The sequence below is a fragment of the Ranitomeya variabilis genome, chromosome 4, assembly GCF_051348905.1.
Source record: "Ranitomeya variabilis isolate aRanVar5 chromosome 4, aRanVar5.hap1, whole genome shotgun sequence".
Taxonomy (NCBI): domain Eukaryota; kingdom Metazoa; phylum Chordata; class Amphibia; order Anura; family Dendrobatidae; genus Ranitomeya; species Ranitomeya variabilis.
The window spans coordinates 496251743-496454242 of NC_135235.1; the positions used below are offsets into that span (position 1 = coordinate 496251743).

General features: G+C 45.7%; 3 protein-coding genes across 7 annotated transcripts; 2 read left to right on the forward strand and 1 right to left on the reverse strand.

Moving 5' to 3' along the window:
- The first annotated feature begins 29448 nt into the window (after window positions 1–29448).
- Window positions 29449–33834, forward strand: LOC143765384 (coenzyme Q-binding protein COQ10 homolog B, mitochondrial-like). Its single transcript, XM_077251987.1, has 5 exons — window positions 29449–29757; window positions 31745–31894; window positions 32233–32425; window positions 32917–33018; window positions 33310–33834. Exons 1-5 carry the CDS (start codon window positions 29645–29647, stop codon window positions 33469–33471), a joined length of 720 nt encoding a protein of 239 aa, XP_077108102.1. The 5' UTR covers window positions 29449–29644; the 3' UTR covers window positions 33472–33834.
- Window positions 33835–48436: 14602 nt separating this feature from the next.
- MLX (MAX dimerization protein MLX) lies at window positions 48437–181103 on the forward strand. Of its 4 annotated transcripts, none has more exons than XM_077251990.1 (8): window positions 48437–48461; window positions 147069–147105; window positions 156075–156158; window positions 167928–168034; window positions 169762–169861; window positions 170803–170902; window positions 178356–178557; window positions 180320–181103. In XM_077251990.1, the coding sequence occupies exons 3-8, from the start codon at window positions 156083–156085 to the stop codon at window positions 180374–180376; spliced, it is 642 nt and encodes a 213-aa protein (XP_077108105.1). In that variant the 5' UTR covers window positions 48437–48461; window positions 147069–147105; window positions 156075–156082; the 3' UTR covers window positions 180377–181103. The 4 variants fall into 4 exon arrangements, with proteins under 4 accessions (XP_077108105.1, XP_077108104.1, XP_077108106.1 ...); XM_077251989.1 differs by lacking the exon at window positions 48437–48461 and adding an exon at window positions 140622–141003; XM_077251991.1 differs by lacking the exon at window positions 48437–48461 and adding an exon at window positions 140738–140930.
- A 22-nt stretch (window positions 181104–181125) lies between these two features.
- Window positions 181126–200412, reverse strand: PSMC3IP (PSMC3 interacting protein). 2 transcript variants are annotated; one of them, XM_077251993.1, is made up of 8 exons: window positions 200254–200412; window positions 194168–194268; window positions 193554–193643; window positions 191910–192021; window positions 191283–191428; window positions 189788–189841; window positions 185183–185242; window positions 181126–183304 (listed from the first exon to the last, which is right to left on the reverse strand). In XM_077251993.1, exons 1-8 carry the CDS (start codon window positions 200276–200278, stop codon window positions 183248–183250), a joined length of 645 nt encoding a protein of 214 aa, XP_077108108.1. In that variant the 5' UTR covers window positions 200279–200412; the 3' UTR covers window positions 181126–183247. The 2 variants fall into 2 exon arrangements, with proteins under 2 accessions (XP_077108108.1, XP_077108107.1); XM_077251992.1 differs by lacking the exon at window positions 200254–200412 and having other exon boundaries at window positions 183040–183304; window positions 193607–193643; window positions 194168–194262.
- Between the last annotated feature and the right edge of the window lie 2088 nt (window positions 200413–202500).

Consider the following 202500-nt stretch of genomic DNA (forward strand, 5'->3'; position numbering starts at 1 on the left):
TTTTTCTGATGTGAGAGCTTTTCTCTTACATAGTGTACAGCTTGTTTCCATGGAGCTTGGCCACCAGAGCCTGGCCTCAGAAGTTAAACTCCAGTAGGGGAGTCAACTACTAACATCTCAAACACCTCTCTCCAGCTCACTAATTTCTATACAGCAGTTTGCAGCTGACCTCCCTCTCTGTCAGCTCCTGTAAAGCTGCTGTTAGAAATCTTTCAAAATCACCAGCCCACACTATTGGTTGCTTCCATAGCAGTTCTCTTAATCACTGCTTTCACTTTCCCAAGTTGTGTGCTTGTTCAAATGTCTTATTGTCGCTATATGCTAATATATACAGGTCCTTCTCCAAAAATTAGCATATAGTGTTAAATTTCATTATTTACCATAATGTAATGATTACAATTAAACTTTCATATATTATAGATTCATTATCCACCAACTGAAATTTGTCAGGTCTTTTATTGTTTTAATACTGATGATTTTGGCATACAACTCCTGATAACCCAAAAAACCTGTCTCAATAAATTAGCATATTTCACCCGACCAATCAAATAAAAGTGTTTTTTAATACCAAACAAAAAAACCATCAAATAATAATGTTCAGTTATGCACTCAATACTTGGTCGGGAATCCTTTGGCAGAAATGACTGCTTCAATGCGGCGTGGCATGGAGGCAATCAGCCTGTGACACTGCTGAGATGTTATGGAGGCCCAGGATGCTTCAATAGCGGCCTTAAGCTCATCCAGAGTGTTGGGTCTTGCGTCTCTCAACTTTCTCTTCACAATATCCCACAGATTCTCTATGGGGTTCAGGTCAGGAGAGTTGGCAGGCCAATTGAGCACAGTAATACCATGGTCAGTAAACCATTTACCAGTGGTTTTGGCACTGTGAGCAGGTGCCAGGTCGTGCTGAAAAATGAAATCTTCATCTCCATAAAGCATTTCAGCCGAGGGAAGCATGAAGTGCTCCAAAATCTCCTGATAGCTAGCTGCATTGACCCTGCCCTTGATGAAACACAGTGGACCAACACCAGCAGCTGACATGGCACCCCACACCATCACTGACTGTGGGTACTTGACACTGGACTTCAGGCATTTTGGCATTTCCTTCTCCCCAGTCTTCCTCCAGACTCTGGCACCTTGATTTCCGAATGACATGCAAAATTTGCTTTCATCAGAAAAAAGTACAGCTTCTGCCGCTGTTTATGGTTCAAAAGTGGCTTTACCTGGGGAATGCGGCACCTGTAGCCCATTTCCTGCACACGCCTGTGCACGGTGGCTCTGGATGTTTCCACACCAGACTCAGTCCACTGCTTCCTCAGGTTCCCCAAGGTCTGGAATCGGTCCTTCTCCACAATCTTCCTCAGGGTCCGGTCACCTCTTCTCGTTGTACAGCGTTTTCTGCCACATTGTTTCCTTCCAACAGACTTACCATTGAGGTGCCTTGATACAGCACTCTGGGAACAGCCTATTTGTTGAGAAATTTCTTTCTGGGTCTTACCCTCTTGCTTGAGGGTGTCAATGATGGCCTTCTTGACATCTGTCAGGTCGCTAGTCTTACCCATGATGGGGGTTTTGAGTAATGAACCAGGCAGGGAGTTTTTAAAAGCCTCAGGTATCTTTTGCATGTGTTTAGAGTTAATTAGTTGATTCAGAAGATTAGGGTAATAGGTCGTTTAGAGAACCTTTTCTTGATATGCTAATTTATTGAGACAGGTTTTTTGGGTTATCAGGAGTTGTATGCCAAAATCATCAGTATTAAAACAATAAAAGACCTGACAAATTTCAGTTGGTGGATAATGAATCTATAATATATGAAAGTTTAATTGTAATCATTACATTATGGTAAATAATGAAATTTAACACTATATGCTAATTTTTTGAGAAGGACCTGTAATAATGTTTTTTAGAGCAAACCACTGACAGCTGAATGTGTTACTGCACAACTTTTGCTGAGCTTTATAGTTCTAATAATACTACAGCTCTGCTCATGAGAGATGTCACTCAAGGGGGAGAGCCCGGTTTCGCAGAATCAAACAGGACAATGCAGAGTTGTGAACTGAACGGCTCACTACAGAGTATATCACATACTGCCACAAGTTATTTACAGCCATCTGGCCTTCTGTTTCCTACCCTATTTCTTATAGGGAGAAAGTAGGAGACTAGGGACAGCCATCGCACGAGCGGGGGCGCCATTCTCGCTACTTCTATTAGGGTGCCAACCTCCGCATCTAGGTAGGTCATTTTATAGGGTATTTTTTGCAGCTTGGAGGGATATTTCACATATATCTTTACACCCTCCTAGTAAGTACTAGACATCACGTGTATTTATCACCTCTACTCTCAGCGATTGGTAGTATTTTATGTGCTGTTTACATTTATCTATAATTGATAGAGGGGATTTTTCCCCCCCCCCCCATCTTTTTGAGCTGACTTTTTCTGATAGGGTTTTTTCATCATTTTTTTGTATTTGGGTATTTTTGTTATCTAATAAAGTTATTTAGATTTATGGGGGTTCTTTTTTGTAAATTAGAGTTGTGAACTGCTCACGAAGATAACTTAAGAATGGAATCTGTCACCTCATTTTTCGCATATAAGCTGTAGCCACCGCCATTAGAGGCTTATCTACAGCATTCTGTAATGCTGTAGATAAACCCCTGATGTAATCTGAAAGATAAGAAAAACAAGTTAGATTATACTCACCCAGGGGCGGTCCCGCTGCGGTCCGGTCCGATGGGCGTCACAGGTCCAGGTCCGGCGCCTCCCATCTTCATGTGATGATGTCCTCTTCCTTGCTTCTGTCTTGGCTCTTGCGCAGGCATAATTCTCTGCCCTGTTGAGGACAGATCAAAGTACTGCAGTGCGCAGGCGCTGGGAAAGCTCAGAGAGGCCCGGCACCTGCGCACCGCAGTACTTTGCTCTGCCCTCAATGGGGCAAATGGGACCGCACCGGGCCGCCCCTGGGTTAGTATAATCTAAAGGTACCGTCACACTCAGCGACGCTGCAGCGATATAGACAACGAGCCGATCTCTGCAGCGTCGCTGTTTAGGTCGCTGGGGAGCTGTCACACAGACAGCTCTCTCCAGCGACCAACAATCAGGGGAACGACTTCGGCATCATTGAAACTGTCTTCAACTATGCCGAAGTCCCCCTGCAGCACCTGGGTAACCAGGGTAAACATCGGGTTACTAAGTGCAGGGCCGCGCTTAGTAACCCAATATTTACCCTGGTTACCATTGTAAAAGTAAAAAAAAAAAAAACAGTACATACTCACCTTCTGATGTCTGTCACGTCCCCCGGCGTCCACAGGGTTACACGCTGCTGCCGAGAGCTTCCTGCACTGAATGTGTCAGCGCCGGTAGTAACAGCGGTGACGTCACCGCTGTGCTCTGCTTTACTGTCGGCGCTGACAGTCAGTGCAGGAAGCTCTCGGCAGCAGCGCGTAACCCTGTGGACGCCGGGGGACGTGACAGACATCAGAAGGTGAGTATGTACTAGTTTTTTTTTTAACTTTTACAATGGTAACCAGGGTAAATATCGGGTTATTAAGCGCGGCCCTGCACTTAATAACCCGATATTTACCCTGGTTACAAGTGAACACATCGCTGGATCGGCATCACACACGCCGATCCAGCGATGACAGCGGGTGTTCAGCGACGAAATAAAGTTCTGGACTTCTAGCTCCGACCAGCGATATCACAGCGGGATCCAGATCGCTGCTGCGTGTCAAACACAACGAGATCGCTATCCAGGACGCTGCAACGTCACGGATCGTCGTCGTTCTTGCTGCAAAGTCGCTTAGTGTGAAGGTACCTTAACTTGTTTTTCTTATCTTTCAGGTTACATCGGGGTGGCTTATCTACTGCATTACAGAATGCTGTAAATAAGCCCCTAATGGCGGTGGCCGCAGCTTATATACGAAAAATGAGGTGATAGATTCCCTTTCAGGCTCCGTATAATATAGAGATTGGACGCAGAAGAAAGTAATATATGTATGGCATTGGCAACCTATCTCAAAAGAAAGTCCTATGTGTCTGCAATATGATTTCTGTTCTCATGGAATGTTTTACTTGGCAGGAAGCAGAGTGCTGCAATTCAGGGTGTTTGCTCAAATGAACCTACGTCATTCAAGCTCATTGCAACATTTTATTTCAGGGAGGATAGTTCCTGTAACTTCACTAACTGGTAGTAAATGTGGGCATGGCAAGGTGGTGGCTTCTGCTCTCATTATTATAGGCTGCTGCCGCCACAACCTTTTTTCATAACCACTCATGCACACTTGTGCAAGATCTGATGGGACAAAGTTCAACTCTTCTTTTGATATCGATCAGGCCATATGAGCTTAGTACATGAAAACTGTAAATGCTTATTCTTGCTGTATCACAGAGGAAATGTTACTTTTCTTCTTATGCTACAACATAAATCACTCTATATAACAATCTACTATATAATTGTCTAAGAGTCACTTCCGTCTTTCTGTCCTTCTGTCTTTCTGTCTGTCTGTCACGGATATTCATTGGTCGCGGCCTCTGTCTGTCATGGAAATCCAAGTCGCTGATTGGTCGTGGCAAAACGGCCACGACCAATCAGCGATGGGCACAGTCCGGCAGCAAAATGGCCGCTCCTTGCTCCCCGCAGTCAGTGCCCGCTCCATACTCCCCTCCAGTCAGCGCTCACACAGGGTTAATGGCAGCGGTAACGGACCGCGTTATGCCGCGGGTAACGCACTCCGTTACCGCTGCTATTAACCCTGTGTGACCAACTTTTTGCTATTGATGCTGCCTATGCGGCATCAATAGTTAAAAGATCTAATGTTAAAAATAATAAAAAAATAAAAAATCGTTATAAACTCACCGTCCGTCGACCTCTCAGATCCAGAACAGGCCTTTCCCGCTCCTCGCGAGGCCCCGGTGACCGCTCCATGCATTGCGGTCTCGCGAGATGATGACGTAGCGGTCTCACGAGACCGCTACGTCATCATCTCGCGAGACCGCAATGCGCTCTTGGGACCGGAGCGCGCGAGGAGCGTCGGTAACCACTTCGCCTGGATCCGGGGCCAACGGAAGGTGAGTATATAACTATTTTTTATTTTAATTCTTTTTTTTTTAACAGGGATATGATGCCCACATTGCTATATACTGCGTGGGCTGGGCAATATACTACGTGGGCTGTGCAATATACTACGTGGGCTGTGCAATATACTACGTGGGCTGTGCAATATACTACGTGGGCTGTGCAATATACTACGTGGGCTGTGCAATATACTACGTGGGCTGTGCAATATAATACGTGGGCTGTGCAATATACCACGTGGGCTGTGCAATGTACTACGTGGGCTGTGCAATGTACTGTGTGGCCTGTGCAATATACTACGTGGGCTGTGCAATATACTACGTGGGCTGTGCAATATACTACATGGGCTGTGCAATGTACTATGTGGGCTGTGCAATGTACTGCGTGGGCTGTGCAATATACTGCGTGGGCTGTGCTATATACTACATGGGCTGTGCAATATACTACGTGGCCTGTGTTATACACTACGTGGCCTGTGTTATACACTACGTGGCCTGTGTTATACACTACGTGGCCTGTGTTATACACTACGTGGCCTGTGTTATACACTACGTGGCCTGTGTTATACACTATGTGGCCTGTGTTATACACTACATTGGCTGTGCAATACACTACGTGGCCTGTGTTATACACTACGTGGCCTGTGTTATACACTATGTGGGCTGTATTATACACTACGTGGCCTGTGTTATACACCACGTGGCCTGTGTTATACACTACGTGGCCTGTGTTATACACTACGTGGGCTGTGTTATAACTATGTGGGCTGTGTTATACACTACATGGGCTGTGTTATACACTACGTGGGCTGTGTTATACACTACATAGGCTGTGTTATACACTACCTAGGCTGTGTTATACACTACGTGGGTTGTGTTATACACTACGTGGGCTGTGTTATACACTACGTGGGCTGTGTTATATACTGTGTGCATGGGCTGTTATATACTACGTGAGCTGTGTTATATGCTACGTGGGCTGTTATAAACTACGTGGATGTGTTATATGCTGTGTGGGCTGTTAGACACTCCGTGGGCTGTGCTATATACTACGTGGCTGTGCTATATACTCCGTGGGCTGTGTTATATACTATGTGGCTGTGCTATATACTCCGTGGGCTGTGCTATATACTACGTGGCTGTGCTATATACTGCGTGGCTGTGCTATATACTACATGGCTGTGCAATATACTACGTGGCTGTGCTATTTACTACGTGGGCTGTTATATACTACATGGCCGGCCGCAAACAATCAGCGACAGGCACAGTCCCGCCGCGAATTGGCGCTGGATTTGAACCACACTTCGCTAATTGGTCGCAGCCGGCCGAATCCTGTGTATTCAATGTATTATTCTAAAATCTTCCTGGCCGCGACCTATCAGCGATATTGGGGCAGGATTTAAACACTGCTTCACTTTTTACTATTGATGCTGCCTATGCAGCATCAATAATAAAAAGATATAACGTTAAAAATAATAATAATAAAAAAAAACATTATACTCTCACCTTCCGGCGTCCGCGCCAGCCTTTCTCGCTCCTCATGACGCTCCGGTCCCAAGAATGCATTGCGGCAATGACCCCAGATGACGTAGCGGTCTCACGAGACTGCTATATCATCACAGGTTATTGCCACAAGGCATTACTGGGAACGGAGCGTCGCTAAAGGCCTGGGCTGGATCCGGGGGCCGCCGGAAGGTGAGTACATAACTAATTTTTATTTTAATTCTTTTTTTCACAGGGATATGGTGCCCACATTGCTATATACTATGTGTGCTGTGTTATGTACTATGTGGGCTGTTATATACTACGTGGGCTGTGCTATATACTGCGTGGCCTGTGTTATATACTGCATGGGCTGTGTTATATACTACCTCGCTGTGCTATATACTACGTGGGCTGTGCTATATACTACGTGGGCTGTGCTATATACTGCATGGGCAGTGCTATATACTACGTGGGCTGTGATCTATACTACGTGGGTTGTGTTATATACTGCGTGGGCTGTGCTATATGCTACAGGGGCTGTGCTATATACTACGTGGCTGTGCTATATACTACGTGGCTGTGCTATATACTACGTGGCTGTGCTATTTACTACGTGGGATGTTATATACTACATGGTACATGGGCTGTGTTACGTGCTACGTGGGCTGTCAGACTCTTTCGCCCGGGGCCCTGAAAAACCTGGAGCTGGCCATGTCTTCACTAATTCGTCGCACCCGACCGTGAACAATCAGTGACAGGCGCAGTCCGGCCTCGAATTGGCACGGTATTTGAACCACGCTTCGCTGATTGGTCACGCCCGGCAGGCCGAATCCTGTGTATTCATTGCATTATTCTGAAATCTTCATAAATAAACTACATACATATTCTAGAATACCAGATGCGTTAGAATCGGGCCACCATCTAGTTGTTATATATTGCTTCTGCATTTCTGTACCTTATAACTGTGATCAGACTGCAGAAAGAGAAAGTCCCATAGTGGGACTAAGCAAAAAAGAAGTGAAAAAAAAGTTGTGAAAATATTTTTTTTAAATCACAAAATAATAATAAAAATATATATTGTACCCACCCCAGCTCCACCTCCACCCTTCGAACCTTCTACAGTCCCACCACCCACTCGGAAAAACTCCACTTCTGCACCTCACCAATCACACATTAAGAGTTCCCATCAAACACCATATCACATACATAGCCAGCAGCGTTTGTTTTGGCTAAAATATTTTTTAAGCCACCACCTCAACAAGGTAGACTCTTTTGGCCGGGCTCTACTCTACTCTAGCCTATTAAACATTTCTTAAAATATCCAATACTCTTTTTCCTATATTTCTATTTCTTTTCCTTTAAGGGACTTTGTGACACATTTTTTTTAAATGACCAATAATACCAAATACAAGGAACTAACACCGTCATATCATGGCCTGACCACATATTACCACCCAATATAGACCAAATAATACCACATACAAGGAACAAATACCATCACACCGTGACCAGACCACATATTTTCACCACATAGGGACTAAATAATACCACATACAGGGACAAATATTGCCACTACATGGCTGGACAACATATTACCACCACACAGTGAATGAATAATATCACATACAAGGAACAAATACCACTACACCATGACCAGACCACATATTACCACCACATAGTGACCGAATAATACCAGATACATGAGACAAATACCGTCACATGGTGACCAGACCACATATTACCACCACATAGTGACTGAATAATACCACATACAGGGATAAATACTGTCACAATATATACAGGAGCTCTGTATATACTACATAGTGTATAGTTTCAGTGTACAGGTAACACACTGACTCACCAGTGACATTACACACAGGAGCTCTGTATATAATGTATAGGTAATACAGTGATCACCAGTCCCATTATACACAGGAGCTCTGTGTATATTACATAGTGTATAGTGACAGTGTACAGGTGACACACTGACTCACCGATGACATTGTACACAGGAGCTCTGTATATAGTGTTAGTGTACAGGTAATAGAGTCAACACCAGTGCCGTTATACACAGGAGCTCTGTACATAGATGTATAGTGTCAGTGTGCAGGTAAAACACTGACTCACCAGTGCATTACACACAGAAGCTCTGTATATAGTGTCAGCGTACAGGAAATACAGGAATCACCAGTGACATTATACACACGAGCTCTGTATATAGTGTCAGTTTACAGGTAATACAGAGATCACCAGTGATATTATACACAAGAGCTGTGTACATAGATATACAGTGTATAGTGTCAGTGTACAGGTTATACAGTTATCACCAGTGACATTATACACAGGAGCGCTGTATATATTGCATAATGTGTAGTGTCAGTGTACAGGTAACACACTGACTCACCAGTGATGTTATACACAGGAGCTTTGTATATAGTGTCAGTGTATAGTGTAAGTGTACAGGTAATACACTTACTCACCAGTGATGTCTGTAGTTGAAGATATTCCTCTTTGCTTTTCTTCTTCATCCAGCACACACTGCCATCACTTTTTCCAGCCAGGACTCTCCTCTACAGAAAATAATGCATGTTATCTAGAGCACATTCCCCAATTTTTCCACATCTTCTACACTACGCCAGATGAATAAAAAAGTGACAGTGTCGCCCTGTATAGTTACAGGACCTCCCCCGCACACTGAAAACAGTATCCTCAAAAATAAAATACATAACAGCAGTAATAATATCCCTTAATTAACCCCTACAGTAATAATGTCCTACATCCTGGTACCTTCCTGTAATAACGTTCCCTATCTTGGCCCTATATGTCTCCATCCAGCACCATATATGTCCTTTAATCCTGCCTCCATACATGTCCTCTCATCATGCCCCCCTATATGTCTCCATCCTACCTCCATATATGTACTCCCATCCTGGCCCCATGTATGTCCTCTCATCCTGCCCCCATGTATGTCCTCTCATCCTGCCCCCATATATGTCCTCTCATCCTGGTCCCATATGTCCTCTCATCCGGCTCTCATATATATCCTCTCACCCTAGCCCCATATGTCTGTATCCTGCCCCACATATGTCCTCTCATCTTGCCCCCCTATATGTCTCTATCCTACCCCCATATATGTCCTCTCATCCTGGTCCACCCATATATCTAGATTCTGCCCCCATATATGTCCTCTTATCCTGCCCCTATATATGACATCTCATCCTGCCCCCTACATGTCTTCTCATATTGCGGATTTGAGTTTAAAAAAAAAAGTATCTCCGTACCTGGCCAGGGTTCAGTGGCATCCTCTTCCTCAACCATTTTAGGTGCAGACGTGCTGGCGCATTACAGTGACCCAGTGGCGTATCTGGGGGGGCAGCCAGGGCATGTGCCCCGGGCGCAGCCTGCAGGAGGGCACAGTCGGGCCACCTAATGCGGCAGTCCGCATTGTCTCACCCGGCGGCTGCATTCTGCCGCCCCCCGTACTGAGAGTCGGCAGTTCTCTGTGCTGACTATCAAGCTGATAGCTGGCACAGAGAAGCTGCAGCGCGCCGGCTCTGTCCTGCTTCCTGCCCGCTCTTACTCTCACAGGGACAGCATCGCCGCTGGATGACATCCTCATTCAGCAGCCGGCTGTGCCAGAGAGAGGAAGGCGATGGAGATGCTGCGGCAGAGCGGTGAGTGTGTGTTGTGTGTGTGCAGCGCTGCGGGGAAATGTGCAGAGAGGTAAATGGTGTTCTGTGTGTGTGTGTAGGGGGAGGAGAGGGCAATGATGGGGAGGAGGCAATGATGGGGTGATGGAGAGGGCAATGATGGGGATGTGGTGGAGTAGGAAATGATGGATGTGGTGGAAAGGACAATAATGGGGGTGGTGGGGAGGAGAAAATGATGGAGGTGGTGGAATGGGCAATGATGGTGGTGGGGGGAGAATGCAAAGATGGTGGTTGGGGATGAGGAAATGATGGAGGTGGTGGAAAGGGTAATAATGGGGGGTAGAGGGGGCGAGGAAATAATTGAGGTGATGGAATAGGCAAGGATGGTGGTGGTGGAAAGGACAATGATGGTAGAGGGGGGAGAAAATGATGGAGTTGGTGGAACGGGCAAGGATGGTGGAGCTGAAGACACCGAAGAGTAAGTGCATGGGGGGGACAATTTGAGTGGAGATGGGGGGGATTTATTATGTGTGAGGAAAATTTGAGTGGGGATAGGGGGATTTATTATGTGTGGGGAGAATTTGATTGGGGATAAAAGGATTTATTATGTGTGGGGTGAGAATTTGAGTGTGGATGGGGGATTTATTATGTGTGGGGAGAATTGGAGTGGGGATGGGGGTGTTTAATGTGTGTGCGGAGAATTGGAGTGGGGATGTGGGATTTAATGTGTGTGGGGAGATTTGGAGTGGAGATGGGGTTACTTATTGTGTGTGGGGAGATTTGTAGTGGGGATGGGGGGATTTAATGTGTGGGGGAGATTTGAGGACACAAAATGAAGACCAAAGGGGGAGATGGGGGCATATATGAGGAAACAGTACAGGAGAATGGGGAGCATGTATGAGGAAACAATATGGGGACTGGGGGGCATGTATGAGGAAACAGGATGGGGGAATGGGGGGCATGTATGAGGAAACAGGATGGGGGAATGGGGGGCATATAAGAGGAAACAGTATGGGGGATGGGTGCAGACAGTATGGGGAGCGAACAGGGGAATGTATGTGGACACAGTATGAGTAGCGATGTGAAAAATGTTTGTGGACAGAGTACAGGGAGTGAGGGTGATGGGATGTCTGCAGACACAGTATGGGGAGTCAGGTGAGCAGGCAGTATAGAAAGTGAGGGGGTAAATATATGAGGAGACAGTATGGTGAACAGGGGGGATGTGAGAGGAGACAGTTTGAGGAGGGAGGGGAATAGTGTGAGGAGACAGTATGGGGGAGAAAAGTGAGTGGGCACAGAATAGAAACTGAGTAGTGGGGGCATAGCATGGAGGGACAGTTTAAGGGCACAGCCAGGAGGGGACAGTATACCAAGGAGGGGGAGTATGATGAGAGTACAGTATAAATACTGGGCCCTATAGGGGGGACACAGTATGAGCGGACAGTGTGAAGAGAGGGCCGGTATGGAAAGGAGAGGTCAGTGTGAAGAGCATGTACCATAAGAGGGACAGTGTGGGGGTCATATTTTGTGCAGACAATATAGTGAGGGGCAATTTTTTATTCTGGAGCATTATAATGACACTTCTATCTTTAAGGGCATCACGTGGAGATTTTCTGCAAAAGAGCGGAGAAGATGGAAGTCTGCAGAGACGAGCTGTGGATGAGAAAACTCATCATGGGGTCTGGACAAGATGAAGAAAACAAGGAGAACGGCTCCAGAGACGACGACATCTATAAGGTACCTGGATGTAAATGTTATTTGTGATACTAATTCTCATCGTTTTATTTATGTTAGGAGCATTAAAGGGGATGTCCAGGTTTGCAATGAGTCTGTAGTCATTCTTTGTGACTGCAGACTTCTGAATTCTCACAGTGCTCACTGTACGCTGTCTGGATTCCCTTGTGCTGGCGATTTACATACTGTACATGCAGTCATGCGCTGACTAGACATGTGTGGCCTCGCTCAATGAAAATGAACTGAGCGAGGTCAGACACGTCTAGTTGGAATGCGGTCAGAGGTATACAAATCACATACTTGTGCTGACATGACCGTCCATCGGCAAGGGAGAATCCTAAAAGTGTGCAGTGCATTATTTGTGAGAATTCAGAAGCCTGCGATGCCAGGATTCAGCTCTGCAGGTTCAAGTAGTCATCACATGGACACTTCACTCATATGTGACTTTCATACTTATGGTCCTGTGACAACGAGCTTCTCTTCCTGCTTCTCTCAGTTATTCACTGAACATTGAGAGCATTAGGGAGAGGAGCTTGTGGGTACGTGACTAAAGGTACCTTCACACTGAGCAACTTTGCAGCGAGAACGACGATCCGTGACGTTGCAGCGTCCTGGATAGCGATCTCGTTGTGTTTGACACGCAGCAGCGATCTGGATCCCGCTGTGACATCGCTGGTCGGAGCTAGAAGTCCAGAACTTTATTTCGTCGTCAGATCACCCGCTGTCATCGCTGGATCGGCGTGTGTGACACCGATCCAGCGATGTGTTCACTTGTAACCAGGGTAAATATCGGGTTACTAAGTGCAGGGCCACGCTTAGTAACCCGATATTTACCCTGGTTACCATTGTAAAAGTAAAAAAAAAACAGTACATACTCACCTTCTGAAGTCTGTCACGTCCCCCAGCGTCCACGCGCTGCTGTCAGCGCCAGCCGTAAAGCAGAGCACAGCGGTGACGTCACCGCTGTTACTGCCGGCGCTGACACATTCAGTGCAGGAAGTTCTCGGCAGCAGCGCGTGGACACCGGGGGACGTGACAGACATCAGAAGGTGAGCATGTACTGGGTTTTTTTTTACTTTTACAATGGTAACCAGGGTAAATATCGGGTTACTAAGCGCGGCCCTGCGCTTAGTAACCCGATGTTTACCCTAGTTACCCGGGTGCTGCAGGGGGACTTCGGCATCGTTGAAGACAGTTTCAACGATGCCGAAGTCTTTCCCCTGATCGTTGGTCGCTGGAGAGAGCTGTCTGTGTGACAGCGCCCCAGCGACCACACAACGACTTATCAACGATCACGATCGCTGGTCGTGATCGTTGGTAAGTAGTTTAGTGTGACGGTACCTTAAGTATGCAACTCGCATATGTCCTTGGAGGGTTGGGCACCAAAATGAATTCTTTCCCCGGGTGCCAGAAAACCTATATACACCTCTGCAGTGACCTCATATGCCGACAACATGCGTGTTGACGTCAGATGCCGGCCTCTGATTGACTTCCGGCTCCTATTGCAGTGCAGAAAGCGGTCCTGCTCGGCAATACAGTGTGTTCCACATTATTATGCAAATTGGATTTAAGTGTCATAAAGATTTAATTGTTTTCTTTTTCAAATAAACTCGTGGATGGTATTGTGTCTCAGGGTATGTGCACACGTCAGGATTTCTTCAGGATTTTTTTGCGGATTTTCCCGATAAAAACGCTATAATTATGCATTAAAAACGCATACATTATGCATCCTATCATTTAGAATGCATTCCGCATTTTTTGTGCATATGTTGCGTTTTTTTCCGCAAAAAAAACGCATTCCGGAAAAAGAAGCAACATGTTCATTATTTTTGCGGATTATTTGTGGATTTCCCAATAAATTGGAGTGTCAGGAAAAAAACGCAAAAAAACTGCATAAAATCCGCACAAAAACGCGTAAAAAACGCGCAAAAAACGCATGCGGATTTCTGGCTGAAATGTCCGGATTTTGTCAGAAAAATTTCTGCAAGAAATCCTGACGTGTGCACATACCCTCAGGGCTCAATGGATCACTGAAATGAATCTTAAACACATGTGATAATTAGTTTTCCAGGTGATTCAAATTAAAGGAAAACTACTTAAAAATGATGTTCCACATTATTAAGCAGGCCACAGGTTTCAAGCAATATGGGAAATAAAAAGGATCTCTCTGCTGCTGAAAAGCGTTAAATAGTGCAATGCCTTGGACAAGGTATGAAAACATTAGATATTTCACGAAAACTTTAGAGTGATCAGTGAAGAGATTTGTGACTGAAACAGAGCACAGACAGAGTTCATGCAGATAAAGGCATAACGAGGAAGGTTTCTGCCAGACAAATTAATTGGATTAAGAGAGCAGCTGCCAAAATACCATTACAAAGCAGCAATTATTTGAAGCTGCTGGTGCCTCTGGAGTCCCTCAAACCTCAAGGTGTAGGATCCTTCAAAGGCTTGCTGTGGTGAATAAACCTACTATTCGGCCACCCTTAAACAGTGTTCACAAGCAGAAACAGTTGCAGTGGGCCCAGACATACATGAAGACTGATTTTCAAACAGTCTTGTTTACTGATGAGTGTCGAGCAACCCTGGATGGTCCAGATGGATGGAGTAGTGGATGATTGGTGGATGGCCACCATGTCCCAACAAGGCTGCGACGTCAGCAAGGAGGTAGAGGAGTCATGTTTTGGGCCGGAATCATTGGGAAACAGCTGGTAGGGCCCTTTAAGGTTCCTGAAGGTGTGAAAATGATCTCTGCAAAGTATATAGAGTTTGTGACTGACAACTTTCTTCCATGGTATAAAAAGCAGAAACGTGCCTTCAGGAGCAAAATCATCTTTATGCATGACAATGCACCATCTCATGCTGCAAAGAATACCTCTGAGTCATTGGCTGCTAAGGGCATAAAAGGAGATAAACTCATGGTGTGGCCACCATCTTCCCCTGACCTCAACCCTATTGAGAAAGCTTTGGAGTATCATCAAGCAATAGATCTATGAGGGTGGGAGGCAGTTCACATTAAAAGAGCAGCTCTGGGAGGCTAGTCTGATTTCATGCAAAGAAATACAAGCAGAAACTAACAAGTTCAATGGATGCAAGAATTGTGAAGGTGATATCAAAGAAGGGGTCCTATATTAACATGTAACTTGGCCTGTTAGGATGTTTTGGAGTTAAATAGCTTTTTTGTTCAGTGAATGTGACCTCCTAATGCTGCAAATTCCACAAATGAGCATTTTCAGTTCTTTAAAACATATCAAATGTTTAGAAATTCTACTGTGCCTAATAATTTGGAACAGTGCATTATGAGTTCTTATTCAATTTGGAGATTATACTGTTATCATTGGGAGGTTTCTTCAATAAAATTCGATGTATACGAGTCGCCCGCCAGGGCCGTGGGGTACTCTGTACCGGGTCCGGTACTTAAAGGGACATGTCACGGTGGCGGCAACCCGGTCCGTGGCCCTGGGCGCCCATATAAAAGTGACAGTCTTTAAAGGGATTTGTGAGATAATAAAAGTTTGTGACACCACCTGTGGTATTCGGTCAGGGATGACCAACGCTGCTTTAAGGGGTTAACTGGGGTGATGTTATGGCAACTGGGATGGTGTAGCTTCCCACAGGTGAAGCTGGGCCCCCAGGGCTCCCGGTGTAGTAGATGAAGATGGTGAGTGGCGCGATAAAGAATGGAGGACACAGGTTTGCAGTCTCTTTACCTGGTTTACTGATGGTAGCAGGCAGCCTCAGTCCAGGGCACCAGATCACAGGAACAGGCAGGATCTGGCCGGCTTGGACGCGAGTTCAGAGTCCCCTTTAACCAGGTGGAGTTAAAAGCCTTCCTTTAGCGTGGTGGTATTGTAGTCCCTTACTGCCTAAGGCTTCTGGCTAGGTCCTCTCAGTTCTCTCTGTCCCCCTTTAGGTAGGACACCCACCCATACGACAGGTAACTCGAGCCTTTTTACAGGATCTCTATCACGACTCGGGCTCTATCTGTTACTGTGTCCTCGGGTGTTAATGGTGGACAGGTACCTTGCAATCTGTTGTTCGCCAGTTTCTGCTGTGAGACATAAAGTATTGTACAACCTCGGTCTTCCGGTTACCGGTATCTGCGCTCTGTCAGGGAGGTAGCCCAATCGCTGCTATTCTCCCTTGTTATCACTCTCCTGTGCTTTGCTCTCCGTCATGTTCGCTACAAGCTGTTCTTCCTTCTGTATCTCACTATCTAGGAGCTGCAACACTTCAGGCTGCACGGCCCCTCACTCATCCCTATCCTCAGTCTGCACCAGTCTGCTGTCTGGCACCAACTGTCAACTCTTCCCAACTGCCTAGCAACGGACTCCTCCTCCCGACCAGAGAGAGCAACTCCCCCCTGAAGTCGGGTGTAGAGCTCCCCCTTCTGGCCTGGAGTCAGAATGGTGTTGTATGTGCTGATTAACCGGCAAAAGTAATCCTTCATCGCTTCCAAGTGTGACATCACTCTCCCCATGAGGAAAGCAATGCCACTGTGACAACCAGGACCCTGGGGTGTCAAATATACTCTAACGGGTGATGACTTTTATTAGACTGACTGTCATTTCCACCGGCCATTTAGGAAAATCCGAGAAAAATGTCATTTGCATAATAATTTGGAACATGGTGTAGATTGCAACTGAATGTGCGTGGACGCACGTTGAGTTATTAGAGAACTGACGAATCTGTGCCCCATATGCCAGTAATGACTGTTATGCCCTTATGGCACCCCTGATGGTAGTGGCAGCTTAAAGGGTCAAGCGTTGGTTAGTCTAGGTAGATGAGGTGAGTTCATAATTGATCCCTCCTACATGTAGCCTACCCTTTTGTTTTTCCAACCATGTTTATTTAGAGATGAGTGTGGAATGGTATAAAAACTCTCCGATAATTAGTTGCAAATCATTTATGTGTGAACTCTTGTAGTAACCAATTCTACTAATAATATTAGTAGCTGCTGCTATTTTAGAAATAATTCCTTATAGAGGATATTAATAAGAGGATGACCATCAATCTCTCATTCCCATGGGGAATGGATGTTGCTGATATAAGGATATATTTCTTGTAAAGGATTTGGGGTCCATATAGTGAGCAATATATGGGGCTCATTCTGTATGGAGCAATATATGGGACCCACTCTGTGTGGAGCAATATACAAGGCTCATTCTGTATGGAGCATTATATGGAGTCCATTCTGTATGGAGCATTATATGCGGCTCATTCTGTATGGAGCATTATATGGAGTCCATTCTGCATGGAGCATTATATGGAGCCCATTATGAATGGAGCATTATATGGGGCCCATTCTGAAGGGAGCATTATATGGGGCCCATTCAGAATTGAACATTATATTGGGCCCATTTTGTATGGAGCAATATATGGGGCCCATACTGTATGGAGCAATATATGGAGCCCATTCTGTATGGTGCATTATATGTTGCCCGATGTGTTGAGTATTATATGAGGGTCATTCTGTATGTAGTATTAATATGGGGCTCATTATGTATGGAACATTATATGGAGTCCATTATTTTGTGTGAAGTATTATATGGGGCCCATTATACTGTATAGAGCATGATATGAGGACCAGTATTCTGTCTGGAGCATTATATGGTGCCCATATTCTGTCTGGAGCAATATATGGGGTCCATTATTCTGTATGGAGCATTATATGGGGTCCATTATTCTGTATGGAGCTTTTATATGGAGTCCATTATTCTGCACGGAGCATTATATGGGTCCATTCTGTATGGAGCATTATATAGGGTCCATTATTCTGTATGGAGCATTATATAGGGTCCATTATTCTATATGGAGCATTATATGAGGCCCATTATTCTGTATGAAACAATGTGGGGCTCAATATACTGTATGGAGGACTATGTGGTGCCCATAATACTGTATGGAGCACTGTGTGGTACCCATAATACTGTGTGGACTATACTGTCTCAAATGAAAACTTTTGAATCCCCCCAGGGCACACACTGTGCACTGTGAGGATTCGCCAGTTTCTGACCTATTGTAGAATGTACAATAGATATCACTCATGTAATGTAAGAAGTAAGTGAAATATTTGGCATTGTACTATACCTAGATTTCTCTGCCGTATCTGTGCATTATGAATCATGGTATGTGTTAAAGGGGCCCACAGAGAATCTTTCTCCCAGGGCCCACAAAAATCTGGAGCCGGCCTTGCTAGGGACAGTGCAACTATCGGTCACTTAGATCCTTGACAGGGTATGGGTGAAGGCAATTATCGTTAATATTAACTTCCATCTTGTAACCAATTGTGTGGCATCAGTCCGGTGCCTTGTGTCAATATCCATTAGGCAATACTGCGCCTTTTGGTGGCATATTAGAGTTTTATAGACTTGCACACAGCGCGGTAGAATTAAATTTGTACATACACATAGTATATAACACAGCCCACATAGTATATAACACAGCCCACATAGCATATAGCACAGCTACCTCTTGAAGCTCATCAAGAGAATGCCAAGAGTGTGCAAAGCAGTCATCAAAGCAAAAGGTGGCTACTTTGAAGAACCTAGAATATAAGACATATTTTCAGTTGTTTCACACTTTTTTGTTAAGTACCGTATATAATTCCACATGTGTTAATTCATAGTTTTGATGCCTTCAGTGTGAATGTACAATTTTCATAGTCATAAAAATAAAGAAAAATCTTTAAATGAGAAGGTGTGTCCAAACTTTTGCTCTGTACTGTACTCGTTACTCGAGATTTCTCGAGCATGCTCGGGTGTCCTCCGAGTATTTGTTAGTGCTCGGAGATTTCGTTTTCATCGCCGCAGCTGAATGATTTACATGTGTTAGCCAGCATAAGTACATGGGGGGGTTACCTGGTTGCTAGGGAATCCCCACATGTAATCATGCTGGCTAACAGATGTAAATCATTCAGCTGAGGTGAGGAAAACTAAATCTCCGAGCACTAAAAAATACTCGGAGGTCACCCGAGCGTGCTCTGGAAATCTCGAGTAACGAGTATATTCGCTCATCACTAATAATTGCCAATAATTTCCATCTGTTGTCTATTCCATGTGCACAACAGCATGTGAAATTGATTGTCAAACAGTGTTGCTTCCTAAGTGGACATTTTGATTTCATAGTTTGATTTACTTGGAGTCATATTCTGTTGTTTAAGTGTTCCCTTTATTTTTTTGAGAAGTGTATATAGTATATATACACACACACACCAACGGAGAGGAGTGGGATGGAAATGGAATGTGATACTGATAATTGATGATGTTGTGGCTAGTAAAAGGGATGAGTGGACAAGGGGAGTTGTTAAGTGGTTTCTGGGAGGTATTTTGTTTGTATTGCACTGTGGTATTTGACACTGCTGGGGAGGTATTTAGTGCTGTACTATAGTATTTAATCAATGCTGCTGTGTCTGTGATGTCACACATATGTATCGTATTTGTATGTTATATCAAATTTTTCAGCTCCTAAGGGACCATTTTGAAAATTCTTGTATAAAATACAGTAATTGCAAATCGATACTATGTAAGGCTGCTTTCACACTAGGGCCCGACGTACCGACGCATACTGTGCAAAAAATGCCCGACGTGGGCAGCGGAAGCAGTCTTACGATGCTTCCGCTGCCCCATTGCAAGGTCCGGGGAGGAGGGGGCGGAGTTTCGGCCTCACATGCGCGGTCGAAAATGGCGGTCTCGACGCACAAAAAAAGTTACATGTAACTTTCTTTGTGGCGGCGGTGCGCCAAAACACGATGCAACCGTCGCACGACGGTTGCGCCGTGTGGCACTGCGTCGCTAATAAAAGTCTATGGAAAAAAAACGCATCCTGCAGACAACTTTGCAGGATGTGTTTTTTATCCACAACGACGCATTGCGACGTACAGTGCACAACGCGTGTGAAAGTAGCCTTAGACTTAACACACTCTCAATCTTAGTAAACTCGTAACACAAATATTGCTTACCTCCCAACTTTTACAAAACAAAGAGGTACAAACTAAGCGCCCTTGCAAATTTTGCCATTGCCCCTAGTAACCTCCCCCCAATTCATACATATTTACCATTTATTTCTAAGGCAGAGGGGACATGGAGGCAATAAGGGTCATTCAGCAGATGTCTGGTACTATCCCATGGTATCTGGAATGGTTAGGACCTATAGATTTATTTTTTATTAATTCATTCATAGTTGTAGCAGCCAATACTTCTATTTTTTTCCATTTTTGTTCTGGTTCTCACCTCTGCATACAAAATAAAAGAAATCACCTTATGATTCGAGGATGCATATTCACCAGGAATTTGAAGGCCTCATACTGGCAACATTTTTGAGCCAAGTTCCACCCCGCTCCACCTCCACCAATCAAACCTAATTTAAGAGTGAGAAGCATATAAAAGAATAGGAAATCAGGAAGGGGGCAAACACTTTCACACAAATGTAGTGTCATTGTACAGGTAATACAGTGATCTTCAGTGACATTATACACAGGAGCTCTGTATATAGTGTCAGTGTACAGGTAATACAGTTATCACCAGTTTCATTATACACAGGAGCTCTGTATGTAAAGTATAGTGTACATGTAATACAGGGATCACAGTGACATTATACACAGGAGCTCTGTATATAGTGTTAGTGTACAGGTAATACAGTTATCACCAGTGACATTTTACAAAGGAGCTCTGTATACAGTGTCAGTGTACAGATAATACATTGATCACCAGTGACATTATACACAGGAGCTCTGTATATAGTGTCAGTGTACAGGTAATACAGTGATCACCACTGACTTTATATCCAGGAGCTGTGTATATAGTGTCAGTGTACAGGTAATACAATTATCACCAATTCCATTATACACAGAAGCTCTGTATATAGTGTACAGATAAGTGATCACCAATGACATTATACATAGGAGCTCTTACACAAAGGAAATAGCGGGCACCACAGCTATAAATAAATGAGGGATCAACCATATGCATATAGAGCAGTACATTCAAAGAAAACCAAGAAAAAAGGATATGCATAAAACTGGGATCAACCATCCAAATAAACAACTTTATTAATACAGGGCATTTTTATTAAAACAAGACATACATTTAAAAACATTTAAAAAACCCCAAAAAAACAGCATATGGCCAGTAAGCCACCTGCTACCTCCCAGACAGATGGAAATAAATGCCAAAGAGCACCACACAAAATATAATAATAAATACAAAACAATGCACATATATACAATTTCAGATATCCAAGCTCATCCACTGCCAGCTATCCTCTATGAGCCTAAATTACAGCTTATGTGCAACCTTATCAGTGCTTACAAAATGTGCATAGCACTGCCCAAGAGCCTGGAACTAGGATAACCCCATTCTAAATAAAGGAATACCACACCAAGGCGGCCGTGCACTTACACAGAAGCATGTAGCCCAGAGCACAAAGATAAGGACAAGTCCAGTAAACCTGGGGCTCAAAAAAAGTGCCGGGTAGGGATGAGAAAATGCACTGCAAGGTGCTCGTGCTGGGAGGGACTGAAGCCCCACGCGTATCGACGCTACAAGAGCGTCTTCCTCAGGGGAAATTTCCCCTGAGGAAGACGCTCTTGTAGCGTCGATACGCGTGGGGCTTCAGTCTTTTTGAGCCCCAGGTTTCCTGGACTTGTCCTTATCTTTGTGCTCTGGGCTACATGCTTCTGTGTAAGTGCACGGCCGCCTTGGTGTGGTATTCCTTTATTTAGAATGGGGTTATCCTAGTTCCAGGCTCTTGGGCAGTGCTATGCACATTTTGTAAGCACTGATAAGGTTGCACATAAGCTGTAATTTAGGCTCATAGAGGATAGCTGGCAGTGGATGAGCTTGGATATCTGAAATTGTATATATGTGCATTGTTTTGTATTTATTATTATATTTTGTGTGGTGCTCTTTGGCATTTATTTCCATCTGTCTGGGAGGTAGCAGGTGGCTTACTGGCCATATGCTGTTTTTTTGGGGTTTTTTAAATGTTTTTAAATGTATGTCTTGTTTTAATAAAAATGCCCTGTATTAATAAAGTTGTTTATTTGGATGGTTGATCCCAGTTTTATGCATATCCTTTTTTCTTGGTTTTCTTTGAATATACATAGGAGCTCTGTGTATAGAGTCAGCGTAAAGGTAATACAGTTATCACCAGTTCCATTATATACAGGAGCTCTGTATATAGTGTACAGGTAATACAGGGATCACCAGTGACATTATACACAGGAGCCCTGTATATAGTATAAAGTGAATAGTGTATGTGTACAGTTAACACACTGACTTCATCCAGCGCAGACCACCATCATGTCTTTCAACCAGGACTCGTCTCTGCAGAAAATAACACAGTTATCTAGAGCACAACTTCAAGCGCACATTCCTCGCTTTTTCCCTAACTTCTACAATATATCAGATGAAGAAAAAAGTGATATAGTACCACCCTGTACAGTAACAGCCCCGCCAATTCATAATTTGCTCTCGCCCACCTTCAAGTTACCACCATTTGATGTTTCCCACCCCAGTCTTAATTCATAATCATTTTCTGTCCCCATCACCAGTTTTAATTCATAATCATTTGCTGCACCCCATTCCCCAGTCTCTATTCATAATCATTTTCTGTCCCCCAACACTCAGTTCCAATTCATAATCATTTGCTGAACCCCAGCCCTCAGTCTTAATTCATAATCATTTGCTGTCCCCCCCCCCAATTCATAATCATTTTCCATACGCCACTCCCAGTTTCTATGCATAATCATTTTCTGTCCCCCAACACCCAGTTTCAATTCATAATCATTTGCTGTTCCCCACCCCCCACTCTTAATTCATAATTATTTTCCGTACGCCACACCCAGACTCGATTCATAATCATTTGCTGTCGCCCACCCCAAAGTCTCAATTTATACAGTAATTGTTTGTTGTTCCACATCCCCCAGTTTTAATTGATAATCATTTGATGTACTCCATCCCCCAGTCTCAATGTATCATTATTTCCTGTACCCCATCCTCAGTCTCAATTCATCATTTGCTCTTCCCATCCCCCAGTCTCAATTCATCATTTGCTCTCCCCATCCCCCAGTCTCAATTCATCATTGACGAGAAAAAGGAGATGTGTTACAGCTTCTTTGAATCCAAAAATTTATTAGAAAATGCTTCTTAAAAATGCATGATAATGGCAAAGTTCACATGACAAGATATAGTAACACTATTTACTTTATTTTTTTTCCATGTTTTATCAAATTGCTTTTCATCAATCAGTCATCAGTGTTAGATAAGTGTGTCAGTTTTTACTATCAGAGTATTTTAACTTTTTCTCATATGCCCCCCAAAATTGTGGGTTTCTCAAGCTTCTCCTTTGGGTAGGATCACACGAGCATATAAAATACCGTTCATAGTTTCATCCCAAAAAGTGGGACGATTTTCTCAATTGTCATCTGTGAGCAGTTTGTATACAATACATGCTGCAGTCTGGAGAGACGTGCCGAATGTCCATCTCCGAGCGTGAGCCGCGGGCGTCTGTGGGCACATAGTGGACATGGGATTTCTAGAAATCCCATCCACTATGCTGTAACAGCTGGTTGCTGCAAGTTGGATGCAGCATCCAACCCGAAGCGTTCACTGATCGTCTGCACATACCCTTATAGTTTCCCATGCTACAGAATAGAAATGTACAGTATCTGTACAGTGACTTTCAATAAGGTTCAGTGAAATCAAAATGCCAGAAAGTGTAAAAAAAAGGCAGCTTTATTTAAAGAATCACGCACTAGAGACAAAAACTGCAGCATTAAAAACGCACACAAAACGTAAAAAAAAGCAAGTAACCTAATTTAAATAATAGGTGTGGAAATTCTGCTACATTAAAAACATGACAAAAACTCATCATGGGAACGTAGCCTTAGGCGACATTAACACGTTCAGTATTTGATCAGTATTTTACCTCAGTATTTGTAAGCGAAAACCAGGACAGGAACAATCAGAGGAAAAGTATAATAGAAACACATCACCACTTACAAATACTGATATGAAATATTGACCAAATACTGTACGTGTGAACATGGCCGCAGGGATTCTGGCTGCTGACAGAAGTTCTTATTACAGCTATAGACTGGGCAGTAGTTTTTTTCTTGTGCGAATATACCCATCCCACAGATGCAGCTATGGGGTCATATTACACCATTCACCCAGTGTAAAGGCCCCGTCACACATAGCGATTTACCAACGATCACGACCAGCGATGATACGACCTGGCCGTGATCGTTGGTAAGTCGCTGTGTGGTCGCTGGGGAGCTGTCACACAGACAGCTCTCTCCAGCGACCAACGATCAGGGGAACGACTTCGGCATCGTTGAAACTGTCTTCAACGATGCCGAAGTCCCCCTGCAGCACCCGGGTAACCAGGGTAAACATCGGGTTACTAAGCGCAGGGCTGCGCTTAGTAACCCGATGTTTACCCTGGTTACCAAAAAAAACAAACAGTACATACTCACCATCTGATGTCCGTCAGGTCCCTTGCCGTCTGCTTCCTGCTCTGACTGAGTGCCGCCGTACAGTGAGAGCAGAGCGCAGCGGTGACGTCACCGCTGTGCTGTACTTTCACTTTCACTTTGCGGTGCTCAGTCAGTGTGGGAAGCAGACGGCAAGGGACCTGACGGACATCAGATGGTGAGTATGTACTGTTTGGTTTTTTTTACATTTATGCTGGTAACCAGGGTAAACATCGGGTTACTAAGCGCGGCCCTGCGCTTAGTAACCCGATGTTTACCCTGGTTACCAGTGAAGACATCGCTGGATCGGTGTCACACACACCGATTCAGCGATGTCAGCGGGACCTCAACGACCAAAAAACGGCCCAGGCCATTCCGACACGACCAGCGATCTCACAGCAGGGGCCTGATCGCTGGTACGTGTCACACATAGCGAGATCGCTACTGAGGTCGCTGTTGCGTCACAAAACTTGTGACTCAGCAGCGATCTCGCTATGTGAGACGGGGCCTTTAGGCAGGGGGTATGTTGGAGCTCAGTAGCTCCATGCTTTTGTTTACAGGTGGGGGGCTTGTCTGGAAGTGTGAAAACCTGGTGGGTGCATATATGTCCAGGTCCAGGAAACTATTGTGTTGTTTTTTTAATGCCTGATCCTATTATCTCCTCTCACAGATTTCTGGCAGCTGCTCAGGCTATGTTCACACCTGTGTTCAGGTGTTTTGTTGGTCTGTCCATTTTAGAATTTGACAAACAGAATTCTTAAAATGGATCCATTGCATATAAGAGAAGCAGGGGGAACCCATTGATTAAAATTTGTGATGAGCGAGTATTCTCGTTACTCGAGATTTCCCAAGCACGCTCGGGTGTCCTCCGAGTATTTATGACTACTCGGAGATTCAGGGTATGTGCACACGCCGGGGATTTTGCTGCAGATCCGCAGCGCTTTTGGCGCTGCGGATCTGCAGCTGTTTTCCATGAGTTTACAGTACCATGTAAACCTATGGAAAACAAAATCCGCAGTGCACATGCTGCGGAAAAAAACGCACAGAAATGTATCGTTGTTTATTCCGCAGCATGTCAATCCTTTGTGTGGATTCCGCTGCAGTTTACACCTGCTCCATAACAGGAATCCGCAGGTGTAAAACCGCAGGTGGAATCCGCACAAAAACCGCGGTAAATCCGCGGTAATTCAGCAGGTAATCAGCAGTGCGGTTTACCTGCAGATTTACAAAAACAGGTGCGGAAAAATCCGCAGACATCCCACCTACGTGTGCACATACCCTTAGTTTTCATCACCCCAGCTGAATGATTTACATCTGTTAGCCAGCTTGATTACGTGAGGATTCCCTAGCAACCAGGCAACCCCCACATGTACTCAGCCTGGCTAGTAGCTGTAAATCATTTAGCTGAGTCAACAAAAACTAAATCTCCGAGCACTTAGTACTCGGAGACCTCCCGAGCGTGCTTGGGAAGTCTCGAGCAACGAGCATACTCGCTCATCACTAATTACAATTAGTGATGAGCCAGTGTACTCATTGCTCGGGTTTTCCCGAGCACGCTCGGGTGACCTCCGAGTATTTATAACTGCTCGGAGATTTAGTTTTCAGCTGAATGATTTACAGCTACGATCCTGCATAAGTACATGTGGGGGTTGCCTGGTTGCTAGGGAATCCCCACATGTAATCAAGCAGGCTAGTAGCTGTAAAAACCACCAAATACGCAACAAAAAAACGCAGTAAAAATGCACCTAAACCTGCGTTTTTGACGTAGCTTCTTTCCTGCCAAGAAGATCAGGTTTTGCTGCAGAAAATAAAAGCAGCAAAAACGCCCTGTGTCAACTTACCCTTACTGTTGAACATCACTCTCGACACTTTTTTTTGTGTAATCTGGGTGCAGTTAGTTATGTAGATAAGGATTTAACCTAGATTTATGAATTGTGACTTTTTGAAAGTTGCCATCTCATTCTGGTAGGAGTGAGTTGACAACTTTTTCAAAGAGCAAAATGTGAAAACTCATCTCTAGACAGAAGTGTTAGGGTATGTGTCCACGTGCCGTATTACATCCGGAATAGCTGTGGATTCAAAGCTGCGTGGAGCCGCAGCGTTTAATCCGCAGCGTCCAGATGTTACAGCATAGTGGAGGGGATTTTATGAAATCCCGTCTCCACTATGCGTGGTAACACGCACCCGGCGGCCCTGCGATTCCGGACATGCTGCGCGTCTTTTAAGATCGCAGCATGTCCGTTTACCTTGCGCCGCCGCAAGGTAAAACACAGGGCCCTATGTGTGGGGTGCGATGATTCCGGATGTGTGCAATGAACACATCCGGCATCATCGCGTCTACAGAAGGGGGCGGGGCTTTGGCGGAGCCAGTTTGCAACTCCGTCCAAAGCGCCGGCCATCCTGAACGTGGCTGCAGTCACACTACTGGTATTTCACATCAGTATTTGTTAGACAAAACCAGGAGTGGGTCAAAAATATAGACTTGGTGACGTGTTTCTATTATATCTTTCCCCTCCGTTCCACTCCTGGTTTTGGCTTACAAATACTGATGAAAAATACTGATCACATACTGATAGTGTAACTGTAACTTTATTATGAAGAAGCACCACTGTTATCATTCATTGTACAGTTTGATAAATTTGACGCAAATAACAACAAAGCAGCAACAAAGAAAAGTAACATCTAAAACTCCCTTCATAATGAATTCCCCCTACCCCAATCTGTTGGAACAAAAAGATTCTTAAGAGTATGCAGCCCTAGCTGGCATCCTTATTAGCACATGTATGAGCCTCACAATGCACAGGATTAGCATAAATTCCATGTTTGCAGCCATTTCCATACTAAGTGACCAGAAAACAAATGGTAAAGCCCCAGGCAACAACCTTCACCTTTATTGGCCAGGTGCCCCACCTGCATCATGGGGTGTTTTACAAAGATCTGATGGAGCCACTGAAAATAATCCCAACTGGCTGAATAATCCCAACTGGCTGAATAATCCCAACTGGCCTTTGTTATCCAAGTACCAAATGGGAACAATAGAGCAGATTCCAAATATTTTTGGTTTGCAGGAGTTATAAGACTGGAAGGCTTCCTTCAAAGAATGAATGATGTAAACGGCCCCTTTGGCCGCCATATAGAAATATAAGGGGCTAACATGGGAATAACCCTATAGGTCTCATTCAAACTTGTTTTTTATACTTCTACGTGAAAGAAAATGGGATGATTTTCATCAATGTTTGGTCAGTTTTAATGATCAGTTTTATCAGCAAACTTACAGGTTCTCTTGAAGAACAATACCCCGAATGAGGCCTTAATATGAAGGCTGCACATACAGCCGGTAAGCACTGACTGCTGGTTCTGCACTGCGCACACTGCCGGTAAGCACTGACTGCCGGTCCGGCACTGCGCACACAGCCGGTAAGCACTGACTGCCAGTTCGGCACTGCGCACACAGCCGGTAAGCACTGACTGCTGGTCCGGCACTGCGCACACAGCCGGTAAGCACTGACTGCTGGTCCGGCACTGCGCACACAGCCGGTAAGCACTGACTGCTGGTCCGGCACTGCGCACACAGCCGGTAAGCACTGACTGCTGGTAAGCACTGACTGCCGGTCCGGCACTGCGCACACAGCCGGTAAGCACTGACTGCCGGTCCGGCACTGCGCACACAGCCGGTAAGCACTGACTGCTGGTCCGGCACTGCGCACACAGCCGGTAAGCACTGACTGCCGGTCCGGCACTGCGCACACAGCCGGTAAGCACTGACTGCTGGTCCGGCACTGCGCACACAGCCGGTAAGCACTGACTGCCGGTCCGGCACTGCGCACACAGCCGGTAAGCACTGACTGCTGGTCCTGCACTGCGCGCACTGCCAGTAAGCACTGACTGCTGGTCCTGCACTGCGCACACTGCCGGTAAGCACTGACTGCCGGTCCGGCACTGCACACACAGCCGGTAAGCACTGACTGCCGGTCCGGCACTGCGCACACAGCCGGTAAGCACTGACTGCTGGTCCTGCACTGCGCACACTGCCGGTAAGCACTGACTGCCGGTCCGGCACTGCGCACACAGCCGGTAAGCACTGACTGCCGGTCCGGCACTGCGCACACAGCCGGTAAGCACTGACTGCTGGTCCGGCACTGCGCACACAGCCGGTAAGCACTGACTGCCGGTCCGGCACTGCGCACACAGCCGGTAAGCACTGACTGCTGGTCCTGCACTGCGCGCACTGCCAGTAAGCACTGACTGCTGGTCCGGCACTGCGCACACTGCCGGTAAGCACTGACTGCCGGTCCGGCACTGCGCACACAGCCGGTAAGCACTGACTGCTGGTCCTGCACTGCGCGCACTGCCAGTAAGCACTGACTGCTGGTCCTGCACTGCGCACACTGCCGGTAAGCACTGACTGCCGGTCCGGCACTGCACACACAGCCGGTAAGCACTGACTGCCGGTCCGGCACTGCGCACACAGCCGGTAAGCACTGACTGCTGGTCCTGCACTGCGCACACTGCCGGTAAGCACTGACTGCCGGTCCGGCACTGCGCACACAGCCGGTAAGCACTGACTGCCGGTCCGGCACTGCGCACACAGCCGGTAAGCACTGACTGCTGGTCCGGCACTGCGCACACAGCCGGTAAGCACTGACTGCCGGTCCGGCACTGCGCACACAGCCGGTAAGCACTGACTGCTGGTCCTGCACTGCGCGCACTGCCAGTAAGCACTGACTGCTGGTCCTGCACTGCGCACACTGCCGGTAAGCACTGACTGCCGGTCCGGCACTGCACACACAGCCGGTAAGCACTGACTGCCGGTCCGGCACTGCGCACACAGCCGGTAAGCACTGACTGCCGGTCTAGCACTGCGCACACAGCCGGTAAGCACTGACTACCGGTCCTGCACTGCGCGCACACAGCCGGTAAGGACTGACTGCCGGTAAGCACTGACTGCCGGTCCGGCACTGCGCACACAGCCGGTAAGCGCGGCGGCGTGCACTGACAGTTGCTGGCGCTGCTTGTCCTGCACCCACTGCGCATGCGGGTCAGGGAGAGACTCAGCACTCCTCAGGTCACTACAGAACACGGGGCGGAGTTCACACGGAAACCCCGCCCCTGTGCGTGACGACATCGCCCGCTTTTTGTCCGCAGAAGGAAACTGAGCTTCTCGGGAGGGACTGGTTCATTATCTCAGAAGCCGGTAACTAGTGAGGAGCTCCGCTACCGAGACACAGCCGCCATGACCGGACACTGCGGGAAGAGCGCCTCTGTACTGCTGCGAGCCCTGCTGGAGGCGGAGAGCCGGCCGTGCCATGCGGTGCTGAGGAGCGCCGGGAAGCGGCAAGGACTCAGGTGAGAGGACCAGTACTAACAGCTCCGGTGCTACGGCCGCCGCCACATTGTGCTAATACTATGGCTACTGTACGGCCCTTCTGACTACTATCAGCAGTGGGCTCCAGGCTTGTCTGCTAAAGAGGGACTGAGGCAAGACCGCACTTGGCAGCCGTGCTATGGATGTCCGTTCTGGGCAGGAAAGTGTTAATAGATCTTCCCAGGATCTGGTCCCGTGCTGCCGATGGGTCTGGATTACTTGTACCCTGGTGGCTGTGATGTGGCCGCACTGCCCACTATCGTGTAGCCATCATGGCGACCTCACCTGTGGGCTGTGGGCAGATAGTCACAGCCGTGCGATGTCCCTGTCTGGCCTATAGGTGGCGCTACGTGGCTCTATAGCTATTATATAAGCCCAGAGTGAGTGTGGCACCTGTGGTCAGCACAGATGGCCCCTTACATCGTTCTGTAACTCCTTGGTGGTCCTACAGGGAGGTCCTGAGCGTGCCACCTGTGAATCCCCTAATCTTGTCTGCTGTCTTAGGTCAGATGGGCCCCAGGGGCTCAGTACCAGCCATAATTGGCACATTCTAGTATTCTGTGGGAGGTGGGAGCCGCTCATTCACTCCCATTGGTTAGGCCACGTCGGACAGCTGGCCTTTCCTTTGTGAGATGCTGACGTCTGGGGAGGGAGGACCTCCTTGGACTATTCCTGGAACTCGCAGAACACTTCTAGACTAATGGCATTTTTTAAACCTCGTGATGAGGCCCCCGCAGGGGGAACTTTCTCCGAATTTCCCACAGATAGGAGAGAAACAACTTGAACTTTGATATGTTCGATTTTCTAGAGTCCGTACTCCGTGATCTTGGCATCTGCCAAGCGAGCACTCTTGAATACCTTTTCCTTTTTGTAGTGTGGCCCGGCAGAGGTTTAGACTTTAATTATTTGGCCATTGATCATCTATACTCAGACTTGGGTTTTAAAATTATTGAAAAGGGCAGAATACCATGACTGTCTGCTTCTGGGTAAAGAAAAAAAATACACCCGGGGTGAAGAGAACCTTTTGGATAGTTGTGTAATCTGAAAATGTTCTCAAGAGTTCGGTAATGTACATTATAGGACAAGAAGCATCCCACCTGCCCTATATAGCCCCCTGATGGCATACGTCCATGTTAAATCTTCCTAGATTGCAATCCGAACTCTACCCGCTTGCCCTGACCCACTATGGCAGACGGGCTCCGTACGTGGCCCGGGGGGCACTCTGAGCTGCCGTGCCTTTGCTCCATTGTATGCCACTGTTCATTTCTCACAGATAAAATAGGAGTCTACAGACGTCAGTATTATGGATCCAGTCCTAGACATGAGATCTCGTATTCTGACAGTTGTGATCCGTTTGGGTTTAGGTATTTGGTGCTTTCCGGAGAGCGAGTGTGAAGAAACTTCTAGAGCCGGCCTATTGTAGTTTGCAGTAACCCACGGTTTCCTGGAAGGGAAGTGTCATGACATGGTGACTCCGAGAACAATGCCGTGTGTACAGGAAAATGCCTTTTACACACAATTTCCACAGACTCTGTACTGCTGCCAGCATTACCAGTGGTCTGCATCCGGTAGCAAACCACAAGTCCCAGCATATGTTGTAGCTTCAGGGGATGCAGGCTTCTGGTTTAGAAAATAGCAATGTTATGTTAGTGGCAAAATAAGAGATACTATTTAAAAAATAAAAAATAAAGAATAAAGTATCAAAACTGAGGCTAAGGAGCCATTGTTTGCGCTCTTGAGAGGACTGCAGTGGAACATCAGGTGTAGAAACCAGTCTGGTGCATATGAATAGCGCTGCAGGCTGTTACTTTCCAGCAAGTCAGGAAATTCTATCCCCATGATGGGGGATCTGAGATATTTTTACCAAAGCACATTCTTCAGATTGACTTTTTGACCTGTACAAGGATTTTTTTCTTTGTTTTTTGACTTTTTTTTTTTTTTTTTTTTTTTTTTTTGCATCTATTTCAGACATCTGAGCTCCTGTGGAATACTCGCTTCACAATGTACACCACTACCTCCATCATCTCCAGTCCATGTGCCCACGAGATCCTTCCTGAACCTTGCTGCACCCATCCTGGGAAGCAAAAGGATGGAGTATACAGAGTCCAAAGTGTTGGGGTAAGTAGTAATCTGGTTGGAGGAGAGGCAGAAAGGTTGTTCAGGGGCTGCTTTGGTCTACAGACCTTGTTAGATCGCTGTGCGGCCCACCACTGGGAGCCCCCACAGAACGAGGAATTTACATGGACTGTCTTCTCGTTCTCCAGTATAGGGTGGATGGAGCAGCTGGTATTTGCCAGCTGGCCTAGTGGGCTATAACCTGCCGCTTCCTTCTTTTTATAATAAGGAAGTACATTTGTGTCTCTTGGACTTTCCTACAGAGGCAGCCATAACTATTTTCATTATGATTTTCATGTATAGCACAATCTAATATAATGGCGTTTGTTATTTCGTTTTAGGTATTCAATAAAGCAAATGTTTGACATTGTTGCAAATGTGGAAGACTACAAGATGTTTGTTCCTTGGTGCAACAGTTCAAAAGTCTTGTCCAGCCGCAACGGAGTGACCCGAGCGGAGCTAGAAGTTGGCTTCCCACCCATCGTGGAGCGTTACACCTCTGAAATATACATTAAACCAAACCATCAAATTCGGGTGAGCTCTTTTCTTCTTCTGTAAATGTTTCTTTTTATTATTCCGTCTGACTTTGCTAATGTTTAAATATAGAAATTGTGATCAGAGACGTCATTCTGTAGCCTATACCACCCTTGTGTCGGCATATGCTATATCATTGGCATACATACCTACACCCTAAATGGCAATGAGGTGAAAGGTTCTTTGTTCGCATGATGTAAGATTCCGGGAAAAAGTCATCTCTATGGACTTTGTACGGCCAAGCCTCCGCTGTCTGACATGTGGTCTGACCTTTGTTCTTCATAGTGCCGGTCTGTACAAGAAATCTTTACTTAGGTCTCTGAACAAAGGCAAAGGTGGAAATCCTCTTGCAAACTTAAACCAGTTTTTATTACCTTAGTGAGATACTGTTTAACAAAACTTTCACGTATTTGCTAGCATATGCCTTATGTAGGAAGACGGTCAACATTTTTGGTCTCTTTCTAATTCCTTTTTTTTTTTCGTTGGCACAGGCTGTCTGCAATGATGGGAAGTTGTTCAGTCATCTTGAGACAGTGTGGAGATTTGGGCCAGGACTACCTGGACGCCCAGACACCTGCAAGCTTGAATTCTTTGTAAGTAGTCGTATGACACCTATCATTGACACTGGGGTTAGGATAGGACCAGAGATTTGCAATGAGAAAAGAATTGCTAGTGCTGAGTCTCATACAGGGATACACTTAGAATAAAAAAGTCAAAGCTTTAGTCTGCAAACTCGTAGTTCAACTGTTTTGAAACAAAATCTCACTGTAGTCTTGCAATAGCTGGAGAGTCATGAATGGTAAAGCGGTAGTTAAAAATTGTTGGCTTGTAGGTCATTGTGTTAACTTTGGTTCTGATCCGGTTTCTCATTATTTGCCTTGCAGGTGTCATTTGAATTCAAGTCTCTTCTCCATTCTCATTTGGCCACTGTCTTTTTTGATGAGGTAGCCAAGCAGATGGTCGCAGCATTTGAAAACAAAGCAGCCGGAACGTATGGACGCCAGACCGTTTCATTACGGGCAGCTAAACTCCAATCTGCACATTAACGTATGAATGAACTTTTCGTTGATATCGTTTGGTCCTATGGATCGGAACACTATATACATTGTACGACTTGAAACCGGACCACATCAAGACTTTGCACAAACCTCTCTTTATTTATATCTATTTAAAAGGGACTCTCTTAAATAATTTATTTACAACCATAAACTTATTTAATACCGTGCGGTTTTAGATCTAACAAATTACATGATCAGTGTTGTACTGTCTAAATGCAGGAAACCTATATTATGTACAGTGCGTGATAAATGTGTTTTTACTGCCTTTTCCAAACCACATGAATATATGTATATAATGTTTTAGCAAACTTTTGATTTTATAATCTAAGAAATAAAAAAAATTGGAATTTTTTTTTTTTAATGGTTAAATCTGTGTATGACTGTTTTTATAGAAATGTGTAATGCAATTTGGTTTTGGTCTTGTTTGCCAGACGCTTTTTATTGCTCAATAAGCGGCTCATGAAAGTAGAAGGGAGATGGAAACCTTGCTGGCAGTCAGTATAAAATTACTGATGAAACCATCACAAATTGTAGTGGTTTAATAACCATTGTTCTTCAGTGTGGTACCCAAGATTCATGTCGGCAGTACATAATGTACCCCTCCAGCTGTGGAGAACAGAGACCCGTGTGTTATACAATCCCCCATTGTCAACAGTATGTTTAGCTAATGATGCCAGGAAGAATGGCGCCATAGTACAAATCTGGTGGGGTAGGGCTGAATGTCTAAAAATGAAATGAAATAGGCCCAATGTACCTCTATGGGTGTCTTGTAGACTACAGGAAGTATAATTTAATCATGTACAGGAGTAAGTGATTCGCATAAATGCAGATTTCTTGGCTCAGCATGTCTGAATTTTCAATGGTAGAGTGGAGTAAGCCACTTCTGGAGATGGGCATCCATTGAGCAGAAATGGATTAAAGGGAACCTGTCACCACGTTTTTGGAAGATGGGATAAAAATAGCGTTAAATAGGGGCAGAGGTGGGCGTTACATTAGTGTGTGTGTGTTATGCGTTTATTACCCACCTAAGTTGCCGAAATAACTTTGCAAAGTCTCCGTTTTCGCCTGTCAATCAGGCTGGTCAGGTCACATGGGCGTGGTGTCTTCACCCAGATTTGGCGTAGTTTTCCGTTGGTGGCGTAGTGGTGTGCGCATGCCCAAAGTCCGGAATCCTCTTCCAGGGGATTTAAAATAGCGCGGTGTTCGTTATTGCATTGGTGATCGGTGGGCGCGGCCATCTTCCTTTGGCCGCGCGTGCGCAGAAGCGGCGCTCTGCTGGCCGCGGCTTCAGGAAAATGGCCGCGGGATGCCGCGCGTGCGCAGATGGATATCGCGACGGCCATTTTCCTGAAGCCGCGGCCAGCAGAGCGCCGCTTCTGCGCACGCGCGGCCAAAGGAAGATGGCCGCGCCCACCGATCACCAATGCAATAACGAACACCGCGCTATTTTAAATCCCCTGGAAGAGGATTCCGGACTTTGGGCATGCGCACACCACTACGCCACCAACGGAAAACTACGCCAAATCTGGGGGAAGACAACGCCCATGCGACATGACCAGCCTGATTGACAGGCGAAAACGGAGACTTTGCAAAGTTATTTCGGCAACTTAGGTGGGTAATAAACGCATAACACACACACTAATGTAACGCCCACCTCTGCCCCTATTTAACGCTATTTTTATCCCATCTTCCAAAAACGTGGTGACAGGTTCCCTTTAAAGGTTAAAAATGAACATGCCCAATCCTCCTTCCATCCCATATCTGTCAGGGTAGAATCGTGAGGGAGAACTCAAGCTCTGCACACACAGGATCTGTAACTGGTCCCTCTGAACTGGTTCGGTTTGGCCAACTATATGGAAATCATCAGGTTACATGGGCACTTCCCAAGTCAAAGCCCTCGCCTTTCACCAGTAGCCAAAATTTAGCTCTAATTTAAAAGAGAAAATGAGGCAATTCCCTGTTTATAGTCAATACAGATTACTTCTGAATGAAGTCCTCAGAGCTGATGAAAGTGCCTGTTCAGCAAGACGCCCTGGTGTAAGCAATCCACGGTTCTGTTCATAGTAAGGCTATGTGCACACGATGCGGATTTGCTGCAGATCCGCAGCGGATTTTTCCGCACAAACGCTGCAGATTCGCACTGTGATTTATAGTGCAATGTTGTTCTATGGGAAAAAAAAAGCTGTGCAGAATTGCTGCGGATTTCAAAGAACTGCATGTCACTACTTTTGTGCGGATCTGCAGTGTTTCTGCACCCCTCCATGTTAAAATTCCGCAGTGGCAAAAACCGCAGAAAATCCGCATCAATTCCGCATAAAAACCGCGGCAAATCCGTTTGGCTGCGGAATCTGCCAGGAGATGCGGATTTTGTGCAGAAAATCCTGCACTTTTTTTTTCTTACGTTTGCACATAGCCTAAGGGTATGTGTCCACGTTCAGGATTGCTTCAGGCTTTGGTCAGGATTTTATGCAGGTAAAATCCTGACCAAAAATGCACCTGAGGTCACTGGCAGGTCACCTGCGGTGTTCCTGCGTGTTTTGCTCATTGTAGCAACATGCTGCGTTCTGAAAAAACGCACCGCATGTGCGTTTTTGCGGGAATTCCGCATGCGTTTTTTAATGCACAGTGGAGACGGGATTTCATTAAATCCCCTCCACTATGCTGTAACATCTGGACGCTGCGTTTTTGACGCTGTGGCTCAGTGCTGCATCAAAAACGCAGCATTTCCTGAACGTGGACACATAGCCTAAGGCAGGCCTTGGGTTCTGAATTATCGGCTTATTGGAGCCACATGTGCCCATTGCATCATTAGTGCTGCCATCTTTCAAGGGAAAATACAACATCTGATAAATACAAATGTATTTCTTACAGACTGCATGGATTAATGAGAATGAACCTGTGCCTTTAGTATGTGGTACTTTATAGGCCCCTTGGCTTTCTGATTCACACCATGTGAATCTGTAAACCTTGGGTCCACCTGACCTTGTGTATTTTCCTTTATGTACTGCAAGACCTATAAAGAGCGCTCCTAAATAAATGGCTTTTGGGGATTTCTTACCATAAAGCTTCATGTCTGCTTTCACATCTAAGCCATTTTCATTAACTCCAATAAAGTGCACTTTCAGAATAAGCTTTTTCTCTAGTCACCTTCCACGACGGCATATGGAGGTTGCCTCTTTGCCCTAATGGGGAACAGGAAATGGAGAGGTTAAAAGGCCCTCCCACCTCCCTCTCACCAGTGTCTTTCCTGTTCCCCATGGGACAGGAGAGGTTTACTTTCGTATGCAGTGGTGGCCGGTGACTGCTGCATCTGACAAGCGTCGGCTTGTGTGTAACCGGGCAGCATGGGGTCGTATCTTACCTCCCTGCCTATGCTGCTCCCGTCGCGCCGCGCTGCGGTGTCCTCGGGACCTGTGCCTAGCCTTCCCGCGCCCCCGTGAGGGCAAAGCAGGCTAGTGTTCCCAACCGGAGTCCTCCTGGAGCTCTCCGGTCTCCTTCCCCTCCAACATGCCGCTGGCAACCCGGAAGTGGTCGCGCGCGTCACTTCCGGTCCTTTTCTGCGCTCCCTGGAGGCACTTCCGCCGGCGGTGTCTCGTGCAGGACGGCGTCCTCCACGCTGGACCATGGAGGGGAGGAGGAGGTGTATCCACATCGCTGGGGGCAGGTGCATACCGCTGCGTATAAAACCTGCCAGAAAACGTCGCAGGTAAGACCGTTCCTGTCATGGAGAGCAGTACCTGCCCTGCGCTTGCAGAGCCCAGCGCTGCCCCTGCCACAGTAAGTGCCGCAGGGACAGGGGTCCTTAGATAGTAACTTTGGGGTATCCTTGGTCACTCTCTCTCTCCCCTCTCATTGCAGGGAGAAAGGTCTACCCCCAAAACTACTGTTAAAAAGATGTGTGCCATCTGTAATATTAAGCTGCCACCTTCATGGGAGAAAAAACTCTGCAGGACCTGTACTGACAAAGTTGTCAGGGCAGAGCAACCTTCTTTACTAGAGGAAATCCGATCCCTGATCAAGCAAGAGGTGCAATCCTCCCTAGCAGCCTTTACCCCTCCACCACCCTCTCCAGCCAAAAAAAGGAAGATCCAGGAAGAGGATTCTGAATCTGAGTCAGACCTCTCTTATGCCTCATCCTCAGGTCGTCAGGAGGAATCTGCATCCTCTATTACATCTGAGGCCAGAAAATATCTCTTTTCTTCAGACTGGATTGAGGACTTAGTAGCTGCGGTACGCAGTACTATGGGGCTGGAGGAGGAGCCAGAACCCCAGTCCATACAGGACCAGATGTTTGGTGGCATAACCAAGGGTAAACGGGTGGGGTTTCCAATCCACCAGAATATTTCTGATATGATTGACCAAGAGTGGGAATTACCTGAAAAACGCCTCAGTACTCCATCCGAGATGAAGCGTAGATTCCCCTTAGAAGGCGAATTGACCAAATGGGATGTCCCTAAAGTTGACTCTCAGGTGGCAAGAGTGGCTAAAAGAACGGCTCTTCCATTCGAAGACTCGTCACAATTAAAAGATCCGATGGACAGGAAGATAGAGAGTCTATTAAAGAAATCATGGGAGACCTCCTCGGTAGCCCTCAAAGCCAATATCGCATCAACATGCGTGGCTAGAGCTCTATTCCGCTGGATAGGTGAACTGGAATCTCACATATCCCAAGGCACTTCAAGAGCTGAATTATTAGACTCAATTCCTAGTCTCCTTAGAGCCACGGGTTTCCTAGCGGATTCTTCTATGGAAACTATCAGAATTGCTGCAAGGTCGTTAGTACAGACTAACTCGGCCAGAAGGGCGCTGTGGCTAAAAATGTGGTCTGGTGATATCACCTCTAAGGCCAAATTATGCGCCATACCATTTAAAGGGAACTACGTTTTCGGGCCTTCTCTTGACGACATCTTAGAGAAAGCTACCGATAAAAAGAAAGCCCTCCCAGAACAAAAAACTCCCAAAAAGAAGTTTTTTCGTCCCTTTCAGGCCCAAACCTCTCAGAGGGGAAAAGGCAAGTCCGGGAGGTGGAGTTACCCGAAGGGAGGAGGGAGAAACATCCTTATCCCTCAACAACAACAACAGCAATCTCAACAGGAAAAACGGTGACTCCGATCCAGTGGGGGGGAGACTTTCAAATTTTTACTCCCAGTGGCAAAACATCACGTCTTGCCCCTGGATCCTCAATGTCATCAAAAAGGGTCTCTTAATAGAATTCATTTCCTCCCCCCCACGGGGTCTAAAAGTCACCTCCCTACCTTCCCTGAAAGATCAATCCAATTTGGAGTCCGGTCTCAGGACCCTAAAGATGTCGGGTGCGATATCCCAAATACCAGAATGGGAGAGGGATCGGGGGCATTACTCTCGCCTATTCCTGGTTCCCAAACCATCGGGCGAGTCCCGTGTTATTATAAATCTAAAGAATCTCAATCGGCATATCAAGTACCGAAGATTCAAGATGGAATCAGTGAAGAATGCCATTCCCTTGATAGGTCCACACTCCTTCATGGCCACTCTCGATCTGAAAGATGCCTACTTTCACATCCCCATTCACCCAAGACATCGCCAATACCTCAAATTTGCTGTACAGAGAGGACGTCTGATAGAGCATTATCAATTCAACGTCCTCCCATTTGGAATCTCTTCTGCTCCAAGGGTATTTTCCAAAATAATGGGGGAAGTAATCTCCTTTTTTCTATTCGCCACGACAGCACCCACTGAGAGAGGGGATCCGCCCCTAGGAACAGGAAACCTACAGAGAGATAAAAGGGGCGGCCCCCCCTCGCTCCTCAGTTGGTTTCCTGTTCCTAAAGGGGAACCTACAGAGAAGACTCTCTGAAACTAATTGCAAGAGGAAAACTTGCCTGGATGCCGCCTGTGCGTCTCTGCTGAGCAACAGGGGCTCCAGAGTGAGTAAACAGAGTCGGGCGTTCCTGTTGGTTCCCCCCTCATCTGTTACAGTCGGTGGACAACGATCTCCCTGCTGGGACATCGTTGTAAGGGATGGCCGGTGATGCGGTGTGCCTGGGCTGATCGACTTACCTGAAGCAAGCAGGTTTCCGGACCCAGGTGGCGATACCCTCCGAAGTGTGTGGAGTGGTCATCAGCTGTTTCCCAGTCCCTCAGGTATGGCGGTGACGTGGGAGAGGTAGCGCTTTGAAAGCCGGCCGGCTGAGACGCCGGCGCATGCGCAGTAGAGCCGCATCCCGGAAGTGGATCCCTGCCCCCAGGAGGTCAGCAGTCTATTTCCGGGGGAACCGCCATATTGGTTTCCTCTGGCGGTTTCTCCATGCCCCCTGACGCTGCACCAAGGTATCAGGTAAAAAAAAAAAAAAAAAAAAGGGGGAGGAAGTGTGTGTGTGTGAAAAGCCTACACTATAAAAGGCACATGAGCAGGGACAGACGGCGCGCTGTCATGTCGTCCCAAGAGGAAGTCTCTGTGCGCCCTATGGAGGACCTACTGATTCCCAGTAGTGATGCCAGAACTAAAGATGGTGGACACTCTAAGAGGAGTGATTCCACTGTGAAATCAGGAGGGAGATCGTCCCGTTCCACACCCCAGGCCAGGCAAACCCAGCAACCGGTAGATACATGTGCTTCTGGGTGAATGTTATATAGCTTCAAGAGAGCTTATAAGTATTTCCTCTGCTTATGTTTTTAGGCAAAGAGGACGGGGAAAACAAAGCATAAACAGTGTGCTATATGTACTGAGCCCCTGCCTGACTCCTATCTTAAAAAGCTGTGTCAAGCCTGTATAAATAATACCTTGCAGCAGGAGGAGTCGGTTAAAATGAATGACATACGGCTTATAATTCGTGAGGAGCTGCAGTCATTAGGAGGGGGCCCCTCTGTTAATGTGGAAAAAAGGAGTAGGAGAAAGTCCTCACCTAAAGCTGACACGTCAGCAGAGAGTGGGGAGGTGGATTCGGATGTGTCTCAATCGTCTGAATCATCAGGGGAACAGAACTATGTCTGTTTTCCTACTGACGGTGTCAACAGTTTAATAAAGTCAGTAAGAAGTACGATGGGGTTGGCTGAGTCAAAAGAACCCCAAACGCCACAGGAACTTATGTTCGCTGGTCTTTCTCAGAGGAAGGGCCAGGTATTTCCTGTAAATCAGGCCATAAAAGACCTCGTTAAAAAAGAATGGGGTAAAGGGCAAAAGGGGTTTGTGCCAATACCCTGCAAGAGACGCTACCCCTTTGATGACGAGGATATGGATTCCTGGGCTAAAGTACCGAAAGTCGATGCGGCAGTAGCATCTACATCTCGCCGTTCCACCTTACCCGTAGAGGACGCAGGTTCCTTGTCCGATCCCATGGACAGAAAATCGGATGCACTCCTTAAAAAATCATGGGAGGCCTGTGTTACTGCCTTCAAGCCAGCAATCTCAGCCACATGTACCAGTAGGTCTATGCTGGTTTGGTTGGAGCAGCTGGACCAAAATATCAGAAACGGGGTTTCTAGAGAGAAGTTACGGGCGTCAATTCCCTTGATAAAAGGTGCTGCAGCATTTATATCCGATGCCTCCGTGGACTCTCTCCGCCTGGCGGCCAGAACAGCTAGCCTCTCCAATACTGCTCGCCGAGCTTTATGGCTAAAAAACTGGAAGGGTGATGCCCAGTCTAGATCCAAATTATGTGCCATACCCTGTCAGGGTGAGTACCTCTTTGGAAGTGTGTTGGATGAAATTCTCACTAAAGCGGGTGAGCGGAAGAAGGGCTTCCCTAATCCATTTGTTCCTTCTTACAGAAGGGCATTCAGGAAGCCATCATTTGGCAGAAAGGGAGGCTTTAAAGAATGGAGGAACAAAGAGTTCAGGCAAAAGGGCAATTTGTTTAATAAACGTCCCTTCAAACCAGCTGAGAAATTCCGGGAACCCTATTCCACCAGTGGGCGGTAGACTTCTAGGATTTATAAATCAATGGAATGAAATAACTGTTAATCCATGGGCCTTAAAATTAATATCCTCAGGCCTCACCCTAGACTTTATTCGAAAACCTCCGGATTCCTTCTTGCTCACCTCCCTAAAGTCCAGACTACAACAAGAAGCTCTGGAGATAGAAATTAAGTCCCTTCTTGCCAAACGGGTTTTGATAGACGTTCCGTCATCTCAAACAGGGATGGGGTTCTACTCCCCCTTGTTTCTGATTACTAAACCTGACGGATCCTATAGAACTATATTTAATCTGAGAAAACTGAACACGTTCATAAAACCCACAACATTTAAAATGGAATCTGTTCGGTCAGCCATTAAAAATCTGTTCCCAAACTGTTACATGGTAGTACTGGATCTTAAAGATGCGTATTACCATCTTCCTATACACCAGTCACACCAGCAGTTCCTTCGGGTAGCAGTAATTATAGACGGGCAAATTCGCCATTTACAATATAGAGCAATGCCCTTTGGCCTATCCATGGCCCCTAGGGTCTTTACTAAATTGCTATTGGAGGTAATGTCTTTTCTGCGATTAAAAGACACTCTGGTCATTCCATATCTGGATGACCTACTAATTGTGGGAAAAAACTCCTTACAGTGTAAACAAAGGTTGGAGGAGGTGGCGTTTTCCTTACAAACGCTAGGCTGGATTGTCAACTGGGAAAAATCCAGACTCCAACCTGTCACTTGTCAGAGATTCCTAGGACTCCTTCTGGATTCAGTGGACCAAATTTGTCGGTTACCTGATGATAAGAAGTCTTCTATTGTTGGCAAAGTAAGCCTGGCAATCAAAAGACGTAGCATGTCTCTTAGAAATGCCATGTCATTACTAGGTTCATTGTCATCTTGTATCCCTGCGGTTAAATGGGCGCAATTCCATACCAGGCAGCTCCAGAAATTTATATTGCAGGAGGACATTAAAAAAGGACATTTGGACCGAACAATTTATTTATCATCAGAGGTAGTACACTCCCTTACATGGTGGTTAGATTGGGGAAATCTATCAGAGGGGGTACCTTGGGTCATCACCCCTACTACCATAGTAACCACGGATGCTAGTCCGGAAGGCTGGGGAGCACATTTTAAAGATCAGGTGGTTCAGGGCCTTTGGTCCAGATCAGAACTGACTAATTCCTCTAATGTAAAAGAATTAAGAGCCATATATTACTCCCTACTCCGCTTTCTTCCCCAGCTACGAGGCTCTCACACAAGGGTCCTCTCGGACAACACCTCGGCAGTAGCCTATTTGAACCATCAAGGAGGTACACGGTCAGAGAATCTTATGAAAATCTCATCGGACATCATGACCTTAGCGGAAAGTCATCTGTTGTCCTTATCAGCGGTGCACATCAGAGGCATAGACAATGTTCGGGCAGATTTCCTCAGTCGCCATACCCTTCATCAAGGGGAATGGATGCTCAGCAGAAAGATTTTCAAATTAATAACAGACCGATGGGGAGTACCTCAAATAGACCTGTTCGCAACAAGGTCCAACCGTCAGGTCAAAACTTTTGCCTCCCTTTGCAGACTGGACAAACCCGACATATTCGATGCCCTTCAGGTGCCATGGACATTCGACCTGGCCTATGCATTCCCTCCATGGAACCTATTACCTATAGTAATCAGAAAAATAAGGGAGGAGGGAGCAAGAGTCCTGTTGGTGGCCCCATTCTGGCCCAAAAGGCCATGGTTCTCATGGCTCAGGGCGATGTCAACTACAGACCCTTGGATCCTGCCTCAGTCCAAGGACCTGTTGTCTCAGGGACCATTTTTCCATCCTCGGGTAAAAGGCATGAATCTGACTGTATGGAATTTGAGAGGCACTTACTAACTTTAAGGGGTTTTTCCAGTGGGCTTATAGATACTCTTATGAAGAGTAGGAAGCCGTCTACTACCCAAATCTATATCAGGGTTTGGAGAAAATTCCTTCAATTTCATACTACACAACTTTCCGCTGAGGTACCCATAATTTCAATATTGGAGTTCTTACAAAAAGGGCTTGAATTGGGACTGTCTGTAAATACCCTAAGAGTCCAGGTCTCAGCTCTGGGAGCACTCTTTAGTTATGATGTGGCAGGAGATAGATGGGTTTCGCGTTTTATATCAGCATGTGAACGATCAAAACCTATTCATATACCACAGGTGCCTCAGTGGGATCTATCTCTAGTCCTAGATGCCTTGACACAAAGCCCGTTTGAGCCTCTAGACGCGGCCTCAATAAAGAACATCTCGCTAAAAACGATACTGTTAGTAGCCCTGGTATCCGCTAGAAGAGTGAGTGATCTCCATGCCTTATCAATTGACCCTCCTTATCTATCCGTGACATCCGATAGAATAATTCTGAAAACGGACCCTTGTTATCTTCCTAAGGTAGCCACTAGCTTTCATAGATCCCAGGAGATCTTGTTACCTACCTTCTATAAAGACCACTCAACTCCAGAAGAAGCCAGGCTTCATACCCTAGATGTTAAGAGAACTATTCTAGCCTATTTAGAGAAGACTAGGGACTGGAGGAAGAGTAGGGCTCTCTTTGTATCTTTCCAGGGAAAAACCAAGGGTTCCAGAGTTACAAAGAACACGCTGTCACGCTGGATAAGAGATGCCATAGTCCTGGCGTATAAAGCTGGAGGAAGAGATCCTCCAATGCATGTGGGAGCACACTCCACAAGAGCCGTATCGACCTCCTGGGCAGAAAGGGCGAACGTGCCGATAGATCTTATATGTAAGGCTGCAACTTGGTCTTCACCAAACACCTTCTATAGACATTATAGATTAGATCTATCTGCTGCTTCTGACCTAACCTTTGGGGTTTCGGTTCTTGATTCAGTTAACCCACCCAGTATATAGTCTCTGAAAATCTCTCAGTGGGTGCTGTCGTGGCGAATAGAAAATATCGGATTACGTACCGGTAATGCTCTTTTATAGAGCCCACGACAGCACCCATTCAAATCCCTCCCTTTTTTCTTTATTTAGTTGCACGTGGTGCCTTAATAGGGAGATGTATATAATAGAGTAATATGATATGAACTGGTAAATATGTATATATGCCTGAACCTGTTAACTAAAAAACCTGGCGGCGGTTCCTCCTTATTCTCTGTAAAACAACTGAGGAGCGAGGGGGGGCCGCCCCTTTTATCTCTCTGTAGGTTTCCTGTTCCTAGGGGCGGATCCCCTCTCTCAGTGGGTGCTGTCGTGGGCTCTATAAAAGAGCATTACCGGTACGTAATCCGATATATCCGGAGGCAAGGCGTCTGTATAGTGCCGTATCTAGACGACCTTCTGTTAATAGCGCCTACCAAACAGGGCCTGGAATCTCATGTATCCAAGACTCTCGAAATCCTGACATCTCTTGGGTGGGTGCCGAATCTGGAAAAATCTCACCTACGACCCTCCAAATGCAGGAAATTCCTGGGAGTCCTCCTGGACTCTGCAAGACAAATGTCCTTCCTCCCATCAGAACACCGTCTAACCCTTCTATCAAAGGTCAAAACGTTCAGGGACACCAGATCCCCTACAATCAGAGAAGGCATGTCTCTTGTAGGCTCGATGACAGCCTGCATTCAATCGGTACCATGGGCCCAGGCCCATTCCAGAATTCTTCAGGCACATATCCTGCAGAATTGGGATGGCCATCCCAGTTCTTTGAACAAAAGACTGTACACGCCAGGCCGTGTCAAAGCCTCCCTGGCATGGTGGATGTCCCCAAAAAATTTACAAAAAGGGGTCAGCTGGACGCAAGTCCCACTGACCACAGTTACAACAGACGCCAGCCAGAGAGGCTGGGGGGCCATGATAAATCACACCCCTTTCCAAGGTCTCTGGGACCAGTCAACAAGCAAGAAATCTTCCAACTACAGAGAGCTAAAAGCTGTAGAAGAAGCCCTACTAGTAGGAGGTCATCTGATCAAGGGACATCACGTTCGGATATATTCGGACAATGTGACCACGGTGGCCCACATCAGACATCAGGGCAGTTCAAAAAACAATTGCCTGAAGAATATATCTGCCCGACTATGCTCCTGGGCAGAAAGACATCTCTTATCTCTGACAGCGGTTCACCTGAAAGGCTCGTCCAACATTCAGGCCGACTATCTAAGTCGCCAGGACATACATCCGGGGGAATGGTGCCTGAGCAACCGAAGTTTCGAGATGCTGGTGAACAAATGGGGTCTCCCAGAAATCGACCTCTTTGCATCCAGCCGAAATGCGAAAGTCGAAGCATTCTTCTCTCTGAACCCCAGGGACGGCTCCAAAGGCGTGGATGCACTGGTCCAGAAGTGGAATTTCCGGCTGGCTTATGCGTTTCCACCAATCCCAATACTGGCGAAAGTCTTACAGAAAGTGCGAGAAGAACAAACCCCTACCATATTGGTAGCTCCGCTGTGGCGCAAGAGGAGTTGGTACAACCTGATAGTGGACCTTCAGGTGGATGGGCCGTTCCACTTTCCGATGGAAGAAGACCTTCTTTCTCAAGGACCAATCCATCTCCTAGATGCCCACAAGTGGAATCTGGCGGCATGGCTACTGAAGCCCAAATATTAAGAGCCCGAGGACTATCAGATGCAGTGGTTTCCACACTTCAAAAATCTAGGAAACCGGTAACCATTGCTATATATAATAAAATCTGGAAGAAATTCTCATCCTTTTGTCTTCCTGAGGTGCCAGATCCCTTCAACCCGAACATTTCAAAAATTCTAGATTTTTTACAAAGGGGTTTAGAAATAGGCCTCAGACCTAGCACCTTAAAAGTCCAGGTGTCCGCCCTCAGCTCAATATTCAATCAAGATCTGGCAAATCATCGCTGGGTAAAGAGATTCATGATATCGGCTTCCAGAATGAATCCAAAGAAGCAAATAACAGTACCACTGTGGGATCTCAACCTGGTGTTACAGGGGCTCACGGGTCCCCCCTTTGAACCATTATCCTCCTGCTCCCGGAAAAATCTAATTTATAAAACAATTTTTCTAGTGGCTATTACATCAGCAAGGAGGGTGGGAGAATTGCAAGCCCTCTCAATAAGAGAGCCATACCTGTCCATCCGAGATGACTCTATAATACTACGCCTAGACCCTTCCTTCCTTCCAAAGGTCGTATCAGACTTCCATCGCTCCCAGGAAATTATTCTACCTTCTTTTTGCCAAAATCCTGCAAATCCAAAGGAAGAGAAATTCCATATGCTGGACGTCAGGCGCGTTGTATTATTTTACTTAGAACAAACCAGTTCTTACAGAATCGACCACAATCTATTTGTCCATCCGTCAGGACAAAACAAAGGAAAAAAAGTAGCCAAAAGTACTATTGCCAACTGGATAAAGAGAGCAATAGCAGAAGCATACCTGGCTCAAGACAAAACTCCTCCAGTGGGAATCAAGGCTCATTCCACTCAACCTCAGTCTCCTGGGCAGAAAGAGCAGGTGCATCAGCAGAGCAAATCTGCAGGGCAGCCACATGGTCTTAATTGCATACTTTCTCCAGACATTACAGACTGGATATAATGCCCAACAAAGATTTAGCCTTCGGCCGGAAAGTACTCCAGGCCGTTGTCCCTCCCTAGCGCCAAATCAGTTGGTATTCCTCCATATGCCGTCGTGGAAGGTGACTAGAGAAAATAGAATTATTCTTACCGTTAATTCGGTTTCTAGGAACCTTCCACGACGGCGCTAGTTCCCTCCCTATACTCCTGGATTAAATTCTGGGATTCAAGGTAAACCGGTGCTATGGTTTTCAGTTATAAGTCACTGGTGAGAGGGAGGTGGGAGGGCCTTTTAACCTCTCCATTTCCTGTTCCCCATTAGGGCAAAGAGGCAACCTCCATATGCCGTCGTGGAAGGTTCCTAGAAACCGAATTAACGTTAAGAATAATTCTATTTTTTATTTTTGCGAATGAATAAGACTTTTTATTCATTATATAATTAGTATTCTGCATTTTCAGAAGTTGGCTATCTTTTTCTTCCCTGTTCTATAGGCATTGCATACAGATTTGTAGACAGATTTGAGGGTTTGTTTTTTTTTTGTTTTTGAATGAATGATCAATGCAGACTGATCAGTGGAAAAAGCATTTTGTTTCTTTGATGAGATATATATCTTAAGCTTCTTATCTTCACTAGTACTATTGATTTATGGAAAAGTGCAGTTACTATTTAACTTCACACAGATACCACAATGGCACTTGTCTCAAAAATGCTCTTTAATCCTGGCTGCTTCTGCTCTGGTCAGTGCTAGTTCTGGCTCCATACATTGTGTGCAGCTGTAATACAAAGTCTCTAATCTTATTAGTGGTATCTCTATCTTAATCCGAGGGTAAATAACTCTTCTTTTCTACAAGCATTTCTTCTGAGGAAGGTTATCTATTCCTGTGCAGCTCTTTACCAGCGATCCACATGGCTTTGCGCTAATTAGTGTGCAGTAAAAAGACTTTTCCTGTTGGGTTATGTCACAGATATGTGCAGGGCAAACGTAGTATCAGCAGTTCTAAATATCACTCATTAATCCCAAATATTCACGCTTGCCAAGTTATTCCACAGCGATAATCCTATGTTCACATATTTTTGTGCAAGATGGCATCTTATACATGAATTAATCCAACTAACTGGTGCCAAATGTGCCCAGATGGTGCGTGCCATGGAGGACACGGGAGCCTCTCTGCCTTGGCCTATGTATATGGATACAGGAATGAGGATGTAAATGAACCTTTACAGAATCTTGCTATGATTGTTTTGGGGGAAGGGTGCTCTCAGGAAAGTGTGATCATTGTCTGGCTACATTCTTTCTCTACTTTTTGGAAAGTTTACGTTAACCATAGCAGAAAATAGCATCGCATTGATAGTAGTAAAGTTAGGAAAAAATGAGGATACGATGAGATTAATAATCACCAGCCAACTTTTAAGCTACAGTGTTCTGGCCAGAGAGACAAGTTTGTTCTGGCTGGATTGAGTACAGACTGCAGGCGTTAACACCCTTCTTGTACTTCTTCCAAGGAATGTTCTGATCTCAGACTGAGGCACATGAAGGATCTCAGCTCTCCAGACTTGGACATTAAAAGGTCAGCAATTAGAACAAGGGGTGTTTAAGGTTATGCAGACCTCATGGGGTCTAGCAGATGGTAATGTACCCAAATCTTCAAATAGAGATGTCCTGAATAGTTTCATAGGGGTGGGGTACAGGATTTAGTGGCCTCTACAGGAGGAACTGATCTACCCCATTGCTAAAGCTGCTACAGAGAGATTGGTAATTTAGCTAATCTTGCCGTAAGAGGAAAGTACTGGACAGACTAGGAGGATTTACCAGATTTGGTGTCTGTACTCTAGGACACAGCACAGGAGGTTATATAATCTTAATCCGGGAGATTCTCTTACTTAGTGATGAATGTGAGTCAGGGAAATCTGGAGCCAACAATTACGGGTGTGCGCAGCGTTGACATAACTCATTCACAATGAGAACTATTGATGGAGGTTCATTCCAACAAAGAGACGCGCTACAGGCAATGGCCATGTCACATCACTCACCGCTTCTGTGGTCATTTTGTGTAACGTGTCGCGCCAAGTGTCTGTTTCTATCAATTAACAATGATAAAGAAGGAAACATTGCATATGGCGAGTGCCGCACGTCTCTCCTTCTATTGGGATTATCACTAAGATTTTACCAATCAAGATGGAGTCCTATCGAAACTAAGGTCGTTCTGATGGGTGAAATCCTGGCATTGTGCCATGCAGTTGGATAGAAGTGGCAGCAGTGCCATATTTTGTTCCATTTGGTTTGTATTGGCCGAAGTTAGGAAGTTTGTTAATATCTGGCTAATCTGTAACTGTGATATATGTATGTCGTTTTTGGTCTACTTTGATATCGATTTCAATTATTGCTTTTACATAATTACTTGAAAAATGATTCCGCCATATCTTTCTTAGAGTAAAAGTCCACCTTTTAAAAACATTTTGTTTTAACAATGGTTTAAAGGTCTAGAGCATCAAATCCATTTCATATTGTTAATTGATAAAATTATCTTTGTCAACAGTCACTACAAGGGGGAGCATACTGGGCATTATAGTTTAAAAGGAGACCGTCACCCCCAACACTTGATCTAAACTGCTTATATAGTCCTTTATGGGTTTTAGCTCCCATAAAAATCATTTTTACACTGGCGTTCGTTACTTGCTTAGTTTTTCAGAAAATGCATTTTTATATGCAAACTAGCTGAAGAGCCCGGCGTTGCCTGGGCATAGTAAATATCTGTGGTTAGTTATAGCACCTCACTTCTCTTATTTTCCCATCACGCCTCTCATTTTCCCCCTCACATCTCTCATTTTCTTTCTTACACCTCTCATTTTCCCCCTCACTTCTCTTTTTTTCCCTCTCACTCCTCTCATTCCCCCCTAACTCTTGTCATTTTGACCTCACATCTGTCATTTTCCGATCACTCCACTATTTTCCCTCACTCCTCTCAATTTGCACTCACACCTTATCATTTTCACCTCACACCCCTCATTTTCACCTCACACCTCTCATTTGCCCCTCAGTATATACATATTTGTCATCTCTCTTATATATAGTATACACCTGTATGTCATCTCCTGTATATAGTATATACCTGTATGTCATCTCCCCTGTAAATAGTATATACCTGCTGTGTCATCTCCTGTATATTGTATATACCTATGTGTCATCTCCTCCTGTATATAGTACATACCTGTATGTCATCTCTTCTGTATATACTATATACCTGTATGTCATCTCCTTCTATATATAGTATATACCTGTATGTCATCTCCTGTATATAGTATATATCTGTATGTCATCTCCCCTGTATATAGTATATACCTGTATGTCATCTTCTGTATATAGTATGTACCTGTATGTCATCTCCTGTATATAGTATATACCTGTGTCATCTCCTCTGTATATAGTATATACCTGTGTGTCATCTCCCTTGTATATAGTATATACCTGTGTGTCATCTCCCCTGTATATAGGATATACCTGTGTGTCATCTCCCCTGTATATAGGATATACCTGTGTGTCATCTGCCCTGTATATAGTATATATGTGTGTGTCATCTCCCCTGTATATAGTATATACCTGTGAGTCATCTCCTCCTGTATATAGTATATACCTGTGTCAACTCCCCTGTATATAGTATATACCTGTGTGTCATCTCCCCTGTATATAGGATATACCTGTGTGTCATCTCCCCTGTATATAGGATATACCTGTGTGTCATCTGCCCTGTATATAGTATATATGTGTGTGTCATCTCCCCTGTATATAGTATATACCTGTGTGTCATCTCCTCCTGTATATAGTATATACCTGTGTCAACTCCCCTGTATATAGTATATACCTGTGTGTCATCTCCCCTGTATATAGTATATACCTGTGTGTCATCTCCCCTGTATATAATATGTACCTGTATGTCATCTCCCCTGTATATAGTATATACCTGTGTGTCATCTCCTCCTGTATATAGTATATACCTGTGTCAACTCCCCTGTATATAGTATATACCTGTGTGTCATCTCCCCTGTATATAGTATATACCTGTGTGTCATCTCCCCTGTATATAATATGTACCTGTATGTCATCTCCCCTGTATATAGTATATACCAGTGTGTCATCTCACCTTGTATATAGTATATATGTGTGTGTCATCTCCTCCTGTATATAGTATATACCTGTGTGTCATCTCCTGTATATAGTATATATCTGTGTGTCATCTCCTCCTGTATTAGACCTCGTTCACACGTTATTTGCTCAGTATTTTTACCTTAGTATTTGTAAGCTATATTGGCAGCCTGATAAATCCCCAGCCAACAGTAAGCCCACCCCCTGGCTGTATATATTAGCTCACACATACACATAATAGACAGGTCATGTGACTGACAGCTGCCGTATTTCCTATATGGTACAGTTGTTGCTCTTGTAGTTTGTCTGCTTATTAATCAGATTTTTATTTTTGAAGGATAATACCAGACTTGTGTGTGTTTTAGGGCGAGTTTCATGTGTCAAGTTGTGTGTGTTGAGTTGCGTGTGGCGACATGCATGTAGCGACTTTTGTGAGATGAGTTTTGTGTGGCGACATGCGTGTAGCAACTTTTTGTGTGTCGAGTTGCATGTGACAGGTTAGTGTAGCAAGTTGTGTGCAGCAAGTTTTGCGCGTGGCGAGTTTTATGTATGGTGCTTTTTGAGTATGTGCAAGTTTTGTGTGAGGCAACTTTTGCATGTGTTGCAACTTTTGTGCATGTGGCAATTTTTCCGCGTGTGCAAGTTTTGCATGTGGCGAGTTTTCAATGAGGTGAGTTTTGCACGTGTGGCGAGTTTTGTGTGTGCCTAGTTTTGCATGTGGCGAGTTTTGCGCGTGGCGAGTTTTGAGCGGTGACTTTTGTGTTTCGACTTTTATGTGGCGAGGTTGGTGTATGTGTGGTGAAATGTGTGCTGAGGGTGGTATATGTGTTCAAGCACGTGGTAGTGTGTGGCGCATTTTGTGTGTGTGTTCATATCCCCGTGTGTGGTGAGTATCCCATGTCAGGGCCCCACCTTAGCAACTGTACGGTATATACTCTTTGGCGCCATCGCTCTCACTCTTTAACCCCTTCACCCCCAAGGGTGGTTTGCACGTTAATGACCAGGCCAATTTTTACAATTCTGACCACTGTCCCTTTATGAGGTTATAACTCTGGAACGCTTCAACGGATCTTGGCGATTCTGACAATGTTTTCTCGAGACATATTGTACTTCATGATAGTGGTAAAATTTCTTCGATATAACTTGCGTTTATTTGTGAAAAAAATGAATATTTGGCGAAAATTTTGAAAATTTTGCAATTTTCCAACTTTGAATTTTTATGCCCTTAAATCACAGACATATGTCACGCAAAATACTTAATAAGTAACATTTCCCACATGTCTACTTTACATCAGCACAATTTTGGAACAAAAAATTTTTTTTGTTAGGGAGTTATAAGGGTTAAAAGTTGACCAGAAATTTCTCATTTTTACAACACCATTTTTTTTTAGGGACCACATCTCATTTGAAGTCATTTTGAGGGGTCTATATGATAGAAAATAACCAAGTGTGACACCATTCTAAAAACTGCACCCCTCAAGGTACTCAAAACCACTTTCAAAAAGTTTATTAACCCTTCAGGTGTTTCACAGGAATTTTTGGAATGTTTAAATAAAAATGAACATTTAACTTTTTTTCACACAAAATTTATTTCAGCTCCAATTTGTTTTATTTTACCAAGGGTAACAGGAGAAAATGGACCCCAAAAGTTGTTGTACAATTTGTCCTGAGTACGCTGATACCCCATATGTGTGGGTAAACCACTGTTTGGGCGCATGGCAGAGCTCGGAAGGAAAGGAGCGCCATTTGACTTTTCAATGCAAAATTGACTGGAATTGAGATGGGACGCCATGTTGCATTTGGAGAGCCCCTGATGTGCCTAAACATTGAAACTCCCCACAAGTGACACCGTTTTGGAAAGTAGACCCCCTAAGGAACTTATCTAGATGTGTGGTGAGCACTTTGACCCAACAATGCTTCACAGAAGTTTATAATGCAGAGCCGTAAAAATAAAAAATCATATTTTTTCACAAAAATGATCTTTTCGCCCCCAATTTTTTTCTATTTTCCCAAGGGTAAGAGAAGAAATTGGACCCCAAAAATTGTTGTGCAATTTGTCCTGAGTACGCTGATACCCCATATGTGGGTGTAAACCATTGTTTGGGCGCAGGGCAGAGCTCGGAAGGGAAGGAGCGCCATTTGACTTTTCAATGCAAAATTGACTGGAATTGAGATGGGACGCCATGTTGCGTTTGGAGAGCCCATGATGTGCCTAAACATTGAAACCCCCCACAAGTGACACCATTTTGGAAAGTAGACCCCTTAAGGATCTTATCTAGATGTGTGTTGAGCACTTTGACCCAACAAGTGCTTCACAGAAGTTTATAATGCAGAGCCGTAAAAATAAAAAATCATATTTTTTCACAAAAATGATCTTTTCGTCCCCATTTTTTTATTTCCCCAAGGGTAAGAGAAGAAATTAGACCACAAAAGTTGTTGTGCAATTTGTCCTGAGTACGACGATACCCCATATGTGGGGGTAAACCACTGTTTGGGCGCATAGCAGAGCTCGGAAGGGAAGGAGCGCTATTTTACTTTTCAATGCAAAATTGACTGGAATTAAGATGGGACGCCATGTTGCGTTTGGAGAGCCCCTGATGTGCCTAAACATTAAAAAACCCCACAAGTGACACCATTTTGGAAAGTAGACCCCCTAAGGAACTTATCTAGATGTTTTTTGCGAGCTTTGAACCCCCAAGTGTTTCACTACAGTTTATAACGCAGAGCCGTGAAAATAAAAAATCTTTTTTTTCCCACAAAACTTATTTTTTAGCCCCCAGTTTTGTATTTTCACAAGGGTAGCAGGATAAATTGGACCCCAAAAGTTGTTGTCCAATTTGTCCTGAGTACGCTGATACCCTATATGTGGGGGGAACCACTGTTTGGGCGCATGACAGAGCTCAGAAGGGAAGGAGCACCATTTGGAATGCAGACTTAAATGGATTGGTCTGCAGGCGTCACGTTGCATTTGCAGAGCCCCTGATGTACCCAAACAGTACAAACCCCCCACAAGTGACCCCATATTGGAAACTAGACCCCCCAAGGAACTTATCTAGATGTGTTGTGAGAACTTTGAACCCCCAAGTGTTTCACTACAGTTTACAACGCAGAGCCGTGAAAATAAAAAATCTCTTTTTTTTCCCACAAAACTTATTTTTTAGCCCCCAGTTTTGTATTTTCCCAAGGGTAACAGGAGAAATTGGACCCCAAAAGATGTTGTCCAATTTGTCCAGAGTACGCCGATACCCCATATGTTGGGGTAAACCCCTGTTTGGGCACACGGGAGAGCTCTGAAGGGAAGGAGCACTGTTTTACTTTTTCAACGCAGAATTGGCTGGAATTGAGATCGGATGCCATGTCCCGTTTGGAGAGCCCCTGATGTGCCTAAACAGTGGAAACCCTCCAATTATAACTGATACCCTAATCCAAACACACCCCTTACCCTAATCCCAACAGTAACTCTAACCACACCTCTAACCCAGCCACACCCAACCCTATTCCCAACCGTAAATGTAATCCAAACCCTAACCCTAACTTTAGCCCCAACCCTAACTGTAGCCTTAACCCTAGCCCCAACCCTAGCCCTAACCCTAACCCTAGCAATAACCCTAGCCCTAACCCTAGCCCTAACCCTATCCCCAACCCTATCCCCAACCCTAGCCCCAACCCTAGCCCCAACCCTAGCCCCAACCCTAGCCCTAACCCTAGCAATAACCCTAACCCTAGCACTAACCCTAACCCTAGCCCTAACCCTAATGGGAAAATGGAAATAAATACATTTTTTTTATTTTTTTATTTTTCCCTAACTAAGCGGGTGATGAAGGGGGATTTGATTTTCTTTTATAGCGGGTTATTTAGCGGATTTTTATGATTGGCAGCCGTCACACACTGAAAGACGCTTTTTATTGCAAAAAAATATTTTTTGCGTTACCACATTTTGAGAGCTATAATTTTTCCATATTTGAGTCCACAGAGTCATGTGAGGTCTTGTTTTTTGCGGGACGAGTTGACGTTTTTATTGGTAACATTTTCGGGTACGTGACATTTTTTGATCGCTTTTTATTCCGATTTTTGTGAGGCAGAATGATCAAAAACCAGCTATTCATGAATTTCTTTTGGGGGAGGCGTTTATACCGTTCCGCGTTTGGTAAAATTGATAAAGCAGTTTTATTCTTCGGGTCAGTACGATTACAGCGATATCTCATTTATATCATTTTTTTTATGTTTTGGCGCTTTTATACGATAAAAACTATTTTATAGAAAAAATAATTATTTTGGTATCGCTTTATTCTCAGGACTATAACTTTTTAATTTTTTCGCTGATGATGCTGTATGGTGGCTTGTTTTTTGCGGGACAAGATGACGTTTTCAGTGGTACCATGATTATTTATATCTGTCTTTTTGATCGCGTGTTATTCCACTTTTTGTTTGGCGGTATGAGAATAAAGCGTTGTTTTTTGCCTCCTTTTTTTTCTTTTTTCTTACGGTGTTTACTGAAGGAGTTAACTAGTGGGGCAGTTTTATAGGTTGGGTCGTTACGGACGCGGCGATACTAAACATGTGTACTTTTATTGTTTTGGCTTTTTTTATTTAGATAAAGAAATGTATTTATGGGAATAATATATATATATATTTTTTCTTTATTTAGGATTTTTTTTTTTTTTTTACACAAGTGGAAAATTTGTTTTTTAACTTTTTTACTTTGTCCCGGGGGGGACATCACAGATCGGTGATCTGACAGTGTGCACAGCAATATATATATCAATATAGTATAATAATGATTTTACCTTTATAGTATTATCGGGATATTATAACATCCACATGAAATCATTATGATATCATCATTAAGTTATTATGAAATCATTATAAAATCATCATGAGAACATTGTGATCATAGCATTATCATGACATCATTAATATATAATTATGACATCATCATGATAGCAACAAGATTTGATGACATCATTATGTCATCATGTAACATCATAATGACATCATCAATATATCATTCTGACATTTTTATGGTATTATCTATGACATCATCAACGCAGTGTTCTAACCATCATGATTATGTTATCATAATGACATCATTGTGACTTAATAATGACATTATGGCATCATCATACTGTACATTCATTATATCATCATGTCATCATTATGATCATATATTATTATTATTTATTGATATAGCACCATTGATTCCATGGTGCTGTACATGAGAAGGGGTTACATACAAGTTACAGATATCACAGTAAACAAACTAACAATTACAGACTGATACAGAAGGGTGAGGACCCTGCCCTTGCAGGCTTACATTCTACAGGATTATGAGGAAGGAGACAGTAGGTTGAGGGTTGCAGGAGCTCCGGTGTTGGTGAGGCGGTGGCTTCGGTAGTGGTGAGGAGGCAGCGGGGTCAGTGCAGGCTGTAGGCTTTCCTGAAGAGATGGGTTTTCAGGTTCCGTCTGAAGGATCTGAATGTGGTTGATAGTCGGACGTGTTGGGGCAGAGAATTCCAGAGGATGGGGGATATTCACAAAATCTGAAGTCTTGGAGGCGGTTGGGTGAGGAGTAGATAAGTGTGGAGGAGAGAAGGAGGTGTTGGGAGGACCGGAGATTATGTGAGAGAAGATATCGGGAGATTAGTTCAGAGATATATGGAGGACACAGGTTATGGATGGCTTTGTAGGTCAGTATTAGTAATTTGAACTGGGTACGCTGAGGGAATGGGAGCCAGTGAAGAGATTTGCAGAGGGGGGAAGCGGAGGAGTAGCGAGGAGAGAGATGAATTAGTTGGGCAGCAGAGTTAAGGATGGACTGGAGAGGTGCAAGGGTGTTAGCAGGGAGGCAGCAGAAAAGGATGCTGCAGTAGTCAAGGCGGGAGATGATGAGGGCATGCCACAAGCATTTTAGTAGATTGACGGTTGAGGAAAGGACGGATTCTGGAGATATTTTTGAGCTGTAGGCGACAGGAGGTGGACAGAGCTTGGATGTGCGGTTTGAAGGACAGGGCAGAGTTAAAGGTTACTCCGAGGCACCGGACTTCCGGTACGGGGGAAAGCATAAAGTCATTGATTGGGATAGATAGGTCAGGTAAGGAAGATCTATGAGATGGAGGAAAGATGATGAGTTCAGATTTGTCCACATTGAGTTTGAGGAAGCGAGAGGAGAAGAAGTAGGATATGGCTGATAGACACTCTGGGATTCTGGACAGCAGAGCAGTGACGTCTGGGCCAGAAAGGTAGATCTGAGTGTCATCAGCATAGAGGTGGTACTGGAAACCATGGGACTTTATGAGCTGTCCCAGGCCAAGTGTATAGAATATATAGCATTACAACTTCATCAGATGCCAGGTCATCTACGTAGGACAGTTAATGTCCCATAAGGTGGTATATGTGACGGGTCCATTACAAAAGTGTAATGCCATTTGCAGTTAGGCATGATTTTGACGAGGAGCATTCATACTAGTTCATTTACTATCTGAAGTGTATAAGAAAACTATTTCCCTCTGGGAATTGGAACTAATATATTACAAGTTGTTTCAGTTTCATACTTGGTGCTGACTCAGATTATTCTTGGTTATTCTTTTTGATCTTTGCCTTGGAAAGTCCTGATCGATTTTGTACAAATATTCTCCCCTTGGGTACCATGCTATACGTTTGCAGTCAGCTGTTAACAGACACACGACCTGAAGATTTTCTAAAAAAAATATATATATATACAGTACAGACCAAAAGTTTGGACACACCTTCTCATTTAAAGATTTTTCTGCATTTTTATGACTATGAAAATTGTACATTCACACTGAAGGCATCAAAACTTTGAATTAACACATGTGGAATTATATACTTAACAAAAAATGTGAAACAACTGAAATTATGTCTTATATTCTAGGTTCTTCAAAGTAGCCACCTTTTGCTTTGATGACTGCTTTGCACACTCTTGGCATTCTCTTGATGAGCTTTAAGAGGTAGTCATCGGGAATGGTCTTCCAACAATCTTGAAGGAGTTCCCAGAGATGCTTAGCACTTGTTGGCCCTTTTGCCTTCACTCTGCGGTCCAGCTCACCCCAAACCATCTCGATTGGGCTCAGGTCTGGTGACTGTGGAAGCCAGGTCATCTGGCGTAGCACCCCATCACTCTCCTTCTTGGTAAAATAGCCCTTACACAGCCTGGAGGTGTGTTTGGGGTCATTGTCCTGTTGAAAAATAAATGATGGTCCAACTAAACGCAAACCGGATGGAATAGCATGCCGTGCAAGATGCTGTGGTAGCCATGCTGGTTCAGTATGCCTTCAATTTTGAATAAATCCCCAACAGTGTCACCAGCAAAGCACCCCCACACCATCACACCTACTCCTCAATGCTTCACGGTGGGAACCAGGCATGTAGAGTCCATCTGTTCACCTTTTCTGCATCGCACAAAGACACGGTGGTTGGAACCAAAGATCTCAAATTTGGACTCATCAGACCAAAGCACAGATTTCCACTGGTCTAATGTCCATTCCATATGTTCTTTAACCCAAACAAGTCTCTTCTGCTTGTTGCCTGTGCTTAGCAGTGGTTTCCTAGCAGCTATTTTACCATGAAGGCCTGCTGCACAAAGTCTCCTCTTAACAGTTGTTGTAGAGATGTGTCTGCTGCTAGAACTCTGTGTGGCATTGACCTGGTCTCTAATCTGAGCTGCTGTTAACCTGAGATTTCTGAGGCTGGTGACTCGGAGAAACTTATCCTCAGAAGCAGAGGTGACTCTTGGTCTTCCTTTCCTGGGGCGGTCCAAATGTGAGCCAGTTTCTTTGCAGCGCTTGATGGTTTTTTCCACTGCACTTGGGGACAATTTCAGTTTGCCCAATTTTTCAGACTGACTGACCTTCATTTCTTAAAGTAATGATGGCCACTCGATTTTCTTTACTTAGCTGCTTTTTTCTTGCCATAATACTACAAATTCTAACAGTCTATTCAGTAGGACTATCAGCTGTGTATCCACCAGACTTCTGCACAACACAACTGATGGTACCAACCCCATTTATAAGGCAAGAAATCCTACTTATTAAACCTGACAGGGCACACCTGTGAAGTGAAAACCATTCCCGGTGACTACCTCTTGAAGCTCATCAAGAAAATGCCAAGAGTGTGCAAAGCAGTCATCAAAGCAAAAGGTGGCTACTTTGAAGAACCAAGAATATAAGACATCATTACAGTTGTTTCACACTTTTTTGTTAAGTATATGATTCCACATGTGTTAATTCATAGTTTTGACGCCATCAATGTGAATGTACAATTTTCATAGTCATGAAAATACAGAAAAATCTTTAAATGAGAAAGTGTGTCCAAACTTTTGGTCTGTACTGTATGTATATATATATATATATATATATATATATATATATATATATATATATATACATACATATATATATATATACATATATATGTGTATATATATATATATATATATATATATATATATATATATATATATATATATATATATATACACACACACACACACACACACACACCACATACACACTAGGGCCTCTAAAGTGAAGAATGTAATGACAACCCCTTATGCAGTAGATCACAAAAGTGAGTACACCCTTCACATTTTTTAACATATTTTATTATATCTTTTCATTATATCTTTTCATGGGACAACTCTCTGAAGATCTGAAAAAAATAATTGTTGTTCTACATAAAGATGGCAGCAAAAAAGGCAAACACAGTTCTAGGATGTATTAAGAGAAGCATAGAGTCTAGATCACGTGAAGTAATAATTTCCCTCTACTCCTCCTTGGTCAGGCCTCATCTGGAATAATGTGTCCAGTTCTGGTCACCACATTTAAAAATTGGAGTAAGTTCAGAGAAGAGCTACCAGGTTGGTGAAAAGACTGTAAAGTATGTCCTACAAGGAATGGTTAAAGGATCTGGGAATGTTTAGCTGAAACAAAAAATATCTGAAGAGATGTGTAGAGGGATCATCCTTATTCTCATTTGCACAAGTAAACACAAGAAGCAATGGGATGAAACTGAAAGGGAGAAGCAGGGCTGGACTGACCATCTGGCAATTCTGGCAAATGCCAGAAGGGCCTGTCTGGTCATGGGCCGCCTTGTCTGCTACGTTGTTAACAGAATTGGTGTCCTCAAAACACTCATACTGTTAAGAGTTGTGAAGGAGCACAAAGTCGCTGACTCCATCACTTACCCCAGCAGGCCATGGGTGTCATTTGAAATATTGGTCTTATAGCAAATCTTCCTTTCCTCCATCCAGGGTAATATTAGTAATATATCCCATCTGGTTCATGGGGACGGGGACAACATAGGCCTGTGTGATTTCAAATGCCAAGGCTGAATTTCATCCCCAGTCCGTACCTGGGGAGAAGATACAGATTAGAAAAAACTTTTTGACAGTGAGAGTGGTCAATGAGTGGACCAGGCTGCCACGAGAGGTGGTGAGTTCTCTTTCAATGCAAGTCTTCAAACAAAGACCACACATCTGTCTGAGATGGTTAAGTGAATCCTTTGCTGCACTAAGTAGGGGGTTGGAAACGGTGACCCTTGAGGTCCTTTCCAACTCTAACACTCAAAATAGACATAAAAGTACTGCCAGCATTGCTGCAGAGGTTGCAGGGGATCAGCCTGTCAGTGCTCAGACCATATGCCGCACTCAGCATCAAATTTGTCTGCATGGCTGTTGTCCCAGAAGGAAGCCTCTTCTACAGTAAAGATGGTGCACAAGAAAGGCTGCAAACACTTTGCTGAAGACAAGCAGACTAAGGACATGGTGTCCCGGAACCATGTCCTGTGGTCTGATGAGACCAGGATAAACTTATTTTGGTTCAGATGGTGTCAAGCATATGTGGCTGCAACCGGTAAGTAGTAGAAAGACAAGTGTTCCTTGCCTACAGTCAAGCATGGTTGTGGGAGTGTCATCCTTTGGGGCTGGATGAGTGCTGCCGACTGTGGGGAGCTACAGTTCATTGAGGGAACCATGAATGCCAACATGTGCTGTGACATACTGAATGACACAGCTCGGTAGCAGGATATCTCGGGGCTCCTTCCCTATCCAACAAGCTAGGGGGCGCCCTAGTCCATCCCTACATTACTTCTGATGGTGAATATGCCGATACAACATGCCTTGCTGTGCTCTTACATCTGTCCTGATCTGTCCCTTCCTCCACCAAGGGAACTGAGGAGTACTAGTGTATAAAAATACACCAACCAGATAAACAAGGAAAGACGGGGACAGGGATAAATGAATATACCAATCATACAAATATTCACTCACAAACAGCAACATGGAACACCGGGGAGTAAAGGAAAAAAAACAAAATGAGAGAATGAGGATGTGCACACAGACAAAACTCCAAGCAACAGTCTGAACAACACTCCAAAATGCCTCCTCAAACAACCTACTCTGGCAATCCCTGAATACCAGAGGCGAGGATATGGAGGAGTGGCTAACACTGAACAGCTGAGACCATCAAAGCAGGGAAGCTTTAGAAGCACTCAACTGAACAGATTATCCTTGCACTGCTAGAAACGAAACATTTTTTTTTTATTTCTATAGCGTCAATATATTCTGCAGCACTTTACATTTTAGAGGGGACTTATACAGACAATAAAGAATTTACAGGAAAACACATAAAATCAACAAATTCCAACAGGTGTGAGGGCCCTGCTCACAAACTTACAATCTATGAGGAAGTAGGGGAGTCACAAAATGAGAATAGTAAAAAATGTTTGTATTGTATGGTCCATCCATCAATAAAATACATAGGGTTATTCACAACACTGCATGAACTAGTCACCAGCCAGAATCAATACAAGTACAGACATACTTGGCTAATAAATGAGTGGATGGCGTGTGAAGAGAAGTTAAGAGGGTCCTGATTTGAAACAAAATTATGTGTGTGGGCAAAAAAGGGATAGTTAGATAAACGTGTTGAGGCGGTAGGCCAGTCTAAAAAAATTGTGGTTTTAGGGCACGATTGAAACTGTGGATAATGGGGATTAATCAAGTTGTCCTGAGTAGTGCATTCCAAAAAATTGGCGCAGAACGCGAGAAGTCATGGAGATGGGAGTGGGAGGTTCGGATTACTGAGGATGTTAGTCTTAGATTATTAGCAGAATTGATGGCTCGGGCAAGGTAGTAGACTGAGATGAGGGAGGAGATGTAGGGGGGTGCTGAACTGTGGATTGCTTTGTGGGTGAGAGTGATAAGCGGGTGGGCGACCAGTGCAACGACTGGCACAGGGTAGAGGCATCAGTATAACGGTTGGAAAGGAATATGATCCTGGCTGCTGCATTCAGGACGGATTGGAGAGGGGAGAGTTTAGTGAGAGGGAGATCGATCAGTAGAGAGTTGCAATAGTCCAGAGGAGAATGGATAAGAGCTATAGTAAGAGTTTTTGCCAAGTCAAAGGTAAGAAAACGTTGAATTCTAGAAACATTTTTGAGGTGTAGGTGAAATGAGAGTGTGATCGGATCTATGGGGTGAAGGAAAGATCTGAATCAAGAGTGACCCCAAGACAGCGGGCATGTTGCTGAGGAGTAATGATAGAACCACACACGGATAACCACTGCTTTGCTAAAGAAACTGAGGGTAAAGGTGCTGGACTAGCCAAGTAAGTCTAAGTCTCCAGACCTAAACCTTATTGAGTATCTGTGAGGCATCCTCAAATGGAAGGTGGAGGAGCGCAAAGTCTCTAATATGTGTCCCATCTTCAGTGTTGCCTCATGAAAAGATATAATAAAATATTTACAAAAATGTGATGGGTGTACTCACTTTTGCAATATACTCTACATCATACTTCTATCTACTCCTGTATAGCTCCTGTCTAAATCCACTACCAATGTAATGGTTGTGGGTCCAAAGTGTATCAGCTGACCTATGTGTGACAGCATGAGGGTGAGGAAAGTAGGATAATGTAATCCAGTAGGATAATGTAATTTGTGATTTGTATATTTTGATAAATGTTATTTGTTGCATCAATCATGTAAATTCAAAGGGTGTGGAACTTTTCACCCTAGTCATTATGTTCACAAATTAGATCACTGTTGTAGTGTATATCAGCTACAACCCTGGGGGTCTGAGAACAATATACTGTAACCTCAGGAAGAAGCCATACCCCATGACTCAGCTGGTTGAGACTAGTCAACTAGTTAGATTTCTGTGGTTACTCCAGTCTTATAGAATAAAACAGGTTATAGCAGTTTTTCCGTTAATTAGGTGGTCATCAGTTCCTAGAACCAATAATCAGCAGAACAATGCCATGCTAAACATGTAAACACAAAGTCCTGGGGAACAATAGATCAATGGTCTGCAATTATGCAGTTAAAAAAAATCACATAAAAATGTGCAACATGAACGTTATTTGTGTTTAGATAGATGTGGTTTCATCCAGGAAGAAGACATGAAGACCCTGATAGCCATACAAATCCAGCATAGTACGGAGATGCAGGGGCCACAGGTGTCTCACTACAGGCACTCTCATTTCTCATTGTGATAACAAATTGCTGATCGGATTCAATCAAATGTGAACTACAGGCACACACAAATACCGATGACATTGTAATGAGGCCAACGTGAACATCAAAACAAGGTGTATCCCATGCATCAGTATAACATGCAGATTTGGTACAGCACTCTACTAGGTTGTAAAAATCGCACGTACTCCAATAATCCAAGGCACCGGGTATCTTCCTCACACAAAAATATTTTAATTCACACCAGTGGGCACACAGGAAATTTTGCAACGTTTCGGCCATGCAGGGCCTTTGACAAGCCAAGAAAAATAAGCTACACTTGTTTTTCTTGGCTTGACAAAGGCCCTGTGGGGCCAAAATGTTGCTAACTTTCCCATGTGTACACTGGTGTGAATTAAAATCATTTTGTGGAAGGAATATACCCGGTGCCTTGGATTCTTGGAGTGTGAGGCGAACATGAACTGTGGACCAACCCAGCCATTAATAGTTTCGACGTAATACTAAACCAGGTAGAGGAATCGATGAGATTGCAAGTTCTTCACCCATCATGCGCCAAAAAGACGGATGGATTTTCCCACAAGGAAGCGGTATGTGTTGCCAGTGCCTGACGTATGAATGGACAGTTGATACTAAGTGGCTTTAACAAGACAGGAATCATAATCTGAGTATGTGGTCAATATAGAAGCCAAGTCAGTTACAGAGCTAGCAGAAAGAAACAACTTTACAGGTAGCAGTAAACTAAAGGACCCTACTGGAAAGATAATGGGGGTGGGGGAAGAGTCCTTAAAAAGTTTTCTGCAACTGAGCATTGTTTAAAATCAGTTGTATTTTGTGCACTTGTCCTTTAAGAGATTGGGAGCCAGTGCACAGGTGAGATGTTGCAGCGATACTCTGTCTATAATCTCTTATTATCTGTGATGAGCGAATACATTATATCCTACATTCTATCCTGCAAGTAGATGACAATATCATTATAAAGTGAGCTTACCCTTTTTTTTGGCTCGCTTCCATCCCAATACAACCACGCATCCTCGCCAACCTGCGTAATATGGAAAGACAAACAAACTAGTGACGACCAAGGTTACTTTACCTATCATCTAGTTTTCAGCAGGGATTTAGGTGAAAAGTTTCTTTACTTTGACATAGGGAAACAGTAACAGCATTACATTTTGGTCAGTGGCTTAAAGTGACGTTCAGGCCCTGATGCAAAATCTTTAACAGCACCGCTACCCCAGCTATATAACATTTATAATATTAAAGGGAACCTGTTACCAGGTTTGACAGAGATGAGATACAATCACCACCTTTCAGCCCTGATATACAGCATTCTTCATGCTGTATAAATGTCAACGATACGACCTGCAACAAAAGAAAAACACCTTTTATTATACTCACCTATTTGACGGTCCAGTCTGAGGGGAGTCACTGGTCTTAGTCTGTCGACTCCCTTTTTCTTTCGATGTCGTCCTCATTCTTTCTTTGTGAGGATGACGCGTCCCTACATCATCTACACAGTCTCCTCGGCATCGCGCTCTTGCGCAGGCGTACTTCTCTGCCAATAAGGGCAGTAAAATGCTGCTGTGCGCAGGCGCCAGGAAAAGTCAAAGAGCTCCGGCGAATGTGCATTGCAGTACTTTTCTCTGCCCTAGACGGGGCACAGAAGTACGCCTGCGCAGGAGCGCTATGGCGGTGACACTGTATAGATGATGCATGGAAGCGTCATCCACATGAAGCAAGATGGAGGACGGCATCGTAAGAAGAAGAGTCGCCAGACCAAGACCAGTGACACCCTTCAGACTGGACCGCCCCGCAGGTGAGTGTAATAAGAGGTCTTTTTCTTCTCTTTCAGGTCGGGTTGGGGGCAGATATACAGCATTATAGAGTTCTGTATATCAGCCCTGAAAGGTGGTGGCCGTATCTCATATCTGCCACACCTGATGACAGGTTTCCTTTAACCCCTTCCCGACTTGTGACACCTATGTGGCGTCATGGTAGGATCAAGTTCCTGCAGATCGGGTGAAAGGGTTAACTGTAATTTCAACCGACCTGCAGGGACAGGGGGAGTGGTACTTGAGCCCAGGGGGGTGGCTTCGCCCCCCCGTGGCTACGATCGCTCTGATTGGCTGTTGAAAGTGACGTTTCACTTTCAATCAGAGCAATCGTAATATTTCCCCAATGAAAATTGGTGAAATATTACAATTCAGCCATGGCCGATGCTGCAATATCATCGGCCATGGCTGGAAACCCTGATCTGCCCCCGCCACCGATCCACTGCCCTATCCTCGTCCAGTCCTCTGCTCCCCTCCGTCCTCCTGTCCGCTCCCCCGTGCTCCGATCCCACCCCCCATGCTCCAATCCCACCTCCCCATACTTACCGACCTCCGGTGTCCCTCCCGGTGAACGTCCGTCTTCTGCATTGGCGCCGCCATCTTCCAAAATGGCGGGCGCATGCGCAGTGCGCCCGCCGAATCTGCCGGCCTGCAGGTTCGTTCATTCATTTTGATCACTGTGATAGATCAAAAATAGTAAATACCCCCCCCCCTTTATCACCCCCATAGGTAGGGAACATAATAAAGTAAAGAAAATATATTTATTTTTATTTTTCCACTAGGGTTAGGATTAGAACTAGGGTTAGGGTTGCAATTAGGGTTAGGGTTGCAATTAGGGTTAGGGTTACGGTTAGAATTAGGGTTAGGGTATAAATTAGGCTATGTGCACATGGTGTGAATTTGGCTGCGGATCCGCAGCGAATTGGCCGCTACGGATTCATAGCAGTTTTTCATCACATTTACAGTACCATGTAAACCTATGGAAAACCAAATCCGCTTTGCCCATGGTGTGGAAAATACAGCGCGAAAACGCTGCGTTGTATTTTCCGCAGCATGTGAATTCTTTGTGCGGATTCCGCAGAGTTTTACACCTGTTCCTGTATAGGAATCCTCTGGTGAAATCCGCACAAAAAACACTGGAAATCCGCCGTAAATCCGCAGGTAAAACGCAGTGAGTTTTACCTGCGGATTTTTCAAAAACGGTGAGGAAAGATCCGCACACAAATCCGCAACGTGGGCACATAGCCTTAGGGTTGGAATTAGAGTTAGGGTTGGAATTAGGGTTAGGGTTGGAATTAGGGTTAAGATTAGGGTTAGGGGTGTGTTGGGGTTAGGGTTAGGATTGTGGTTAGGGTTATGGTTGGGATTAGAGTTAGGGGTGTGTTGGGGTTAGGGTTGTGGTTAGGGTTTGGATTAGGGTTAGGGGTGTGTTGTGTTTAGGGTTGTGGTTAGGGGTGTGTTGGGGTTAGGGTTGTGATTAGGGTCATGGTTAGAGTAGGGATTAGGGTAGGGGTGTGTTGGGGTTAGTGATGAAGTTAGAACTGAGGGGTTTCCACTGTTTAGGCACATCAGGGGGTCTCCAAACGCGACATTGCGCCACTATTGATTCCAGCCAATCTTGCGTTCAAAAAGTCAACTGATGCTCCCTCCCTTCCGAACCCCGATGTGTGCCCAAACAGTGGTTTACCCCCACATATGGGGTACCAACATACTCAGGACAAACTGGACAACAACTTTTGGGGTCCAATTTCTCCTGTCACCCTTGTGAAAATAAAACATTGTGGGCTAAAAAAATCATTTTTGAGGAAAGAAAAATGATTTTTTATTTTCACGGCTCTGCGTTATAAACTTCTGTGAAGCACTTGGGGGTTGAAAGTGTTCACCGCACATCTTGATAAGTTCCTTGGGAGGTCTAGTTTCCAAAATGGGGTCACTTTTGGGGGGTTTCTACTGTTTAGGCACATCAGGGGCTCTGCAAACACAGCGTGACGCCCGCAGACCATTCCATCAAAGTCTGCATTTCAAATCGTCACTACTTCCCTTCCAAGGCGCGACGTGGGCCCAAATAGTGGTTTACTCCCACATATGGGTATCAGCATACTCAGGACAAACTGGACAACAACTTTTGGGGTCGAATTTATCCTGTTACCCTTGTGAAAATAAAACATTGTGGGCTAAAAAATCATTTTTGAGGAAAGAAAAATGATTTTTTATTTTCACGGCTCTGCGTTATAAACTTCTGTGAAGCACTTGGGGGTTGAAAGTGTTCACCGCACATCTTGATAAGTTCCTTGGGAGGTCTAGTTTCCAAAATGGGGTCACTTTTGGGGGGTTTCTACTGTTTAGGCACATCAGGGGCTCTGCAAACACAGCGTGACGTCCGCAGACCATTCCATCAAAGTCTGCATTTCAAAACGTCACTACTTCCCTTCCAAGCCCCGACGTGTGCCCAAATAGTGGTTTACCCCCACATATGGGGTATCAGCGTACTCAGGACAAACTGGACAACAATGCTTGGGTCGAATTTCTCCTGTTACCCTTGTGAAAATAAAAAATTGTGGGCTAAAAAATCATTTTAGAGGAAAGAAAAATTATTTTTTATTTTCACGGCTCTGCGTTATAAACATCTGTGAAGCACTTGGGGGTTGAAAGTGTTCACCACACATCTAGATAAGTTCCTTGGGGGGGTCTCGTTTCCAAAATGGGGACACTTGTGGGGGAGCTCCAATGTTTAGGCACACACGGGCTCTCCAAACGCGACATGGTGGAGCTAATTTTCCATTCAAAAAGTCAAATGGCGCTCCTTCCCTTCCGAGCCCTGCCGTGCACCCAAACAGTGGTTTACCCCCACATATGAGGTATCGGTGTACTCAGGAGAAATTGCCCAACAAACTTTAGGATCCATTTTATCCTGTTGCCATGTGAAAATGAAAAAATTGAGGCTAAAAGAACATTTTTTGTGAAAAAAAGTACTTTTTACATAGTAACATAGCTATTAAGGTTGAAGGAAGACTTTAAGTCCATCTAGTTCAACCCGTAGCCTAACCTAACATGCCCTAACATGTTGATCCAGAGGAAGGCACAAAAACCCCATGTGGCAAAGAGCAAGCTTCACATTGGGGAAAAAAATTCCTTCCCGACTCCACATACGGCAATCAGACTAGTTCCCTGGATCAACACCCTATAAAGGAATCTAGTATATATAACCTGTAACATTATACTTTTCAAGAATGGCATCCAGTCCCCTCTTAAATTTAAGTAATTAATCACTCATTACAACATCATATGGCAGAGAGTTCCATAGTCTCACTGCTCTTACAGTAAAGAATCCGCGTCTGTCATTATGCTTAAACCTTCTTACCTCTAGACATAGAGGATGCCCCCTTGTCCCTGTCTCAGGTCTATGATTAAAAAGATCATCAGAAAGGTCTTTGTACTGTCCCCTCATATATTTATACATTAAAATAAGATCACCCCTTAGCCTTTGTTTTTCCCAAACTAAATAGCCCCAAGTGTAATAATCTATCTTGGTATTACAGACCCCCCAGTCCTCTAATGTCCTTGGTTGCTCTTCTCTGCACCCGCTCTAGTTGAGCTATGTCTTTCTTATACACCGCAGAACTGTAGACAGTATGCTAAGTTTTAATGCATCCCATTATTTTATTTGCCTTTGTAGCAGCTGCCTGACACTGGCCACTAAATGTGAGTTTGTTATCCACCCATACTCCCAGGTCTTTTTCATTGACGGTTTTGCCCAGAGTTTTAGAATTTTTCATTTTTACGGAAAAATATTTAGAATTGAGAGTCCTCAGTGGTTGATACCTTTTAATGGCTAACTGAAAAGATGGTAACAAATTGCAAGCTTTCGAGACTACATACGTCTCTTCATCAGGCAAAGACTAAAACAAATTCTGAAGAATCACATATTTATGCACATGTTGTGCATAAATATGTGATTCTTCAGAATTTGTTTTAGTCTTTGCCTGATGAAGAGACGTATGTAGTCTCGAAAGCTTGCAATTTGTTACCATCTTTTCAGTTAGCCATTAAAAGGTATCAACCACTGAGGACTCTCAATTCTAAATATTTTTCTATCTACTGGCTAACACGGTACCAAGATATATTTCTTTCCTGTATCATTTTTACGGATCAATTTGTGAAGCACCTGGGGGTTTAAAGTGCTCCCTATGCATCTAGATAAGTTCCTTGGGGGTCTAGTTTCTAAAATGGGGTCACTTGTGGGGGTGCTCCAATGTTTAGGCACACAGGGACTCTCCAAACGCGCCTTGGAGTCCGCTAACGATTGGAGCTAATTTTTCATTCAAGAAGTCAAATGGTGCTCCTTCCCTTCCGAGCCTTGCCATGTGCCCAAACAGTGGTTTACCCCCACATGTAAGGTATTGGTGTACTCAGGAGAAATTGCCCAACAAATTTTAGGATCCATTTTATCCTGTTGCCCATGTGAAAATGAAAAAATTGAGGCTAAAAAACTTTTTTGTGAAAAAAAAAGTACTTTTTCATTTTTACGGATCAATTTGTGAAGCACCTGGGGGTTTAAAGTGCTCACTATGCATCTAGATAAGTTCCATGGGGGGGTCTAGTTTCCAAAATGGGGTCACTTGTGGGGGAGCTCCAATCTTTAGGCACACAGGGGCTCTCCAAACGCGACATGGTGTCCGCTAAAAATTGGAACCAACTTTTCATTCAAAAAGTCAAATGGCGCTCCTTCCCTTCCGAGCCCTGCCATGCGCCCAAACAGTGGTCCCCCCCACATATGGGGTATCGGCATACTCAGGACAAATTGGACCATAACTTTTGGGGTCCAGTTTCTCCTTTTACCCTTGGTAAAATAAAACAATTGTTGTTAAAAGATCATTTTTTTGACTAAAAAGTTAAATGTTCATTTTTTCCTTCCATGTTGCTTCCGCTGCTGTGAAACACCTGAAGAGTTAATAAACTTATTGAATGTGGTTTTGGGCACCTTGAGGGGTGCAGTTTTTAGAATGGTGTCACTTTTGGGTATTTTCAGCCATATAGACCCCTCAAACTGACTTCAGATGTGAGGTGGTCCCTAAAAAAAATGGTTTTGTAAATTTTGCTGTTAAAATGAGAAATCGCTGGTCAAATTTTAACCCTTATAACTTCCTAGCAAAAAAAAACAAAATTGTTTCCAAAATTGTGCGGATGTAAAGTAGACATGTGGGTAATGTTATTTATTAACTATTTTGTGTCACATAACTCTCTAGTTTAACAGAATAAAAATTCAATATTTGAAAATTGTGAAATTTTCTAAATTTTTGCCAAATTTCCATTTTTTTACAAATAAACGCAAAAATTATCGACCTAAATTTACCACTAACACGAAGCCCAATATGTCATGAAAAAACATTCTCAGAATCGCTACAATCTGTTCAAGCGTTCATGAGTTATTACCTCACAAAGGGACACTGGTCAGAATTGCAAAAAATGGCCAGGTCATTAAGGTCAAAATAGGCTGGGTCATGAAGGGGTTAATGTCTTCTTACAAAGCACAGGTCTGTGGATCTTAACTTACAGTAATATTGTTCTTGTATGGATATAAGTATAAAGCGAGACAGAATATGAGAATCTGTTTGTTAAAGGGACTCTGTCAGTAGGATCAACCCTCCTAAGTTGTCTATATGGGTATGTAGGTCATAGAAACGTGACTAAAATGACACCGTGATATCTGCAATTCGATTTCTTATTCCAGAGAAATCCATGTTTTTTTATATGCACATGAGCTGTTAAGTGTTAAGCTACAATACTGATCTGCATGAGAATCTGCCTCCAGACAGATAGTCTGCTCTCATAATCACACACCCTCTGCAGTGAGATCCAAGCTGACATAGTTCAGCAGAAGTGAACTTTATCTCATTACAAATACATTTGCAGTTTAAGTTTTCCACAGTGCTACAGCTTCCCTCTCACAAGCAACAAGTGTGGGGGGAAGGGCAGTACAGCAGAGCTGACTGCTCTTTGAGAAGACAACTGCAAATGTTCTTGTTGTATTTGCAATGAGACAAGTTTCAACTCCGCTGTACTGTGTTATAATCTGCAGCAGAGCTGACAACACTATGAGGGGACAAGTGCTGCTACAAATGTTTGTAATGAGACAAAGTTCACCTCTGCTGTACTGTGTTAATTGTGAACTCACTGCAGAGCTGTGTGTGATTATGAGAGCAAAGTGTTGGTCATTACATGTCTCACACTGGTAATGCCCCTTGTTATTTATAAGCTCTGGAGGTAGATTCTTATGCAGATCAGTTTCCAGCCTGTACATCTTAACAGCTCATTTGCAAATAAGAAAATGTGGATTTCTCTGGAATATGACATCGGATTGCAGCTATCAAGGTATACATTTATTCAGCTTTCTAGGCTGATCCTACTGACAGATTATCTTTAATATTTAATAACTGGAATTACTATTATAGAAAATATTCATCACATCTGTGTATGGCCAGAGTAAGAACCCCATCAAAAAACTACATCTCATGAACCTGGACCCAGTGGCGTAACTAGATTCTGATGGGCTCTGGTGCAAGATTTGGACCGGGGCTCCCCCATCCTGAATATATATATATATATATATATATATATATATATATATATATATATATATATATATATATATATATATATATATATACACACTGCTCAAAAAAGCCACAACATCATCAATTATCAGTATCATATTCCATTTCCATCCCACTCCTCTCCACTGGTAGCAGCATCAACAACCGGTTTGACCAGTGCAATCGTTGGTGTGTGTGTATATACAGTATATACACTTCTCAAGAAAATAAAGGGAACACTTAAACAACAGAATATAACTCCAAGTAAATCAAACTTATGTGAAATCAAACTGTCCACTTAGGAAGCAACACTGTTTGACAATCAACTTCACATGCTGTTGTGCAAATGGAATAGACAACAGGTAGAGATTATTGGCAATTATCAAGACACACTCAAAAAAGGAGTGGTTCTGCAGGTGGGGACCACAGACTACATCTCAGTAACAATGCTTTCTGGCTGATGGTTTGGTCACTTTTGAATGTTGATTGTACTTTCACACTCATGGTAGTGTGAGATGGACTCTACAACCCACACAAGTGGCTCAGGTAGTACAGCTCATCCAGAATGGCACATCAATGTGAGCTGTGGCAAGGTTTGCTGTGTCTGTCAGTGTAGTGTCCAGAGGCTGGAGGCGCTACCAGGAGACAGGCCAGTACACCAGGAGACATGGAGGGGGCCGTAGGAGGGCAACAATCCAGCAGCAGGACCGCTACCTCAGCCTTTGTGCAAGGAGGAACAGGAGGAGCACTGCCAGAGCTCTGCAAAATGACCTCCAGCAGGCCACAAATGTGCATGTGTCTGCACAGTTAGAAACCGACTCCATGAGGATGGTCTGAGTGCCCGACGTTCACAGATGGGGGTTGTGTTCACAGCCCAACACCGTGCAGGACGCTTGGCATTTGCCGCAGAACACCAGGATTGGCAAATTCGCCACTGGTGCCCTGTGCTCTTCACAGATAAAAGCAGGTTCACACTAAGCCTGACTGCCATTAGGTACCGAGATGAGATCCCCAGACCCCTTGTGAGACCATATGCTGGTGCGGTTGGCCCTGGTTCCTCCTAATGCAGGACAATGCCAGACCTCATGTGGCTGGAGTGTGTCAGCAGTTCCTGCAAGATGAAGGCATTGAAGCTATGGACTGGTCCGCCCGTTCCCCAGACCTGAATTCGATTGAACTCATCTGGGACATCATGTCTCGCACCATCCACCAACGTCATGTTGCACCACAGACTGTCCAGGAGTTGGCGGATGCTTTAGTCCAGGTCTGGGATGAGATCCCTCAGGAGACCATCTGCCGCCTCATCAGGAGCATGCCCAGGCATTGTAGGGAGGTCATACAGGCACGTGGAGGCCACACACACTACTGAGCATTATTTACTTGTCTTGAGGTATTTCCACTGAAGTTGGATCAGCCTGTAACTTCATTTTCCACTTTGATTTTGAGCATCATTCCAACTCCAGACCTCCGTGGGATATTAGTTGTGATTTACGTTGATAATTTGTAGGTTTTTTTATTCTCAACACATTCCACTATGTATTGTATAAAGATTTACAACTGGAATATTTCATTCAGTGATATCTAGGATGTGGGATTTTAGTGTTCCCTTTATTTTTTTGAGCAGTGTATATCCTCCATCCTGGAATTTATGTCCCTCGCCCTCCATCCTGGTATTTATGTCCCTCTTTCTGCTATATGTCCCTTATCCTGGGCCCCATTCTAGTGTCTATATCCCTCATCCTCGTATATGTCGCCTGTTCTGCCATTGTTCTTTAATGTACATAAAAAATAAACCATTATACACACAACAGGCTTACATAGAAGTCATAGGGCCCCGTAGCAGAAATATATTGCACAGCCCATAGTCCTCCCTATAGTATAGTGCACCCCCATAGTCCTCCATGCAGTATAATTCACCTCATAGTCCTCTGTATCTATCTATATAATCGTCTAAGGGTCACTTCCGTCTCTTTGTCTGTCACGGAAATCCCGCGTCGCTGATTGGTCACGGCCGGGACCAATCAGCGATGGGCACAGTCCGACCGCGAATTCACGCTTCCCTACTCCCCTCCAGTTAGTGCCCCCATAGCGGTTTAGCAGTCTGTTAAACGGACTGCGTTACACCGCGGCATAACGAGGAGTAACGCAGTCCGCTAACGCTGCTATTAACCCTGTGTGACCAACTTTTTACTATTGATGCTGCCTATGCAGCATCAATAGTAAAAAGATCTAATGTTAAAAATAATTTTTAAAAAATGAAAAATCATTATATTCTCACCTTCTGGTGCCCGCTCCTCGCGACGCTCATCTCCGGTCATTGCCGCAATGCATTCTTGGGACCGGAGCGTCGCGAGGAGCGGGCGCCAGAAGGTGAGAATATAATGATTTTTAATTTTTTTTAATTATTTTTAACATTAGATCTTTTTACTGTGAGGAGCATCACTAGACGCCTGGGCTGGATCCGTGGGCCACCGGAAGGTGAGTATATAACTATTTTTTATTTTAATTCTTTTTTTAACAGGCATATGGTGCCCACATTGCTATATACTACATGGGCTGTGTTATATACTGCACGGGCTGTGTTATATACTGCGTGGCCTGTGTTATATACTACGTCTCTGTGCTATATACTACGTGGGCTGTGTTATATACTACGTGGGCTGTGTTATATACTGTGTGTGCTGTGCTATATACTACTATACATATTCTAGAATACCCGATGCGTTAGAATCGGGCCACCATCTAGTAGTATAATATAACCCATAGTCCTCCATATAGTATAATGCACCATCCATAGTCATCCATATAGTAATAATGCACCCCATAGTCCTCCATATAGTATTAGGCACAGACCATAGTCTTACATATAGTATAATGCATCACATAGTCCTCCATATAATATAATGCACCCCCATAGTTCATCATATATAATGCACCCCCATATTCCTTCATGTAGTATAATGCAACTCCATATATAATGCACAACCCATATCCTTCATATAATATAAAGCGCAGCCCATAGTCCTTCATGTAGTATAATGCACAGCTCATATTTCTCCATATAGTACCTTCATATATAATGCACAGCCCATAGTCATCCATGTAGCAGTATAGCCATGATTTAAAAAAAAAAAAAGAAATGGCCACCTTCCATCCACTCGCGTGGCATTCTGTTCTGAAACCTGCAGTTGACTTTAGATTCCAAGCAACAGGAGCGCTTGACTTCACTGCCATGCACCCTCGATGACATGCATGCCGATGTTAGCTGCTGGCCTCTGATTGTCCAACAGCATGAATTGCCATGCACGGACCCGATGTGTCTATGCGCTGCAATAGACTTTCTCTGAATGTGCATCCAAGGATCCACATCCAGCTGAAGTATTTGCTGGTGTCAGTGGGCCCCTCACCCGCAGTGCCTGGTCGCAACAGCGACCACTGCAACCGTGGTAGTTACATCCCTGCATGGACCCATCTAAATAGAGGTGTGCAAAATTAATATTTAAAGACTTGTTTACCTCCTTATTCCATTTTACAAGCAGCTGCAGTGAGGGCTGAAAATAAAAAAATATACTTAAATATTAATCCCCTGCATGTTGACCAGCACTGCAGCAGGGTCCTTGTAAATTTCAGAGGCACTAAGATGGCAGCATTTGAGTGCCGGCCTAAGAACTTTGCATGTCTGGCTGCCATGGAGTAAGTGGATGCTCGATCAGGGTCCTGCAAACCTTTGAGCTCATCTCTACTATGGATGCATGGTGGAAAAGATTATTTAATAGTCAACGGGTTCAATCATCAACCTACATCTATTGAGACCATTAAGTTCAGTCAGTTCAGGTTTTACGTAATATAATTCTTCTTATCAGTTTGAGTGCTGCAATGAATGCCATACTATTTATCCACCGCAAATAATGGTCCTGGTACTGACAGCATGGCCGGTGTGAGATCAGTGGCTTCCTTTCTTACACACATTTTATACTGCTTAGATCCAGAAATACCCAGATTAAGGTGGATAACCTGCATCTTAACTTTAAGCAGCTCTGGTTTGATCAGGAGGTGGCAGGATTCCTGACATTTGTTCAGATATACTGCTGGGTTTCGCCTTTGCCAGCGACAGTTGTATAAAAGTGACAGGAAGACAAGCACTGTTGCAACGTGTCTAAATCATATTCTTTTAAGTGGTACTTAGAAATGTCAAAGTTTTAATATCAATAATAAGGAGGGGATAAACAATTATATTTCCTGTGTACATGGCTGTGGGCAATAACGTTTTCAATATGAGCAGGATCATTATCAAGAATTTAGGACATTGCTTTTAAGAATGACAGCCAAACAAGGGTGTGTAGAGGGGAGCAGGCCTCAAAAATAAAAAAGAGGCCTGTGTTCAGAGTAATGCCAGCTCTATTTTTCTCTCCCTTTCCAGACTGACATGACTGTTTGTCAATCTTGGGTGTCTATAGGATGGATAAGCATTATGAAGGTTATGCTTACTAATGAGCTGAACCCCCTCTCTCCATAGGCCAAAATGTATGACGCAGGATATACACACCCTTGTAGATGTCAATGGCCCACCGAGACACTGACAGTCTTCTTTCATCATTAACTTACTGTGCAAGCAGCATGCCAGGGAATGGCAGCACTTATACTAGATTTTGAATGGGAGAGGCAGGATAATGACAGAAAAGTCACCTATCAATCACTGACAGGAAACAGGCAGCTGGTGGGGTATAGCCGGTCCATTGCTCAGGCAGCTCATCGGTATAACAAATTAACAGAGGCTAAGGGTTTGGTTCGAGGGGGATAAAAACTTCTGAGTGGGCCCCTAACCAGGTAACCCTGATTGCAACTATGGTGGCGCACAGGGGCTGGCTGGCACTTTTCAGCCTGGGGGGCAATTACAAGGCAGTGGCCCTCGATTTGCGGTGGCAGCAGAGATAACAGGCTTTAAAAACAGGCTGGTACATAGATATGGGATATACAATATGATGTCCTCACTGCCTCCTATATATAGTATGAGGTTTTATAGTATTCTACAGTATATACCGTATACTATAGCTCCCCACAAATAGTATGTCTCCAAATCCCCTATATATAGTATGATGGTCCCCTACAGCTCTCTAATTGCGATATTATGTACCTCACAGCTTCCTATATATAGTATGATCTCACATCCCCTCTATATATAGTATCATGTCCCTACAGCCCCCTATATGTAATATGGAGGCCCCACAGCCCCCATATGATGGTCCCCACAGTCTATATATATATATATATATATATATATATATATATATATATATGTATATATATATATTCTAAAGGTATTCCTCTGCCTCACATATATAGTATGATGGTCCCCACAGCCCCACATATATAGTATATATAGTGCGATGGCCCCAGTTCCCACCATAAATATAGTACGATGGCACCAGTTGCCCATATATAGTATGATGGCCCCAGTTCTCTATATTAAAAATAATTAAGTTTATACTCACCTCATCCTGATTCCCGGCACTGCAGCCTCCATTTTTTCTTCCGTTATGCAGAGCGGCATGAGGCAATAATGTCATCGCGCCGCCTGCGTGAGCACACTGAAGTCTCAGGAAGCTGCGGTCTGCAGCTTATGAGGCAGACCAGGGCTTCCTCTAGGAATTTTGGGGCCCCATACTGGCAAAATTTTCAGGTTCCCTTGAGACTCTGCCCAGGCTCCACACCAGCTCTGCCTCCATCGTCCCACCGCCCACTCTTGGAAAAACTCAACTTCTCCACCTGTCAGGACTCTGAACATTTTTTACCTTTTGTGCATTACTGCACTTTTCCAAGATGGCGTCTTTGGTCTCATGCGCATTGTGTCTTCCTGCTATAAAACTCCACCCCAGCCTTCAGTCTGCGCTAGAGTATTCTGCCTTGCATCCAGCTCCTGACCTCTGATTACTCCCTGGCTATATACCTGCTCCTGTGAACCTGTGTGGTGATCCTGCTACTCTGCTCTGAGTTCCTGCTGCATACACAAGTTTTCAGAAATCCTCCTACATCTGCTGCTCGTATTTACTTCCGTCTGCATTTGCTGGACCTGTAAGCGTTTGCTGCTCTGCAAAAACCTGAGACTATTTACCAGGCCTCCCTGGTTGAGCCAAGATATTATTTGAACTGCCTTATAAGCTTATCTATCTGTGTTTGGACTAAGACAAGGATTTATTCGTGTCAAGTATCCTCAAGAATAACTGTGCGTCATAGACTTTCTGCTTGATTGCATTGTCCTCTGAAGTTTCCTATAGTCTGCTAAGCTGCGTTTAATATTTACACCAAGTGTTGTGGACTTGAGTTTCTCTCTGCACCTGTTTGAATCACCGTGTGATAATATAGACTTTACCACTTATAAAACTGGGTCCTGCAGTTGTCTTGTTCCACGCAAAGAGTCTCCTGAGTTATCCCCTATAATTATTACACCACCACATCCTCACCGATCAGATATTAACATCAAACACCAGATCACATTCATAACTAGCAGCTTTTCTTCTGGCCAAAAGAAATTTTTAAGCCGGGAGACTTTTGGCTGGGTCCTACTCTACTCTAAACTATTAAAAATAAATATATTTTTATGTATTTTTCTTTCTTTAAGGGAATGAGTGACATACATTTACATTTTTTCAAACAACCATTAATACCACATACAAGGGACAAATATTGTCGCACCATGACCCGACCACATATTACCAGCACATAGTGTCATGTTCTCAATGGCAAGAGAACATAGCATCAGCATATATAGAAACTAGCTCTTGGAAGATGGGAACTAAGCTGACCATGAACTAAACCTAACGCACAACTAGCAGTGGCCGGATAGCATGCCTACGTTGATTCTAGATGCCCAGCACCAGCCGGAGGACTAAAATAAGCTAGCAGAGAAAAATATTAGTCCTAGCTCACCTCTAGAGAAATACCCCGAAAGGAGACAGAGGCCCCCCACATGTATTGGCGGTGAGTTAAGATGAAATAACAAACGTAGTATGAAAATAGGTTTAGCAAATTTGAGGTCCACTTACTACTTAGCAGAAGACAGAAAGGACACTTTCATGGTCAGCTGAAAACCCTATCAAAATACCATCCAGAAATTACTTTAAAACTCTGGCATTAACTCATAACACCAGAGTGGCAATTCCTGTTCACAAGAGCTTTCCAGACACAGTAACGAAACTACAGCTGTGAACTGGAACAAAAATGCAAAAACAAACATGGACAAGAGTCCAACTTATCTAGTAGTTGTCTAGGAGCAGGAACAAGCACAGAGAGGCTTCTGATAACATTGTTGACCGGCAAGCAACTAACAGAGCAGCAAGGTTATATAGCGACTCCCACATCTTGATGGGAACAGGTGAACAGAGAAGATGAAGACACCAGTTCAATTCCACCAGTAGCCACCGGGGGAGCCCAGAATCCAAATTCACAACAGTACCCCCCCTCAAGGAGGGGGCACCGAACCCTCACCAGAACCACCAGGGCGATCAGGATGGGCCCTATGAAAGGCACGAACCAGATCAGAGGCATGAACATCAGATGCATTCACCCAAGAATTATCCTCCTGGCCGTATCCCTTCCACTTGACCAGATACTGGAGTCTCCGTCTGGAAACACGAGAGTCTAAGATTTTCTCCACAACGTACTCCAACTCACCCTCAACCAACACCGGAGCAGGAGGCTCAACGGAAGGCACAACCGGTACCTCATACCTGCGCAATAATGACCGATGAAAAACGTTATGAATAGAAAAGGATGCAGGGAGGTCCAAACGGAAGGAAACAGGGTTAAGAATCTCCAATATCTTATACGGGCCGATGAACCGAGGCTTAAACTTAGGAGAAGAGACCCTCATAGGGACAAAACGAGAAGACAACCACACCAAATCCCCAACACAAAGCCGAGGACCAACACGACGGTGGCGGTTGGCAAAAAGCTGAGTCTTCTCCTGGGACAACCTCAAATTGTCCACCACCTGCCCCCAGATCTGATGCAATCTCTCCACCACAGCATCCACTCCAGGACAATCCGAAGATTCCACCTGACCAGAGGAAAATCGAGGATGAAACCCCGAATTACAGAAAAACGGGGACACCAAAGTGGCAGAGCTGGCCCGATTATTGAGAGCGAACTCCGCCAATGGCAAAAAAGCAACCCAATCATCCTGGTCAGCAGACACAAAACACCTCAGATATGTCTCCAGGGTCTGATTAATCCGCTCGGTCTGGCCATTAGTCTGAGGATGGAAAGCGTACGAAAAAGATAAATCTATGCCCATCCTAGCACAGAATGCCCGCCAAAATCTAGACACGAATTGGGTCCCTCTGTCAGAAACGATATTCTCAGGAATACCATGCAAACGAACAACATTTTGAAAAAACAGAGGAACCAACTCGGAAGAAGAAGGCAACTTGGGCAGAGGAACCAAATGGACCATCTTAGAAAAACGGTCACACACCACCCAGATGACAGACATCTTCTGAGAAACAGGCAGATCTGAAATAAAATCCATCGAGATGTGCGTCCAAGGCCTCTTAGGAATAGGCAAGGGCAACAATAATCCACTAGCCCGAGAACAACAAGGCTTGGCCCGAGCACAAACGTCACAAGACTGCACAAAGCCTCGCACATCTCGTGACAGGGAAGGCCACCAGAAGGACCTTGCCACCAAATCCCTGGTACCAAAAATGCCAGGATGACCTGCCAACGCAGAAGAATGAACCTCAGAGATGACTCTACTGGTCCAATCATCAGGAACAAACAGTTTATCAGGTGGGCAACGATCAGGTCTATCCGCCTGAAACTCCTGCAAGGCCCGCCGCAGGTCTGGAGAAACGGCTGACAATACCACTCCATCCTTAAGGATACCTGTGGGCTCAGAGTTACCAGGCGAGTCAGGCTCAAAACTCCTAGAAAGGGCATCCGCCTTAACATTCTTAGAACCCGGTAGGTATGACACCACAAAATTAAACCGAGAGAAAAATAATGACCAGCGCGCCTGTCTAGGATTCAGGCGCCTGGCGGTCTCAAGATAAATCAAATTTTTGTGGTCAGTCAATACCACCACCTGATGTCTGGCCCCCTCAAGCCAATGGCGCCACTCCTCAAAAGCCCACTTCATGGCCAAAAGCTCCCGATTCCCAACATCATAATTCCGCTCAGCGGGCGAAAATTTACGGGAAAAGAAGGCACAAGGCCTCATCACGGAGCAGTCAGAACTTTTCTGCGACAACACTGCCCCAGCTCCGATCTCAGAAGCGTCGACCTCAACCTGAAAAGGTAGAGCAACATCAGGCTGACGCAACACAGGGGCAGAGGAAAAACGGCGCTTAAGCTCCCGAAAGGCCTCCACAGCATCAGGGGACCAATCAGCAACATCAGCACCCTTCTTAGTCAAATCGGTCAATGGCTTAGCAATATCCGAAAAACCAGCAATAAATCGACGATAAAAGTTAGCAAAGCCCAAAAATTTCTGAAGACTCTTAAGAGAAGAGGGCTGCGTCCAATCACAAATAGCTTGAACCTTGACAGGATCCATTTCAATGGAAGAGGGGGAAAAAATATATCCCAAAAAGGAAATCCTCTGTACCCCAAAAACACACTTAGAACCCTTCACACACAAAGAATTAGACCGCAAAACCTGAAAAACCCTCCTGACTTGCTGGACATGAGAGTCCCAGTCATCCGAAAAAATCAGAATATCATCCAGATACACAATCATAAATTTATCCAAATAATCGCGAAAAATATCATGCATAAAGGACTGGAAAACTGACGGAGCATTTGAAAGACCAAAAGGCATCACTAAATACTCAAAGTGGCCCTCGGGCGTATTAAATGCGGTTTTCCACTCATCCCCCTGCCTGATTCGCACCAAATTATACGCCCCACGAAGGTCAATCTTAGAGAACCACTTGGCCCCCTTTATGCGAGCAAACAAATCAGTCAGCAACGGCAATGGGTATTGATATTTAACAGTGATCTTATTCAAAAGCCGATAATCAATACATGGTCTCAAAGAGCCGTCTTTTTTTGACACAAAGAAAAAACCGGCTCCTAAGGGAGATGACGATGGACGAATATGTCCCTTTTCCAAGGACTCCTTTATATATTCTCGCATAGCAGCATGTTCAGGCACAGACAAATTAAATAAACGACCCTTTGGGTATTTACTACCCGGGATTAAATCTATGGCACAATCGCACTCTCGGTGCGGAGGTAACGAACCAAGCTTGGATTCTTCAAAGACGTCACAATAGTCAGACAGGAACTCAGGAATTTCAGAGGGAATAGATGATGAAATGGAAACCACAGGTACATCCCCATGAGTCCCCTTACATCCCCAGCTCAACACAGACATAGCTCTCCAGTCGAGGACTGGGTTGTGAGATTGCAGCCAAGGCAATCCTAGCACCAAATCATCATGTAGATTATACAACACCAGAAAGCGAATAATCTCCTGGTGATCCGGATTAATACGCATAGTTACTTGTGTCCAGTATTGTGGTTTATTATTAGCCAATGGGGTGGAGTCAATCCCCTTCAGAGGAATAGAAGTCTCCAAAGGCTCTAAATCATACCCACAGCGTTTGGCAAAGGACCAATCCATAAGACTCAAAGCGGCGCCAGAGTCGACATAGGCGTCCGTGGTAATAGATGACAAAGAGCAAATCAGGGTCACAGATAGAATAAACTTAGACGGTAAGGTGCAAATGGAAACAGATTTATCAAGCTTTTTAGTGCGCTTAGAGCATGCTGATATAACATGAGTAGAATCACCACAATAGAAACACAACCCATTTTTCCGTCTAAAATTCTGCCGCTCTCTTCGGGACAGAATTCTATCACACTGCATACTCTCTGGCGACTTCTCAGTGGCCACCGCCAGATGGTGCACTGGTTTGCGCTCCCGCAAACGCCTATCGATCTGAATAGCCATTGTCATGGACTCATTCAGACCCGCAGGCACAGGGAACCCCACCATAACATCCTTAATGGCATCAGAGAGACCCTCTCTGAAAGTCGCCGCCAGGGCGCACTCATTCCACTGAGTAAGCACAGACCATTTACGGAATCTTTGGCAGTAAATTTCCGCTTCATCTTGCCCCTGAGATAGGGACATCAAAGTTTTTTCTGCCTGAAGCTCCAAATGAGGTTCGTCATAAAGTAACCCCAAGGCCAGAAAAAACGCATCCACATTGAGCAACGCAGGATCCCCTGGTGTCAATGAAAAAGCCCAGTCTTGAGGGTCGCCCCGGAGCAAGGAAATCACAATCCTGACCTGCTGTGCAGGGTCTCCGGCAGAGCGAAATTTCAAGGACAAAAATAATTTGCAATTATTTCGAAAATTCTGAAACCCAGATCTATTCCCCGAGAAAAATTCCGGCAAAGGAATTCTCGGCTCAGATACAGGTGCATGACAAAGTCTTGCAAATTTTGTACCTTCGTGGCGAGATTATTCAAACCTGCAGTTACACTCTGAAGATCCATTACAAACAGGTGGACACAGAGCCATTCAAAGGAGAGAAAAAAAAAAAAAAATTTTCAGCAGACTACTTATTTCTTTCCTTACTCAGTCAAGGATTTTAACCCTTTAGTGGCCGGTCAAACTGTCATGTTCTCAATGGCAAGAGAACATAGCATCAGCATATATAGAAACTAGCTCTTGGAAGATGGGAACTAAGCTGACCATGAACTAAACCTAACGCACAACTAGCAGTGGCCGGGTAGCATGCCTACGTTGATTCTAGATGCCCAGCACCAGCCGGAGGACTAAAATAAGCTAGCAGAGAAAAATATTAGTCCTAGCTCACCTCTAGAGAAATACCCCGAAAGGAGACAGAGGCCCCCCACATGTATTGGCGGTGAGTTAAGATGAAATAACAAACGTAGTATGAAAATAGGTTTAGCAAATTTGAGGTCCACTTACTACTTAGCAGAAGACAGAAAGGACACTTTCATGGTCAGCTGAAAACCCTATCAAAATACCATCCAGAAATTACTTTAAAACTCTGGCATTAACTCATAACACCAGAGTGGCAATTCCTGTTCACAAGAGCTTTCCAGACACAGTAACGAAACTACAGCTGTGAACTGGAACAAAAATGCAAAAACAAACATGGACAAGAGTCCAACTTATCTAGTAGTTGTCTAGGAGCAGGAACAAGCACAGAGAGGCTTCTGATAACATTGTTGACCGGCAAGCAACTAACAGAGCAGCAAGGTTATATAGCGACTCCCACATCTTGATGGGAACAGGTGAACAGAGAAGATGAAGACACCAGTTCAATTCCACCAGTAGCCACCGGGGGAGCCCAGAATCCAAATTCACAACAACATAGTGACTGATTAATACCACATACAAGGAACAAATACCGCCATACCAATGGCCAGACCACATATTACCACCACATAGTGACTAATAATACCACATACAAGGAACAAATACCGCCACACCATGACAAGACCACATATTACCAGTGTCTGTCAGTGTAAATCACTGTGATCACTGGTGACATTATACACAGCTCTGTATATAGTGTGAGTGTACAGGTAATACAGGGATCACCAGTGACGTTATACACAGGAGCTCTGTATAAAGTGTCAGTGAACAGGTAATACAGAGATCACCACTGCCAGTGACATTATACACAGGAGCTCTGTATATAGTACACAGTGTATAGTGTCAGTGTACAGGTAATACAGGGATCACCAGTGACATTATACACAGGAGCTCTGTATATAGTGTCAGTGTACAGGTAATATAGTGATCACCATTGCTATTTACATTATACACAGGAGCTCTGTATATATTATACTGTGTATAGTGTCAGTGTACAGGTAACACACTGACTCACCAGTGAAGTCTCTAGCTGAAGTCCTTCATCTTTGCTTTTCTTTTTCATCCAGCACAGACCGCCATCACTTCTTCCAGCCAGGACTCGTTTCTGCATAAAATAACACAGTTACCTAAAGCACCATTTCCAGAGCACATTCCCCACTTTTTCCCTTTCTTCTACACTACACATCTGAATACAGAGGTGCACCCACAATCAATATTTAATAGGTTATTATGCAACCTCAGATTGTAAGCTTGCAAGCAGGACCCTCATTCCTTTTGGTCCTCTCTAAAATGTAAAGTGTTGCGGAATATGTTGGCACTATAGAAATAAAATTATTATTATTATTATTATTATTATTATTAACCCACCATTCCAAATATAAATTATAATCCACTAATGTGCACCCACTAACTATAAATAGCCACTTTCCCCATTTAATATATAAATTAGTCTTTGTCTCCCACCCTCTATTCATTATCAACTGCTCTACCCCACATTCAATACATAATTTACTCCCCCACCCTCAACACTCATTATTTGTTCTCCCCCTAGATCATCATTTGCTCTCCCCACCCCACCTTCAATTCATCATTTGCTCTCCCTACCCCCACCTTCAATTAAATTGCTGTCTCCCATCCCTCACATAATTTGCAGTCCCCCGTCCTCTCCCCACTTCATCGTTTGCAGTCACCCCACTTTAATTTGAAGTCCCCTTTCTTCATCCATTGCAGTCCCTTATCACCCCTTCATTTCATTTGCAGTGCCCCTTCATCATTTGCAGCCCCCTACCCCCTTCCTTTTCATCATGTGCAGTCCACTTCCCCCACTTCATCATGTGCAGTCCCCCTTATCCCCCCACTTCATGTGCAGTCCACCTTACCCCAACTTCATCATGTGCAGTCCACCTTAACCCCAGTTCATCATGTGCAGTCCCCCTTACCTCCAATTCATCATGTGCAGCTCCACTCCCCCAGTTCATCATGTGCAGCCCCACTCCCCCTTCTTCATCATGTGCATCCCCACTCCCCCTTCATCATGTGCAGTCCCCCTTATCCCCCACTTCATGTGCAGCCCCACTTCCCCTTCATCATGTGCAATCCCCCTTACCTCCCACATCATTATGTACTGCCCCATTCCATCATGTACAGCCCCACTCCCTCCACTTCATCATGTGCAGCGCCACTTATGCCCCCACTCCATCATGTGCAGCGTCACTCCCCCTTCATGTGTAGCCCCACTTACCCCCCCACTCCATCATGTGCAGTCTCCTTTAACCCCCAAACTCATTAATGCGCAGCCTCACTCCCCTTTCATCATGTGCAGCCCCACTTACCCCCACTCCATCAAGTGCAGTCTCCTTTAACCCCCAACCTCCATCATGTACAGTCTCACTTCCCCTTCATCACGTGCAGCCACACTTACTCCCCACTCCATCATGTGCAGTCTCCTTTAACCCCCAAACTCCATCATGTACAGCCACACTCCCTTCACTCCATCATGTGCAGTCTCCTTTAATCCCCAAACTCCATCATGTGCAGCCTCACTCCCCCTTCATCATGTGCAGCCCCACTTATCCCCCACTCCATCATGTGCAGCCCCACTTACCCACCACTCCATCATGTGCAGTCTCCTTTAACCCCCAAACTCATTAATGTGCAGCCTCACTCCCCCTTCATCATGTGCAGTCCCACTTACCCCCCCACTCCATCAAGTACAGTCTCTTTTAACCCCCACATTTCATCATGTGCGGCCCCAATCCCCCTTCATCATGTGCAGTGCCATTTACCCCCCACTCCATCATGTGCAGTCTCCTTTAACCCTCAAACTCCATCATGTACAGCCTCACTCCCCCTTCATCACGTGCAGCCACACATGCCCCACCACTCCATCATGTGCAGTCCTCCTTTCACCCCCCCATTTCATCACTTGCAATTACCCCAACCCATTGAATTCATTTTATAAAGAAAACACAAAAGTTTTTCATACTTACCTCACAGTCGCTCCCCTGCAGTGCCTCTCTGCTTCCAGAGTCCGGGACATGTCGGCGCGTGCGCGATGACGTCATCACTCATGCCCGACACCTGACCCGGAAGTACAGAGAAAATGGAGGGAGCAGGAGCTGCGCAGCCATCAAGGTGACATCCGTGTACAGCTCCCAGCCCCGGCGCAGACGTGTGCGCTGATACTGTGATGTGGCTGTGTCTGCTGCCGGCCACGTCACAGTACAGTGCACATGGCCGAACACAATTTCCATCAGGCGGCCGGCCCTGTAATGCTGCTTGGGGAGCGGCCTGGGGAGCATTTGCCTCTGCCAGCCGGCCCAACCCACCCCTGGTGGCGCATCTGTAACAAGAAGCCATGACATATCTGGAGAAGTCTTGCAAGAGGTGCCATTGATGAAGAGGGGCAGCCATCTGCTGGCCAGCCGAAATCAAGCAGAACCAGAGTATGCTGGAAGGTTTGCAGTGGGAGTGACGTCGTGTGCTGAAATGGATCAGGTGACCCACAGGAAAGACTTCCCTAGTATAAAAGCCCTGCACTCCCAACCACGAGGAGGTTGGTGCCAGGGAAGGGAGTGGGGCAGAAGTGCTCCAGAGACACTGCTGAGACCAACGTGAGAGGCCTCAGCAAGGAGTCTACACCACCCAGGTGTCGGTCACCGCCTGGCAAGGTCCGGATTCCCCAGAATGTATCTCTAAGAACAGCTTACACTGGTCAGAGCCAAAATCTGTGCCCTGCGCTGGTCAAGCCTCCGAGGCACGACTACGCCTGTCAAGAGCTGAGGCCCAGTCCTCTCCGCCTTGAGCCTGAGAGACTTCCGCTGACGGTCAAGCCGAGAAGAGCCATGCAGAGACTGCGACAGGAGAGGCACGTCTGTGATTGCAGAGGAACAGTGCGAATGAGCAGGGCTGTAATTTCCAGCTATCATCAACGTGACCGGCGTTGGCTACGTTGATACACTTTGAGAGGAGGCTAGTAGGTGAAAAGGACACTAATGTTAAGTAGTGAAAGACTTTCTTGTCTATTCTAAACCTGTTGTTATTCCCTCTACTGCTAAATAGCATAGCTACTAATACTAATTGTTTAACCCCTTAACAACCAAAGGTATTTTTGCTTTTGCATTTTCATTTTTTGCTTCCAGAGCCATAACTTTTTTATTTTTTGTCAAAATGGCCATATGAGGGCTTGTTTTTTTGCAGGACGAGTTATACTTTTGAACAACACCATTGGTTTAACATATAAGTGTGGTGAAATTTCAAAAAAAAAGTACAATCCCACAGTTGTTTGTTTTTTTTTTTACCATGTTAACTAAATGCTAAAACTGACCTGCCATTATGATTCTCCAGGTCATTACGCATTCATAAACATCAAACATGTATAGGTTATTTTTTATTTAAGTGGTGAAAAAAAATTCCAACATTTGTTAAAAAAAAAAAAAAATTGTGTAATTTACCGATACCCGTAGCTTCTCCATTTTTTTCAGATCTCGGGTTAGATGAGGGCTAATTTTTTGCACGCTGAGCTGACATTTTTAATTATACCATTTTGGTGCAGGTATGATCTTTTATTCACCCATTATTGAATTTTAATGCAATGCTGCGGCAACCAAAAAAATATAATTCTGGTGTTTTGACTTTTTTTTCGTTACACCATTTAGCAATTGGGTTCATTCTTTATTTATATTGATAGATTGGCCGATTCTGAATACTTCATACAGGCGATGATCAGATCGCCTGTATGTAGCAGAATTTCTAACTTGCTATGAGCACCGACCACCAGACGGCACTCATAGCAATCCGACAGTCACAACAATAGAGGTCTGCTGGAGACCTCTGGTTGTCATGCCAACCAATCGGTGACCCGCGATCACATGACGGGGGTTACCAATGGGTGGGATTTTTCGGCGTAGTTGCCGGAAGCGTGCTTTAAATGCCGCTGTCAGAGATTGACAGCGGCATTTAACTAGTTAACAGCGGTGGGTGAATCGCGATTCCACCCACGGCTGTTAGAGGCACATGTCAACTGTTCCAGACAGCTGAGCAGGAAAAGATGTGGGCTCAGCGCCAGAGCCCACATCAACGGGAGGGAGTCTAACATCGGCGTACTATTACGCCTGATGTCGGAAAGGCGTTAAAAGTTAATGTTGTATATAAATAGCATCATATAAATCTGATTGTTTTCACCTTGTGAACTGTGCTCGTTGTATCCAGACACCCGCATTACACATCCTAATAGTGGATGTTGGAGAACTTCAGCAGATGACTGCTCTGTTCCTAATAAAACATCTGTATACAAAGACCAACACTGATACTACTGCCATATGGTGACCATATAATGGTAGATATCAGTCCTGCAGAATTTATAAGAGATTACAGTACAGTTATAGACGGTGACTTACAGCTGGCATTCTTTCTGGTGGAGTCATTCACTTTTCCCATCTTTTCCATCTGGTCCAAACCAACATGACACCTTCTTTCAGCCAGGACTCAGCTGCAGAGATTACAACAAAGATATATATTGCTTCCCCAACCTGCATAAACACCTTATCTTGCTGATACCCAAATACTGAGCCGCTGCCCTTAGGCCTCCATATAGTATTATGCACTGCCCATAGTCCTCCATATAGTATAATGCACTCCTCACGGTCCTCAATATAGTATAATGCACTCCCCATAGGCTTCCATATAGTATAATGCACTGCCCATGGGCCCTCATACAGTATAATGCACTCCCCATAGGCCTTCATACAGTATAATGCACTTCTCATAGGCCTCAATATAGTATAATGCATTTCCCATTGGCCTCTATATAGTATAACACACATATGGAAGATGTTCCGTTATTACACCATCAATACTAATCCCCACATTACCATATACATTCAGCTCAGCCATAACTGTGGAACGGTGGACAGCACTTCTCTCATGACACAAGAATTACTGTAGTTTCTCTCCATAATGAGGACACAAATGTATCTGGCAGCCCTCATACACTTTAGGCCATGTTCACGGTGCACTTGATGCATATATTTTATCCGTAATATATAATACCAGTACATTTTTGTACATAACAGCATTCACGGGCAATAGAAATTAAACTGCTCACATATGGGGTCGCACTTCAGAAAGTGAAATCCAGTGTAATTTCCTGCACAACCTGAGTGCTTCATTCAGCAGCAGATTTTATTACTGATTTGTTAGTCTGTTAACAATTATTTGATTCAATAGGGATACACAAGTGACCAGACCAATTATCTTCCTGTCTATAAATGTTCTGTTCAAAATGCATAACTCATATATGTTAATAACTTAGTCAATTTACACTGCCCCCTACTGGCACCACGCTGACCATTCATATGCCTGAAAAACTTTACAGACAAGTGGAAATCTTAACTGATGAGTGAAGGGATTGCAGTCACACCCTGGCCCTAGAGGCATGGGGGCCCAAAACCGCCCATAGGAGAAGTCCAATAATAATCAAAAGCTGTGATAGTTGGGGGACCTGTTGGAGAGTTTGGACATGTTGGAGAGTTTGCATTGGGGCCTACAAGCTTCAAGTTACACCTCTGTTTCCTTTATGCCAAAAGTATCACTGTAGTTGTAAAAAAAAAACATGGAATTTTCTCAAATAAATTGCAATTTAATAAATTCATACGGACACTGCAATAAATTTCTACGTGGGGAAGTGGCCCGTGCTCAGGTTAGCCCACTAGTGATGAGATAATTGGATATGGGCCTATTTAGCACAGAGCCATCCTCTTTTCTATACATATACACATGACTTGAGAATATTAGGGACAGGAGGGTGCTGCCAAAGTGAACAACATATATAATGCACTATATAGACGCATATGAAGACAATATAGTTCTACTTCTAGATATATTACTAGTCAGACCACATATGGAATATTGGGGCAGGTCTACCAATGAAACTGGACCAGAATTCACATGAAATACGTCATATTTATTAAAGAGGTTTTCCCAATATTGCAAGTTCTCCCTATCCATAGTGAAGGGGATAACGTGCTGATTGCTGGGATTGCAGCCTCATTGACCATGGGACTGTTGAAGAATGCAGCCTACAAGGTGTTCTCCATTTTCTTGGTTCCATAGCCCTTTTTGGGATAGATGGATGATAACTTTCTATTTAGAGAATACTCCTTTAAGTGTTTTAGCCACTTTTTAAACCTCACCTGACAAGGATCCACTGTGATAAATGTGGTGTATCTAGTCTAATTCAGGTAATACAACTTAAAGTTGGAAAATCTGCATGAAAATTAAGATATGGTCAAAATACTTGTCAAATAATTGTGGAAATAGTGTAGAGGAAAGAAGGCTTCTATCTCTTCATAGAAAGGGATTCTTTTCTGTAAGAGCAGTGGCACTATGGAACTTTCCTAAAAAGACACCGATTTAAAAAACATTACAATTTACAAGTAGCAGATTACTACATATTGATCCAGAGATAGGATGATTGGATTGTGAATTTAACTACATGGCCTTTTTTTGTGGGCTGGGGGTGGGGATTATGGACTGCGCTGCTAGGACACTATAGCTGGCAATGTCTTGTGGTATTATGCAGGTAATAACTGTGGGTGCACTGAAGGGCATGTGAAAGAAGCTGCTGCGGCACTCAGTCCTCCAATCTATTACAGACCGTAGTTACACAACACTGACCTGCTGCTATTTCCAGTGGTCTCTTTAAGTCCATTGCCAAAAATATCTGCCGTATTGATATAAACTCCCGGCGGTTGGGCCGTTCAAGGCAAACATGATTTCTTTCAGTTCACAAAACAAATTGTTCTCTTTCCTCTAAAAACAATTTGTGGAGAGAACTTGGCTTCGGTCCTTGTCCCATGATTATCCAGCTGCCGTCCCTTAAAGCTAATGCAGGGCGAGGGATAAACACAGTGCGATAATTGCTATGCCCGTTACATTTATAAGGAAGCTTCTAACATCAGATTGCACTCATTTATTCCTTAGAATAGGACAAGTGCACAGTGCCCGCTGCTCGCATATACTAGTCATCTTATATAATGGTGGATGCGTCCTTCCGTCCGGAGCCAGAATAGGTGGCGCCTGTGCAGTGTGGCAGCGGAGTCATCGTGTGCACATATCGCACTACAGCCCCATTTTATTGAAGACAATGTATATGCGAATTTACAAACACAGTGTCTTCAACAAACTGGAGCTGGATATCACGGGATGCGCACGCGTTTACTCGGCACGATTTTATTGAAGAATTGTACAACGTCAACATAGCAGTGTGGAACGCCCGCCAGGGCCGTGGGGTACTCGGCACCGGGTCCGGTCTGAAAGGGGATGTCACGGTGGCTGCGACCCGGTCCGTGGCCCTGGGCGCCCAATTAAAGGGGAAGGTCTTTTAAGGGAATTTGTAATGTCTATGTTCGTGACGCCACCTGTGGTGTTTGGTCAGTGGGGACCGACGCTGCTTAAAGGGGTCCTCTGGGGTGATGGTATGCAGCAAGATGGTGATGCTTCCCAAAGGTGAAGTGGGGTCCCCAGGACTTCCCAAGTGTAGGGCACCGATGGTGTGGTGGATGGTATAGCAAGGAACGAGGACACAGATTTGCAGTCTTTACCTGTTTTACTGATGGTAGTAGTAGTCCTCCTAAGTCCAGGTTACCAAGTGCAGGGTAGCTGTGGTCCGGCGGCTTGGAGGCAATAGGAGATCCTTCTCCCAGGTGAGGTCCGTAAGCCTTTCCTACTTGCGCTGTTTAGTTGGTTAGGTCCCTGCCGCTTCAAGCTCAGTGCAAGTCCCCTCTCTCCTGTCCTAAGACAGATGTCTGTACGGTAGGCAGTTTGAGCCTGTTTATAGGGACTCTATCATGTCTGCTTCACCTCAGACTTGATGCAGGCAATTGACATACAGTCCTGTTGTGAATTAGACTTTTTTGACTCCCTCTTGTGGTCACTGGTGATATGACTCTGGGATTGTCTTTCCTCAGTTTGGCACCCACCTGGGTCGTTAGTCCAGGGGTGTTGCTATATAAGCTTCCTGGATTCTCAGTCCAGTGCCTGGCATCGTTGTAATCAGATCCTTTCTGTTTGCTCCTGTCTGCTGGTCCTGGTTCTTGCAAAATTAAGCTAAGTCCTGCTTCCTTGTTTTTTGGTTATTTATTGCTCTTATTTTCTGTCCAGCTTGTACTAAATGTGATTCCTGATTTTGCTGGAAGCTCTAGGGGGCTGGTATTCTCCCCCCGGGCCGTTAGACGGTTCGGGGGTTCTTGAATATCCAGCGTGGAAATTTTGATAGGGTTTTTGCTGACCGTATAAGTCATCTTACTATATTCTGCTATTAGTCAGTGGGCCTCTCTTTGCTAAATATCTAGTTCATTCTTACGTTTGTCTTTTCTCCTTACCTCACCGTTATTATTTGTGGGGGGCTTGTATCCAACTTTTGGGGTCTTTTCTCTGGAGGCAAGAAAGGTCTATCTTTTCCCTTCTAGGGTTAGTTAGTTCTCCGGCTGGCGCGAGACGTCTAGAACCAACGTAGGCACGTTCCCCGGCTGCTGCTATTTGTGGTGCTAGGATTAGATATACGGTTAGCCCAGTTACCACTGCCCTATGAGCTGGTTTTTTATGTTTGCAGACTTGGTATGTACTTTTGAGACCCTCTGCCATTGGGGTCATAACAGTATGCCAGGCCAAGGTTGAATGTTTAATGCATTGCAGAAGTGAGATAATAAGAAAGGAAATTCTGAGGTTTTTTTTTTTTTTCCTCTCTTTCTTCCTCCCCTTTACCTCTGAGTGGCTTGTGCTTGCTGCAGACATGAATGTCCAGACCTTGATTACAAGTGTGGATCAGCTTGCTGCTCGTGTGCAGGGCATACAAGATTTTGTTACCAGTAGTCCAATGTCTGAACCTAAAATACCTATTCCTGAACTGTTCTCTGGAGACCGATTCAAGTTTAGGAATTTCAGGAATAATTGTAAATTGTTTCTATCTCTGAGACCCCGTTCATCTGGAGACTCAGCTCAGCAAGTTAAAATTGTTATCTCTTTCTTACGGGGCGACCCTCAGGATTGGGCCTTCTCGCTAGCGCCAGGAGATCCGGCATTGGCAAATATTGATGCGTTTTTTCTGGCGCTCGGATTGCTTTACGAGGAACCTAATCTTGAAATTCAGGCAGAAAAAGCCTTGCTGGCTATTTCTCAGGGCCAGGATGAAGCTGAAGTGTATTGCCAAAAATTTCGGAAATGGTCCGTGCTTACTCAGTGGAATGAGTGTGCTCTGGCCGCAAATTTCAGAAATGGCCTTTCTGAAGCCATTAAGAATGTGATGGTGGGTTTCTCCATTCCTACAAGTCTGAATGATTCCATGGCGCTGGCTATTCAAATTGACCGGCGTTTGCGGGAGCGCAAAACTGCTAATCCTCTGGTGGTGTTGTCTGAACAAACACCTGATTTAATGCAATGTGATAGAATTCAGACTAGAAATGAACGGAAAAATCATAGACGTCAGAATGGGTTGTGTTTTTACTGTGGTGATTCTACACGTTATATCAGCATGCTCTAAATGCCTAACAAGGGTTGTTAGCCCTGTCGCCATTGGTAATTTGCAACCTAAATTTATTTTGTCTGTGACTTTAATTTGCTCATTGTCTTCCTACCCTGTTATGGCGTTTGTGGATTCAGGTGCTGCCCTGAGTCTTATGGATCTGTCATTTGCCAAGCGCTGTGGTTTTGTTCTTGAGCCTTTGGTAAATCCTATCCCTCTTAGAGGTATTGATGCTACGCCATTGGCGGAAAATAAACCGCAGTTTTGGACACAGGTAACCATGTGCATGACTCCTGAACATCGGGAGGTGATTCGTTTTCTTGTTCTGCATAAAATGCATGATTTGGTCGTTTTGGGTCTGCCATGGTTACAGACCCATAATCCAGTCTTGGATTGGAAGGCAATGTCTGTGTCAAGTTGGGGCTGTCAGGGAATTCATGGTGATTCCCCGCCGGTGTCTATTGCTTCCTCTACTCCTTCGGAAGTTCCTGAGTATTTGTCTGATTATCAGGATGTATTCAGCGAGTCCAGGTCCAGTGCTCTGCCTCCTCATAGGGACTGTGACTGCGCCATAGATTTGATTCCAGGTAGTAAATTTCCTAAGGGAAGACTATTTAATCTGTCTGTACCTGAGCATACCGCAATGCGTTCGTATATCAAGGAGTCTCTGGAGAAGGGGCATATCCGTCCATCCTCTTCCCCTCTTGGTGCGGGATTCTTTTTTGTGGCCAAGAAGGACGGATCTTTGAGACCTTGTATTGACTATCGGCTTCTGAATAAAATCACTGTTAAATTTCAGTATCCTTTGCCTCTGTTGTCGGACTTGTTTGCCCGGATTAAAGGTGCCAAGTGGTTCACCAAGATAGATCTTCGTGGTGCGTACAACCTTGTGCGCATTAAGCAGGGAGATGAATGGAAAACTGCATTTAATACGCCCGAAGGTCATTTTGAGTACTTGGTGATGCCTTTTGGGCTCTCTAATGCTCCTTCAGTGTTTCAGTCCTTTATGCATGATATTTTCCGGAAGTATCTGGATAAATTTATGATTGTTTATCTGGATGATATTCTGGTTTTCTCTGATGATTGGGACTCGCATGTAGAGCAGGTCAGGATGGTGTTTCAGGTTTTGCGTGAGCATGCTTTGTTTGTTAAGGGCTCAAAGTGTCTCTTTGGAGTAAAGAAGGTTCCCTTTTTGGGGTTTATTTTTTCCCCTTCTGCGGTGGAGATGGACCCAGTCAAGGTCCGAGCTATTCATGATTGGACTCAGCCCACGTCAGTTAAAAGTCTTCAGAAGTTCTTGGGTTTTGCTAACTTCTACCGTCGTTTTATCGCTAATTTTTCTAGCGTTGTTAAACCTTTGACGGATATGACCAGGAAAGGTTCTGATGTTGCTAACTGGGCTCCTGCAGCCGTGGAAGCTTTCCAAGAGTTGAAGCGCCGGTTTACTTCGGCGCCTGTTTTGTGCCAGCCTGATGTCTCACTGCCCTTTCAGGTTGAAGTGGATGCTTCTGAGATTGGGGCAGGGGCCGTTTTGTCGCAGAGAGGCCCTGGTTGCTCTGTAATGAGACCATGTGCCTTTTTCTCTAGGAAGTTTTCGCCTGCTGAGCGGAATTATGATGTTGGCAATCGGGAGTTGTTGGCCATGAAGTGGGCATTTGAGGAGTGGCGTCATTGGCTCGAGGGTGCTAAGCATCTTGTGGTGGTCTTGACTGATCACAAAAATCTGATGTATCTCGAGTCTGCTAAATGCCTGAATCCTAGACAGGCCCGCTGGTCATTGTTTTTCTCCCGTTTTGACTTTGTGGTCTCGTATTTACCAGGTTCAAAGAATGTGAAGGCTGATGCTCTTTCAAGGAGCTTTGTGCCTGACTCTCCTGGAGTCGTAGAACCAGTTGGTATTCTTAAAGAGGGAGTTATCTTGTCAGCCATTTCTCCGGATTTGCGACGTGTGTTGCAGAGATTTCAGGCTGGTAGACCTGACTCTTGTCCACCTGACAGACTGTTTGTTCCTGATAAGTGGACCAGCAGAGTCATTTCCGAGGTTCATTCCTCGGTGTTGGCAGGGCATCCGGAAATTTTTGGCACCAGAAATCTGGTGGCTAGGTCCTTTTGGTGGCCTTCCTTGTCACGGGATGTGCGGTCATTTGTGCAGTCCTGTGGGACTTGTGCTCGAGCTAAGCCTTGCTGTTCTCGTGCCAGCGGGTTGCTCTTGCCCTTGCCTGTCCCGAAGAGGCCTTGGACACACATTTCCATGGATTTCATTTCAGATCTTCCGGTGTCTAGGGGCATGTCTGTCATCTGGGTGGTATGTGATCGCTTTTCCAAGATGGTCCATTTGGTATCTTTGCCTAAGCTGCCTTCCTCTTCCGATCTGGTTCCTTTGTTCTTTCAGAATGTGGTTCGTTTACACGGCATTCCTGAGAATATTGTGTCTGACAGAGGATCCCAGTTTGTCTCCAGGTTCTGGCGATCCTTTTGTGCTAAGATGGGCATTGATTTGTCGTTTTCGTCTGCCTTTCATCCTCAGACTAATGGACAAACGGAGCAAACTAATCAGACTCTGGAGGCTTATTTGAGGTGTTTTGTTTCTGCAGATCAGGATGATTGGGTGACCTTCTTGCCGTTGGCTGAGTTTGCCCTTAATAATCGGGCTAGTTCCGCTACTTTGGTTTCGCCTTTTTTTTGCAACTCTGGTTTCCATCCCCGTTTTTCCTCGGGACATGTGGAGCCTTCTGACTGTCCTGGGGTAGATTCCGTGGTGGATAGTTTGCAGCAGATCTGGAATCATGTGGTGGACAACTTGAAGTTGTCACAGGAGAAGGCTCAGCGTTTTGCCAACCGCCGCCGCGGTGTGGGTCCCCGACTTCGTGTTGGGGATTTGGTATGGCTGTCTTCTCGATTTGTTCCTATGAAGGTCTCCTCTCCTAAATTTAAGCCTCGCTTCATCGGTCCTTACAAGATATTGGAAATCCTTAATCCTGTGTCCTTTCGCTTGGATCTTCTGGTGTCGTTTGCCATTTACAACGTGTTCCATAGGTCTTTGTTGCGGCGGTACGTTGTACCTGTGGTTCCTTCTGTTGAGCCTCCTGCTCCGGTGTTGGTTGAGGGCGAGTTGGAGTACGTGGTGGAGAAGATCTTGGATTCTCGTCTCTCCAGGCGGAGGCTTCAGTATCTGGTCAAGTGGAAGGGCTATGGTCAGGAGGATAATTCCTGGGTGGTTGCCTCTGATGTGCATGCGGCCGACTTAGTTCGTGCCTTTCACGCTGCTCATCCTGATCGTCCTGGTGGTCTTGGTGAGGGTTCGGTGACCCCTCCTTAAAGGGGGGGTACTGTTGTGAATTAGACTTTTTTGGCTCCCTCTTGTGGTCACTTGCGATATGACTCTGGGATTGTCTTTCCTCAGTTTGGCACCCACCTGGGTCGTTAGTCCAGGGGTGTTGCTATATAAGCTTCCTGGATTCTCAGTCCAGTGCCTGGCATCGTTGTAATCAGATCCTTTCTGTTTGCTCCTGTCTGCTGGTCCTGGTTCTTGCAAAATTAAGCTAAGTCCTGCTTCCTTGTTTTTTGGTTATTTATTGCTCTTATTTTCTGTCCAGCTTGTACTAAATGTGATTCCTGATTTTGCTGGAAGCTCTAGGGGGCTGGTATTCTCCCCCCGGGCCGTTAGACGGTTCGGGGGTTCTTGAATATCCAGCGTGGAAATTTTGATAGGGTTTTTGCTGACCGTATAAGTCATCTTACCATATTCTGCTATTAGTCAGTGGGCCTCTCTTTGCTAAATATCTAGTTCATTCTTACGTTTGTCTTTTCTCCTTACCTCACCGTTATTATTTGTGGGGGGCTTGTATCCAACTTTTGGGGTCTTTTCTCTGGAGGCAAGAAAGGTCTATCTTTTCCCTTCTAGGGTTAGTTAGTTCTCCGGCTGGCGCGAGACGTCTAGAACCAACGTAGGCACGTTCCCCGGCTGCTGCTATTTGTGGTGCTAGGATTAGATATACGGTTAGCCCAGTTACCACTGCCCTATGAGCTGGTTTTTTATGTTTGCATACTTGGTATGTACTTTTGAGACCCTCTGCCATTGGGGTCATAACACAGTCCTATGCCCTCCGGTTCTGCTAAGTGTCCTAGAGTCCCACTATAGCCTCGGTACCCGGTTCTGCGCTCTGGCTCCCAGGGTGTCCTTCCGCTGTTCCCCTGCTGAGCCTCTTCCTCTTCTGTGCTTCTTCCCTCAAAGCTCCTCCACAATTCAACTCTCCTTCTGCTTCTCACTCTTTCCAGGGGTAGCAGCTCCCTCATGGCTGCTCGGCCCCTACGTCTGCTCCAGACGTCCTTCTCCTCTCCTCACTCCTCTACAACTGGCTCAGACTGACTGGCTCCTCCTCCAGACCAGGATACCTAAAGTGTAAGGAAGCTCCCCTGAATCCGGGTCCTGAGCTCCCCCTCATGGCCTAGATTCAGATGTGTTGAATGTGAGTGCCTTACCTGATAGAGAGAATCTCCCTTGCCTCCAAGCGTGACATCACCCTCCTGGAAAGGAGGGCAACATCACTGCAACAACCGGTTACCTGGGGTGTTGCAAGGGCGCACACAACAGCCGTCGCAATTATCCCTATGGTGGCGCATGCTCACTACTATGTTGACTGCGCAGTGTGGCGCTAGAGTCAGCCTGTGAGCATACTGTACTATGGCGCCATTTTATGGAAGACACTTGTTACGGTTTAGGGCTAGGAGAACTAAAGTAGGTGAACCCACTGGACCGCGACAGCGAACCTCCCCAGGACGAGTGGACCAGGTAGACCACCCCCTATACAGGGAGCGTTAGGAGCAGGCCCAGGGGAGACTACTGTATGGCAGCTGGTACCAAAAGAAGGAGGGAAGGTAAAAGGCTAGGCAGGGACGACGGGAAAAAACATAAATGACGATGAGACGTGGATACGGGAGACTGACAAAAGACAGACGGGCGATGGGAGACCAACCAGAGGACAAGATGAGGACACAGGACTACGGATGAGCAGAGGACGATGGTAGGAGGACTAAGCTGAGGAACAGGAGCACCGAGGAAACGGAGACACAGGAGGACTGGAGCTGAAAGGAAATAAGGAAACACACAATGGTTAAGCACAGGAAACGGTAGCTAGAAACGGAAGACAGGCCACAGAGAGATTGCAGAGCACGCTGAAAAGCGTGGGAGCCAGAGACACTTGCTAGAAAACAAATGACAATCAGGCACAGCCGAAAGGAAGAGGCGGCCTGAAATGCAGAGTGGCAGCTGTTCTGATCTGGTGGCCTAAGAGCAGCATGGGACGTACTCTGGAGAAGGTGGCACCTGTACTGACCGCAGACCCTGAACTTAACACCGCAACTAGAAGTAGCCGTGGAATGTACCTTTCACTCCCTAGACATCTCGACACAGCCGGAGGACTAATTACCCCTAGAGATAGAAATGGGAAAACTATCTTGCCTCAGAGAAAATCCCCAAAGGATAGACAGACCCCCACAAATATTGACTGTGAGAGGAGAGGGAAAAACATACACAGACTGAAATCAGAATTTAGCAAAGGAGGCCACTTCTAGCTAGATAGAAAGGATAGGACAGAGTACTATGCGGTCAGTATTAAAACACTAGAAAATATCCACCACAGAAAATACAAAATCTCCACATCTAACTAAAGATATGGAGGGTATATCTGCATCTCCAGAGATACCAGCTTGGATAAACAAATCCTTATACAGACCAAGCTGGACTAGACAAAAACATGGAAAAGAACTGAACAATAAGGCCCACAGCATGTGGACAGCAAAAAATCAAGGCCAGAACTTATCTTTGTTGAAATGAACAGCAAAGCAGAAGAGACCAGGCAGGGATGTGAATCCTCCAAGAACAATGGACAACTGGCACTGACTAAAGGGTAAAGCAAGACTAAATAGCCCAGTCAGAATTACAAAAAGTGGACACACCTGATGAATGCTGCGATCCAGAGACAGCAGCACTACCACTTATAACCACCGGAGGGAGCCCAAGAGCAGAATTCACAACAGTACCCCCCCCTTGAGGAGGGGTCACCGAACCCTCACCAGAGCCCCCAGGCCGATCCGGACGAGCCAAATGAAAGGCACGAACCAAATCCTCAGCATGAACATCGGAGGCAACAACCCAAGAATTATCCTCCTGGCCATAACCCTTCCATTTGACAAGATACTGAAGCTTCCGCCTCAAAAAACGAGAATCCAAAATCTTCTCAACCACATACTCCAACTCCCCATCAATCAACACCGGGGCAGGAGGATCAACAGAGGGAACAACGGGCACCACATATTTCCGCAACAAAGATCTATGAAAAACATTATGGATGGAAAAAGAGGCTGGAAGGGCCAAACAAAAAGACACTGGATTGATAATCTCAGAAATCCTATAAGGGCCAATAAACCGAGGCTTAAACTTAGGGGAAGAAACCTTCATAGGAACATGACGGGAAGACAACCAGACCAAATCCCCAACCTGAAGCCGGGAATCAACACACCGACGACGGTTAGCAAAACGCTGAGCCCCCTCCTGAGACAACACCAAATTGTCAACAACATGAGCCCAAATTTGCTGCAACCTGTCAACCACAGAGCACCCCAGGACAATCAGAAAGCTCAACCTGCCCTGAAGAAAAACGAGGATGAAAACCAGAGTTACAAAAGAAGGGTGAAACCAAGGTAGCAGAACTAGCCCGATTATTAAGGGCAAACTCAGCCAATGGCAAGAAAGCCACCCAATCATCCTGATCAGCAGACACAAAGCATCTCAAATAAGTTTCCAAAGTCTGATTAGTTCGCTCGGTTTGGCCATTTGTCTGAGGATGAAATGCGGAAGAAAAAGACAAATCAATGCCCAGCCTAGCACAAAAGGCCCGCCAAAACCTAGAAACAAACTGGGAAGCTCTATCGGACACAATATTCTCCAGAATGCCATGCAAACGAACCACATGCTGAAAAAACAACGGAACCAAATCAGAAGAGGAAGGCAATTTAGGCAAAGGTACCAAATGAACCATCTTAGAAAACCGGTCACAAACCACCCAGATAACCGACATCCTCTGGGAAACCGGAAGATCCGAAATAAAATCCATAGAAATATGCGTCCAAGGCCTCTCAGGGACCGGCAAAGGCAAAAGCAACCCACTAGAGTGGGAACAGCAAGGTTTGGCCCGCGCACAAGTCCCACAGGACTGCACAAAAGAACGCACATCCCGTGACAAAGAAGGCCACCAAAAGGACCTACCAACCAATTCTCTGGTCCCAAAGATCCCAGGATGACCAGCCAACACAGAACAATGAACCTCAGAAATCACTTTACTAGTCCATCTGTCAGGAACAAACAGTTTCCCCACTGGACAGCGGTCAGGTTTATCAGCCTGAAATTCCTGAAGAACCCGTCGTAAATCAGGGGAAATGGCAGAAAGAATCACCCCTTCCTTCAGAATGCCAACCGGCTCAAGGACCCCAGGAGAATCAGGCAAAAAGCTCCCAGAGAGGGCATCAGCCTTAACATTCTTAGAACCCAGAAGATACGAGACCACAAAATCAAAACGGGAGAAAAACAGGGACCATCGGGCCTGTCTAGGATTCAGCCGTTTGGCGGACTCGAGGTAAATCAGATTCTTATGATCGGTCAAGACCACAATACGATGCTTGGCCCCCTCAAGCCAATGTCGCCACTCCTCAAATGCCCACTTCATAGCCAACAACTCACGATTGCCGACATCATAATTGCGTTCCGCAGGCGAAAATTTTCGAGAAAAGAAGGCACACTGTTTCATCAAGGAACCATCAGAATTCCTCTGAGACAAAACGGCCCCTGCCCCAATCTCAGAAGCGTCAACCTCAACCTGAAATGGAAGGGAGACATCCGGCTGACGCAACACAGGGGCAGAAGTAAATCGGCGTTTAAGCTCCTGAAAGGCAGAAACAGCCGCAGAGGACCAATTCGTCACATCAGCGCCTTTCTTCGTCAAATCGGTCAGGGGTTTAACCACACTGGAGAAGTTGGCAATGAAACAGCGATAAAAATTAGCAAAGCCCAAAAATTTCTGAAGGCTCTTCACGGATGTGGGCTGGATCCAATCATGAATGGCCTGAACCTTAACCGGATCCATTTCTATAGATGAGGGAGAAAAAATGAAGCCCAAAAAAGAAATCTTCTGTACTCCAAAGAGGCACTTAGACCCCTTCACAAACAAGGCATTATCACGAAGGATCTGAAATACCATCCTGACTTGTTTCACATGAGACTCCCAATCATCTGAAAAAATCAAAATATCATCCAAATATACAATCATGAATTTATCAAGATAATTCCGAAATATATCATGCATGAAGGACTGAAACACAGATGGAGCATTAGAGAGTCCGAATGGCATCACAAGGTATTCAAAATGGCCTTCGGGCGTATTAAACGCAGTTTTCCATTCGTCACCCTGCTTAATACGAACAAGATTATATGCCCCTCGAAGGTCAATCTTAGTAAACCAACTAGCCCCCTTAATCCTAGCAAACAGATCAGAAAGCAAAGGCAAAGGGTATTGGAATTTGACCGTGATTTTATTCAAGAGGCGATAATCAATACAGGGTCTCAAGGAACCATCCTTCTTGGCAACAAAAAAAAAACCTGCTCCCAATGGTGAAGAAGATGGCCGAATATGCCCCTTCTCTAAAGACTCCTTTACATAGCTCCGCATGGCGGTATGTTCTGGCACAGACAGGTTGAAAAGTCGGCCCTTGGGAAACTTACAGCCTGGAATCAAGTCAATAGCACAATCACAGTCCCTATGCGGTGGAAAGGAACTGGACTTGGGCTCATTGAATACATCCTGGAAATCTGACAAAAACTCAGGAATTTCAGAAGAGGGGGAGGAGGCAATTGACATCAAAGGAACGTCACCATGAACCCCCTGACAACCCCAACTAGTCACAGACATAGATTTCCAATCCAATACCGGATTATGCACCTGTAACCATGGGAAACCCAGCACAATAGCATCATGCAAATTATGCAACACCAGAAAACGACAATCTTCCTGATGGTCTGGCGCCATGCACATGGTCAGCTGTGTCCAAAACTGAGGTTTATTTTTAGCCAACGGTGTAGCATCAATGCCCCTCAAAGGAATAGGACTCTGTAAAGGCTGCAAGGGGAAACCACAACGTCTGGCAAATTCTAAGTCCATTAAGTTTAGAGCGGCGCCTGAATCCACAAATGCCATGACAGAAAATGACGATAATGAGCAGATCAGGGTCACATAACAGAAATTTAGGTTGTACAGTACTGATGGTAACAGAACTAGCGATTCTCTTGGTACGCTTAGGGCAATCAGAAATAACATGAGCAGAATCGCCGCAGTAAAAACACAACCTATTCTGACGTCTGAATCCTTGTCGTTCAGCTCTAGACACAATCCTATCACACTGCATAGGCTCAGGACTCCGCTCGGAAGACAATGCCATAGTGTGCACAACTCTGCGCTCGCGCAAGCGCCGATCAATCTGAATGGCCAGAGACATAGAATCACTCAGACCAGCAGGCGTGGGAAACCCCACCATAACATCCTTAACGGATTCAGAAAGACCCTTTCTGAAAATTGCCGCCAAGGCATCCTCATTCCATTTAGTCAGCACAGACCATTTTCTAAATTTCTGGCAATATGATTCAGCCGCTTCTTGACCCTGACACAGGGCCAACAAGGTCTTCTCAGCATGATCCACTGAATTAGGTTCATCATACAATAACCCAAGCGCCTGAAAAAAGGTGTCTATGCAGCGCCCCAGAGTCCTGGTCGTTGCAGTACTGTGGCTCCGCCACTATGGGGAGCCATGGTGCGTCCGATGGCACTGAAGGAGTTCATCTGATCAGGTATCACAGACACCAATACATTTCACAGCTGGGCCTCCGGGGGGAGCTAAGGGTGCTATTCATTAGGCCACTCCCCACCATAGTGGGTAAACTGGGGGTCAGGCAGGAAGTTAGATCAGAAAGCTGACTGGATTGGACGAAGCAACACCTTGTGGCAGAGGGTGTTGTGGAGGAAGAGACAGTAGGGTCTCTGCCAGGGGTGGGATCCTGGCAGAGGCTTGGCATTGGAAAGAACGTAACGGGACCGTGCCTGCTCAGAATAGCGGCGGTGCCCTAAGAAAGGACTAGAAGCGAGATAGATTGTGCTGAGTGAGAAACGAGATCAAGCAATAGGAGAATTCCAGTAGGGGTCGTGCTGTAAGACCGAAGCAACACTCTACTGAGGCGCACTACCGGTGGCCGGAACGCAGAGGGAGTATTATAACATTCAGCTTCAAGCAATACTCTAAACAGCGGCAGGACAGTCAGTTTAAGGCGGGCTGTCTAACACATATCACCTATGAAGTCTTGGGAGGCAATTGCGGGAGAGGGGCGTCTCTAGGGTCCCGGAAGAACTCCAGGCCTACCCGACAAACGGGTGCCGTTCTAACCGTAACATCAGGAAGGGACGGACGATTAGAAGAACATCATTTAATCGAGTTGTGAGGGAACTTAAGAAACAGACACAACAGTTGTGGGGTACTTTCCGTAAGCACAGCAGGGGAGGACTACAACACATAGCGCTAAGAAGGAAGGCACCGATTTCCACCTGTGAAGAGGACTCTGGAGGTGCCATTGGACCGGCCGGACTTGCGCAGCCTGGTGAGCCGTACTCTGGACTGAGGACTCAGAGATCTCCAGTAAAGAGGTAAAGAGACTGCAACCTGGTGTTCTCGTTATTTACCGCGACCTGCACCCCACAACTGCACCGTTACAACACCACTTATTGCACCGGACGTCCCCCACTGACAGACAGGGCCACGGACCGGGTCTAGCCACCGTGACCACCCCAGAACTGAGACTCAGAGGCCCGGCTCCGGGTACCCCTCGGCCCTGCGGCGGTGTGGGGGCGCTCCATCTATATTAAGCAAAGCCGGATTCCCAGGTTCCAGGGCAAATGCCCAATCCTGGGGGTCACCACGCAGCAGAGATATAAGAATTTTAACCTGCTGGATGGAATCACCAGAGGAACGGGGTTTCAGAGCAAAAAACAGTTTACAGTTATTTTTAAAGCTCAAAAATTTGGACCTGTCCCCAAAAAACAAATCAGGAGTTGGAATTCTAGGCTCTAAAACCGGAGTCTGAATGATATAATCGGAAATACCGTGTACTCTAGCAGCAAGTTTATCCACACGAGAAGCCAATCCCTGAACATCCATGCCAGTGCCAAACTCCTGAGCCACCCAGAGGTAAAGAGGGAAGGAAAAAAAAAAAAAACACAACAGACTACAGAAAAAAAAATGGCTCAGCACTTTCTTTCCCTTCTTCTGAGATGTGGTTAACTCATTGTGGGCCAGTTGTACTGTTCTGATCTGGTGGCCTAAGAGCAGCATGGGACGTACTCTGGAGAAGGTGGCACCTGTACTGACCGCAGACCTTGAACTTAACACCGCAACTAGAAGTAGCCGTGGAATGTACCTTTCACTCCCTAGACATCTTGACACAGCCGGAGGACTAATTACCCCTAGAGATAGAAATGGGAAAACTATCTTGCCTCAGAGAAAATCCCCAAAGGATAGACAGACCCCCACAAATATTGACTGTGAGAGGAGAGGGAAAAAACATACACAGACTGAAATCAGAATTTAGCAAAGGAGGCCATTTCTAGCTAGATAGAAAGGATAGGACAGAGTACTATGCGGTCAGTATTAAAACACTAGAAAATATCCACCACAGAAAATACAAAATCTCCACATCTAACTAAAGATATGGAGGGTATATCTGCATCTCCAGAGATACCAGCTTGGCTAAACAAATCCTTATACAGACCAAGCTGGACTAGACAAAAACATGGAAAAGAACTGAACAATAAGGCCCACAGCATGTGGACAGCAAAAAATCAAGGCCAGAACTTATCTTTGTTGAAATGAACAGCCAAGCAAAAGAGACCAGGCAGGGATGTGAATCCTCCAAGAACAATGGACAACTGGCACTGACTAAAGGATCAAGCAAGACTAAATAGCCCAGTCAGAATTACAAAAAGTGGACACACCTGATGAATGCTGCGATCCAGAGACAGCAGCACTACCACTTATAACCACCGGAGGGAGCCCAAGAGCAGAATTCACAACAGGCAGCGTACCTTCCGGCTCAAAGTCCTCCAGGAGCAAAGAGAACAGCGGAAGGAGCGGCTGAAGATGGAAAACAGTGTGCGCTAGCGCAGAGAGAGCTAGTGCGTGTGTGTCCGACAGGAAGCAGGAGCCGGGAGTGCGAGCAGAGGAGCCGGCGCTGGAGGAAGAACAGCAGCGCGCCGGGACGCCGTGGAAAGGTAAGTATGAGCGGGCAGCAGGGGCGGCGGCAGAGATAGCGGCGACATGACAGTACCCCCCCTTACATCCCCCCCTCCTAAGACCAGAAAGAAATCTAGCCAAAACTCGAGGAGCCTGGATGTTCTCCCGAGGTTCCCAAGATCATTCCTCAGGATCAAAACCCTTCCAATCCACCAAAGAAAAGGTCCTCCTGCTCATTCTCTTCATGGCCAGGATGTCCTTGACCTCAAAAACATCATTAGCGGAGGCAGGCCGAGGAGAATGAGTAGTAGAGGCATGGAACTGGTCGAGAACAAGTGGCTTCAGGAGGGTAATGTGGAAAGAATTAGGAATACGGAGCGAGGGAGGTAGCTTTAGGTTGTAAGAGACATCATTAATGCGGGTCAAGACCTCAAAAGGTCCAATATAACGAGGACCCAATTTACGTGAAGGATTCTTTAAGCGAACAAATTTAGAGGATAACCATACCCTATCACCAGGATGATATAATGGAGGGTCTAAGCGCCTCTAGTCAGCATGCTTTTTCATTCTGTCACACGCAAATTCAAGAGCGGTCTTGGTCTCCTGCCAGATCCCCATACAGAAGATCAGCCGCTGGCACCCCCGAGACAGGAGGAACCGGTAGAGGTACACCAGGATGTTGCCCGTAGACGATAAAGAAAGACGACTTGGAAGAAGATTCACTGGGATGGTTGTTGTATGCGAATTCAGCCCACGAGAGTAAATCGGACCAGTCACTGTGATAGGAATTAGAAAAATGACGGAGATAAGTCACCAGAGTCTGATTAGTGCGTTCCACTTGACCGTTGGTCTGTGGGTGGTAGGCAGAGGAGAAGTCAAGCGAGATGTTCATAAATTTACAGAGAGCTCTCCAGAACCGAGAGGTGAACTGAACTCCTCTATCCAAAACGATATGCTGAGGGAAGCCATGAATACGAAAAATATGGTGAATAAAAACTTTTGCCAATTCAGGTGCAGAGGGTAAACCAGGAAGGGATATGAAATGCGCCATTTTGGAGAATCTATCCACAACCACAAGGATGACGGTGCAGCCGGAAGAGCGAGGTAAATCGGTGATAAAATCCATTGCAATGTGTTGCCACGGAGCCGAAGGAACTGGAAGCGGATGAAGAAGTCCACAGGGCCGTTGCCTAGGTATCTTGTTCTTGGCACAAAACGGACAGGAGGCAATAAAACTTTGGACATCTTGGGAAAGAATTGGCCACCAGTAGTAGCGAGACACAAACATGAGAGTCTTCTTAAAACCAACATGACCAGCAAATTTGGAGGCATGTCCCCAATGTAAGACCCGCCTCCTGTTGCGCTCAGAGACGAAGGTTTTGCCCGGAGGCAAAGAAGACAGATTGACGGGAGCTACTATGATGACTTTGGAGGGATCCAAGATGTGCGTGGGTTCCTCCTCCGAATCGATAGACAAAAAGGATTTGGAGAGAGCATCGGCCTTAAGATTTTTATTGCCTGGATGGAAATGTAACTCAAAATTAAAACGAGCAAAGAAGAGGGACCATCTAGCTTGCCGGGGATTAAGTCTTTGTGCCGAACGAATATAGGCTAGGTCCTTGTGGTCCGTATAGATCTTGAACAGCTCCTTCCAATAGGTACCTCCACTCTTGCAACGCCAATTTGATGGCCAACAACTCCCTGTCACCAATAGAATAGTTTCGTTCAGAAGAGGAGAAAGTCTTGGAGAAGAAACCGCAGGTGACGAATCGCCCAGACGAAGACCTTTGAGAAAGTACTGCTCCGGTTCCTACAGCAGAAGCGTCTACCTCAAGAATAAAAGGTTTATTAGCCTCAGGGCGATGAAGCATGGGAGCTGTGGAGAAGGCTTGTTTAAGAGACAGGAAGGCATCTTCAGCTTCAGAGGACCAGATGTGGGGATTGGATCCCTTGAAAATCAAAGAGATGATGGGTCTGGTCAGAGAAGAAAAGTGAGGGATGAACTGTCGATAATAATTCGCAAAATCGAGGAATCGCTGGATAGCTTTGACACCAAGAGGACGAGGCCAGTTGAGCACGGCGGACACCTTTTCTGGGTCCATACACAAACCAGAGTCGGAGATGATGTAACCCAGGAATGGAAGAGACGACAGTTCAAAGGCCCACTTTTCGATCTTGGCGAAAAGGCGATTCTCCCTCAGACACAGAAGAACAAGACGAACGTCTCTTCTGTGAGTAGACAGATCAGCAGAGTAAACGAGAATATCGTCCAAGTATACCACCACGCAAGAATACAAAAGGTCTCGGAAAATGCAATTCACAAATTCTTAGAATACTGCGGGGGCATTGCATAAGCCGCAGGGCATGACCAGATACTCATAATGGCCATCTCTGGTGTTGAAAGCGGTCTTCCACTCATCTCCGGAACAAATTCGGATTAGGTTGTAGGCCCCACAAAGATCCAGCTTAGTAAAGATTCGTGCTCCCCGTAGCCGATCAAAGAGTTCAGGAATGAGAGGAAGTGGATACTTGTTCTTAATAGTTATAGAGTTGAGACCTCGGTAGTCGATGCAGGGACGAAGGGTTCCATCCTTCTTCTTAACAAAAAAGAAACCCGCGCCCGCGGGTGAGGAAGACTTTCAGATGAAACCCCTGGCCAAATTTTCCTGTACATACTCGGTCATGGCTTGAGACTCAAGAGGATTCAGTGGATAAATTCATCCCCTGGGTGGAGTTGAACCAGGAACGAGGTCGATCGGACAGTCATATGGACGATGCGGGGGCAAGTTCTCCGCCTCCTTTTTGTCGAAGACATCCGCAAAGGAATGGTAGGCTGAAGGCAAACCCGCCGATGGAGTGGTAGACACAGACGACCTTATAGGAAGAACAGGGCGCAGACATCTAGTCTGACAGGAATGACCCAATCGGAGGACATCACCAGACCGCCAATCCAAAACAGGCTCATGTATTCTTAACCAAGGAAGGCCTAGGAGAAACGTATGAGACAACAATGGCAGGATGTAGAAGGCTATCTTCTCTCGATGCAAAGCTCCGATTTGCAGCTCCACTTCTTCGGTGACCAAGGTAATGGTCTCCTGCAAGGGCCGGCCGTCAACTGAAGCTAACTGCCGAGGAGACTCCAAGGATCTCACAGGAATTCGAAACCTTCTGACTGCCTCAAGTTGAATAAAATTCCCTGCAGCCCCAGAATCAACATAAGCCGCCTCAGAAAAGCGACTAGAACCAAAATGCAACAGGACAGAGAGTAAAGGGTAGAGAGGTATCACTATCACCTAGGTAGGCCTCCCTTACCTGTCTTAGGTGGAAGCTTTTCCCGGCCTCACCGGACAGGAACGTAGGAGATGAGAGGCGCTGCCACAATAAAAGCAGAGGCCCTGTGCGAGTCTCTCCTTGAGACACAGTTCCGCCGGCTTGATACGGTCCACTTGCATGGGCTCAGGTGCCATTGCCGTTGAAGGAGAGACCTGTAGAAAATGAGGAGGACTGCGAGAAGACAGAGCTTGTCAGGGCAACCTCTTCTCCCTGGCAGATTCACGGAGACGTTCCTGAAAACGCAAATCAATGCGGGTCGCCAGGGAAATAAGATCCTCTAAGGATGTTGGAGTGTCTCTACCCACCAACTCGTCCTTAATTCAACCAGACAGACCGCGCCAAAAAGCTCCCACCAAAGCCTCATTGTTCCAACCCAGCTCGGAGGCCAAAGTACGAAAACGAATGGCATACTGGCCGACAGAAAGGGTGCCCTGGTGGAGACTAAAAAGAGACTCAGTAGTAGAAGCTAGTCGCCCTGGCTCATCGAAGACCTTACGAAAAGTCTCCAAAAAAGTAGAAAGTTGGGAGACGAGAGGATCGTCTCGTTCCCAGAGGGGATTTACCCAGGCCAAAGCCTCACCCTCCAAGTGAGACACAATAAAAGCCACCTTAGCTCGGTCAGTGAGGTATTGTTGTGGCAGTAATTTGAAGTGTAACTGACATTGATTTAGAAAACCCCGACATAATTTGGGGTCTCCACTATACCGCGGAGGTTTAGCCAGACGAGGAGGTGGATGTGAAGCCAGAGTCTGGGCAGGAGCAGAGGCAGCAGTTTGTAGGGAGAGCAGACGGTTGTTCACCGAAGCCATATAATTAAGTATGTGACCCTGAGTATCACGTTGCTGGGCGAGCTCCTGCTGGAGACCGGCCAGCTGGGCTGCACTCCCTGGGTCAGAGGGCTGAAGAGCAGATAAACGGGATTCCATAGATTTTAAAAAACCCATGATCCTGGTTTGGTTCTCCCGTAGAAACATCAGTTCCTTTTGGGTGGAAACAGAAGTACCAGCGGGGTCCATGGCCTGATTGTACTGTTACGGTTTAGGGCTAGGAGAACTAAAGTAGGTGAACCCACTGGACCGCGACAGCGAACCTCCCCAGAACGAGTGGATCAGGTAGACCACCCCCTATACAGGGAGCGTTAGGAGCAGGCCCAGGGGAGACTACTGTACGGCAGCTGGTACCAAAAAAAGGAGGGAAGGTAAAAGGCTAGGCAGGGACGACGGGAAAAAACATAAAAGACGACGAGACGTGGATACGGGAGACTGACGAAAGACAGATGGGCGATGGGAGACCAACCAGAGGACAAGATGAGGACAGAGGACTACGGATGAGCAGAGGACGACAGTAGGAGGACTAAGCTGAGGAACAGGAGCACCGAGGAAACGGAGACACAGGAGGACTGGAGCTGAAAGGAAACAAGGAAACACACAATGGTTAAGCACAAGAAACGGTAGCTAGAAACGGAAGACAGGCCACAGAGAGACTGCAGAGCACGCTGAGAAGCTTGGGAGCCAGAGACACTTGCTAGAAAACAAATGACAATCAGGCACAGCCGAAAGGAAGAGGAGGCCTGATATGCAGAGCAGCCGCGGAGACACCATCACGTGTTTCTCAACGCAAGCAATGAATAGCCAGGTCTTTCACCGGGAAGGAACAACCACGGGAAGGGCAGCATCCAATAAAGGAAAACCACCTATGCCAAAACATGGTATCCATCCACAGACAGCTGTTTCGGGGTATGTGCCCCTCATCAGTGTTGGGTAGGAAACTGGCTATTAGGAGCAGTGCCTAGTGAAAAGGCAAAAAATGTAAGGATGAATGACCTCGGGGAGATCAAAACATCCAACACCGCGGAGACACCATCATGTATTTCTCAACGCAGTGATCCAGAACACTGCCCTCATCCCTTATGGGGATGGGAATTCACACACACAGTGTTGTCATGTTGCCGCTATCTCCGCCTTCGCCCCTGCTGCCCGCTCATACTTACCTTTCCACGTCGTCCCGGTGCGCTCCTGTTCTTCCTCCAGCGCCGGCTCCTCTGCTCGCACTCCCAGCTCCTGCTTCCTGTCGGACGAGCGTGCACTAGCTCTCTCTGCACATGCGCACACTGTTTTCCATCTTCAGCCGCTCCTTCCGCTGTTCTCTTTGCTCCTGGAGGACTTTGACCCGGAAGGTACGCTGCCGCTCTGCATATCAATAAATGTAAGGATGAATGACCTCGGGAAGATCAAAACATCCCACACCGCGGAGACACCATCACGTGTTTCTCAACGCAGTGATCCAGAACACTGCCCCCATCCCTTATGGGAAATATGCAAATGCATGTAGAAAAGCTGCAGAGACACCATCAGGTGTCGCCGTGGAAAGGTAAGTATGAGCAAGCAGCAGGGGCGGCGGCGGAGATAGCGGCGACATGACAACACTGTGTGTGTGAATTCACAGACACTGTGTCTTCTAGAGAATGCAGCTGGTTATCGCATGATGCGTACGCGTTGACTCTGGCACCATTTTATTGAATAATTTTACTACAACGTCAACATAGTAGCGCACACGCGCCGGCCTTCACCATTATCCCTATAGCCGGCGCATGTGTACTACTGTGTTGACGTTGTAGTGCATTACTTCAATAAAATTACACCGGAGTTAGCACGTGCACATACAGCGATCTCCAGTGCCATTTTATTGAAGACACTTTATAAATGTACCAATAAAAATGCTCACCACCCGGGAGTAGAATGGGTTCAATAGCTAGTAAACTTTGTCTGTAGAAGTGAAGAGATGGCACCGACCCTTCTCATCTGCAAACAAGTGGAGCCAGATAATGCCTTAATGTTGACAATCACTTTGAAGCTTGTCTGGTTTAAAGGACCTCTTATCATTTTCTAGATGGATTGCAGGGGGTCCTGATTCATCTGAAACAATCAGATTCAGCTTCGGTATGGCAATCACAATGATAATGCCTATTTACTCTGCAGCATCAACAAAGGAGTATGCCAGGGGGCTACTGTATACAGAATTAGCTGCAAACAATGGGTGCTGAGCAAGATACAAGATAGCCATAAGGTATTGTTCACATGTTCAATAGTTGCTTCCAATTTTTGATCCCTTTTGGGATCACAAACATGGATATTAACATTCCAATTTCCTCCTTTCCAGCTGCTATCCTTTTATAAGTCAGAACAAAAAACAGTCTGTACAACTCTTTAGGCCATGTGCACACGTTCAGGATTTTTCGCGTTTTTTTCGCGTTTTTTCGCTATAAAAATGTGAAAAAAAAAACGCTAACATATGCCTCCTATTATTTACAGGGTATTCCGCATTTTTTGTGCAAATGTTGCATTTTTTTCCGCAAAAAAATCGCATCGCGGAAAAAAAAGCAACATGTTCATTAAAATTGCGGAATTGCGGGGATTCCGCACACCTAGGAGTGCATTGATCTGCTTACTTCCCGCACGGGGCTGTGCACACCATGCGGGAAGTAAGCAGATTATGTGCGGTTGGTACCCAGGGTGGAGGAGAGGAGACTCTCCTCCACGGATTGGGCACCATATAATTGGTAAAAAAAAAAGAATTAAAATAAAAAATAGTCATATACTCACCCTCTGATGGCCCAAGGAGTGTTCCCGCCTTTCCGGTGCATGCTGCCGCTTCCGTTCCTATAGATGGTGTGGTGAAGGACCTGCGATGACGTCGCAGTTTTGTGATTGGTCGCGTGACCGCTCATGTGACCGCTCACGCGACCAATCACAAGTCGCGACGTCATCGAAGGTCCTTCACACACAAACCATCTATAGGAACGGACGCCGCCGAGGAGATCGGCTGTCTGCAGGTGAGTATAACCTTTTTTTTAATTTTTTTTATTATTTTTAAACATTCTATCTTTTACTATTGATGCTGCATAGGCTGCATCTATAGTAAAAAGTTGGTCACACTTGTCAAACACTATGTTTGACAAGTTAGTTAATCCAATACGTGACCACTTGTATAAAAATTATTGTGTCATGCACCAATAAATACATAAATCATCCCAAATAAAAAGTGCAATTAAAGACAATGTATTAAAATTATTTTTATTGAAAATATAAAACATAAACAATATATAATATAAACAAAAATGTAGCTGATAAAATTGAGCACAAAATAATGGTATGATAGGACACCAACCAAAATGTATCATGATTCATGAGCCACCACCCATATGTGACATATCCCTGCACTACTCTATCAACGCCCCCCGGAAGAAGGCAAGCGCCGAAACACGTGTAGGGTCTGAGCACTTATAGGTATGTGGAGTCTCTGATGTTGTTTTATTTTATTTATGCCATCCACGCTATTGTGTTTTATGCCAGCTGTTTGTTCAATTACTTGCACTCTCTGCACTTTGCTGCCCTACTGTGGCACTGATTATTATAGCACTACTTGCACCATTATAACTTGGGCTTATGTGCAATTAATCTATATATACTGTGCAAAAAACGTATATACACTGTGCAATATTAATATACATTTGCACTTTCACTAATATATATTTGCATCATTTTTTGCACCTTGCTGCCGTATTGTGGCATTGATTAATATAGCAATATTTGCACCATTATATTTTGGGCTTATGTGCAATAAATTTATATACACTGTGCATTAAATTTGTATACACTGTGCAATATTAATATGAGGTATTTATATTTTTTTAGCACTTTATATAATAGATTTACAAGCACATAGTCATATCAATTTTCGATTTTTTGATTTCTTTGCACCTATAAGCTTTGTCTGGTATTTTATATAATAAGATTTTTATAGCACTATTAGCACTTTAATTTTGGTTGTTAAGGGTGTGTTGCAATATATATTGTACAATTTTTTTATATCACACATTTATATATATATATATATATATATATATATATATATATATAATATATTTTTTACATATATTATTTGGTGCACCTTAAAGGGTTTTTTTTTCTGATTTTTTACTTTTTGCACATTATATATATATATATATATATATATATATATATATATATATATATATTTTATCTTATTTTTATTTTTTGAACCATTTATTCATTAATTGATTATTTAATTTATGTGTAGTAAATTTTTGCGCAGGTGATTAGTAGTGCAGGGATATGTCACATATGGGTGGTGGCTCATGATACATTTTGGTTGGTGTCCTATCATACCATTATTTTGTGCTCAATTTTATCAGCTAAATTTTTGTTTATATTATATATTGTTTATGTTTTATATTTTCAATAAAAATAATTTTAATACATTGTCTTTAATTGCACTTTTTATTTGGGATGATTTATATATGTTTGACAAGTGTGACCAACCTGTCAATCAGTTTTCCAAGCGATGCTACAGATCACTTGGAAAACTTTAGCATTCTGCAAGCTAATTACGCTTGCAGAATGCTAAAAAAAACACGAAAAAAACGAAAAAAAAAAACGCAAAAAAAAATGCGGATTTCTTGCAGAAAATTTCCGGTTTTCTTCAGGAAATTTCTGCAAGAAATCCGGACGTGTGCACATACCCTTATATAGCCTCAAAAATGCAAATGGATCAAGACACTTCTAGTAAAAATGGATCCTTTACAAACAAACAAAAACAGATGCAAAACAGAATCCAAAATGTCCATGTTTAAACAGATCTTGATAAATCATCTGCTCAAATATGGAAACTTTGGATCCATGTTGCTTTGTTTTGCTTTATAACAGATTTTTTTTAACCCTGATCCATTACAAAATAGATGACAAATGGAAACGTGAACAGAACCTTAGGGCATAATTAATAAAAATGATAAAATTTTCATTCCCTTGCTCCTCTGTGCGGGACTGTACGGGTGTGTGCGGGACTGTGCGGGGCTGTCCGGGGGGTCTTTGGGGGTGTGTGTGTGCAGGCATCATCCAATGGGACTACAAGTCCCATCGGGCTATGCCTGTTACAGTGACAGTGTAAAACGCAGTGCCTTTTACCTGAGCATTTCAAAATCCGATGCGGAAAAGTCTGCAGAGGTCCATTCTACGTGTGCACATAGAATTAAGCTTCCCAAATTCCTTGAATAGCTGTCAGTCCATCATTGGTTCAGCCAATAGCTATCATCCCCAACTCCCCCATATACAGTACATGCACACTTGGCTCGCCCGAGAATTAATAATAATAACAATAATAATAATAATTTTTATTTCTATCTCACCAACATATTCCACAGCGCTTTACATTTTAGAGGGGATTAGTACGGATAATAAATACATTACATTATTCAAAAGACATCGAGAGAAGTGAGGGCCCTGCTCGCAAGCCTACAATCTATGAGAATTCATGTGTTTTCAACATGGAGAGGTATGGAAGGCACCAGCTGGTTCGGTTAAGATTGTCCCAAAATCCTAAGGCTTTCAAAAAAATTCTTCCATCTTTTTGTTGTTGTAGGAGCCAGGAGACCGCAGGGTCTGAGGTCTCCTACTCCTGCGCTGATTAGAAGCACTTCTTTTTAAACAGTGTAATCTTCTTTTGGCATTCAAGGGTTAATTGGCCATGTTGGGAGCTCTGGGAGTCTGAGTTCTCAGCTGAGCTATCCCCCTGTATAATCTGGGTCCTGACTGACACACATCGTCAGAGCTAGCTTATGCTCCATGGCTGGGAGGATAGTTGTTTAATGGTTATATGAGAAGGCATTTGGTGGGTTTATCAGTGACTGTTGCTTGGTTTTGTAAGTCAGATAATTCCTTTTCCTTCTCCTACTTTGGTTTTTCCCCATCCTCCACTTCCCGGTACATTCCTCTGTTATATGAGAGTGGATATTTGTAGCCTGATATTTTCAATTACCCCTCTTCGTGTTGCCTTGTTCATCTGGTGTACTGTGGTGGACAGCTGCTCCCCTCTTCTCTGGGAGGGGGAAAGGTACAGATGGAGGGCGGATACAGGAGATAAGGCAAGGTACATAGCCCCAGCTCTTCACATTCAGAAGATAGAGAATAGGGCGAGCTAGGGCACCCCTAGCGTTAGGGACAGGAAAGGGCGGATATAGGAGATAAGGCAAGGTACGAAGCCACGGCATCTTCACCTTCAGAAGTAATCCCAGGAATAGGACGAGTTAGGGCGCCCCTAATGTTAGGGACAGGATAGGAACCCCTGGTCCTGGGTCGCCCGACAACCGAGTTGTGACACTGTGCATTCACATCTTCCATTAATACCCCTGTCGCCGCTCCAGGCACAGTTGCTTGGGAAGTTGTCTGGATGGGTGGTCACGCAGCTCAAAGCAGATGCACAATAGTGGGAAAAGTCCATTTCCCATGAGTACACTCTTCTCTTCTGTGCACGTCCTACTTGCTTCCATACAGAGGGCAAGCAAAAGGAGAAAAACTGCATTTATTCACTTGCAGTGCAAACAGAAACAACGTGCATGTGGCATCTCACTGTCACTAAGCGAAGAATGTACATCCTCGACCTCTTGTAGAAAATCGTCAAAGACATTGCAATGAACAGTGATGGAAAAACACACCCTGAGGATGGTGCCCCAGCGAGCAAGACTGCTTTTTTCTTGCTTATCAGTTGAATTAATTGACAAACACTGATTATTTTTGACATGTAATGCAATGTTCCTTGGTTGGGCTCTTGGTCCATTTGGTTTAAAGGTTAGGGAAATACTGTACATTAAAAGGATGCAGTGGCAGCTCTGGTCTCTGTTTTTCGGGCACTACAGGTATTCTTCTTACAAGAAACACTAACAGTGCACTCTCTTGCAGGCTCCTTACTATTGATCAGAGTTGGCGAGCAAGAGCACTGTCACTGTGCATATTGCATACTGCAGAGTGACAAGATTCTACTGAGCATACATCGGAAGTGACAACCGACACATTTTGAGCAGAGCAGGGACTAGCCCAACCCATGAAACAGAGGTCACTGATGATGCTTCATTTCAGGGAGGGGGTAGAGGCTGCAACAGTGATGGCAGCCTCTGCCCCTGATGACGCTTTGTTTGAGTATCCAGCATGCACTGGGGTACTCAAATGAAGCTTCATCAAAATGGAAGCAGTAAGTAAAAAAATAAAGCAGTTACAGTAGTGAGGTGAAGGATAGGGATTTTTTAATTAAAGTATATTATTAAAATAGTATAGATTATGGCATTAAATAGATAGAGATTTAGGATGAAAATTAATTTGCGTTTCCAACCACCACTTTAAATTCTAAATTCTAAGTTGTTTCCAGACTGAGTGTAAAGGATGCTGTCTATTTTATGTAATTGTGATCTACTTTGAAGAGATCTGTGGAAGAAAGTACCCACAATTTAGCTTAGTTTGCAAATGTGCTTTTTGCTTGGGTTCAATGACGACTCAGGTCACATGGCCACAGATTGCTGTATATCGCCGCTACATTGCAGCATGGTGTAAAGGAATGGCGTCATTGCAAGAAAATCCAACTGGTTTCGACTTTTTGCAGTACTTTGTGTGTCGCTGCGCAGCCCCAGCGTTATTAGTATGATTACAGGCATCTAGCTATGAAGGTGGCAAGGATTAGCTGCTTGTAAGTGGATGCCCTAGGCTTTAGCAGGAATATGAATAGAAATACAAAATATTTTATCAGCAGGCTCACTTTGCATGGTGGATGAGAGAAAGGCCAGCAGCATCAGGACAGCAAAGGTTAATATCTGAGGTAATAAACTACGAATGGAGTTCAGCACATCAGCAGCTTCATATGGTGCAATGTGGCTGCATGTTATCGTCAGTGTTACATCTGTGATACCGGAGGCATTAAGTCCCCCATACACGTTAAAGTTGTTGGAACCCACCTATATCAGTCTAAGGGCTCATGCAGTGGTCCGTATTATTGGTCCGAGTACAATCTGACAAAATATCACATCGCACCTGAACCAATCATGGAGACGTACACTCCTGACTTCTTTTCCTTGGACAGTGTCTGTCGAAGGAAAATATCGCTGCATGCCCGAGTTTGATTGGACATTCAGATCACAATCGGCCAGGCTAGCCAGAGTCTGAGGGAGACATAGGACTGCATTCGGATGTCATCTGGGGCAGTCCGATTTCCGCGTACTGACACAATGGAGAAGATGAAGACATTTTGCTCTCCATCTTCTCACAGTGTGCTCCGATTCTCTCATCCGAGAGAATCTGAGCACACTACACTGACACTCAAACGCTGAGCATAATCGGCCAGATTTTCTTGGATGAGGGAAACTACAGCCATCTGCATGAGCCTTGATAAATATGTAATATGTGCGGGGCGGCCTACCTACTATTCCTGGACAGATGATGTCTGGAGAAAGATGGATCCAGCATTTTATATTTCCAACAGAGGGTCCTTCTGTTCTCCAGGAGATAAGCCGCTGCCAGAAGAATCTGCCATTGTCTCTCACAGAACAAAGGATTTTGTCAGCCTAGCGGTGTCTTGTCTATTACAACGGGGGTCTTCACAACATAGATAAGTATCTAATTATCCATTTTCCTTGCTCTTAGAGTGGAACCAAGTATATGCGTTGCTGCTTCAATCAAAACCCCTGGGATTGATGGACGTGGCTGTGCTGTACTCTCTCTGTGAGTTTACAACTCTTGGGCCTCCCCTGGAGTCAAGGCTGGATTCACCGGCAACGCTTTTATGCTCCACAGCTTATCTAAACTAATTAAAAAACACAAATAACATTCATACTGCACAATCCAGGACAGATCGTGCGACATGAAATAGAACATCAATAGTAGAAATATACCCACAGGACTGAGATGCGGCAGGTCATCGAGAAACGTATCGGAAGAGGAAGCATCATCCTTGTAGTTTGCTTTTTTGTAAAATGTAAAATGGTAGCGGTTGTAACATATCTTTATCACCTGGTGACACCAGTTTTGTACTGAATGATATTCTGCCACCTAGTGGTGAAATATAAGCACGGTACGAGCATTTAATTTAAAAGGGTATTTAGACTTTTTGAATTTTTCCTTTTGCAAAAATGTCTTAAAATAAAACAGACTGTATAAAAATCATTTTGTGTTTTCAGCTTCTATGTAGAGCTACATATCAATGAAAGTGCTGGGGACCCTCAAAGTCTAGTGGCTGTAAATGTAACCGCTCTGTGTAAAGCCCCTATGGCTGAGCGGCTCCCATGACGATATAAGCTCATTTCCACATTTCTCTCCTGATCACCCCCTTTAAATATGCACATTTGTTTCCAGCAACCGAGTATACAGTACATTTTCAATTCCTCTTTAAACAGCTTATCACGTTGAGGAACAGATTGTAATTAAACAAGCCGGTCCCTTCTTTCCCCCTCCATCAGGAGTAGAGGGGTCTACACTTGCATTATACTGTACAGACGGACAGGGGAAAGTAGAGTAAGGCCTCTTTCACATCTCCGTCGGTACGGGGCCGTCGCAATGCGTCGGGCCGACGTACCGACGCATGTTGTGAAATTACTGCACGACGTGGGCAGCGGATGCAGTTTTTCAACGCATCTGCTGCCCATTCTGAAGTCCGGGGAGGAGGGGGCGGAGTTTCAGCCGCGCATGCGCGGTCGAAAATGGCGGACGCGACGCACAAAAAAAGTTACATTAAACGATTTTTTGTGACGACGGTCTGCCAAAACACGACTGACGCGACGTGTGGCCATCCGTCGCGATCTGTCGCTAATACAAGTCTATGGGCAAAAAACGCATCCTGCGAGCACATTTGCAGGATCCGTTTTTTGCCCAAAACGACGGATTGCAACAGAGGCCCCACGACGGAAGTGTGAAAGAGGCCTAACAAATGACTTCAGGATCAGTGTAGTCTGTAACCAGGGAGACACAAAGGTCTGAACAGGAGCTGTGGGCACAAGATACAATTTCTAGAATTAAAAGGGATGACTGGTAAAAACAAGTCACCACCCATCCCTAGGAGAGGCGATAACTTGTTGATTGGTGGGGGTCCGACCATCGGGACCAGCACCAATCAGCAGAACCAGGAACTTTTATTCCTGTTGGAATGGAGTGCGTATGCTTGACCATGGCTCCATTTATTCTCTATAGGGCTGATGAGGGCTGTGCTCAGCTTTTCCTGGCAGCCCCAAAGGCAATGAATGGAGTGGAGGTCAGGCATCTGACTTGCCTCTCTATTTTGGTACAGGGGCAAAAGTTCCCCACCAGGGATACAAATTCCCTGTTCTGCTGTGTGGTGTTGGACTCCCACCAATCAGTCATGCTGGCTAGTAGCTGAGGATTTCCATAGGAGCTGTTTCCAGTGCTCCCATTTACTCGCCATGCAATACTTGCCTGGTTGCTGGACCATGGTTCTGTCGATCGATTAGTCCATGATCTCTAGTGGCAACTGGGCCGGCTCTAGATTTTCGTGGGCCCCGGGGGAATGATTCTCAGTGGGCCCCTTTAACACATACCACGATTCATGATGCACAAAAAGGCAGAAAAATATACGTATAGTCAGTAGCATAGCTACTGGGGGGGGCAGAGGGTGCGGGCTCCCGGGCCCGGTGCTCTGAGGGGGCCCACCCGGAGCTACGCTACTGTAACTGTATCGGCACACACAGCGCGCCGATACAGTTACATTCTGCGGTAGGGCAGGGAGAATCGATCTCCCTGCTCTGTCACCCGGCTGCTAGGGGGCCCTTGAGCAGGCGGGGGGCCCGGTGCCAGTAGTTGGCCTCCCCACCGTCATCTGAATATCAGCTGTACAGGCATTTAGCCGATACAGCTGATCGCAATGATTGGAGAAGGAGGGCTGCGCTCCTTCTCCCATCATCCCCCTGTCAGTGTCGGCGTCTGACGTCGCCGACACTGACAGCGGGCGCGATGACGTCACTGCCTGGCGCCCGCTGTCAGGAGATCAGCGGGAGCAGCGCAGGAACCAGGAGGAAGAGAGGTGAGTATTTGCAGCGCCCCAGGGTCCTGGTCGTTGCAGTAATGTCATTTTCCTCTAGGGGGAAGTGATGTAACGTTTGGAGGCAATGAAGGAGAACTCTTCGTCAGGTAATACAATGCATGCAGCATGTTCACACTCCAGACCAGAAGGGGGAGCTCTAAGCCTGTTTAAGGTGAACTCCCTTATAAGAACATCCTGATCTGGAGGGAAAGGGTTCAGTTCCTGTCAGGAAGACAGAGGGAAACGAAGCATAGGAGCCGTGTGGCCTGAAGTGCTACAGCTCCTGGGAAGAGACACGGAAAGAGAACTGTATTGTAGGCCGGTTTCACACGTCAGTGGCTCCGGTACGTGAGGTGACAGTTTCCTCACGTACCGGAGACACTGACACACGTAGACCCATAAAAATCAATGCATCTGTTCAGATGTCATTGATTTTTTGCGGACCGTGTCTCCGTGTGCCAAACACGGAGACATGTCAGTGTTCGTGGGAGCGCACGTTTTACACGGACCCAATAGAGTCAATGGGTCCGCGTAAAACACGGACCTCACACGGACATTCTCCGTCTGGGGTCCGGGTGCGTGCAGGAGACAGCGCTACAGTAAGCGCTGTCCCCCCCACATGGTGCTGAAGCCGGTATTCATATCTTCTCTCCAGCAGCGTTTGCTGTTGAGAAAATATGAAGAATAGTGTTAAAAATAAAGATCCATGTGTCCGCCGACCCCCCCACCCCCTGTGCGCCCCCCCGCTGGTCAGAAAATACTTACCCGCTCCCTCGCTCCTTCCTGGTCTGGCCGCGCCTCCTACTGTATGCGGTCACGTGGGGCCGATCATTTACAATCATGAATAGTCGGCTCCGCCCCTATGGGAGGTGGAGCCACATATTCATGACTGTAAATGATCGGCCCCACGTGACCGCATGCAGGAGAAGCCGCGGCCAGACCAGGAAGCAGCGAGGGAGGCGGGTAAGTATTTTCTGACCAGCGGGGGGGCGCACAGGGGGTGGGGGGGCGGCGGACACATGGATCTTTATTTTAAACACTATTCTTCATATTTTCTCTGCAGCAAACGCTACTGCAGAGAGGATATGAATCGCAGCTTCAGCACCATGCAGAGTGGGTACCACACGCTCCGTGTGGTACCCACTCGCCATACGGGCGGCACACGTGTGCCGCACGTATGGCCTCCGTGAGTTCCCAGGCACACGGACACGGATAACTCCGGTACCGATTTATTCTGGTACCGGAATTATCTGGACGTGTGGGACAGCCCGTAGAGAGGGTGAAGAAGTCATAGCAAAGGAGTGGATACCAGGAGGAGTTCTGCCCTACACAGGCTGCCTCCTTCTGAGGTGCAGGATCCCGGGAGCCGGAACACCGAGGGAGCAACGATCCCTTATGCCTTGCTCCAGAGACCGGCAGGACAGCTAATTTCACGTTACTGATCCGCCCCTACACCCAGGAGGCAAGGTGGCACCGCTTAGAGGCTGGGGTATGATAGAGTCCCTGTAAAACGCCTCAAGCCAACATCTACAACATCTGTGAGGACCTTATGAGAGGCTTAGCAGTAAGGTACAACAACACCACGGCACTAGAGGAAGGCTACTGATTTCTACCTGGATAAGGGGACTCTGGACTTGCCTCCAAACCAGCCGGACTCTGCCTGCCCTGTGATCTGGTGCTCTGGACTGTGGATGCCGAAGCCTTCACTAAAAGGTAAAGAGACTGCAACCTTGTGTCCTCGCTCTTCTCTGCGCCTCTCACCATCCACCATTTACACACCGGGAACCCCTGGGGATACACTTCACCTGTGGGAAGGCATACCATCTAGCTGCCATAACATCACCCCAGCGGACCCCTTAGCAGCGTCGGTCACCCTGACCGAATACCACAGGTGGCGTCACGAACAATCCCTTTAAAGACCTTTCCCTTTATCTCGGACGTCCCAAGGGCCACGGACCGGGTCAGCCACCATGACATCCCCCCTGTGAACCGAAGGACCCGGGACCGAGTACCCCTAGCCCTTGGGGGCGCTCCATATTTATTTATTTATTTATTTATTTATTTATTTTAATGGGTGCTGCTGCCTTATTACAGGGTCTGACTAAGAGGGCTGCCTTATTAAAGGGTCTGACTAAAAGGGCTGCCTTATTACAGTGTCTGACTATGGGGGCTGCCTTATTACAGGGTCTGCTTATGGGGGGGCTGCCTTATTACAGGGTCTGCCTATGGGGGTGCTGCCTTATTACAGGGTCTGACTATGGGGGCTGCCTCATTACAGGGTCTACCTATAGGGGTGCTGCCTTATTACAGGGTCTGACTATGGGGGTGCTGCCTTATTACAGGGTCTGACTATGGGGGTGCTGCCTTATTACAGAGTCTGCCTATAGGGGTGCTGCCTTATTACAGGGTCTGACTATGGGGGTGCTGCCTTATTACAGGGTCTGACTATGGGGGCTGCCTTATTACAGGGTCTGACTATGGGGGCTGCCTTATTACAGGGTCTGACTGTAGGGGTGCTGCCTCATTGCAGGGTCTGACTATGGGAGTGCTGCCTTATTACAGGGTCTGACTATGGGGGCTGTCTTATTACAGGGTCTGACTGTAGGTGATGCCTCATTACAGGGTCTGACTATGGGTGCTGCCTCATTACAGGGTCTTACTATGGGGGTGCTGCCTTATTACACGGTCTGCCTATAGAGGTGCTGCCTTATTACAGGGTCTGCCTATGGGGGTGCTGCCTTATTACAGGGTCTGACTAAGGGGGCTGCCTCATTACAGGGTCTGACTATGGGGGATGCCTTATTACAGGGTCTGACTATGGGGGTGCTGCCTTATTACAGGGTCTGACTATGGGGGCTTCCTTATTACAGGGTCTGACTATGGGGGTGCTGCCTTATTACAGGGTCTGACTATGGGGGCTTCCTTATTACAGGGTCTGACTATGGGGGTGCTGCCTTATTACAGGGTCTGACTATGGGGGCTTCCTTATTACAGGGTCTGACTATGGGGTGCTACCTTATTACAGGGGCTGCCTTTTTACAGGGTCTGACTATGGGGGTGCTGCCTTATTACAGGGTCTGACTATGGGGGCTGCCTTATTACAGGGTCTGACTATGGGGGTGCTGCCTCATTACAGGGTTTGACTATGGGGGTGCTGCCTTATTACAGGGTCTGCCTATAGGGGTGCTGCCTTATTACAGGGTCTGCCTTTAGGGGTGCTGCCTTATTACAGGGTCTGACTATGGGGGTGCTGCCTTATTACAGGGTCTGACTATGGGGGCTGCCTTATTACAGGGTCTGACTAATGGGGGCTGTCTTATTACAGGGTCTGACTATAGGGGTACTGCCTCATTATAGGGTCTGACTATGGGGGTGCTGCCTTATTACAGGGTCTTACTATGGAGGCTGCCTTATTACAGGGTCTGACTATGGGGGTGCTGCCTTATTACAGGGTCTGACTATGGGGGCTGCCTTATTACAGGGTCTGACTATGGGGGCTGCCTTATTACAGGGTCTGACTATAGGGGTGCTGCCTCATTACAGGGTCTGACTATGGGGGCTGCCTTATTACAGGGTCTGACTATGAGGGCTGCCTTAATACAGGGTCTGACTATAGGGGTGCTGCCTCATTACAGGGTCTGACTGTGGGGGTGCCACCTTATTACAGGGTATGACTAGGGGGGCTGCCTTATTACAGGGTCTGACTATGGGGGTGCTGCCTTATTACAGGGTCTGACTATGGGGGCTGCCTTATTACAGGGTCTGACTATGGGGGTGCTGTCTTATTACAGGGTCTGACTATAAGGGTTCTGCCTTATTACAGGGTCTGACTATGGGGGTGCTGCCTTATTACAGGATTACAGGGTCTCACTATGGGGTTGCTGCCTTATTACAGGATCTGACTATGAGGGCTGCCTTATTACAGGGTCTGACTATGGGGGCTGCCTTATTACAGGGTCTGACTATAGGGGCTGCCTTATTACAGGGTCTGACTATAGGGGTGCTGCCTCATTACAGGGTCTGACTATGGGGGCTGCCTTATTACAGGGTCTGACTATGGGGGCTGCCTTATTACAGGGTCTGACTGTAGGGGTGCTGCCTCATTACAGGGTCTGACTATGTGGTCTGCCTTATTACAGGGTCTGACTATAGGGGTGCTGCCTTATTACAGGGTCTGACTATGTGGGCTGCCTTATTACAGGGTCTGCCTATGGGGGTGCTGCCTCATTACAGGGTCTAACTATGGGGGTGATGCCTCATTACAGGGTCTGACTATGGGGGTGTTGCCTTTTTACAGGGTCTGACTATGGGGGTGCTGCCTTTTTACAGGGTCTGACTATGGGGGTGCCGCCTTATTACAGGGTCTGACTATGAGGGCTGCCTTATTACAGGGTCTGACTATGGGGGCTGCCTTATTACAGGGTCTGACTATAGGGGTGCTGCCTCATTACAGGGTCTGACTATGGGGGCTGCCTTATTACAGGGTCTGACTATGGGGGCTGCCTTATTACAGGGTCTGACTGTAGGGGTGCTGCCTCATTACAGGGTCTGACTATGTGGTCTGCCTTATTACAGGGTCTGACTATAGGGGTGCTGCCTCATTACAGGGTCTGACTATATGGGCTGCCTTATTACAGGGTCTGCCTATGGGGGTGCTGCCTCATTACAGGGTTGGGGGTGCTGCCTCATTACAGGGTCTGACTATGGGGGTGTTGCCTTTTTACAGGGTCTGACTATGGGGGTGCTGCCTTTTTACAGGGTCTGACTATGGGGGTGCCGCCTTATTACAGGGTCTGCCTATAGGGGTGCTACCTTATTACAGGGTCTGGAGCCTTATTACAGGGTCTGACTATGGGGTCTGCCTTATTACAGAGTCTGACTATGGGGGTGCTGCCTTATTACAGGGTCTGCCGCCTTATTACAGGGTCTGCCTATAAGGGTGCTGCCTTATACTGCAGAGTCTGCCTATGGGGGTACTGCCTTATTACAGGGTCTGCCTATATGGGGGTGCTGCCTTATTACAGTGTCTACCTGTGGGGGCTGCCGTATGCTATAGAGTCTGCCTATGGGGAGTGCATTATACTATATTGTGGACTATGTAGTGCATTTCGCTACTGTATATGGAAGCTATCTAGGGGGCCATCATACATTGTGGAGATTACAGTGTGGGGGTCATTATACATTGTTGGAGCCATCAAACAGTTTGGGGGCTACTAAGGAGTCAGTATACTGTGTTGGTGCATTATACTGTGTATAAGAGAGCATCATGCGGTGTATAGGGGAGCTGTACAGGGGGAGACTCGGGACTTTATTAAATGTAAAGTGGGCACTTATTGTTATAGGGGAACTCAGGTTACTGTGGCTATCAAAGGGGCACACAGGGCATTATTACTTTCTAGGGGCAAAATATGGGCACTGTTTTCTAGGGTACTTGCACCTGGCATTACTATATTGTAGAGAGTTGCTTTAGAATTAAGAGAGCACAGAGAACCACACAGCAGGTGCAGTAATAGGGACACATATGGCAGCAGCGACTCAGTATTGGGGTATCAGGGGCAGTAATAGGGACACATACGGCATCAGCGGCTCAGTATTGGGGTATCAGGGGCAGTAATAGGGACACATACGGCAGCAGTGGCTCAGTATTGGGGTATCAGGGGCAGTAATAGGGACACATACGGCAGCAGCGGCTCAGTATTGGGGTGTCAGGGGCAGTAATAGGGACACATACGGCAGCAGCGGCTCAGTATTGGGGTGTCAGGTGCAGTAATAGGGACACATACGGCAGCAGCGGCTCAGTATTGGGGTATCAGGGGCAGTAATAGGGACACATACGGCAGCAGCGGCTCAGTATTGGGGTATCAGGGGCAGTAATAGGGACACATACGGCAGCAGCGGCTCAGTATTGGGGTATCAGGGGCAGTAATAGGGTCACATACGGCAGCAGCGGCTCAGTATTGGGGTAGCAGGGGCAGTAATAGGGACATACGGCAGCAGCTCAGTATTAGGGTAGCAGGTGCAGTAATAGGGACAAATACGGCAGCAGCGGCTCAGTATTGGGGTAGCAGGGGCAGTAATAGGGACACATAAGGCAGCAGCGGCTCAGTATTGGGGTATCAGGGGCAGTAATAGGGACACATACGGCAGCAGCGGCTCAGTATTGGGGTATCAGGGGCAGTAATAGGGACACATAAGGCAGCAGCGGCTCAGTATTGGGGTATCAGGGGCAGTGATAGGGACACATACAGCAGCAGCGGCTCAGTATTGGGGTATCAGGGGCAGTAATAGGGTCACATACGGCAGCAGCGGCTCAGTATTGGGGTAGCAGGGGCAGTAATAGGGACATACGGCAGCAGCTCAGTATTGGGGTAGCAGGTGCAGTAATAAGGACACATACGGCAGCAGCGGCTCAGTATTGGGGTAGCAGGGGCAGTAATAGGGACACATACGGCAGCAGCGGCTCAGTATCGGGGTATCAGGTGCAGTAATAGGGACACATACGGCAGCAGCAGCTCAGTATTGGGGTATCAGGTGGAGTAATAGGGACACATATGGCAGCAGCGGCTCAGTATTGGGGTATCAGCAGGATGAGGCGTTTGTGCAGGTTGGGAATAGATGGTGATGGGGCTGGAATATGAGAAGTGAAACGTGTCTTTGTTGTATTCTCTGCAGACGAGTTGTAGCTGGAAGAAGTTGTCATGTCGGTCTGGGCCAGATGGAAAAGACGGGAAAAATGACCGATTCCATCAGAAAGGACGTCAGCGGTAAGACATTATCTGTAACTGTGCAGTGATTTGTTATATGTTCTGTAGGGCTGGTATCTACCACTGACCATATGGCGGTAATATCCATATTGGTCTTTATATAGAGATTATCTTCAGTAACAGTGCGGTCATCTGCTGAGGTTCTCCTCCACTATTAGGGCGCGACACCGAGTTGTAATCAAGGTTACCTGGTTAGCGTATAGTACAATGCCAAAGATTTCACTTCTTACATTACATGACTGATACCAATAGCTCAGAAACCGGACAGTATAGTCCTACATACAGTATTATGGGCACCACATAGTGCTCCATACAGACTAATGAGCCCCATATATTGTGCAATACAGAATAATGTACCCCATATATTGCTCCATACAGAATAATGAGCCTCATATATTGCTCCATACAGTATAATGGGCCCCATACATGAAGCTCCAGTGTATAATGGGTCACATATATGATGCTCTATGGTATAATGGGCCCCATATATGATGCTCCAGTGTATAATGGGCCCATATAATGAAGTGTCAGTCTAAAGGTGCATTTACAATGCTCAATTATTTGGAACGCAAATTTCTTCAAAACTCGCGCAGTGTAAACTGGCTGCTCATCGTAGAAACCTCTCATTCGTAGGATGAGGCAATAACTTGTTGATTAGTGAGGGTCCAACCACCGGGACCAGCACCAATCAGAAGAACCAGGAACTTTTATTCCTGTTAGGGTGAAGTCATCTTCTGGTTTGCACAGAAGATTATCCTTCTCGGCAGTGCATCATCCTGTGTAAACAGGACCTGTGCTGCTGAGAATAATAACAGCCAGTGTGCACTGTATGATCTTTCACTGTTCAGAATGTATTTGAAGCATGGTCTGCCTGTGTAAACACGCAATTAAAGAGAGTATAAAGGTACCTTCACACGAAACGACATTATAACGATATCGCTAGCAATCCGTGACGTTGCAGCGTCCTCGCTAGCGATATCGTTTCATTTGACACGCAGCAGCGATCAGGATCCTGCTGTGATGTCGCTGGTCGCTGAATAAAGTCCAGAACTTTATTTGGTCGTCCGATCGCCGTGTATCGTTGTGTTTGACACCAAAAGCAACGATACCAGCGATGTTTTACACTGGTAACCAGGGTAAACATCGGGTTACTAAGCGCAGGGCCGCGCTTAGTTACCCGATGTTTACCCTGGTTACTAGCGTAAAATGTAAAAAAAACAAACAGCACATACTCACATTGCGTCCCCTGCAGTCTGCTTCCTCCTCTGACTCAGCGCCGCAAAGTGAAAGTGAAAGCAGCACAGCGGTGACGTCACCGCTCTGCTCTCACTGTACGGCGCTCAGTCAGTCAGGAAGTGGACGCAGGGGGACGTGAATGTAAGTATGTGCTGTTTGTTTTTTTTAGATTTTACGCTGGTAACCAGGGTAAACATCGGGTTACTAAGCGCGGCCCTGCGCTTAGTTACCCGATGTTTACCCTGGTTACCAGGGGACCTCGGCATAGTTGATCGCTGGAGAGCGGTCTGTGTGACAGCTCTCCAGCGACCAAACAGCGACGCTGCAGCGATCGACATCGTTGTCGCTATCGCTGCAGCGTCGCTTCGTGTGAAGGTACCTTAAGTCATCAGATTCCTGTTGCTCAGACTACAGGGGTCTGGCGGCATGTTTGCAAAGATATAGAGGTCATTGACTTGTCTTTTCCTTAGCAAGAGACCCAGGGCTGACACTAGGAATTTCAGGACCACATACTGACAACATTTTCGGGCCCCTTGGAGACTCCGCCCAGGGCTCCAACCCAGCTCTGCCTCCACCCGTTGATCCTTCCACAGTCCCACTGCCCATTCTTGGAAAAACTCCTCTTCTGCACCACATCCTCACCAATCACACATTAACAGTTTCCATTAAACACCGTATCCCATACACAGCCAGTAGCTTTTGTTTTGGCCCCCAAATTTTTTAAACCATCACTACGACAAGGTAGACTCTTTTGGCGCACCCTGCTCTACTCGAACCAATTAAATTTTTCATAACATGTCCAATACTCTATTTAGGTATATTTTTATTTATTTTATTTAAGGGAATTAGTCACATACATTTTTTTTTTAAATGACCATTAATACCACATACAAGGGACAAATACCCCCACACCATGACCAGACCACATATTACCACCACATAGTCACCAAATAATACCACATACAAGGAACAAATACCGCCACACCATGATCAACCACTTATTACCACCACATAGTGACCAAATACTACAATATTGATCATTAATTAAAAACAAGCAAACACATTACTAAGTGTCATAATACACAGGAGCTCTGCATTTACTGACAGTGCACAGGTAATACAGTGATCACCAGTGACATTATACACAGGAGCTCTGTATATAGTGTCAGTGTACAGATAATAGAGTGATCACCATTGACATTGTACACAGGAGCTCTGTATATAGTATATAGTGTACAGATAATACAGTAATCACCAGTGACATTATACACAGGAGCTTAGGGTAAAGTGTATAGTGTAGAGGTAATACAGTGATCACCAGTGACATAATACACAGGAGCTCTGTATATAGGGTATATGCAGCGAACCAGAGTCCTGGTCGTTGCAGTAATGTCATTCTTCCACCAGGGGGAGTGATATTACGCCTGATGGCAATAAAGGAGATCTTCCTACCAGGTATCACAAACCATACACCACACTTCACACTCCAGACCACCAGGGGGAGCCTTGCTCCTATCTACTAGGGCACTCCTCACAGAAGGGTAAAACTGGTGGGCTGGATAGAAAGTTAGAGAGAAGCTGACTGGGCTTTGCCCAGGCAACACCTGTCAGGCAGACAGGGGGAAAGGAGGAACATCAGAGCTGCAGACAGAGGGTCCCGGACAGGGGTGGGATCCTGTCAGAGGCCTAGCGAGACAGAAAGACACGGAGCTGTGCCTGCCCCACGTGCGGCAGCATCCTAAGAAAGGACACAAAGAGAATTGTGTTGTAGCGGGTGAGAAACTAAGTCATACCACAAGGAGAAAACACCAGAAGGAGTTCTGCCCTGAAATAGGCTGCCTCCTTCTGAGGCGTGTAGCCGGTGGCCGGAACACCGAGGGAGCAACCGTCTTCAAGCCTTGCTCCAGAGACCGGCAGGACAGTCAATTCCAAGTTGGCTGCCCGACCTTAATACCTACGAGACACGGTGGCAACTTGTAGGGGCCGGGGCGTCTCTAGGGTCCCTGTAAAAAGCCTCAGGCCATCAGTCATACGGGTTTGTCCTATCCATACCATCTGGGGGACAGAGAGGAAGACATAACATCTATAACATCTACAACAGTTGTGAGGACCTTACCAAGAAGCTCAGCAGGGAGGTACTACAACACACAGGCGCTAGAGGAAGGCTACTGATTTCCACCTGGATAAGGGGACTCTGGATTTGCCTTCAGACCGGCCGGACTCTGCCTACCCTGTGGTCTGTACCCTGGACTGTGGATGCTGAAGCCTTCAGTAAAGGTAAAGAGACTGCAACCTTGTGTCCTCGTTATTCACTGCGCCTTACATCATCCACCATCTACACCTCTGGGAAGCCCTGGGGATACACTTCACCTGTGGGAAGGTATACCATCTAGCTGCCATCACATCACCCCAGCGGACCCCTAAGCAGCGTCGGTCATCCTGATCGAATACCACAGGTGGCGTCACAAACATTATCCCTTTAAAGACCTTTCCCTTTTAATATGGACGTCCCTAGGGCCACGGACCGGGTCAGCCACCGTGACATCCCCCTTGAGAACCGAAGGGCACGGCTCTGAGTACCCCGCTGCCCTACTGGGGGCGCTCCATATAGATAATACAGTGATCACCGGTGACATTATACACAAGAGCTCTGTATATAGTGTCAGTGTACAAGTAATACAGTGATCACCAGTGACATTCTACAAAGAAGCTCTGTACATAGTATACAGTGTCAGTGTACAGGTAACACACTGACTCACCAGTGATGTCTCTAGTTGAAGTCCTTCATCTTTACTTTTCTTTTTCATCCAGTGCAGACCGCCATCACTTCTTCCAGCCAGGACTCGTCTCTGCATAAAATAACAGTTATCTAGAGCCCCGCTTCCAGAGCACAATCCTCACCTTTTTTTCTATACCACACAGCTGAATACAGTTGTGCATCCACAGTGAATAAAAAATGAGTTATTATGCAACCCCCCCTTTCCAAGTATAAATTATAATCCACCACTGTACCCTCACCAACTATAAATAGCTACTTTCTCCACCTAATAACTATATAAATTAAAGCGAACCTGTCACCCCAAAATCGATGGTGAGGTAAGCTCACCGGCATCAGGGGCTTATCTACAGCATTCTGTAATGCTGTAGATAAGCTGCCGATGTTACCTGAAAGAGGAGAAAAAGACGTTAGATTATACTCACCCAGGGGGGTCCCGCTCCAATGGGCGTCTCAGGTCCGGTACAGCGCCTCACATCTTCATTCCATGATGTCCTCTTCTGGTCTCCGCATCGCAGCTTCGGCGCAGGCGTACTTTGTCTGCCCTGTTGAGGGCAGAGCAAAGAACTGCAGTGCGCAGGCGCCGGTAAGGTCAGAGAGGCCGGGCGCCTGCGCACTACAGTACTTTGCTCTGCCCTCAACAGGGCAGACAAAGTACGCCTGTGCCGAAACCGTGGCGCGGAGACCAGAAGAGGATGTCATGGAATGAAGATAGGAGGCGCCGGAGCGGACCTGAGACACCCATTTGACCGGACCGCAGCGGGACCGCCCCTGGGTGAGTATATTATAACCTCTTTTTCTCCTCTTTCAGGTAACATCGGGCGCTTATCTACAGCATTACAGAATGCTGTAGATAAGCCCCTGATGACGGTGAGCTTACCTCACCATCGATTTTGGGGGTGACAGGTTCCCTTTAAGTAGCCCCTGTACACTTTCCCCAATTCAATACCAGTGACTGCATCCTCAATGGCCCCCCACTATGTATATTCATATTGCCCAATTAATTATGGCATGTTTTCTCTCTCTCCCACCCTTTAATTCATTATATTTAATTCTCTCCCACATTCAATACATCATTTACTCTTCCGCATCCTCAATTTATCATTATTTGCTGCCCCACCCCAATTCATCATTTGTTGTCTCCCACCCTCAATCATTTACTATCCCCAACCCCCAGTCTCAATACATCATCATTTACTCACTCCACCCTCAAAATTAATCATTATTTGCTCTCAACACCCCCACCTTCAATTCATCACCCACTCTTCCCACCCCCTACCTTCCATTTAACTTCATTTGCAGTCCTCCTCCCCTGCTCACTTCATCATTTGCAGTCCCCCTCCCCCGCTAAATTCATCATATGAAGCCATCTCCCTCACGTCATTTGCAGTCCCCCTCCCCACTTCATAATTTGCAGTCCACCCACCCCAACTTCATCATGTGCAGTCCCACTTCCCCACTCACTTTATTAATTTGCAGTCCCCCTACTCACTTCATTTGCAGTCCCCCTCCCCACAACTTCATCATATGCAGTCCCCCTCCCCCCACTGCATCATTTGCAGTCCCACTCCCCACACTTCATCCTTTGCAGTCCCCCTCCCCATGCTTCATCATTTGCAGTCCCCCTCCCCTACTCACTTCATCAATTGCAGCCCCCATCCTCCACTCACTTAATCATTCGCAGTCCCCCACCTCCAACTTCTTCATGTGCAGTCCCACTTCCCCACTCACTTCATCATTTGCAGTTCCCCTCCCCACAATTTCATGTGTAGTTTCCCGTACCCCCACTTCATCATGCGCAGTCCCCCTATCCACAACTTCATCATGTGTAGTCATAGTCACCCTCCCACAACTTCATCATGTGCAGTCCCCCTTCACCCCATTTCATCATGTGCAGTCCCCCTCCCCAAAACTTCATCATGTGCAGTCCCCCGTCTCCCCACAGCTTCATCATGTGCAGTTCCCCTTCCCCTGATTTCACCATGTGCAGTCCTCCTCCCCATAACTTTATCATGTGCAGTTCCCCTTACCCTCACTTCATCATGTGCAGGCCCCCTCCCCACAACTTCATCATGTGCAGTCCCCCTTCCTCCATTTCATAATGTGCAGTCCCCCTCCCCACAACTTCATCATCTGCAGTCCCCCTCCTCACAACTTCATCATGTGCAGTCCCACTCCCCACAACTTCATCATGTGCAGTCCCCCTCCTCACAACTTCATCATGTGCAGTCCCCCTCCCCACAACTTCATCATGTGTAGTCCCCCTTCACCCCATTTCATCATGTGCAGCCCCCTCCCCACAACTTCATCATGTGTAGTCCCCATTCACCCCATTTCATCATGTGCAGTCCCCCTCCCCACAACTTCATCATGTGTAGTCCCCCTTCACCCCATTTCATCATGTGCAGCCCCCCTCCCGTCACTTCTTCATGTGTAGTCCCCCTTCACCCCATTTCATCATACATAGAAAAAAGATGATACTTTGGTCCAAATTCTTCCAAAATATAACAGCTTTATTATTTAAAATTACAGACATAGGTGAAAAGGAAATAAATCAGAGAACCATAATCCTAGGGATTACTGTGCAAACAAGAGGAGGCTCGTTTCCCTGGGCATCCACATGTGATAATCCCTAACCTCTCCAATATATAGATATGAGTGAACCAAAGTATATGGAGGCAGGAATTTAGGAAAGGACACTGCTGAATCACAATAGGTACAATCCACCAAAATCATCCCTCAGAGACAATCAAATCTGAGGCACATATAGATACGTTAGTGTAAAAGATCAGCATAGTCACCTTATAGTAATCAGGATGTCCAGGGAGCGAACCTCCGCCCCCAACGCGCGTTTCGGAGAGACACCTTCGTCAGGGGGCATGCAGGTATGATGATAATGTGAGTTTAAAAAAGACTAAGCCCGGAAGTATACCGCATGCATGAACCGGAAGTTGTCATGCATCATCAAGACAACCACGGCGCCGGTTGGCGTCAGAACTCCCCAGCAGGAGGAAAGAAATCAGGGGGACCCCACGTGATCACAACCACCTGACTCGAGGTATGAGAGCCGGAGGGCACAGTGGCGCCAGGAGACGCATGAACAACTGAATGGCATTACAGGATAATACTAAATATTCACAAAACATAGAATTTGTCAATAAACTGTGATCCATAGATGTAACCAACCATGTTTATATACCGTATTTATATATTGTAACAGTGGATATTATTCAAATAAAGAATTACAACAATATATCAACTGGTGATAACATCTATAACAAGACACATATTAACAATAAATATTAAAGAACACCATACACCACAGTATTGGCCATTAATTATAGATTACTTATAAATAACACTCCTCCTATACCCTGGCTCTAAAATAGCATGGCATAACAAAAATAGATTGGCAAGAGTTAAATAGTACTATATGTAAATTCAAGGCAAGAGCCTTAGTGAAGAACTGACTAAGTATATAATCATGTCTCTACACTTAGACTGAATCAATGAAATATCGCCATGTAAGGCTATTGTGTCCAATAGGGACAAGACAGCCAACCTAACGAGTCAGTATATCACAATAGCTACAAAACCCCCCATTATTAACACAATAATGAAAATCTTAGTATCAAATGACAAACAAAAACACATATAATTTTACATCTAATTTTACATAACTATGAGGAATATAGTATTTCTTCTTATTCTGAAACCGTGACATTCTTCAAGTTCCCATAAGGAGTATAATTAGGAATCCTCCTAATAGGGTGCAATTAGTCCACATCATGAGGAGCCCTAAGGGCCAATATTGTCAGTTAAATTCTTCCTCTGTCATTGTCATCCATTAAAAAGTTCAAGATTTCTTCAATAATAGTATTGCATACATTCAATCCCTTATGGACGACATGTTTCGACACCACGTGTCTTACTCCACACACTACGGTTCCAAAGTTTCGGGACACCCAGACAATTTTGTGTTTTCCATGATAACTCATACTTTTATTAATCTAATGAGTTGCCAAATGAATTGAAAATCTAGTCCAGACATTGAAGGTTCGAAAAAAAGATTTTTATTTGAAATAATAATTTTCTCCTTCAAACTTTGCTTTCGTCAAAGAATGTTCCCTTTGCAGCATTTACATAATTGCAGACCTTTGGCATTCTGGCAGTTAATTTGCTGAGGTAATCTGGAGAAATTTCACCCCATGCTTCCAGAAGCCCCTCCCACAAGTTGGCTTGGCTTGATGGGCACTTTTTGTGGACCATACGGTCAAGCTGCTCCCACAACAGCTCAATGGGGTTGTGATCTGGTGACTACGCTGGCCACTCCATTACAGATAGAATACCAGCTGCCTGCTTCTTCTTTAAATAGTTCTTGCATAATTTGGAGGTGTGCTTTGGGTCATTGTCCTGTTGTAGGATGAAATTGGCTCCAATCAAGCGCTGTCCACAGGGTATGGCATGGCATTGCAAAATGGAGTGATCGCCTTCCTTATTCAAAATCCCTTTTACCTTGTACAATTCTCCCACTTTACCAGCACCAAAGCAACCCCAGACCATCACATTACCTCCACCATGCTTAACAGATGGCATCAGGCACTCTTCCAGCATTTTTTCAGTTGTTCTGCGTCTCACAAATGTTCTTCTGTGTGATCCAAACACCTCAAACTTGGATTCGTCTCTCCATAACACTTTTTCCAATCTTCCTCTGTCCAATGTATGTGTTCTTTTGCTCATATTAGGCTAGGTTCACATTGCGTTAATGGCAGTCCGCTGACGGAATCCGTTTCATAGCGGCACTAACGCGGCACTAACGCTATGTAACGGATCCGTTAGCGCACCCATTGACTGCCATTATGTAGCGCATCGCAACGCATGTCATAATCGGCTCTATCTGCGCTAGCGGGTGACGGACCCGAAACGCTGCAGACTGTGTCCGAGGGTCCGTCACAGAATGACGGAACATCGCTAACGCATACCGATTATGACATGCGTTAGCGATGCGCTACATAATGGCAGTCAATGGGTGCGCTAACGGATCCATTACATAGCGTTAGTGCCGCTATGAAACGGATTCCGTCAGCGGACTGCCATTAACGCAATGTGAACCTAGCCTTAATCTTTTCCTTTTGTTAGCCAGTCTCAGATATGGCTTTTTCTTTGCCACTCTGCCCTGAAGGCCAGCATCCCAGAGTCGCCTCTTTACTGTAGACGTTGACACTGGCATTTTGCGTGTACTATTTAATGCAGCTGCCAGTTGGGGACCTGCGAGGCGTCGATTTTGCAAACTACAGACTCTAATGTACTTGTCTTGTTGCTCAGTTGTGCAGCGGGGGCCTCCCACTTCTCTTTCTACTCTGGTTAGAGCCTGTTTGTGCTCTCCTCTGAAGGGAGTAGTACACACGGTTGTAGGAAATCTTCAGTTTCTTGGCAATTTCTCGCATGGAATAGCCTTCATTTCTAAGAACAAGAATAGACTGTCGAGTTTCACATGAAAGTTCTTTTATTCTGGCCATTTTGAGAGTTTAATGGAACCAACAAATGTAATGCTCCAGATTCTCAACTAGCTCAAAAGGAAGGTCAGGTTTTATAGCTTCTCTACTCAGCCAAACTGTTTTCAGCGGTGCTAATGCAGCGCCCCAGAGTTCTGGTCGTTGCAGTACTGTGGCTCTGCCACTAAGGGGAGCCATGGTACGTTCGATGGCACTGAAGGAGTTCCTCCAATCAGGTATCACAGACACCAATATGTTTCACAGCAGGGCCTCCGGGGGGAGCTAAGGGTGCTATTCATTAGGCCACTCCCCACCATAGTGGGTAAACTGGGGGTCAGGCAGGAAGTTAGAAGAGAACGCTGACGGGATTGAACAGAGCAACACCCTGTGGCAGAGGGTGTTGTGAAGGGAGAGACTGTAGGGTCTCTGCCAGGGGTGGGATCCTGGCAGAGGCTTGGCATTGAGAGAACGTAACGGGACCGTGCCTGCTCAGCTTAGTGGCGGTGCCCAAGAAAGGACTAGAAGCGAGGCAGATTGTGCTGAGTGAGAAACGAGATCAAGCAGAAGGAGAATACCAGCAGGGGTTTTGTTGAAAGAGGCAGCACCCTGCTGAGGCGCAATACCGGTGGCCGGAACGCCGAGGGAGTGGATTAGAATACAGCTTCAAGCCATACTCCAAACAGCGGCAGGACAGTCGGTCTCAGGCGGGCTGTCTACCACATATCACCTATGAAGTCTTGGGGGGCAATTGCGGGAGAGGGGCGTCTCTAGGGTCCCGGAAGAACTCCAGGCCTACCTGACAAACGGGTGCCATTCCAACCTGAATACAGGGAAGGGGTGGATTACAGAGGAACATCAAATCGAGTTGTGAGGGAACTTAAGAAACAGACACAACCGTTGTGGGGTCACTTTCCGTGAGCACAGCAGGGAAGGACTACAACACATAGCGCTAGAAGGAAGGCACAGATCTCCACCTGAGAGGAGGACTCTGGAGGTGCCATTGGACCGGCTGGACTTGCGTAGCCTGGTGAACCGTGTTCTGGACTGAGGACTCAGAGATCTCCAGTAAAGAGGTAAAGAGACTGCAACCTGGTGTTATTTACTGCGACCTGCACCCCCACAACTGCACCGCTACACCACCATTAGCACCACTTATTTCACCGGACGTCCCCCACTGACGGACAGGGCCACGGACCGGGTCTAGCCACCGTGACAACCCCAGGACTGAGACCTAGAGGCCCGGCTCCGGGTACCCCTCGGCCCTGCGGCGGTGTGGGGGCGCGCCGCACTAACATACTTGCACGAGGGTTTTCAAGGGTATTCTAATTATCTATTAGCCTTCTTACACAGTTAGCATCGTATATTATTTTGGGATTTAAAAAAATATATTTTTTGCTTAGTTCCTCTTTGGGACTTTGACTTTCACAGCTCAGATCACTGTTATAATGCATAGCAATGGAGGAGCATTGCTATGCTTTATAAGGGTACTTTCACACTAGCGTTTTTTGCAATACGTCGCAATGCGTCGTTTTGGCGAAAAAACGCATCCTACAAAAGTGCTTGCAGGATGCGTTTTTTCACCATTGACTAACATTAGCGACGCATTGCCACACGTTGCAACCGTCGTGCGACGGTTGCGCCGTGTTGTGGTGGACCGTCGGCTGCAAAAAACGTTCCATGTAACGTTTTTTTGCCGCAGACGGACCGCCATTTCCGACCGCGCATGCGCGGCCGGAGCTCCGCCCTCACTTCCCCGCAACTCCCCGCACCTCACAATGGGGCAGCGGATGCGTGGAAAAACAGCATCCGCTGCTCCTGTTGTGCGGCGCATTCACTGCTAGCGTCGGTACGTCGGCCCGACGCTCTGCGACGGGCCGAGTACGACGCTAGTGTGAAAGAAGCCTAACCTGTCTGTGCTGCAGACACAAGCTTGTTGAACCATGGACGCATGATCTAACTAGCTTGCTCGCCCTGGTGACCCGGATGTTATCACGACGACATCAGGTCACCACGGCAATAATCGGCCCCTCGTGATGATGTCACGGGGGCGCTGATCGGAGGGTAGAGGGAGCCCCCTCTCTCTCCCTGCCTTCTAAATGCTGTGATCGATATCCATCAAAGCATTTAGAGGGTTAAACTGCCGGGAGCGGTGCGGGCCCTGCTCCTGGAAGTGAGCACTGGGTGTCAGCTGTCGCTCACCTTTGGCAAGAGCAGAGACTTTCCCAGTTGTGGAGGGGTTAAAAATAATGTATTAAAAAGTAGTTTGTGTTGTCACAGTCTGAGGCCCAGAATTATCTCATGCTGCTGTGTGATATTATTATATTGGGGGGGGGGGGGGGGGTGTAAATATAAAGCGCTGCGGAATATGTTGGCGTTATAGAAATAACATTATCATTAGATTAGACTGAAAAATGGCAATTCTGCCCTTTGTAGTGACAAGGAAGGTGTTTATTTCTGTAATGGGTAAAGGAGGGAAAGTTGAACTTGTGTGTGTACAGTGTTGGGGGGCGGCTGATGTTATGGGGCGGCTGATGTTATGGGGCGTCTGTGGCACGTGCTGTTATTCGGGATCACCTCTGCCTGCCATACACAGCCTGTGCTTCCCTGGTGGGCTCGCGGAGTGGGGGGCGCACAGCCCTTCTGCAGGTGGGCAACGTCCTGTCAGGACTGCGCTTCCCCGGCCGGCCTCACACTCTCCGCCAGCAGAGGGCGCTCCCGGGCCCGCCGCCGCTGAGGCCTTGTTATGTAGTCTGTGCCGGGCCAGGATGTCGGAAGCAGCACGGGCAGCATCTCCCGAGGATTCCTGGAGCAAAGTAAGGAGGGCGGCGTAGGACAGACCGGGGATGGTTAGAGGTGCGAGGCCCCAGGAGAGGACGGGGCTGGAAGGTAGGGCCCGGAGCACAGGCCGCCCCGGAGCAGTGCTGTGGTGTTGTCCCCTCCATTATTACATGTCGTGTGTGAGCTGTGTCCCCTCAGTGTGTAGCCATCCCATAACCTGCCTCCCGTCACCAGCTGCTAGTTTCCTGGCACATACATGGCACACAGTGGAGGTTTCCTTGTGTCTCTCATTGTTCATGTCTATGGAAACTTTCTTTCTAGGCGATGTCTTGTAATGAGGAGCAGGTTTCCCCCATATCCAGTAACAGCTAGGTGTGGGGGCTAAAGGGGGTGACCCGCCTGTCTGTGTGGCACCACCTGCATGTTGTACCCTCCAGACCACCAGCTATATACGCACTGACGCTTTCCGTTCCCTTACGACGACAGGAATAGCGATTTCTGCTGAGGCGCAGAGATATTCTTGCCCTTAAAACTACCTGAACCCCATAAACTAAGGGAGATCGTTCTTGAAAATGTGTTGATCATAGTTGTTAAGAACAAAAGCTGTTATACTAGTGTGAACGGAGCCCTTCACCCAAGACTAGTAGCAGCCAAGCGTGCCATGCTCACCCAGCAGAGAGCGATAAAGAAGAGAAACCATCTGGGCATGAGCTACCTCCAAAAACGTAGTAGACCGTTCTTGTGCGCGTCTGAAAACATAAACACACTTGGGGGAAAAAAACTGTTTGAACTCTATTTGTATTGTTGCGCCTTATGGCTGAGTGGGTGGCCCCATCTGTACTCCTGCAAAGAACAGTGGGCAGAGTCATAGACACACTGTACATTCTCAGTGTGAACAGGGCCTTAGCTGGGAAGCCATAGGGTATGTTTCCACGGTCAGGAAACGCTGCTTTTTTGACGCTGCGCAAAGCTGCAGCGTCAAAAAAGCAGCGTCCAGATGTTCCAGCATAGTGGAGGTGATTTTATGAAATCCCGTCTCCACTATGCGTGGAAACCCGCACGCGGCGGCCCTGCGACTCCGGACATGCTGCGCGTCTTTTCAGATCGCAGCATGTCCGTACACCTTGCGGGGACGCAGCGTCCCCGCAAGGCATATCACAGGCCACTATGGGAGCGAGCGATCATCCCGGATGTGAAGAGTTAACACATGATCGCGTCCCAGAAAGGGGGCGGGGCTTAGCGCCGAGCGGCTGCGGCGTACCCGCCGGCCATCCTGAACGTGCAGACATAGCGTTAGGGTATGTGTCCACGTTCAGGATTGCATCAGGATTTGGTCAGGATTTTCCATCAGTATTTGTAAGCCAAAACCAGGAGTGGAACAATTAGAGGAAAAGTATAATAGAAGCATATGCACCACTTCTGTATTTATCACCCACTCCTTGTTTTGGCTTACAAATACTGATGGAAAATCCTGACCAAATCCTGATGCAATCCTGAACGTGGACACATACCCTTAGGGGGCTCAGATACTAGACAGCCATCTCCTCCGACCCCCCCATACACAGGAACGCTGGGCTTGAATGAGCAATGATTTGTTCTCTATGAGGACTGCGGCATAGCCACTGCCGGACACCCTGCGGCTAAGGCCTCTTTCACACTTCAGTCTTTTGGCATCAGTTTGAATCCGCTGTTTTCATCAAATAGCGGATCCACCATTTTTTTTTGGCGGATCCGCTATTTTCCCATACTTTCCCAGACTTGCATTAGCGACGGATTGTGACGGATGGTCGTCCGTTCCATCCGCCATGTGACGGATCCGTCGAAATTTGGCGGACGTCATCTAGACATAGACGGACATTATAACGTTTTTTGTCTGCGCCAAAATGGCGGCCTATGGGCGACGGATCCGTCGCGACCGTCATTTCGGCGGATCCGTCGCCCAAATCCTCTTTTTCAATTGCGCATGCTCCAAAAAGTAGATACTTTTCCCAGACAACCCCCAAGTAACGGATCCGTCAAAAAAACAGATCCGTTAGAACCGTTTTCTCAACAATTGTGACGGATCCGTCACTATGTCGGAGCAGACTGACGCCTAACAACTGAAGTGTGAAAGAAGCCTAGGCTAGGTTCACATTGCGTTAGGGCAATCCGTTTAGCGCATACACTAGCGGATTGCGCTAACGCAATGTCCCAAAAGGGATCGCATTTGGCGATCCCGCTAGCGCAGATGCCCGATCTGCGCTAGCGAGGAACGGACCTCGGGCGCACCTCGGACGCTGCAAGCAGCGTTCGAGGTCCGTTCGAAAATAACGGGACATCGCTAGCGCATGCCAAAAATGGCATGCGTCAGCGATGCGTTAGCGACCCGTTAGTACATTGCGGTCAATGGGTGCGCTAACGGACCCGTTACATAGCGTTAATTGCGACAATTGCGCCATGTAACGGCGTCCGCTAGCGGACACCCATTAACGCAATGTGAACCTAGCCTAAACTACATGAGGAACAAAAGGATCAGGTGACTGAATTTAAACCCCCTCCCGAACATTATCTGCCCCTGTGAGGATCTGAGTTTGTGGGTTGTAATAACCACCTAGGCTGGTTAACAATGCAACCATTTTTTTTCCTTACATCCATTGTCTTTCAGCAATTCCAGGTAGATGGCCAATATGCAATGTCCCCAGTCCACCAGATCCCATCCTGGGGCTGATAGTTCCACTGCCCCCGTTCCAGGTGATACCCACTGTCTCCCTGCTTTTGGTTGGCCTACAGCTTTTGTATTCCCAGTTAGTATAGTCTATAGTCACAGTCCATATTTCATACCTCGACTGTAGCATATGTCTCCTGCTCCAGCCGACAACAACAGTCCAGACGATAGATATCACGACCGTAGTACGTACAGTATATCAAATTCCAGCCGACAACCACATGTAGTACAGTCCCAACCGGGGTTTTCCAAACATCTTTGTGGGTTCAGTGATGGGCAGAGTAGCAGACCTGTATTCCTCCAGATGGAGCCATGGTTCCTTGGGCTGTGAGGGTCTCTTTGTAAAGGGAGCCAGAAACTTTGTATCCACAGCTCCCATTCAGGACATTCTTCCACAGGATTGGAAGAAGGTGGAGAGGTGAGCCTTCATTCTTCGATTATTTGAACTGCATATTATTCCTAAATTGTGTAGGTTAGTAAACTGCAGTGGGCTGATGCAATACGTAATCAGCATGCATTCACAAATTAACATACAACAAGGGTCAACGTACAGTCTCATATAAAACACTGGCTTCATTGAGGCCTATGAGACTCTTGTCAAGGGTAATGGAATGATTGCTTTTACCTTTATCTTATCTATACATATAAGATCCAGTTTGCACATCTTCCTCTGCTTACTGTCACTGAATGAAAACATTGATATTAGTGCACTTAAGGCTGAATCACACATAACGATATCGTTAACGATATCGTTGCATTGTCACGCTTTTGGTGACGTAGCAACGATCCCGCTAACGACCTCGTTATGTGTGACAGCGACCAACGATCAGGCCCCTGCTGGGAGATCGTTGGTCGTTGGGGAATGATCAGGACCATTTTTTGGTCGCTGATCACCCGCTGTCATCGCTGGATCGGCGTGTGTGACGCCGATCCAGCGATGTGTTCACTTGTAAGCAGGGTAAATATCGGGTTACTAAGCGCAGGGCCGCGCTTAGTAACCCGATATTTACCCTGGTTACCATTGTAAAAGTAAAAAAAAAAAACAGTGCATACTCACATTCTGATGTCTGTCACGTCCCCCGGCGTCCACAGGGTTAAAACTGCTTTCGGCAGGAGCGCTACTAATGCACGCGCTGCTGCCGAGAGCTTCCCTGCACTGACTGTGTCAGCGCCGGCCGTAATGCAGAGCACAGCGGTGACGTCACCGCTGTTACTGCCGGTGCTGACACATTCAGTGCAGGGAAGCTCTCGGCAGCAGCGCGTGCATTAGCAGCGCTCTTGCCGAAAGCAGTTTTAACCCTGTGGACGCGGGCGGGGGACATGACAGACATCAGAATGTGTTTATGTAGTGTTTTTTTTTTTGTTTTTTTTTTTTTACTTTTACAATGGTAACCAGGGTAAATATCGGGTTACTAAGCGCGGCCCTGCACTTAGTAACCCAATGTTTACCCTGGTTACCCGAGTGCTGCAGGGGGACTTCGGCATAGTTGAAGACAGTTTCAACGATGCCGAAGTCGTTCCCCTGATCGTTGGTCGCTGGAGAGAGCTGTCTGTGTGACAGCTCCCCAGCGACCACACAACGACTTACCAACAATCACGGCCAGGTCGTATCGCTGGTCGTGATCATTGGTAAGTCGTTTAGTGTGACTCCAGCTTTAAACTGACCAGTAAGCAAATCTCCAATAAAACACAGCAAGCAAATTGCCAACAAAACACAAGTTTGATGTAACCTGTGCTCTTTGCTGGAAAATGTCCGCACCCCTTAGAGCCGCAGATTCCAGTCTCCAAGTCCATTGGTCCAGTAGTCTTTAGAACAAGGCCAGCTCCTCTCAGCCCCCAACATCATCCGTTAGCAGAGAGTCGTCTGAACTATTTATATTAACCCCTTCACGACATGCACCGTACATGTAGTGTGCATGTCGTGTCCCTCTCTTTGATGTTGGCTCTGGCACTGAGCCGCATCTTTTCCGGCACATGTCAGCTGTTTTGAACAGCTGACATGTGCCCGCAACAGCTGCTGGTGGAATCGCGATCCAAACGTGGCTGTTAACCTGTTACCTGTTACATGTCGCTGTTGAAGCATGCAAAAAGTAAAAAAAAAAGTTTTTAAAAATATTAAAAAATATAAAAGTTCAAATCACCCCCCATTCGCCCAATTCAAAATACAACAAAAGATAACATATATTTGGTATCACTGCGTTCAGAACCGCCCGATCTATCAAGTTCCAAAAATAATTAATCGATTTGTAAACCGTGTAGCAAAAAAAGTCAATAAGCTAGAGTAATGTTGTTTTTGGTCGCTACAACATTGCGGTAAAATGCAATAATGCGTGATCCACACCAAAATGGTATCATTAAAAACGTCAGCTCGGTGCACAAATAATCCCTCACCCAACCCCAGATCATGAAAAATTAAGACGTTATGGGTCTTGGAAAATGGCAACTTTTTTTTTTTTAAACTAACTTTGGATATTTTTTTCACAATTTTAAATACAAAGGAACCTAGACGTGTTTGGTATCTAGGAACCCGTAATGGCCTGGAGAATCATAATGGCAGATCAGTGTTAGCATTTGGTGAACTTGGTAAAAAAAAAATCCAAAAAACGGTTGTGGAATTGCACTTTTTTTTTTTGCAATTTCACCGCTCTTGGAATTTTTTTCCGTTTTCCAGTACATGACATGGTAAAACCAATGATGTCGTTCAAAAGTACAACTCGTCCCACAAAAAACAGTTCCTCACATGGCCATATTGATGGAAAAATAAAAAAGTTATGGCTCTGGGAAGAACAGGAGCGAAGCAGTACAGTACAGAAACAAAAACGAAAAAGGGCTGCAGCGTGAAGGGGTTAAAGGGGTTTTCCACTTTTAGCAAAGTGGACACTTAATGTTTCCTGTCATGTAATATAAGAGAGTGCTATCTCTCCCTAGGTCCTTGGAATATTCTCTTTTCAGTGTTTTGGATGCAGAAGTGCCATTATGTTGACAGCTCACAAAGCTGCAGCCAATCACTGCTGTCCGCAGCTCGTGCCCTCTACATTGACAGAGCTGTTGATCTTATTGATTGGCTGCAGCAGTGTTGTGATATTTGAACAAGTCATCACCTCTACAGCCAAACACTTAGAAGGGAGCAGTGGGACATTTTGAGGGTGAGTACTATCTGTATTTATTACTGGGGTCTAGTTTTCTAAAGTAGAACACCCTTTTAAAGTCCACGGTTTTGGAGTTTTAATGTACTGTGATGTCATTGTCCAAGAAAGAAGGCATGATTCTGCCAAGTGATTATTTTCTCTTCAGGCTTCTCTGTGGCTAATAAAGATGACATTTGGCCACAAAACATGACCTGGGTCTTTTTGTGATGCAGAATCTTCCCAGACATTACACTTTATTTTGATTCAGAGGGAAGAAATTGCAGCTGTTTTGTGTTTAATATGTTTTTTTTTTCTCTCTTTTTTTTGTGTGGATGTTTTAGTCTGACTCGTCCTTCAATGATAATGCTTTGGAATCAGGTAAGACTCATCAGCCATATTTTCATTGTAGTCTACAGTTCTAATGCTTGTTTATTGGTGCCGGGTACCAAGTGGGACTTGTCACCAGCAGCAGCTTCTCATAATGTCCCGCAAGGGACTGAGTTACATACAAGATCCCATACCGCGCCTCTATACCACGCGAGTCTCACGTATGGCACGTATCATTGTGTACCATAGTACAGTCTTAAATACAAAGCCATAAGGACTCTATATACCACCATGTAGACACTGGGCATGGCTATTTTTGAGTTTGAGACCAAAATCATAATTTAAAGAAAAGCTTTACATTTGTCTTAATAATATATTTTGATTCTGATTGTCTCTTTACCTTACATGAGTCATCCCTTTTTCTAACTCCTGACCCAGCTGCTCCATCCTCACTCCCATGGCAGGGACTTTTGCAGTGACTATTACGCCCGATGTCAGAAAGGGGTTAACAATCCTTTCAAGGTTGCTGTTATCCCAGTAGCTTGTGCACTTTTTCCTTCCACTCAACTTTCCATTAATATGCTTGGATACAGCACTATGTGAACAGCCAGCTTATTTAGCAATGACCTTGTGTGGCTTATCCTCCTTGTGGAGAGTGTCAATGACTGCCTTCTGGACATCTGTCAAGTCAACAGTCTTCCCCATGATTGTGGAGCCACTGAAACAGACTAAGGCACCTTTTTAAATGCTTAAGAAGCCTTTGCAGATGTTTATTAATAATTCTAATTTACTGAGATAATGACTTTTGTGTTTTCATTGGCGATAAGCCATAATCATCAACATTACCAGAAATAAACACTTGAAATAGATCACTCTGTAATGACTCTATATAATGAGTTTCACTGTTTGTATTTAAGAACTGAAATAAATTAACTTTTTGATGATATTCTAATTTAGCGAAAAGCACTTGTAGGATAAAAGCCACATCAGAATCCCAATTTGCAGACATGGTGTTTTGGTTGTTTAGCCTAAAGGTACCGTCACATTAAGCGACGCTGCAGCGAAATAGGCAACGATGCCGATCTCTGCAGCATCGCTGTTTCGTCACTGTGTGGTCGCTGGAGAGCTGTCACACAGACAGCTTTCCAGCGACCAACCATGCCGAAGTCCCCGGGTAACCAGGGTAAACATCGGGTTACTAAGCGCAGGGCTGCGCTTAGTAACCCGATGTTTACCCTGGTTACCAGTGTAAATGTAAAAAAAACCAAACACTACATACTTACATTCCGGTGTCTGTCCCCCGGCCTCAGCTTCCCTGCACTGTCTCAGCGCCGGCCGGCCGTAAAGCAGAGCTTTTTTTTTTTTACATTTACAATGGTAACCAGGGTAAACATCGGGTTACTAAGCGCGGCCCTGCGCTTAGTAACCCGATGTTTACCCTGGTTACCAGTGAAGACATCGCTGGATCGGTGTCACACACACCGATCCAGCGATGTCAGCGGGTGATCCAGCGACGAAATAAAGTTCTGGCCTTTCTGCTCCGACCAGCGATGTCACAGCAGGATCCAGATCGCTGCTGCGTGTCAAACACAACGAGATCGCTATCCAGGACGCTGCAACGTCACGGATCGCTAGCGATATCGTTGTTAAGTCGCTCAGTGTGAAGGTACCTTAAGGCGTGAGGGGCAATGTGCACACATTGCAGATTTTGATGCGGATCCGCAGCGTTTTTGGACGCGTGGAATTGCATCAAATCCACAGTGTAGTGCACAACCAATGTTAGTCAATGGGAAATCCAGAATTGGTGTGCACATGCAGCGGAAAAATCAGCACGGATTTGAAGCATTTTATTTTTTGCAACATGTCCATTCTTTTTGCGGATCTGCAGCGTTTGTGCACCCATTGACTTCCATTGAGTCAGTCAAATCTGCAGCAAAACCGTAGATGTAAAAGATTTGCAGAGTTGCATGCGAAGAACGCTGCAGATAGAGAGGAGGAAGAGTGTGGGCGGAGACTGTGAGTGGAGAAGATTTGCGTGTGTGGCCGTGTGCACGGGTCTGTGTGTAGGCAAGCATCGTTCGATGGGACTACTAGTCCCATCCGGCTACGCCTGCTGTCACATAGAACAGTGACAGCATTAGTAGTAGTCCCATCATCCGGCTACTGTGTTGAATAGTAAAAAAAAAAAACACATATACACATGCAGTACATACTTACCAAACGGCTAATCCCTGACGCCTGCAAAAAAAATAAAATAATAAACCAACAGTATACCGTACTCCCTATTCCGATGTACCATCAGGATATGTGACCGCACCACAGGGTCTCCGGTATACAGTGACCGTAGGTGATCCTCCTGCACTGTATCACTTCACCGCCTAGAGTTCACCGGAGTTCATACTGTCACTTGCGGCACCGCTGCGTGAGAAAATTCTTACACAGCTGTAGTGCCATAAAGTGAGAACAGGAACTCCGATGAACTACACTGCAGGAGTATTATCTACGGTTAGTGTATCATCGGAGGCCCCTGTAGAGCGGTTACATCTCTCGATGTGACTGCTCTTCAGGGGAGATCGTCGTGTGACAGTCGTTATTAAATTGACTACATCGGAACAGGGAGTATTTGTGTTGATTGATTTATTTATTTTTATTTTTTCAGGAGATCGAGGGCATCGCAGGAATTAGGCGTATAACACCTCTCCATTACTAAGCCGGGCTTGATGTCACCTTACAATACAAAGGTGACATCAACTCCATAACTGTTAACCCACTTGCCACTGCTACAGGGCAAGTGGGAAGAGAGAGGCTAAGTGCTGGAATTGGTGCATCTTAGAGATGTGCAATTTCTGGGGAGGCTCAGAGCTGGTGTTTGTAGCCGAGGGGTGGCCAAGATCCATGGCCCTTTCCTAGGCTATTAATATCAGCCCGCAGCTGTCTGCATAGCCTTTTCTGGTTATTAATTATAGGGGGACCCCACGTCATTTTTTTTTGAGGCTCCCCTATTTTAATAGCCAGTAAAGGCTGTGAGCTAATATTAATAGCCTGGGAAGCTCCATGGGTATTACCCCCTTCCCAGGATATAAACATCTGCCCCCAGTCGCTGGCTTTCCCTCTTTGGTTTTGAAAATGGCGTGGGAGCCCACACTATTTTTTTTTTTTTTTTTAAACTTTTTTTTCCAAATTAAACAGATATTGCGTCTAAGGCCGGGGTCCCACTTGCGAGAAACTCGCACGAGTCTCGCACCTCAGTAACCTTCACTGCCGCGTTTACTCGGGACCGGAGTGTGTGGCTGCATGTATTTTTATGTAGCTCAACGCTCCGGTCTCAGTGCTGGCGGCAGTGCCGGGTATTGAGGTGCCGAGACTCGTGCGAGTTTCTCGCAAGGGTGACCCCGGCCTAACGCAGATTTTGTGTGTGTGTGTGTGTCTTTATCTCTTTATGTACCATTTTATTATGTTCATTACTAAACATCGGGCTTGGTATTATATATCTATCTATCTATAGATATTCACTTATATTTGTTTTGTGTGTGTAAACATTATATTTGAACATGGTATGTGATGATATTATGGTATTCAATTGAGTATGTAAAAGAAGAGGTTGGACAAAGAAATTACATCACAATTCTTTTTTTTTGTTAAATAGATCTTTATTTAGCTTACAAAAACGCATGAAAATCCGCATCAGAAATGCATAAAATCCGTGCGGATTTTCAACTGCGTTTTCTGCCAAGAGAGGAGGAAGAATCCGCTCAGAAAATTCCACAGGCAAATCTGCAACGTGTGCACATACCCTTATAAGGCCTATAGTGGCTTGTAGGATTGCTGCTTTCAACAGGTGGCACTATAGAGTTCAAGTCCTCTTCCTCTCTGAAGAGGCAAGTTGCATATTAAATTTCTCAGAGGAGCATGGTCAGTGAATAAGCCTCCTTACCTTGGCATGCCAGAGCCGACATGTCACTCTTCACAAGGGGAAACATTACCCTCTTAGATTTCTTTTAGATTATACATTGTTTGGAACCTCTCCACTCTCTGAGGGAATAACTTTTTGTAAAGTCACTGATGCATTGCTAATAGTCAAGTGTTCTCAGTGATGTCAAGGGAGGAAGGTTTCTGCATCTCCTGTGGTCTCCTCTCCATGTGTAAAGAGATCTCTCATTCTTACATTGGTGGAGTCCTAGTTACCGGATCTCAATTAGTATAACATTTGTAACTTTTTTGATCATTGTGTAATCCGCAGGCTTTGTTCACACTATATGTGCAGTATATGTCTGAATATGCCACTGTACCTATGGGTACAGTAAGACTAATAACCCAGGTTAAAACATTGTCCATTTGGCATAACTTGGGGTGGTGTGTGTGAGTATACAGGGGCATTGTTGACTGTCCTATTCAGTCCTGCAAAAATGTAAGGTATTCAATAATCGGGGTCAGTGGGTGACCTATTTCGGGGGGTGTGTTCTCCTAAATACTCCTGTCTTACACTGTCCATTCAGTATGATTGTTATTTTTAATTATGCTAATCTTGTACATATATGCTTTGTTAAAGTCAGAAGTGGCATAGTATGGTGCTCATTGTACACACTGTTGAGATGTCAGTCTGCAGTGAGTAAGGGTACTGTCACACTCTGCAACTTTCCAACGATCACGACCAGCGATACGACCTGGCCGTGATCGTTGGAAAGTCGTTGTGTGGTCGCTGGGGAGCTGTCACACAGACCGCTCTTCAGCGACCAACGATGCCGAGGTCCCTGGTAACCAGGGTAAACATTGGGTTACTAAGCGCAGGGCCGCACTTAGTAACACGATGTTTACCGTGGTTACCAGCGTAAAAGTAAAAAAAAAAAAACCGTACATACTCATATTCCGGTGTCCGTCAGGTCCCTTGCAGTCTGCTTCCCGCTCTGACTGAGTGCCGCCGTAAAGTGAAAGCAGATCACAGCGGTGACGCTATCGCAGCTGACATCCGGCACTATGTGCCAGGAGCGGTCACGGACCGCCCCCGGCACATTAACCCCCGGCACACCGCGATCAAAAATGATCGCGGTGTGCCGGCGGTACAGGGAAGCGTTGCGCAGGGAGGGGTCTCCCTGCGGGCTTCCCTGAGACCCCCGGAGCAATGCGATGTGATCGCGTTGCTGCGAGGGTCTCCTACCTCCTATCCCTGCAGGCCCCGGATCCAAAATGGCCGCGGGGCTGCATCCGGGTCCTGCAGGGATTACTTCCGGGTGCAGAGCAGGCTGCAGATGAAAGCTGCAGCCTGCACTACTGGAAGTAAGATCGGTGATCTGACAGAGTGCTGCGCACACTGTCAGATCAACGATCTGTAATGTCCCCCCCTGGGACAAAGTAAAAAAGTAAAAAAAAAAAATCCCACATGTGTAAAAAAAAAAATAAAAAAAAATTCCTAAATAAAGAAAAAAAATATATATATATTATTCCCATAAATACATTCCTTTATCTAAATAAAAAAAATCAAACAATAAAAGTACACATACTTAGTATCGCCGCGTCCGTAACGACCCGACCTATAAAACTATATCACTAGTTAACCCCTTCAGTGAACACCGTAAAAAAAAAAAAAAAAAAAAACGAGGCAAAAAACAACGCTTTATTCTCATACCGCCAAACAAAAAGTAGAATAACACGCGATCAAAAAGACGGATATAAATAACCATGGTACCGCTGCAAACGTCATCTTGTCCTGCAAAAAACGAGCCGCCATATAGCATCATCAGCGAAAAAATAAAAAAGTTATAGTCCTCAGAATAAAGCGATGCCAAAATAATTATTTTTTCTATAAAATAGTTTTTATCGTATAAAAGCGCCAAAACATAAAAAAAATGATAGAAATGAGGTATTGCTGTAATCGTACTGACCCGAAGAATAAAACTGCTTTATCAATTTTACCAAACGCGGAACGGTATAAACGCCTCCCCCAAAAGAAATTCATGAATAGCTGTTATTTTGTCATTCTGCCTCACAAAAATAGGAATAAAAAGCAATCAAAAAATCTCCCGTGCCCGAGCATGTTACCAATAAAAACGTCAACTCGTTCCGCAAAAAACAAGACCTCACATGACTCTGTGGATTTAAATATGGAAAAATTATAGCTCTCAAAATGTGGTAACGCAAAAAATATTTTTTGCAATAAAAAGCTTCTTTCAGTGTGTGACAGCTGCCAATCATAAAAATCCGCTAAAAACCCGCTATAAAAGTAAATCAAACCCCCCTTCATCACCCCCTTAGTTAGGGAAAAATAAAAAAATTTAAAAAATGTATTTATTTCCATGTTAGGGTTAGGGTTAGGGTTGGGGCTAGGGTTAGGGTTGGGGCTAGGGTTAGGGTTGGGGCTAGGGTTAGGGTTAAGGCTACAGTTAGGGTTGGGGCTAAAGTTAGGGTTAGGGTTGGGGCTAAAGTTAGGGTTAGGGTTTGGATTACATCTATGGTTGGGAATAGGGTTGGGATTAGGGTTAGGGGCGTGTCTGGGTTAGAGGTGTGGTTAGGGTTACCGTTGGGATTAGGGTTAGGGGTGTGTCTGGATTAGGGTTTCAGTTATAATTGGGGGGTTTCCACTGTTTAGGCACATCAGGGGCTCTCCAAACGCGACATGGCGTCCGATCTCAATTTCAGCCAATTCTGCGTTGAAAAAGTAAAACAGTGCTCCTTCCCTTCCGAGCTCTCCCGTGCGCCCAAACAGGGGTTTACCCCAACATATGGGGTATCAGCGTACTCGGAACACATTGGAGAACAACTTTCGGGGTCCAATCTCTCCTGTTACCCTTGGGAAAATACAAAACTGGGGGCTAAAAAATAATTTTTGTGGAAAAAAATATTTTTTATTTGCATGGCTCTGTGTTATAAACTGTAGTGAAACAATTGGGGGTTCAAAGCTCTCACAACACATCTAGATGAGTTCCTTAGGAGGTCCACTTTCCAAAATGGTGTCACTTGTGGGGGGTTTCTACTGTTTAGGTACATTAGGGCCTCTGCAAACGCAACGTGACGCCTGCAGACCAATCCATCTAAGTCTGCATTCCAAATGGCGCTCCTTCCCTTCCGAGCCCTCCCATGCGCCTAAACGGTGGTTCCCCCCCACATATGGGGTATCGGCGTACTCGGAACACATTGGACAACAACTTTTGGGGTCCAATTTCTCCTGTTACCCTTGGGAAAATACAAAACTGGGGGCTTAAAAATCATTTTGGGGGGAAATTTTTTATTTTTTATTTTCACGGCTATGCGTTATAAACTGTAGTGAAACACTTGAGGGTTCAAAACTCTCACAACACATCTAGATGAGTTGCTTAGGGGGTCTACTTTCCAAAATGGTGTCACTCAGGACAAATTGGACAACAACTTTTGGGGTCCAATTTCTCCTGTTACCCTCAGGAAAATACAAAACTGGGGGCTAAAAAATTTTTGTGGGAAAAAAATGTTTGTTTTATTTTTACGGCTCTGCATTATAAACTTCTGTGAAGCAGTTGGTGGGTCAAAGTGCTCACTACACCTCTAGATAAGTTCCTTAGGGGGTCTACTTTCCAAAATGGTGTCACTTGTGGGGGGGTTTCAATGTTTAGGCACATCAGTGGCTCTCCAAACGCAACATGGCGTCCCATCTTAATTCCTGTCAATTTTGCAGTGAAAAGTCAAACGGCGCTCCTTCCCTTCCGAGCTCTCCCATGCGCCCAAACAGTGGTTTACCCCAACATATGGGGTATCAGCGTACTCAGGACAAATTGTACAACATCTTTTGGGGTCCATTTTCTCCTGTTACCCTTGGTAAAATAAAACAAATTGGAGCTGAAGTAAATTTTGTGTGAAAAAAAAGTTAAATGCTCATTTTTATTTAAACATTCCAAAAATTCCTGTGAAACACCTGAAGGGTTAATAATCTTCTTGAATGTGGTTTTGAGCACCTTGAGGGGTGCAGTTTTTAGAATGGTGTCACACTTGGGTATTTTCTATCATATAGACCCCTCAAAATGACTTCAAATGAGATGTGGTCCCTAAAAAAAATGGTGTTGTGAAAATGAGAAATTGCTGGTCAAATTTTAACCCTTATAACTCCCTAACAAAAAAAAAATTTTGGTTCCAAAATTGTGCTGATGTAAAGTAGACATGTGGGAAATGTTACTTATTAAGTATTTTGTGTGACATATCACTGTGATTTAATTGCATAAAAATTCAAAGTTGGAAAATTGTGAAATTTTCAAAATTTTCGCCAAATTTCCGTTTTTTTCACAAATAAATGTAGGTAATATCAAAGAAATTTTACCACTATCATGAAGTACAATATGTCACGAGAAAACAATGTCAGAATCACCGGGATCCGTTGAAGCGTTCCAGAGTTATAACCTCATAAAGGGACAGTGGTCAGAATTGTAAAAATTGGCCCGGTCCATAACGTGCAAACCAACCTTGGGGGTGAAGGGGTTAAGGACATTGTATATGTGAGGTCGTAAGTAATCCCTGTCTGAAAGCAGAGGTGAGACTCTCATTAAGGCTAATTTCACACTAGCTTCAGCGTCGGCCCGACGCATACTGTGAAATGGAAGCACAACAGGGGCAGCGGATGCAGTTTTCAACGCATCCGCTGCCCCATTTTAATGTCCGGGGAGGAGGGGGCGGAGTTCCGGCCGCGCATGCGCGGTCGAAAATGGCAGACACGACGCACAAAAAACCGTTACATGTAACGTTTTTTTGTGCCGGCGGTCCGCCAAAACACGACGCATCCGTTGCACGACGGATGCGACGTGTCGCAATGCGTCGCTAATGCAAGCCTATGGAGAAAAAACGTTTTTTCTCAAAAACTACGCATTGCGACGTGCGTCGTACAACACTAGTGTGAAAGTAGCCTAAATCTTATAATCACAGGAGCAATATAATTTAATGGCAGGATATGCTACTGTGGTTTTTGTGTTGTGCAGCAGTCACATTTCTATCTGTCATGTTAGCTGTCTGAATGGTCAGCGGAGGGATAAAAGCTCTGGCTGAGGCTGATTGTTTCCCTATTATAGGTCATATCATGGAACGAAAAGGCAGCATAGTATCCAGAGCGAACAGCATCGGCTCCACCAGTGCGTCCTCTGTCCCGAACACTGGTAAGTTCACGTCTCATTTCTTATTTCTCTCTTCTCTATCTTTTTGTTTTAATTTTGTGTCAGAAAGAAATGATTATTGTGCTCTCTATGTGAATACACGCTCAGTTAGGATCTTGGTGATCGCTGCTCTCGTCAGAACCATTTCTTGTTGCACTTTTGAATCTTGGTAGCATACTTTCTCAGTTACTGGGTACCATGTCTGGTCTGCAGATGGTCCAATTGACTATGGGATGACCCTCCTCTGCCACACTGCTGAATGGAGGCCAGAACCTACTGTGGAGTTATTTAAAGGGGTTGTCTGGTCTTGGGGTACAAATCTACAGGCACTCTGTAGACTTGTGAATCTGGTTCTGGACAGCCTCTTTAAATAACTTCACAATTTTCCAGTGCTGGCAGCGGGCACATGATTTATGTGATTGCGTACAAGTATGTGATTTGCATACATGCTATCACGTGCCAACTAAACGTGCATGGCCCCTCTCAATGCAAGTGTATTGAACAAGACTGGACACAGTCTAGTCGGAATGTGTCCGAAAGTGTGCAAATAGCATACTTGCAGTCACATGACCGCTGGCTCCAAGCTCCAGAGAATCCTTTCAATGTGAGAAATCCCAAGTCTGCAGTCAGATGAGTGACTACACACTTTTAGCCTAAAGGTACCTTCACACTAAGCGACGCTGCAGCGATATCGACAACGATGCCGATCGCTGCAGCGTCGCTGTGTGGTCGCTGGAGAGCTGTCACACAGACAGCTCTCCAGCGACCAACCATGCCGAAGTCCCCGGGTAACCAGGGTAAACATCGGGTTGCTAAGCGTAGGGCCGCGCTTAGTAACCCGATGTTTACACTGGTTACCAGTGTAAATGTAAAAAAACAAACACTACATACTTACATTCGCGTCCCCCGGCGTCCACTTCCCTGCACTGTGTAAGCGCCGGCAGTAGCAGGGCACAGCGGTGACGTCACCGCTGTGCTTTGCTTTCAGGCCGGCACTGACACAGTCAGTGCAGGAAGCTCTGAGCAGCAGCGCGGACGCCGGGGGACGTGACAGACATCAGAGGGTGAGTATGTAGTGTTTTTTTTTTTTTACTTTTACAATGGTAACCAGGGTAAATATCGGGTTACTAAGCGCGGCCCTGCGCTTAGTAACCCGATATTTCTCAGTCGCCCATGACAGCACTACCAGAGAGAGAGGGAATCCGCCCTTCAGGGACAGGAAACCTACAGGATAAAAAGGGCGGTACCTCTCTCCTGCGTCAGTTTTTGTTTCCTGTCCCTGACAAGGGAACCCTCAAGGATTCGGTACCTGAGATCCGGAGCCGACCAGTGGGGGTATGACGGCGGGGAGGCCCCTGTCACCGCTGGTACGGTGTCCGACGCCGCCGCTTCTGGGTCCGATGGGGCTGCAGAGCGTGCGGAGGGGAGCGCGGCTGCCTCCCCGGATTGGGGTAGGGGCTTCAGGGATCCGGCGTGCCTTTGCATGCGGAGGCACTTCCTGGTCCGGAGTGGCGGCTCGGTGTGTGAGAGCACCAAGATGGCCGCCGCACCGGATATAGACGCTGTCTACTTCCGGGTCCCGGGCAGAGCGCGCGTGCGCACTTGATGAGGGGACCAGCGCTTCCCTGGAACGCAGCCCTGGAGGAGGGGGTGAATCGGCACACTATGTAAAAGACCGCTGTGAGAGCGCCCTTTGCTGCATGCAGTCCCAATATGGCGGACAGCGATCAGCAGCTCCAGCCGGCGCAGCCCTTACAGCCACCGCCGCAGCCCTTACAGCCACCGCCGCAGCAGCAGCGTCACCACCAGCGCAAATCAGGCGAGACAAAGAGAAGGACCTCTGCAGGCATCCGAAGTACCCGCTCCAGGAGCCATTCCACGCCGCAGAGTAAAGCCTCCAATATGTCTAGCCAGCCGACACCATCTACTTCGGGTCTCATACAAGATCCCATACCTCCTCCAGAACTGGTACCTGTGGCTGCGCAAGATGGGTGAGTGATCTTCGTGAAAGTTCACCAAATAATTGGGGTCCCCTTTTTTCCGTTTATTTTTTAGGCAAGGAAAAAAACAGAGAAAACTAAACATAGAGACTGCCCCTTATGTGGAGAACCCCTGTTACAGAACTGGGATAAGAAACTATGTGGTTCCTGTATAGGACAAGTCCTTTGTGAAGAAACCCCTAGTTTTGCCTCTGAATTACGATCAGTAATAAGATCAGAGGTAGAAACAGCGTTCAAATCCCTTAAAGGGGAGGGGGTTAAGGAAAAAACACCTGTGCCCCTTTCTCACTCCGATCCTTCTAGTTCTGATGAGGATATATCAGACAGAAAAGGTTCCTCTTCCTCCTCGGACTCTGAGAGTGGAGGCCGTCACTGCTTCCCCTTAGACGAAGTAGATGCCCTTGTAAAGACTGTAAGATCTACAATGGGTGTCCTAGATCCACGTCCTGACAAAACAGTACAGGACATTATGTTCGGGGGTCTGGGCCAGAAAAGACGAAGAGTCTTTCCACTTAATGAAAACGTGCAGGCCTTAATTAAAAAGGAGTGGGAGAAACCAGAAAGAAAAAATTCATCTGTACCCTCTCTTAAAAGGAAATATCCTTTTGCGGAAGACGATTCTACGTCATGGGACAAAGCCCCTAAACTTGACGTGGCAGTAGCTAAAGCGTCAAGGAAGTTTGCATTGCCCTTTGAGGACATGGGAACGCTGAAGGATCCCCTTGATAAAAGAGCTGACACCTTCCTTAAAGGGGCCTGGGAGTCAGCAGGGGGATGTTTAAGGCCCGCAATAGCAGCCGCATGTACTTCCAGATCTTTAATGATTTGGATAGACAATTTAGAAAAACAGTTAAGGGATGGAGTATCCAGACAAAAAGTAATTGAATCAATTCCCATGATTAGGGGGGCGGCAGCTTTCTTGGCCGCCTCTTCGGCTGATTCTATCAAACTCACTTCAAAATCGGCAGCCTTATCTAATGCAGCTCGTAGGACGCTATGGCTGAAAAACTGGCCAGGCGACCTACAGACAAAACAAAAACTCTGTTCAATCCCATGTGAGGGAAAATTTCTGTTTGGAGAAACCCTAGATGACATTCTACAAAAAGCAGGAGATAAAAGAAGAAGGGATTCCCTAACCTGGCCACGCCATTTGTTAAGCGGCCCTTTCGGAACAGAAAGTTTTTCCGCAGACGCCCCCCTAGAGAACAGAACAGGTGGGAGGATGGGAGAAATAGAGATAGGGGCTTCCTCTTTGGCAATTCCCCAAGAAATAAAAAAAACCCTAAGTGACACCTCCCCCAGGGTGGGAGGGAGACTGTCTCAATACCTTCCAGCCTGGGAAAAAATCTCTTCCAGTACTTGGATTTTAAACTTAATAAAGATGGAACTTCAAATAAACTTTACCACCCTTCCTCCCCAACACTATGTGGTCACTCCATTGAAACCCTCACTGCGACAACAACAGGCCTTGGAACAAGAGATCTCAAAACTCATAGTCAAAGATGTGATCCGAGAAGTTCCCTTACTGGAAAGGGGGAAAGGATTCTTTTCCCCACTTTTCTGATCCCAAAGCCGGATGGTTCCTTCCGCACAATAATAAATCTACGGAAATTAAACAGTTATGTAAAGAATCAAACCTTCAAAATGGAATCAATAAAATCAACAATAAAAAACCTGTTTCCAAATTGTTTCATGGTAGTGTTGGATCTCAGCGACGCGTACTATCACGTTCCCATCCACAAAAACTCACAAAAATACCTCAGACTAGCAGTAGTCATGGAGGGAGAAGTAAAAGAATACCAGTACAAGGCCCTTCCATTTGGCATTTCAGTAGCGCCCCGTGTATTTACCAAGCTGGTAGCAGAAATGATGGCCCACATAAGGGAGAAAGACATTATTATAATACCATATCTAGACGACTTCCTAATTGTCAGCAACTCAGCCCAACACTGTCGACAACAATGCAGCAGAGTAATAAAAACTCTAACGGAATTAGGTTGGCTCCTAAATCTCCAAAAGTCAAAACTGGAACCGACCACGGTGCAAGAGTTTCTGGGCCTAACTCTGGACTCGGTTTTACAGGAATGTCGCCTTCCAGACCAGAAGAAACAAAAAATATCAAATATTGTGTCCAGAGCTCGCTCAAACCCTCATATGACCTTGAGAGGAGCGATGTCACTGCTGGGGTCCCTTTCTGCTTGTCTCCCAGCAGTACAGTGGGCTCAAATCTACACGAGAGACCTCCAGTGGGATGTTCTGAGAAATCAGGTTACACTGAGGGGACACCTAGAAGGTCGCATGACTCTAAGTTCAGACACTATTCGTTCCCTAGACTGGTGGTTAGATTCCAACAATCTATCGAAGGGAGTTCCGTGGGTGATAGATACACATCGAGTAGTTACCACGGATGCCAGTCCCACGGGGTGGGGAGCTCACCTGGAAAACAGTGTTACTCAGGGGGTCTGGACAGATCAAGAGTACCAGGTATCCTCAAATCAAAAAGAACTTTGCGCAGTGAGCCATGCTCTGTCAATTTTTCTTCCCAAACTACAGGGACATCATGTCTGGGTTTTTTCGGACAATCAGGTAGTGGTAGCCTACCTGAACCACCAGGGGGGGAGCAGATCCCAAGCCCTGATGAAGGCCACTTCCCAAATTTTCACCTTAGCCGAAGACCACTTCCTATCCCTCTCGGCGTTACATATAAGGGGCGTAGTGAACAAAAAAGCAGACTTCCTAAGCCGTACCCAGCTAAAACAGGGGGAATGGGCTCTGAACCAAAGCATCTTCGATCAGATTACCAAAATCTGGGGGGTCCCAGTAATAGACCTCTTTGCCAGTATAGAAAACAGAAAAGTAAAGGAATTTTGCTCTCTGAACCACAGAGGGAACCCCCGGGCACTGGATGCATTCTCGATTCCCTGGACTCACGATCTGGCATATGCCTTTCCCCCTCATATACTTATCCCGGCAGTTTTGCGGAAGATAAGACAGGACAGGGCGAGAATCATCCTAATAGCCCCCTTCTGGCCCAAAAGGGCCTGGTTTTCCTGGCTGAGAATTCTATCGGTCACCGATCCCTGGGTTCTTCCGGACCTTCCGAACCTCTTATCACAGGGGCCGGTGCTCCACCCTCAGTCAGCAAATCTCCACTTGACAGCGTGGAACTTGAGAGGCCACTGCTAAGGGCAAGGGGCTTCTCAGATAATTTAGGGTCCACACTATTAAAAAGTAGGAAGACAGTAACAACTAAAATCTATGGTAAAACTTGGAAAAAGTTTCTGTCCACCTCCGGGGTAAAACTACAAGATGGGGTAAAACTACAAGATGGGGTCCCAGTGGTCAAAATATTAGAGTTCCTACAGAAAGGCTTGGATATGGGCCTCTCGGTGAGCACCTTAAAAGTACAGGTAGCGGCCTTAGGGGCATTATACAATGATAGTATTGCCACTAACCCATGGGTAACAAGATTCATTAAAGCCGCTGTACGTTCTAGGCCCATAAAAATCAAAAGTCCTCCATCTTGGGACTTAAATTTAGTACTATCAGCTCTGACAGAACCCCCGTTTGAGCCCATAGATTCGATACCACTTAAAATCTTATCTCTCAAAACGGCCCTTCTTACAGCCCTAACGTCTGCCCGTAGAATTAGTGACCTCCAGGCTCTATCTGCGAATCCTCCCTTCACACAAATCATGGAGGATAGGGTAGTATTAAGAACAGACCCTGCTTATCTACCCAAAGTTGCTTCCAATTTCCATAGGTCCCAGGAAATAATCCTTCCTTCCTTCTGTCCAAACCCGAAAAATCAAAAAGAGGAAAAATTCCACACTTTAGATGTGAGAAGGTGTTTAATACATTACCTAGAATCCTCCCGACAGTGTAGGAAGGAAGGGTCTCTTTTTGTCTGTTTTCAGGGACCTAGAAAAGGACTCAAAGCCTCCAAAAGCACTATAGCTCGCTGGGTTACTGATGCGATAGCCCTGGCATACTCATCCACGTGAAACGCAGTGCCTGAAGGGCTCAAGGCACACTCTACAAGGGCTATGGCGACCTCCTGGGCTGAAAGGTCGGAGGTACCAATAGATAAAATCTGTAAGGCGGCCACCTGGTCAACACCTTCAACCTTCTTTAGGCACTATCGCTTAGACCTGGCCTCTTCGTCTGACTTAACCTTCGGAAGAAGGGTCTTGCAGGCTGTGGTCCCTCCCTAAAGCAATAATCTCTGCAATTCTCTCTGGTAGTGCTGTCATGGGCGACTGAGAATAGTGTAGTTACTTACCGATAACGGTATTTCTCAGAGCCCATGACAGCACCTGCTTATTCCCCCCCTTATCACGTGTGCGGTGAGCACCTTATTATACGAAGTGTGTGTTTGATTTAGACACGGTGTAATCTTCATTAAGTATTTTGCTAAAAATGTATATTTCCTGTTGTCACTAACCTGGAGGACCTCTGATGCTCTGTAAACCAAACTGACGCAGGAGAGAGGTACCGCCCTTTTTATCCTGTAGGTTTCCTGTCCCTGAAGGGCGGATCCCCTCTCTCTCTGGTAGTGCTGTCATGGGCTCTGAGAAATACCGTTATCGGTAAGTAACTACACTATTACCCTGGTTACCATTGTAAAACATCGCTGGCATTGTTGCTTTTGCTGTCAAACACGACGATACACGCCGATCTGACGACCAAATAAAGTTCTGAACTTTCAGCAACGACCAGCGATATCACAGCAGGATCCAGATCGCTGCTATGTGTCTAACACAACGATATCTGTCATGGTTCTCAATGGCAAGAGACCGTAGTAAAGCATACAAAAGGACTAGCTCTTGGAAGATGGGAACTAGAGCTGACTGTGAGCTAAACCTACCGCACAACTAACAGTGGCCGGGTAGCGTGCCTACGTTTTATCCCTAGACGCCCAGCGCCAGCCGGAGGACTGCCTGACCCTAGCAGAGGAAAATACAGACCTGGCTTACCTCTAGAGAAATTTTCCCCAAAAGGCAGACAGTAGCCCCCACATATATTGTCGGTGATTTTAGAGGAAATTGACATACGAAGTATGAAGATAGGTTTAGCAAATTGAGGTCCGCTTACTAGATAGTAGGAAGACAGAAAAGGGAACTTCACAGTCAGCTGAAAACCCTATTCAAAACACCATCCTGAAATTACTTTAAGACTCTAATATCAACTCATGACACCAGAGTGGCAATTTCAGCTCACAAGAGCTTCCAGCCTCAGAAATATTCAAACACAGAGAACTGGAACAAAGATGCAAAACAAACTTAGGACTACAAGTCCAACTTAGCTGATAGTAGTCTAGGAGCAGGAACATGCAACAGAAAGGCTTCTGGTAACATTGTTGGCCGGCATAGAAATGACTGAGGAGCAAGGCTAAATAGAAACTCCCACATCCTGATGGAAACAGGTGAACAGAGGAGATGAAGCACACAAGTTCAGTACCACCAGTGACCACCGGGGGAGCCCAGAAACCAAATTCACAACAGATATCGCTATCCAGGACGCTGCAACGTCACGGATCGCTGTCGTTATCGCTGCAAAGTCGTTTAGTGTGAAGGTACCTTAAGGCCTGACAATCCCTTTAATATCAGCAGAAGAGTAAAGGCCTTTTACATGTTAGATAATAAAGGTAATGAGTATTCATAATGACACAATCGCTCATCAGCTGATCCCTGTAATGTTTGCAAGTGCTGATGATTGGGATCCAAACTGAGACCCTAGTTCTGCACTCATAATTTTGGCTGGAGTTCCACTTAAAAATGGCTTATGGAAAAGGGTTACCACTTTTTAGTACAACACATTTGGCTTCTCAGCCCCTATTCCATCTGTCTCTTAGTCTTTTTCCCTATAAAACAGTCTGATCTAAAAGCTCTTTTGCATGGCAAATTATCATCCAAAAAAGTCATTACGCTAGCCTCACGCATGTGAGTTTCACTGGCTGTGTATGAACCAAGGTTTCCAAACCAGCCTCTGGTCTCCTGACACAAACGCATAAGCCTCATAAGCATATAAAGCTGCTGAGGTTGGGATGGGAGACCCGCGGCCTCTCCCATAATCCTGGTCCATACTGTGAAATGCAAATGTGAAGCTGGCCTTAAGCTGTATATCCACACATCCATGTCTGTTTTCAAAGCTGTACGTGCACACATTGAGGATTTGCAGCAGATTTTTCTGCACAATAGTATTGGCAAAAAAATGTTGTGGAAAATACTTTCCCTATGTATTAGAATGGTTGAAAAACACTGAAAGGAGTGACACGCTGTAGATTTAAAAAAACTCAATGGTTCAAATCCACAAGGAAAAAATAAGCAGCATGCGACTGCAGAAACTTTGCTGGTACTGTAAAGTGCAAAAACCCTGTGAAAAAACTGTGACCAAAAGATAGCCTGAAAGGGAAGTTTGTTTTCATCTTGTGCCATCCATATTGCCAGTTTTTTTCTATTTCTAAAGCCTAAAGAGAGTTTATCCCTCATTAGGCTTTAGAAATGGAAAAAAACTGACAATATCCATTATTTATACATTAACTCTAAGCCACTAATAGATCAGTTAAAAAGAGATGGAGCTCTGAAGTACAAAAGTCTTCTGTTTTTCATCTGCTTTATACAGATCTCTATAAACCTTAACCCCTTCACGATATGCAGGGCCGTATTTAGGGTTTCTGCTGCCCTAGGCACTTTTAGCACTGCCTCCCCCTTTGGTGAGTATGACACTATCGGCAGTGACTTTAGCAAGAATCGGTGATGTGAAAGTCGCCTTTTGCAGCAGATCGGGCAGTTTTTCTGCATGTGCCGCGTAACAGATTACTTACAGCAACACTGCGTTCGGCCTCATTCATTCCCTATGGGATTTGCGGCACTTGCTATGATCTGGCAAATGCAGTACCATACCTCCCAACTGGGGAAGGAGGTATAAAGCGTGCGGCGCGCGTAGCGCGCCACGGCAAATTTTAGGCCACGCCTCTGACCACACCCATTTCACAACTAGTCACACCCATATCCACGTCCCAACCACAGCCATTTAGCACTGCTTATCACACTTTTATATACAATAATTATAAACGAAACAATATGGCCACAGTGCTCCATACTGTATAATAGCCACACATGATGCTCCATACTGTATAACGGCTACACGTGATGCTCCATACTGTATAATGGCCACACAGGATGCTCAATACTGTATAATGGCCACACATGATGCTCCATACTGTATAATGGCCACCCCCCCCCCCCCCGTATGCATGGCTCATTCACTCCCCCCTGTATGCATGGCTCATCTCTCCACCCCCCCCTGTATGCGTGGCTCATCTCCCCCTCCCTCCCTGTATGCATCATGGCTCTGGCTCATCTCCCATCCCCCCCTGTATGCATGGTTCATCTCCAACTCCCTCCCTGTATGCATGGTGGCTCTGGCTCATCTCCCATCCCCCCCTGTATGCGTGGCTCATCTCCCCCTCCCTCCCTGTATGCATGGTGGCTCTGGCTCATCTCCCATCCCCCCCTGTATGCGTGGCTCATCTCCCCCTCCGTGTATGCAGGGGTGGCTCAGGCTCATCTCCCATCCCCCCCTGTATGCGTGGCTCATCTCCCCCTCCCTCCCTGTATGCATGGTGGCATTGGTGGCTCTGGCTCGTCATCTCCCATCCCCTCCCCCCATGCGTGGCTCATCGGCTGCCTGCCCCGCTGCTCCCCATCTATCTTGTGGCTGCCGCCTGCCGTGCTCCCCAATCCTCCTCCCCGGCTCCCCCCGTCCCTGGCTGTCGTCATACTTACCTGGCTGTCACCTCACACCGCGCACGGCGCGCAGAAGAACGGAATCCCCCACCTCTGTGCTCTGTCCCGGCGCAGCACCCTCATCGTCCTGTATGAGCGGTCAGGTGGTACCGCTCATTTAAGGTCATGAATATGCATGCATATTCATGACCTTAATCAGCGGTACCATGTGACCGCTCACACAGCGAGGGTGCAGTCACTGAGAGCAGACCAGGCGTCGCTGGAGCAGGTGAGGTGAGTATGCATCAATCATACTGTGTATGGGCAAGGAGGCAGCGGCGGGGGGGCTTAAGCCTTAAGGTGACCCCACCCGGACCGGACTTTACAAAAAAAAAAGCACACACACCTCAGGTGCCGCCCCCCCCTGCATGGCCCCGCCCTAGGCACGTGCCCTCAAGTGCCTAGTGGCAAATACGGCCCTGACGATATGCACTGTACTTGTATGGCACATGTTGTGTCCCTCCTTTTGATGTGGCCTCCAGCACTGAGCCCACATCTTTCTCAACACGTCAGCTGTTTTGAACAGCAGACATGTGCCCGGAACAGCAATCCACCCACAGCTGTTAACCTGTTAAATGCCACTGTCAAACTCGGAGATCGGCATTTAATTTGCATTTCTGGCAAGCGTGCAGGAAATCCGCCCATCGGTGACCCCCCCAGAGGTCTCCAGCAGACGTCTGTGGTTGTCAGCCCTCATAGCAACTGAGTAATTCTGCTACATAAAGGTGATCTGATCATTGCCTGTCTGTAGCAGAGTTGATCAGGTTATGGCAGCTTCAAGTCTCCCATGGAGACTATTGAAGCAAGCCAAAAGTAAAATAAATATGAAAAAAATATATAAAATTTCAAATCACCCCCCCTTTCACCCCATTCAAAGTAAAACAATAAAAAAAAAATCATACATACACATATTTGGTGTTGCTGCGTTCAGACTTGCCCGATCTATCAATATAAAGAATTAACCGGATCGCTAAACAGTGTAACGAGAAAAAAAATTACGTTTTTTGGTTGCCGCAACATTACATTAAATTGCAATAGTGGGCGATCAAAAGATCGTATCTACACTAAAATGGTATAATTAAAAACGTCAACTCTGCACGGAAAAATAAGCCCTCAACATACCCAAGATGATGAAAAATGGAGACGGTACAGGTCTCGGAAAATAACGCCATTTTTTTTTTTTTTACCGCCGTAAAGTAAGAGCAGAGCACAGCGGTGACGTCACCGCTGTGCTTTCACTTTACGGCGGCACTCAGTCAGTGCGGGAAGCAGACTGCAAGGGACCTGACGGACACCGGAATGTGAGTATGTACTGTTTGTTTTTTTTTACTTTTACGATGGTAACCAGGGTAAACATCGGGTTACTAAGCGCGGCCCTGCGCTTAGTAACTTGATGTTTACCCTGGTTACCCGGGGCCTTCGGCATCGTTGGTCGCTGGAGAGCGGTCTGTGTGACAGCTCCCCAGCGACCACACAACGACTTTCCAACGATCACGGCCAGGTCGTATCGCTGGTCGTGATCGTTGGAAAGTTGCAGAGTGTGACAGTACCCTAAGATAGCAGGGAATGACATTATCTCCCCTAGAATACTTTCTCTGGCTGACTAGAGCAGGAATGATCCAGTACTGAAGAAGGGCAGCCCTGAGAGTGCAACTTCTGATAACCTGCTGGCCCTCTTAGGTCAGTCAGTGGGTTCATTGTAGCATCATTAAATTTAGGCGGATCTGTTCACATAAGTCGGCTTGTAACAAGAGGTGGTGGTCTGACCACTTGTGATCAGTGTGTCCTACGCTAATGGACCCGGCAGATACATGGGAGGGAAGGAGTTATATGGAGCTGTGGTCTAGTATGCATGCTGCAAAATGATAGCAGATAATGCTATTCCCTGAATCAACGGGCGGTAGAACAAATGTAATATACGTCACCTGCGGTGACTGCCATCTGTGTGTGCATGGTCGACAATAATTGTTCTCCAATCTCAGATGACGAGGACAGCGATTACCGGCAGGAGAGCATTAAAGATGCCTATAAAGACAGGCGCAGGCGGGCGCACACACAAGCTGAGCAGAAGCGGAGGGATGCCATTAAGGTGAGCAGCACTGTGGTATGTTATGGTTACACCCCTGCATAACCTAAAAGGAATATGCCCTGAAGCTGGCCTGTAGATTGCACATTACTTAGCACAGCCATCCTATATGAACATTGAGGCTGTATTTTGCTGTGCTGTGCCCTGAGCACTGACTGGTTGTTATGAAGATGTATTGTAGAGGGCACTTAATCACTGACACAGTATTTTTTGCATCATTACACACGGAGTCATCTGGTCTTGGATAATAAGTAACTCGCATACGTAACACACAGCACTGGAAAACATTAGCTGCAATCACAACTTCATCTAATCCATGTTTGTTTTTAAGGGAGAGAAGGGAGCCAGGAGCAGTTTACTATTCATGGCACTGATAGGAAATAAATAAGAGAGGACAGTGGCTTCATTTGTCTGCTGTCATCCCTTGTTTTTCTTGAGGAAAACATTGGAGAATCCTAACAGCGTTATGAGGCCATGTACATTTTGGCTTATCCCTCCGCTCTCTTTGGCATGGCAGATGTGAGATAGAAGAGTATTCAAGTTGGATTCTTACATATAGGAGAGGCCCTGAAGCCACCCATTAGCCTCTCCCTATTGAAACAAATACGCACTCTCAACCTGGGCCAAACATGCAAGTTTATGGAGGAGTTAGGTGAATCCGCTCACATCAGGACAAGATTTGGCTACTTACCATATATAAATGGTTTGAAAAGACGGCCTTGAAGGCATGAGAAGGGCAGCCATTAGACTATTGAGCATTAGTGCAGTGCCGGCTGCTAGACGGTGTGCCGGGGCACGCTTACAGCTGCCACACACAGTATAGTGAGCGTAGACTGAAGCCGCCATTTCAGTACAGCGGCCAGTCGCCTTTCACTATTTACCTACACGTAACCCCATGTCTGCAGGTAAATTGCCTTATCCAACATGACAGGTTCCCTTTCAGTGTCACCCTCAACAGTGATCTCTATTTCTGCATATGGTAGAGTACAATGTCAGTGACTGGAATGGCTGGGGAAAGTGTTTTTCGTATTACTCCTCCGCTCTACTATTGGATCACTATCACCAAAGCTGTAATGGAAGCATTTCTGCTGATGTAGTTGTAGGCCTATCTGACTCACTAGTCTCTAGCCTGTGGATCTCCAGTTGTTCATGACTACATTTTTAGTCTTCAGCTCTGTGCATGCTGGGAGTTGTAGTTTTGTAACATTTGGAAGACCATTGGGTTAGGACAACGGTTACAGATGGCTATATTGGAAAATGTGGGCTGTTCTTGTTTGGCTCTATTCACACTGTTTGCAGTATATTTTGGAGGTAGACGAAAGCCTCATTCAGATGTCGCTATTTTTTGCATAGAAGACAAGTCGGATTGCGTGCTGGATTAATTTTTCAGACATTTTTGGTCCATGTTTGATTTTTACCATCTTCCACTAATTAAGAAAAATAACGTATAGAACATGGTATTCTGTTTGAGAGATGCCTCTTTATTGAAAAGCACAGTAAATGCAATGTTTAGCACAGTGAAAGATTAACACATGCTGCCAGAAAAGGGTAGTTTTGGCATAGGTTAGGTCAGAGCCTCCATGTACACACTGCCTGTATAACATTGCTGTGTACAGTATATGCCCTGAATGTGTCACGCTTGTTCATCAGCGCTATTAACATAACATTGTGTATCTATATTCAATTTATCTATTAACGATTTAATTCATGTCTACTCTTGCCCAATGCAGAAAGGCTATGATGATTTACAGACCATTGTGCCTACGTGCCAGCAGCAGGATTGCTCCATAGGCTCACAGAAGCTCAGCAAAGCGGTGGTCCTGCAGAAGAGTAAGTGCGTTATCTCTTCCCATTGCCTCCGCGCACAGAGTTGTGTAATAGTTACTGGATGCTGTGATGTAACAGGCTTCACTTCCTCCAGTATGTCTTGGGTACATCACAGTTAAAAAGGGAAACAGTCAGCTGACAAGCTCCAGTGTAGAGAAAATGCAATTAGAAGCTTATTAGGAAATTAAAAAGCCCTTGACTATTCCTGGCTTTTCATTTCAAGTTAATCCAATGAGCTAATTATACAGCTGGTTGCAAGTAAATAGAAATGTGTCTGGGTGGGAGGAAAAGCATCAATGTCACATCCACTTTGGGCCCCAGAGTGGAGAGCCGCTGCAAACTGCAAGTCCCTCTTTGGTTTCCTATTTACTTTAATGGGCATCATGTAGCACCACATTTCCTCATGAAGCTTACCTCACATGCTTATAGCCGAGGTTTCAGCTGCAAGATTTACAGCCACTATCTTATGGGACAGTCACTTTTGATGCAGCCAAGCTGGCCAAGTAGTTGACCAATGTTACCAATGTCTTTGATTTCTAACCAATGGGAATTTTTCTACACCAAAATTAATATTGGTCACCAGATAGAGTTTAAAAGGGTTGTCCTGGGGGGTACTACGTGTTTTTTTTTTTCTTTTTATAAGAGGTTCAGAATAAGTCCAAAAATAGTTTTTTTTAATGACCCACCTAAACTATAGTTGCAACACCGCACGATCCTCCCTCCAATCTCTGCTCCATCTGTCAGTCCCATTGATGGTGCTCCATTAGATTGGTGGTGCTCCATTCAAATGTGGACTCTATAGCCCAGTTCTGTTGATCAGTGGGGTGGGGGGTCAACAATTTGAGTATACAGCTATCAACAGGCGAGCAGGGGATGTGACGTCCTATATTTCCCCACGCCAGTTCTGACTTTGACTGATAATGTTGCTGTGAATCTTCCTACAGCTATCGATTACATTCAGTTCCTACACAAGGAGAAGAAAAAGCAAGAGGAGGAAGTTTCTACCTTGCGAAAAGAGGTCATGGCCTTGAAAATCATGAAATCGTAAGTAATTTCAACAGACCTATTTGTACTGATCACCACCTTAAAGGCGTATTCTCACTTTCAGAAATGAATATTGTTGGACAATTTTGATAACAAACCAGCACTTCTGCAATTCACAGCTTATAAAAATTAGTAGCCGTTCTTGAGTTAAGTTTCTTTCATATATAACTTGTAATATATAATTTAAAATAACACACAATGGTGAACATTACAACAAGATAAAGTGAGGAGTGCACAGTAAAAGACACTAGGAATAGAACGTGCTGCAATGTATGTCAAGACACCTTACATATGAATAGGGTTCCATTAGACCGATATGCGGAGCTGGGTATTTGCAGGAATAAGGGATACCAATGGTGTGATGGAAATGGGTCATTCTTCCCAGGCGGATGCCTATCTCTCAACCTGAAGTAGGCAAATACATGCTTTAAGGTACCTTCACACTAAACAACTTTCCAACGAGAACGACAACGATCCGTGACGTTGCAGCGTCCTGGATAGCGATCTCGTTGTGTTTGACACGCAGCAGCGATCTGGATCCTGCTGTGATATCGCTGGTCGGAGCTTAAAGTCCAGAACTTTATTTGGTCGTCAGATCGGCGTGTATCGTCGTGTTTGACAGCAAAAGCAACGATGCCTGCAATGTTTCTTCATGGAGCGAACTGGAGCGAACAACCAGCGAGAACGATAAGTACGTCACTGGATCGCTCCTGCATCGTTCTGCTGTTGCCGGTGTCTGACGTCTCCTAGCGACCTAAACAGTGACGCTGCAGCGATCGGCTCGTTGTCTATATCGCTGCAGCATCGCTTAATGTGACGGTACCTTTACTGTGGACAGAAAAAGAGCGAACACTATGACATACCAAAGACCCTTTATCAATGAATCACATACCAGTGTCACATTACACATAAAACCAGCAAGTAATAAAGAAGTTTGTCATGAAGTTTGAGATGTCTATAGGCATTTACATTAGCAGTAACAAACTGTTGGTAACAATCATACTCAACTCATTGTAGGCTCACCCATATTAGTAGCCTTGTAAAGATAAAGAAATGGCATCATAGGGTGTGATATAAAGGAAAAGGAACAATCTCACCAAATTTTTATCCAGGAAGTGTCATCACCGTGCTCTGGGCTGTCCCACCTATATAGTGGTGGATGTTCCCACCCCCATTAAGTAGACTCCCAAGTCTATAATGGGCGTCCTCTTCATGGGGGGGAACATCCAACCTATGTGGTTCCAAAGAAAGACTGTTCACTCCGTCTGATCCTGGATCTCAAGCTTCGAAAGCAGCAGTTGCTCCTCCGTCATTTCAGGCTGGAATCCTTTTGTTCGGTGATTGCCTCCATGGAACCCAAGGAGTTCCTCTGCTTGGTGGACATCCAGGATGCCTATCTCCACATCCGGATTTGAATGGCGCATCAGAGGTTTCTCAGCTTCGCAGGCCAGGAGGGGCACTACCAGTTCACGGTTCTCCTCTTCGGGCTAGCCTCTGCCTCCAGAGTGTTTACAAAGGTCAAAGCAGCAGTCATGCCCATTTTCCTCTCCAAGGGGATTGTAGTAATTCACTACCTGGTATTCCTCTTGATCAAGTGCCCGTCCTTTCGATACTGTTAGTCTTCAGATCAACTTGGATGCTCCCGTCTAAGCTAGATGATCAATACCGTTCGCACCAGAGTTCTTCTCCCAGAGGAAAAGATCTTGACAGTCCGTCTGGGGATTTATTCACTAAGTCGCCCATCCCCTTTCTCTCGTCGACTCTGCAGTTCTAGGGAAGATGATTGCCGCTATAGAAGCTGTGCCTTTCACACAATTCCATACCCATCCACCCCAGCTGGCCCTTCTGTCAGCTTGGGACAAAAGTATTTCTTCTCTGGATCGCCCCATACTCCTGTCTCTGAGTGAGGCAGTCCTTGGCATGGTGTGGCATATATAAACCATCAGGGCGGGACATGCAGAGAGTCCATGACAGAGGTCTCTCGTTTGCTTGCTTGGCCCGAGCGGCACGTGCCAGCAATATCAGCGGTCAACATTCCAGGCGTGGACAACTGGGCCGCTGACTTCCTAAGTCGTCGGGGTCTCTCGGTCGAGCGGTCCCTTAATCCCTCTGTGTTCAAACGATGTCGAACTGATGGTGTCTCTGAGGAACCGCGACCCCCTGACGGTCGGTGTCGACAATCTGGTCATTCCATGGTCTCTTCCTTCCTCTAATTCCCAGACTCGTCAAGAAGATCAGGTTGGAAAGAGTTCCAGTCATTTTTGCGGATCCAGACTGGCCCAGAAGAGCCTGGTATGCATAGTTGGTCAACTTCCTCAGATATGTGCTCTGGAAACTCAGACCGACCAGACCTACTTTCTCTAGGTCCCCTCTTCTACTAGAATTCTCAGTTTCTCAATTTAATGGCATGGCAGTTGAAGCCGGAGGCTTCTCACCCCAAGCCATACTTGAGCCCCATCGGGGACCACAATGATAATGTATGTAAAGTGCTGCGGAATATGATAGCGTTATATAAGAAGCATAAATAAATATATAAAATAAATACAGACCATGAGCAGGGCAAGAAAAGCCTTGTCTTCATGCATTTATCATGATCCGGGAAGGCTGGTGAGAAGACAGCTGCTTAGCTCCCATGTCTTTTTCCCTTCCATCTATCCAGCCATTCTTACAATCAGGGCTTGAGTCCGTTTTGTCTCTTTGTACCCCCAAGGTCAGGTCTCCACAATCTCAATTCTGTTTCAAGGAAAATTGGCTTCTTCTCCAGGTCAAGACCTTCCTTCAGGGAATAGTCCTTCCTTCTGCCAGTCCCATGGAAAGGTTTCTCCACAAACTGGACTGCTTTTCTATCTCTCAAGAACAGCATCCTTCAGCACGTTCGTATTCCTTGTTCATCATTCCTGAGGGTTACCAGAAGGGACTACCTGCCTCCAAGTCTACTATCGCCATTTGATCCACTCAGCTATACTGGAAGTTTTATCGTGTCAAGGATAGACCACCCCCTCTGGGAGTCAGGGCTCAATCCACATGTGCGGTCGAGGCCTCCTGGGCTGTTCGCCACCAGGCTTCTGCAACCCAGAGCTGCAAGGCCGGCTCATGCCGGCCTAGGTAGAAAGGTGCTACAAGCTGCAGTCGTATGTAACCTGACCTGGTTTAAGCATGTTTTTTTTCCCTTCCCCCATGACAGCACACCTGAGAGAGGGGATCCGCCCAGTCAGGACAGGAACCCTACTGAAAATAAAACGGCTGTACCTCTCCCTTTCCTTAAGTTGGGTTTCCTGTCCTGACCCTTGTGCTGAAGGACAGCGGTTAAAGGTTTTTCTTTTTGCTCACCCACGCCAGTCCCTATCAGTGTGACGCGCCGGATCCAAGATGGCGGCGCCCGTGGTGGATACGCCGTCCGATGGCGCAGAGATTTTTTTCAAGTGTCCCGGCAGGGTGGAGGAGGTGGGAGGGGCACCGGAAGAGGCAGAGAGCGCAGTGGATCTCTCTTAAAAGGAAGGATGACCACAGAAGAGGTGCCCATGTCCAGTACTCAACATGGAAGAGTATGTGGAGCAGCAGGAGCTCTTACCAACTTCTAAGCCTGGTCACCAGAGAGGATCAGGCACTGGGAGAAGCAGCCGCTCGTGTGGCAGGAGTGGCGGTGGTCCCGACCAGAAGTCACAGGGCTCCTCAATATCCAGGAGGGACATGGTTCGTACCTCTGCTGAGCCTCCGAATCCGGGGCCAAGGAAGCCAAAACAAGGAATAAGGAGTGTGCCCTTTGCAAAGCCTTGCTGGCACTTCATTGGCAGTAGGATCGCTGCACTTATTGTATACATAAGAATAAGGGATGAGAAGAGCCATAAAGTGCTCACAGACTCTGAAGCCTCTCCTGGTGGGGATTATCTTGAGAGATCCTCTTCTCCCTCCTCCTCTTCCCAATCCTCAGACTCCTCCTCGGACAGTGATATAGGGGGCCGACCGTGCTTCCCAACTGAGGATATGGACAGATTGATTAAAGCGGTCAGATCCACAATGGGCTTAAGATGACAAAACACCTAGATCCTTGGGAGGATGTCATGTTCGGGGGACTGGAGGAAAAGATGAAGTGCACCTTCCCCGTTAATACGAAGGTGAAGGCACTTATAGATAGAATGGAAGAGGCCAGAAAGGTTGGGTAGCTTACCTTCCTCTTCCAAAAGAAGGTATCCCTTCGAGGAAAAAGACTCCGAGAGCTGGGAAAAAGTCCCTAAAATTGATGGGGCCGTGGCTAGGTCCTCTATAAAAAAAAAAAAAAAAAAAAAAAAATTGCCCCTGCCCTTAGGACTCTAGCACACTAAGAGACCTATGGGTTCTTGAGGCACAACTGGGAGGCAGCAGCAGGGGGCTTGAAACCAGCAATAGTTGGGACATGTACTGCTCGCTCTCTCATGCTCTGGCTGCAACAGATTAACGAACAACTGAGGAATAAAGCTACAAGGGAGGAGATCTTGGCCAACATGACTTTGGTGCAAGGGGCAGCAGCCTTCTTAGCGGACTCAGTAAGGTTGGCAGCCAGTGCGGCAGGCCTGTCAAACGCAGCGAGACGTGCCCTGTAGCTAAAAGGGTGTCTGGGTGATTTTGCTTCAAAGAATAGACTCTGTTCCATCCCGTGTGAGTGTCAATTTCTCTTTGGGCAGAAGCTAGAGGATATTTTGGAAAAATCAGGGGATAGAAAGAAGGGGTTTTCCCGTTTCCCAGGCGAAACCAGGAAACCTTCTTTTCAGAGAAGGAAATTTAATAGAGGTCGTCCCCCAGGGGAAAGGAAGAGCTGGGACTTTTAAGGACAGAAGTCTGGTTACAGTACATGCTCAGAGGGCCCTCCACATCTTCAAAAAAGTCCCCCCAATGACGCGAGGTTAGAGGTAGGGGGAAGGCTCTCTCTCTCTCTATCCCTGCGTGGGTGAATATCTCCCCCAGTGGTTGGGTTCTGAAAGTCATCAGAGACGGCTTAAGAATAGATTTCATCTGTCCACAGACCTTTGTGTTAACACCGCCAGGAAGTCTCAGGAGGAACAACTAGCCCTGGAGACAGAGGTTTTGGGACTTGTACAGAAACAGGTTCTACGGGAAGTCCCGAGGCAAGAGGAAGGAAGAGGATTTTATTCCCACTCTTTTTGATACAAAGGCCGGATGGTTCTTGGAGAACCATTGTCAATCTGAGGAAGCTCAACCAGTGGGTAGAGAATTACTCCTTCAAGATGGAGTCAATAAATACGACGGTAAAGATGTTATTCCAGCACTGCTTCATGGCGGTGATAGACTTAAAGGATACCTATTACCATGTCCCAGTCCATCGGGATCATCAAAAGTACCTGAGGGTAGCTCTGTGTATCCAGGGACAGATCAGGCACTACCAATATGCAGTCCTTCCGTTCGGTCTGTCTACAGCTCCAAGGGTTTTTACCAAGGAATTGGCAGAGGTGACGTCTTACCTTCGTTCTCGGGACATGGTTATCATCCCGTACCTGGACGACTTCCTCTCATAGTAGAGAGGTCGGAAGGTCACTGTATAGATCAGGTGAAGGAAGTGACTTTAACTCGAATGGAGCTAGGATGGTTGGTGAATACCATCAGGTCGAAGTTAGTACCAAGTAAGGTACAATCCTTCCTCGGGTTGGTACTGGACTCTGAACGCCAACTTTGCCTCCTGCCAGAAAACAAAATTGTCAAGATAAGGGGTTTGGTTCTGTCAGCAATACAACAACTCATAATGACACTGAGAAGGGCGATGTCACTGCTAGGCTCTCTAACATCTTGTATACTGGCAGTAGGATCCGTTTTTTTTTTCGGAACCCATGACAGCACCTGCATAATCCCGCCCCCCTTTTCACTCCTTTGGTGTGCACTATAGTTTGGGGTGTTTTTTTTATTAATATAATGTGGTGACAGTTTGCCATGTGAACAAACCAGGGGGGCCTCTCGTGCTCTGTAAACTAACTGAAGCGAGGTACCGCCCTTTTATTTTCAGTAGGGTTCCTGTCCTGATTGGGCGGATCCCCTCACTCAAGTGTGCTGTCATGTGTTACGGAAAAACCAGCTACTTACTAGTGATGAGCGAATATACTCGAGATTTCCCGAGCACGCTCGGGTGTCCTCTGAGCATTTTTAGTGCTCGGAGATTTAGTTTTCCTCACCGCAGCTGAATGATTTACATCTGTTAGCCAGCTTGATTACATGTGGGGATTCCCTAGCAACCAGGCAACCCCCACATGTACTTATGCGGGCTAGTAGCTGTAAATCATTCAGCTGCGGCGATGAAAACGAAATCTCCGAGCACTAACAAATACTCGGAGGACACTCGAGTAACGAGTATATTCGCTCATCACTAGTAAGTAACCTTGGTGTTTCTGTTCCTTCCCTTGGTACTGCTTTAGGATGTCCCATGGTTGTGTGTCCCCCAATGAGGCGATAAAGATAGGATTTTTGGTGCTTACCCTAAAATCTCTTGCTTGGAGCATTCATTGGGGGACACAGAACCCTCCCTGTTTTTTGTGCCTCAGTTGGTCCTGTATGTTTCTTGTTGCTTCTCCTACTGCTTTTTCATAGATACTGACCAGCTCTGTGCCAGTCAGTGGGTGTACTTTGCTGAGGAGGAGCCAAGTCTCTTTTTTGCATAGTGTCCGCCTCCTAATGAAAACATATACCCATGGTTTCCTGTGTCTCCAATGTAGGCTCCAAGAAAGAGATTTCACGGTAAGTACCAAAAATCCTTCTTTTGTGCTCTTTGATTAAGAAAAAAAAAACGCACCTTTTAAGTTTTGCAGCAATATTGGAGTTCATGTATTTATTAGTCGCAGTGTGCTGACGCATCGTGTCTGTATATGTTAGGCTACTTTCACACTAGCGTTAACTGCATTCCGTCACAATGCGTCGTTTTGCCGAAAAAACGCATCCTGCAAAAGTGTTTGCAGGATGCGTTTTTTCACCATTGATTAACATTAAGTGACGCATTGTGACGGATTGACACACGTCGCACCCGTCGTGCAGTGGCGGACCGTCGGGAGAAAAAAACGTTCCTTGCAACGTTTTTTGCTCCGTCGTAAACGTCTTTTCCGACCGCGCATGCGCGGCCGGAACTCCGCCCCCACCTCACAATGGGGCAGCGGATGCGCTGGAAAAATGCATCCGCTGCCCCCGTTGTGCGGCGGAGACGCTAGCATCGGGAACGTCAGCCCGACGCTAGTGTGAAAGTAGCCTTAGTAGATTGGTCACAGTGCATTTGTGCACTAATTTAATACTAAAAGGGTGTGGGTCCTATTTTTTTTATGTATAGTAAATTGCTTGTATTTACAAATACTACCAATGATGATAATTTTATTTATATAGTGCCAACATATTCTAGAGCACTTCATAAATGTTCCCGTTTAATTATAAAGATGGAACTAACCCTTTAAGAGCACACTTTATGTTGATGTATTTCTACTTACAGAAATTACGAGCAAATTGTTAAAGCTCATCAGAATAATCCTCATGAAGGAACTGACCAGGTCCCAGACCAGGTGAAGTTTAGCGTGTTTCAGGGAATCATGGACTTATTGTTTCAGACCTTTAATGCCTCCATCTCCGTGAACAGTTTTCAAGAGTTGTCAGCATGTGTCTTTAGCTGGATCGAGGAACATTGTAAGCCACAGGTATGTAATCAGCCTTACATGTACACAGCTAGTGAATATCATCCATACCAATAAATGGGCTGATGCACAATTGTCTACAGTACATCCACCACAATGCAAGTGCAGCTCAGCTGGAATATACACATAGTGGTCATCAGCTATTTGATAAACCGTTCTTAAGCTTTCCAGTGTGCTGCACTAAATAAAAAACTGCATAGATTTCTTCTGGGCCAGCGCTACAGCCAATCTGCTCTGGCGGCCTTGAAAAAACTGCAGCTTATCTGTAGCCTCTGGTTGGCTGCAGCAGCCACTTAACAGAATAATCAAGTGACCACCCGGAGAATGAAAGAGTAATGCTGACACAGGAAGTTTATTTTGTGCAGCAGATGAGCTATTAGGGTATGTGCACACGTCCGGATTTCTTGCAGAAATTTCCTGAAGAAAACCGGAAATTTTCTGCAAGAAATCCGCATTTTTTTTTTTTTGCGTTTTTTTTTAGCATTCTGCAAGCATAATTAGCTTGCAGAATGCTAAAGTTTTCCAAGCGATCTGTAGCATCGCTTGGAAAACTGACTGACAGGTTGGTCACACTTGTCAAACATAGCGTTTGACAAGTGTGACCAACTTTTTACTATAGATGCTGCTTTTGCAGCATCTATAGTAAAAGATAGAATGTTTAAAAATAATAAAAAAAATGCTTATACTCACCCGCAGACAGCTGCTCTCCTCACCGGCGTCCGTTCCGTATAGATGGTGTGTGCGCGCAGGACCTTCCATGACGTCGCGGTCACGTGAGCGGTCACATGACCGGTCTCGACCAATCACAAGACGGCGACGTCATCGGCAGGTCCTTCACCGCACACCAGCTACAGCAACCGAAGCGACAGCGTGCAGTGGAGAGGCGGGAAGACATCGAAGGTGAGTATAGGACTATTTTTTATTTTCTTTTTTTTTTGACCAATTATATGGTGCCCAGTCCGTGGAGGAGAGTCTCCTCTCCTCCACCCTGGGTACCAACCGCACATAATCTGCTTACTTCCCGCATGGTGTACACAGCCCCGTGCGGGAAGTAAGCAGATCAATGGACTCCTAGGTGTGCGGAATCCCCTGCAATTCCGCATTTTAATGAACATGTTGCTTTTTTTTCCGCGATGCGATTTTTTCGCGGACAAAAAGGCTACATTTGCACAAAAAATGCGGAATACACTGAAAATAATGGGATGCATATGTAAGCGTTTTTTTCGCGTTTTTATCGCGAAAAAACGCAAAAAATACTGAACGTGTGCACATGGCCTTAAGGTTCTCCAGTAGTGCACAACCCCCTTTAGCTGCAGATTGAGGACTGTTCGTGTATGACTGTGGTCTACCATAATCTGTCACATTCTTCTGGTTCTGACAAGAACCATTGTCAATCTGGTTATTGTAATTACAATATGATCCGTAGAATGCACTGTATGAACATGGCATCATAGGAATTGTAGCTGCTTTTTTTGAGACGGAGCACCAAATCCCAGCTTGCTTATTGTGTTGGCTGCTGTAGCGAGCACATATGGAGGTAGCTGCACCTTGTGCGGTCTGATAATGCTCTTGTTAGATTGGTCATCGTCTAGGACAACAGGACCGTGCGTAATAAGGATATTTTGCGCTTTTGGATGCAAATAGTCACTAGTACAACTTATTAGAGAACTACACTGATGTTCTCATTTATTGATCTGTCATACTGACAGGTGCATTTTTTACAGCAGTATGATAAACCATAATAATCCATTTCTTTTCTCCCTAGACTCTTCGTGACATTGTGCGCAGTGTCTTACACCAGCTGAAGAGTCCTCTCAATTGAGACATCTCTCATCTGCTTCTCTTGCAAAGTTTGCCCTGAACAGACTTCACATTTATAATGTTGCAGGGACTACAGCTGGGCAAGCTAAGCATTATGGGTAATTATAACCCCTCAATGCCAAAAATGGACAGTGATCACTTTTGATACTAAATGAAATTTCCTGCTCCTCCAATATCCTTGCATCGACAGTCGGCTTTTAATATAAATCCCAAATCCATTAGTGGTACCTGAGAGAAAACATGTAATGTTACATATTTGATGATTTTGGGGTTTGATGAATAAGCACATCCTATGAGGATTTGTTTGCCTTAATGTCTTTTGTTCTAGCAATGTGAAATGGAGGAGGGCCATACAGAAGTCTGGAACTTGGCCCCACGTCTTCCAGGATGAAATCATGCCTCTCCATTAAAATCCTTCTGTTTGCGCAGCTAACAGAATAGAAATATTTGGCGCTCGTGCATTGAATGCTGAGGTGTCAGTGGATAGCTCTTAGTCACTGTATACAATGCTGATCAACAACAGACATCAGTTTACGGACTTACATGAAGGGGCAGAGGCCGCCCAGGGTTTGCAATATCTTTCAAAATTAGTGATTTCCTTCTAGGTTATACATGCATTTTATGAAGCTGGATTTACAGGATCCATTCTTTACTTTTTATATTTATTTCTTGTGGAATGTTCTTTGTACTGCTGATTTATAATTAAATTTGTGACCTATTATCCAGAACCCTGATGTCTGACTCAATTGATACATAGTTATCATACAAAATATATTAGTCTCAATTTAGAACACAAATTTACAAACATCTTTATATACAAGATAAATGTATTTAGACTGTACACACCTGTCCACTTCTCTCAGGTGACTTCACTGTTGCTTACAGAAAACCCAATTTTTATAGTGATTCTACCTCTTGGGCATAATAGAGAATGTTATCTATACACTACTGAAGCTTTTTTTGGGGAGGTGTACCTCAAGTTTAAAGTAAGCGTAGAAAACTTTTTTTTACACCATGGTCTCAAGCAGTGTTTCCCAAACTCCAGTCCTCAGCACCCAATCGATAATATTTTCAGAATCTCCTTAGTAGTGCACAGGGGATGGAATCAGAACTGCCACAGGTTCTCACCTGTGCAATAGTAAGGAAAACATGATCTGTTGGGGGCTGTGAGGACTGGAGTTTGGGAATCCCTAACCTAAAGGTTTTTCTATACTTTCTAATAGTTCTTGCCGATCTCTCCCTGTCCCAACATTACTAAGGCACGGGCACTGTTGATTCGGTTGCTTTCCCTTTGGCATTAGGAGTAAGGTGTTGTATACCTCTGGGGACATCTTATCTCCTGGGATAACTAAAATTCCACAAATTGTTTTCCCCCCAATATTATTGGTAAGGGTGGGTGACCTGTCACTACAGGCACCCTACTCAAAAAGGGGTTAAGGATGCCACTGACTTCAAAAGACTGAGATCTTCTTTTTCCTCTCAGTGTGCAATATGAGTAATAAATAGACAGATACAAGATCTCAGAAACCGATACCATAATAGTAGTCTTTAAGACCAACTCATAAAACTACTCTCAAGAATGAAATGTGATACTTCCAACTGATCACAAAAACACTGCATGGAAGCATGAACTCACAAGGAAGTGGAAGTAAAAATACATTTTATGACCTTACAAAACATGTCTCTAGACAACGCTAGATTTATATTATGACAATCAAATTACAGTTTAAACACAACCAGAGTAAATTTGAAACAGGAGCAAGGGTGCACCCACTAAAATGTGTAGCACCACATGGTCAGCATGGGTATATAGATGGAGGGTATAGGCTCAAAAACAACCAAAACCTAAAGTGCTAGTGCATAAAGTGACATAGTGGTTGTAAACTACTCAGGTGTCCAGTACACCAACATGATAACGGTTTATCCGATTCAATCAGTAAGGGAGCCTCTGAATATCCCACAAAACAATGTTCCCATCAGATAGTCTTACCCATGTTCCTGGGGGCAGCTGCCCCCCGAGGAAGCCGAGGGCGAAACGCGCGTTGGGGCGCGTGTGTATGCACATGGACAGGAACATGGGTAAGACTATCTGAGAAGAACATTGTTTTGTGGGATATTCAGAGGCTCCCTTACTGATTGAATCGGATAAACCGTTATGTTGGTGTACTGGACACCTGAGTAGTTTACAACCACTATGTCACTTTATGCACTAGCACTTTAGGTTTTGGTTGTTTTTGAGCCTATACCCTCCATCTATATACCCATGCTAACCATGTGGTACTACACATTTTAGTGGGTGCACCCTTGCTCCTGTTTCAAATTTACTCTGGTTGTGTTAAACTGTAATTTGATTGTCATAATATAAATCTAGCATTGTCTAGATGCATGTTTTGTAAGGTCATAATAAAATGTATTTTTACTTCCACTTCCTTGTGAGTTTATGTTATGAGTAATAAATAGTATTATTGGTTAATGTGCGGAGGCCACAGGAGACTACTAGTTGCTCTTTATATTACACAGCAGATAATAAAACTACTGTTGGGTATGTTCCTTTTCTCCATCTATTGTTTTGCTTCCCCTTTTCAGAAAATACTCCTAATAGCAGGAAACAGACGCGCAGCAACGCAACCTATTTCCAGCATGGTAACGACATTGCATACGATACTCAATACAAAATCTACGGCTTTAGTTTCCTGAAAATAAATCAAGCGGCGTGTCAGGCAAAAACACTGTAAACAATATATAACTATGGAGATCTGCAGAATGGTAATGAACAAGATACAGCATGTGTGTCTCTTGGTCGCTGTACACCAGGTGATTCTAGCACTTCTTGAGTTGATACTCTTCAACTCTGGAAGCTGCATGTGGATGGTCAGACGTCTGGTACAGTCACATTGTGCTCTTCATCAGTTTCAATCCCAACTTCTTCCTGCAAAAGTTTCCAGAAAGAACAACATGAAGCTACAACTATAGAGCCAAAGTGGTCCTCTCATAAAACCAAGTTACAGTGGTGTTCAAAAGTCCTGCATAGGATAAATTGATTTTTTAAGTTTTAAACGTTTTCTGTCGAATATCTTCGATGCTAATGACATATTATATATGGTTTTGTTCAGAATACAATTTTGCATTCTCTCCCTGTAATATTTTTAGCTTTTGAAGCAGTTTTGCCTGAAATTATTGCAACAATATGGGAATTGAAAGCACAACTATATATTGTACAGCTTCAGATCTAAAATTAGCCAATCACAGATGAGGTTCTTGTGACCAATCATAACCTGGATATGGCAGCCAATCACATTGCATTACATCTGCTGGTTTGTTTGTTTTATCTGTTGGTCTATCTAGTGAATCATACTGTAGAGTTTTATGATGGGAGCCTTCAGATTTTTGTCAGTGGAGGATCGTGTGCGAGTTGTGGTGCTACATGAAGAGGGTTATACTGGCCCCCAGATCGCAAGGAAGGTCGGCTGTAATCAGAGTATAGTCGTAAGAATTTTGCAGAAACATAAGCAGCTTGGAATTACCCAGGACAGGCCCAGAAAGTCAACTAAAAGGGAGGATAGAGTACTGATAAGAACATCCCTTGCCAATCGAAAGCTCACCTCTCCTCAGCTTCTGCGAGAATGGCAAGAAAAGTGCAATATTGAGGTAGCAACATCAACTGTTAGGAAGAGATGTTTGGAAGCAGGATTGAAAGGGTGCAAGGCCCGAAAGAAGCCATTGATGACAGCCATACAAAGACAAAGGCGAAAACTGTGGGCATTGAAATATTTAAGATGGAGGAAGGAGGAGTGGGAAAAAGTGCTAATTAGTGATGAAAGCACTTTTTGCATTTTAGGAATTGATGGCAAGTCTTATGTGATAAGGTTCCCACATGAAGAGTACAAGCCAGAGTGTTTGAGCTTCTCTGTGAAACATGTAATGAAAGTACTGTAATGGTCTGGGGCTGTATGGCAGCCAATGGTGTTGGAAGAACAAGGTGGCTACTATTGACTGGCCAGCTCAGTCCCCGGACCTTAATCCAATTGAAAATTTGTGGCACAAGGTATCATTAGAGATATCTAGAAAACAGCCAAGGACCAAGAGTGAATTGACTGAGGCTCTGATACAGGCCTGGAACCACATCATCACTCGTGAACATCTGCAGAAGCTTATTCACTCAATGCCACAGAGATGCAAGCTGGTGCTCAAGAGCAAAGGCTGGCCAATAAAGTATTAGAAGCTAAAGATGCACTCAAAAGGCCCTTTTCAGGACTCTGAATTAAATAAAAAATAATAAATCTTAAAAAGTAAAATTTAAGTCTGTGTGAACTTGCATTGGAAGTTAATGAACTTAGAAACCTGTTCACCATTCTACACACTGTACTGGTGTAGGTATGGTTATGCTGTAAAAAAAATTATCAAAAATGCGCATGCCATAAAATTAATACACTTGGGACATTCAAAAATGAGTATGGCAAACAATGAGGGATTACAAAAACATATATGTTCCACCAGTTTCACTGTAGAGCTGCAGAAGTATGAAACATAGTTTTCTTCACGCCTATGCAGGACTTTTGAACACCACTGTACACTGATCTGGCAAATAGTGACGCCGGGGGTGGGATTACATGAAGGTCATTCAAATGGACGGATGACCAGGTAAGGAATGGCCTCTCAGCAGCAGCTGGAATAGAAGCTACAACCTGCTGTGGCTACTATACTGTCATTAGTTGCTGCAGACAGGATTGCTGTGTAGCTCATGTGATCCTGGATCATTTGACACTACAAACTTAAAAAATCTCAGAATGTAACTGGCATTACTTACAAAGAATTGCTTCTTGCTTTTTGGGTAACCTTCAAGTATGGCCTCAAAAATATCGGTAGCCTAGGGTGTAAAAAAAAAAAAAAGTATACCTTGAAATGCATATCAAAAAGTGCATTGCATAAACACATGGTGTACAAACATCAAATAGATGAGCGGTGCCATCTTGCTAGAGAGAAAAAAATAATCCTCCAAGATGGCGCCGATAGCTGCTACGGCGCAGGTGGCACCATCTTGGAGGAGGAGCTTTTTTTTCTCTAGCAAGATGGCAGCACCTGCACAATAGCTATCTGCGATCATGGCACCATCTTGGAGAAGGAATTTTTTTTCCCTCTAGCAAGATGCCTGTGCAGTAGCAGCAGTTGGATCGCCGATAGCTGCTACTGCACAGGCTCCGCCATTTTCAAACTTTTTTTTAAATGAATTTATGGATAACAAATAAAGTTATTTACATGCACATTATAGATACAAGAATCCTGCAGCGCAGGCACCACAAATGACGCCTGCCTGGAGAAGGGGATTTTTTTCCCCCCAAGATATCTATCTATCTAATTGGCTAAGGGGTACTTCCGTCTGTTTGTAACTTCCGTCTGTCTGTAATGGAAATCACGAGTCGCCGCGACCAATCAGCGACAGGCTTAGTCCGGCCGCGAATTGGCCCCTCCCTACTCTCCTCCAGTCATTGCCCGCTAAGAGACCGCTAAGTGATCTGGGTAATTTCGCAATGCATCTCTGGAAACGAAAGCGAGGCCACGTCACGCGTGTCGGGACAGCTTCGGTGGACGATGGAGGGTGAGTATATAACTTTTTTATTTTAATTTTTTATTTTTTTAACAGGGATATAGTGCCCACACTGCTATATACTACGTGGGCTGTGTTATATACTGCCTCACTGTTATATACTGCGTGGGCTGTGCTATATACTATGTGGCTGTCTGTTTTACGTGGGCTGTGTTATATACTACATGGCTGTGCTAAGCGCGACTTACATACATACATATTCTAGAATACCTGATGCGTTAGAATCGGGCCACCATCTGGTAGATAATAAATATCTATGTCTCTATCTATGTAAACTAGGGGGCAGGTCAGTGAGGGATCAGTGACCTGTCAGAAGCCATACTGATGAATAACTAAGCAGAGGATCACATGAAGACCCCCACAGACCGCCCCAGAGCATGAGCATAACTAACTAAAAACTGAAAATAAAGATTTCACAACAACCACAAGACAGATTTAAGCGCCAGGTAGCATTGTAATCAGTATAATGGCGCCAACTGACACTGTCTCTTACTGTGCACAATCCTGCTGACAGGTTGCCTTTAACCCCTTTCTGCCATCGGACGGAATAGTACGTCCGATGGCAGATCCCCTGCTTTGATGAGGGCTTCGGCGGTGAGCCTGCATCAAACCCGGGACATGTCAGCTGTTTTGTACAGACGACATGTGCCCGCAATAGCGGCAGGTGGAATCGCGATTCACCAGCCGCTATTAACTAGATAAATGCTGCTGTCAAATGCTGACAGCGACATTTAACAAGCGCACCACTGACCCCCGTCATGTGATCGCGGGTCATTGGAGCGTTGGCATAACCAGAGGTCTCCTAAAGACCCCTATGGTTGTCAATGCTAGATTGCTGTGAGCGCCACCCTGTGGTTGGCGCTCATAGCAATGCATTAAATCTGCTACATAGGAGCAATCTGAGCATCGCCTCTATGTAGCAGAGCCGATCAGGCTATGCCAGCTTCTGGCCTCCCATGGAGGCTATTGGTACACTCTGTGGTATCCTGATGAAGGAGCCCCGGTGCTCCGAAACACGTTGAATAATGCCACTTTTTCATTGGATTACCCATTTGGACTTATAATTTTTTAAGTGGCGCAGAGAAGAATCTACCCTTTTATCCCAAATTTTTTTTTATTTTACTTTGGTTGGTCACGAGGAGATCGGTGGATCTGCAGCAGCTTACATTTCTATGAGCCTGTGTAAGGGCTAGATCTGGTGAGTAAATTTGAATAGAATTTACTGTATCTCCTTATACCCAGATAAGACCCTACTGCGCTTTTATTTTCTTCCAGCCGTTTACTGATGGGGGATATTGAAGCATGGCAAAAGTTAAAAAAATGTTTTTAAAAATATGAAAAATATAAAAGTTTAAATCACCCCCCCTTTCGCCCCATTCAAAATGAAGCCATAAAAAAAAAATCAAATCTACACATTTGGTATCGCCGAGTTCAGAATCACCCAATCAATAAAAAAAAGAATTGACCTGATCGCTAAACGGCGTAGCGAGAAAAAATTCCAAACACCAGAATTGTTTTTTTTGGTTGCCGCAACATATCATTAAAATGCAATATCGGGCGATCAAAAGATCATATCTGCACCAATATGGTATCATTAAAAACGTCAATGGAGACGGAAAATTGCGCAATTTTAGTTTAGCAAAGTTTGAAATTTTGTTTTCACCACTTACATAAAAATGAACCTAGACATGTTTGGTGTCTGAATTCGTAATGACCTGGAGAATCAGTCAGTTTGGCAGGTCAGTTTTAGCATTTAGTGAACGTAGTATAAAAAAAAACAAAAAAAAACTCACAAGTTTGCGATTGCACTTTGTTTGCAATTTCACCACACTTGGAATTTTGTCCTGTTTTCAATGGTAACGTTCAAAAGTACAACTCGCCTTGCAAAATGTAAGCCCTCACATGGCCATATTGACGGGAAAAAAAAAAAAAAAAAAAAAGTTATGGCTCTGGGATGGAGGGGAGCGAAAAACGAAAACGCAAAACTGAAAAAAGCTCCGGGGGTTAAAGGCCAACATTTTTTTTGCTCGCCTCTGAGGCCCCCTTTGTGTCACCTGTGCGGTCCTTGATGCATCGTCAGATCCCCACTATCACGATTAAATACCTGGGCCTGTTTTGTTTGGACTTTTGGCTACGAATAAGACCCAAGAGGGATTGACGCAAGTGTGCAAAAGGTCGCACCGTGTGCAGTGACTTAGCATGCGCAAAAAAACCTGTTGGGCTTCACTTAAAGCTGGAAGTCCAAGCTCCGCATGAGAGGCTCAGGGATTTCAGTGCCAGCAGCGGCGATCTGAAGCTGCGGCGATGACCTTATTGTTCACTGTGAGGAGCAGATGGGCCAAAGAGGTCAGCAGTATAAGTATTTTTTTTTACCTATTTAAAGTTTATTATCCCACTCAACACAGGCCATTTTCACTTTTCGTTTTTTCTGCCTTTTTCCCCCCCAGAGCCATAACTTCTTTACTTTTCGGTCGATATGGCCATGTGAGGGCTTGTTTTTTTTGCAGGAGGAGTATTACTTTGGAACAGCACTATTGGTTTTTAGCATATAATGTACAGGAAAATGAAAAAATTCCAAGTGCCGTAAAATTGCAAATAAAGTGCAACAAGTTTTTTTTTTTTTTTTTAAATTATGTTCACTAAATGGTAAACTGACCTGCCATTATGATTCTCTAGGACATTAAAAGTTCACAGATCCCAAACATTTTGGCATCTGTGGCCAGGTGAGGGCTTATTTTTATCACGCTGATACCATTTTGGGGTAGATATAATGTTTTGATCTCCTGTTATTGAAATGTTGCTGCGACCAAAAAAACGTAATTCCGTTTTCAATTTTTTTTTGGTTACGCTGTTTACCGATCTGATAAATTCTTTGTATATTTTGATAGATCAGGCGGTTCTGAACGCAGCAATACCAAATATGTATTTTTAATTTTGAACTTTTAATGTTTTTTTTTTTTTTAAACCTTTTTCTTTTTAGTGGCTTCAATAGTCTCCTTAAAAGACTTGAAGCTGTGATCATCTGATTGCTACACATAGCTTCAGCCCTGCTGTGTGCAGCAGAAACGCTGATCTGCTATGCATGCCGGCCACAGAGCGGCGCTCATAGATCGGCAGTCACATCCGTGGGGGTCTCCTGTAGACTCCCTGTGTTCATGCCAACCGATCAGTGCCCTGCGATCATGTGACAGGGGCGTCGATGGGCGGGGTTTGTGTCACTGGCCATGTTAACAGCCACGGGTGGATCACAATTCCACCTGCGCTGTTAGGGGCAGATGACAGCTGACCACTGACCAAAACAGCTGTCATGTGCCAGAAAAGATGTGAGCTCAGTGTTGGAACCAGCATGAACGTGGTAGACACGGCATATATACAAACGTCATATGTCGTGAAGGGATTAAGCATTATATGAAACACAAAATTTGTTGGAGAATAACTTCTCTGACAATTGTATTTCTAGCTAAAATCCACACGAACAGGCAAATTCAAATTTTCCCTTTTCTGCTCATCTGAAGTGGTGACCCAAGGCTAAAAATTATATTGCACATGTATAGATAAACCAACAAAGGAAACTATGTGCAGAATATAAGTGATCATGTTGAATGTAAAAAATACACAGCTTTTATTGAACATTAAAACATGGACACACATGGAATAAGTGGTAGGTGAGCTGACAAAATATTGCAAGACATAGAGCAAAGGAATCGCCACAAAAAGAATGGAGTCATAAAAGCTATGTAGTAGTAGACTAGACAACCAACGTGCATTAGTACCGAGACCAGCAGCTACCAATCCTGCCATACTCACCATGCGTTTCCTCTTCCTCCATTCCTTACTGTATTGCTTCCGTTCACTGTACACCTGCAGAAATCAGCAGGTAAATGTCATTACATAAACACAGTAATGTATGTATTAGGGTTATCTATATAATGAAATAGGAGATATTTAGAGGGTACAGGCTTGGGGTTAAAGTCTGTAGTCACTATGACTGAAGACTTAAATCCTTACAAAGACCACATGCCTGCAAGTATGCCATTTCAATACATGCAGTCATGTGCTATGCGTGGCCTTGCTCAATACAAGTCAATGGAGCAAGGCTGCACATAGCTAGTTGGAATAGGACCATGACCAGAAGTATGCAAATCATATGCTTGAAGTCACAGGATCGTAGCATTTCCCTGGCATCTGAGAATCTTCACAGTACGCCGAGCGTGCGCTGTATTTAAAAGTCTGCACTCACAGAGTGACTATAGATTTTAACCTAAAGCTGGCACTGAAAGGGGTCAAGGAAACGCATCAACACCCAGTTATTGAGTTGTGGAGGTGCTGCTTGCCGTCAAATGCACAGACTGGAAACCCAATCATTTAAAGGCTGCTGTCAGTGGTAAATTGCACCTTCTATATGGTTAAACAGCAGCAAACAGAGCTCGCTCCAGTCACTTATTAGGGGCAAATGGTGACACCTGCACGATATGGAACAGGATCAGCAGCTGTGCCTTTCCCAGCGTTATACACACAGACCTCATATCCAGCATGTACCATTACAGCTTCATCGCTGCACTACTCCTTCTAATAAAACCCTTGAATAATGTACTTTTCCCACTCTCTTCCTGCAGATTTGGCGCACTCTAAACTGATGCTCCCTGCAGGTAGTAGTTAGGTGTGTGATCTTCTCCTGCTGTGTCTCGCTATCCTAATATCCTAATGTAAGATCACTCTACTGCAGTTTCAGCCCTGGGTTATTTCCCGTCTCCTCACTGTGTAATGTCATCCTATGGAAATTCTGCATCCTCTTACAACCATATAACTTACTTTTCCTGTTTGCCGGTAACGAACACATGAAAAGGACCTGACGATAGTACTAAACAAATAGCAGCGTGCTGGATGGTCCACCTCAGAGGCAGCAGAACAGCCAGCTATATTGTACAGAGTCTACAGCAGCAACATAGCAAGAATGTTCTGAGGAAAAGGAAATAAAAATGTTCACAAGACATTAAGATGCCCATACCCATGAGATAATTGTTGAATTTGAAGTATTTCAGGGAGGACTGCTCACAACCTTTTGTATATAAGAGGCCACCTGACTGTCCCAACAGCATATAGGATTAGGCATGGTGTATTTTTTTCTTCAACTGTATCCTTGTATTGTAAATCTCAATAGAAGAACAACTGAAGGAAAAGTCAGTGTAGGATGTAAGAATTATAAGCTAGAATGGAAATATTAGAAGGTTGGCTTTTCTGTCTGTAATAGAAGCTGTACATTGATGGCTATCAACATACGAGTCCAAGCCTAAAATTGTACCTTCTCCTTTTCCTCTGGGGTGACATGGTTAGTTGCAGATTTTATCTTCTGCAGCTTTTCCTTGTGTCTACTACATTCCTGCGTTAATTCCTTTATTTCTTTCATCATCTCTTCAGTTGTCATGGCACTGTTCAGATCTTTCAACTCTGTGAAAAGTGACATTTCCCATTATTAATTCCTATAACACGCCAAGGGGAAACGGGCAGAATTCTGTGGCAACCCTCACCAACGACACCCACGTAAGACTAATGGCTCATTTTTCCTATCAAATGTATTACACATTTTAATCGGCCTTTTTCTAAAAACAGTTTTAATCAACTTGGCCACCACTCAATCCAGCCTTACATTCATCTACACTAAAACGTAGGATACGCAACGTGAAATCTTTGTAACAATTGTAGGGCGTTCTCTACATTCGATTCCATGAACCTTGCAAAGGGTGTAGCACCATAGTAAGAATCTACTAGTTTCTCTATTATATGGTTGCACTAAACAGACCCATGGAGGGGAATCTTGACACAAGTCCCATATTTAGCTAGATAACAGTGAAAGTTTGAGGCATTTTAGCACAGGGCATGTCCATACTGCTGTCCAGCGTATCACAAGACTGTAAAGAACGTGACCCACCTGTCTCCAGCTGACGGCAGCTCTGCTGGACACTCTGCAGCTTATTGGAAAGTTCGGAGATCTGGACATCCAGACTCTTCAGCTCTGTGTCACTCACATTTGGGAACTGGTCCTAAACATTCAACGAAGTATATTACAGCGTGTTAGTAAAGGGTGGTGGTTTCATTCTTTATGGGTAAAATTGCAATGTGCTTTAAAAAAAAAAAAAAAAAAATGTTTGCAAATTTTCCTTTATTAAAAATCTGCACAAGTATGGAGGGATTTTCAAGCATAGTTTACTGGACACCTCTGCAGTCTATCAGTGGTGGCTGGTCTTCAGGGCAAGGAGTGCATGCCCTCATCTCCCGCCTAGACTACTGCAACCTCCTACTTTGTGGTCTCCCCTCTAACACTCTCGCACCCTCCACTCTCTCCTAAACTCTGCTGCCAGACTAATCCCCCCCTCTATTCCTCAGCCTCTCCTCTCTGTTAATCCAGTCAATGGCTCCCTATTACAGAGACTCCAGTTAAAAACCCTAACCATGACATACAAAACCATCCGTAATCTGTCTCCTCCATACATCTGTGACCTCGTCTCCCGGTACTTACCTGCAGCAACCTCCGATCCTCACAAGATCTCCTTCTATACTCCCCTCTTATCTCTTCTTCCCACAATCGCATACAAGATTTCTCCCACGCATCCTCCCTACCCTGGAACTCTCTATCACAACACAGACTCTCACCTACCGTGGAAACCTTCAAAAAGGAACCTGAAGACCCACCTCTCCCGACAAGCCTACAACCTGCAGTAACCACCAATCAACCAAACCACTGCACGACCAGCTCTACCCTCGCCTATTGTATCCTCACCTAACCCTTGTAGATCGTGAACCCTCGCGGGCAGGGTCCTCTCTCCTCCTGTACCAGTCGTGACTTGTATTGTTTAAGATTATTGTACTTGTTTTTATTATGTACACCCCTCCTCACATGTAAAGCGCCATGGAATTAATGGCGCTATAATAATAAATAATTTGCAAGCTCTTTATTGTAGAGCATGCAAGTGCTGTTCTCAATCTGGCCATCTTCAATGTCCCTACACTCCTCCAATAAGCTACCTCTGTTTGCAGCATTGGTGAGAGCATAGTTTGTAACAGCAGTGCAACCATGTTACTGGTCTGAACTGTCAGATAGATGAGCACAATCTGCCAGCAAGCAGGAAGCTGGGTGGCAGGGGAACGGCACACTCTGGAAAATGAAATTTGAGGCAAACCTTTTAAGGAAGTATAAGTTATCAACCCCTTTCGGATATTGGGCGTAATAGTGAGCCGATGTCGGAAGAACGCACACCGGTGACCCGTATCAGTTTTAAGCATTTAGTGAACCTAACAAAAAAGGCAAAAAAAAAAAAAAAAAAAAAAAAAAGGTGTGGGACTGCACTTTTTTTTCTTGCAATTTCACCGCATTTGGAATTTTTTTCCCGTTTTCTTGTACATGACATGGTAAAACCAGTGGTGTCCTCGAAAGTACAACTCATCTCGCAAAAAATAAAACCTCACTTGGCCATATTGACGGAAAAATAAAAAAGTTATGGCTCTGGGAAGGAGGGGAGTGAAAAACGAAAATGCAAAACCAAAAAAATCTCCGTGGGTTAAGAGACTAACTAACCTGATCAGCAAAGTAGATTTTCTGTTTGCCGTAAACTTTTTCCTTAATTTTACCTTGCTGGGAAAGTAGCTCCATTGCTTTGACAACAGCCTGTAGTGAAGAAACATAATATAAGAATGGTGTAAGTGAAGAGATGAAAATACAGTTTACCAAATGGATTCTAACATTGGGGAGAACATAAGTTACATGAATTACAAGACTTTGTTGTTTAATGAGAATCTGTCAGCAGCTTTGACCACACCAATCTGCTTACAGTGCTACTATGATAAGCTATTGAGCGGCCAAGTGTCCACTGCACACCCCCTCACCCTTTGCTCTGTGACTGCTGCAGCACTTCTATGTCATATTATGTCCTGTCAATCACGTGCGGAGAGTTTTCAGCTGAGGAGCTAAGACACTTCTTCTCTGGTTCAGGGACACCTCACTACTAAAGGCATGAATCTGTAGCTTTGGCCTCCCCAAGTCTTGATTATTTCTGCTTGTGTACGATGATATGTGTATTTACCCACACAATACAGTGGGCGAAATCCACAGCAGATAGAAACCTGCAGCGAGCCCATAACAGCGGTATGAAAGCACAGAATATAGTCCTTATCTCAGCATAATCTACGTACGGTTTTGCCGAGCCCATGGTCCCTCTGCAGGTTACTGAATACGTCCTGTGTGCTGTACGGCCTGTTCTGGTCATTCAGGTACTTCAGTATGAGACTGCTGGCTGTGGGAGAGCGACCAAAAGACGTGTTATCAGGAGTCGCCTACACAACGAGGATCTTATCTGTGACATGGCTACCGATGGCGCTCCATGGCTCCAGGAGGCACCTCCATGGTCAGAGCTCAGCAACATCAGTGACCGATGTCGGCCAGTGGTTCCACTCTGTCCCTGACATTCTTGGTACATTGAAATGGTACCAGAATGCTGGGGAAAGTGGAATTGTGAAAATATTCTTCTTTTTTTTTTTTAATGTTTGAGCCCTTTTAGAAATATTTTTTTATCATTTGGACAATCCATTCAAGGAGTATTCCAGCCCTGCTCCCTTCCACATTGGGGTGGTGACGTAATGTGTACAGATTTCTGACGACTTGCCTGCGAGTAGTAGGCAATATGCACCTGCCCTTTTCATCAGAACACGAGCCAGCAGATGAAGTAAGTGGGGCCGGAGTACTCCACGGTACAGAGCCGAGTCCGGGTATGGATGTAAGCTTACAATGTAGCGCTTACAGTCGTTAATGAGGACATCACAGATACTGGGTCACCCTTCACACGTCCAAGAGACGGTCTGTTTTTACTGTCCGTGTGGTTTTCTGTTGGCCGTCCGTGTACCATAGAATCCAGAATACAAATAACTGATTTTTATATGTTAAAGATGTGCAAAGAGAATATAGTTATATAAATAAATGAAAAAACACCTCTCCTTTACTAGCACCAGGTCTTGATGTCAGTTGTGAAGGGTCCAAAAACACAGCTGACGTCAACCCCAAGCCTTATTACCCCGACTGCAAGTGCAATTGGGAAGCGCTGGAGCAAAGCACCAGAATTGGAGAATCTCATGAGAGCTCCGGTTTCTTTTCTTTTGCATTATCTTTGCACATCTTTAAGGGTAGGTGCCCATGGTCAGTAAACACTACAGGTTGGACGCTGCGTACATCCGCAGCGGCCAGATGCTACAGCGTAGTGGAGGGGATTTCAAGAAATCCCATCTCCACTATGCGTGCACCGCTGCCTTTCCTGTGGAGACGGACATGCGGTGTGTCTTTCCAGACCACAGACGTAAAGGCCCCGTCTCATATAGCGAGATCGCTAGCGAGATCGCTGCTGAGTCACTAGTTTTGTGACGCAACAGCGACCTCAGTAGCGATCTCGCTATGTGTGACACGTACCAGCGATCAGGCCCCTGCTGCGAGATCGCTGGTCGTGTCGGAATGGCCTGGACCTTTTTTTGGTCGTTGAGGCCCCGCTGACATCGCTGAATCGGTGTGTGTGACACCGATCCAGCGATGTCTTCACTGGTAACCACGGTAAACATCGGGTTACTAAGCGCAGGGCCGCGCTTAGTAACCCGATGTTTACCCTGGTTACCAAAAAAAACAAACAGTACATACTCGCCTTTCGGTGTCCGTCAGGTCCCTTGCCGTCTGCTTCCTGCTCTGAGTGCCGCCGTACAGTGAGAGCAGAGCGCAGCAGTGACGTCACCGCTGCGCTCTGCTCTCACTGTACGGCGGCTCAGTGAGAGCGGGAAGCAGACGGCAAGGGACCTGACGGACACCGAAAGGCGAGTATGTACTGTTTGTTTTTTTTGGTAACCAGGGTAAACATCGGGTTACTAAGCGCGGCCCTGCGCTTAGTAACCCGATGTTTACCCTGGTTACCCGGGTGCTGCAGGGGGACTTCGGGATCATTGAAGACAGTTTCAATGATGCCGAAGAGGTTCCCCTGATCGTTGGTCGCTGGAGAGAGCTGTCTGTGTGACAGCTCCCCAGCGACCACACAGCGACTTACCAACGATCACGGCCAGGTCGTATCGCTGGTCGTGATCGTTGGTAAATCGCTATGTGAGACGGGGCCTTTAGCCTCATCAAGATAAATCTTACCCATACAATGTATTGGACGCGGTGATTCCGCACGGCTCAGTGACCACATGCCGATTCACCTGTGTTCAATAGCCGACAGCGCTTTTATTGGCCTTTGTCATTCGTGCTGCAGATGAAAAAAAACAAACATGTCTACACGTGAAAACATGGACACTTGTCTCGGGTACTTGTGAGAATGGATGTCACATGTGCCGAAGACACGTACATGTGGATGAGGCCTAAGGCTGTGTCTCTGTGCCACGTCTGACACCACCCATTCGCACTGTTACCAGTAGTGAAGCTACCGGGGAAGGGGGGGGGGGGGGCAGAGGGTGCGGGCGCTCCGGGCCCGCTGCTCAGAGGGGGCCCACCCAGAGCTACGCTACTGTAACGCCGATACAGTTACTTTCTGCGGCAGAGTAGGGAGAATCGATCTCCCTTCTCTGCCACCCGGCCGCTATGGGGCCCCTGAGCAGGCGAGGGGGGCCCGATGCCAGCAGTGGGCCCCCCGCTCGTCATCGGAAGATCAGCTTTACCGGCATTTAGCCGATACAGCTGATCGCATTGATGGGAGAAGGAGCGCTACACTCCTTCTCCCATCATCCCCGTCAGTGCCGGCGTCTGACATCGCCGACATTGACAGCGGGCGCAATGACAACACTGCCCGGCACCCGCTGTCAGGAGATCAGCGGCAGCAGCGCAGGAACTAGGAAGAAGAGAGGTGAGTATTTTTTTTTTTTAATGGGTGCTGCTGCCTTATTACAGGGTCTGCCTATGGGGGTGCTGCCTTATTACAGGGTCTGACTATAGGGGTGCTGCCTTATTACAGGGTCTGACTATGGGGGTGCTGCCTTATTACAGGGTCTGACTATGGGGGTGCTGCCTTATTACACGGTCTACCTATAGGGGTACTGCCTTATTACAGTGTCTGCCTCTGGGGGCTGCCGTATGCTATAGAGTCTGCCTATGGGGAGTGCATTATACTATATTGTGGACTATTTGGTGCATCATGCTACTGTATATGGAGGCTATCTAGGGGGCCATCATACAGTGTGGAGATTACAGTGTGGGGGTCATTATACATTGTTGGAGCCATCAAACAGTTTGGGGGCTACTAAGGAGTCAGTGTACTGTGTGGGTGCATTATACTGTTTATAAGAGAGCATCATACTGTGTATAGGGAGCTGTACAGGGGGAGACTCAGGACTTTATTAAATGTAAAGTGGGCACTTATTGTTATAGGGGAACTCAGGTTACTGTGGCCATCAAAGGGGCACACAGGGCATTACTTTCTAGGGGCAAAATATGGGCAGTGTTTTCTAGGGCACTTGCACCCGGCATTACTATATTATAGAGGGGTGCTTTAGAATTTAGAGGGCACAGAGAACCACACAGCAGGTGCAGTAATAGGGACACATACGGCAGCAGCGGCTCAGTATCGGGGTATCAGGAGGAGTAATAGGGACACATACGGCAGCAGCGGCTCAGTATCGGGGTATCAGGAGGAGTAATAGGGACACATACGGCAGCAGCGGCTCAGTATTGGGGTATCAGGTAGAGTAATAGGGACACATACGGCAGCAGTGGCTCAGTATTGGGGTATCAGGAGGAGTAATAGGGACACATACAGCAGCAGAGGCTCAGTATTGGGGTATCAGGTGTAGTAATAGGGACATTTACGGCAGCAGCGGCTCAGTATTGGGGTATCAGGTGCAGTAATAGGGACACATACGGCAGCAGCGGCTCAGTATTGGGGTATCAGGTGGAGTAATAGGGTCACATACGGCAGCAGCGGCTCAGTATTGGGGTATCAGGTGCAGTAATAGGGACACATACGGCAGCAGCGGCTCACTATTGGGGTATCAGGTGGAGTAATAGGGTCACATACGGCAGCAGCGGCTCAGTATTGGGGTATCAGGTGCAGTAATAGGGACACATGGCAGCAGCGGCTCAGTATTGGGGTATCAGGTGCCGTAATAGGGACACATATGGCAGCAGCGGCTCAGTATTGGGGTATCAGGTGCCGTAATAGGGACACATACGGCAGCAGTGGCTCAGTATTGGGGTATCAGGTGCAGTAATAGGGACACATACGGCAGCATCGGGGTATCAGGAGGAGTAATAGGGACACATACAGCAGCAGAGGCTCAGTATTGGGGTATCAGGTGTAGTAATAGGGACATTTACGGCAGCAGCGGCTCAGTATTGGGGTATCAGGTGCAGTAATAGGGACACATACGGCAGCAGCGGCTCAGTATTGGGGTATCAGGTGGAGTAATAGGGTCACATACGGCAGCAGCGGCTCAGTATTGGGGTATCAGGTGCAGTAATAGGGACACATACGGCAGCAGCGGCTCACTATTGGGGTATCAGGTGGAGTAATAGGGTCACATACGGCAGCAGCGGCTCAGTATTGGGGTATCAGGTGCAGTAATAGGGACACATACGGCAGCAGCGGCTCACTATTGGGGTATCAGGTGGAGTAATAGGGACACATACGGCAGCAGCGGCTCAGTATTGGGATATCAGGTGCAGTAATAGGGACACATGGCAGCAGCGGCTCAGTATTGGGGTATCAGGTGCCGTAATAGGGACACATATGGCAGCAGCGGCTCAGTATTGGGGTATCAGCAGGATGAGGCGTTTGTGCAGGTTGGGAATAGATGGTGATGGGGCTGGAATATGAGAAGTGAAATATGTCTTTGTTGTATTCTCTGCAGACGAGTCCTGGCTGGAAGAAGTTGTCATGTCGGTCTGGGCCAGATGGAAAAGATGGGAAAAATGAACGATTCCATCAGAAAGGGCGTCAGTGGTAAGACATTATCTGTAACTGTGCAGTGATTTGTTATATGTTCTGTAGGGCTGGTATCTACCACTGACCATATGGCGGTAATATCCATGTTGGTCGTTATATAGAGATTATCTTCAGTAATAGTGCGGTCATCTGCAGAGGTTCTCCTCCACTATTAGGGCGCGTCACCCAGCTGTAATCAAGGTTACCTGGTTAGGGGCCCACTCAGAAGCTTCGTCCCCCTGGACCAAAACCCTAGCTACGCCTCTGACTGTGAGGCTATGTGCACACGTCAGGATTTTGTCAGGATTTTTCATCAGGATTTGTAGCCAAAACCAGGAGTGGAACAATTAGAGGAAAAGTATAATAGAAACATATGCTCCACTTCTGCATTTATCACCCACTCCTGGTTTTGGCTACAAAACCTGAGGAAAAAGCCTGACAAAATCCTGAGAAAATCCTGACGTGTGCACATACCCTTACGGACATGGTCTCTTATCACATTACCATCCCTATAAGGCTGCCATTCACATGGTGCATTTTTTTGTACCAAGGACCATACAGGAAAGAGTTATATCTTGGTACAGTGTTAGCCAGTAGATAGAAAAATATTTAGAATTGAGAGTCCTCAGTGGTTGATACCTTTTAATGGCTAACTGAAAAGATGGTAACAATTGCAATTTCTTACCATCTTTTCAGTTAGCCATTAAAAGGTATCAACCACTGAGGACTCTAAATTCTAAATATTTTTTTTTACCAAGGACCATAAATTCTAAATCTTTTATTGCAGCCTGAGCTATTAAAGTATGGCAGGAACCAAGGATCGGGAGAGCTTATCTCCTGGCACACAAAGTGTCATTCCGGACACCTAGGCCTACTTAGTATACGCTTCTAAGGATGGGCAGATAGACCTAGTTTACCCAAACGGGACATTCCTCATTCCTATAGTAAAGGGGATAGAAGGAAATTGACTACTCCATATTCATTGTACTTGCCCCCTTATTAGCCAACTATCTAGTTACAGACCTGGGATTTTCATATACATAATGTAGGCCAATCTGGAAACCGGAGCACAGGACTGGGGATATAAACAGATTGTTTGAACTGAAAGGTGTTCACATGCTGGGGGGGGAATGGGGGTGTACCAATAGCAGGGGTTTGGTGTCCATGGCAACCAGTCACAACTTTAATTTTCCCAAAAAAACCAAGAGGTGATCTGTGATGGGTTGCTATGGGGAATTACCGCACCATTGCTGCTAAGTCCCCAGTCACACACGTACATCCTGTGTATCATCTGACGAAGGCCACAGATGCCGCGCAGGCAGCCGCTCCCTCACTCACCCGCAGCGTCCTTTGATTTACTCATCTCTGGGTATCCACACTGCTGACAACACTGGATAAATTCAGAATCCCGCCACGACGCATTACGGCATTTCCACTTACGACGCCAATTCCAGTTTGAGGCTTGGACCGCAAACGCCGTCCTGGAACTGCAGGAAGGAGGCGGTGTTACGTCAGTGGGCACGTGACTGCCATGTGTAGAAGAGCGCTCCCGTGTGGTTCAGTGTGGTACTGCAGCTCGGGTGGTTCGGACAGAATGTGCTCTACTCTAGTTGTGGTTCGGCCCTGAGGAGAGCGCAGCACTGTGACGTGTAATTAAAGTTGGGCTGATTTCTGGTGGAACAGAAAAAAAAAAAAAGCTGCTGCAAACAGTAACCAATCCGCTCACCGCTCTCATTTATCAAGATGCCTTTGGGGAATAAAACCTGCAGCCTAATTGGTTGCAATGGCCTCTCAACACGTTCCCTTTCCATTGTGTTAAGGTGTTGTGCAAGGATTGTAGTTATTATCCGTTAGTGATCCCAAAAACCGAAACGTTCCGATCCAGGGCAGGACCCACGCATTTCACTGGGCGGGAGGGACCCTCCTATACTGTCCTCCATGTTCTTCCTTTCATCCGCTTTTTCAGCTGGATCAAAATTCGCTTGCACTACTTTTTGCTGTGTTACCATTGACCTCTATAGGAAACATGTCTCCATATGTGAACGCACCCCATTTTGTAATCGCTGCATGTCCAGAACACTACAGATGTTGAGACCCTGCTAGTAAAAACATGCAAAATGGAACCCAAACTGCACCTGATCTTCCGCCATAAGTAACATACAGCTGTTAATACTGGACCCATTACCAACAAATCCCAACCGGACATGTGAATGGAGCCTTATAATTCTGATCCCGATTTCTAGCATGTTCATTACACACAGACCTGTTCTCACAATGGCCACCACGATGGGCGAGCTCTAGGTCAGGGGATCCGACATCATGTTGCTTGGTTCCAGGATTGGGTGGGCTTATATCCCCTTGTAATAGGCTTGATTGCCAGATGACGCATCTCTATGGCTGAAGCATTGTGCTTCACGGCTCCTACCTTGGCACGTGTGCTGCGGTATCTGTTCCTCCTCTGTGGGTGCGAGGTTTGGGCCCAGAACCAAACGACCAATTACCATCTGCTGCCTTCCATGTACCGGTGCCTGGTATATGCGCCATAACAGAAAGCGATGGCGAGCGTGAGATCTCCGTCCCACAGGGAGTAGACACTCGGTGTAGTGATCCGATTATTGCCAGCTGTAGGACGACGCTGTTCTAGTGAGTGGGCACCATATAGTGTATATTCCTGTAGATGTGTGCCCCCCCACTGCTTTAATAACCACATCCACATCGATTAGCTGACCGTCAGGTGGCTACTTTCTTTTTTCAAAGAGCCTCTGGAAAGCGAGGGATGCATTAGTCTACGTTCACATTTGCGTTGTGCGCCGCAGCGTCTGCGACGCAACGCACAACGTAAACAAAAACGCAGCAAAACGCATGCACAACGCTGCGTTTTGCAACGCATGCGTCCTTTTTTTGGTTGATTTTGGACGCAGCAAAAATGCAACTTGCTGCGTCCTCTGCACCCGGACGCGGGCGCCGCAGCGACGCATGTGGCGCAAAACGCAAGTGCGACGCATGTCCATGCGCCCCCATGTTAAATATAGGGGCGCATGACGCTGCGGCGCAGACCGCAAATGTGAACGTAGATAGAAGTATTTGTCACGGGGAACTACATTGCCTTTTAGGCCATGCGCACAACTTAGGGCAAGTGACTGGCGTTACATTGCGATCTGCAGGGTACCATGACAGGATCAAAAACAGGTAGAATCATTTAGTTCTTTTGAGCCTTTTTTCGTTGGTACCCTGTGGGCAAGGATGCAGCCCCCTTCATGGGCCAGGATGCAGCCCCCTTCATGGGCCATGCTGCTATGTGGCAGAACGCAGTGACCTTTTCCTGCAGAAACTCTCTCACTGCTCCAGTCTCCATTCAGCACTTATCAGCAGAGGACAAACTTAGGGCAAATTCACAAAACTATGCAAAGGATCTGCCAGGTCTCATCCGGGGCCAGTTATATGTGGTTTCAGTACAAATAATGTCCCTTATTCCGGTTCCAGTATGTCCATTTTCATTTGGGTCATATTACAGAGACTTTTGTCAGCATTGAATGACTGTTCAAACCAAGTAGGGGCTCAGTGCACCCTTACATAGCCAAATAT

Bases quoted from the DNA above. Each gene is read 5' to 3' on its own strand.
- LOC143765384 (XM_077251987.1), top strand. From the start codon at position 29,645: ATGACCGGACACTGCGGGAAGAGCGCCTCTGTACTGCTGCGAGCCCTG. The intron at 29,758-31,744 runs GTGAGAGGACCA...CATCTATTTCAG, and splicing joins GGGAAGCGGCAAGGACTCAG to ACATCTGAGCTCCTGTGGAA. The intron at 31,895-32,232 runs GTAAGTAGTAAT...ATTTCGTTTTAG, and splicing joins ACAGAGTCCAAAGTGTTGGG to GTATTCAATAAAGCAAATGT.
- MLX (XM_077251991.1), top strand. From the start codon at position 140,883: ATGTCGGAAGCAGCACGGGCAGCATCTCCCGAGGATTCCTGGAGCAAA. The intron at 140,931-147,068 runs GTAAGGAGGGCG...TGGATGTTTTAG, and splicing joins CCGAGGATTCCTGGAGCAAA to TCTGACTCGTCCTTCAATGA. The intron at 147,106-156,074 runs GTAAGACTCATC...TCCCTATTATAG, and splicing joins TGATAATGCTTTGGAATCAG to GTCATATCATGGAACGAAAA.
- PSMC3IP (XM_077251993.1), bottom strand. From the start codon at position 200,278: ATGAGTAAATCAAAGGACGCTGCGG. The intron at 189,842-191,282 runs GTACAATTTTAG...TGATTTCTGCAG, and splicing joins CCCCAGAGGAAAAGGAGAAG to GTGTACAGTGAACGGAAGCA. The intron at 185,243-189,787 runs GTGAGTATGGCA...TTTACACCCTAG, and splicing joins GGAGGAAGAGGAAACGCATG to GCTACCGATATTTTTGAGGC.